Genomic DNA, 288,358 nt, shown 5'->3' with positions numbered 1-288,358 from the left:
TGTAGGTACCGAAAAACAAACAATAAACACAAGGGCTCTTTTTAGAGCCACCTTATATCTAAACACTTAAATGCAATTTTTTTTAAATTTCTTTTATTATTTTTTTTTCCGGGTGCGCGCAGGGTGCGCGCACTCGGCGATATTTTTTTTCAAAATATTATTCTTTTTTTTTGCCCTACAAGGTCCTACTTTGACCCCCTTACAATGCCTACTGGGTCTATTTCTACCCACTCTGCCCCCTTTTCAAGTGCTCCCCCTTTGTTTATCACCCCCTCTTTATGCGATAGACAAAATGGCGGCCGCCGCTTCCTGACTTCCACCGATTCGAATGTTTACTAAGATCTAACAACCAATCAGAATTGCGCTCGCGCACGGCAAGGTGCGCGCACCCAGCGCGCACTCTGCGCGCATACAGATATATATATTGATTCAAAGGCTATTTTCTCAGAATCTACTGAACAGATTTACACCAAACCTACAAAAGGCACTTCCTTGACCTAGGGACTACCTCTCTGCCAAATTTTGAGTAATTCTGTTCAGCCGTTCGGGCTGTAGCTCGTTCTAAAGGTCCTATGGAAAAATGCATGGGAAAAACGCGTTTTGGGACCCCCTTTTTATCTCAGCCCCCGCTTGACGAATCCCCCCGAGACTTTCAGGGTAGGAGCGGAGCGTAGCGCCCCACCTATTTTGAAAAATTCGCGAGGATTCGTCGACCGGCGCCAAAGTTATTCAAAATAGAATGTTGAGGTTTTCCTATGGAAACGTGGTCCTAACTATAACTACCTACTGGCGACCGCCAGTAGGTATATATATATATATATATATATATATATATATATATATATATATATATATATGTCACCAGAAATCGCCTCCTCCAGCGCGCACAATCCAAGCGCAGAGACGAACACGGACCCAAAATCAGTGCTTAAAATATTTATTTACGGACAGGAACTTTACGCAGCCGCCATGACGCGTTTCGGCCTACAGGAGGCCTTGATCACATGACACTGCTATCAGAAGCCAGGCCTTTTAAAGTGCAAGTGCAATTAAGTTTCAATGACGTCAAGACAATGAACATAGAAAACAGCTTAGGGATAGCGCTGTAGGACGAGTCAACATGAAATAATGCCTGCATTAAACACAAATGTGTTGTCATTGTTTGCAAAAAATCCAAATTGATATTATAACTGTAAAATACTTATACATGTGGAATCAGACATTAATTTCACAACGCAAATTTCATTTAAAATGCTCGATTATTCCCCTGCTGATAATAAATAAACAGACGGGGCAACCCGCTACCTTTTCTGGTTAAATCCAGTACCAAATTAACCGCAACTTGCCCCCAAGTTAACCTGACAAATCATCCAGGTTAACCAGAAATAGTACATTCAATTAGCCTCTAGTCAAAAATCAAGGAAATCCTTTTTTGTGCAAAAACAAGGGTGTGTAAAATGTGTATAGAGGAAGCAAAAAAAACAAACAAACCTAAACATAAATTAAAACATTAAAATAAAAGAAAGATAATTCGTCTTGTGAAGTTGTCAAATACATCTAAAATTTCATACACTATATTGTTATCCTTTTATGATCATGCTGCTTATAGGAGAAACCTACACCCCATTATCAAGTTGATAAATGACATGAAATTATTAGATTGAACAATCAGAAAACGGCAAGAACATACAGTACATGAGGAAATTTAGAGCCAAGTGTAGAAATCCTCGCTAGAGTTCAGTCCATTAGGGACCTTGGAGTCCAGCTCCAAAATATACCTTGTCTCTAGCTTTCTAAGAGAGGCTTCCCTATCACCACCCCTCCTGAGTGGAGGCACTGCATCTATGACAAAGTAGCAAAGATGTTCCAAACTGCTGTTGTGTTTGTCACCGAAGTGCCTAGCCACCGGATACGAAGCATCTTGATTGATGATGGCTCTCATGTGCTGGAGTATACGCTTATGAACCTGCAACTTGGTGCTCCCAACATATTGCAGGCCACAGGTACACTCCAGCACATAGACTGCAAAGTCTGTCTTGCATGTAAGTTTCCTGTTGATCTTACAAGGGGTACTAGAGAAGGGGGATGTGTAGGATGTTGTACTCCTCCCAAGAACACATGCCTTACAAGAGGAACATTTAATGAACCCCTTGCTCGCCTGTAGCCAATTGCTAGTGTTGCTGCTCAATTCCGGACTACTTTTGACCAGCATATCGCTCATCGAGCGGGCCTTGCGGAAGGTTATGGCAGGAGAGTTGGACATACCATTGCCAATAACCGGGTCCTGTCGAATCAGGGACCAGTTTTTATTAAAAATTCTACGCAAGTTTGAATGCTGGCGACTAAAAGTGAGTATCAGTCTCGGTACATCATTCTGTACAGACGGGGGGCTGGGAATAGTTATAACCTTGGTTGGACTCAAAATCTGATCTCTAGCCAGAGATCTAGTGCGAGAAATGGCTTTATTGATAATTGACGGGGCATAGCCCCTTGCAAGGAATCTAAGCCTACTCTGCTCCTGTGCTTCCCAACAGTGTAAATCAGTACTGCAAATGCGCCTTATGCGCAGCATCTCCCCATAGGGAATACTGCGTATAAGATGACTGGGGTGGTGGCTAAGAGCATGCAGTACGGTGTTCCCTGCGGTCGCTTTGCGGAACAATTTGGTTTGAAGCTTGCCATCAAGAACAAAAACCTCAACGTCCAGAAAATTCACGTGTTCCTGGCTTAACTCAGCTGTAAATTGTAAATTAAGCTGGTTCACACCAATGGCCTGAATGAAATCAGAGGCTGCAGTTTTGGACCCCCTCCAGATGACAAAAAGGTCATCTATATAACGATGCCAGGCAATGATGTTATTTGCCATGACATCGCTATAATCATTACGGAGGACTTGCTCCTCCCACATGCCCATGTGTAAACACGCGTAGCTTGGGGAGAAGCAAGCCCCCATCGCCACGCCTCTTAATTGCTGGAACACTGTGTTCTGGAACAAGAAAAAATTATTGTTGAGACAAATAGTGATCATGGCTAGAATCATTTTGCAATGGTCCATCATGTACATAGGTTCTTTTCTCAAGAAATATTCCACTGCCTTGATCCCATCCTGATGTTGAATACTTGTGTACAACGCAACAACGTCCAGAGTAATTAGCCAATAATCTTCATGCCACTCCATACCATTTATCCTCCTCAAAAAGTCATTGGTGTCCTGTATGTAGGAAGAAAGACCCCGCACATGTTTTTGCAAAAAGAAGTCTATATACAATGATGTTTTCTCCAAGATGCTGCCCCTGGCCGAGATGATGGGCCTCCCTGGGGGTTTAGCTAGGTCTTTATGCACCTTGGGGATGATGTAGAAGACTGGCATCACCGGGTGGTTGACTTTCAAAAATTTGAATTCATCTGAACTCAAAAGGCCTGCGCTTTTCCAAGCCAGCAACTTGTTAAAGAAATCACCCCACGCCGCTTTCACTGTCTTCCATTCACTCCTTTTGTAGCACGACCTGTCATTCAGGTGAGACAGGGCCTCTTCCACATACATTTGTTTGGGCCATAGGACAACATTGCCCCCCTTGTCTGATTGGCGCACAATTATGTTATTGTCTCCTTGGATCTTTTTCATCAAGTTGGCATAGCCCTGATTCCAATGCAATTGTTTTCGCCGTGTGCTCTTAACGGTTTTACACAACGTTTTTAACTGACCGGTCACCATCTCATTGTAAACCTCAATGTTGTCATGAACCATGACCGGACTAAAGGTGGACTTGGGTTTGAATGGCGTTGTTCCTGGAGTGTTGGTGATAGGAGCAACCTCGCTGATAGTGGAATCGCCAGTGTGGCCCTCCTCGTGCAGTAATTGGAGATCTCTGAGGAGACTAAATATATATAAATATATTCACTGAAAAAACCATAGGTTTCACACATGTTATAGTTAGCGGAAATTTTAGTGATAAAAAACCAATGAAATTCCCCCGTTATAGTTAGTGCAGGCAACTATAACTCACGCGACCTCAATCCTCTGCTGATGCTAATACTGTATTTAGACACTTATTTACCCATGTCTTCTTCCATACATTTTTAGCTATACATATATTACAAATATTTTTTTTTCATAAAGACACATATGTCATCAGCAGAAGATTGCGGTCGCGTGAGTTATAGTTGCCTGCACTAACTATAACGGGGGAATTTCATTGGTTTTTTATCACTAAAATTTCCGCTAACTATAACATGTGTGAAACCTATGGTTTTTTCAGTGAATTTGCAAGGTTTTTTAAATGCTAATTCCTAACTATAACGTGTGTGAAACCTATGGTTTTTTCAGTGAATTTGTACGTTTTTTTAAATGCTAAGTTACTTTACGCCATTCGTGGCGTGCGCGCCCACTTAACGCAGTTCGTTCCGTGCGCGCACGGTGCGCTTCGCGCACCGTGCTTGCACAGTGAGCACGCGGTGCGCTTCGCGCACCGCGCGCCCACTTTACGCAGTTAGTGCCGTGCACGCACGGTGGGCACGCGGTGCGCTATGCGCACCGCGTGCCCACGTTACGCTAGATGGGCCATGTACGCACGATGCGCTTCGCGCACCGTGCGCACATGGAGGACATATGATGCACTTCATTTTGAAAGGTAATATTTTAATTTTTCACAGTAGTTATAAGCCATGCACAAATGGCGGGGTGGAGAGAGTGTGGATAATTTTTTTTTTTTATATATTGTTTTTTAATATTTTCATTTTTCACAGCTGTTATAAGCCATGCACAATTGGTTTCCTTCGGTCACCAATTGCACACGGGGTGGGGTTATTGTGGATAATTTTTTTTTTATTATATTTTTTTACCGTACGCGTAATCGGCGAAATTAGCGAAAAAATAAAAATTCCGTTTTTGGCCTTGGGGGATCTTTGGGGACTCCCTCTACATGGCTATGTGTGTGGGAGCTGTCAAAACAGCCCCTTTACATGTTTTTGTGCTTTGTTTGTTAATCATCACTCTCAGTGCGAGAGAGAAAATGGCGGCCGCAGCTTCCTGGTTTCGGCCGATTCGAATGTTTACTAAGATCTAAGAGCCAATCATAATTGCGCTCGCGCACGCCACCGTACACGTACGGTAAGCGTACCGTAAGCGCACCGTAAGCTGGCTCAGATATATATATTGATTTAAAGGCTATTTTCTCAGAATCTACTGAACAGATTTACACCAAACCTACAAAAGGCACTTCCTTGACCTGAGGACTACCTCTCTGCCAAATTTCTAGTAATTCTGTTCAGCCGTTCGGGCTGTAGCCCTGTCTAAAGGTCCTATGGAAAAATGCATGGGAAAAACGCATTTTGGGACCCCCCTTTTATCTCAGCCCCCGCTTGACGAATCCCCCCGAGACTTTCAGGGTAGGAGCGGAGCGTAGCGCCCCACCTATTTTGAAAAATTTGCGAGGATTCGTCGACCGGCGCCAAAGTTATTCAAAATAGAATGTTGCGGATTTCCTATGGAAACGTGGTCCTAACTATAACTACCTACTGGCGACCGCCAGTAGGTAATATATATATATATATATATATACATATATTATCTACTGGCGGTCGCCAGTAGATAGTTATAGTTAGGACCGTGTTTCCATAGGAAATCCGCAACATTCTATTTGGAATAACTTTGGCGCCAGTTGAAGAATCCTCGCGAAAGTTTCAAAATAGGTGGGGCGCTCCGCTCCGCTCCTACCCTGAAAGTCTCGGGGGGATTCGTCAAGCGGGGGCTGAGAAAAAAGGGGGGTCCCAAAACGCGTTTTCCCCATGCAATTTTCCATAGGGACCTTTAGTCCAAGGTACAGCCTGAACGGCTGAACAGAATCACTTGAAATTTGGCAGAGAGGTAGTCCTCAGGTCAGGGAAGTGCCTTTCGCAGGTCTGGTGTCAATCTGTTCAGTAGTTCCTGAGAAAATCAAAAGTAAAATCATATATATATGTGGGCGGAGCCTAACCACACATCTCATCCTGAGATCTGATTGGCTGTCAGCACTTCATCCAAGAAGTGTTGGCAGCCATCTTGGGACCAATATACATGATAGCACCTCATTAAAAAGTATTGCAGTTAATAGAAGGTTTTAAGACTTTAGTTACATTATAAATCATTTGTTGATGGTACCATACTCATTTTAGGAATTGTGGTATGTTCTAATGTGAAAAAGCCTTCTGCTGGGATATCATGATTGAGAGAAACAGGACTATCATTTGCATTTATACACCTATATAGATACTCAGACACCGCCAATCATCCATAGACATACTCACACACCTAGTCAATCATGCAAATAATTAATCACACTCCAATTTACTCACCTATACAGTTATACGCACACAAGTTCACTTACTCATAAAAATACTACCACATTCTTACGCTCTTATACAATTACTGATACAAGCACACACTCATCCATACAGCCACTCTCACAACCACACACTCTCACATATACCCAGTTATATACTCTTACACACATTTACCCTGCCTTTCACATATGTAGTTACTCACACATGTTCCACTGAGATATCCATTCAATCACTAACACACCCATACATACACCCACCCAACCATACAGTCCATCACAGATGCACTCTTAAAACCATGCACCCATAGAATCACCCACTCACACATCTATGCACAGAGTCACACACACCCTACCCACACAAACACTCAGGCACCCATACTGTCAGACTCTAATTACGGTACTCAAACTTACACAGGAACAGAGATGCTAGTTCCCAAATCCACCCCGACAGCAATCCAGAGCTTAGTATGACAAGTCTCTAGAGTGGCTATCTAGGGGGAAGGGGGAAAGTGGATAAAATAACAAAAGAGAGAAGAGACTGTTCTGCGGCTTCCTTCAGGAGTCCGTCCAGCAGACTTCTTTTGCTGAAGAGATAACCTGTAGATAAGAGTTATTGTTATAATAAACTTTTAGTCCTTAACCTCTCTTATCTCTCAACCCCAAATGCCTTATTTCCTTACCATGCCAATTTCAGAACTCTGCTTCTCTTCTATTTCTTTTCTGTGTGTGCTTTTATTTCATTAACTATATTCTTCGTCTGCAATTAAAAAGGAAATAGCTAGAACCCAAGGTTTATCTGCCTCATATAAATCTTTCTCTCTGAGCTTCTCACTTACTTTCCTATTTTTCTTTTTACTCTCCTATGTCTTATCTTCCTTGGTATCTGCCTTAATTCACAGCTTCCTTTTCTTTTTGCACACCTGTAATATAGTTACATTTATCTGTTAAGAACTTCTGCTTTCTTTTAAACCTTAGCTATTGTCGACGACTTATTTCTGTGGTAAGTATGGTTTTATCTTATTCTATTATTAGTAGTTGCTCAAGAGTCCTAATCTATGTTGCAATTCTCTCTTCGACTTTTTCAGGACTTGTCGTTACTATTCATTACCTCTGTGAAGAATTACAGTAAAGCCACTTCCCTCACAGTAAGTTCTATGACTCTATTGCTTTCGGTAATTTACTTCAGTTCTCAGACGTGACAAATATTTACTTCAGTTCTCTGACGTGACAAATATACACTCGTTAACTTAGCTTCATTTTTTCTTGTGCTTCCTTCAGATGCTCCTGTTGACGCTGCTTCCTCTCCCTGACGACTCGGTGCGAAATCTCCACAACTAAGATTCGCTGTTCTCCTCAAAAGTCACTTTACTTCATGGAACTCAGATTTCGAACTTGTATCTACTGACTTCCGAAAACTCTTCAGGGTAGATTCTGAAAAGCCTTCGAGCGAGAACTAAAACACTTTTAGTCAGCGCGCACTGGAATGCGCACCTGACTCTCTAGAATTCTTGGTGAAGTGCGCAGTTCCTAGGCAGCGCGAGCCTCACCTAGGATTCCAGCGCGTTCTCTGCCAAACACTAGAACGCTAACAGCTACTCAGTTCTGGTGGCCTTTTCTGGCGCCATTTCCGAGTCAGCTCCACCCATGAACCTTCCATTGCTCGGGGTGTACAGACTTTGAGTCTTCGATGCGCAATTAAACCTATCTGTAATCTTGAGTTCCTGACACATACAGATACTCAGACAACCAATCAATAACCCATATAGACACTCATATAGCTATTCACAAAACCATGCAGCCACTTAAACACCAACAGACAGACAGATACAGACATTCACACAGTTTAGTCACTAGTCTGCAGTAAGATACATTTAATGACTCACTTATAGAGTCAGTCACACACCTAGAAAATCATCCATTCACACACTTATACACCCACTCATTCTTCCATAGGTCTTTCCCTATATATAGTAAACATATTAAAACTCTACAGAAACACAGACTCACTGGATGACGTCATCAGTGATGTCATCAGTGATGTAATTTGAGATGTCATCAGTGATATCATCAGTGATGTCACTGACCATGTCATGAGTGATGTAATATGTGACGTCATCAGCAGTGCATTACGGGGGCGCGCGAGTTATAGTTAGCGGAACTAACTATAACTGGGGAATTTCTAGGGTTTTGTACGAGGGAAATGTCCAGCTAACTAAAACACCCCTGAAACCTATGTTTTTTTCTGCGGTCGCCAGTAGATAGTTATAGTTAGGACCGTGTTTCCATAGGAAATCCACAACATTCTATTTAAAATAACTTTGGCGACGGTTGACGAATCCTCGCGAAATTTTCAAAATAGGTGGGGCGCTCCGCTCCGCTCCTACCCTGAAAGTCTCGGGGGGATTTGTCAAGCGGGGGCTGAGAAAAAAGGGGGGTTCCAAAACTAGTTTTCCCCATGCAATTTTCCATAGGGACCTTTAGTCCAAGGTACAGCCCGAACGGCTGAACAGAATTACTTGAAATTTGGCAGAGAGGTAGTCCTCAGCTCAGAGAAGTACTGGTGTCAATCTGTTCAGTAGTTCCTGAGAAAATCAAAAGTAAAATCATATATATATGTGGGCGGAGCCTAACCACACATCTCATCCTGAGATCTGATTGGCTGTCAGCACTTCATCCAAGAAGTGTTGGCAGCCATCTTGGGACCAATATACATGTTAGCACCTCATTAAAAAGCATTGCAGTTAATAGAAGGTTTTAAGACTTTAGTTACATTATAAATCATTTGTTGAGGGTACCATACTCATTTTAGGAATTGTGGTATGTTCTAAGGTGATTTCACCATGTGAAAAAGCCTTCTGCTGGGATATCATGATTGAGAGAAAAATATTTTCTCATGCTTTTCCCACAGAGGTTTGGAAGGTGATCTATAAGCTAAACTGAGAGCTTATTTTCTGTAAATTCACATTATCTTTCTCAGTCATGTGAGAATGAAATCTGACATTCTCAGTAAAACATGTACATCCAACAAGGGCAGAGACTGTCAGTTGATTCCTTTGTGTTCTACTGCAGCTTCCTAGAGTGTTCCAAAGAACAACTAGAGCGCTAACAGTCCTACTTATGATAAACGTATGGCACACCTGAAGCCATCTTGCTTGGATTAAAGTGGTAACTCTTAAAACATTTAATTTAAAAAGGAACAAAATGAGGGGGTTTATTTTTCCATAAAAAGTATGATTAGTGCTGCAGAAAGAAAAATTAGGGAACATTTTGAGTGACTTCTCAAATCCTCTTCTATTTCATTAAAAAATTCTGACATGCAGACTGAAACATGCACTTTCAATACCAGCAGCAGTTTTCCCTGGTGAGCAGTAGCTTTACTACAGTGATCTAATGAGCAAAAAGAGTGCTAACATTCTGAATTTATGGCAAATGTGTGACACATCTGAATGCCTTCTTGATGGAATCAAAGTAAACAACTTGTGATATAAGATGAACCGGGCGTGAAATATAATATGCAATACATTGTGTGCAATGACAGATTCATTGGAGAGCGCGAGATAGCACAGGCACTAGCGCGTGCTATGCGATATGTGCCTTGGAGTGTAATATGCACAGGGCAGTGTTGTGTAACCTAACTAGTCTCTAAAGTTGTAATATAAAATATGTGCTGGGGAGTGTAATGTTGCATATGCACTGTGACAAAGATATGGATCCCAGATTGTAATATGTATGGCATAGCACTGTGCGCTATAACATAGGCATCGAGGAAGGCACGTTAGATGGGGCAATATAACCCGTGCGAAGACAAGTGTGGCATGACATATTCACGGGGTGGTGTTACAGTGCACATGGGCTAGAGAGTGTCATAGCATATGCACTAGTTGGTGGAATACAACACAGAATTGTGTGGCACTCGGCAGGCAATGGTTGATTGATTGATTGATGATAAACTTATAGAGCGCAACTATCACCCTACGGGCATCTTGGCGCTTTAGACTGGGGGGACCATACCGGAAAGGCAGACGACGAGACTGGAAGAATGAATCGGCTAAGCTTTGGGATAGAGCCATGTTTTGAGCCCCTTGCGGAATTCGAGTAGAGAATTACATTGTCTCAAGTTCAGAGGGAGCTTATTCCACAGCCCGGCGGCTACTATGCTGAAGGCCCTGCCGCCCGCCCGAGAGCGTTTAAATCTCGGGACTACCAAAAGGCCAGCTGTAGAGGAGCGCAGTTGCCTAGTTGGTATGTGGCGAGCAAATTTGCCCTGCAGAGGGGCTGGGCCCAGACCATGCACTGCTCTGAATGTCATGCACAGAGACTTGAAGGAGACCCTTTCGCTGACCGGGAGCCAATGCAGGTCCCTCAGTGCACCAGTGGACGAGGAGCTGCGTCGTCGATCAAGTACTAATTTAGCTGCTGCTGATTGTATCCTCTGCAGGCCCTGAAAGATATACTGCGGAGCCCCTAAATACAGGGAGTTGCAGTAATCGAGCCTGCTTAATACTGTGCAGCGTACTACCATGGCACGTAATTCACTAGGAAGTAGAGGTAGAATACTTCGAAGTAGTCGTAGCAGGGCAAAGCAGACCGAAGCGGTCTTGCTGGCCTGGGAGACCATCTGGAGGTCGTCGTCAAAAATCACCCCGAGATTGCGCACCTTTCTGACCGGAATCAGGGGATCCTCCTCCGGAAGAAGTCTGAATTCTGGAGGTAGATGTTTTGGGATCCTAGTAAGAGAGCAAAAGACCACCTCGGTTTTACCGCTGTTGAACTGGAGGGAGTTTCTTCTAAGCCAGTCCGTGGTCTGCCTCATACATTGCTGGAACCGGTCCAGGGATATCGTATCTTCCCCCTCTAGAGAGAAAGCCAGCTGCGTATCGTCAGCGTAGTTCACTAGGCTGACTCCGAAAGATTTAATTAAAGGAAACAGGGGCTGCAGGTAGATGTTAAAAAGAATAGGGCTAATTGCCGATCCCTGCGGCACCCCGTGCGCAACTGGCGATCTGCTAGAGGAGAACGGGGTCATGGTGACTACTTGCTGTCTACCCTCCAGATAGGATTGAAACCATTGCAACGCTCTGCCCTTGACACCTAACTGCTCCAGTCTTTTCAGCAGGACCGGATGGCTCACCGTGTCGAAAGCTGCCGACATATCGAGAAGCACTAAGATCGTGGCATTCCCGTTGTCGGCACGCAATCGAAGATTGTCCAGCATGGTGGCCAGAGCCGTTTCCGTCCCATGGCCGGGGCGAAAGCCGAACTGATCCCTGACGAGCAGAAGGTTCTCCTCCAGTAAGCAGGACAGCGTCATGCTAACTGATTTTTCGAGAATTTTCACCGGATAAGGCAGGAGTGAAATGGGTCTGAAATTAGCAGGAATCAGAGGATCCAAATTAGGTTTCTTGATTAATGGGGTCACTACTGCTAACTTCCAACATTCCGGGACTGATCCTGCCATCAGAGACTGATTGCAGATCAGCCTCAGGCTGGGAAAGGTGTTACGCCCGTACAGTTTCCAGATTTTATGAGGGAGGGGGTCAAGAGGAGAGCCAGAGGATACGCTTTCTATTAAGCTGTCAAAAGCTGCCTGAGAGAGTGGTTGAAAACTGTCCAAAACCGCGGTCAGTGAAAGAGCTCCATCGGCCAGGCTAGTTGTTGCCTCAAAACCCTCCTGCGTCTTGTCGTAGAGTGTGTTAACAATATTATCGATTTTCTCCTGAAAGAAGGTGGCAATTTCATTGCACAAAGTTTGTGAGGGAGCTACTATGTTGTTCATGCAGTCCGGGTTGGAGAGATCGCGGACAATCTTAAAGAGGGTTTTAGTCCCATTAGAGGTCTGGGCAATGGAGCTTGCATAAAAATCAGCCTTGGACCTCAGGATTAAAGCTTTATATTTTAGTTGGATTAATCTCAGATCTTGCTTATCGTCCTCGGCATAGTTTCTTCTCCATATCCTCTCGGCTTGCCTGCGAGATAATCTAAGCTGACGCAGCTCTTCGTTGTACCAGGGCGCCGATCTTTTCCGCGCCTTCTTTAAGGATTTTATGGGAATGGTCCGATCAAGAGTCTTAATTATCTGATCGGTGAATGATTTATAGTTTTCATCCACGGACTTATCGGAGAAAAAGTGACTGGCATCCAAAGATATAGTTAACGGGCCGACTTTAGCCAATTTGGCCCATTCTCTATCCTTCCTATAGAGGCTCTGCTGGCTGGACTTGTTCTTTTGACAGGGCAGCCTCGTGCTCAAGAGCATAAGGTAGTGGTCTGTCCAGTTCATAGGCAGGATACTTGATATCCCCGTAGTGTCTGGGCAGGCAAATACCAGGTCCAAAGTATGGCCCTTCTGGTGGGTAGGACTGACCACTAATTGATGAAGATTTAAGTTAGAGCACGTATGCTGGAGGTCCCTCAGATGACTGCCGAGACCTCCATCTTCCGTAAGGTTAAAATCACCTAATACAATCAGATTAGTATGGGCGAGCTTTAGATTGGTGATGGTGTCAGCTAGAAGTTGGAAAAGTGTGGTCACGCCCGGGGGCCTGTAGCAGAGCATCCCCGTTAGAAGATTCCCGCCAGGAGACTGTAGGGAAAAGCCCATGACTTCTATCCCCCCTATCTCATCAATCAGAAGAGGTTTAAAATCTAAGGTGTCCTTGTACAGTATACCCACTCCGCCACCTCTACCTGTACAACGAGGTTTGTGGAGAATTTTATAACCACTGGGACAAGCGGCGTCCAGGCTTACTGTAGATGTAGCCGTAGCCCAGGTTTCCGTTATAAAAAGTGCATCGAGCTTCAAGTCCTCCAGAAGGCCATAGACTTCAGCGGAGTGTTTGACTAATGACCGGCTGTTAATTAGTCCACAAGAAAGGCTAATGGCGGAAGGATTATGATCTGTAGGTGGGTTCAGCTGCAATAGTTGGTCTCTACTATATGTCACACGACCAGGGGGGCCATTTAGCGGGGCAGCATTCCTGGCGCTGGGAGCGGCCGGGGCGCGGCCGGGCGCCGACGGGCTTGCCTTTGGCGCGCCATCGGCGCGCCCGCTGCGCGCGCTGCGCGCTTGCATTCGGCGCCTTAAATAGATGGCGAAGGAGTTCCTTAAAGACTAGAACGCTGCCCAAGATGTCCGCTAAGAATGGCAGGAGCGCAGTACCCTCACCCAAAATGGCGCTGCAGAAAGGTGCGAGTGAACTTCACGCTAAAACAGCGTGTGAAGGAAACTTTTACAGTGCGGGTAAGTGGGGGGGCAATATCAATTTTTAATTGGAGAAAGAAGTTTGTATTTTTAAAAAATTAACTTGAAGGTCAGAGCCCAAACGAAAAACGAGCAGATAAAACAGACAAAGTGCCTCACGACGTATTGACCAGTTTTAGACCGTACTTCAGCACATACTATCACTCACACTGCCTTTTGGATATCGTTCCCAATCATCAGGCTGCGCGCTTGCATTCGGCGCCTTAAATAGATGGCGAAGGAGTTCCTTAAAGACTAGAACGCTGCCCAAGATGTCCGCTAAGAATGGCAGGAGCGCAGTACCCTCACCCAAAATGGCGCTGCAGAAAGGTGCGAGTGAACTTCACGTTAAAACAGCGTGTGAAGGAAACTTTTACAGTGCGGGTAAGTGGGGGGGGCAATATCAATTTTTAATTGGAGAAAGAAGTTTGTATTTTTAAAAAATGAACTTGAAGGTCAGAGCCCAAACGAAAAACGAGCAGATAAAACAGACAAAGTGCCTCACGACGTATTGACCAGTTTTAGACCGTACTTCAGCACATACTATCACTCACACTGCCTTTTGGATATCGTTCCCAATCATCAATGGTGGGTGTAACACAGCATTGGGCTCTGCCAGGAGCGCGCTGTGACTCTCAAGTGATGTTCGTCCCCTTTCCAGAGAGTAAAATAAAAAGTATTACACATCCGGCAGTGGATGTGTGTTTTATTAACCGTGAGGGGGGTTTCTTGCATAGTTTTGGTCGAATTTTTGTCGAATCCCCTTTGAATGGCTTGGTGTGCATGTGTATTAAATGTGCCCGTCAATAGCTACCCATGTTTGTATAAATAAACGACAAGGGTGTCTACCGGGATTAGGCACGGTAGGGCATCAGACATGTCAGAGCTTCACTAGTGGTGTAAATACATTCCACGTGGATTCATTGTATGCATAGTCGCCTTTTAATGAATATCACGCAAATCGTCATGGTGATGGGTACGTACGGTTTGTCCAGCATGTCCTAGGTGTGTCTATAAATATATATTTTTTAAAAATAATAAAAAACAGTGTCCGGCCCTGGGGATTGGGGTCAAAAAAATATCATTAGGAGACAGGCCCTGGGGGATGGGGTCATCAGGGCCAATAAATTCTATGCCACTTTACTCCACACCACACAACCCCCCTTCTTAAAAAAATAAAATAAATAAAAGACTGGCATCGTGCCGGAGGCCACGCCCCCTCCTTGCAGCACTCTGCAAACGCGCCCCCTGGCGAGTTGTAAGTTGGGGAATTAATTCCTCTTCAATACTGAGGGTCCCTGAGGGCCAACTAGCCCAACAGGCATCTCCAGAATGCGCCAGGGAGCTGCGCTGCAGACAGGTGTTCTGAGGCCAAGCCCCTTTTTACACCTCTCTGCAACGCAGCTCTGTGGCGCTTACTGGAGGTACCTAGTGGTCTAGTTTGACCCTAGGGACCCTTAGGATTCAAGGGGACTTAATCTCTCAACTTAGAACAGCCACAGGGTGCGTTTACACAGTGGTGAAGGGAGGGGACGGGGCCTGAGGTGACGTGTGCAAACACGCACTATGGCACGTTTTAAATTGGGGATATAATTTCCCTTCAATACTGAGGGCCCCTGGGGGCTAACTAGCCCACAAAGTGCTTCCAGTAAGCACCACTGCATTGCAGAGAGGTGGTCCAGGCCGTGCCACTTTTTACACCTCTCTGCAACGCAGCTCTGTGGCACTTACTGGAGGTACCTAGTGGGCTAGTTGGACCCTAGGGACCCTCAGGATTCAAATGAACTTAATCTCCCAACTAAAAACGGACACAGGGCGTGTTTACACAGTGGTGAACGGAGGGGACGGGGCCTGAGTTAACGTGTGCAAAAATGCCCTGTGGCCTGTTTTAAGAGGTAGTTTTAATCCCCCTGCCCTATTATATACTAGGGGCTTACAGAGGAGGTCATGCTAATCACAGGGGGACCCCAACGCATAATGTTCCCTAGTGTATGTAGGTGTTTTCACTGTATTCTAAGTGTCTTTTAACATAGCACTGGCTCTAGGACTGGTTAGTCAGACTCAGTTACCACCAGTATCCGTCTGAAAAAGTTGAGGGTACAGGATGATTTTGCAACAAGGATTCTTTCTGCTCTTCTTTTTATTCTTTCTGCACGTTATCCTTCTTCCTGCACTTTTCTTCATCTTTGAGGACTTTTGTTGCTTCTTTCTGAACTTCTGTTTTTTTCTTTCTATGCATTTTTTCTTCTTTCTTCACATGCCCTATCTCTGTAGGCATAGTTAGAAATTAGCATTTAAAAAAAACTTTGAAATTCACAGAAAAAACCATAGGTTTCAGGCACGTTATAGTTAGGAATTAGCATTTAAAAAACCTCAGAAATTCACTGAAAAAACCATAGGTTTCAGGGGTGTTATAGTTAGCTGGACTTTTCACTTGTACAAAACCATTGAAATTCCCCCGTTATAGTTAGTTCAGCTAACTATAACTCGCGCGCCCGCAATGCACTGCTGATGACATCACATATTACATCACTCATGACATGGTCAGTGACATCACTCATGACATCACTGATGACATCTCAAATGACATCACTGATGACATCACTGATGACATCATCCTTGTGATAGAGTGGCAGACCTCCTCTCACCCTAATATAACCTTTGATACACACATTCAAAAATAGAGACTAAAATTTTCAAAACAATGGACATACCAATACCAGTTACAACAACCTCTTCAGTAATTCTAAGATCCACATACACATCCACTCATTCACCAACAGTCCTATACAGTCACTCATACATGTACTCACTCATCATATGTACTCATACACCTATACATCCTGTTACACAATGCCACTCATCCATAGAGTTACTCACACACATAGTCACTCATGCTAATAAAGAATCAAACATACATTTACTTGCATTTACAGTTATACACACACCACCACACTTACTTCAAGGGAAACTTACACATACTTGGTCTTTTAAACACTCACTTATAGAAACACATACTTATTCATACAGGAACTCTTTCAATCTCTCACTCTCACATATACTCACTTATATACACCAATAGTCACATATACTAGTTTAAAACATATGTAGTTACTCATAAAGACACTATTGAGACAGTCATTCACTCACTAACACCCCCATACACACACTCATCCACCCATACAGTCCTGCACACATGCTGTCTTCAACACATACAAACAGTGAGTCACTCTTTCATGCACCTATGCACTACGTAATACCCCCCACCGAACCATGCAGACACTCAGACTGATACTCAAAAAACCAACTAATAACCTATATAGACACCCATGTAGCTACTCACAACCCATGCAGCCACTTATACACAAAGTGAGAGACTGATACAGATATTTACATATTTAAATATTACTCACTAAGCCATGTATTCACTATGATACACTTAATCAGTCAGTTACACAATCAATTTTTCAAAAACAAATCATCCATTTAGACACTTATATACCCATTTATTCTTCCATCGACCTTGAGATATACATATATAAAACATATTTAATTTTCAGAAAAACACACATTCACTGGATGATGTCATCAGTGATGTCATCAGTGATGTCATTTGAGATGTCATCAGTGATGTCATGAGTGATGTCACTGACCATGTCATGAGTGATGTAATATGTGACATCATCAGCAGTGCATTGCGGGTGCGTGAGTTATAGTTAGCTGAACTAACTATAACGGGGGAATTTCAATGGTTTTGTACAAGTGAAAAGTCCAGCTAACTATAACACCCCTGAAACCTATGGTTTTTTCAGTGAATATATATATATATATATTATCTACTGGCAGTCGCCAGTAGATAGTTATAGTTAGGACCGAGTTTCCATAGGAAATCTGAAAATTCTATTTTGAATAACTTTGGCGCTAGTTGACGAATCCTCGCGAAATTTTCAAAACTAATGGGGCGCTCCGCTCAGCTCCTACCCTGAAAGTCTCGGGGTGATTCGTCAAGCGGGGGCTGAGAAAAAAGGGGGGTCCCAAAACACGTTTTCCCAATGCATTTTCCCATAGGACCTTTAGTCGAAGGTACAGCCCGAACGGCTGAACAGAATTACTTGAAATTTGGCAAAGAGGTAATCCTCAGGTCAGGCATGTGCCTTTTGCATTTATGGTGTCAATCTGTTCAGTAGTTCCTGAGAAAATTGCAGTTAAAGGTACATAAATATCTATATGCGCGCACCGTGCGCGCACCGTGCGCGCACCATAACGTGCGCGAGCGTAATTCTGATTGGTGGTTACAAGTCAGTCAACATTCGAATCGGTCGAAATCAGGAAGTGTCGGCCGCCATTTTGTGTGTGACAGTGAAAAAGAAAGGTGGAGAACTTGAAAAGGGGGCAGGGTAGAGAGTTCCTGACCCCGTAGCCTTTGTCAGAGGGTCCCTGAAGGATCCCGAAAAGTGAAAAAAACATTTTATTTTTTTTCAAAAAATCGCGGGGTGCGCGCACGGTCATGTCAGTCAACATTTGAATCGGTCGAAATCAGGAAGTGTCGGCCGCCATTTTGTGTGTGACAGTGAAAAAGAAAGGGGGAGAATGTGAAAAGGGGGCAGGGTAGAGTGTTCCTGACCCCCTAGCCTTTGTCAGGGGGTCCCTGAAGGATCCATAAAAGTGAAAAAAACATTTTATTTTTTTTCTAAAAATCGCGGGGTGTGCGCACGGTGCGAGCACGGCGGAAAAAAATTCGTTAAAAAAATAGAATTAAAAATCAAGTTTAACCCCTTCGGTGCTCATGACGGAACGGTTCCGTCATGAGCCACGGTTGAGCTGTGCTCATGACGGAACCGTTCCGTCATGACCACGCCCGCGCAAGAAACCGTCAGCACAGCGGCGGAATTTGCGCAGCATGGAAGGGGTTAAGTGTCTAGATGTTGGTTGGCTCTAAAAAGAGCCGTTGTGTTCATTGAGTGTTTTTTGGTACCTACAAGTAAGTACCGATGCACAGTCTAAAGTTCAAGAGGAAAACTCTGTTCCCTTCATCTGTGAAATGTACACCGTCTCCTCTATAAATGCCTTGCATGTTGTAACGCAAGTTGTTGTGGTATATAGAACCCATATCATAGTCTCTGAGGAAAGCAGAAACAGACTTATTGACGTGCTTTCTTGCTTTCTCAATCTGCGGACAATATTGGTTGGACCAGTTCCACTTTTGCCTTTGGCATATATTAGAATATACAAAGGTAGTTTGTGGAAAAAGTGACATCAATTGTACAAAGGTGTCCTTAACAAGAATTTCCAGACCTACCCCAGTTAAAGTGCCTATCATTTCCACCACAGTGCACAATTATAAGGTCAGGCTGTGGGAGATATAGAAAGGATTTCATCAAAGGCATTAATTGGTGCCACTTTAACCCTCTCTGACCAATCCATTTAATGTCTACATTTGGCAAAGCAAGGTCTTTCACAATACCTCTTTTTTCTGCATACTTTTCACTCCAGAAGACATAGCTATGACCTACAATCCACACTGTGAACATCTTTCAAGGAGATCTGGATGCACTTAGAAGGTGTCTTTCAGTAGAATGGCAATATGAAAAGAAAGATAGTTGTAAAATGGAGGCTTACATACTTTTTTTTTAATAAAAAGAACTCATTGGCTGTTTCACACCATTCTACACTAAAAACTAGGCTGTATGTTTACATTTTTAAAAGCATGTTTTGTATTGGTTCAGAAAAATGTGTTCCCACAGAACATTACTTTGGATTTGCTGTTAGGTTTGAAAAGTCAAGCACTCTTGCTCTTTGGATTAGAAACATTGTGTGCTGAACTTCTGACCTCTCTGCTCACACCAGTGTTCCATGACCTGTTGCTATGGTAGCAGGCAGAAGTCATGTTAGGGGTAGGAATGATTTGGAAAAGGGTTGAAATTTGCAACCAATAGAAATGTGTGTTTCCATTTGAAAAAATGTGGGAAGCAATGTGATTTGAAGTTAACATGTATATGTGTGAAAAAAGAGAGGGAAAGTTTGCCATTTACTGGTTCTGGTGAGAGGTGTACAGCTCAGAGATTCTGGCTCTGATAATCTGCTGTGTGAGTGCCACATTTCTTTCTCAACTAACTACTTTTAAAGGTGAGTTATGAATTTGAGAGGGGATGTATGTGGTGTATTTTGACATAAATAATAGAAATTTGTTTCTTCTTTTAAAGTTGTGTTGTACATTTTATGTTTTGGAAGATATTTAACTGCCTTGAACTTGTAAGATATTATGGAGTATGTCTTCACCATAAGTTAAGGTGTACTGGTATCACCCAGGAATACTGTTTTGTGCCTAGAATCACACCATGAGTCTGTGTGCACACAGGAATTTTTGTCAGAGATTTAATTCGTGTTGCTCTTGTTCTGTAAGACTTGCACTCGTAGGAAAGGGGCAGCTTGTTTTCTTGAACTGTGATGGTTAGCATTCAGCAGAAATCACTATCTCACAGATGCGAGGCAAATGCTAACACATTTGAAACCAACAGGGTAGATTTTCCTTCCACTCCTGCAATGGGTGAGGTAGTTCCTACATGTTCAAAACTCCAATTAACCCTTACCACAGGTGATCTTACATACATCTGTGCAGTCCCACGCAACACCCATAGAACTAGACACATCTCCAGATTTACGAGAAATCGTAACTCTGGAGATACGTGTGAATGCTACGCCACCCTAGAGGTGGCGTAGCGAGGCGCAACGAGGAGAAATGTTTTCATGTCTCCTCGTTTTTTCCTCTTTCAGTGCGTGCTGCATGCTACAGCACGCATTGAAAGCCTCTTGTGATTGTTTTTGTGCAGGAAGGTGTCCCTTCCTGCACAAGAACAATCTCCCCACCACGCAGGCATCCTTGCAGCATGGTGCAAGGGAGCCTGCGCCGGCGCATGGCTGCAGTTTGTGCGCCACGCAGGGGAAGCATAGAGATGCGACATATTCTTGTAAATATGTTGCATCTCTGTGCTTCGAAATTAACGCATGGCGCAGCAAAATTACTCGCTGCACCGTGCTGCGTTAGTTTGTTATAAATCTGCCCTTCTATATCTACCACTCCTCCTCTTTCCATCACTCATTTTCCATCTATGTTAATTTTTTAACCTTCTCCGTCATTCTCCTTCCCTCACCTTCCCTAACTGTCACTATCCTTTTATCATAGTCACTCCTATTCTCCTACTTCACTTCCTCCTGTCTGTATCTCACACCCCTCACCTTTTTGCATTCTTTCCTTCACTCTCCCTCACTCTGCTTTGCTCATTGAAATCCTGAGTCCCTTTCTCTCACTCCAGTTTCCTAAATCCCTCCATCCCCTCACTCCCCATCTCTCACTTTCCCTTACTCCCTTTTCTAATCCTCATACCTGTTATCTCACCATCACTCCACTTCTCTTACTTTCAATCCCTTTACCCTGCTGTATTTCATCTGCTTCATCTGTTACTCCCTTTTCCTATCTCCGTCCCTTACTCCCCTTTTCTCACTCACCCCTCCCTCACTCTCCATTACTCACTGCCATTCCCTTACTCATTCACTCTTCTTACCTGTATCCTCTACCTTTAGTCCTTTTGTTGCAGTCAGTCTTTCACTTCCCTTTCATGACTGATCATATTTTCCTTTTCTCACTCATTCTGTCAGTCCTTTCCTCCTCTTCGCTCAGTCATTTCAATCATTTCAATCATTCATGTATACACTACACATTCATTCAATAAAATTACAACACAGTATATTAAGAATATAGATCTTCTTGGAGAAGTGAAGTGAGTTCTGAAAAGAACTGTTTTTTTTGTCTAGCAGCAAAAAAAAAAAAATGAAAAACTGTTCACCAGGAACAAAAAAAAAAAAAAATTATGGGGTGGTGCATGTGTGCTGTTGGATTTTGTTCTCTATCAGGTTAATGCTGCTCTCACCATAACAGAGAACAACATTGCACACATTGCACCGTATATGTACATTCTGGAACAGAGGGCGGATATCCAGAGGTCTTGAAGCAGGTGATTCTGCGGCCGCAGATGATGTGCTCGGCTGAGGACCTGGAGGGTTGTCTCTTGTGGCTGTTCTACACTCACGTGCATAAGCCACAGGATGCACTGTTTGAAAGTGCCTCACATAGTATAAATACTAAAGGAGTATTTTTTTTTAGGATCTCCTCGAGACAAAACAACTCCACAAACAGTGCAGGTGACTTTTGGGGCATTCACCTTCTTCTGGCCCTCTGGAAAAGTAAAGAACTTCCAGATGAATGAGTCCTTTTGTTTCCTCTGCCTTGCTGCCACAAAAGTCTCCTCCTCACTCTCTGAAGAAGTCTGCTGTTCTGCCATTGCTGTTCAGCTCCTCCCAGGAAATAAGAAGAAATAATGAGGGGAGTGGGTGTGGTGTTTGAAGTTTCTGGAACTGAAACTACTATGAACCAATGAAAAGTGTTGTTTCGTAATCACATGACTTGCCGTGCGTGCACCGTGCGCACACCGTGCGCGCACGGAGCACGCACGCATGCACGCACGGAGCACGCACGCATGCGCACACGGAGCACGCACGCATGCGCACACGGAGCACGCACGGAGCACGCACGCATGCGCACACGAAGCACGCACGCAAGCGCACACGGAGACGGTGCGCGCACCCCCGCAGCAGAAGATAGCTAAAGAGAAAAGTTAAGAATGTGAAAACAAGTAACGGAAGACACTTCCTAACGCCCTAGGCCTTGTCACAGGGTCTCAAAAGGACCCACAAGAGGAAAAAAAATGCTTTTTATTTTGCGGGTGCGCGCACCGTCAAAAACCCCCCCCAAAAAAATATTAAACTGTTTATAAGTTTATAGAAGATATTAACTATGCTGTTCAACTTTATCCAAATAAAAAAAAAAGAGCTGAGCCATTCCATATTACAGGATACAATCAATCTATACCTATATACATAGGTAGTTTATTGTAAAATAAATATATAAAAAATATAATAATACATACATAAATTAGCATTTTAAAAAACTTACAAATTCAGTAAAAAAACATAGGTTTCACACACGTTATAGTTAGGAATTAGGATTTAAAAAACCTTTGAAAATCACTGAAAAAAACATAGGTTTCACACATGTTATAGTTAGGAATTAGCATTTAAAAAACCTTGCAAATTCACTGAAAAACCATAGGTTTCACACACGTTATAGTTAGGAATTAGCATTTAAAAAACCTTGCAAATTCACTGAAAAAACCATAGGTTTCACACACGTTATAGTTATGAATTAGCATTTAAAAAACCTTGCAAATTCACTGAAAAAACCATAGGTTTCACACATGTTATAGTTAGCTGGACATTTCACTCGTATAAAACCATTGAAATTCCCCCGTTATAGTTAGTTCAGCTAACTATAACTCGCGCGCCCGCAATCCACTGCTGATGACGTCACATATTACATCACTCATGACATGGTCAGTGACAGCACTCATGACATCACTGATGACATCTCAAATGACATCACTGATGACATCACTGATGACATCATCCTTGTGTAGGAGTGGCAGACCTCCTCTTATCCTAATATAAACTTTGATACACACATTGAAAAATACAAACTAAAGTTTTGAAAACTATAGAGATACCAATACCAGTTAGAACAACCTATTCAGTAATTCCAAAATCTACATACTGTCATGCTCCTTCACTTGCGGAGCTCAGACAAAGACGCGAAGGTCGCGTCCTCCCGTTCCGCCACAACAGGGGAGTAAAGACTACAACTCCCAGAGGCTGGGCCGTTTCCGGGTGAGGTCCCGCCAACCCGGGAAGTCAATAAAAACACTTCCGGGACACCGAAAAGGCGCTTGACAATCCGTTCCGCACCCTGGCTGCAAGCGGATGCTTTCTTCCCCGCGGATAGAGGAAGCGGACGATCGTTGGTACACACCTGGAGGACTTCACAAGAGCGGAGGGATTCCTAACGGAGCCTCCGATTTCCCGCGCATTTTCCTGACGAGGTCGGTCACGGCATTTCGCCCTTCTGTCTTTACCGCCGATTGAAGGCCGTTGTCGAGCTGTGAGTACACGCTTCCTGTTTCTCCAAGATCTTCCCAAGCTCATACAGGTCCCGTTGTGTCCTCCGTCTCCAGCACTGTGTAAAAACCCCTCCTGAGTACTCCTGTTGACTATCGTTTTTGCGCAAAGGGGCTTCAGAGCATTGGTCCGCTCCCAAGACACTGTGAGGAAGTTGGGGCTGCAACCAGTCGCTGTGACGAAAACAACAGTGACGATACTGCTAAGACGTAGCACTCCTGTCAGCTGTGACGAAAACAACAGTGACGACACTGCTAAGAGGTAGCACTCCTGTCAGCTGTGAGGAAAACAGCACAGGCGTGACACGTAGTAAGATTCTCAGAGGGGACAACAGACTCTCAGGTACGTCTATGACATTGGGAATCAGACAGGGGGAAACAGGGTGAGCGAAGGGTTAAGATAGAGTGCTACACTTCCCTAATGCGTTTTTCTGTGTCATTCATGCAGGCAGTTGAGACTCCCTCATAGACCAGACCCTCAAGCCAAAGACCCTGAAGACCGGTTTTTCTGTTCCTTCTCCCCCGAGTGCGTTCCCTCAAAGCTGTATCCTATTACACTCTGGGGAGAGAACGTGTCCGGTGGCGAGGGAATCATATTCTTCGCAACATCGTCCCTGCTGGCTGCTACGCAGAGGTTAGTGGGCTCTATTATCCTTCTTGAGCTGCTGACACCTGACAGATTGTCAAGCCCAAGAACGACGCCCAGCCCGGACGATGGACACTAATGCCGTGTTGTCCTCCCTGTTGGAGAGCTTAACAGCACTACAACAGGAGGTGCAAACCTCACGCCTAGAAAATCAGGATTTACGTAAAGAAGTGAATACTTTAAGATGGGAAGTCGCTGGTTTATTTATTTATTTATTTATTTATTTAGTGTTTTCTATAGCGCGGACATGACCCTGCGTAGGGTATCAGAGCGCTTTACAGCTGGATTTCGGTGTAACAGAACCGAATACATTACAAGTCATTAGATGCCTATCAAGTTTAGAACAGAGCATTAATCAGCAAAAGATAATATATACACATATTGAATTACCATGAGTAGATTAAAGTAAAAGTAAAAGACTACATTTTGAACATGTATATACAGGCCCATATAAGGTTAGAGAGCACCTAGCGGGCACATGGAAAAGTCATAATAGGTTTGTAGACTGTGACCGACATGTACTTATGGGAGAAATGTCCTCATATAGAATGCTTTTGCTTCCTTTTTGAATGCCGTGATGGAAGGAATTCTTCTAATGTTAGGGGGGATAGCGTTCCAGATTCTTGGAGCTGCCCCGGAGAATGCTCTATCATAAGTTCTTTTCTTACAAAAGCGAGCCGGTTTCAATAGAAGGTCTGCATGGCTCCTGGAAAATCGGCACCCTCCTGATAGCGTGAGTTTTTTTGCAAGGTAAACTGGAGTTTTGTGATGTAATGCTTTGTGCATGATACATGCCAACTTGAATTGAATTCTTGCTTCGAAGGGCAGCCAGTTAAGGGCTTTCAAGTGAGGGGTGATATGGTCGAATTTTTTGGATCCAGATATAAGTCTTGTTGCAGCCTTCAGGCATGCTTTCAGTGGTGCTGTTGATATCTTGGGGAGGCCGGCCAAAGTTGTGCAACCATACTCAATCCTAGATATGACCAGTGCCTGTACTGCTGTCTTGAGATCTGTGTTATTTAGGAATGGTTTCAGTTTCCGCAGGTAACTTAAATGGAAACGGGCGTTTTTTGCCATTAAGTTGATGTGAGCTAACATGTTGAGGTTTTTGTCCAAAGTAATTCCCAGTGATTCAGTAGAGTCGACAATCTTCGGAGTACATTTTCGAGCAGTGATAGTGTTGGTCCATTCCACTATATTAGATTTGCTTTTTTGGGGTGTAATCAATAGGAATTCTGTTTTCTGGGGGTTAAGCTTCAGGTGGTTAGCCGTTAACCATTGGATGGTTCTCGATAGTGCATGGTTCATGGTCTTTATCTCTTCCGATGATGCGACCTTGATGTACAGTTGGGTGTCATCCGCGTACATGTGGAACGAAATGTTCGCTTTTTGTAGTATATCCGTTAGCGGTTCTACGTATAGGTTGAATAGCGCTGGAGATAGTGTTGACCCTTGCGGAACTCCGATATTGTTGCTGGATGGTCCTGAGAGGTTTTGGTTGACTATGAATTTTTGTGATCTATTCTTGAGAAATGATCTGAACCATTTAAGGACAGTTCCCTCTAGCCCCATTCTGTTTTCCAACCGATCGACTATTTTTTCGTGGTTCACCGTGTCGAAAGCCGACGACAGGTCCAACAGGATAAGGAGGCATGTTTTGTTGTGGTCAAGTGCCAGCAAAGTGTCATCTACTATCTGCAGAATAGCTGTTTCTGTACTATGGTTTGGTCTGAAACCAGATTGGAAATCATTTAAAAGATTGAATTTCAAAATATGAAGACTCAGTTGTTGTTGGACACATTTTTCCAGTACTTTGGCTAGCATGGGAATATTTGTTACTGGTCTGAAGTTGTTGGGATCAGTTGGGTTCTCTGTAGGTTTTTTTAAGAGGGGAATGACTTGACCAGTTTTTAGGCAGGCCGGAATTTGGCCTTGTGACAATGAGGCGTTTATGACCTTTGTCCATGATGGGATTAGCAGGTGGTTTATCGCAAACCAGCACTTTGCCGGTATTGGATCGTTGTAGTGATTGTTAGGTTTAATGGTTGACAAAATCTTAGCAATGTCTAGTTCGCTGACCGGCTTAAATCCGGACCACTGAGCCTTGTTTTTAGGTTTTTCTAATTCTTGTTGATTCTGCTGATCCATTGAGAAGTCCTTATCTCTTTCCATGTTTTCGGCTGCTTTAATGAGCTCCCTCTCCAGTGCGTTGGCTTTGTCTGTAAAGAAAACGGAGAAGTCTTCACTATTCAAGGTTGTATTCATGATGATTGGTGTAGATTTGGCAGATTTATTTGATTGAACTTTTAGAAGATCGAATAATTTCCTTGGTCTGTTTACTGCATTACCCAGTTCTTTTCTGAAAAAGTCTTTCTTAGATTTTATAATGCTTTTATTGTAAGCTTTTCTGGATTGTCTCAGTTGGGTTAAATGGGGCGATGAAGGGTGTTGTCGCCATCTACGTTCTGAGAGTCTTAGAGATCTTCTTGGTTTATCCCGTAGGGGCCCGAGTCCTTACAACAAAGAAGCAACACTCCAACCCCCTTCTCATCCCACCCGGTTTCCTTCAGTCGTAGATGCACAAGGGGGTGGGTTCTTCACAGCCTCTCCTAGTCCCCCAACAACCTCCGAAACTGCTCCCGCGATTCATGTGATCCAGAAACTCAGCATTCCATTGGCGCCGCCGGAACGCTTTTATGGAGAACCAAAGAAGTTTGAGACGTTCCTCAATCAATGTCGCCTGCACTTTTTGTGTAAACCGTCGGTCTTTCAAGAGGACACGGCAAAAACCGCCTTCAGGATGTCCTACATGGGAGGGAATGCGGCCAGTTGGACCATACCCCTAATGGAACGCAACAACCCGGTGTTACACCACTTTGCAGACTTCTGTGTGGAGCTGAGAAAACTCTTCGATAGGAAGTCCCATATGATGTCCTTGGATCGCAAACTCCTTACCCTGCGGCAGGGGTCCCAGGACCTCTTAACCTACATTACCTCGTTTAATCGGTTAGTGGTGGAGACCGACTGGCCACAGGAGAAACGGACCACCCTTTTTTACCAGGGACTAAGAGGAGATCTGAAAGACGTTCTGGCACAGGTAGTTCAATTGCCCCCCACGTGCGATGAACTGATAGATCTTACAGTCCAATTGGATCACCGTCTTCAGGAGAGAAAAGGGGATCGGAGTCGCTGGGAGATGCACCCTCTCTTTCCACGCCCAAAAAACACCATGGACGAACGCCCCAAAGGAACTGAAGGACCCGAACCGATGCAAATCGGGGGGATCAGAGGTCCCCTCACTACCGAGGAGCGAGAAAAACTGAGAAAAATGAAACTCTGTTTATATTGTGGCAAAGGAGGGCATTTTATACGGGAATGCCGAGCCCGAGCTCAACTCCCCGAGCTCAACTCCCCGAGCGGAGCAGTTCACCAAAAACCATCGCATCCATGGAGAGCCCGGAGCCAGCGGAAAACTAGCAAACCCGAGTCAGCCAGAGATCTCTGGTTCGGGTAATTTACCTTTGCCGATCTCATCTATCATCGCAAATACTATGCAACCTGCTGTAGCACATCTGAATGTGGGTGTTTCCCTGTGGATTACAGGGTCGAAACCAGTGCAATTGGAAGCCTTGCTAGATTCCGGGGCTACAGGAAACTACATGGACCAAACATATGCACGACACCTTGGAGTGGCAAGAGAAAGAAAAAAGAACCCTGACAACGTGAGAGCCGTGGATGGCTCAGAACTGACGTCCGGACCCGTCGTAAGCCATACCAATCACCTCCTGATGCGACTCGGGAAGGACCATTATGAACGCATCTCTTTTGATCTAATCGATGCCCCCCAGTTTCGTCTCATATTAGGCATGCCATGGCTTACTTTACATGACCCCAAGATCAGCTGGGCCGACCGCACGGTCTCCATGAATTCCCCGTATTGCGAGGCACACTGCACAGAAGAGACCGCCAGACCAGAGACCAACTCCGCGTCACTCGCAGTATTGATGGCCAACGCGTGTAGCCCATCAATCCCCGAAAACCCAAGCCGGTTACCTGAGGTCTACCAGCAGTACCAGTCTCTCTTTAACAAACAGAAGGCAACTCAACTACCTCCACACAGGACCCATGACTGCCGGATCGAATTAATTCCCGGAGCGGACATTCCGTGCAGTCGTGTTTACGCCCTGACAGAGCCCGAAAAACGATACCTGAAAAATCACTTGGAAGAAAACCTGGCATCCGGATTCATCACGCATTCTTCCTCGCCGGCATCGGCGAGGAAGAATGCGTGTGCCGAATTAAGGACTTGCATAGACTATAGAGCGTTAAATCGAGTCACAGTAAAAAAACGCTACCCTACCCCACTGATCCCTGTACTCTTGGACCAGCTGAAAGGCGCCAGGTTTTTCACTAAATTGGATTTAAGGGGTGCATATCATCTCGTCAGAGTAAGGAGTGGAGACGAGTGGAAGACCGCCTTCCGAACCAAGTTCGGGCTTTTCGAATACCGTGTGATGCCGTTTGGGCTCTGTAACGCCCCAGCAGCCTTTCAATATTTTATGGATGAGGTGTTGAGAGGCCTCCTCGACGTCTGTTGCGTGGTGTACATAGACGATATCCTCATCTACTCTCCTTGTCTTAAGGATCACATCAGGCATGTGACGGCAGTATTGGAAAGGCTGCAGCAACATTCCCTATACGCAAAGTTGGATAAATGCTTGTTCCATGTTCAAGAGGTAGCCTTCCACGGTTATGTGATCAATGCAGAGGGATTTCAGATGGATGATACGAAGGTGGAGGCTATCACCCGCTGGAAAACTCCACAGCATGTCAAAGCGGTCCAAAGTTTCTTGGGATTCGCAAATTATTACAGGCGTTTTATTAAAGACTTCTCCAAAGTAATTCAACCTATAACTCAGTTGCTAAGAAAACATGCCCCTTTTGTATGGGGAGAAGAGGCCGAAAAATCGTTTCAGGACTTGAAATCCAGATTTACCCAGGCCCCCATCCTAAGACATCCTGACTCTTCTCTCCCATTCGTGGTAGAAACGGACGCTTCCCAGTACGCCCTTGGAGGGGTATTATCCCAGCGACACCCCCAAACGGGACAGTTACACCCGGTGGCCTACTTCTCCAAAAAACTTACTGCCAGCAAACTTAATTACTCAATCTCAGACAAAGAGTTGCTCGCCATCAAACGGGCCTGTGAAGAATGGCGCCATTATCTCTTGGGGGCACAACACAAAATCGAAATATACACCGATCACCGGAATCTGTTGTTCCTCAAGACAGCTAGGGCGCTTACACCCCGCCAGCTGCGATGGACCTTGTTTTTTGCTGATTATGATTTTGTCATCAAATACAGACCAGGCTCCCAAAATGGGAAGGCAGACGCGCTCTCCTTGAAGACCTTGAGAAACAGGGAGACCCGGAAATGCAGGAACCTCCCTTGATACTAGCAGAGGGCACCATCGCGGACTCAACCCTAGCAGTACTCACCTCCCAGAACTTCCTCGAGGAAGTCAGGACTTCCCTGGCAGATATTGATGTATGGGCCTGGATCCAGGAGGAACCCGAGCACAGAGTCATAACTAAGGACTTGTTGTACCGCTCTCACGCACTATACGTACCTACGGTGAGTCTTCAGAGGCAGGTCCTGGCTTGGGCTCACGATACAGCGTTAGGAGGACACCTGGGAACCTCCAAAACCATTGCCAGTATTGAACGCTCCTTCTGGTGGCCGACAGTCAAGAAAGACACCAAGGAATACCTTAGTGGGTGTTCGATATGTGCTCAAGGAAAGGCGATACACTCTAAACCCATGGGACTTCTACGCCCTTTGCCAATCCCTCCCAGACCGTGGCATACCGTCTCTATGGATTTTATCGTGGAAATGCCCCCCTGCAATGGATACACAGTGGTGCTAGTAGTGGTGGACCATTTAACCAAAATGGGGCGTTTCATACCTCTGAAAGGGCTACCTACCTCCTCTGACTTAGCCTTTGTCTTTCTCCAACATGTAGTCCGACGTTCTCATCACGGACAGAGGATCCCAATTCACCTCTCGGTTTTGGAGAGAGTTATGCAAAGCCATGGACATCGACGCCAGGCTGTCCACCAGTTTTCATCCCCAAACAGATGGCAAAACGGAACGCCTCAATCAGACTGTGGAATAGTACCTTCGCTGTTTTTCCCTCCAGAGTGCTACAAATTTGATTACCCTTCTATGGACTGCAGAGTTCGCATACAACAACTCCGAACACTCCACTTTGGGATGCTCTCCCTTCTTCTGCTTGTACGGTTACCACCCAAACATGCCCACCTTCGATTGGCCCATCCAATCACCGGTCCCTAGCATTCAAGAACATCACGCACATTTACGCGCCGTACTAGAAGAAGCGAAACAACACCTCAAGACGGCGCAGGCGGCACACAAAAGATTTGCAGATCGGAAAAGAACAAAAGAACCCGAATATAAGGTGGGGGACATGGTCTGGCTGACTACAAAAAACATACATTTAAAGGGGGCCAACAAATTCAAACCCAAATACATATGTCCCTATAACATAGTTGAAGTCATCAACCCCGTAGCCATGAAACTATCCCTACCCCCATCATGGCGCATACACCCCGTATTCCATGTGTCCTTGCTACAACCGTGCCCTAACCACATTAGATTGCCGGAACGACCCCCCAATGGAAATCGAAGGACAAGAGGAATACGAGGTACAGGAAATCCTAGATTCCCGGTTAGTAAGGGGTAGGGTTCAGTTCTTGGTAGACTGGAAGGGTTATGGGGTCGAGGATAGAACCTGGGAACCAGTTCAGAACCTCCACTGCCCGGATCTTGTAGTGCGATTTCATGAGGCTCACCCTGGTAAACCAGGACGACCGCCGAGACGGCGTTCCTTAAGAGGGGGTTCTGTCATGCTCCTTCACTTGTGGAGCCACAGACAAAGACGCGAAGGTCACGTCCTCCCGTTCCGCCACAACAGGGGAGTAAAGACTACAACTCCCAGAGGCTGGGTCGTTTCCGGGTGAGGTCCCACCAACCCAGGAAGTCAATAAAAACACTTCCGGGACACCGAAACGGCGCTTGACAATCCGTTCCGGACCCTGGCTGCAAGCGGACGCTTTCTTCCCCGCGGATAGAGGAAGCGGACGATCGTTGGTATACACCTGGAGGACTTCACAAGAGCAGAGGGATTCCTACCGGAGCCTCCGATTTCCCGCGCATTTTCCTGACGAGGTCGGTCACGGCATTTCGCCCGTCTGTCTTTACCGCCGATTGAAGGCCGTTGTCGAGCTGTGAGTACACGCTTCCTGTTTCTCCAAGATCTTCCCAAGCTCATACAGGTCCCGTTGTGTCCTCCGTCTCCAGCACTGTGTAAAAACCCCTCCTGAGTTCTCCTGTTGACTATCGTTTTTGCGCAAAGGGGCTTCAGAGCATTGGTCCGCTCCCAAGACACTGTGAGGAAGTTGGGGCTGCAACCAGTCGCTGTGACGAAAACAACAGTGACGACACTGCTAAGAGGTAGCACTCCTGTCAGCTGTGACGAAAACAGCACAGGCGTGACACGTAGTAAGATTCTCAGAGGGGACAACAGACTCTCAGGTACGTCTATGACATTGGGAATCAGACAGGGGGAAACAGGGTGAGCGAAGGGTTAAGATAGAGTGCTACACTTCCCTAATGCGTTTTTCTGTGTCATTCATGCAGGCAGTTGAGACTCCCTCATAGACCAGACCCTCAAGCCAAAGACCCTGAAGACCGGTTTTTCTGTTCCTTCTCCCCCGAGTGCGTTCCCTCAAAGCTGTATCCTATTACACTCTGGGGAGAGAACGTGTCCGGTGGCGAGGGAATCATATTCTTCGCAACATCGTCCCTGCTGGCTGCTACGCAGAGGTTAGTGGGCTCTATTATCCTTCTTGAGCTGCTGACACCTGACAGATTGTCAAGCCCAAGAACGACGCCCAGCCCGGACGATGGACACTAATGCCGTGTTGTCCTCCCTGTTGGAGAGCTTAACAGCACTACAACAGGAGGTGCAAACCTCACGCCTAGAAAATCAGGATTTACGTAAAGAAGTGAATACTTTAAGATGGGAAGTCGCTGGTTTATTTATTTATTTATTTATTTATTTAGTGTTTTCTATAGCGCGGACATGACCCTGCGTAGGGTATCAGAGCGCTTTACAGCTGGATTTCGGTGTAACAGAACCGAATACATTACAAGTCATTAGATGCCTATCAAGTTTAGAACAGAGCATTAATCAGCAAAAGATAATATATACACATATTGAATTACCATGAGTAGATTAAAGTAAAAGTAAAAGACTACATTTTGAACATGTATATACAGGCCCATATAAGGTTAGAGAGCACCTAGCGGGCACATGGAAAAGTCATAATAGGTTTGTAGACTGTGACCGACATGTACTTATGGGAGAAATGTCCTCATATAGAATGCTTTTGCTTCCTTTTTGAATGCCGTGATAGAAGGAATTCTTCTAATGTTAGGGGGGATAGCGTTCCAGATTCTTGGAGCTGCCCCGGAGAATGCTCTATCATAAGTTCTTTTCTTACAAAAGCGAGCCGGTTTCAATAGAAGGTCTGCATGGCTCCTGGAAAATCGGCACCCTCCTGATAGCGTGAGTTTTTTTGCAAGGTAAACTGGAGTTTTGTGATGTAATGCTTTGTGCATGATACATGCCAACTTGAATTGAATTCTTGCTTCGAAGGGCAGCCAGTTAAGGGCTTTCAAGTGAGGGGTGATATGGTCGAATTTTTTGGATCCAGATATAAGTCTTGTTGCAGCCTTCAGGCATGCTTTCAGTGGTGCTGTTGATATCTTGGGGAGGCCGGCCAAAGTTGTGCAACCATACTCAATCCTAGATACGACCAGTGCCTGTACTGCTGTCTTGAGATCTGTGTTATTTAGGAATGGTTTCAGTTTCCGCAGGTAACTTAAATGGAAACGGGCGTTTTTTGCCATTAAGTTGATGTGAGCTAACATGTTGAGGTTTTTGTCCAAAGTAATTCCCAGTGATTCAGTAGAGTCGACAATCTTCGGAGTACATTTTCGAGCAGTGATAGTGTTGGTCCATTCCACTATATTAGATTTGCTTTTTTGGGGTGTAATCAATAGGAATTCTGTTTTCTGGGGGTTAAGCTTCAGGTGGTTAGCCGTTAACCATTGGATGGTTCTCGATAGTGCATGGTTCATGGTCTTTATCTCTTCCGATGATGCGACCTTGATGTACAGTTGGGTGTCATCCGCGTACATGTGGAACGAAATGTTCGCTTTTTGTAGTATATCCGTTAGCGGTTCTACGTATAGGTTGAATAGCGCTGGAGATAGTGTTGACCCTTGCGGAACTCCGATATTGTTGCTGGATGGTCCTGAGAGGTTTTGGTTGACTATGAATTTTTGTGATCTATTCTTGAGAAATGATCTGAACCATTTAAGGACAGTTCCCTCTAGCCCCATTCTGTTTTCCAACCGATCGACTATTTTTTCGTGGTTCACCGTGTCGAAAGCCGACGACAGGTCCAACAGGATAAGGAGGCATGTTTTGTTGTGGTCAAGTGCCAGCAAAGTGTCATCTACTATCTGCAGAATAGCTGTTTCTGTACTATGGTTTGGTCTGAAACCAGATTGGAAATCATTTAAAAGATTGAATTTCAAAATATGAAGACTCAGTTGTTGTTGGACACATTTTTCCAGTACTTTGGCTAGCATGGGAATATTTGTTACTGGTCTGAAGTTGTTGGGATCAGTTGGGTTCTCTGTAGGTTTTTTTAAGAGGGGAATGACTTGACCAGTTTTTAGGCAGGCCGGAATTTGGCCTTGTGACAATGAGGCGTTTATGACCTTTGTCCATGATGGGATTAGCAGGTGGTTTATCGCAAACCAGCACTTTGCCGGTATTGGATCGTTGTAGTGATTGTTAGGTTTAATGGTTGACAAAATCTTAGCAATGTCTAGTTCGCTGACCGGCTTAAATCCGGACCACTGAGCCTTGTTTTTAGGTTTTTCTAATTCTTGTTGATTCTGCTGATCCATTGAGAAGTCCTTATCTCTTTCCATGTTTTCGGCTGCTTTAATGAGCTCCCTCTCCAGTGCGTTGGCTTTGTCTGTAAAGAAAACGGAGAAGTCTTCACTATTCAAGGTTGTATTCATGATGATTGGTGTAGATTTGGCAGATTTATTTGATTGAACTTTTAGAAGATCGAATAATTTCCTTGGTCTGTTTACTGCATTATCCAGTTCTTTTCTGAAAAAGTCTTTCTTAGATTTTATAATGCTTTTATTGTAAGCTTTTCTGGATTGTCTCAGTTGGGTTAAATGGGGCGATGAAGGGTGTTGTCGCCATCTACGTTCTGAGAGTCTTAGAGATCTTCTTGGTTTATCCCGTAGGGGCCCGAGTCCTTACAACAAAGAAGCAACACTCCAACCCCCTTCTCATCCCACCCGGTTTCCTTCAGTCGTAGATGCACAAGGGGGTGGGTTCTTCACAGCCTCTCCTAGTCCCCCAACAACCTCCGAAACTGCTCCCGCGATTCATGTGATCCAGAAACTCAGCATTCCATTGGCGCCGCCGGAACGCTTTTATGGAGAACCAAAGAAGTTTGAGACGTTCCTCAATCAATGTCGCCTGCACTTTTTGTGTAAACCGTCGGTCTTTCAAGAGGACACGGCAAAAACCGCCTTCAGGATGTCCTACATGGGAGGGAATGCGGCCAGTTGGACCATACCCCTAATGGAACGCAACAACCCGGTGTTACACCACTTTGCAGACTTCTGTGTGGAGCTGAGAAAACTCTTCGATAGGAAGTCCCATATGATGTCCTTGGATCGCAAACTCCTTACCCTGCGGCAGGGGTCCCAGGACCTCTTAACCTACATTACCTCGTTTAATCGGTTAGTGGTGGAGACCGACTGGCCACAGGAGAAACGGACCACCCTTTTTTACCAGGGACTAAGAGGAGATCTGAAAGACGTTCTGGCACAGGTAGTTCAATTGCCCCCCACGTGCGATGAACTGATAGATCTTACAGTCCAATTGGATCACCGTCTTCAGGAGAGAAAAGGGGATCGGAGTCGCTGGGAGATGCACCCTCTCTTTCCACGCCCAAAAAACACCATGGACGAACGCCCCAAAGGAACTGAAGGACCCGAACCGATGCAAATCGGGGGGATCAGAGGTCCCCTCACTACCGAGGAGCGAGAAAAACTGAGAAAAATGAAACTCTGTTTATATTGTGGCAAAGGAGGGCATTTTATACGGGAATGCCGAGCCCGAGCTCAACTCCCCGAGCTCAACTCCCCGAGCGGAGCAGTTCACCAAAAACCATCGCATCCATGGAGAGCCCGGAGCCAGCGGAAAACTAGCAAACCCGAGTCAGCCAGAGATCTCTGGTTCGGGTAATTTACCTTTGCCGATCTCATCTATCATCGCAAATACTATGCAACCTGCTGTAGCACATCTGAATGTGGGTGTTTCCCTGTGGATTACAGGGTCGAAACCAGTGCAATTGGAAGCCTTGCTAGATTCCGGGGCTACAGGAAACTACATGGACCAAACATATGCACGACACCTTGGAGTGGCAAGAGAAAGAAAAAAGAACCCTGACAACGTGAGAGCCGTGGATGGCTCAGAACTGACGTCCGGACCCGTCGTAAGCCATACCAATCACCTCCTGATGCGACTCGGGAAGGACCATTATGAACGCATCTCTTTTGATCTAATCGATGCCCCCCAGTTTCGTCTCATATTAGGCATGCCATGGCTTACTTTACATGACCCCAAGATCAGCTGGGCCGACCGCACGGTCTCCATGAATTCCCCGTATTGCGAGGCACACTGCACAGAAGAGACCGCCAGACCAGAGACCAACTCCGCGTCACTCGCAGTATTGATGGCCAACGCGTGTAGCCCATCAATCCCCGAAAACCCAAGCCGGTTACCTGAGGTCTACCAGCAGTACCAGTCTCTCTTTAACAAACAGAAGGCAACTCAACTACCTCCACACAGGACCCATGACTGCCGGATCGAATTAATTCCCGGAGCGGACATTCCGTGCAGTCGTGTTTACGCCCTGACAGAGCCCGAAAAACGATACCTGAAAAATCACTTGGAAGAAAACCTGGCATCCGGATTCATCACGCATTCTTCCTCGCCGGCATCGGCGAGGAAGAATGCGTGTGCCGAATTAAGGACTTGCATAGACTATAGAGCGTTAAATCGAGTCACAGTAAAAAAACGCTACCCTACCCCACTGATCCCTGTACTCTTGGACCAGCTGAAAGGCGCCAGGTTTTTCACTAAATTGGATTTAAGGGGTGCATATCATCTCGTCAGAGTAAGGAGTGGAGACGAGTGGAAGACCGCCTTCCGAACCAAGTTCGGGCTTTTCGAATACCGTGTGATGCCGTTTGGGCTCTGTAACGCCCCAGCAGCCTTTCAATATTTTATGGATGAGGTGTTGAGAGGCCTCCTCGACGTCTGTTGCGTGGTGTACATAGACGATATCCTCATCTACTCTCCTTGTCTTAAGGATCACATCAGGCATGTGACGGCAGTATTGGAAAGGCTGCAGCAACATTCCCTATACGCAAAGTTGGATAAATGCTTGTTCCATGTTCAAGAGGTAGCCTTCCACGGTTATGTGATCAATGCAGAGGGATTTCAGATGGATGATACGAAGGTGGAGGCTATCACCCGCTGGAAAACTCCACAGCATGTCAAAGCGGTCCAAAGTTTCTTGGGATTCGCAAATTATTACAGGCGTTTTATTAAAGACTTCTCCAAAGTAATTCAACCTATAACTCAGTTGCTAAGAAAACATGCCCCTTTTGTATGGGGAGAAGAGGCCGAAAAATCGTTTCAGGACTTGAAATCCAGATTTACCCAGGCCCCCATCCTAAGACATCCTGACTCTTCTCTCCCATTCGTGGTAGAAACGGACGCTTCCCAGTACGCCCTTGGAGGGGTATTATCCCAGCGACACCCCCAAACGGGACAGTTACACCCGGTGGCCTACTTCTCCAAAAAACTTACTGCCAGCAAACTTAATTACTCAATCTCAGACAAAGAGTTGCTCGCCATCAAACGGGCCTGTGAAGAATGGCGCCATTATCTCTTGGGGGCACAACACAAAATCGAAATATACACCGATCACCGGAATCTGTTGTTCCTCAAGACAGCTAGGGCGCTTACACCCCGCCAGCTGCGATGGACCTTGTTTTTTGCTGATTATGATTTTGTCATCAAATACAGACCAGGCTCCCAAAATGGGAAGGCAGACGCGCTCTCCTTGAAGACCTTGAGAAACAGGGAGACCCGGAAATGCAGGAACCTCCCTTGATACTAGCAGAGGGCACCATCGCGGACTCAACCCTAGCAGTACTCACCTCCCAGAACTTCCTCGAGGAAGTCAGGACTTCCCTGGCAGATATTGATGTATGGGCCTGGATCCAGGAGGAACCCGAGCACAGAGTCATAACTAAGGACTTGTTGTACCGCTCTCACGCACTATACGTACCTACGGTGAGTCTTCAGAGGCAGGTCCTGGCTTGGGCTCACGATACAGCGTTAGGAGGACACCTGGGAACCTCCAAAACCATTGCCAGTATTGAACGCTCCTTCTGGTGGCCGACAGTCAAGAAAGACACCAAGGAATACCTTAGTGGGTGTTCGATATGTGCTCAAGGAAAGGCGATACACTCTAAACCCATGGGACTTCTACGCCCTTTGCCAATCCCTCCCAGACCGTGGCATACCGTCTCTATGGATTTTATCGTGGAAATGCCCCCCTGCAATGGATACACAGTGGTGCTAGTAGTGGTGGACCATTTAACCAAAATGGGGCGTTTCATACCTCTGAAAGGGCTACCTACCTCCTCTGACTTAGCCTTTGTCTTTCTCCAACATGTAGTCCGACGTTCTCATCACGGACAGAGGATCCCAATTCACCTCTCGGTTTTGGAGAGAGTTATGCAAAGCCATGGACATCGACGCCAGGCTGTCCACCAGTTTTCATCCCCAAACAGATGGCAAAACGGAACGCCTCAATCAGACTGTGGAATAGTACCTTCGCTGTTTTTCCCTCCAGAGTGCTACAAATTTGATTACCCTTCTATGGACTGCAGAGTTCGCATACAACAACTCCGAACACTCCACTTTGGGATGCTCTCCCTTCTTCTGCTTGTACGGTTACCGCCCAAACATGCCCACCTTCGATTGGCCCATCCAATCACCGGTCCCTAGCATTCAAGAACATCACGCACATTTACGCGCCGTACTAGAAGAAGCGAAACAACACCTCAAGACGGCGCAGGCGGCACACAAAAGATTTGCAGATCGGAAAAGAACAAAAGAACCCGAATATAAGGTGGGGGACATGGTCTGGCTGACTACAAAAAACATACATTTAAAGGGGGCCAACAAATTCAAACCCAAATACATATGTCCCTATAACATAGTTGAAGTCATCAACCCCGTAGCCATGAAACTATCCCTACCCCCATCATGGCGCATACACCCCGTATTCCATGTGTCCTTGCTACAACCGTGCCCTAACCACATTAGATTGCCGGAACGACCCCCCAATGGAAATCGAAGGACAAGAGGAATACGAGGTACAGGAAATCCTAGATTCCCGGTTAGTAAGGGGTAGGGTTCAGTTCTTGGTAGACTGGAAGGGTTATGGGGTCGAGGATAGAACCTGGGAACCAGTTCAGAACCTCCACTGCCCGGATCTTGTAGTGCGATTTCATGAGGCTCACCCTGGTAAACCAGGACGACCGCCGAGACGGCGTTCCTTAAGAGGGGGTTCTGTCATGCTCCTTCACTTGTGGAGCCACAGACAAAGACGCGAAGGTCACGTCCTCCCGTTCCGCCACAACAGGGGAGTAAAGACTACAACTCCCAGAGGCTGGGTCGTTTCCGGGTGAGGTCCCACCAACCCAGGAAGTCAATAAAAACACTTCCGGGACACCGAAACGGCGCTTGACAATCCGTTCCGGACCCTGGCTGCAAGCGGACGCTTTCTTCCCCGCGGATAGAGGAAGCGGACGATCGTTGGTATACACCTGGAGGACTTCACAAGAGCAGAGGGATTCCTACCGGAGCCTCCGATTTCCCGCGCATTTTCCTGACGAGGTCGGTCACGGCATTTCGCCCGTCTGTCTTTACCGCCGATTGAAGGCCGTTGTCGAGCTGTGAGTACACGCTTCCTGTTTCTCCAAGATCTTCCCAAGCTCATACAGGTCCCGTTGTGTCCTCCGTCTCCAGCACTGTGTAAAAACCCCTCCTGAGTTCTCCTGTTGACTATCGTTTTTGCGCAAAGGGGCTTCAGAGCATTGGTCCGCTCCCAAGACACTGTGAGGAAGTTGGGGCTGCAACCAGTCGCTGTGACGAAAACAACAGTGACGACACTGCTAAGAGGTAGCACTCCTGTCAGCTGTGACGAAAACAACAGTGACGACACTGCTAAGAGGTAGCACTCCTGTCAGCTGTGAGGAAAACAGCACAGGCGTGACACGTAGTAAGATTCTCAGAGGGGACAACAGACTCTCAGGTACGTCTATGACATTGGGAATCAGACAGGGGGAAACAGGGTGAGCGAAGGGTTAAGATAGAGTGCTACACTTCCCTAATGCGTTTTTCTGTGTCATTCATGCAGGCAGATGAGACTCCCTCATAGACCAGACCCTCAAGCCAAAGACCCTGAAGACCCGTTTTTCTGTTCCTTCTCCCCCGAGTGCGTTCCCTCAAAGCTGTATTCTATTACACTCTGGGGAGAGAACCTGTCCGGTGGTGAGGGAATCATATTCTTCGCGACATCGTCCCTGCTGGCTGCTACGCAGAGGTTAGAGGGCACTATTATCCTTCTTGAGCTGCTGACACCTGACACATACGCATCCACTCATTCATCAACACTTCTATATAGTCACTCATACATGTACTCAGTCATCATATGTACTCATACACCTATACATCCTGTTACACACCTACACTCATACATAGAGTTACTCACACACATACTCACACATGCAAATAAACATCCATTTACTTGCATGTACAGCTATACACACACCAGTACACTTACTTCTACAGAAACGTACACATACTTACTCTCTAAAACAATCACTTATAGAAACACATACTTATTTATACAGGAACTCTTCCAATCTCTCACATATCCTCACTTATATACATCAATACTCACATATACTAGTTCAAAACATATGGACTTACTCATAAAGACACTATTGAGACAGTCATTCACTCTCTTACTCACCCATACACACACTCATCCACCCATACTGTCCTGCTCACATACTGTCTTCAAAATACATACAAACAGTGAGTCACTCATTCATGCGTCCATTCGCTAAGTAACATCCCCCACTGAACCATACAGACTGTGAGAAGTTGGCCTGGTATATGATGTTCACTAGTTAAAGTGACCACCTTGTACCATGCCAAGCAACCCTTACGGTGTGGTTGTAAGTCAACCTTTTCGGACTAGCTGCCCTAGTGGTAGCGTAGGCTAATCAGTCTTTGAGGCTAAACTTGTTAAAGCGTGTTAAGCAAGCTGTTTTACCATATGTAACCCCCCTTTATACCAATGAAAGGACACCACACAGATATATATTTAAAATATATATGTATTTATTACTCAAAGTATCCCCTAGACTCTTTATGAGCACAGGAGCACAAATCGTTAAACAAGAAAGTATTACAATATACAGAAGTTGCACTTTATATGGATGGGCTCTGGTGGCCACTCAAACCATATACTAAAATAGTAGTATAAGTACCACGAACAGGAAAGGGAAAAGGCCTAGGGCCTCTAGAATCGCTGGGCCTACAAGGAGCTAACGTTAGTTAGTGACCAGGAAGTCCAAGGGTCGCGTGTGCAGTGAGGAAAGTTACACGCGGGCTCCCATAGGTTTTCAATGGGTGCGTAAAAGTTCAAATGTTACTGCTAGAAGGGTCTTCTGGGTGGACTACGAACTTAAGACTTAAAACACAGACACTAGAGATGTTTCTCTACACTTGGGCACCGGAGTGCCAGCTTTACCTCACCCACAGGAAGCGGGTGCATAGGTCTCGAAGTGCGTCGGGTTTCGTCTATCTGTTCAATGGAGCCTGATGACAAAGATGCTGCAGGCCAGAAGAGATGCGGTGGATCCAAGAGTGGATCGGAGTTGTAGAAGACCTGAAAGCAGAGGGGACAGTGTTCACAGTCACTAGCCAGTGACCGGCGTGGCACCAGGTAGGTACCAGGCAATGTCGGGTGCAAACAGGTGATGAAGTGTAGCTTGTCTCCGCAACCACGTGGTCCCTGAAGGTCAACGATGTCCAGGAGTCGGTTCACAAGCTGTCCCACGCAGGCTCTCGCTGTTGGCGGTGTCGGCGAGTGGAAGAAAGCAAACAAGCCTTGGCAAAAGCAGAAGTCGTGAAGAATGGAGAAAGCTGAGTGTTCTGACCAGCAAGGTCAGAGGGGCTGCTCCTTTGGAGAGCAGCAAGGGCCAGTCTGGTGCAACCAGACCAGCATCGTAGATTTCAAGGTTCATCGCCAAAATGGCCACTAGCCAACGGGCCAGGGACCGGGCAGGCGCGTCGAGATGCAAAGTGCAGAGGGGCCCCACGCAGATCGTGGAGATGCTGGAGGGCTCACCTTTGGTGCAGATGCTGCTCGGGTGTTGGGCTTCTCAGGACCCAAAGCACAACTTGGAGGGAGCCTCTGTTGTCGCGCTTGCAGCTTGTCGTCGGTCTTTCAAGATGGCTGGCTCCACGTGTCTCGATGCCTCCACGGGTTCCTTCTTTTCAGGGACTGTGGATCGGGCGGTGAGAGGTCTGGAGGTCCAGGTCTTGTCGGGCTCTGGGCTCGGGCTCCGGTAGGAGGCGGCGGCAAAGCAGACGTCGAGTAGCTGGTTGGTGCTTGCGTTAGCAAGATGGTCACTCCCTGACCATAGGGGAGATTTCCTTCTGTCCTCTGTGCAGTAGAGCGTCGAAGTTCCCGTCTTCTTCTTTGTTTCACGTTGATTCCAGGATGTCTGAAGTCTTAGGACACAGCTCCTACCTTTAAGCGGATTCTAGGGGCCGGACTACCTGCTAGGTCCCTCCCTAAGGGTGTGACCAGGAAGGGGGGTGGTTACACCCCCAATCCTTTGTCCAGCTCGCCCCAGGTCCGGGGCTGGTGTGCCCCAGGACCGGTTTGAACTGGCATATGCACCGAGGCTCCTTGTGAGCCTCAGGCATGTCTGATTCTATTCAAGCCCTACCTGACCAATACACAAAATCCTGTCTGGCGTGGTGCACGCACCTCCCCTGGCAGGAAACCCTTTGTCCACGTCTCCCAAGCTGGAAGGACTCCCAGCAGCAGGAGGGCAGACTTGTGTCTGTGGTGGCAGCGTCCATTTTGTGGAGCTGAGGCTATGTCTGATTTTACCCGGGTTTCAGGTACTGTACATGTCGTGTCCCTCTAGAAGGGTGGAATGCTAACCCCGTCGCCAGAATTGGCGAAGGGTTAGTATTCCAATTCGTATGACACCTTACTCGACATGTTTTGATAAAGCCAAACCAAAGATAGCATTTAACCGCGAGGTTCATAATGCACTTAAGAGTATATGGTATGACGATATCTGGAAACGGTAGAAGGAAGTTGTTCCGACCACTGCAGACAGGCTCAGCTCATGCCAGAGCACCATCTCACATGGAACCAAGCACTCTGCTTTCAGGATTGTTAAGGCCTGCCATAGGAGTGACTTATAGGTTAACATGTGTCCCATTTAAGGTTAGGTATAGGTATACTACACCTAAGTAAGAGGTGGTTACACCAACTTACCCCAGCTGAGTGATCAGCCAGTTGTGCCAAATGGCTAGGCCAGGCCAGGGGTGGCATAATACATGCTTCAGCCCCTGGTAGGCCTTAGATACAGCAATGCCTTGGGTACCTAGTGTACACTGGTACAGGGGCTCACAGGGTGATCCACTTCCAATTGGTTATGCACCTATAGTGCATAGTGTCAATTTAGTACAGAGAACAGCAGGCTGGGGGTCTGATTAGCAGGCCCACAGCCTCAATATGTCAAAAACCAGTGAAGCAAAAAGCAAACATTTGGGGTGACCATAGGATAGCAGACCCTACTCTCCTACACAACCCCCCCCCCCAAACGCAGGGACATTAAACTAGCCTTGACCAGTCTCGTCTTCATGTCCTAAGTGGAAGTACCTGGAGAGACCATCTGCATTCCCATGGTCTGTACCTGGCCGGTGCTCCACTGTAAAGTCCATCCCCTGTAGGGAAATGGACCACCTAAGCAGTTTGGCGTTTTCACCCTTCATCTGATTTAGCCACAAGAGGGGCTTATGGTCGGTCTGAATCTTGAAGTGAGTGCCCAACAAGTATGGCCTCAGCTTCTTCAGGGCCCACACCACAGCAAAGGCCTCCCTCTCAATAGCTGACCAATTCTACTCTCTGGGGGTCAACCTTCTGCTAAGAAAAGCAATGGGTTGGTCTTGACCATCTACATTAAGTTGTGACAGCACAGCTCCCACACCCAACTCAGAAGCATCTGTTTGGACAATAAACTCTTTGGAGTAGTCAGGACTTTTCAGGATAGGTGCAGAGCACATGGCCTTCTTCAGGTCATCAAATGCCTTTTGACAGCTTACTGTCCACTGAACCTTTTTGGGCATCTTCTTGGATGTCAGATCATTAAGAGGAGTCACAATGGACCCATAGTTCTTAACAAACTTCCTGTAGTACCCAGTCAAGCCCAAGAAAGCTCGAACTTGAGTCTGGGTGGTTGGAGGGGACCAGTCCTTGATGGATTGTATCTTACTCTCCAGTGGTTGAACTTGGCCTCCACCTACAAGGTGGCCCAAATACACAACCTTACTCTGCCCCATCTGGCACTTAGTAGCCTTGATAGTGAGGCCTGCCTTTTGCAGAGCCTCAAGTACCTTCTTCAGGTGGATCAGGTGATCCTCCCAGGTGGAGCTAAATACAGCAATGTCATCAAGATATGCTGCACAAAAGTCATCCAACCCTGTAAGGACTTGATTCACCAACCTTTGGAAGGTGGCAGGTGCATTCTTCAGACCAAAGGACATCACCAAAAATTGATAATGCCCACCTGGGGTTGAAAATGCTGTTTTGGCCTTAGACTCCTCAGCTAATCTGATTTGCCAATAGCCAGCTGTCAAATCAAATGTGCTCAAAAACTTAGCAGAAGCCAGTTTATCTATGAGCTCATCCGCCCTTGGAATAGGATGTGCATCTGTCCTAGTGACAGCATTGAGTCCTCTGTAATCCACACAGAACCTCATTTCTCTCTTGCCATCTTTGGTGTGAGGTTTGGGGACCAGAACCACTGGGCTAGCCCAGGGGCTCTCTGAGGGCTCACTGACACCCAGTTCCAGCATTTTGTGTACCTCAGCCTTTATACAGTCCCTGACATGGTCGGGTTGTCTGTAAAGTTTGTTCTTCACAGGCAGACTGTCACCAGTGTCCACCACATGGGTACACCAGTCAGTTTGACTAGGTATCAGTGAGAACATATGTTGAAATGATTGTAGAACCTGTCTACATTCAATCTGCTGATGATCAGTGAGGTTGCCTCCAAGGGTCACTCCTTCAACTGAACCATCTTCAGGGTTCTGAGACAACAGGTCTGGGAGAGGGTCACTCTCTTCCTCCTGTCCCTCATCTGTAGCCATGAGCAAGCCCATGTCTGCCCTGTCAACATATGCTTTTAACCTGTTAACATGGAGTACCCTGTGGGGACTCCTGGGAGTTCCTAGGTCCACCAAGTAGGTAACCTCTCCCTTCTTTTCCAGGATTGTATGGGGTCCAGACCATTTGTCTTGGAGTGCTGCTGGGGCCACTGGCTCCAACACCCATACCTTCTGTCCTGGCTGAAACTCAACCAAGACAGCCTTGTAGCCAACTCCTTTTTGTGGGACCTCTCTGTAAGCAAACAGAAGGCAGGGTAGAAGGATGTCCCATCTTCGCCTGAGCTTTTCAGGTAATCCTTTGATCATACCCTTTAGGGTCTTGTTGAATCTCTCAACAAGCCCATTGCATTGTGGGTGATAAGGAGTGGTGAACTTGTAGTTGACACCACATTCCTTCCACATAGCTGTCAAGTATCCTGACATGAAGTTGGTACCTCTGTCAGAAACCACCTCCTTAGGAAACCCCACTCTGGAGAATACTCCCAGCAGGGCCCTGGCCACAACAGGAGCTGTAGTGGTCCTAAGGGGAATTGCCTCTGGATACCTGGTGGCATGATCCACTACCACCAGTATAAATCTGTGCCCAGATGCAGTGGGAGGATCCATGGGACCCACTATATCTATTCCCACTCTTTCAAAGGGGACCCCACCACAGGTAGTGGTATTAGGGGGGCCTTTGTTGTGCCACCTGATTTGCCACTGGCTTGGCAGGTTACACAGGAGCGACAAAACTCCTTGGTATCTTCATTCATGTGAGGCCAGTGAAAGTGAGGGACAAGCCTGTCCCAAGTCTTGTTCTGGCCTAAGTGTCCTGCTAGAGGAATATCATGGGCCAAGGTAAGAAGGAAGCCCCTAAATTGCAGAGGTATAACCAACCTCCTGGTTGCACCAGGGTTTGGGTCTCTAGCCTCTGAATAAAGGAGCCCATCAGCCCAATACACTTTATGGGTACCTTGAGCATTCCCAGCAGCCTCAGCAGCAGCCAGCTGTCTGAGGGGTTCAAGAGATGGACAGGATAACTGAGCCTGCCCCAAGTCAGCCCTGGAAGGTCCCCCTGTCCCCAGAAACTCAACCTGATCAGGTTCAAGCTCTTCAGGGACAGTTCCTTCAGGGTTCTCTAGATCATCTTCCTGGGAAGGCTGATCATCACTTGGAGGCAGGGGGGAAGGCACAGCCTTAATCCTCCTGTTCTTCTTCTTGGTAGGTGCTTGGTCCATTGTTCCAGGATCCAAGACCTGTGGTTCAGTAAGGCACTTTTTGGCCTGTGACCTGGTCACAGCAAGGACATGTGGTGATATACCTAACATCTCTGCATGTGTCCTGTACTCCACTTCTGACCATAGAGAACTCTCTAGGTCATTGCCCAACAAACATTCTACTGGGAGGTCTGCACTAACCACAACCCTTTTGAGGCCAGTTACCCCTCCCCATGAGAAGTTAACAACTGCCACACTATGTGAAGTAGTGGCATTGCTGGCATTGGTCACCAGGTAGTTCTCACCTGGTATGTACTGTCCAGGGTCCACAAAGCCTGGTGTCACCATAGTGACACTGGCACATGTGTCCCTGTAGGCTTGAGCCACTTTTTCATTTATTAAAGGAGCCTGTCTGTACTTGCCCAGGTTACTGGGGCTCACAGTCAGGGACAAATCCATGTCCCCATCACAGATCAAGACTGCCTGTGTCAGGGTTCTGTCTAAGTCAGATTCTCCTTCAGTTCCCATAGTGATTCCCACTACACCCTTTGTCTGGGGACCAACACTGCTAACAGTAGTACTGGGAGCAGGTGCCTTAGGGACAACAGTGTTGGGGGCTCCACCCTTCTTACAATCACTAGTCCAGTGAGTTGTATTCTTGCAAGATTTGCACCAGGGTTTCTTTGGACCTTCTTTCTTCTTCCCTTTAGGTTGTTGGGACCCACCCTCGTTAGTACTAGTTTGAGGCCCTGTTGAAGACTTCTGCTCTTTGGATTTCTGATCTCCACCCTTTTGGTCTGTTTTCTTCTGATCACCCCCTTGGCCCTGGTTCTGGTTCTTTTGCTTAACCCTGGTTCTGACCCATTTGTCTACCTTCTTTCCCAATTCTTGGTGAGAGGTCAGATCTGAGTCAACCAAGTGTTGATGCAGTTGCTGGTTCTGACATTTATTTAAAATCTGTTCTCTCATCATCAAATTGTACAATCCTGTATAATCAGATACCTTACTTCCCAGCAACCAACCCTCCAAAGCCTTAGTGGCACATTCAATGTATTCAGACCAGTCCTGAGTCTGTGTCTTCTGGGTGTCTCTGAACATTAACCTGTACTGTTCAGTGGTTAAGCCTAACCCATCAACTAGGACACTCTTCAGGGCTCTGTAGTTTCTGACATCCTCCTCCCTAACAGTGAGGAGTCTATCTCTGCCTCTTCCTTCAAAGGAGAGCCATAAGATTGCTGCCCACTGGTCTTCAGGAACCTGCTGCACTTTGCAGGCTCTCTCAAGAGCAGTCATCCACTTGTGGATATCATCCCCACTTTTGTAGGGGGGTACAACCTTGGACAGGTTCCTATTGTCAACGACCCTATCTTTGTCCTTAGGGACAATGCTGCCACCAGTGGGTATAGACCCACTCTCTCTAGGTTGCCTAGCCTTACTCAGTTTCTCTTCCATCAGAGCTACTTCTAGCTCCTGTCTCCTGATTCTCAGCTGAGCTTCCTTCATTCTGGCCTCATGCTCCCTCCTCTGAGGGCTGGTCATCCCCCTTCTGGAGCAACCTTGAGAGCCTCTAGAGGCATGAGAAGCATTAGAGTCACCTGAGTGATTCCTCTGCCTCCCAAGCCCCTGGTTAAGTCCACTAGGGAGATCCAATGGGGTGACCCCATTGTCAGTCCCCAGTAGCCTTAAGTTAGCTGGGCCACGTATAACACTTGGCACTGGGCTAATTCTCCCTTCATCCCCACTAACATCTGTATCCTTATCACTTTCATCCTCTGTAGTATGGTTCTCATCTAAGGGGTGACTATTGGAAAGGGGTACCTCAGTAGCATCTTCAGAAGAGGGGCCTCCTGTTCCAGTCCCTAAGGGGCCTAACTGGGAGGCTTTCTTGAGAGCTCTCTGATCTTCATCAGCTTGTAAGAGTTCTCTGAGTTCAGCAGAGGTAGGGTTCCTGGGCTGTTTAAGGCCCCTGATATTTGCCAACTGCCTGAGCTCATTTTGGTTTAGGGTAGCAAAGATGGTTGGTGCCCTCTGGGGGTCACTCTCAACAGAGATGGGTACATTGGACCCCTCTGCCCCAGCCATTGCTCTTAAGTGTGGGTGGATGTGTTGCAACTACCTACACTTGGGTTTTCCTACTAAACCTATCTAGTAGTTGTAGTCAGGGTGTGCTACTCCCTTTGCTCTACAACAACTAAGTTCAGTAGAACTTAAGTATATCTAATCTTGTTTTATATGTACCTAAAGGTACCTGTATGATCTTTCAATTGGTAACAAAGAGATTACAGAGGTAAAACACAGCAAGCTCAAATCCAACCGCTGCTCACCAATGTGAGAAGTTGGCCTGGTATATGATGTTCACTAGTTAAAGTGACCACCTTGTACCATGCCAAGCAACCCTTATGGTGTGGTTGTAAGTCAACCTTTTCGGACTAGCTGCCCTAGTGGTAGCGTAGGCTAAGCAGTCTTTGAGGCTAAACTCGTTAAAGCGTGTTAAGCAAGCTGTTTTACCATATGTAACCCTCCTTTATACCAATGAAAGGACACCACACAGATATATATTTAAAATATATATGTATTTATTACTCAAAGTATCCCCTAGACTCTTTATGAGCACAGGAGCACAAATCGTTAAACAAGAAAGTATTACAATATACAGAAGTTGCACTTTATATGGTTGGGCCCTGGTGGCCACTCAAACCATATACTAAAATAGTGGTATAAGTACCACAGACAGGAAAGGGAAAAGGCCTAGGGCCTCTAGAATCGCTGGGCCTACAAGGAGCTAACGTTAGTTAGTGACCAGGAGGTCCACGGGTCGCGTGTGCAGTGAGGAAAGTTACACGCGGGCTCCCACAGCTTTTCAATGGGTGCGTAAAAGTTCAAATGTTACTGCTAGAAGGGTCTTCTGGGTGGACTACAAACTTAAGACTTAAAACACAGACACTAGAGATGTTTCTCTACACTTGGGCACCGGAGTGCCAGCTTTACCTCACCCACAGGAAGCGGGTGCATAGGTCTCGAAGTGCGTCGGGTTTCGTCTATCTGTTCAATGGAGCCTGATGACAAAGGTGCTGCAGGCGGTCGGTCCAGAAGAGATGCGGTGGATCCAAGAGTGGATCGGAGTTGTAGAAGACCTGAAAGCAGAGGGGACAGTGTTCACAGTCACTAGCCAGTGACCGGCGTGGCACCAGGTAGGTACCAGGCGATGTCGGGTGCAAACAGGTGATGAAGTGTAGCTTGCCTCCACAGCCACGTGGTCCCTGAAGGTCGACGACGTCCAGGAGTCGGTTCACGATCTGTCCCATGCAGGCTCTCGCTGTCGGCGGTGTCGGCGACTCAAAGGAAGCAAACAAGCCTTGGCAAAAGCAGAAGTCGTGAAGAATGGAGAAAGCTGATTGTTCTGACCAGCAAGGTCAGAGGGGCTGCTCCTTTGGAGATCAGCAAGGGCCAGTCTGGAGCAACCAGACCAGCATCATAGATTTCAAGGTTCGTCGCCAAAATGGCCACTAGCCAACGGGCCAGGGACCGGGCAGGCGCGTCGAGATGCAAAGTGCAGAGGGGCCCCACGCAGATCGTGGAGATGCTGGAGGGCTCACCTTTGGTGCAGATGCTGCTCGGGTGTTGGGCTTCTCAGGACCCAAAGCACAACTTGGAGGGAGCCTCTGTTGTTGCGCTTGCAGCTTGTCGTCGGTCTTTCAAGATGGCTGGCTCCACGTGTCTCGGTGCCTCCACGGGTTCCTTCTTTTCAGGGACTGTGGATCGGGCGGTGAGAGGTCTGGAGGTCCAGGTCTTGTCGGGCTCTGGGCTCGGGTTCCGGCAGGAGGTGGCGGCAAAGCAGATGTCGAGTAGCTGGTTGGTGCTTGCGTTAGCAAGATGGTCACTCCCTGACCATAGGGGAGATTTCCTTCTGTCCTCTGTGCAGCAGAGCGTCGAAGTTCCCGTCTTCTTTGTTTCACGTTGATTCCAGGATGTCTGAAGTCTTAGGACACAGCTCCTACCTTTAAGCGGATTCTAGGGGCCGGACTACCTGCTAGGTCCCTCCCTAAGGGTGGGACCACGAAGGGGGGTGGTTACACCCCCAATCCTTTGTCCAGCTCGCCCCAGGTCCGTGGCTGGTGTGCCCCAGGACCGGTTTGAACTGGCATATGCACCGAGGCTCCTTGTGAGCCTCAGGCATGTCTGATTCTATTCAAGCCCTACCTGACCAATACACAAAATCCTGTCTGGGGTGGTGCACGCACCTCCCCTGGCAGGAAACCCTTTGTCCACGTCTCCCAAGCTGGAAGGACTCCCAGCAGCAGGAGGGCAGACTTGTGTCTGTGGTGGCAGCGTCCATTTTGTGGAGCTGAGGCTATGTCTAATTTTACCCGGGTTTCAGGTACTGTACATGTCGTGTCCCTCTAGAAGGGTGGAATGCTAACCCCGTCGCCAGAATTGGTGAGGGGTTAGTATTCCAATTCGTATGACACCTTACTCGACATGTTTTGATAAAGCCAAACCAAAGATAGCATTTAACCGCGAGGTTCATAATGCACTTAAGAGTATATGGTATGACGATATCTGGAAACGGTAGAAGGAAGTTGTTCCGACCACTGCAGACAGGCTCAGCTCATGCCAGAGCACCATCTCACATGGAACCAAGCACTCTGCCTTCAGGATTGTTAAGGCCTGCCATAAGAGTTACTTATAGGTTAACATGTGTCCCATTTAAGGTTAGGTATAGGTATACTACACCTAAGTAAGAGGTGGTTACACCAACTTACCCCAGCTGAGTGATCAGCCAGTTGTGCCAAATGGCTAGGCCAGGCCAGGGGTGGCATAATACATGCTTCAGCCCCTGGTAGGCCTTAGATACACCAATGCCCTGGGTACCTAGTGTACACTGGTTCAGGGGCTCACAGGGTGATCCACTTCCAATTGGTTATGCACCTATAGTGCATAGTGTCAATTTAGTAGAGAGAACAGCAGGCTGGGGGTCTGATTAGCAGGCCCACAGCCTCAATATGTCAAAAACCAGTGAAGCAAAAAGCAAAGATTTGGGGTGACCATAGGATAGCAGACCCTACTCTCCTACACAGACACTCATAATGATACTCTAAAAACGAACTAGTAACCCATATACACACTCATGTAGCTACTCACCAACCCATGCAGCCACTTATCCACAAAGTGAGACACTGATACAGATATTTAAATATTTAAACATTACTCACTAATACTTGTATTCACTAAGATACTGTTAATAAGTCAGTTATACAATTAATTTTACAAAAAAACCCATCCATTTAGACACTTATTTACCCATTTTTTCTTCCATTAACCTTTAGATATACATATATAAAAAATATTTATTTTTCAGAAAGACACATATTCACTGGATGATGTCATCAGTGATGTCATCACTGATGTCATTTGAGATGTCATCAGTGATGTCATGAGTGATGTCACTGACCATGTCATGAGTGATGTAATATGTGACGTCATCAGCAGTGCATTGCGGGCGCGCAAGTTATAGTTAGCTGAACTAACTGTAACGGGGGAATTTCAATGGTTTTGTACAAGTGAAAAGTCCAGCTAACTATAACACCCCTGAAACCTATGGTTTTTTCAGTGAATTTCTAAGGTTTTTTAAATGCTAATTCCTAACTATAACGTGCCTGAAACCTATGGTTTTTTCTGTGAATTTCAAAGGTTTTTTAAATGCTAATTTCTAACTATGCCTACAGAGATAGGACATGTGAAGAAAGAAGAAAAAATGCACAGAAAGAAAAAAAAGAAGTGCAGAAAGAAGCAACAGAAGTCCTCAAAGACGAAGAAAAGTGCAGGAAGAAGGATAACGTGCAGAAAGAACAAAAAGAAGAGCAGAAAGAATCCTTGTTGCAAAATCATCCTGTACCCTCAACTTTTTCAGACGGATACTGGTGGTAACGGAGTCTGACTAACCAGTCCTAGAGCCAGTGCTATGTTAAAAGACACTTAGAATACAGTGAAAACACCTACATACACTAGGGAACATTATGCGTTGGGGTCCCCCTGTGATTAGCATGACCTCCTCTGTAAGCCCCTAGTATATAATAGGGCAGGGGGATTAAAACTACCTCTTAAAGCAGGCCACAGGGCGTTTTTGCACACGTTAACTCAGGCCCCGTCCCCTCCCTTCACCACTGTGTAAACACGCCCTGTGTCCATTTTTAGTTGGGAGATTAAGTTCATTTGAATCCTGAGGGTCCCTAGGGTCCAACTAGCCCACTAGGTACCTCCAGTAAGTGCCACAGAGCTGCGTTGCAGAGAGGTGTAAAAAGTGGCACAGCCTGGACCACCTCTCTGCAATGCAGCTCAGTGGCGCTTACTGGAAGCACTTGGTGGGCTAGTTAGCCCCCAGGGGCCCTCAGTATTGAAGGGAAATTATATCCCCAATTTAAAACGTGCCATAGTGCGTGTTTGCACACGTCACCTCAGGCCCCGTCCCCTCCCTTCACCACTGTGTAAACGCGCCCTGTGGCTGTTCTAAGTTGAGAGATTAAGTCCCCTTGAATCCTAAGGGTCCCTAGGGTCAAACTAGACCACTAGGTACCTCCAGTAAGCGCCACAGAGCTGCGTTGCAGAGAGGTGTAAAAAGGGGCTTGGCCTCAGAACACCTGTCTGCAGCGCAGCTCCCTGGCGCATACTGGAGATGCCTGTTGGGCTAGTTGGCCCTCAGGGACCCTCCGTATTGAAGAGGAATTAATTCCCCAACTTACAACTCGCCAGGGGGCGCGTTTGCAGAGTGCTGCAAGGAGGGGGCGTGGCCTCCGGCACAATGCCAGTCTTTTATTTATTTTAATTTTTTAAGAAGGGGGGCTGTGTGGTTCCCCTTCTTATTCTAATTTATTGGCCCTGATGACCCCATCCCCCAGGGCCTGTCTCCTAATTATATTTTGTTGACCCCAATCCCCAGGGCCGGCCACTGTTTTTTATTATTTTAAAAAAATATATATTTATAGACACACCTAGGACATGCTGGACAAACCGTACGTACCTATCACCATGACGATTTGAGTGATATTCATTAAAATGCGACTATGCATACAATGAATCCACGTGGAATGTATTTACACCACTAGTGAGGCTCTGACATGTCTGATGCCCTACCGTGCCTAATCCCGGTAGACACCCTTGTCGTTTATTTATACAAACATGGGTAGCTATTGACGGGCACATTTAATACACATGCACACCAAGCCATTCAAAGGGGATTCGACAAAAATCCGACCAAAACTATGTAAGAAACCCCCCTCACGGTTAATATAACACACATCCACTGCCGGATGTGTAATACTTTTTATTTTACTCTCTGGAAAGGGGACGAACATCACTTGAGAGTCACAGCGCGCTCCTGGCAGAGCCCAATGCTGTGTTACACCCACCATTGCCTGCCGAGTGCCACACACCTCTGTGTTGTATTCCACCAGCTAGTGCATATGCTATGACACTCTCTAGCCCATGTGCACTGTAACACCACCCCGTGAATATGTCATGCCACACTTGTCTTCGCACGGGTTATATTGCCCCATCTAACGTGCCTTCCTCGATGCCTATGTTATAACGCACAGTGCTATGTCATACATATTACAATCTGGGATCCATATCTTTGTCACAGTGCATATGCAACGTTACACTCCCCAGCACATATTTTATATTACAACTTTAGAGACTAGTTAGGTTACACAACACTGCCCTGTGCATATTACACTCCAAGGCGTACATCGCATAGCACGCGCTAGTGCTTGTGCTATCTCGCGCTCTCCAATGAATCTGTCATTACGCACAATGTATTGCATATTATATTTCACGCCCGGTTCATCTTATATCACACTTTTAGGTGCATAGTTTATACCATACACTATATCTAGTTTTCATTTTCAATCGTGCTCTCAGGACTATGTTCTATATAACACTGTGTTCACCTACCCTTTTCACGGGCATTACATTTTGCGATAGGGGGTGGAGGGTCAGGGGGTGTTTCTGCCAAGTGAGCCCGGAGTCACAGTCACAAACGTCCTCTTCTTCCTGAATAAAAGTGAGATTATGCTGCATACTTGTTCATATTTTAAGTAGTTCGCACAGACACACGTTCTAAAAACAATAAAGTTCCTAATACCCGCCTTCTCTGAACAGTTAGCTTGCTGCCCCATCCCCCTCCTCCCTATCCTCTGTTGTGTGAATCCATGGACTAGCCTCCTCCCTCCTGCCATGCATGGTCTGATGTGCTGCCACTGCCCTCAATTTAGTATGATGTACCAGTCCCCTCCTCCTGCCCTCCATTGCCCAATTCTATGCCCCATCATTGACCTCCTGCTTAAACTCTGTGCTTAGCTTGCTGCCCCTATTCTCCTTCCCCCTGCCCTCCGATGTCTTTGTGCATGCCCCTGCTTCATCCTTTTTGCCCACCATGTTCCATGAACCTGCCACTCCTATCTACTCTGAGTGTTCTGTTGAGCTGCCACTCCCCTCCCACCTGCCTAGCATTGTCAGATGACTGTAACCTGTCCCTGCCACCTCCACCCTGCCTGTCCACATGCCATGCCCCTATCCTCTTCCTCCTGTCCTACATGGTCCATTGTACTGCCACACCCTTCTGCCCTCCCTGGTCTGTTGTGCTGCAACTGCTCCTCCTGCCTGCCCCATGCGGTCTGTTGTGAGGCCCCTTCCCCTGACCTTTCTTGTCTGTGCACAGGTCCTGACCCTCCCTTCTATCCTCCATCGTCCTTTGTGCATGCCCCTGCACCCTCCTTCTTGCCCATCATAGCCATTGTGCTGCCACTAACCCTCCCACTTGCCATGCATGGTCTTCTATGCTGCCATGGCCCCTCCCACCTTCCCTGTGTGGTCAGTTAGCTGCCCCTGACCCCCTCCCACCTTCCCTCCATGGTCTGTGTGTATGCCATCACAGTCTCACTGTTGCTCTTCATGGTGTGTCTTGCTTCTAGTGCCCATCCTGCCTGACCTCCATGGCTATCTTGCTGCTCCTGCCCTGCCCCCTTGCCCCCAGCCCTCCGTTGACATGTGCAGACCCCTACTCCCTCCCTCCTGGCTTGTCTGTTCCATTGTAATGCCCCTGATCTGTCCCTCCTGCCCTTTATGGTCTGTTATGCTGCAGCTTTCTCTCCTGTCTGTCCATTATGGTCAGCTAGCTACCATTGCCTCTTGCCCCTCTGTTCTCTGTTGTCCATGTGCATGGTCCTGTCCCCTCCCTCTTGCTTTCTATGGATTGTTGTGCTGCACTCCCGTCCCGCATGCCCTGTGTGGTGTATTGTGCTGCTGCAAACCCTGATGCCTGCCCTGCAGGGTCAGTTTGGTGCACCTCTCCATGCCCCTCCTGTCCTCTGTTATCCAAGTCCATGTCCCTACCCCATTTCCTTCCATGATCCAATGTACCATACTTGCGAACATTTTGAACTTGGTAAGAGGGAGATTTTGAAAAAGAACTGGGGTATTGATTTTCCCCTTTGAGTTACATTGAAAAAGAGGGGATTGTAGACAGGAGACAGATCAAATAAAGCCCATTTGAGCTTAAAAACATTGGACGTTTCCTGGCTGACTCGGGTCTGTTGGCATGTATGGTTGTACTACCATTGCCTCTTCCTTCTGCCCACAATGGTCTATTACATTGCCACAGCTTCTCTTGCAAGTCCTGTATTGTTGGTTTGTTGCCCCTGCCCCCTTTCCACTGCCCTCCATAGTCTGTTGTGCTGCCACGGCCCTTCCTGCCTGCTCAGTGTGGTTAAATTGTTGCCTTTGCACCCTCCTACCTGCCTTCAATTTTCAGAGTCCGTGCCCCTGGCCTCTGCCTCTCAACAGTATCCTAATGAACAACTAGATTGCTAACATTCTATATTTATTACAAAAGTGTGGAACGCCTGACGTCATCTTGATGTAATCAAAACTGTAATACCTAGAGCATTTCCTTTAGAAATTACGTATATGAGAGGGTCTTATTGGCATCAAAATTATGGTTAGTGCTCTAAAAGACTAAAATAAGGACCTATTTTCTGAGTTTTCAAATAGCGACAAAGCACTTTTAAATTATTTGTTATCTTTATGTTTTTTTATCCAGTTGACCACTGGATTAAATGTTGCACTTAGGGGAGAGGATGCGGTGTTACTTCCAGAACTGCAGACTTTGCAACTGGGGAACCAGGTTGGAGTTTCTGCTTCAGCTCGACATTCTGTGATTCTGGTCAAATCACTTAGTCTCCCCATGTCTACAACCAAAATGAATTTGTTCTTGTGTGATGTAACCAATGCTCATGTAAAGCACTCCAATACCTGACAAGTCTGCACTATATAACACTGCAAAAACACAAAATAATAAGTGTTTTGCACACTTCTGTCATTGGGCTATATTTGGGCTACATCTGGGTGATTTTGGGCTACATTTGGGCTCTTTTGTCTCCGGTGGCCATCTTGGGAGATTTATTTGTTATGAAGTTTCCTAATTTTCTCATGTACTGCAGTCTCCTCAGTAGGAAATGCTTTCAGTTTTTTACTTTGATTCCATCATGAAGGTATTCAGATATGTCACACATTTGCCATAAATTCTGAATGTTAGCACTCTAGTTGCTCATTAGATCACTGTAGTAAAACTACTGTTCACCATGGAAGTCTGCTCCTGGTATTAAAAGTGCATGTTTCAGTCTGCATGTCAGAATTTTTTAATGAAATAGAAGAGGATTTGAGAAGTCACACAAAATGTGCCCTCATTTTCTTTCTTCAGCATTAATCATAATTTCTATGGCAAAATGAACCCCCTCATTGTGTTCCTTTTTAAATTAAATGTTTTAAGTGTTACCAGTTTATTCCAATCAAGATGGCTTCAGGTGTGCCATACTTTTGTCATAATGAAGACAGTAAGCGCTCTACTTGTTTTTAAGAACACTCTGGGACATTCTGTCATTGGGCTATACTTGGGCTACATCTGGGTGATATTTGGGCTACATTTGGGCTCTTTTGTCTCTGGTGGCCATCTTGGGAGACTTATTTGTTATGAAGTTTCCTAATTTCCTCATTTACTGCAGTCTCCTCAGTAGGAAATACTTTCAGTTTTTTACTTTGATTCCATCAAGAAGGCATTCAGATGTGCATTTGCCATAAATTCAGAATGTTAGCACTCGTTTTGCTCATTAGATCACTGTAGTAAAGCTACTGCTCACCAGGGAAAACTGCTGCTGGTATTGAAAGTGCATGTTTCAGTCTGCATGTCAGAATTTTTTAATGAAATAGAAGAGGTTTTGTGAAGTCACTCAAAATGTGCCCTAATTTTTCTTTCTGCAGCACTAATCATACTTTTTATGGAAAAATGAACCCCCTCATTTTGTTCCTTTTTAAATTAAACGTTTTAAGAGTTACCACTTTAATCCAAGCAAGATGGCTTCAGGTGTGCCATACGTTTATCATAGGTAGGACTGTTAGCGCTCTAGTTGTTCTTTGGAACACTCTGGGAAGCTGCAGTAGAACACAAAGGAATCAACTGACAGTCTCTGCCCTTGTTGGATGTACATGTTTTACTGAGAATGTCAGACTTCATTCTCACATGACTGAGAAAGATAATGTGAATTTACAGAAAATAAGCTCTCAGTTTAGCTTATAGATCACCTTCCAAACCTATGTGGGAAAAGCATGAGAAAATATTTTTCTCTCAATCATGATATCCCAGCAGAAGGCTTTTTCACATGGTGAAATCACCTTAGAACATACCACAATTCCTAAAATGAGTATGGTACCATCAACAAATGATTTATAATGTAACTAAAGTCTTAAAACCTTCTATTAACTGCAATGCTTTTTAATGAGGTGCTATCATGAATATTGGTCCCAAGATGGCTGCCAACAATTCTTGGATGAAGTGCTGACAGCCAATCAGATCTAAGGATGAGATGTGTGGTTAGGCTCCGCCCACATATATATATGATTTTACTTTTGATTTTCTCAGGAACTACTGAACAGATTGACACCAGACCTGCAAAAGGCACTTCCCTGACCTGAGGACTGCCTCTCTGCCAAATTTCAAGTAATTCTGTTCAGCCGTTCGGGCTGTACCTTGGACTAAAGGTCCCTATGGAAAATTGCATGGGGAAAACGCGTTTTGGGACCCCCCTTCTTTCTCATCCCCCACTTGACGAATCCCCCCGAGACGTTCAGGGTAGGAGCGGAGCGGAGCGCCCCACCTATTTTGAAAATTTCGCGAGGATTCGTCAACCGGCGCCAAAGTTATTCCAAATAGAATGTTGCGGATTTCCTATGGAAACACGATCCTAACTATAACTATCTACTGGCGACCGCCAGTAGATAATATATTATCTACTGGCGGTCGCCAGTAGATAGTTATAGTTAGGACCGTGTTTCCATAGGAAATCCGCAACATTCTATTTGGAATAACTTTGGCGCCGGTTGACGAATCCTCGCGAAATTTTCAAAATAGGTGGGGCGCTCCTACCCTTAAAGTCTCGGGGGGATTCGTCAAGCGGGGGCTGAGAAAAAAGGGGGGTCCCAAAACGTGTTTTCCCCATGCAATTTTCCATAGGGACCTTTAGTCCAAGGTACAGCCCGAACGGCTGAACAGAATTACTTGAAATTTGGCAGAGAGGTAGTCCTCAGTTCAGGGATGTGCCTTTTGCAGGTCTTGTGTAAATCTGTTCAGTAGTTCCTGAGAAAATTGCAGTTAAAAGCATATATATATCTATAGGCGTGCACCGTGCGCGTTCGGTAAGCATACCGTACGCGCACGGTGATGTGCGCGAGCGCAATTCTGATTGGTTGTTAGATGTCAGTAAACATTCGAATCGGTCGAAATCAGGAAGTGTCGGCCGCCATTTTGTCTCTCGCAGTCTGAGGCAATGGAAAACAAAGGGGGAAAACGTGAGAAGGGGGCAGGATGGACAGATCCTGACCCCCTAGACTTGGTCAGGGGGTCACTGAAGGACCCCCAAGGGTAAAAAAACAAAAAACATTTTTGCGAAAAATCGCGGGGTGCGCGCACCGTACGCGCACGGTACGAACAACGCATTGTACGAAGCGCACCGTGCGCGTACGGTACGCGCATGGTGAAAAATCTTTAAAATAAAAATACATAACTATAACTCACGCGACCGCAATCCTCTGCTGATGACGTCAGATATTACATCACTGATGACATATGTGTCTTTCTGAAAAAAAAAATATTTGTAATATATATATAGCTAAAAATTAATGGAAGAAGACATGGGTAAATAAGTGTCTAAATACAGTGATGTAATATCTGACGTCATCAGCAGAGGATTGCGGTCGCGTGAGTTATAGTTGCCTGCAGTAACTATAACGGGGGAATTTCAATGGTTTTTCACGAGTGAAATGTCCAGCTAACTATAACATGTGTGAAACCTATGGTTTTTTAAGTGAATTTGCAAGGTTTTTTAAATGCTAATTCCTAACTATAATGTGTGTGAAACCTATGGTTTTTTCAGTGAATATATATATATATATAATAAAAAAAGACACGTTTCGGTTAGTGCCCAGAACAAATGCATTTTCTACAATCTCATGTAGTAAAATGTATTTTCTTTCTTCTTCACAATAACAACATACTGATACAGGTGCAACACCAACACATAAATTCAATTGAGAGAGTCCCTTAAATGATGGAGGTGCCTTGGTCAGGATCCCCTCTATGCCTCTCCAATCTATACCAATCTACTCAACGCCACTCCTCTCTGGGCTAATCCATTTCACTCTACGTCAATCTATGCCCCTCTATGTAACTCTATACCACTCTACTCTACATCTCTCTTTGATACTCTGCATGCAGTCTATGCTACTCTAACCTACACCACTCTACACTACTCAGTGCCACTCCACTTTATGCCAATTTACGTCATTACACTCTATGCCACTCTACACCAATCTACTCTACATCACTCTATTCTGCACTACTCCACTGCACCCTACATCACTGCACCCTACGCCACTGCACCCCACACCCCTCCATTACATGGTACGTGACACCATTCTACTCTATGCCACTATAATTTACACCACTGTACGTCACTTTACGCCACTCCACTCTACCCCTCTCTAGTCAATACCAACCCACTCCACACCACTCTACTCTAGGACACTCAACGCCACTCCAGTTTATACTACTCTCTTCTATGCCACTCTGCATCACTCCACTCTACACCACTTTATGCCTCTCAATCTATGCCACTCTACTCTAACCCCCTGCACACTACTTTATGACACTCCACTTTATGCCACCCCCACACATGTTAATGGCACTTTACTTTACTCTATGCCACTCCAGCCTACGCCACTATACGTCACTCTGTGCCAGTGTAATTTGTGACAGTCTCTGCCACTCTATTCTGCACCACTCTAGTCTATGACACTCTAACCTACACCACTCTACTCTATACCACTCCAAGCCAATTTACACTGCCCCATTCTACACCACTCCATTTCACACCACTCTACTCTACGTTACTCTGCGCCACTGTACTCTGTGCCACTCCACCTCATCCTACGCCATTCCACCCTATGCCACTCCATTCTATTCTATGCCACTGTACTTTATGTCACTGAACGTCACTCTATGTCACTCAACTCTGCGTCACTCTATGCCACTCTGCTCTAAAATGTATTGTATTGTAATTGCATTTATATATAGAAATTAATTTTAGCAGTGGATATGTTAGTCAGTTATTTGGCTTGAGAAGGATAGTGGAGGGATAGAAGAGGGAAAAGGTTTGCATTTATATAGCACTTACTACCCTTGATGAGGTGTTGAAGAGCTTTTAGGCGAGTAGCACACGATTCCAGAACCAAAAAAGAATTAGCCGTGAATTAGTCTGGGGAAATATGAAACTCATTTGAGTGGTGGACATGTTCGTCTGTTATTTGGATTGAAAAGGATAGTGGAGGTATAGAAGAGGGAAGGGTCTAGAAAGCGTTGTTTTTTTGGACGTCTAACCACACCTTTACCACTTTAACAAAATATGATGATAATAAACGCTGCATTAAAATCTGGGCTTGGCTGCCAACAGTGTCATACCCCTGAGGTCAGTCTTTTTTGCATCTCGGTATCAGAACCACACCCATATCAGTAATCTAGTGGATATTTTGGAAACTGTGGAACCAGAGGGAATGGTTTTTAGGTCTCGCCTGAGCCAGCGCATGCGCTGATCTGGCGAGACATTTAGTAAGTGGGCTTTAGAAATCCTACCACCCGCTTTTGCTTGTGACCTAAAGGTTGCGGTTACGCGCACGGTGACGTGCACAGGTGCCATCTGGCTTTCCGTCATGGCTCATTAAGCGCACGCGGCACCCTTACAGCACACACTTTCACTTTCGCGCGCACCACTCACGTGCTTTTTTTTAATTTCCTTTTTGGCTTTCCTCTCGGCCTTTAGCCGTTGCTCTCCCTCAAAGCCTCCTCTCCGCCCCCTTCCCTGCTGCTCTTTCACACCAGCCACCTCACGTGCTCTCCTCTCTGCCCTCCGTCGCAAGCTCACTCCTGTACCTTAATCTTCTTGCTGTCACTCAGTGCCACCTCGTTAGCACCCTCCCACGTTGCTCTTCCACATCACCCACTCACCTTGCCAGCCCCCTCTTGTGCGTTGACCTCCGTTCTCTCCCAAAAGCCTCCTTGTTTGCCCCTTTCTTCTCTCGCCAGCCTCCGTGTGCGTCTTCCTCTGCCCTCATGAGCTCTCCCTCACCTGCCTCCTCCCGTGCCCTCTACCCCTTCCCTCTCGCTCGAGTTGCTTGAAATGCCTCATCTCCTTCCCCATTCTCTGTCACAAGCCTTTGCCCCCCCGCAGTGTCCTCTCTTCCAGCCTCCTCCTTTCCCCAGCGCTCACTTACCCCCCGCGCCTTGATAGCCTCCTCCTATGTAACCCCCCCACTCTCACCATCCTCTCCCATGTCGTACTCTTTCCTCCCACTGCTCTTCCTCACTAGCCGCTCCTTTTCCATTTACCTCCTCCACTGGTTTTCTTCAGTAGCCTTTTCCCAGATCCCTCCTTTTGCACCAACCCAGACCTCCCCGTATCTCACGCTCCCCAGCCGTTCACTTTAACCTCCACCCCGCCCCTGTGCACTCTCCCCTTTGTGGGTCCCCCTAGCAACCCTCCTGACCAGACCGTGTCAGTACCCATCTTTATCTCTCGCCTCAAACTGCTCTCCCTCACAAACTTCGTTAGGATCTCCTGCCCTCCACCTGCTCTTTCATGTGCCCCCTCCCCCTTGCCTCCGTAACGTTCCCCGTGGTAAAACCATCTATTCGCTAACTCCGCCTACCTCAACACACCCTCACCTTCACGCCCCTTCACTCTATAACCAGGTGTTCATTTTCATCGTTTTACCAGTAGTCTCTCCCCTGGTCTCCTCCACCAGACCCATGTGGCCCTCTTTACCCCTAGCCTCTTTGATACCTGTCGTTCCCTCCTCCACTCCATTTCTTCAGCCCCCTCCTTTTTTGGACATTCACATTCAGGGGTGGATTACGCCGAATATTTTCTGTCCCATTTTATTTTCATTCTTCCCGTTTTCTCTCCCTCCCATCTGTCCCCTTCATCAATTTAGCTCCCTCCTGTCTTTTGTTATCTCTGTCTCTTGTTATCTCTGTCTCTTTGCTCCTCTCACTTTTCTTCTCTCCTCGATTTTTCCCATTCCTCCCCTCTTTCAATAATGTCTCCATTGTCTCTTAACTCACTCCTCCCGGCCCCTTACCATCCCCACTTCCTACATCTCCTGTTGTACCTTCCCCTCTCACTCCTCCACATTTTGTACCATTCCCTCCTCAATATTTGCCTTTATTTGCGTCTATCCATGAGTCCCCCACCCACATTCTTTTGCCTCCTCACTCAGCTTCTCAGCTCTTTTCTATATCTCTGTACCCTCCTCTATACCCCCTCTCTTCTTTAGCTCTCTGTGGCTCTCCCTCCACCAACCATTCTGTTACCACCTCCTCTGTGTTTATCCCACTTTATTTCTTTCTCGCTCTCTAGCCCTCTTCGCCTGTGTGCCCTGCTCTTTACACCAACACCCCTTACGCCCCATCATGCTCCCCCTTTTTTACAGCCTACACCTGTCCGGTTTCCTCTTGTCTCACTCCCTCCTTTGCCTGCATTCTCTCTCCTCCTTTCTCGCAAACCTTCTCCAGCAGTTTCACATCCGTATTCTCTCACTTCCACCTCTTTTCTCTTTCCCTTTACATCTTCAATTAATGCCCCCATACACCTTCCCCTCACCCTCACTCCTCCTGCCCACTGTTAACTCAGTCCTACTTCCGCCCACAAATTCCTCGGCCCTGCCTTTCTTCTCTTGACCCATTTCGGCTTCCCTACAACTCCTAAGGTTTCTCTCACCCCCACAGCCATAGATTCTTTCCTCGCCCACTTCACAACCCTTAACTTCCACGAAACCGCTCTGCACTACCCGTTTATCCCTCACCCTGAAAATGTTTTCTAACCCTCTTCCATATCTTCCCTCCCACACCCCATTCCCTGTCCTCCCGTACTCATTTGTCTCCGACACCAAAATTCTTTGCGTTCTATCTTGCCTCCACAGTCCTCAGTGGGTCCCCATCTCACTTCCACGCCCCTCATATGCTCCTTCCCTCATGCATTCATGCCCTCCGTTTACTACCCGCCCCATCCTCACTGTGATACTTTGCCTCCCTCATTCCTCGTCTCCTCCTTTACCACCTCACCACATCCTTCGTAGCCACGCCCATTCCTTCCTTCACTCACCTTCACCCCCTTTACTCTTCATTCCTTGTTCCACCAGCCATCGATCACACCTGCTTCTTGCCCTCTTTCTTCCCCATTTCTCTCCCACTGAGATCCACTCATCCCTTTTCCCCATCATACTAACAAACTCCACGCCCACTCATTCCTTCACCCATTCTGTGTCCTCAGTGTTGTACGTGTAGCACGTGCTCTGCATTTACCTTGTATTGTGTACTTTACTCTGCATACTCTCTTCTTCTGGTACTTGATTTATGTGGACAAGGATGTATCAGTTTGCTAATGTCCACATTTATGGAATAAATGTATCCCACAATTTACAGCGTAAGCTACACTTTTTTTCTCACTACTATTGTCACACTTCGAGCAGTGTGAAGATAGTAAAATATTTAAATCGTTTTGCAGACAAAGGAGTGGAAAGTAGATGGAAAATGAGCAAAACCTGTTTAAAAGATAACATTTTTAACAAGCATTGCATAGCCAATAGGTCTCGCCTTTGGGACCTTATAAGTGTTTAGCCATGCAACACTTGATGTTGTTGCACCAAGGATATTGTGCTGGATAACTACAGCACAATATCCTTGGTGCAACAACATCAACTGTTGCATGGCTAAACACTTATAAGGTACATGGTTTAGCCATGCAACAGGTGATGTTGTTGCACCAAGGATATTGTGCTGCAAAATTAAATACTCATAAGGTCCCAAAAGCGAGACCTATTGGCTATGCCAATGCTTGTTAATCCTGGTCTCCGAATGGGACTAAGTTGTGTAATCTTAGATATTCACTTTCTGTCATTGGTCATCTTTAAATAGATTGGACACATTTAGAAAGTGGCTTAGAGTTTGTAGAAGTGTCTGAAAATAAAACTGGTTCGGAACCCAACACATGCTTCTTGTATATTTTGTCTTTGAAGACTGATCCCAGTCTTTAGGTTCACTCATCAATATGTAGGGGGAAAGCCAAGATCCTGGGAACAACGAACCATTGTAGTTTTGGTTCTTCAGCTTCACCAAATTGTTTGATCTTGTGAAGATATGAAGCATGTTGTGTAAGCATTTTTATGGTCGCAAACAGTCCAAATAGCTGTATACGCCGGCAGAAATGTTTTTGGCTATTTATTAAAACCATTTTAGGAATCAGTAATAAACCTGAACCCCTCATGCCACTCTGTACTAAGAGGTGTTTAAGAACCCCAAACCTGAACCCCTCATGCCACCGTGAACGAAGAGTTTGAGAACCATGGAACCTCATACCACTCTGTACCAAGAGGTGCTTAAGAACCCCAAACCTGAACCCCTCATGCCATTGTGAACGCAGAGGTGTTTCAGAACCCCAAACCTGAACCCCTCATGCCACTCTGTACTAAGAGGTGTTTAAGAACCCCGAACCTGAACCCCTCATGCCACGTGAACAAAGAGTTTGAGAACCCTGGACCCTCAGACCACTCTGTACCAAGAGGTGTTTAAGAACCCCAAACCTTAACCCCTCATGCCACTGTGAACACAGAGGTGTTTGAGAACCCCAAACCTGAACCCCTCAAGCCACCTTGTACTAAGAGGTGTTTAAGAACCCTGAACCTGAACCCCTCATGCCACCGTGAACGAAGAGTTTGAGAACCATGGAACCTCATACCACTCTGTACCAAGAGGTGTTTAAGAACCCCAAACCTGAACCCCTCATGCCATTTTGAACGCAGAGGTTTTTGAGAACCCCAAACCTGAACCCCTCATGCCACTCTGTACTAAGAGGTGTTTAAGAACCCCGAACCTGAACCCCTCATGCCACCGTGAACGAAGAGTTTGAGAACCCTGGACCCTCATACCACTCTGTACCAAGAGGTGTTTAAGAACCCCAAACCTGAACCCCTCATGCCATAGTGAACACAAAGGGGTTTGAGAACCCCAAACCTGAACCCCTCATGCCACTCTGTACTAAGAAGTGTTTAAGAACCCTGAATCTGAACTCCTCATGCCACTGTAAACGCAGAGGTGTTTGAGAACCCCAAACCTGAACCCCTTATGCCACTGTGAATGCAGAGGTGTTTGAGAACCCCAAGCCTGAACCCCCTCATGCCACTCTGTAGCAAGATGTGTTTGAGAACCCCACACCTGATTCCCTCATACCATTCTGTGCCAAGAGGTGTTCGAGAACCCTAAACTTCTCATACCAAGAGGTGTTTGGGAACCCAAACCTGAACCCCTAATGCCACTGTGAATGAAGAGGTGTTTGAGAACCCGAACCTCTCATGCCACCCTGTAACAAGGTGAAAACCTAGAACCTGAACATCTCATGCCACCGTGAACCAAGAGGTGTTTGAGAACCCGAACCTGAACCCCTCATGCCACCCTGTACCAAGAGGTGTTTAACCCTTTCAACGCGGCCGGAATTTCCCCGCGGTGCGGGAAAATTCCACGCGTGCGCAGATCGGACGGCTCCCGGCAGTCCGACGCACACGCCCACCGTGACGTCGGATGGCAGGGGGCCGTCCGACGCCTGCAAGGGGTTAAGAACCCCGAACCTGAAGCCCTCGTGTCACTCTGTACCAAGAGGTGTTTAAGAACCCCCAAATTGAACCCGTCATGCCACTCTCTACCAAAAGGTGGTTGTGAACCCTAAACCCCTCATGCCACTGTGTACCAAGAGGTGTTTGAGAACCCTAAAACCCTCATGCCACTCTGTAACAATGCCACTGAACTCTATGCCAATCCACTCTAAGCCACTCACATCTCTTCACCACTGTACTCTACAACACTCTACTCTATACCACTGCACTCTACGCCACTTCACTCTACTCCTAAACAATCTACGCTATGCCACTGTACTCAAAACCAATACACTCTATGCCACTGCATTCTATGCCAATCTACTCTGCACCACTGTATGCCATGCTACTCTACACCATTGCACTCTGTCACTTTACTCTGCAGCACCGCACGCCACTGCACTCTACGCCACTCTACTCTACACCACTCTACTCTACGACACTGAACTTCCTGCCATTGAACTCTATTAAACTCTACTCTGCGCCAATGCACTCTACGTCACTTTACTCTGTACCACTGTACGCCACTGCACTCTACATCAATGCACAATACAACACTGCATTCTACTCTGCCACACTACACTCTATCAATCTACTCTGCACCACTGCACTGTACATGACTATACTCTATGCCACTCTACTCTACATCATTTTACTCTGTACTCTACACCACTGCACTCTACAACACTGAACTCTCTTCCACTGAACTCTATGCCACGCTACTCTGCGCCATTACACTCTATGTAACTTTACTCTGCACCACTGTATGCCACTGCATTGTACACCAAAGCACTCTACTCTACACCACTGCATTCTTCTTTGTAGCACTGCACTCTCTGCCACTCTACTCTGTGCAACAGCACTTTACTCAGTACCACTCTATGCCACTCTACTGCACTCTAATCTACTGTGCACCACTACACTCTGACACTCCACTCTACACCACTTTCCTCTACACCTCTCTACTCTGCTCTGCATCACTCTACTCTATGCCAGAGCAATCTACACCACTTTACTATGCTCCACTGCACTCTTTGCCACTGCACTCTACACCACTCCAGTCTACACCACTCCAGTCTAAGCCAATGCACTCTACGCCACTACTCTATATCACTCCAGTTTACTCTGTACCACTCCAGCCTACTTCACTCTACTCTACTACAACCTACTCTATGCCACTGCACTCGACTCCCCTCAGCACCACGTCATTCTACGTCACCTCAATCAACGATATGCGGTTCTACGCCACTCTACTCTACGCCAATACTCTGTGCTACTGAACTCTACTCTGCACCACCATACTCTACCCTGCACCACTCCACTTCACTCTACTCTGAAACAATATACTCTGTGCCACTGCATTCTATGACACTCTACTTCACTCAGTGCCACTGCACTCTATGATGCACCACTCTACTCTAAACCACTGCACTCTACACCACTTCACTCAAAATCAATGCACCCTACGCCAACTACTTTGCATCACTGCACTTTACGTCACTATACTCTACCAAATTCTACTCTCTGCCGTGCACTCTGCACGCCATGTCACTGTACTCTACGCCACTCTGTTCTACTTTGCAGTCCCTGTACTCTAGCTACATCATTGCTCTCTGAATCACTCTACTCTGCACCACTCTACGCCACTACACTCTATGCTACGGCACTCTTCACCACTCAACTGTACTCTACTGCAATTTACACCACTAAACCACTCTACTCTATGCCAATGCACTCTAAACCAGTCTACTCTGCATCACTTCACTCTTGGCCACTGCAGTCTACCCTGCACCACTCCACTCTGTGCCACGTTACCTCACTCTATGTTACTCTACTCTGCAACACTGCTCTCTTCTCCGCTGAACTCAACACCACTCTACTCTGTGTCACTCTACTCTGCGCCATTGCATTCTACGTCACTTTACTCTGCTCAACTGTATGCCACTGCACTCTACACCAATGCAATCTACTCTACAACAGTGCATTCTACTCTGCAGCACTGCACTCTATGCCAATCTACTTCACCACTGCACTGTATGCCACAATACTCTATGCCACTCTACTCTATGCCACTCTACATCATTTTACTCTGCACCACTGTACACCACTGCACTCAACACCACTGCACTCTACACCACTGCACTTTATGCCACTCGAAAATCTACTCAGCAGCATGCCATTCTACGCCACTGCAACCAAAGTTGTGCCACTCAACGCCACTCTACTCTACACCACTGCACTCTACCCTGCAGCACTATACTCTACGCTGCTTCACTCCACTCTGAAACAATCTACTCTGTGCCATTGCACTCTACGCCACTGCACTCTACACCACTTTACTCAAAACCAATGCACCATTGTCACTGTACCTACGCCCACTACTTTGCACCACAGCACTTTATGTCACTATACTCAACATTCCATTCTCTGCTGCTGCACTCGGCTCCACTGGACGCTAAGTCACTTTACACAATTGTGCTCTACGTCACTGCACTCTCTGCCACTCTATTCCACTCTGCACTCCCTGTACTCTACATCACTGCTCTCCTAACAACTCTACTCTGCACCACTCTGCGCCACTGCACTCTACACCACTCTACTGCACTCTACCCCACTCTACTGAACTCTAGACCACTCTACTGAACTCTACACCACTCTACTCTATGCCAATGCACTCTACACCACTCTACTGCACTCTACACCACTCTACTGCACTCTACACCACTCTACTCTATGCCAATGCACTCTACACCACTCTACTCTGCATCACTCCACTCTTGGCCACTGCAGTCTCCCCTTTTTTCCCTTATGGCATTTATTTCTTGATGACAAAATACTAAAATCAATAGATAACTGCTCCTCAAATCTTATCTCGAATAGCAGCTGAAAAAGTACCTGCAAAAATGCAATAATAAAAATTCACAGAAAGTGCACCATGCTAAAAGTGCATTTACAAAGTGCGATTTACCAACCATACATCCTAGAGCACTATTTTTCATTTATTATTTTTTGATAGTAAGTCAAAATAACAGACTTACTAGATTCCAAGCACATCTAACTCATCTCCAGCAACCGCTGAATATTTTTTTCTTTTTAAACTAAAAATACTCTACTGCTAATCCCAAAAGAGGCACTTAATACAAAGTACAAAAAATTCAGTATAGTTTTAACAGTAAGCATATCTTAATAATTCCCACTTTCATTCTAAAACAAAATATAGATTGCCGACATCCTTGCACACTTGCTAGTAGCATTTACTTTTTTTTAAAATGCACCTTTAACACTGACATCAAGAACAGAGTCCTGAGCATCTTACGTTTGATCTACACTGAATCTTTACTGAGCTCCCAGGAGGCAAAGAAGGAGGAATTCACAATCATCATCCACTGGCTGCCATTAATGAAGACAAACCTAACCATAGTGCCTTACACCTGCGAGTAGCACAGATGGGTTTAGCGCACGCCTCTTCGAACGCACACGCCCCAGCCATCTTACCACACCCTTGCTGTACTGGTGGTATCCGCTCTGATTTCCAATTCTGAGGAATCCGGGATCTATTGATGATATTTCTTCAGATGATAAACCTCATATAACGAACCAAACTCCAATCTGAGTGACGGAGCAATTTGCACAGACAGCGATTGATTAATAACCTTAAACCACATCTTTCCAGAATTGTTGTTAATGACAGCAATGGAAAAATATAGGATTCCAGCCTCCTGCTCCTCTGCCTGACACCTAAAACATTGATCTAAAAGCAGTGGAAATATCTTATGTAACCTTTTAGGTGTACAATAAGTCAACCATCTTGATCCCTTGGATCCTTTTCTTTTAAAAAGTTACCACTACAGCTTCTTTAAAACAAGCACTGGCATAGCCAATCGGTCTCGCCTTTGGGACCTTTTAAGTGTTTAGCCATGCAACAGTTGTTGTTGCACCAAGAATATTGTGCTGCATAACTAAATACTTAGAAGGTCCCAAAAGCGAGACCTTTTGGCTATGCCAATGCTTGTTTGCACTTCTTTGTGAGTCTGAAGTAACCCTGGCTGTGCAGAGAAGCACCAGGGCTGGTGAGTACCTCAGACAGGTAGGTGGGGCTGCCAGTTTTGATGCGCTGTAGATGATATAGTTGACTTTGAAGATGGTGCAAGCAGGAAAGAGAAGAAAGCGGAGTAGTGTGGGGGTAATGTGGTCATACTTCTCCAAGCCTTCGATGAAGCATGTTGCAGTCCGTAACAGCAAAAAACAACAAACAAACAAAACCCAGAGGGGGCAGTTCCTCAAAAGGGAGAGATGGACGGGAGAGCCGTTAAAGGTGGAACAAGTGGACAGACCAACTGGATCCCAGAGCATCAGATCCATGTGGCCTCACACACCTGGTTGGGTGTCATTCTTCAGCATCGGGCGCACATTGTCATACCGGCGCTGCAATCAATGCCAGACGGGCCCTTCAAGGGGGCTTTTTAGCAGAGACCTTCTGATTGTTATGCCGTATGATGAATGCAAGTGAGGGGGGCAAAATAGGGTGGTGAGAAAGTGGTTAAAAGAGTCTAAAGGAACTAGGAATTTTAATAAGGTGATGGTCCCTTGACACATTAAAAATAAAGGGGCCATCTAGGGTGATGATGGACCCTAATAGTTATGGTGCATGTAAAGTAAGGTCAACATGTTTCATGCCTTGGATGCCAAGAGGGTCAACGGCAATTCATCAGGACCAAGCGAAGGACTCTTCTTGCAGATACTCTGAAGACGTGATAGCGTCGCGAAGGACACTTCTTGCAGATACTCTGAAGACGTGATAGCGCCGCGAAGGAGACTTCTACCAGATACTCTGAAGACGTGATAGTGCTGCGAAGGACACTTCTACCATACTCTGAAGATGTGATAGCACTACGAAGGACACTTCTTGCAGATACTCTAGATACTCTGAAGACGTGATAGCACTGCGAAGGACACTTCTTGCAGATACTCTGAAGATGCGATAGCGCCGCAAAGGTCACTTCTAGCAGACACTCTGAAGATGTGATAGCGCCGTGAAGGACACTTCTCGCAGATACTATGAAGACGTGATAGCACCATGAAGGACACTTTTTGCAGATACTCTGAAGATGTGATAGCGCCGCGAAGGACACTTCTAGCAGATACTCTGAAGACGTGATAGCGCCATGAAGGACACTTTTAGCAGATACTCTGAAGATGTGATAGCGCCGCGAAGGACACTTTTAGCAGATACTCTGAAGATGTGATAGCGCCGCGAAGGACACTTCTAGCAGATACTCTGAAGACGTGATAGCACCGCGAAAGACCCTTCCACCTCTAGCAGACACTCTGAAGACGTGATAGCACCGCAAAGGAAATTTCTTGCAGATACTCTGAAGACGTGATAGTTCCGCGAAGGACACTTCTAGCAGATACTCTGAAGACGTGCTAGCGCCGCGAAGGACACAGTGGAAGAAATAGTGTTCGCTCCACCTTCCCGCTCCTTCAGACGTTACCCATTGCAGACACCGTTTGTGTGAAATATATATAATAAAGTAAAGCATTAAAAAGGTTATTAAACAAAAGCAAAAAAAAAAAACACAACTGGCTCAAAGTCAACCTCTTCTCCCTCCCCTGCAGTGCAAGCAACAGCTGCTTGAACCGAGGCTTCCCGGGAGGCTGCGGCTCTGCTTGCACAGCACGTGAGCCTTGCTCTTTTTGGATCGGTCACAGTTCACTCATAAAGTCATTAAAAGTTCATTAAAAGGCAAGAGAACCAGAACGTCATGTAAGGCATTCGCGCTGATAACCCTTATTCGCCATTCGCCTTGAAACTCACGATGGGGAATTTCTAGCATTGCCAACTTAGGAACAGTTTCGCCGTGTGAAAGAAAGCAAGGTCTCGGCGGCGGCGGGGCAAAGAGGGGGGCCCGGGGCTTCCAGATCGTCTCAGCCAGATGTACTTAGAGGAGCAAGGCGTGGAGAGGAGGTGGTCACTTCTACAGGGACCAAACACACAAAGGGCTTCCAATGTTGCCTTCTGTGGGACACCTGTAAGTAATGGGAAATCCGTAATGGATGTCAGTAGCACAGAGCCCCCACACGTGAACCGGAAACGCCCCCCGTGTGAAAGGGTTTCCAGCTCACCAAGTGATAGACTTCACCAGGTGACCATGTGTCCTGTGCTGCTAGCACGTAGGACACTGACAGTGTGAGCTGGGACTTCTGAATGTTGCACTGGATATTCATTAAGGAAATACCATTCAAAGATGGCGGGCACTGTGGTGCACCAGTGGTAACACACGGCAGCCATTATTATTTTACCAGTCTTGGCATCCAGGGCTGCTTTCTGATAATGGCAAATAAATTGGAGAGAAAAAAATAAAAAGTGTGCTTCGCAGTTGCTGGGCCCTCCGTTAAAAATACATCAAAATAAAATTAATGACAGGGAGAGCTATGGGGAATATCAGCGAATGAGGGATTGTGGAGGAAGGAGAAGGAAAAGTGTATAGGAAGAAGGAAAAATACTAAAAAAAAATAAACTCGTAACGGGACGGAGCACAGGGCAAGCAAGAAAACATTTACTCTCATCAAGAGATGATAACAAAAATCCCCCTTTAGAAGGGTGTGGATGGATACAGTTCACCCACTCAGAAGGCTATGAGATGGAAATGCTCCTCAGCAGAGCACACAAGAATAGGATGAGAAAGAATGGAATCTAGAGCAGAAATAGAGTGACAACAACGCCTTCTAACCATGCACAAGGAGGGGCTGACCCAAAGCCCACTTCATGTATATGGCATGGATTGGAAACAATGGATCTGGCCCCAAGACAGCCAAAACCATCTGGAGCAGAGACGACAAGTAACCAAAACAACAGAAACAAAGAAACGCAAGAAAGTGATCACTACTTCAACTTAATATTAATGAAATCTGCAATGCATTGATCACCTAAGGATATCTATTCTAAACAAATCTAACTAAAATGTACATCGTAATGCCAAGGGCCCCGGCTAAAGCAGGGGTGCGCGCGCACCGGCAAACACGAGAGTGGTGCGCGCGTAGCAGCACCAAAAGTGAAAGTAATCACGCTCCAGATGGCGCCTCGGGCACCTTATTGGATTTAGCACTCCAGGCTACTACCAGCCAAAGGCTGCTGACAAAACAAAGCGCTGTAATTGCTAATCCCTTCAAAAACTGGTAGACAATGCACATCCGCTAATAACACATAGAGTGAGATTAATGCGGACTGACAGCCATCATTCACACTTCCATAATCCCGGACCCCAAAGCGACTTTACTGGGCATAATGGATGGCTGGGTGGACTTTCACACTCAGGGGAGCATGGCTAGAATTGGATTCCCGATCGCAAAGTACAACATTATTAAGCATTGGAGACAAGGGACCCCACGACCATACGCGAATGGTCCCGAAGAATGAACTACTGCTCTAGCGCGGAAAAGACGATTGATAACTGATAAGTGGAGAGACTGTGATCGCAAACATGCAAAGAGCCGGACCCCTGGATCTCAAGACCGCAAAAACAATAGCGACACGTACTGACCACACCTTAACAACTTGTTTTTCCATATTACCTCTCTGTAACTCGGACACGGTCTATGCTGGTTCATTAGAAATATCCAGTGTGTTGGGTACCATGGTTTGTGATTGTATTGTAATTCCAAGTCGCGGCCGGCATGACGGGCGGGTGGGGGAGAGGGGTTGGAAATGGTGTTGTGCCAAGGGGATAGGGGGAGGCGGGAGGGGTTTGTTTAATTAAAAAATATAATAAAACGTAACTTACCGTCCTCACCTCAGCTTCTGGGGTCCGACTCCCGCCATCTACCGTCCTGCTGCCTTTTCAAATTTCTGCAGGCAGGTCTCATCACCGCGACGTCATCAGCCAGGAAAGCCAGCCTCCCTCCCCTCCGCCAATCACAAAGCGTGAGGCGAAGCGGAGCGCGCCCCACCAGGGCCATTTTCTCTATGTAGGCTGATGCGTGCATAGATAAAATGGGAGAGTGGGTGGCCCTGCTCGAGGGCACCCAGGCCGACCAAACAGTCAGTATCCACAAGTGGGCAAGCCACTCCCCCCCTGCCCTCGAGCAGGACCGCCCACCCCCAACCAGGCACTTCTGCTTTCTCGCCGTAAAATGGTAGTTATTCCCATTTATGTTTCTGCCTTCTCGCACCGTGAGAAAGCAGTCGCCCAAAGGGGGGAGCCGCCACTGCCTGGCGAAGAGGCGGTCCCCGGGGCAATGGCGGGGGCCGTTCTGCCCTAGCATTAATATTTCATTTTGCCCCAGGGAGTTGGTGCTACCCGGGGCGTGGGGGGATCCGAGAGGCCCCCCTGTTTATTAAGAAATATGCACCCTTCGAGGTGGTGGTCCCTGGAGCAATAAGCAGTCCCAGGAGGGAGGGGGCGCTCACTTATCACAATGCCCCCGGGACCTTGCCCACCTGGGGGACCATTAACGAACACTCTTTTGGTACCTGTCGGGCCCAAAAGAGGCCTAAGGAGTAAAGGTGTTTCTACCCACCCCCTTTTCCTTTTCACTGGGTGGCTGGAGAAGTGCCATTTTGTTTGCTAAAGGGAAGAGCACCATGCATTGTGGCAAAGTCGGGTCATTGGGAAATTGATTATGATGTGTTGAGTAAAAAAGTTGAGAAATATCAAACTTGATACATGCACAGATACAGTGAGAAGATAAAAAAAAGTGGAAAGAAATTTGAAGATGGGATGTTTGTGAGAGTGTGTTCAGAGAACATGGGTAGGAAAGGTCACTCCAAGTTGTCTGAACCAAAAGAACTAGTGGAAGTTAAGGGCAACATACTGAAGTTGCCTGATGGCAAGTGTGGAATGTAAGAGAGGTGGCAGCATGCAGTGATATAGATCAGCGGTAATGGTTGAAGTTGAGAAATGAGTCTACAGTCAGATCTTGCTGGGAAAAACTCGCAAGGAAGTACCTGGCACTTGTATGCGGGTGAACCGTGGAAAACGTGAAAATGATATATGAACCTAATGTGTATGTACAGAGTTAACATGATTTATTTAGAAAATAAACTAACAGTGTTGCTTAATTTCTAAAGTTTTATTATTTTGTTTGAATTTTTATTAAATAAGGAGGATGTGTTGTGTTCTGTATTAAGTTTTATGGCAACTGTGTGGCTGTCATTTGTGGAATTTGGATTGTGAAGTCCTGAGAAGTTGAGCAAACAGACAGTTGCTGAGAATCAGGGGTATGCCAGGGGTCGTCGTCTGGAGCTGAATAAACCTTCTTAATTTGCCATGTGGTGTGCCCTGTCATCTCTAAAGCTGAAACTCAAATTTCACAGATATTTACCACCATTTAGCAGTTTTGCACTTTTCTTTAGTGAAACTACATTTTTCACTTCTGGTGCTGCTGACCTTAGAGGCACCCAAACTACAACTTTCTCCAGCCAAAGACAGACAAATGAAAACCCCACCAACCATACACGCATCTTCTAGACCACCCCCTCAAGGACTGACTCTTACCTCTCCAGTCCTCTCTCCGTTCCCTCTCTATTCTACCCAGTCTCTGTTGTTGTCCTCCACTTTCTTTCGTTCCTCTCTCTCTTTACTCACTTCCTCTCCCTCCCTTCTATCTCCTTTTCTCTTGTATCCGTTAGCCTTGCTCTCCCCGGCCCCCTCAAAGAACAATTCCTGTTCCCTGGTTTAGACTCCTCATCTCTCCCTCTTTGTCTCTATGTGCCCGCACAGCTCACTCCCTCTCCATCACATTGTCCTCTCCTTTTCCCCAAAACTTCTCTTCTCTTCTCTCTCCTCCATCTGTCCCTTCTTTCCTCTAAGTCTCTGCGTCCGCCCCGCCCAGCTCACTCTCTCTCGTTCACTCTGTCCTCTCCTCTCTCCCACCCTTTCTCTTCTCTCTCCCCATGATCTGTCCCTCCTTTCCTCTTTGTTTCTGTGCCCCTACCCGCCCAGCTCACTCCCTCTCCATCACACTGTCCTCTCCTCTCTCCTCATCTGTCCCTCCTTTCCTCTTTGTCTGTGTCCCCCCCACACCCTCTCTCCATCTCACTGTCCTCTCCTCTCTTCTCTCTCCCCATCTGTCCCTCCTTTCCTCTTTGTTTCTGTGCCCCTACCCGCCCAGCTCACTCCCTCTCCATCACTCTGTCCTCACCTCTCTCCCACCCTTTCTCTTCTATTCTCTCTTCCCATCTGTCCCTCCTTTCCTCTTTGTCTCTGTGTCCCCACACCCTCTCTCCATCACTCTGTCCTCTCCTCTCTCCCACCCCTTCTCTTCTCTTGCTCTCATCTGTCCCTCCTTTCCTCTTTGTATCTGTGCCCCCCTTCCCAGCTCCCTCCCTCTCCATCCCACTGCCCTCTCCTCTCTCCCACCCTTTCCCTTCTCTTCTATCTCCCCATCTGTCCCTTCTTTCCTCTTTGTCTCTGTGTCCCCCCACACCCTCTCTCCATCACTCTGTCCTCTCCTCTCTCCCACCCTTTCTCTTCCCTTTCCTCCATCTGTCCCTCCCTTCCTCTTTGTCTCTGTGTCCCCCCATCACTCTGTCCTCTCCTCTCTCCCATCCCTTCTCTTCTCTGTCCCCATCTGTCCCTCCTTTCCTGTCTCTGTGTCCCTCCCGCCCTGCTCACTCCTTCTCCATCACACTGTCCTCTCTCACCTGTCCCTCCTTTCCTCTTTGTCTCTGTGTCCCCCCACACCCTCTCTCCATCACTCTGTCCTCTCCTCTCTCCCACCCCTTCTCTCTCCCCATCTGTCCCTCCTTTCCTCTGTCTCTGTGTCCCCCCCGCCCTGTTCACTCCCTCTCCATCGCACTGTCCTCTTCTCTCTCCCCATCTGTCCCTCCTTTCCTCTTTGTCTCTGTGTCCCCCCACACCTTCTCTCCATCACTCTGTCCTCTCCTCTCTCCCACCCTTTCTCTTCCCTTTCCTCCATCTGTCCCTCCCTTCCTCTTTGTCTCTGTGTCCCCCCATCACTCTGTCCTCTCCTCTCTCCCATCCCTTCTCTTCTCTGTCCCCATCTGTCCCTCCTTTCCTGTCTCTGTGTCCCTCCCGCCCTGCTCACTCCTTCTCCATCACACTGTCCTCTCTCACCTGTCCCTCCTTTCCTCTTTGTCTCTGTGTCCCCCCACACCCTCTCTCCATCACTCTGTCCTCTCCTCTCTCCCACCCCTTCTCTTCTCTCTCCCCATCTGTCCCATCTGTCCCTCCTTTCCTCTGTCTCTGTGTCCCCCCGCCCTGTTCACTCCCTCTCCATCACACTGTCCTCTTCTCTCTCCCCATCTGTCCCTCCTTTCCTCTTTGTCTCTGTGTCCCCACACCCTCTCTCCATCACTCTGTCCTCTCCTCTCTCCCACCCCTTCTCTTCTCTCTCTCATCTGTCCCTCCTTTCCTCTTTGTATCTGTGCCCCCCTTCCCAGCTCCCTCCCTCTCCATCCCACTGCCCTCTCCTCTCTCCCACCCTTTCCTTTCTCTTCTATCTCCCCATCTGTCCCTTCTTTCCTCTTTGTCTCTGTGTCCCCCCGCCCTGCTCACTCCCTCTCCATCACACTGTCCTCTTCTCTCTCCCCATCTGTCCCTCCCTTCCTCTTTGTCTCTGTGTCCCCCATCACTCTGTCCTCTCCTCTCTCCCATCCCTTCTCTTCTCTGTCCCCATCTGTCCCTCCTTTCCTGCCTCTGTGTCCCTCCCGCCCTGCTCACTCCTTCTCCATCACACTGTCCTCTCTCACCTGTCCCTCCTTTCCTCTTTGTCTCTGTGTCCCCCCACACCCTCTCTCCATCACTCTGTCCTCTCCTCTCTCCCACCCCTTCCCTTTTCTCTCCCCATCTGTCCCATCTGTCCCTCCTTTACTCTGTCTCTGTGTCCCCCCCGCCCTGCTCACTCCCTCTCCATCACACTGTCCTCTTCTCTCTCCCCATCTGTCCCTCCTTTCCTCTTTGTCTCTGTATTCCTCACACCCTCTCTCCATCACTCTGTCCTCGCCTCTCTGCCACCCTTTCTCTTCTCTCTTCCCATCTGTCCCTCCCTTCCTCTTTGTCTCTGTGTCCCCTCACACCCCCTCTCCATCCCTCTTTCCTGCTCCCAGTGCTACTTTTCAGTAGTCATGTTTACGTTTAGTATTCTAGAAGGATCAAGAACTGGTAGGTGACAAAACTTGCACAATTCTCAGTATTCTGTTAGAAAACAGCAATTATAGATGTCCCTATTTATTTAATTGCTTCCTCTCACTGTCTCCTCAGGATGAGACTCACCCCCTCTGCCTCCTGGGGGTTCATATCTGCCCTGCGTGTCCTCCTCTTCCCACGCTCCGGGGCGCTCCTCTCGGTTCGTTTCATGCAGGGACACCGAGCACAGCGAGCTCCAGGAAGACTCCCGGGAGTCAACGTTCAGATTCTACAGCAGGAGCGGAGGCAAGGATTATGCATTTCTTTCCTCACTTTTTATTAACCAGCATGTTCAAAGACACAAGAAAAAACATGACAAAGACCACAACTCCCATGAAGCTCGGGAGTAACCATGGCCACCAACAGTCCAATCATAGGAGATAATGAAGTCCATAAACAGTTGCAGCCACCGTAGTCCTTCCTCTTTCTTCACTGCTGGCCCATCAGTTAAGTCCCTTCTCTCCTTACTCTGGCTTTGGGTCTTGGCTTGATGGGCTGTGTTTTGATCTTATTGTGACAGAATTGCATAGTTCCGCTTTGTTTGCACTGTATATTTAGAGGGTTATCTTCCGATGGTGTAGCGCGGTAGGCTTCGGCCCGAGCGCGTTAGTATTTTATACGGAGCGGGTGCACTAGGTGGTGCTGTTTCGCACCTTAAACGCAGCTCTTTGTTTTCGGCACCGGTGAAGCGCTGCATGTGAGGCAACTGACGCTGGGGGATCAGAGCGGTCTCCCGCTCGTGCCTAGATCCTTCCCCCCCTCGCCTGACACCGCTTTAGCGGTAAGAGTGACGGGCTTAGCCCTTATTAAAATATTTGCATATTTCTGGTTTCCCCGCGCGTTGGTTTTTCGCCGGTGTGTGGCAGCTCCTGGACACCGGCGAGGGGGTGGGCCCCCCTTAACTAAATTGGGGCGTTGTTGTCTGGTGTCCTCACCTCCTATTACTACGCAGGCTCAGAGAGAGCATGACTACACCCCATCTTGGTCCTCTGAGGAGGACTGGCTTCCCCAGGCACGCAGACCTGCAGAGATGGACAGGCTTCTCTCTTCGGCCATCGCCCAGGTGCTTGCCCCTTTGCAGGAAAGTGTTGACCGTCTATCCGCCCATGCTTTCAAGGGCACTGGAATACTGGGGGACGGGGGAGCCGGGCCTAGCGCTGTGCCTACTATTCACCCGCGCAAGGCTCATAAGCGTGACGCGGGGCACCTTGAGGGCTTCAGTCGTCTGGCGGAAGTCTTTCAGAAGAGTGCGCGCACGCTTCGTGAGGCTACCTACCGGGAGGAGGCCTTACCCGGTGAAACCTGCGACGATGGCGCCACGGATTTCGATCCTGAGGAGGGTTTCCCGAGATGGGGGAGGTGGAATGTGAGGATGATGGGGATTCCTCGGATGGGTACCAGGAGCACGACAGGTCTTGGCGCCCTCAGTCTTCTACCTCATCAGTGGGGGAAGGGGAAGGTCCCTCAGCCAATATGTTTAATCCCCTATGCATCTACAGGCCCCGGTCCACGGAATGGGTCCCGGACAAGAAGGTAGCCGATGACGTAGCTGACAAGATTAAGCAACCACTTAATAAGGAGGTTAGGGCCCGACTTCGGTCTGAATGCCCCAGACCATCCCTTCCCAACGGAGTCACTCTGACCCCCGAGATTGACCCCAGATTGTGTACTTTCTTCTGGACAAGGCGCAGGCTTCTATGAAGAAGATTTTTCCCGGGAAGATTTTCGGTGGGGCCGGAAGAGGCAGGGGTCGCTCCTCCGGCCGTCAATCAAGTCAAGGCCCTAATAGAGCCCAAGCCAAGCGAAACAACGGATGGCAGGACGGTCGACAAGGGACCTTCTACCCCTCCCGGGGTGGCAGAGGAAAGAACAGCCGAGGCCGGGGAGGCGTCCACGACAACGCCGGTGGATACAGCGGTAAGCGTTGCCTTGTTAGCCCCGGTTCGGTTGGGGGGAAGAATCTCCCTGTTCTCTCACAAGTGGGCAGAAGTGGGTACTGGAAACGGTCAGAGGGTTTCACATAGAGTTCTACGGAACGCCAGTTCAAGGTGTCAGGCCCCAGCCGATGGCGTTTTCTTCTCAGGACGAGTCTCTTATAGACCAAGTGGTTCAAGATCTTTTGTCCAAAGGGGCAATATGCCTTTCAGAGCTCCATCCCACGGGTTTCTTGAGCAACATCTTCCTGGTAGAAAAGAAGGACAAGGGCTACTGACCGGTTATCAATCTCAGGGCCTTCAACGAGTGGCTAGTCTATCGCCACTTCAAAATGGAGGGGATCCATCTCCTCAGAGACCTTCTGTTGCAGGACAATTGGTTGGTGCGTCTGGACCTCAAGGACGCCTACCTCTCGGTCCCCATTTCCCCCACACTGCAGGTTCCTCCAGTTTCAGTGGAGAGCACAGGTTTTCGAGTTTCGGACTTTGCCATTTGGTCTGTCCTCGGCCCCGTGGTGCTTTACAAAGCTCCTCAAGCCGGTGGTGGAGCATCTCCGAACTCTGGGCATTCGGTTGATCATTTATTTGGACGATATTCTGATAATGGATCAGTCCAGAACACATCTACTCTCCCACTTAGAGATCACAATTTCCCTCCTTCAGAGCTTGGGGTTTACCATCAACCGGGAAAAGTCAGACTTAGTCCCGCAACAGAGCATGACCTTTCTGGGCTTCAGGATAGACTCCAGGACGGCGACCCTGCATCTACCGGAGCAGAAGATTTGCAAAATCAAGAAAGAGTTGAGGAAGGTCCTCAGGAGGGACAGGATCTCCTTGTGGCAGCTGGCCAGGATTGTTGGCTTGTTATCATCCTCGATTCAGGCCATCTTTCCAGGGCCCCTGCACTACCGTGCACTAAAGAGGCTGAAAGCGGCCCATCTGCAGAGGGGTCTTACCTATTCTCAGTTGATCTATCTGACTCAGGAATCCAGGGTGGAGCTCCAGTGGTGGATCGACCACATGGAGGCGTGGAATGGCAGAGCGATCTTTGGGTCGCAGCCGGATCTGGTGATAGAGTCGGACTCCAGCCGCCTCGGTTGGGGAGCACGATGCGGCTCGACCTCCGTAGGGGGCAGGTGGACGGAGGAGGAACTTTCCCTTCATATCAACTGTCTGGAGCTCCTGGCGGGTTCCTTTGCTATTCGGTCCTTCACGAAGGACAACGTTTCTTGCTGTGTGCTCCTCCGGATGGACAACACGACGGCGGTCCAATACATCAACCGCTTGGGTGGTACGCGGTCCAGGGCTCTGGTGGACCTAGCCAAGGACTTCTGTCATTACTGCCTTCAACGCCAGATTTCGGTGATGGCCGAATACCTCCTGGGAACTCAGAACTCGGTTGCGGACTGGAACTCCAGGCACTTCCGGGATGCCAGCGCTTGGAGGCTGGATGCAGCAGTCTTCAGATCGTTGATGGCCTCTTGGGGACCCTGCCAAGTGGATCTCTTCGCTTCCAGATGGAACGCCCAGCTTCCCAGGTACTTCAGCTGGAGACCGGATCCCGGGGCGGAGGCAGTGGATGCTTTTCTCCAGGACTGGTCGTCGATGTGGGCTTACGCCTTCCCACCCTTCTTATTCATTCAGAGGGTGGCGGCACAGTTTCGTCGACAGAAGGCCTCCTTAATCCTGGTAACCCCGATTTGGTGCTCTCAAGCGTGGTTCCCTTCTCTCCTAGAGCTGAGTTGGGACCTGTCGATACATCTACCATTCTTCGACTGAGTCTTATTGGACCCCCTGGGCAATCCTCATCCCCTGGTGCTCCAGGGCCATCTTCATCTTATGGCATGGAAGATTTCAAGCGACGTTGGTCGGACGGATCTCTTTCGCAAGATGCTGAATTCCTCATCCAGCAGGCATGGGCCCCATGGACCACCAAGAGGTACAGATCTGCCTGGCGGCGATGGGTACGTTGGTGTATGGAGAAGCACTTGGATCCCGTGGGCTCCAATGTTTCGGATGTCATCAACTTCCTAACTGAGCTTTTTCGAGAAGGACTGGCTTATTGCACCATTAACTCCTTCAGATCTGCCATTTCGGCCGGCCATGTTCCAATTGACAACGCTCCGGTAGGGGAACACTCCTGGGTGTGTAAGCTCCTGAAGGGCATTAGGATTTCTCGGCCCCCTGAGCCTCGGTATGCGGGCCTCTGGGACATCAATCTGGTCCTAAATTTGCTGATATCCTGGCAAGACAATCAGTATCTATCTAGAAAGGAAATCTCGGCGAAACTGGCAATGCTGTTATGCCTTATCGTCATGGCCCAGCAGAGGGGGCGCTGCAGAGCAGGTACGAGAGGAGTTGTATGAATGGAGGGCTTACAAACTACATTTCCCAGGATGCATTGGGAGGGAAATACATTCCGTATATAACCCACGCCCCCCTGTGAATCCCTGCTTGTCACTCAAGTTCCCGAGACCCTCCGAGAAGTCACGTCGTTCCCAGCTCGAGGTTAGATACCCGCTCACTTACTTCTAGAAGGGAGTTCCACAGTCCACCTTATCGCGGGACACCCCGACGCCTGCAGACACCGACGAAGCCTTTGCGGGCTGTTTCGGAGGAAAAGCAAACACGCCGAATTCATTCCAGTGGGCCAGCGCGACGCTAGCCTTTTACCACGAACCCTACGCAGACTCTTCTGGACGACGGAGAGCGCTGCGCATGCCCTAAACTCTACCCACTACTCCGCTGCCCTCTCCAACACAGACGCGGAAGTAGGTGGGAGTCTCGTCAATTGCCAGGAACGCGTGTATCGGCGTTCTGTTGTTTCCCAGCCGTTCTGGCTCGGTTTCCCCTGAGAGACTGCATTAACTTTGTTTTCGCTTTGCCTTGCTGCATACCAGAGAACCACAACAAGGCGCTGTGCGCCACAAGTTCGTCTTTATTCGGAGTGAAGTAACTCTGAACCCGGAACTAGAGACTCAGCACCTTGCGCGCTTATGATAGCGCTGGACTTCAGACAGTACTCTTCCCTCGGAACGCTTCACGCAACAAAGAGCGCACAGGAGGGTCAGGAAGACGCTTCCCCTGCCTTTTTTCAGCGTGTCGATTGTCAGTGGTGTAAGAACTGCCTGCCAATCACCGGACGGATAAGTATCCATTCTCTTCTCTGTTTACAAGACTACATGCTAGAGCTTAAACCTATATAGGTATTGTTTCTTTTGGAACTTGCTGGTGGCCATGCCCAACTCCCTGCTACTGTCCTTGTAAGTAACACTCTGCAGGTAGAAGAACGGGGAGGGGGTTCGGAAGTGCATGACGTTGAACCTTGCTGAATGTATGTTGTGCTTTCATTACAGGGCTTAGGGATTGAATCCCGAAGATAAGAGTCATCACCATTATCACCAAGCTGGTTCGAGTACAGGAGACAACTCTGTTTTTGTTTCCTTTGTCCCTTTTTTCCCTTCCCCGGTAGGGGTGTCATTTGTGCCGTAAAAGATATTCTGCGCACATGTGTCACCTCTTAGGGGAGGAGATTACTTAGCATCGTTCCTGCTGTACCCAGCTTCCAGGTTAGTGGCACTCTCTATGTACTAGAACGCGACAGAGTGACAAGCCCACGGTTCTATACAGCCTGAACGATGGACACTAACACGGTACTAACGTCAGTATTAGAAACACTGACTGCCCCAAGGATGGAAGTAGATGTGTTTCGGAGTGACGCGCTGGAATTGCGTAATGAGATGAGCACTATGCGACGTGAGGTAGCTGGGTTATCTCGCCCAGGTGCCAGCGAGCAGAGAGGAGCGCATTACATTAGGCAATGGACGCTACCTCCACCTAACACTAGCAGTCCCAGCGTAGGTCATACCCCTCAGGCAGGAGGAGGCAGTGTAGGACCTTCAACTATACAGGTTATTCAGCCAGCAAATTTACCTTTAGCCCCCCCTGAACGATTCCTTGGGGATCCAAAGAAATTTGGCATTTTTCTAGGGCAGTGTAAATTGCATTCCATGTGCAAACCAGCCGTATTCCCCGACGACCAGACCAAAACCGCCTTCGTGATGTCCTATCTGGGAGGCGACGCTGCCAGTTGGTCTTTTCCCCTCATCGAACGGAATGACCCGGCCTTGAGAGATTTCGACACCTTCTGCGAGGAAATGCGCAAGTTGTTCGACCGGAAGGCTCACTCCCTCTAGAGAATTAATTACCTTGAAACAGGGAAACCAAGAATTGTTGACATATATTACCACGTTTAATCGACTGGTCTCTGAAACGGATTGGCCTCAAGAGAAACGCACTTCATTGTACTACCAAGGTTTAAGAGGCGAGTTGAAAGATGTCCTCGCGCAAGTGGTGCATCTCCCTACTTCTTGCGACAAACTCATTGACCTCACAGTCCAATTAGATCACCGTTTACAAGAAAGGAGAGGGGACAAAACGCGTATAGGAACTCGTTACGCTACCGTGCGATCTCGACCTATAAGTAATGCTCCTTCCCCTGGGGTTGAAGGTGTAGGACCCATGCAAATAAGTGGTATCAGGGGCCCGTTAAATCAAGAAGAACGAGAAAGACGGAGGAAACAACGCTTGTGCCTATATTGTGGGAAGTCGGGGCATTTTATAAAAGAATGTAAGGCCAGAACCCGGGCTCCGTACCGAGATGTGAAAGGCCCACAGAAGGTGAACGCTACGGACACTCTGTTCGAAACGTCAGAAAACTAGAGGGCTCAGACAAGAAGCAGACCCCTTGTTTGAGACCATGGGAGAAAGAGGTCTGTCCTGCCATAGTAAATACAATCCAAAGCGCGGTGGCTCATATGAACGTGTGCGTGAAACTAACAGCAACGAAGGTCGGATTGGTGTCTGTACACGCCTTACTAGATTCCGGTGCCACCGGTAACTTCATGGACCAGACCTATGCACAAGAAGTGGGCATCCGGAAAGTAAAAAAGACAATCCCAGAGATGGTGAAGGCAGTGGATGGCACAGAACTAACGTCAGGGCCTGTAGAATATCACACGCAACTGTTGATGATGACCATAGGAGAAAACCACAGTGAATCCATCCAGTTCGATCTGATAGATGCCCCTCAGTTCGCCTTGATTTTGGGAATGCCCTGGCTAACCCTCCATGACCCTCTTATCCAATGGGCCGCTCGTACAATCTCCTTGAATTCATCTTATTGTAAAGAACACTGCACTCTCATTCAGAGAGAAGAGCACACAAAGAATGACAATCCAGCGGCATTTTTGGCTAGTGGAAGTTGCTTTAAGAACATAGGATGTACCTCACAGTTACCTCCAGAATACCAGACATATCAAGAGGTGTTCAATGAAAAAGAAGCCAATAGACTACCTCCGCACAGGGTTTATGATTGCGTTATTGACTTGGAACCAGGGGCCAGCATTCCGTGCAGCCGCATCTATGCCCTTACAGAAGCTGAAACGACCTACCTGCAGCAATACCTCAGTTCGTTATTGGCCAACGGATTCATTAGGCATTCATCCTCGCCTGCGTCTTCTCCTTTATTTTTCATTCCGAAGCGTGAAGGGGGTTTGAGGGCCTGTATAGATTATAGAGCCCTCAACCGAATTACCAAAAAGAACAGGTATCCCCTTCCCCTCATCCTGGTATTGCTAGACCAACTGAAAGGAGCCAAAATCTTCACAAAATTGGATCTCCGGGGAGCATATCATCTGGTCAGAGTGCGGCAGGGGGATGAGTGGAAGACGGCGTTTAGAACAAAGTTCGGCTTATACGAATACCAAGTAATGCCCTTCGGTCTTTGTAATGCCCCTGCCGCCTTCCAATACTTCATGGATGAGGTGTTGAGGGGCCTACTAGATGTATCCTGCATCGTATACATCGATGGCATTTTGGTCTACTCCTCTTCCCTAGAAGAGCACATACCCCACGTGGCGGCGGTATTGGAGAGACTCCAGCGATATTCGCTTTACGCAAAGCTGGAAAAATGCTTCTTTCACACCCCAGAGGTTGAATTCTTAGGATATGTCATTGGTCCCAATGGGGTGTGTATGGATACAAAGAAAACGCAGGCCATACAAGAGTGGAAGTCCGCTTCTAGCGTAAAAGCCCTACAGAGTTTCTTGGGGTTTGCAAATTTCTATAGAAGGTTTATACAAAACTTCTCTACCCGCATCCACCCGATGACATACCTCCTGAAGAAAGGAGCCACATTCAAGTGGACAGCAGAAGCTGAGGAAGCCTTTCAAGACCTTAAGAGGTGTTTTTCCAGAGCTCCTATCTTACGACATCCAGATGCCTCCCTGCCATTCATGCTAGAAACGGACGCGTCCTACTATGCGTTAGGAGGAATTCTTTCCCAGCGACACCCAGATACAGGGCAACTCCACCCTGCTGCCTTCTTCTCGAAGAAATTTACAAGCTGCGAAATAAATTATAGCACCACCGACAAGGAATTGTTGGCCATAAAAAGAGCCTGTGAGGAGTGGAGACACCATCTACTAGGGGCTAGACATACCGTTGAAATATATACAGACCACAGAAATCTACTGTTCTTGAAGAGTGCCAGGGCCTTAACACCCCGACAGCTACGATGGTCCCTGTTCTTCGCCGATTTCGATTTTATTATCAAATATCGACCAGGACCACAAAACGGAAAGGCTGACGCGCTGTCAAGACCAGTACTTGAAGGTTTTCCAGTTACAGAGACGAAAGAGGAACCTCCTATAATCTTGCAGACGGCTGCGTTCCCTACGAAGGCGATGGCGTCAGTTTCCACCCAGTTCTTCCTTACCGAAGTAAAACGACACGTAAACACTATGGACACGATCGCCTGGGTTCAGGAAGAGCCTCAACAGAGAACCCACAAAGAAGGTCTACTGTTTCATTACGATAAGTTATACGTTCCCAGCGGGCCTTTGCAACAACAAGCGTTACAATGGATTCACGACACTACCTTAGCCGGTCATGTTGGAAGACAGAAAACAGAACAAGCACTGATGCGCTATTTTTGGTGGGAAAACCTAAGACAAGACACCGCCACCTACGTAGCGGATTGTGCCGTCTGCACCCAAGCAAAGGCCTCACACCAAAGACCTAGCGGCCTCCTTAGACCAATTCCTACACCCCCGGCTCCCTGGCACACCATATCAATGGACTTTATAGTGGAAATGCCGCCTAGTTGTAAAAACAATACTATCCTGGTAATCGTAGACCATCTGACCAAAATGGGGCACTTCATTGCACTCCCCAAGCTACCCACGGCAGCAGAAGTCGCCATAATCTCCTTACAACAGGTGATTAAGTTGCATGGAGTACCAGCTGTCATCATCACAGACCGAGGGACCCAATTTACTTCCAGGTTCTGGAAGGAACTGTGTAGAATTATGAAGGTGGACGCTAGGTTAACAACCAGCTATCATCCTCAAACAGATGGGAAAACTGAAAGGCTCAATCAAACCTTGGAGCAATATCTCAGATGCTTCACATTGATGCATGCCGAAGAATGGAGTACACTACTATGGACTGCTGAGTTTTCATACAATAATGCCAACCATTCATCCTTGGGATGCTCTCCTTTTTTTGTCTTCTTGGTTTCCATCCCAACATGCTACCCTTTGACAATCCCATCATCTCAAAACTCTCTTCAATTCAGGAACACCATGCACATCTCAAAACCGTGTTAGACACAGCTAAAATACATCTTGAAGAAGCACGAGATAAATCACAGGCAGACAAGAAACGTTCCCCAGAACCCGCATACACTGTAGGTGATAAAGTTTGGTTAAGCACAAAAAAACTACGACTCAAGGGAAACAATAGGCTGCAACCCAAATTTGTAGGTCCTTATCCCATAATCAAAATCATTAATCCTGTGGCCATGAAACTCACGTTGCCACCCTCTTGGCACATACACCCGGTGTTTCATGTGTCCCTCCTGAAACCTTGTCGAACCAGCACCCGCCTACCCGTTAGACCCCCAACGATAGATATAGATGGGGAGGAAGAGTTTGAGGTACAGGCTATTTTTGATTCCAAGATACGCCGGGGTCAGATACACTACCTCATAGATTGGAAGGGTTATGGGCCAGAAGATAGGTCATGGGAGCCCAAGAGCAACCTTCATTGCCCTAGTCTGTTAAGACGTTTCCATGCCCAACACCCTTCTAAACCAGGAGGTCCGACGAGACGTCGGACATTGAGAGGGGGTACTGTCATGGCCCAGCAGAGGGGGCGCTGCAGAGCAGGTACGAGAGGAGTTGTATGAATGGAGGGCTTACAAACTACATTTCCCAGGATGCATTGGGAGGGAAATACATTCCGTATATAAGCCACGCCCCCCTGTGAATCCCTGCTTGTCACTCAAGTTCCCGAGACCCTCCGAGAAGTCACGTCGTTCCCAGCTCGAGGTTAGATACCCGCTCACTTACTTCTAGAAGGGAGTTCCACAGTCCACCTTATTGCGGGACACCCCGACGCCTGAAGACACCGACGAAGCCTTTGCGGGCTGTTTCGGAGGAAAAGCAAACACGCCGAATTCATTCCAGCGGGCCAGCGCGACGCTAGCCTTTAACCACGAACCCTACGCAGACTCTTCTGGACGACGGAGAGCGCTGCGCATGCCCCAAACTCTACCCACTACTCCGCTGCCCTCTCCAACACAGACGCGGAAGTAGGTGGGAGTCTCGTCAATTGCCAGGAACGCGTGTATCGGCGTTCTGTTGTTTCCCAGCCGTTCCGGCTCGGTTTCCCCTGAGAGACTGCATTAACTTTGTTTTCGCTTTGCCTTGCTGCATACCAGAGAACCACAACAAGGCGCTGTGCGCCACAAGTTCGTCTTTATTCGGAGTGAAGTAACTCTGAACCCGGAACTAGAGACTCAGCACCTTGCGCGCTTATGATAGCGCTGGACTTCAGACAGTACTCTTCCCTCGGAACGCTTCACGCAACAAAGAGCGCACAGGAGGGTCAGGAAGACGCTTCCCCTGCCTTTTTTCAGCGTGTCGATCGTCAGTGGTGTAAGAACTGCCTGCCAATCACCGGACGGATAAGTATCCATTATCTTCTCTGTTTACAAGACTACATGCTAGAGCTTAAACCTATATAGGTATTGTTTCTTTTGGAACTTGCTGGTGGCCATACCCAACTCCCTGCTACTGTCCTTGTAAGTAACACTCTGCAGGTAGAAGAACGGGGAGGGGGTTCGGAAGTGCATGACGTTGAACCTTGCTGAATGCATGTTGTGCTTTCATTACAGGGCTTAGGGATTGAATCCCGAAGATAAGAGTCATCACCATTATCGCCAAGCTGGTTCGAGTACAGGAGACAACTGTGTTTTTGTTTCCTTTGTCCCTTTTTTCCCTTCCCCGGTAGGGGTGTCATTTGTGCCGTAAAAGATATTCTGCGCGCATGTGTCATCTCTTAGGGGAGGAGATTACTTAGCATCGTTCCTGCTGTACCCGGCTTCCAGGTTAGTGGCACTCTCTATGTACTAGAACGCGACACTTATTTCGTGTACGAGGGCATCAGATGTAATAGCTCTGGATCTTACCGCATAGATTTTTACCCCGGAAGGGGTTACCTTCAACATCTCGAGGAGAACCAAAACGAGTACAAGGTCAGTAACTTATCCTGCTTTTCCAGATTCCCCGAAGTTGTGCATCGTTAGGTGCCTGAAGGCCTATGAGGATATGACATTGGAGGTATGGCCTCCGGGTGAGCGGCAACTCCTGATTGCCATTAAGAAACCGTTCTAGGCGGTGACTTCACCGACCATTGCAAGATGGGTCAGGTGGATTATGACTGAGGCTGGTATTGACACTAGTAAACTTGGCGCACACTCTACCAGGGGAGCAATGGCTTCCAAGGCCATTCAGGTAGGGGGTAGATTGGAGGACATTATGAATGCGGCGGATTGGTCTTCAGATTCAACTTTTAAAAAGTTCTAATTTAAACCAATCCATGGGGCGGCCGCATTGGTGGTAAGTAGGCTTTGAACATGCATAATCCTCGCCTCCGCTCCTGCTGTAGAATGAGAAATTTCCTAGTTAGCACGAAGGGAAGATTCAACACTAATAAGGAGGCGGAGGCGCGGATTATCCACCCCCGGGCATGTTTCTCTTATGCCTCCCACCCTTGGTAAGCTTTCGTAGTAGCTCTAAGAACAGAGTGGGTGCAGAATTTTTTATTCGTTCCAGGTGTTACAGTCGGCAGACGTGAGCGCGGGAGTGTAAAATAAAGGGGCGGGCGAACGAGAGGCAGTTCGCGCCCGACTATTACACCGGATCCGTGTGCTTATTGTGCGCTGCTCGCGCTAGGCCCCACACGCAAGTGGCGCACCCCCAACATGCCCCAGCACCTGCTGCATAGCAGAGTCCTAGAACGTAACACTGGCGAGGAGGTGGGCCCCCACCCCACCCCCTTCCTGCACTGATCTCCGAGGCTACGAACAGCCCAGTAGCTCCTTCAAGGAACAGCTGCTGTCACCGGAGACACACACACGACCTGCCTGGAGGTCGCGAGGCCACACCACCAGCCGACGGAGCAACAGAAGCCCTGCAGGCCAGAAGGGTGCATCGCCCAGCAAGGCGGCGCGGCGCGCCAGCATAAAAGTGGACAAGTTTGTTGAGGAGGTCAGTGGCCATTGTACTGGTGCACCAAGCACGTGGTTCCTGCGCCGCGATGAGTGACACGGAACAACAGGACCAAGCCAGGGCGCTGCCCCATCACCCCCCGACAGGGGTCCTGCCCCCATTCAGCGAAGCCGCTGACCCCACAACAGCTGCCCCGCGATGGCAGACCTGGCTGGGCAGACTGGAGAACTATTTCATTGGTTCAAGGGAGACAGACGGGGCGGTGAAGAGGTCCCTCCTACTCCACTACGCGGGGGAAGAAGTATACCTCCTCTTCAAACATCTGCCTAACACGGGGAACCAGGATGACTACGCGGCGGCTGTGGCAGCTCTAAATGCGCACTTCGACCCGCAGGTCAATCCGGACTATGAACATTTTAAACTCCGCCAAGCGAGGCAGCGCGAAGGGGAATCAGTGGATGTCTTCCATGCACGGTTAAGAGCCCTGGCGGACACGCACCTCGTGGGTGACAGGGCCAAAGAGGAAATTAGGGCGTAATTAATACTAGGGATCCGGAGCAAGACGCTTCGTGGACTGATACTTCGCAGACCCAACATCCCGATGAACGATATCCTAGTCCTGGCCAGGACGCATGATCTGTCAGTGGCACGAGCAGAGGAAATGGACCAGGCCCTAGTAAAGGGGATAGACAAACAAGTGGAAGTGAAAACAGAAAAAGCGGATGCGATGCGAGTGCGGGAAAGACCACAGAGGCCCCGAGACCGGTGACCCCCCGCCCAAGCCCGGCTGTGTGGATACTGCGGGTACGAAGACCACCCGCTCAAGACGTGCCCAGCCAGAGGGAAAGTGTGCACAAACTGTGGAATCGAAAACCACTTCGCGTCGGTCTGCCGGAGGAAGACACAGAAAGGCGGGAACAAGTGGGACAGGCCGCAGAAGAAGCTTGTAAGACAGCTCTCGCACACGTCGCTGTCATCCCAACCGCCGCCAAGGTACGAGACAGCCAGAGACCACAAGGGCTCGAGCACTGAGTCTGAGGATGGAGAAGAAACGTATTTCATATCATTCACAAAAGCCCTGAAAAGTACCAGGCGACCGCAGCCGCGATGCGACCTACTAATAGCAGGAACAGAAGTCAACGCTGTGATAGAAACGGGTGAGTCAGTGACAGTAATGGTCGTAAAGCAGTACAACCGTCTCAGGCCGAGACCGGAGCTCCAACAGTCCAAGGCCAAGATCTATGCCTATGGGAGCGACACGCCATTACCGCTAAAAGGGAAGATGACGGTAGCTGTGAGTGCAGAAAACTCTGAAATAGTCATTGACATTCACGTAATTGACCAAGAGGTGGACACCTTACTCAGCGAACACGCAGCCGAAGACCTCGGGCTGATCGCATTCCTCAGGAAGATCCAGGACAAGCAAGCCGAAGACCTGCTGGATACATTTAAGGGCCTCTTCTCAGGGATAGGGAAGATTAAGAGGCAACCGATACACCTTCACATCGACCCCGCGGTGGCACCGACGGCCCTCAGGCACAGGCGGATACCGTTCCACCTACGGCCGCTGGTGGAGGAAGAACTCCAGAGGTTGGAGGAGCAAGGAGTGATCGAGAAGGTGACCGGACCCACACCGTGGGTATCACCCATGGTGATCGCGGAGAAACCACGTCAACCGGGGAAAATCCGTTTGTGCATAGACATGCGACTTCCGAACAAAGCCATCAAGCGCGAGAGACACATCACACCGACTATGGATGACATTGTGTCTGATCTAAACGGAGCGCGGTGGTTCTCCAAACTAGACTTGAACGCGGGATACCACCAGCTCACCTTGGCAAAGGAAAGCCGATATATTACTACGTTCAGTACGCACCTAGGACTAAGGCGATACAAACGCCTGAATTTCGGGATCTCCTCGGCAGCAGAGATCTTCCAAAATACCATCAAGGATATCCTGCTCGGGCTACCTGGTGTCTTAAACGTGAGTGACGACATCCTCATCTACTCCAAGACGGTGGAAGAACACTACAGGCACGTCCGAGCCACACTATCACCGCTGCAAGAACACGGTGTCACTCTGCACCGGGAAATGTGCCAACTATTTCGACAAACCATCGAATTCTTCGGCTACGTCTTCACCAAAGAAGGCATCCAAGTGGATCCCCGGAAGTCCCATGCCATCAAAGCGGCCGCAGCTCCGGCGTCAGTGGCCGAGGTCTGCAGCTTCCTGGGGATGGCCACTTACTGTGGGCGGTTCATCCCGAATTTGGCCACTCTAGCCGAACCTCTCAGACACCTCACCAAAACCGATGTAATGTGGCGATGGACAGATGCAGAAGAGGAAGCGTTTGAGACAATCAAGAAGGCTCTCTTGGATCAGACCACACTGGTCTACTTTGACCCGAGCAAGAAGACTGAAGTCCTAGTAGATGCGAGTCTGGTAGGGCTAGGGGCGGTCCTAATGCAGGAACCGGGGCAGTGGGCAGCGCTGGCATATGCCAGCAAGGCCCTCACGGAGAAGCGCTATTCCCAAATTGAGCACGAGGCCCTAGCGATTCGTTGGAGCTGCCGTCACTTTCATCTGTACGTGTGCGGACACCCATTCACGGTGGTGACGGACCACCAGCCGCTAGTGCCACTCTTCCGAGGAACGGCGCCACATCCACCCCCACGAATAGAACGATGGGCCATCAACCTTCAACAGTACCACCTCACTGTGGTATACAGGCCAGGGGCCAAAAACCCAGCAGACTTTCTATCCCGACACCCCGAGACCCATAGCAAACCGATACCGATGGATGGGGAGGAGGAGGCTGAAGGTCATCTAGATATGGTAGCTGCCCTGGCGTGCCCCCGGGCCTTAACGCTAGAAGAAATCGTGGAGGCGGCCGAACAAGACCCGGTGCTAATCAAGGTCAAGGACACCATACTCGCGGGAACCTGGCAGCATTTTCTCCAGGCAGCGAACTCATGGTCTCATGAAGGGAGAGACGACCTTCAACACATGTGGAGAGTGCGTCACGAGCTAAGTGTGACTAGAGGGGGGCTCGTCATACAAGGATCCAGAATCGTCATCCCGGCTGCCCTCAGGACCAGGGCCACGCAACTGGCGCACAAAGGACAACAGGGAACGGAGAGAATGAAGGCTCGGATGAGGGAGAAAGTATGGTTCCCGAGCATGGACACCTACGTAGACGACACGGTTCGCAGCTGCCAGTCATGCCAGTTGACCAGTGGAGCCCAACCGCCGGCTCCTATCATCACCGAGGAGCATGGGAGAGGCCCGTGGGAGAAAATCAGTGTGGACTTCGGGAGCCTACCTGACGGACGAGTCACGCTAGTGATCATTGACAGCTACTCGAAGTACCCACTAGCTGAGGCGTTGCCGTCCACAGCCTTCGCGCACGTGGGCCCCGCCCTGGAAAAAGTATTTGGGATGTTCGGGTGCCCCGAGGAACTGCGGAGTGACAACGGGCCCCATTTCAAGGACACTAGTTCGTATCTGAACAATCAGATCCAGAACAAGAACTGCAGCGGTTTCTGGGGGAGTACCGCAGCACCCCCCACTGCTCCACTCGTCAAGCACCTTGGGCCCTGATGTTCAAAGGCGCTCGCCGAGACGGGCTACCAGTCGCCCCAGGCTGGACAGCCCCGCCGTTCGACGCGGAGAGTGCGTTCCGGAGGCGCCAGGAGCGCAACGACAAAGTCAGCAAAGCGCGAAGGGCGGTGCCCAGGGAGATCCACGCCGGGGATATGGTGGTTCTTAGAGAGCGGCGACCCGGAGGAAAGTTCAAGACTCGGTATGAACAGGGCTACTGGAGAGTAGTCGACCGGCAAGGGACCATGGTGACAGCACACCGGAGAGGCGAGCTGGTCACCCGAAACATATCATGGTTCAAAGTGGTGAGGAGGCCCGCGGTCGACCATGAAGCTACAGTTGTTGGTGAAGAGCCTGACCCAGAGGTCCTCCCAGCGAGTGTGCCTAGCCCCATCTCGCAGGGTAACCCAGGGGCCGGTCCAGGCAATGCCGACCTCCCGGACAGCGGACCAGAACAAGGGGCTGCACCAACGACCCAAGCCCCGACTCCTCGGGGAACCGCGAGGTATGGGCTAAGAGAAAACCCCAGGCCCAGCAGCCGATTGCGAGACTTTGCATGTCAAGTAAGTGGCGCCGCGAATTAAAGTTTGAACTGTTGTCAAGGACTAACTTGGAGAGGGATGTTACAGTTAGCGAAGGGGAGAAAGCAAAGTGACGCAACGGCGGCGCAAAAGTGCCGCAAGTGCAACATAAATCTGCCCCCTTATATATATCCTCCTAGGTTCCGACTCCAAGACGGAATAGGACCCACAGGGTTTAACTTCCTGCAGCAGAGAAAGAGGAAGGACTACGGTAGCTGCAATCCTCTGGTCTGGCTTGAAATGCAGCTGCAGGGGGTGAGGAAACACTGCGTCTATTGCACATGCGCAGAACTTTCAACACTGCTACTGCGCGGGCCTTTCAGCAATGCTTCTACTGCCCATGCACAGAATTTTCAACACTGTTTCTATTGTGCAGTTCCCTCAACAAGGTCTTCCTTTGCGCATGTGCATAACTCACTTCACGGCCTTCTACTGCTCAGGCCTCTCCACACTGCTTCTACTGCGCATGCGCAGAACTCCCTACACTTCCTGCAAGGTAAAGGCCAAGTAGTATTTCCACAGTACGCATGCTTAAAAGAAAGTTAAACTACAGAGCATGCGCAGATGAATCTACAGCTCGTGGGCTCGACGTCAATCGCATGAGCAGATAGACAGCAGCACTTCAATGAGAATCTAACAATGTGCGCATGCGTGATAAGTAAGTGGAGCACAGGGCGGGAGGCAGTAAATAAGTTAGCAGTGCAGGGCGCGCGACATGCACAGAGGATGTACGACAGAGAGCCTGCACATGCGCCGATGCGTCACTCAAGAGGCAGAGTGGGAGGCGGAAGTACACTGAACCGAAGGTAGAGCTCTGGCGAGGAGTGCAGGAGGTGAGGCCCAGACCACGGGCAGGGGCGTGCATGTGGTGAGGAGTGCAGGAGGTGAGGCCCATGGCAGGGACGTCCATGTGGTGAGGCGTGCAGGAGGCGAGGCTCAGACCACGGGCAGGGCAGGAGCGTGCATGTGGTGAGGCCCAGACCACGAGCATTGCAGGGCAGGGCAGGGGCGTGCATGTGGTGAGGCCCAGACCACGAGCATTGCAGGGCAGGGCAGGGGCGTGCATGTGATGAGGAGTGCAGGATGTGAGGCTCAGACCACGGACAGGGGCGTGCATGTGGTGAGGCCTAGACCACGAGCCGTGCAGGGCAGGGGTGTGCATGTGATGAGGAGTCCAGGAGGCGAGGCTCAGACCACGAGCAGTGCAGGAAGATCGCATTCCTCAGGAAGATCCAGGACAAGCAAGCCGAAGACCTGCTGGATACATTTAAGGGCCTCTTCTCAGGGATAGGGAAGATTAAGAGGCAACCGATACACCTTCACATCGACCCCGCGGTGGCACCGACGGCCCTCAGGCACAGGCGGATACCGTTCCACCTACGGCCGCTGGTGGAGGAAGAACTCCAGAGGTTGGAGGAGCAAGGAGTGATCGAGAAGGTGACCGGACCCACACCGTGGGTATCACCCATGGTGATCGCGGAGAAACCACGTCAACCGGGGAAAATCCGTTTGTGCATAGACATGCGACTTCCGAACAAAGCCATCAAGCGCGAGAGACACATCACACCGACTATGGATGACATTGTGTCTGATCTAAACGGAGCGCGGTGGTTCTCCAAACTAGACTTGAACGCGGGATACCACCAGCTCACCTTGGCAAAGGAAAGCCGATATATTACTACGTTCAGTACGCACCTAGGACTAAGGCGATACAAACGCCTGAATTTCGGGATCTCCTCGGCAGCAGAGATCTTCCAAAATACCATCAAGGATATCCTGCTCGGGCTACCTGGTGTCTTAAACGTGAGTGACGACATCCTCATCTACTCCAAGACGGTGGAAGAACACTACAGGCACGTCCGAGCCACACTATCACCGCTGCAAGAACACGGTGTCACTCTGCACCGGGAAATGTGCCAACTATTTCGACAAACCATCGAATTCTTCGGCTACGTCTTCACCAAAGAAGGCATCCAAGTGGATCCCCGGAAGTCCCATGCCATCAAAGCGGCCGCAGCTCCGGCGTCAGTGGCCGAGGTCTGCAGCTTCCTGGGGATGGCCACTTACTGTGGGCGGTTCATCCCGAATTTGGCCACTCTAGCCGAACCTCTCAGACACCTCACCAAAACCGATGTAATGTGGCGATGGACAGATGCAGAAGAGGAAGCGTTTGAGACAATCAAGAAGGCTCTCTTGGATCAGACCACACTGGTCTACTTTGACCCGAGCAAGAAGACTGAAGTCCTAGTAGATGCGAGTCTGGTAGGGCTAGGGGCGGTCCTAATGCAGGAACCGGGGCAGTGGGCAGCGCTGGCATATGCCAGCAAGGCCCTCACGGAGAAGCGCTATTCCCAAATTGAGCACGAGGCCCTAGCGATTCGTTGGAGCTGCCGTCACTTTCATCTGTACGTGTGCGGACACCCATTCACGGTGGTGACGGACCACCAGCCGCTAGTGCCACTCTTCCGAGGAACGGCGCCACATCCACCCCCACGAATAGAACGATGGGCCATCAACCTTCAACAGTACCACCTCACTGTGGTATACAGGCCAGGGGCCAAAAACCCAGCAGACTTTCTATCCCGACACCCCGAGACCCATAGCAAACCGATACCGATGGATGGGGAGGAGGAGGCTGAAGGTCATCTAGATATGGTAGCTGCCCTGGCGTGCCCCCGGGCCTTAACGCTAGAAGAAATCGTGGAGGCGGCCGAACAAGACCCGGTGCTAATCAAGGTCAAGGACACCATACTCGCGGGAACCTGGCAGCATTTTCTCCAGGCAGCGAACTCATGGTCTCATGAAGGGAGAGACGACCTTCAACACATGTGGAGAGTGCGTCACGAGCTAAGTGTGACTAGAGGGGGGCTCGTCATACAAGGATCCAGAATCGTCATCCCGGCTGCCCTCAGGACCAGGGCCACGCAACTGGCGCACAAAGGACAACAGGGAACGGAGAGAATGAAGGCTCGGATGAGGGAGAAAGTATGGTTCCCGAGCATGGACACCTACGTAGACGACACGGTTCGCAGCTGCCAGTCATGCCAGTTGACCAGTGGAGCCCAACCGCCGGCTCCTATCATCACCGAGGAGCATGGGAGAGGCCCGTGGGAGAAAATCAGTGTGGACTTCGGGAGCCTACCTGACGGACGAGTCACGCTAGTGATCATTGACAGCTACTCGAAGTACCCACTAGCTGAGGCGTTGCCGTCCACAGCCTTCGCGCACGTGGGCCCCGCCCTGGAAAAAGTATTTGGGATGTTCGGGTGCCCCGAGGAACTGCGGAGTGACAACGGGCCCCATTTCAAGGACACTAGTTCGTATCTGAACAATCAGATCCAGAACAAGAACTGCAGCGGTTTCTGGGGGAGTACCGCAGCACCCCCCACTGCTCCACTCGTCAAGCACCTTGGGCCCTGATGTTCAAAGGCGCTCGCCGAGACGGGCTACCAGTCGCCCCAGGCTGGACAGCCCCGCCGTTCGACGCGGAGAGTGCGTTCCGGAGGCGCCAGGAGCGCAACGACAAAGTCAGCAAAGCGCGAAGGGCGGTGCCCAGGGAGATCCACGCCGGGGATATGGTGGTTCTTAGAGAGCGGCGACCCGGAGGAAAGTTCAAGACTCGGTATGAACAGGGCTACTGGAGAGTAGTCGACCGGCAAGGGACCATGGTGACAGCACACCGGAGAGGCGAGCTGGTCACCCGAAACATATCATGGTTCAAAGTGGTGAGGAGGCCCGCGGTCGACCATGAAGCTACAGTTGTTGGTGAAGAGCCTGACCCAGAGGTCCTCCCAGCGAGTGTGCCTAGCCCCATCTCGCAGGGTAACCCAGGGGCCGGTCCAGGCAATGCCGACCTCCCGGACAGCGGACCAGAACAAGGGGCTGCACCAACGACCCAAGCCCCGACTCCTCGGGGAACCGCGAGGTATGGGCTAAGAGAAAACCCCAGGCCCAGCAGCCGATTGCGAGACTTTGCATGTCAAGTAAGTGGCGCCGCGAATTAAAGTTTGAACTGTTGTCAAGGACTAACTTGGAGAGGGATGTTACAGTTAGCGAAGGGGAGAAAGCGTATTTTGCGCTCACGTCGGCAGACGTGAGCGCAGGAGTATAAAATAAAGGGGCGGGCGAACGAGAGGCAGTTCGCGCCCGACTATTACACCGGGTCCGTGTGCTTATTGCGCGCTGCTCGCGCTAGGCCCCACACGCACGTGGCGCACCCCCAACATGCCCCAGCACCTGCTGCATAGCAGAGCCCTAGAACGTAACACCAGGGAAGTAACTTTTTAGTCTTCTCTTGTCATTGGATCTTAGTGATGTTCAATACTTTGTTGTGTATATATATTTTCTATGTTTGTTTGCTATATCATGTTATTGCATTCTTGTATAATGGTATACTTACTGCTTATTGCTTTGTCAGAATTTTACAATTGTATTGATACCTTACACGTTCTGATTGGTGTTGGTATGTGTTGCGGTTTCATAGTCAGTCCTCAATATCTTGGGGCAGATTTATGACGACTGGCGCATCCCTGCATGTAAGCAGGGATGCGCCAGTTATTATGCGCCACAGCTGTGCCACCATGGATGCGCCGCATTTATAATGCGCCGCACCATGGGGCAAAAACGGCACAGATGCGTGACGCATCTGTGCCGAAAAGTGGCGCATTGCTGGAGTTGCGTCGCAAGCGCGACGCAGCTCCAGCAATGATCTGGGGGGCCCTATCTGTACAATGCTGCGTCAATCCTTACGCCTGCTTCAAGCAGGCGCAGGGTTTTGACGCAGCATGGGCCTAAAAGTGACTGAGTGAAATCTTGTAGATTTCACTCAGCCACTTTTAGGAGGCGTTCCTGCGCCGGAACGCCCCCACCTGCCCTGGAACGCCTACATTTGGCGCAGGGCTTTACAACGTGACGCATCTGGGAGATGCGTCACGTTTGTAAATGCCCCGCACCATGGCGCAGGATTTGCGCCGCTGCTGCGTCACCAAAGTGACGCAACGGCGGCGCAAAAGTGCCGCAAGTGCAACATAAATCTGCCCCCTTATATATATCCTCCTAGGTTCCGACTCCAAGACGGAATAGGACCCACAGGGTTTAACTTCCTGCAGCAGAGAAAGAGGAAGGACTACGGTAGCTGCAATCCTCTGGTCTGGCTTGAAATGCAGCTGCAGGGGGTGAGGAAACACTGCGTCTATTGCACATGCGCAGAACTTTCAACACTGCTACTGCGCGGGCCTTTCAGCAATGCTTCTACTGCCCATGCACAGAATTTTCAACACTGTTTCTATTGTGCAGTTCCCTCAACAAGGTCTTCCTTTGCGCATGTGCATAACTCACTTCACGGCCTTCTACTGCTCAGGCCTCTCCACACTGCTTCTACTGCGCATGCGCAGAACTCCCTACACTTCCTGCAAGGTAAAGGCCAAGTAGTATTTCCACAGTACGCATGCTTAAAAGAAAGTTAAACTACAGAGCATGCGCAGATGAATCTACAGCTCGTGGGCTCGACGTCAATCGCATGAGCAGATAGACAGCAGCACTTCAATGAGAATCTAACAATGTGCGCATGCGTGATAAGTAAGTGGAGCACAGGGCGGGAGGCAGTAAATAAGTTAGCAGTGCAGGGCGCGCGACATGCACAGAGGATGTACGACAGAGAGCCTGCACATGCGCCGATGCGTCACTCAAGAGGCAGAGTGGGAGGCGGAAGTACACTGAACCGAAGGTAGAGCTCTGGCGAGGAGTGCAGGAGGTGAGGCCCAGACCACGGGCAGGGGCGTGCATGTGGTGAGGAGTGCAGGAGGTGAGGCCCATGGCAGGGACGTCCATGTGATGAGGAGTGCAGGATGTGAGGCTCAGACCACGGACAGGGGCGTGCATGTGGTGAGGCCTAGACCACGAGCCGTGCAGGGCAGGGGCGTGCATGTGATGAGGAGTCCAGGAGGCGAGGCTCAGACCACGAGCAGTGCAGGGCAGGGGCGTGCATGTGGTGAGGCCCAGACCACGAGCCGTGCAGGGCAGGGGCGTGCATGTGATGAGGAGTCCAGGAGGTGAGGCTCAGAACACGAGCAGTGCAGGGCAGGGGTGTGCATGTGGTGAGGCCCAGACCACGAGCAGTGCAGGGCAGGGGCGTGCATGTGGTGAGGCCCAGACCACGAGCAGTGCAGGGCAGGGGCGTGCATGTGATGAGGAGTCCAGGAGGTGAGGCTCAGACCACGGGCAGGGCAGGGGCGTGCATGTGGTGAGGAGTGCAGGAGGTGAGGCTCAGACCACGAGCAGTGCAGGGCAGGGGTGTGCATGTGGTGAGGCCCATACCACGAGCAGTGCATGTGATGAGGCCCAGACCACGATCAGTGCAGGGCAGGGGCGTGCATGTGGTGAGGCCCAGACCACGAACAGTGCATAGCAGGGGCGTGCATGTGATGAGTCCAGGAGGTGAGGCCCAGACCACGAGCAGGGCAGGGACATCCATGCCAACCCTCCCGATTCAGGCGGGACACTACCGATTTCAAGGCTAGTCTCCCGCCTCCCGATTCCTGCAAGCAAAAACCCGATTCAAGGCCCCATTCTCCCGATTTTTTTTTTAAAGAATCTCCCACTTTGCTCTTCTGAAATGTTGGCATGTATGCAGGGACGTGCATGTGGTGAGGAGTGCAGGAGGTGAGGCCTGATTTTAAAGGACCCACAGCACTGCAAGCATGACCTACAGCATAAGTAATACATTCCATTTAAAATGCACAGCTCACTGGAACAAGCAAACTAATCCTTTAAGTGCTCAGAGGAGATAACATGAAAAGACACAACAGAGGCACCCCCACATGGTCGCTCCACCCGAATCCCAATAAATTCAGACCACCACAAGTTTGTGTTTTTATGGAAGAATTGAGGCCGCAGTTTATTAGGCATTTTCAACTTACAAGCAACTATTTCCGGAAGTTCCTCCGCTGAGCGAAGGTTCTTAGATGACCTGCCTGCTAAAGGGCCACAGTAAGGTTTTTTAAACCCTTCTTTGAAACCCCCAAAAAGTAGTTCCCTTTCCTCTTCCTTTGGGTAATGATTCAAAAGTGTTGCTAGCAATTCAAAGTTTATTGGGGATGGGCCTTTGGTTACCCAGCCCAGACTATGGCTGACCCATGAAAGTGGCACCTCGGGCACTTCTAACGAGGGCTTTGCATGACAAAACTGGATGATCTCCGCCACATCGTGAGCACCCATGTCGAAACCTGCACTGGACCCCCCCAGGAGCAACTGCCTGCATTGAACAGGCGACAGGTATTATCCCTCGGTTTCCCCTGCAGCAGCTGCTTGAATTCGTCTGCCACTTTTGGCGCTCGAAATGCCTGCAGCTGCTGCTGGTGCCTCCCCATGATCTGTCCCTGGCCTAGCACTGGTCCTGGGTGCGTTTGGGTTGTTGCCATGCCGCCCTGACCTTGATGCCCTGCTGTCATCTGCACCAAACCAGTTTGGAACCCCACCGCCGTCAAGGGTTGATGACCCCTGCCTCTGTTGAATTGTGCACTTGATAGCCCATTGTTGCCCTGTGGTAGCTGCCCCCCAGGCTGCATGTTGGAAATCGGAAAAACCGTGCCTGACTGCTGGCTAGGCCCCACCTGTGTAAACTTTGGTCCTACTATTCCCAATTGATGGTGTAGCGTTTGTCCTCCACTTGCCTGTTGCTGCATGTGACCTATCCAAGTATGCTGCTACCCCCCACCAACCAGAGAGGACTGCTGCCCCGACCCATCTCCCACTCCTTAATGCTGTGACCCCTCCATCATTCCATTTCCCGCATATGTGATCCCGGGTTGAAGTGGCAACATCTTCCAAACTCTCTCTTTAACCTCCAGTGGGATATGCCATGCTTCTGACCGTGTCCCATTCAGCCCCCCTGCCCCCTACCTTACTGGACAGTGTGGTATTTGTATCACTAGCTTGGGTTGCATTTGGCAAGGGAGCTTTTTCATATGTAATAGCGTCACCTTTAACCGACTGAGTCGAAACTTTCCTTCCTGCCCCCTCTTGGGCCCCTTGCTCTCTACACCCCCCCTCCCAGACTTGGACTGGGGACCCATCCTGTGTTCTGCCCAACTTCATCCCTTTATCTCCCACTACCGCCTCCCCATTGTTTTTGTCATTGTGTTTATATACCTTACAGCGGGTCCTTGATATTTTCAAAGAGTTTATGCCAATTATAGACAAGTTTTTTAAGGACTTCCGACAACTAGCCCAAGGACCCAACTTCTGTTATTAAAGCCACTTCTTTGCTTGACTGGTCTTTGTCCTCTCCCATTTGCCTACTTGGCACAAATGCCCGCAACACTGCTCCCGCTGCCTGTGAGTTTTCCCCCGTTATTTCCTTTGTTACGTCCTCTGGTGGCATCCTTGCCTTTTTAGGTCTCGCCTGGCGAACGCAGCGCGAAAGCGCTGTCGCCAGCGAGATCTATTGTTGCTGACTTGCCTCGGAAGTGGGACAGGAGATGGGCACGCGCATGCTTTTTGGCGTTTGTAGTCTGTGGACACGCACGTACAGCCACGCGGTGTGCACATCTCCTGTCCCCCTTCGGTCCTCAGCAGCCTCATGCACTTTCACTTTCCATTCCACTACTACCACTCATAATAATAAAACTTGAATAAGAAATAATAATTAAGGCTTGCATGGCACACACCATAATTAATCCTCGCTCGGCAGTGGTGGATCAGGGGCTGTTCTTAGGAGGAGGTTCTGGTGGCAGAAGGGCGCCCCCACGTCTCCGGTGGTCCCCAGGGTCCCCTTGCAGCGTCAGCGCTTCCATGCGAGGGTAGTACTGCCGGGTGCACGCTTCATCGCGCTGAGACCGCGTCACCGCCGCCAAGCGTGCTTGAGCGCGGCCCCGCTGTGCGTGCTCCCGCCACCGGAGGATCGAAAGGCGACAGCCGCCGCAGCGCTCTGCAATGCAACCCACAGGGGCACGACCTGCCCCGATAGAGACAAGCGGTGTGCCAAGGGAAGGAATTAACCCCAGTACACTGCTTTAGGAATAACAATTATTCCTCCTCACTGACAGAAAGATGCACCGCCCACTGAACGTCTTGTTGTACCCTGCTGCGACCTTCGGTTCTCTTCCCAAGAAAGGCAAACAATGCAATAAGGAAGTAATCTGCAGCTGGCACGCTGTTGGCCTCTGAAAGTGAATGTGGATGTTTCACAGACACCCCCCTGAACTTGTTTCCTTTCAGATTTGAGCATATTTTCACGCATGGAGACGGCTGCGTGTTTCCATCAGAATGCAACTGGCATGACTCTGCGCAAGTCACATTTGAATGCTTCTGTCAAGTATTTACACACAGGGGTGCACTTTGCTTCCATCACGGCAGACTTACTTAGCAGTCCCCCGAGAGCCAACGCGAGAGGGGCTGTGATCTGAAAGTGTCTGCTGGGTTAAAGAGCGCACTGCCCCAGAACATTTACACTCCTGCGCATGATTTTGTATGTTCCTTTCATGCTGTACATAGCTATACATGCTATAATGTGGTACTACACTGTCTACACATACAATAAAGGTGGCACTGCTAACCTGTGATGGGGTAAACAATCAACACAGGCAAGAAACGTGCCTATGTCGCCATTTGTATCTTACACATGGGGAGTTTCATGTCCCGGCATGTTGGGACCTGTTGACCATGCTCATTATTTTAAGGGGGTGACTTTAATTTGTGTTATTGAGCACCCAGGAAGCTTCAGAAGAATACCTAAGAGCAGTGAATAGCATTTGTTTTCACACTAGCTGTGGCTCTAGGATGGCAACATCGAATGTAAGCAATCCGTATCAATAAAGACTCCCTGAACTTCATGTTGGATTGACAGGCCTTAAGGTATACTCCAGAGAATGCTGCAAACACAATCTTCCAAAGCGCTGAGCACTGGAAAAATACATACACTGTTGCTGTGGACAGGCATTTGGTCAACATGTGTCGTCATGCCCCAGTTAGTATATATGTGCCAGGCAGCATGTAAAGAAGTCATTCAGCACTATCATCGCCATACATATTCTTAAGTGTGTCTCCCAAACCTCTAATGCAATGTGCACATTTCCAATTATAGCCTGAGGGCCACCTAAAAGTGCAAATCGTCGAAGATCACACAGATTGATAAAGTGGGGAGGCGAGGATCTGATCCCAGGTCTCCTGGTTACACATTGTGGACCTGACCTGCGAACGAATATGAACTCTCTCCAGTTTAACACCAAAGGGCAATGCTTTGTGTTCAATTATTTTTCGTTTTTTTTTAAATCTTAGAGGGTGAGCTAATAAGTGGAGAAAACCAGACGGCATTACCAGAAATGTACACTCATGCCTGTGCAAAGACAGTGTCTCCGTATAGATAAATGTGAACACATTTATATTTACAACATTCAAATACTTATATGCTTAAATCCACTTTCTTACGACCTTGTAGTCCCAGCTATCTTTAAACAGAGCATACTTGTGTCATGCTCCTCTGTTGCAGCTACGTGAACCATATCCATCATCTGCCATGACTGCCTACATACAGTGCAGGCCTGTGATTGACCTCTGGTGTCCATAAGTGGGCTCCAAGCAGTGTTTGCCATGACTGTGTTTACTTTGCCTAGTTATTCTGTTAACATAGCCATAGCTTTACTGTATAATTGCTATAAAAGCTTATAATACGGTATGGTGTGCACTTTTTTTCTTTAACTATTCACTCCACCGCAACAAAAAAACCATAAACAACATTTCCATTTATAATGACAATAGCTCCAACTCCAGCAAATGCGAGACCTATTGCATTGCAAATGCTTGTTTGCTCCTGCGACAGAACCGCCCTTCCCCCTCGCCTTCTTTTCCACACCCGGCTCTTCCCCACGTGTCGCTGCATAAGTATGGCCATTAATTGTAAAACCTTCCCCTTGCAACTCTTCCATGTCCTTGCATTGTCCATCACCTTCGTGGGAGTATGATTGCATTTGAGCCATTGCCAGCTCCCACCCTTCCCAATTCTTGGTCTTTGCTGTTGCTGCAAAGTGGGCCCAAAGCTGCTGAGCTTCCTGGCCGCTGCGGTACTCCATTCCTGGGATCACCCCGCTAGGTCCCGCCTCTTTCATTTGCAGCTAGCTCCAGGATGCCGCCGTGAGACAGTCCCTCGTCTCCCATTGTGCCCTGGTGCGTCCAGCAGCACTCCCCTTTCCGTGGTTGACCTAAAATTGAAAATGGTGTTAACTTTGCAGGCGGTGGCTGTGAGTACCTTAGTGAGTGGGGTAGCTATTAAACCCAACTTGTGCCCGTGCACCTGGCCTAAGAGGTGCCTACGCTTGGTACAGTCCCGCCCCCCACCCCGCGCCGTCTTGCTGTGTTCCGTATCTTTGATGCGTGCTGCCCCTCCTGTCATTCGTAACTTACCTTGTGGTCCGTTCACGACCCCTTGTGCTTGTTCCGGCTCCCTTTGCCTATTCTGTGACCTACGCCACTAATGACTCCACTTTTGCTCCGTTCACTCAGCCCCTTCACCGTCCGATGTACTTATTCCTTGCTCGAATCTACAATAAAAACCAAACGTTAGACATCCTATTCGCACCACATGTACCTAGACTGTAGTACAACCCTTGTGCACCTTCCGTCCTCTCTGTTGTCCCCCAAACCCATGTGGCACCGCTCCTCCGTGTGTGATCCACAAAATGCTCTATCATCCTCTTTGCCCATTTCCCAAAATCACTACCACCCTTGTAGTCCCCCCACCTACCCCTCCACCCCTCCGGCATTGACGGAGGCGTGCTGGGGAAGGGGGCAGAAGGGATTAGGAGATCACTCTTCTCCCAAACCCCTACACCCCAAACCCCCAGCATGCGCCTTGCACATTCTCCCGAAGGCCGGGAGGGTGTCCAGATGTACCCCCTCCCCTTCAAAGAACACTGTCCCCCACCCGGTCCCCTTATCGTAATGCCACAACGACAGTCTACTCGTCACTGAAAGGAAACCCTCCTGGGTGCAACACCAGTCATTACTGGTGTCCCTTCTCGACCACCTTTATTGTACCAAGTATCAAAGCGCATTACATGAGCACGAACTGTGATTCCTACCACCGCAAGTACCCAAGACCGTCCATATCTTTACACGACCATCCTCTACCCAACCAAACAACAATTTCCTATGTAAATCTGGTTCTAATTTGAATATGAACCAGCCCTAGCCAGTGAGCAATATTATCCCCCGTGCCATTATCCGGTTGTCCCTTTAACTTTCCTGTAGTTGTGTTATTTGTGTTCTCGCTATCTTTCGGCAGCTTGCGCCTATTTATTTATTTATTTTTCTCCACATGCACCCAAATGTGCCACATTATACCGTTTTTTGTGCCGCATAATTTTTGATACCTGCCGCATAATGTAGCCCAAGCCAAATTTGTTGCTTATTTATCTTATGCAACTAACAAACATCGACAAAGCCTATAGACCCGACTTTTTGTCAGTGTGCTGCTACTTCTGTATCTCTATCTGAATGCAATGATAGAAACCGCAAAATACAAGTCATGCGTCCCACTTTAGTTTTCCGTTAGCTCTCTCTCTCTCGCATGACCTGAAAGTATGGCGGCGCCCTAAGCTGCAGCGCTTGATGGATCTTTGGTTTCATGGCAAGGGGTGGGGTCAGCAGCAAGTTGTTACCGCATACATACAGCAAGTCTTAAAGGGTTATAATAGTACTTGGCCTCGGCACGGGTAAGAACTGCACCACGATCCCGAAGCATAGTTAAAGTAAAGTGGGCTGAGTAGACATTCATTAATGGTTTTTTTTTTTGAGTGGTATGTGTTAACTGGCAAAATTAGCTCGAGCAGAGATCGGAAAAGCAGAGCAGCGCATGCCGCCCTCAGACAAACAACTGACACTGGTAGCTCTTATGCAGAGTGCAGGAGGGAGCAGTGCAGCACTAACTCTGACTAACTTCCGACAGCTTCCACCTCTTTGGTCTCCCCCTGTACCCAATGTGCTGCATTAAACCGCATAACTTCTTCTCTTTTGCCGCCTATTAACCCAAGCCATAGCTGCTGCTTAGCTATCTAATCCAATTAACCACCATTGATAAAGCCAATAGGCCCGAGTTACTAACCGTATGCTGCTACTTCTTGTCTCGCATATCTGGATGCCATGACAAACCGCAAAATACCAGTGGGGCGGCACACTATGCTAGGCATTTTTAGCCTCAAATTAATTGAGCCCCGCAACTGGCGTTATCCTTTCAATCCAATTTTTGCTGCTGTACTGCCCCTCACACTTGATGAAATGCAGGCGTTATAGGGGGGCTTTTAGGGCGGGACGATCGTATGTGGCATTGCAAATTGTAGGCGAAGGCAGGAGAGCTTCTAAACTCCCATGGACAGAGGAGAGACACAAAGCCAGGCAGGATGTGAGGAGGGGAGGAGGCTGCCTGTGAGGGGGGGGGGGGGGCGCTCTTTGCAAGGCCCAGAAGGCATTAGTGCCGACATGACAACCCTCCCGATTCTGGCGGGAGACTACCGATTTCACGGCTAGTCTCCTGACCCTCTATTCATGCAAGCAAAACCCAATTCCTCTGGCGTTTCGGCTGACAGGGCTTGTTACTGTGTAACGTGCTAATGCTTCTAGCAATATCTGTGTAGCGATGCAGGGCTCTAGAAAGGGTGGAAAACCCACAAAGCCTGATTAACCAGCTAATGGTCAGTTGAAGCCCTGTGAACTGGTCGGGGGGCTGTGTGTCTGCCCAGGAAGCTGTTCCAGCCCGGGCTGTCACACAGGGGGTGGGGTCCAGGGAGTAGTGTATGCCCTGCCAGCCATCCGCTAGGCCGGTACGCAACACCCGCTCTCTAATTACTATTGCACTCCATAATGTTGCCGACTGGTGCCTCTACACCCCCGTAAGCAAATTACTCCAGCCAGTGTAAGAAATTGCGCCAATCCCTGCTTTCTGGAAAACAATGTTTGTGACTATCGCTGCCGATATGAGGAGTGGGTCGTAACCCCGTCTAGAGGCAGAAGACAGTCGATAACTATTCCATAAATGCACTTCGTAACTACTCATTGTATAGGAAACCGTTTGATCCATGCTTTTCTGACCGTTGTCTCCTTATTTAATTTCTGAAAAAAACACCGGGTGGGGGGGGGGGGGCGAAAACCCCCTGTTTTCCGGTGCATGGTCAGAAAGGCAGGATCCGTCCCAGCCGCACCCCGTGCCCTCAGTACTACAAGCCCCCTCCGCATAACCTACCGGCTGCCCACACATCTCTCCTACACACTCTCCTGGTTAATGGTACTTCATCCCTACAGAGGCCCACTGCTCACTAAGCCCCACCCTCCCCTCTGTAGCAGCAACACCCCCTCTTCTCTGTCACATTCCCAAGCGAAAGAACCTAGTTTATTCTAACCGACCAGTCCCTTCCTATCTGCCAACAAACCTCCCCCTGCGAGACCTGCTTCCCTGCCTTAACCCGACCCTTTGCTGCCCTTCCTTATGCCCCCCAAACGAGGACCTCGGCGCTCCTTTGCCTCAGACCTTGCCGTGCCCTTATGCCCTGCCCCCCGTTGCGTCACCCCAGGCCGAATTCCTCTTTTTAGGTCTTGCCTGAGCCAGCGCTTTAGCGCTGCTCTCGCGAGAGCTTTTGTAAAAGGGGGATCTGGAAGTGCAAACCAGTGATTTCAGGCCGCCAACTACAGTGCATGTGCGCCGGGCGCGCGCACCATTTGTCAGCCTGCGTGATCATATTGCGGCCGCTTTGATGTTCTCAGTGAGCCGCGCGGCCACTGAGAACATCAAAGTGGCCGCAAAATGATTACTTTCACTTTGCGTGCGTTCTTTCGTTGTTCTGCCGTGGCTGCCTGGTGAGCACTTGTTTTCCCCTTCCAGGCAACAGGTACCCCATGACATTTGCTACATTCCAATCTCGCAAAATTCACTTCCTGCTGCCAGCATGCTCTTTCTCCCACGTATGTTCTTTCTCCCCAGATGCACATACACTTCATTATGTATAATCGTGTAATATAGTTTATCATTTCAGCTGCCCCAAAGAGAAACAAGCATTTGCAATGCAATAGGTCTCGCAGTTATACGAGTTTGAGCTATTGGCATTATAAACGACAGTGCCTTTTATTTATGTTTTAAAAAAACTAAACTTAAATAAAAAGCATTGTCATTTACAATGCCAATAGCTCAAACTCCTATAAATGCGAGACCTATTGCATTGCAAATGCTTGTTCAATATTGCGGGTGATCAATAATCCGCCCAGGATCACACCCCGAGATCCAAAAATGTTTTCCCCCCCTCCAACGCCGGCAGTTCGCCGCTCACAAATGAAACCAGCATCGGAACCCGGACCCTCCATGGCACACACCCCAAATTGTCCCGACATAACCGCCTCCAAAGACCTCATGCGTGATCCAACGGCCATTCCTCTGGACGTGTCCGAGGTCACCAACTCTGTCCAAGACCCCCCGCCACTGCTGCGATCCGGTCGATATCCCAACACTTTATTTATTTATTATTACTTTTTGGTATTTTGCTGCAACTCAACAGAACTCCGGCCATTCCGGAACGGCGCCAAACACTTACCTCTAGGTGACCCTCCCAGATGTGCAGATGGAGCAACTCCCCCGCCCCCTCGGACAATATGTGATGGAACGCCCAATTGCTTATAGCCAGCCCCCTCCTGATCACCCTGTCTGGAATCATGTCTCCTGCACATCCTCGTCAAGCCGCCCGACGTATCCCTGTACCAGCCATGATACCTCCTTGGTACTGTGGAGCGTCCCCCCAACCGCTGGAGGCCGCCTGTCCGCTCCCATGGTTGCGCCCCCAAACGCTTCGCCCCCCACACCCCGACCAGAGCCACTGCCCCCTCCCTCATTTGTATTGCGGAGCCCCCCACCCCACTGCCGGCCTCCCCGAAACAGCACTCCCCAGGACGGCGAAGCCCACCTCTGGGCATAGCTGGAGGCCGCCTGTCCGCGCCCATGTGTACACCAACAAGCGCTTCCCCCACACACCCGGACCATTGTCGCTGCCCCCCCCCCCCAAACACCTCCAGTGTATACAAATAACCTGGGCGCGACCAATGCTATCCAACAATGTCGGCATCAAAAGTGAAATTGGGACACCAATTGGCACCTCACAAGGAACAAACCGGGCCTCGATCCACCCGCCCACCCTCGGAAACCGGGCCTCCGATAAACACTGCCATCATTCAGTGCAGGAAACTCCTTCCTTGTAATTTTCGACAACCTCCGCAGATGCCAAAGAACCCTTAAAGTCCCGATTTACCTTTTAATAGTTATTTCCTAAATCTAGAAATCGTTCCCCATTGGAGGAATCGTGCTATCACCCGGATGGCGCCAAAGCCCTAGTTCCGGATGGCGCTCCCTGTAGTGCCTGGCAGAGCAGCCACCCCCCCCCCCCCCCCACCCAGATTCGATAGCCCGCCCAATTGGTCATCTCCCGCCCGTTCCAAAGCCCCAGCCTTGTTCACCTGCTCATCCTGCCCCTAACGCCACCCCTCATACCTTGCTCCTAGCACATCGTGGTCACGACACCTGATCCCCCCCCCCCCCCCCCCTCCGGATGCTGTACCATCACCAAGGGGGTATATTATATCTGTTACAGCACCTGTCAAAGAGAGAATCTATATTTGTCCAACTTGTAGCTGTAGCATGTATCCCCTCGTCCTTGAATGAATGTACAACGCTGTGCCTGGTACCCATAGGAGCACTGTCACACCGCATGAACTCTTTGCCTCGACACCACTAACGACCTCAATTCACTTTCCAATTGCAAAAAATACACTGCCGATCATTTGCAAATATAGCGGTTCAATGTACCAATAACCTACATCACAAATGTTTACTGTATTTACTGACCCCGCCCAATCCCCCCTGCCCATGGACCCGGGCGACCCGCCAAAACTGTAATCCACCCACCCGGCCTCCGAAGGACGAAAGGCCTCAGCAGAAACACCACGCGACTCCTGCCTTCCCCCAGGTCACCCCCTGTTGCTCCCGAGCACCGCCGCCTCCGAACCGCTACCGGCCCACCGCCAAAGGCCACATCAGTCCCCCATGCCACGGGGAGGCCGGGGTGCAGCAGCAATCCGCAGGTCAGCCACTACCATATGCGTCCCCCCCCCCACTCCGCCCTCTCAAGCATAACTCCCTGTATCGCGCCCCTCATCCCTCCCCGACAACACTGCACCCTCGCCCCACAGCATCCCATGCACCACCGTGGCCCTGCAGCTGTCCGCAACTATGCCACCCTGCTCAACGGCCAACTCCCCCGAACCACCGATCCTCCCACCCTCACCTCAAAGCATGTGGCAGCAGCGCCTCTCTTCTCCTCTTCTCTTTACACATTTCCCAGGAGAAAGAGAGCCTTATGCCCGGTGCCCACCTTTAAATACGCCTGCCTCCCTACCCTAGATTTACGGCTGAGCTGGCAAAGCCCTAATACCAGCCCTATTATCTGGTGGTCCCGCTTCCCTCTCTCCCTTCCCTTATCTCTACCCAATCCTGTCCTTGGTGTTCAGGCTCTGCTCCCTGGGGGTGGCCTCCACTGAGGCCCCCGGTCCAGCCACTACCCCCTCCTCCTAGGGAGTGGGGGGCCGAACCAAGGGGTAGAAATCACGTAGCTGCGTGCTGCGATACAAGGCCTGGCATTCTTTCTAAATATCTCACGCTGCAGGACACATTTAGACTTGTTAAACACGGGTTGTGGCGACAACGGCCTTGATGCGGACGATACGCGACGTGTGTCCTACCAGCACTCGGAGCTGTGGCTGCAGAAGAACGGAATCTGAAGCCAGAGCTTCTCCAGGGCGCAGTGGGAGCCGCCAGCTGCCACGCACTCGTCAAAGGTCCGGAAGGAAGACAAAGGCAGTCTATGAGGTATAGGCCGCGCTTCAGAGCGGCAAACATCGCAATGCCATCAGCTGATCACGGGCGGGCCCCGGGAGATGCCACGTTAGGAGTACAAGTTAGCACAGAGGCTTGTAGCAGATTGGTACCAATTCTTCCACCATTCACACGTGCCCATATCTTATCACGCCTGCACACCCCGGTCGCCTCCTGGAGCTGATAAGCTTTTGAGACCATCTGCAGGAGAGTAGGATCTGCACTTATGTTGCCCCCACTTTTTTAGGTCTCGCTGAGCCAAAGGCTCGAAGAGACATTTTGTATGTGGAATTTTCAAAGTGCTACCCACAGTCTTTTGGCTGGCCTAAACCTTGAGTGCACGATCACATGCACGTGCACAGCTGCTCCCACTCCCCCCTCCCTTCTCTATAGCTTTCTTTCACTTTAGCCGCTTTGACCCTTGCATTCCCGCCTCCCTTCTCACCCAGCCCTTTGATGCTCTGCTCGATTACTTTCACTTTCGCCGCTTTGATGTTTGATTTTTATTGCCTTTGTTTATGTGACGGAGATCCATTGCATTTGGCAGAACATTTCTGGGGCCGTATTGCATGAAATACACCAGGTGGAGCTAACGTGTTTTACAGAGCACCATACAGCATTTTGTTCTGCGTTAAAAAAAAGACGCTTTAGGAGCGGAAAGGAGCTATCCCTTTTACTTGTATTAAAATGTATTTTTAAAGGTGTCTCAAAGGATCCTGAACATAGTTTATACTAGCATGCTCCAATACTGTCCGTATTTCACTCCTGATTGCACTGGCCTTCCAGGTCCTAAGACTCAGACTCATGATTTTACTGTTATTTCAAAACCAATCTAACATTGGTTTTGTTTTAGGTATTACCTTAGTAAAGCATACCTATGTGATCTTACTCTCCTTGGTCAGTGTTTTATTATGGATGACAAGATGTTTTCTCATTAGGACTCGCACCATAAGCCTCTTTCATTCCAAACATCTGGAAACGCATTCGTCTCTGTAACTATATAGTAATGGCTTTCAGTTACAGCTGGCGGAAATTATGCTACACGCCTATTTATTGCCATCACCAAACGATTCTGCTTTCACTGGTGTGACCATAACTTGCCAAAATATTTTACTGATGCTTTCGGCAGTGTCTCCACTTCTGTCTGATCACTCCTCAAATGACACCTTCCTTAATCCCACCCACAAGCAAGGTAAGCCACTCAATTTTATGCTAATTTCAAACACTTTATCCAAATCTAAACCAATCATCGCTCCATCTGACATCACACATTTCACATGCAAATCAGTTCGCCTCCTTGTAGATCGCTCTCTCATGTACCCATCTGCTGTAGAAAACAGGACCCCACTGCTCTCACTGCTTTCCACGTGATCTTCATAAAGACCTCACTTCAGTCTTGCACTACAGCTCATACAACTGCTTCATTATCCACCTTGTACCAAAGATAGGCCTCAGCCATGAATTACACTTGAAATAAGAGCGCATAACAGTAAATGAGGGCAGCAGTACATAAATGGCGAAAGCACATATTCACTGCTAACTTCTTGGTTAATAAGCAAGCCCTTCATACACTGCATAATGATCTAGGAGGTGTCAAATCTATCTATTTCCAGGACCTCATTACCTCACCATCCACAAGCGCTCTGTGCAAACCTTCAGCTCTTTACTCTCTCCATCATCTTCAATTATCAGTATTCTATTGTTCATCCTTACCTGCTCATGACTTCACCCTGCTACATCTGCTCCAAGATTAACACTATAATTAGTCCACAGTGCTCAAGTCCTCACTCGCCTCAACCCTGCGCAGTTACATTATTACGATTTAACACAACATCCTCCTAACAAACGTTTCCTCTTATGAAAGTAGCTAATCCACCCTGTGCCCCCCTGTAACCATTTCGTCCTCCCTTCATCAAATCTTTGCCTCTTTCATCCAACAGTTTCCCCTGCGTTTCCCTTTGCACTGACTGCCTGTCCTGTAACCGACTACTCAACCCTCTCCTGTGTTCGGGACACTTCATTCCACTATCCTATCCTCTCCTCTGTTCTTGTCTATGCTCATACTCTTAGATCGTTCTGCCTTTCCTTTGATATTGCTGGTCACCCCACACTTTTCTCAATGAGCGCACGGGGCATTAGCTGGGTACCAGCCCTTATGCTCCTCAATAAGCAGCAGCAATCGTTGCAGTTTCACCAAGGTGAGTTTAGTAAAAGTTTATTTTACTACTTTCGATAACTGGTGCCTTTCGCAAACAGAAAAGGTAATGACAATGTATGGCACATTACAAGATGGCATGTTTTAATACTAGGGCTTCTGATTATATGCATAACGTTTGATCTAGCAGACATGATTGAACATATGGTGAGACCGTTAAATGAAGGCTTAGGGCTCAAATCACAAATGGACTAATATGCAATAAAGTTACGTGTCTCTTCACTCATGGCAGAATCTCCGCACTGCACTCACTGTAGTGCGCTGGACAGAGAGGCTGCCCAGAGTGCAGAGACTCCACACTTGTACCTTTACTACACGTAAGTCCCTTTGCAAATCAGACCCTTAACCTCTACTTCTTTGTGATTTTTAAAATAAAGAGAGGGAAGCATTTATAGTAAAAAGGGAAAACTCGTGTCTCTATTTACAATGCAGTTATTGGTTGTTTTTAACTTTCAAGAAAATAACACATTTGTTCTTAAACGACATCCATATCTTAAATCACACATTTTATGATTTTGACATTTGGAATTTCATGTCATACCCTTCACTTGTGCCCATTCCCGACTTCTTATACCCTTGTTATCTAGCAGTGCTTTCAACACCACAGGCCATCAAATTCTGGACGGAACGGCCCTAAACGGTTTCGCCCATACCTCTATAATCACACTCAAATGCTAACAAGCATTGGCATAGCCAATAGGTCTCGCCTTTGGGACCGTTTAAGTGTTTAGTCATCCAGCACAATATCCTTGGTGCAGTAACATTAACTGTTGCATGGCTAAACACTTATAAGGTCCCAAAGGCGAGACCTATTGGCTATGCCAATGCTTGTTTACCTTCTGACTTAGTCACTTTTATGGAGCTGTTTTTTCTCAACGTCGAACGAGGATCCTCTTCAGGCCAAGTCTCGAGTCCACGTTGGTGACTTAGGTTCAGCATGAGGCCAGAGTGAAATCCTGGAAGTCTTGAGCTCCAGAGCTTTTAGAGGGACAAACCTGAAATTTAGGCCGGACCGCGGTACAACGTTGGCGGTCTTGACTCTCAATGAGAGGTCAGACAACTTCTGGAACTTTTTAACAAAAATTCTTCAAAGTACTCCAAACTGCTGGAACTTCTTCCAGAAGATTCTTTCGGGGTCCCAAAGTGTCTACAACACCAATTCAAGCCCAGCTCAAGGTGGTCAGCTGGTTTCTTCTTGCTGGGGATGATGCAGGTGGAGCTCTTTTAATCTGTTGCTTTCAGTGAGTCCACTAACACTTTTCAAAGCAAGACAAAGTTCATAGGGCTGTAGTTCCAAAGTGTACAGCAGGTGCACTCATTCAGACCACAGTCCTCTTGGTGCATGACATGGATCCAGCAGGGCAGTCCTTCTTCTTGTAGGTTGAAACATCTGAGCTGCAGGGCAGTTCGTATCCAGTGTTCTTGGGGCAGGGTGCCACCCTCAAGTATGACCACTTCCTCCAAAGCATGGCATTTTCTTGTCCCAGAAAGCACTATTCCTTTAAAATCCAAAATGGAGAAACCCTCTCCTGGAGGTTAAGATCTGGCTAAGCCAACCCAATGGTGTGGCTAAGTTTCCCTAACACTCTCCTTCCAGCCCCTTTGCTAATTCAGTTACTGTGCCTCCTGTCTGGCTGGGGTGCAGGATGTGGGGGAGAACCTATATCCTGTCCGAACTGTCATTCCCTCTTTTAAGACCAGTTTGGGTACTCCACCCCCATCCTGCCTTTTGCTCTGCAGCTGCAGATCTCCTCCCACCAGAGGTCCTTTGTCTCTATGCAGCCACTTCACACCTCATCAGAGCAGTTTGACTCAGCCTGACAAAGTTTGTCCAATCAGGAGAGGCTGCTGGAAGGCTGGACATCAGAAAAGCAACTTCTATAACTTATTTTCTGTAATAGTTACAAAAAATCCAACCTTGGCAAGCTGTTGTATTTATTATATAATTTTAAGTCTTTGAAATATTATTTTAGGTCACTAGTTATACTTTATTAAAGTATTTCCATGTCGGCCTATGGAGCCAATATGCTACAATGGGGAAAACATATTTGGCAGTTATTCCTTCACCAGGGTATATAAAACATATTTTATTTTGTTACAAGACACCCTACCCCTGGGGCACCTAGGGGAGACCTTAGGGGTGACTTATATGTAAAAATAAGGTATTTTGGGTCTTTGGTAGTACCTTTTATTCCAAATTTGAATTTGCATGTATTTTGCTTTTAAAAGCAGCATGCAAAGCAGTGCTGCCTTTGAAAATGACAGCAGGCAACACAGCAGTGCACACCCAAGTATATTAAATTTTTTGAGCCTCTAGACCTAAATGCCCTCCCCTATACTAGGGACTTACAGGTAGCGGACCTAATGCATCTGGCCACCATGAGGGGGTTGAGAAAGAGTTTTTGTTCCCAAATAAAACAACCTCTGGTTTTGAGGAGTTCAACTTGAGGCAGTTGTTATCCATCCATAAGCTTACCTCCCTCATACAATTACGGAAGATCTCATTCAGATCTGGGTCTTTCCTGGAAAGAGAGCCAATGATCTGTGTGTCGTCAGCATATGATACTAATGACAACCCAAAAGATTTCACTAGAGCCACTATTACTGTTACATAAATGTTGAAGAGGGATGGACTTAACGATGAACACTGGGGCACACTGCTTGGTAAAGAAAAGGATTAGGAAGTAAATTCCCCCAAGGACACAGTTTGGACTCTCTCAGTCAAGAAGGATCTAAATAGAGACAAAGCAACTCCACTAATCCCCAGGCCTTCCAACCAGTCAATCAGAAGATCATGGTTGATCATATCCAAGGCCGCAGTCACGTTGAGTAAGATAGGTGCTGCATTGCCCCCTCTATCAACTGTAGTCCTGATCATCTCAGTGGCACAATAGGGGCTGATTCCTTAGAGTGCCCTTAGCGGAATCCTAATTAGGAATCATCCAACAGATGATAATTATTCAGAAAAGCTGATAGCTAAGAGTTAATTTCCTTCTCAATCAGCTTAGCTAGAAACAGCATCCTAGAGATTGGTCCATAGCTGTTCGAATCTAAGCTATTCGGGTTATATTTCTTAAACAGCAGAAGAATTGACACAGATTTCCAAACATTGAGGAAAATTCCAGTCCTAAACACAGCATTGAGTTGGCGATGCAACGAGTGCAAGGTAAATAGTTTTATTTATTTATTTGCTTACTTTACTCCTGCCCGTCGTATGTCTGAGTCCACTACACCCCCACTCTGCCCCTCCCACACTGCCCCGCAGCACTCCCTCTGCGAGCCGCCACTGGGGCATCCTAAAGGAAATGGCTGAGCTCTATAAATTCTATTCAAATTCACATTAATTTCATCACCATGTGCTTTCTGAATTTATATGTTATGTTCTAATGTATAAACACCTGGGTATTGGGATGTATATATTACAGAACAATGGTGGCTCTCAACATTTTGAACAGTAGCTTGCAACACCGTGGTTGGCATAATTTAGCGAAAGTGGGCGCATGCTCAAAATCTGCTGACCCAACACTAAGCATTACAGTGAGAAGAGAACCACACGTACACAAAATCAACAAATCCAGCTCAATCCAACACAGCAGTAAGTTAGTGAACCCACACAATACAATACTGTTGTGTTTTTTTGTTGTATTTTGTTGAGATGTTAGTAGTATAAGCAGTGATGCGTGCAGTCTAGGTGGATTTTGTTTGTTGGTATTTTTGTTGTTGTATTAATACACTGTGTGGTGTTTTGTGTTGTTGTCTTTTGCTTGTGTACTGTACCACTGTGATGAAATGTTGTGCTGATTGTTGATTTGATAGTTTAATTTGTCGTGGTTTGAATTTCAGTTTTTTTTTTATGTGTCATCCTGCCTTGCTAGTGTGGTTTGTTGCTTTGAGGTTTTGTTCTGTTGTAGTTGTGTTTTTGCCGGTATTTCATTGTGTTGTATTCTTTTGCTGTTATGTTGTCCTGTTTGTGTTGTGTCACTGTGTTGAGGTCTTATGTTATAGGTTTTATTTATATTGGTATGTAATGTTGTTGTATTGTGGTATAATATTTCTGCGGTTTTATTATGGTATTGTGTTACATCTTTGTAATGTGGCAACGTGTTTTGTTGGTTTGTTTTATGTTATTTTTGTATCTATTTAAACACACATAGACGCTGGTATCTCACAATGCCACTACCTCAAGCACACCTTCATGATTAGATGGTTAAGGGTGTTTATACAAAACAATGGACAAAACACTGTGCTATTTACCACCAAGCGCTTGTAACAGCACTGAGGGTAAAATATTTTGTGATCTGACCCATGGCTATGCAACAAAACAGCTCATCTGGCTTACTTCATTAGCCACAAATATACCAAATGTTACGATGACGTATGAGGTTAAGGCATTTCATGCAGAGATGCAGCTAGTATCCAGTAAGCATCAGGATATATTAGGTGTGAGGGAGAGAGCACAGGTGGTTAATGCTCTTACTGCAGAGCCCTGTGCGTGATCTATAATAAAGAAGTTTATATAGCGCTTGGTTATACTAACTAAAGGTCATACATAGGTTTGAATCATCGTGAAACATTTCAGAGTTTATCTTCCTGCTGCAGACCATTGAATGTAACCCGTAGGTTACAGGCTCATTTACTCAAAAGTGCTCTTGTTGTGTTTATACATTTGTTGTAGACCGTATTGTGCAAGCTGCACATCACAAGTTGCATTTCAAGTAAGCCAGGTGAGTGGCCTATGCACCTGCGAAAATCTCAAAATGTGCCCTGATGATTGAATCCCTACATGTTTTCACTTACTCTCTAGTTCTTCTAGTTTAATTAATGTCAACTATCAAATGCTAAAACAAATCCCTTTACATTAGATGCTACAGAAATGGTTATAGAGTAATTACAACACCAACCTACATATGTACATTATTTTACATACAACATGCATCCAATAGATGTTATTTCTTATGGATACTTTCGGTATGTGCCTGAAAATATTCCTCAATCCCTCCTCTTGTATGAGTATCACCAGATATGTTCTCTTCATTTTACCTCTAGTAGGTATGTTCCTGATAGGCTGCAGGGACAGGTGTGGGTTTCTCCACCTATGTTGGCCAAGGCCCAAGAGACAAAAGGAGTTACCAATTGTTCTTGCATTTACAGCGGGTCTCCTTGAAAGGTTTGGTGAAGGAGGTGTCTGAGGAGGATAAGCCTCCATTCCCACAGACTTCCTGCAGGCAACAGCTCTGCACAATGATTTGTACTGCAGCCTTTGAAACACTGCACCTTTGTACTGGAGCAGTTCTGTTTATCTAGAGCATGGCAGGAGGAAGCAGAACACAGGGCCTACTAGTACTGCCTTGGGAGAGGCACCAGTGATAGGGAAGGGTATACATTGTGGATTCCCTGAAACTCCACTTTCCTATGTAGCTATAATTATTCACTAAAATTATAATAAAGCCATTACAGATGCTTATTGATATACGTTCCTCCTTCAGCGCATTATAAACCCAAACACCTTGGCTGTTGCCCCCATAATATTTGAACAAACAAACTGAGTCGAGCTGCTATTCGTATAGACTTCACTGCTTTTGCAGCAGTAAAAGGGGCACAAAAGCTGCAATTATAATGATGAGTACCTTAGACAGCACTTGGTTCAGCATAGGTTATTTACAAGGGCACAACCTGTGGAATACAACGAACTTAGGATTTTTACTAGCTTTGAACAGTCTGCAGAGTTGCCTTATAGATGGCATACCTCTCTTCACAAGATATTAGACTATGCCTGCCAGTAGGTAGTAACCAAACACATCAGCTTATTAGAGGGGCATGCTGGACATCCACAGCATATGGAACTGCTAGACCACACTGAGACTGCCCTGAAGCCACAACACCAGTTACCCGCCCAGGAAATGTTGCACTATAACACCAAAAGCTGCCCTACTGCCTTACAAAACTGAGAAGAGTGAGCCTGCTTCATATCATTCCTGTGGGGTGTTTGTACTTTCTTCCTTCCATTACCCTCTGTGACTGAAAAGAAGGTAGCCTTCATTCCCTGAGGGTTGAGGTAACTGATGAGAATCTAGATCAATAGTGGCTATTTCTGTTATAACAGGTTGTCAGATCCCTTGTCTTAAGATGAACATCTTTTGTGGGCTGGCACACAAGCCTGCCACTGTCAGAAAATTGGAATCCAGTCTGGCAGCTGGATTCTTGAGTCCTGTCGGTGCTCACTCACCTGCATGCCACTGGTTACAGATGCAGAACACTGGATGCCACCCTCAATGATCCTAGAAGTATTCATCTACTCCTGAATGGGCACCTTCTTCTGTTTGGGTGGTGAGTTATGTAGGCTCAACATATTTCTTACAGAATGTGCTAAGTTGTTTCACTCTATCTGATCCTCTGCTACAAGTGACTAAGCTACAGTTCCTACCGCAGAAATTAAATAGTCGGTATTTGAAGAAACAAACACTGCAATCATCATCTTCCTGGAACTCTTCCATCAAGCAAAGGGTCACAGAGAGGGGGCTAATGGCGCCTGTCATAGTGAACACTCAAAACCATATTCATTCTTCCTGTGCCATTCACTATATGGCTTTATGTACATGTGAAGATTGGGTTTATGTGTGTCAATATTTACCACAGATATATCACGTTGGGGAAGGTCGTTGTAACCAGTGGCTCACCTTTTCCAATTGGCACTACCTGTTTCAACTGCAAATCGGCCTCATGGGTACTTTGAGTCCAGTACTTCAATGAGAAAAGCTACCAACGTGGGCCAAATCAGAATTGGAGCACTGGAAAGTTTATAGCCTAATTGAACACCATGGAGTGACTTAGAGCCAAAGATATCTGGCCTTCTGCTCCAAAACAACTAATGCATGTCTTTAATTTTCTCCCTTTTCAATTAAAGAGAACAGTCTACCCTCAATGAACAGTACTTTCTAATAGCGCTGTAGCCCTTCCGCCTTTGACTATGCCTGCTATTAAAGGGTCTCTGCTTCATTATACGTCCTCATCTATAGCCTAGCCCTTTTAATCCGGTCCAGGGCCTTTACCGACCAGGATAGCCCTCAGCAGCAGGCGCTAATGGCACTATATGGACTGCCCACATTGAATGACATGTTTGGAAAACACTGTTCTCGCCACATGATTTCACTCCCACATATAGACAGAGCCCAAGCATATATATATATATACATATACGTGAACAAGACCGGGGGTGGCCGAAACGCATTGTATCTTTTAGCAATGTTGTACTGAAAATAAACAAGTACATATGCAAACGGAGTCTGTGCCTGGTTTCTATATCCACTCAATCTTCAATAGAGATTGGTATATATATAATACATATTTAAATTTCAAACTGAACCACATTCAGTGGATGATGTCATCAGTGATGTCACTGACCATGTCATGAATGACGCAATATGTGACATCATCAGCAGTGCATTGCGGGCGCGTGAGTTATAGTTAGCAGAACTAACTATAACAAAGGAATTTCTATGGTTTTGTATGAGTGAAATGGGCAGCTAACTATAACACCCCTGAAACCTATGGTTTTTTCTGTGAATGTCTAAGGTTTTTTAAATACTAATTTCTAACTATAACGTCTCTGAAACCTATGGTTTTTTTTCAGTGAATTTCAAAGGTTTTTTAAATGCTAACTTTTAAGTGTGATAGTAGTTATATCTATTTTTTTGTACTGATTTTCTACAGTTATTTAACCGTTTATTTATAAATATTTTATTCATTAAATAACATTATATATTTTTCTGAAACTTGCACAAAGTTTTTTTTTTTAAATAAAACTGAAATATTGATTAATTTTCTTGTTTTCATTTTTTATTTTAATATATTTATATTATTTTCTTTTAAAAAAATCCAATTTTTCGCGCACTCAAAGTGTACACATTACGGTGGGTGCGCGCATTCTAGCCGCCTTTTTAGAAAAGTCATGAAGGATCCGCGTATGGTGTGCTACGGCTGCATGTTTTTCAGTTACATCATATACATTTAATATCACGTGATATGCGCGATTGGTATGCGACCAGTCTGCGACTCCTGCTCCCGCGCATTCGCGACACATGCGCATTGCGGTACAAGATGTTTGCGCGGTTGCGGGTCCCGCGTGACATCATATACGCGCTGGGGCGCGCTGGGTGCGCGACTCCCGCAAAAAAAATGGATGTTCCAAAATGATATGTATGTGTCTTTAATATACATATTAAGGCAAGAGATTATGTAAGATACCCATCAAGATAATATATTTGTACTTATAATAAACTTAAATCATTTTTAAATATATTTTCGCGAAGTCGGGTGCGTGCATTGTGAGTGCAGAAAACCAGGTCAGCAGAGCTGCTGTAGAGCCAGAGAACCAGGTCAGCAGAGCTGCTCTAGAGCCTAAGAACTAGGTCAGCAGAGCTGCTCTAGAGCCAGAGAACCAGGTCGGCAGAGCTGCTGTAGAGCCAGAGAAACCAGGTCAGCAGAGCTGCTTTAGAGGGAGAGAACCAGGTCAGCAGATCTGCTTTAGAGCCAGAGAACCAGGCCAGCAGAGCTGCTTTAGAGCCAGAGAACCAGGTTAACAGAGCTGCTTTAGAGCCAGAGAACCAGGTCAGCAGAGCTGCTTTAGAGCCTAAGAACCAGGTCAACAGAGCTGCTCTAGAGCCAGAGAACCAGGTCTGCAGAGCTGCTGCAGAGCCAGAGAAACCAGGTCAGTAGAGCTGCTTTAGAGGGAGAGAACCAGGTCAGCAGAGCTGCTCTAGAGCCAGAGAACCATGTCAGCAGAACTGCTTCAGAGCCATAGAACTGGGCCAGCGGAGCTGCTTTAGAGCCAGAGAACCAGGTCAGCAGAGCTGTTGTAGAGCCAGAGAACTAGATCAGCAGAGCTGCTCTGTAGCATAAGAACTAGGTCAGCAGAGCTGCTCTAGAGCCAGAGAACCAGGTCAGCAGACCCGCTGTAGAGCCAGAGAAACCAGGTCAGCAGAGCTACTTGAGAGAGAGAGAACAAGGTCAGCATAGCTGCTTAAGAGCCAGAGAACCAGGTCAGCAAGGCTGTTCTAGCTGACACTGACTGACTAACACTGACCGACTGACACAGACTGATTGACACTGACTGACACAGATTGACTGACACTGACTGACAGACTGACACTGACACTGATTGACTGACACTGACTGACTGACACTGACTGACTGACACTGACTGACTGACACTGACTGACTGACACTGACTGACTGACAATGACTAACGGACACTGACTGACGGACACTGACTACTCTACTACTGACTCTCTACTACTCTCTACTACTCTCTCTCTACTACTCTCTCGCTACTACTCACTCTCTACTACTCACTCTCTACTACTCACTCTCTACTACTCACTCTCTACTACTCTACTACTCACTCTCTACTACTCCCTCTCAACTATTCACTCTCTACTAATCACTTGCGACTACTCTCTACTACTCACTCTACTACTCATTTTCTGCTACTCACGCTCTACTACTTACTACTACTCACTGTCTACTACTACTCTCTCTACTACTCACTCTCTACTACTCACACTCTACTACTCACTCTCTACTACTCACTCTACTACTTTCTACAACTCTCTACCACTCACTCTCTACTACTCTCTACCACTCACTCTCTACTACTCTCTACTACACTCTCTACTACTCTCTCTACTACTCTCTACTACTACTCTACTATGCACTCTCTACTACTCACTCTCTACTACTCTCTACCACTCACTCTACTACTCTCTGCTGCTCTCTACCACTCACTCGCTACTACTCTCTCTCTACTACTCACTCTCTACTACTCTCTCTACTACTCTCTACTACTCACTCTACTACTCTCTACTACTCTCTCTCTACTGCTTACTCTCTACTATTCACTCTCTACTACTCACTCTCCACTACTCACTCTCCACTACTCACTCTCTACTACTCACTCTCTACTACTCACTCTCTACTACTCACTCTCTACTACTCACTCTCTGCTACTCTCTCTGCTACTCACTCTACTACTCACTCTCTACTACTCACTCTACTACTCACTCTACTATTCTCTCTACTACTCTCTCCTACTCTCTACCACACACTCTCTACTACTCTACTACTCACTCTCTACTACTCACTACTACTCACTCTCTACTACTCTCTACTACTCACTCTGTACTACTCACTCTCTACTACTTTCTACTGCTCACTCTCCACTACTCATTCTCTACTACTCGCTCTCAACTACTCTCTACTACTCACGCTCTACTACTCTCTCTACTTCTCACCCTCTACTACTCTCTCTCTACTACTCACTCTCTACTACTCTCTACTACTCTCTCTCTACTACTCACTTTCTACTACTTGCTCTCTTCTACTCTCTAGTACTCACCCTCTACTACTCTCTACTACTCACTCTCTACTACTCACCCTCTACTAGTCTCTACTACTCACTCTCTACTACTCTACTACTCTCTACGACTCTCGCTCCACTACTCACTCTCTACTACTCACTCTCTACTACTCTCTACTACTCACTCTACTACTCTCTCCCTACTACTCTCTACTACTCACTCTCTACTACTCTCTCCCTACTACTCTCTACTACTACTACTCTCTCCCTACTACTCTCTACTACTCACTACTACTCTCTACTACTCACTCTCTACTACTCTCTCTCTACTACTCTCTAATACTCTCTCTCTGCTACTCACGCTCTACTACTCTCTACTACTCACTCTCTACTACTCACTCTCTACTACTCTCTACCAGTCACTCTATACAACTCTCTACTACTCTCTACTACTCACTCTCTACTACTCACTCTCTACTACTCACTCTCTACTACTCACTCTCTACTACTCACTCTACTACTCTCTACTACTCTACCTCTCTACCTCTACACCTCTACCTATACACCTCTACCTCTCTGCACATGCACACATATGCACATATTTATTCACTGAAAAAACCATAGGTTTCAGGGGTGTTATAGTTAGCTGGACTTTTCACTTGTACAAAACCATTGAAATTCCCCCGTTATAGTTAGTTCAGCTAACTATAACTCGCGCGCCCGCAATGCACTGCTGATGACGTCACATATTACATCACTCATGACATGGTCAGTGACATCACTCATGACATCACTGATGACATCTCAAATGACATCACTCATGACATCATCCAGTGAATGTGTGTTTTTCTGAAAATTAAATATGTTTTATATATGTATATCTCAAGGTCGATGGAAGAATAAATGGGTATATAAGTGTCTAAATGGATGATTTGTTTTTGAAAAATTGATTGTGTAACTGACTGATTAAGTGTATCATAGTGAATACATGGCTTAGTGAGTAATATTTAAATATGTAAATATCTGTATCAGTTTCTCACTTTGTGTATAAGTGGCTGCATGGGTTGTGAGTAGCTACATGGGTGTCTATATAGGTTATTAGTTGTTTTTTTGAGTATCAGTCTGAGTGTCTGCATGGTTCGGTGGGGGGTATTACGTAGTGCATAGGTGCATGAATGAGTGACTCACTGTTTGTATGTGTTGAAGACAGCATGTGTGCAGGACTGTATGGGTGTATGAGTGTGTGTATGGGTGTGTTAGTGAGTGAATGACTGTCTCAATAGTGTCTTTATGAGTAACTACATATGTTTTAAACTAGTATATGTGACTATTGGTGTATATAAGTGAGTATATGTGAGAGTGAGAGATTGAAAGAGTTCCTGTATGAATAAGTATGTGTTTCTATAAGTGATTGTTTGAAAGACTAAGTATGTGTAAGTTTCCGTAGAAGTAAGTGTGGTGGTGTGTGTATAACTGTATATGCAAGTAAATGTATGTTTGATTCTTTATTAGCATGAGTGACTATGTGTGTGAGTAACTCTATGGATGAGTGGCATTGTGTAACAGGATGTATAGGTGTATGAGTACATATGATGAGTGAGTACATGTATGAGTGACTGTATAGGACTGTTGGTGAATGAGTGGATGTGTATGTGATTCTTAGAATTACTGAAGAGGTTGTTGTAACTGGTATTGGTATGTCCATTGTTTTGAAAATTTTAGTCTCTATTTTTGAATGTGTGTATTAAAGGTTATATTAGGGTGAGAGGAGGTCTGCCACTCTATCACAAGGATGATGTCATCAGTGATGTCATTTGAGATGTCATGAGTGATGTCACTGACCATGTCATGAGTGATGTAATATGTGACGTCATCAGCAGTGCATTGCGGGCGCGCGGGTTATAGTTAGCTGAACTAACTATAACGGGGGAATTTCAATGGTTTTGTACAAGTGAAAAGTCCAGCTAACTATAACACCCCTGAAACCTATGGTTTTTTCAGTGAATTTCTGAGGTTTTTTAAATGCTAATTCCTAACTATAACGTGCCTGAAACCTATGGTTTTTTCTGTGAATTTCAAAGGTTTTTTAAATGCTAATTTCTAACTATGCCTACAGAGGTAGGACATGTGAAGAAAGAAGAAAAAATGCACTGAAAGAAAAAAAAGAAGTGCAGAAAGAAGCAACAGAAGTCCTCAAAGACGAAGAAAAGTGCAGGAAGAAGGATAACGTGCAGAAAGAACAAAAAGAAGAGCAGAAAGAAGCCTTGTTGCAAAATCATCCTGTACCCTCAACTTTTTCAGACGGATACTGGTGGTAACTGAGTCTGACTAACCAGTTCTAGAGCCAGTGATATGTTAAAAGACACTTAGAATACAGTGAAAACACCTACATACACTAGGGAACATTATGCGTTGGGGTCCCCCTGTGATTAGCATGACCTCCTCTGTAAGCCCCTAGTATATAATAGGGCAGGGGGATTAAAACTACCTCTTAAAACAGGCAACAGGGCGTTTTTGCACATGTTAACTCAGGCCCCGTCCCCTCCCTTCACCACTGTGTAAACACGCCCTGTGTCCGTTTTTAGTTGGGAGATTAAGTTCATTTGAATCCTGAGGGTCCCTAGGGTCAAACTAGCCCACTAGGTACCTCCAGTAAGTGCCACAGAGCTGCGTTGCAGAGAAGTGTAAAAAGTGCCACGGCCTGGACCACCTCTCTGCAATGCAGCTCAGTGGTGCTTACTGGAAGCACTTGGTGGGCTAGTTAGCCCCCAAGGGCCCTCAGTATTGAAGGGAAATTATATCCCCAATTTAAAACGTGCCATAGTGTGTGTTTGCACACGTCACCTCAGGCCCCGTCCCCTCCCTTCACCACTGTGTAAACGCGCCCTGTGGCTGTTCCAAGTTGAGAGATTAAGTCCCCTTGAATCCTAAGGGTCCCTAGGGTCAAACTAGACCACTAGGTACCTCCAGTAAGCGCCACAGACCTGCGTTGCAGAGAGGTGTAAAAAGGGGCTTGGCCTCAGAACACCTGTCTGCAGCGCAGCTCCCTGGCGCATACTGGAGATGCCTGTTGGGCTAGTTGGACCTCAGGGACCCTCAGTATTGAAGAGGAATTAATTCCGCAACTTACAACTCGCCAGGGGGCGCGTTTGCAGAGTGCTGCAAGGAGGGGGCGTGGCCTCCGGCACAATGCCAGTCTTTTATTTATTTTAATTTTTTAAGAAGGGGGGCTGTGTGGTTCCCCTTCTTATTCTAATTTATTGGCCCTGATGACCCCATCCCCCAGGGCCTGTCTCCTAATTATATTTTTTTGACCCCAATCCCCAGGGCCGGCCACTGTTTTTTATTATTTTTAAAAAAAATATATATTTATAGACACACCTAGGACATGCTGGACAAACCGTACGTACCTATCACCATGACGATTTGCGTGATATTCATTAAAAGACGACTATGCATACAATGAATCCACGTGGAATGTATTTACACCACTAGTGAAGCTCTGACATGTCTGATGCCCTACCGTGCCTAATCCCGGTAGACACCCTTGTCGTTTATTTATACAAACATGCGTAACTATTGACGGGCACATTTAATACACATGCACACCAAGCCATTCAAAGGGGATTCGACAAAAATTCGACCAAAACTATGCAAGAAACCCCCCTCACGGTTAATAAAACACACATCCACTGCCGGATGTGTAATACTTTTTATTTTACTCTCTGGAAAGGGGACGAACATCACTTGAGAGTCACAGCACGCTCCTGGCAGAGCCCAATGCTGTGTTACACCCACCATTGCCTGCTGAGTGCCACACACCTCTGTGTTGTATTCCACTAGCTAGTGCATATGCTATGACACTCTCTAGCCCATGTGCACTGTAACACCACCCCGTGAATATGTCATGCCACACTTGTCTTCGCACGGGTTATATTGCCCCATCTAACGTGCCTTCCTCGATGCCTATGTTATAACGCACAGTACTATGCCATACATATTACAATCTGGGATCCATATCTTTGTCACAGTGCATATGCAACGTTACACTCCCCAGCACATATTTTATATTACAACTTTAGAGACTAGTTCGGTTACACAACACTGCCCTGTGCATATTACACTCCAAGGCGCATATCGCATAGCACGCGCTAGTGCCTGTGCTATCTCGCGCTCTCCAATGAATCTGTCATTGCGCACAGTATATTGCATATTATATTTCACGCCCGGTTCATCTTATATCACACTTTTTGGTGCATAGTTTATACCATACACTATATCTAGTTTTCATTTTCAATCGTGCTCTCAGGACTATGTTCTATATAACACTGTGTTCACCTACCCTTTTCACGGGCATTACATTTTGCGATAGGGGGTGGAGGGTCAGGGGGTGTTTCTGCCAAGTGAGCCCGGAGTCACAGTCACAAACGTCCTCTTCTTCCTGAATAAAAGTGAGATTATGCTGCATACTTGTTCATGTTTTAAGTAGTTCGCACAGACACACGTTTTAAAAACAATAAAGTTCCTAATACCCGCCTTCTCTGAACAGTTAGCTTGCTGCCCCATCCCCCTCCTCCCTATCCTCTGTTGTGTGAATCCATGGACTAGCCTCCTCCCTCCTGCCATGCATGGTCTGATGTGCTGCCACTGCCCTCAATTTAGTATGATGTACCAGTCCACTCCTCCTGCCCTCCATTGCCCAATTCTATGCCCCATCATTGACCTCCTGCTTAAACTCTGTGCTTAGCTTGCTGCCCCTATTCTCCTTCCCCCTGCCCTCCGATGTCTTTGTACATGCCCCTGCTCCATCCTTTTTGCCCACCATGTTCCATGGACCTGCCACTCCTATCTACTCTGAGTGTTCTGTTGAGCTGCCACTCCCCTCCCACCTGCCTAGCATTGTCAGATGACTGTAACCTGTCCCTGCCACCTCCACCCTGCCTGTCCACATGCCATGCCCCTATCCTCTTCCTCCTCTCCTACATAGTCCATTGTACTGCCACACCCTTCTGCCCTCCCTGGTCTGTTGTGCTGCAACTGCTCCTCCTGCCTGCCCCGTGCGGTCTGTTGTGAGGCCCCTTCCCCTGAACTTTCTTGTCTGTGCACAGGTCCTGACCCTCCCTTCTATCCTCCATGGTCCTTTGTGCATGCCCTTGCACCCTCCTTCTTGCCCATCATAGCCATTGTGCTGCCACTAACCCTCCCACTTGCCATGCATGGTCTTCTGTGCTGCCATGGCCCCTCCCACCTTCCCTGTGTGGTCAGTTAGCTGCCCCTGACCCCCTCCCACCTTCCCTCCATGGTCTGTGTGTATGCCATCACAGTCTCACTGTTGCTCTTCATGGTGTGTCTTACTTCTAGTGCCCATCCTGCCTGACCTCCATGGCTATCTTGCTGCTCCTGCCCTGCCCCCTTGCCCCCAGCCCTCTGTTTACATGTGCAGACCCCTACTCCCTCCCTCCTGGCTTGTCTGTTCCATTGTAATGCCCCTGATCCGTCCCTCCTGCCCTTTATGGTCTGTTATGCTGCAGCTTTCTCTCCGGTTGTCCATTATGGTCAGCTAGCTACCATTGCCTCTTGCCCCTTTGTTCTCTGATGTCCATGTGCATGGTCCTGTCCCCTCCCTCTTGCTTTCTATGGTTTGTTGTGCTGCACTCCCGTTCCGCATGCCCTGTGTGGTGTATTGTGCTGCTGAAAACCCTGATGCCTGCCCTGCAGGGTCAGTTTGGTGCACCTCTCCATGTCCCTCCTGTCCTCTGTTATCCAAGTCCATGTCCCTACCCCATTTCCTTCCATGATCCAATGTACCATACTTGCAAACATTTTGAACTTGGTAAGAGGGAGATTTTGAAAAAAAACTGGGGTATTGATTTTCCCCTTTGAGTTACATTGAAAAAGAGGAGATTGTAGACAGGAGACAGATCAAATAAAGCCCATTTGAGCTTAAAAACATTGGATGTTTCCTGGCTGAATCGGGTCTGTTGGCATGTATGGTTGTACTACCATTGCCTCTATCTTCTGCCCACAATGGTCTATTACATTGCCACAGCCTCTCTTGCAAGTCCTGTATTGTTGGTTTGTTGTCCTTGCCCCCCTTTCCACTGCCCTCCATAGTCTGTTGTGCTGCCACGGCCCTTCCTGCCTGCTCAGTGTGGTTAAATTGTTGCCTTTGCACCCTCCTAACTGCCTTCAATTTTCAGAGTCCGTGCCCCTGGCCTCTGCCTCTCAACAGTATCCTAATGAACAACTAGATAGCTAACATTCTATATTTATTACAAAAGTGTGGAACGCCTGACGTCATCTTGATGTAATCAAAACTGTAATACCTAGAGCATTTCCTTTAGAAATTACATATATGAGAGGGTCTTATTGGCATCAAAATTATGGTTAGTGCTCTAAAAGACTAAAATAAGGACATATTTTCTGAGTTTTCAAATAGCGACAAAGCACTTTTAAATTATTTGTTATCTTTATGTTTTTTTGTCCAGTTGACCACTTGATTAAATGTTGCACTTAGGGGAGAGGATGTGGTGTTACTTCCAGAACTGCAGACTTTGCAACTGGGGAACCAGGTTGGAGTTTCTGCTTCAGCTCGACATTCTGTGATTCTGGTCAAATCACTTAGTCTCCCCATGTCTACAACCAAAATGAATTTGTTCTTGTGTGATGTAACCAATGCTCATATAAAGCACTCCAATACCTGACAAGTCTGCACTATTTAACACTGCAAAAACACAAAATAATAAGTGTTTTGCACACTTCTGTCATTGGGCTATATTTGGGCTACATCTGGGTGATTTTGGGCTACATTTGGGCTCTTTTGTCTCCGGTGGCCATCTTGGGAGATTTATTTGTTATGAAGTTTCCTAATTTCCTCATGTACTGCAGTCTCCTCAGTAGGAAATGCTTTCATTTTTTTACTTTGATTTCATCATGAAGGTATTCAGATATGTCATACATTTGCCATAAATTCTGAATGTTAGCACTCTAGTTGCTCATTAGATCACTGTAGTAAAACTACTGTTCACCATGGAAGTCTGCTCCTGGTATTAAAAGTGCATGTTTCAGTCTGCATGTCTGAATTTTTTAATGAAATAGAAGAGGATTTGAGAAGTCACTCAAAATGTGCCCTCATTTTCTTTCTTCCGCATTAATCATAATTTCTATGGCAAAATGAACTCCCTCGTTGTGTTCCTTTTTAAATTAAATGTTTTAAGTGTTACCAGTTTATTCCAATCAAGATGGCTTCAGGTGTGCCATACTTTTGTCATAATGAATACAGTAAGCGCTCTAGTTGTTTTTAAGAACACCCTGGGACATTCTGTCATTGGGGTATACTTGGGCTACATCTGGGTGATATTTGGGCTACATTTGGGCTCTTTTGTCTCTGGTGGCCATCTTGGGAGACTTATTTGTTATGAAGTTTCCTAATTTCCTCATTTACTGCAGTCTCCTCAGTAGGAAATACTTTCAGTTTTTTACTTTAATTCCATCAAGAAGGCATTCAGATGTGTCACACATTTGCCATAAATTCAGAATGTTAGCACTCTTTTTGCTCATTAGATCACTTTAGTAAAGCTACTGCTCACCAGGGAAAACTGCTGCTGGTATTGAAAGTGCATGTTTCAGTCTGCATGTCAGAATTTTTTAATGAAATAGAAGAGGATTAGAGAAGTCACTCAAAATGTGCCCTAATTTTTCTTTCTGCAGCACTAATCATACTTTTTATGGAAAAATGAACCCCCTCATTTTGTTCCTTTTTAAATTAAATGTTTTAAGAGTTACCACTTTAATCCAAGCAAGATGGCTTCAGGTATGCCATACGTTTATCATAAGTAGGACTGTTAGCGCTCTAGTTGTTCTTTGGAACACTCTGGGAAGCTGCAGTAGAACACAAAGGAATCAACTGACAGTCTCTGCCCTTGTTGGATGTACATGTTTTACTGAGAATGTCAGACTTCATTCTCACATGACTGAGAAAGATAATGTGAATTTACAGAAAATAAGCTCTCAGTTTAGCTTATAGATCACCTTCCAAACCTATGTTGGAAAAGCATGAGAAAATATTTTTCTCTCAATCATGATATCCCAGCAGAAGGCTTTTTCACATGGTGAAATCACCTTAGAACATACCACAATTCCTAAAATGAGTATGGTACCATCAACAAATGATTTATAATGTAACTAAAGTCTTAAAACCTTCTATTAACTGCAATGCTTTTGAATGAGGTGCTATCATGTATATTGGTCCCAAGATGGCTGCCAACACTTCTTGGATGAAGTGCTGACAGCCAATCAGATCTCAGGATGAGATGTGTGGTTAGGCTCTGCCCACATATATATATATGATTTTACTTTTGATTTTCTCAGGAACTACTGAACAGATTGACACCAGACCTGCAAAAGGCACTTCCCTGACCTGAGGACTACCTCTCTGCCAAATTTCAAGTAATTCTGTTCAGCCGTTCGGGCTGTACCTTGGACTAAAGGTCTCTATGGAAAATTGCATGGGGAAAATGCGTTTTGGGACCCCCTTTTTTCTCGGCCCCCGCTTGACGAATCCCCCCGAGACTTTCAGGGTAGGAGCGGAGCGGAGCGCCCCACCTATTTTGAAAATTTCGCGAGGATTCGTCAACCGGTGCCAAAGTTATTCCAAATAGAATGTTGCGGATTTCCTATGGAAACACGGTCCTAACTATAACTATCTACTGGCGACTGCCAGTAGATAATATGCATATATATATGCATATGCATTTATATATATGTATGTGTGTATATTATCAATACATTTTTTCCTTTTTTTTAAATTTTTTTTTAGTGCGCGTACGGTAAGCTTACGGTAAGCGTACGGTTTACGCAATGTCCGTAATTTATCTACGCTGTTTGCGTATAGTTACGCAATTTGCGTAGTCGTGCGTACTCCGCGTGGGGCGCGTACGCGTGTACGCTACACGCGCACGTTACGCGGAAGTGTCGGGGAGTGACTGTTATGCGCATGCGCGCAAGCGCGTGTCTTTTTTACGCGCATGCGTACTTTTGCCGTAAGCGTACCGTAAGCGTACGGTAGGTCATGTGATCATGAAACACAACTTTTGATTGGTTGAAACTACTTTCAGTTCTAGAACTCTCCTACACCACACCCATTCCCCTCATTTCTGCTTGTGATCCCTTAGGAGAAGGAGCTGGGTTGTCTTTGTGATACGATGGCAGAACAGCAGAGCTCTTCTGAGAGTGAGGCTAGCAGCACTACCTTGAGGCAGAGAGCGAGGAAACAAAAGACCTCTTACGTATGGGAGTATTTTACTTTTCCAGAAGGCCAGCAAAAGGTAAATGCACCCTTAGTGACTTGCAAGCTGTGTAAGCGTGTACTTTCAAGAGGTAATCCTGACAGGAAGTATTCCTTTGGGAGTCACACCATGATGAGACACCTTAAGGATGTACACAGAAGGACACATGCTCGACTTACTGAAGGTAACCCTTCAGTAAGTCAACCAAGCACATCCACAGCAGCTCAGCCTGGACCATCATCTGCAGGGCCGAGTCCTTCTTCTGCAGGTCAGGTGAGCCCTTCATCTGTGGGGTGAGCATCTCCTTTTTCTGGTCCTCTGGAAATTAACCCTCGGTTTGCGAGGGTTGAAGTACGGTGTGCCACTTGTCACGATCTAATTACTTATAGGCAGACCAGTATTTCCCTAGTGAACAGTAAAATAGATCAGCACACTTGTCGTACCGTCTAATATTCCCAATCTTTCTTTCCTCTGTCCCTGCATGAACACAACGGCTCTTTTAAGAGCCAACCTTACCTTTCATCTATTTTTTATATATTGTTTTTAAAAACTTTTTTTTTTTTTTTTTACCGTACACGTACGGTACGCGTAATTTTTTTTTTTTTTTTTTTAAAAACACTAAAAATCAATTATCATTTTACAAGGTCCTTGAGAGACTACAATTAAAAACTGAAAATGTGATTGTAGAGAAGTGGAAAAAAGGGACCATGACATTATTGACTTACCATACCCACTCAAAAAAAGATTTATTCATTTAATTTTTTTTTAATTGCTTTAAAAATGGTTCTAGTTTTCGAAAATTTTCTATCTCAATCTGAAAAAAAGAAAAAAGTATTAATATTGAATAAAACATTTTATAATACAGTACACATATTTACATATTTTTCAAAAAATATTTTTGCCTTTTTTTTGCTGTTTTCAGAAAATATTGCATTTCACTATAAATTGTGAAAGCAATTGCATTCATCATTTAACAGCAGGCAAAAAAAAAATTAACAATCTCAAAGATTGTTTTAAAAAAGCCCACAATCTCTTTTTGCATAAACATAACTTTTTAGAAATGCATAATATTCTTAAAAAATATCATCTAATATCAATACTTATTTCTTTAAAATACCGTCTGATATTTTTGTTTCAGAAGTATAATCACAATAATATATCTCAAATAACTCCACAATACATCTGGTTCCATTTCCTTTAGACCAAATAGTAATTTTAAAATTCTTTTTTTGTTTAATTTCCAATGGTAATCCAATAAAAATCTAAAGTTTAAATTGTACAGATGTCACCGATTCTCTGTAACATTTTGGTTTCCGAAAGATTAATTAATAATTAAATAAGTCCACAATAGAATTGTTTACTTTTCCGCATGGCCAAATAGTAATTTTAAAAATCTTTTTTGAAAACATTTCCAATGGCAATCCAATAACATTCCAAAATTTAAATTGTGCAGATGTTACCGATTTTTTTCTAAATTTTTGGTTTTCCAAAGTTTCCTTAAAAAATGGAAAAATTCCACATTAAGATTGGTTACCTTTCCATTAGGCCAAATGATAATTTGTTACATCTTTTTATTTGTAAATTCCAAATGGTAATCCAATAAAATGGTAAAATTGTTTTGTCCAGATGTTGTCAAATCTCTCTAAAATTTAGGTTTCAGGAAGATTAGATAGGAATTTGCTAAATCAAAAGGCAAACGTTGCTTAAAAATCAATTGGGAATCATTACACAGTGTCCAGCCTTTTTCACATTTAAGATAAACTGTGTAATGACCAGAAGTTACAGTAGGTCCATCATGGAAAATTATTGCAACTGTTACAAAAGTTTTTCCTGAAATTGATAATTGCTGTCCTGTAAACTTCTTTATTAAAGTATCCAATTTTGAACCATCAGCTCTACATCGTTGCATCATTAAAATTACATACTGTCTGTATTCCTTTAAAATTAATGTTGAAAACGTCAGATTTACACTCACCGCATTGCATGCTATGATTAGCATCTTTAACTAATTTTGCAAAAGTGACTGTTTTACTCTCTGGCAATGTTAAATAAATAAACCTTTCAGAATCAACATTAGAGCCACATATATTATAACAGTTTTCACAACTATGTTCCCATTTATAAGAGAGACCAAACATATTTTCAATGGGAACCCCTTCTTCTTCCAGTACCTGAAGAAAATAAATCAAGAATTCCTGTGCGTCTTGCTGTACATTTTGAGAAAACTGTGTTCGTCCTGAACATACATCTAAAAGTTTTCTAATTTCAGTAGCACTTTCTATTTGAGTTTTATCATTACTCAGCTTTTCAAAAAGGAGACTCAGCACAGAACAGAATCTTTTTCCCTGATTTACTATTATCTGCTCTTGCAAACTTTCCAGATAAAATGCAACATTCAGCACTACATTAGCGTAGCAGTTGACACCAGAGCTATTTTCAAAATAACATCCTACAACCTGTTCTTCATTTTCCTTATTCTTTTTGCTTGCAATTACATCACTCCTCTTTTTTTTCCTCCTCTCTACATCTTCATTACAGATATTCTCATTTCTCCTTTTACGAGAAACTACACGTTTCTCCAACACAGGATACTGACCTAAATGAGGAGCATAGCTTCTTCTTAATCTATTATACTCCTTTACACAATTTGTATCAGCACTAACTTTTGAATCATCAAAGTCTATCATGAATAAACCTGATAATGTTTTCACTCGTGACAAAGCAACATATGCCATACCTTCTTTGAACACAGTTGAACCAATGTTCACAAATGCACAATCTACAGTCAATCCTTGAGACTTGTGAATAGTTACAGCATATGCTAGCGAAAACGGAAACTGCTTCCTACGTACATATAAGTCTTTCACAAGCATGAAACAAACTGAACAACGACAAATGTCTTTAACTTCTTCTATCTGATCAAATTTTATTTTTAAACATTCAATTCCATCTTTTTTCTGATAATTAATAAAACCCACAACTCTTCCCATAGCTCCATTAACTAAACCTTTTTCAACATCCAAATTTCTCCTTAAAAATACTCTACAGTTCATGCAAACATATAGATTTTTTTTCTAATCCAGCTGTTTTGGAAATGTTCTTCTCTAGTGAATCCAATTTTTTTTTCAGTGTGCCTGTTAATGTGACAGTAATTCTTCCATCCTCAATTTTGTCCACTGCTTCCAATTTCCTGATATCTTCCTTTTCCAATTTCAAAAGCTCCTCATTGAATATTGAGCATTCACGTAGAGTTGGCATTAAGCAGATGACACTTTTGTTTTCTGCAATGTTCTTGTATATCTTCTCTGCAACTATTTCTTCCTTTGGAAATAAATTATGTAGCAGCCGACTCTGTAATGCTTTTTTGCCAGCTTCTGTGAGTAGTCCAATCCTGATATCTTTCAGAATACTTCCATATTCTTCATCGTTTGCTTGCCTCATATTAGTTGTAAGTTCCTTGTACTCAAAGAAGGACCAAATATTTGTATTACCGATGCTTCCCAATGACTTCTTCGTGTCTTCATGTGTCACAGTATTAAACACTGGTTGTCCTTTAACTGGAGTAAATTGCAAAAGATCTCAAAAAACTATGACGTGTTTTCCTCCAAATAACACGTCATAGTCTGTCTTCAGAATTTGCTGCATTCTTAAATGCACAAAGGCAAGCATTAAGTTTGATACCATGCTCACCTCATCAATAATGAGAACTTGCATCTTCTTCAATACTCTTGAAACTTCCAAGCATGCTTCTCCAGTTAGCTTGTTGTATTGTATTTTGTTCTCATGAGCACTCTTTTTTTTCATGTAGAAATCCGTGATCAATTTTTTTTCTGATCTCTTCATAAATTTGTTGCTGCTCTTCGTTCAGTTGTCTTTCCAAATTTTGTAAGTCTATAAATTCTCCTTGAGCTCCTTGAGCTTGATTCATAGCCGTTTCCACTTCATTCATGGCTATTGATGCTTCATTTTCAACGATTGGTTGTCCTAGGGGATCTTGACTGAGTGTTCCTGAACTTTGGCTGTCCTGAGAACTGTCTCTAGCTATTTCTGCTGCAATTGTAGTTTCCTGTTCAATTTCTTCATTTAACATTTGCAGATAAGTTGTGAATGTATTGCATTGTATGCTGTCTTTGCAAGCATTAAAAGAATCTTCATAGCTTTGAAATTCTCCCAGTAGTTCATCCTCTGTACGCCATGGTTTAAACAGCTGTAAAAGAGCCAAGTAGTAAAATTCCTTTTTGTCAGTAGTGTCGCAACTCAGCTTCCGGTGATTTATCAAACTTCCTTTTGTTTGCTTCACCAAAAATCCTTCCTCACCAATGACTTTATATTTTCCATTGTTGATGTCTTCTGCGGCTTTCCGTGAATAAATGTAGTTCTGCAGCACTTCATAGAGACACATGTTCTCCAGATGATGACTTCTCTTGGGATAATATGTGTCCAACATGTTTGATTTCAAAATATCTGTACTTTCTGGGTCATTCTCGGCAAAATATTCAATTTCTCCAACAGATTTCAGTACCCGATTTCTCATTGCTGCAAGGCCTAAACTTGCCCAAATTATTCTTCTTGATTTCGAGTAGAGACTTGCAGAAGATAACCTATCTGAACATTCGTAGGATCCAATTTCTCGATGCGATAACATCTTCAAACTGAAACTGTACAGCTTCTTACTGACAGTTTTCTCGTGAGAAATCTCTTCCCACATTTCCTTCAATTCTGTTTTTTCTGATTTCGTAATGTAAGACGTTACATATCGAGCAACAGCAATGGAATTGTCAGCTACATACTGTATATCCATGTTAGCGTTCCACATGGATAAAATCACTGGGTTGTAGTCATTTATATTTTTTGATTCTTCTTTTCTTTTAAGGTTGTAGGTATTCTTAGGTGATTTTCTTGTGATAGTATGTCTCACAGATGACATAAAACTGTTAACTCTTCCATTTGAAAGAACAGGTCTAGGAAATCCAAATCGACATTTAGTGTAGTATTTATCTTTGCTCTTGTATTTCCGTCGACAGTATTTTCCACACCGATGACTTTGGAAACGTAAAACTTGCTCCTTTAACTTTTTCTCTTCTGTGCTTTTTGGTATAGCACATGTTGCATATTCTTCAATGTAAGATAACACTGCTTCATCAGCATCTGTTCCAAACTTTGGGGCATCCTTAATCCACAACAGCATATGAATATGAGGAGCACCTCTTGCCTGGTACTCTTTTCTCCAAAAGAAATCCACTACTTCTCCTAGAGGTGGATTTTTTTTATTGCAGATGAAGGACATCATAGCCTCAAATCTATGATTGAAATATCTGCAAACATTAACCGGATCCAATGAGCACAGTTCTCCTGCTGTCTTGTATTCGATGTTTTTAATGTTTGAATTTGCCTCTCGTAGAAAATCCAGTAAATCATCCCAAGCGTACTCCGCACAGCTTAGGGTAAGGAACCATGTTGGTGTTCCTAAATTCCGTAACATGCATTTTAATTCACCATGGCGTCGGTACCAATATTCATTTGTCCCACGCTGACAAGCCATCAGATTGATCAGTTGTGTTTCCAAATGATCATCTCGGTGCTGCACTTTCTCCATAAAATCCTTAGCAGACACATTTTGTAAATGTACTCCACTTTTTAAAATGTGATTTACTGCATAAGACAGTGCAGACAAGTCGCTTTCAAATAAAAGATGGAACAAATAAGGAATACTTTGTCGAAATCTGGGATCTTCAGCATATAGTCTTGTAGTCCGATACTCAGAAGCTGGAATCTGTTCCGGACGTTCATAGTTAGGACCACGTTTCCATAGGAAATCCGCAACATTCTATTTTGAATAACTTTGGCGCCGGTCGACGAATCCTCGCGAATTTTTCAAAATAGGTGGGGCGCTACGCTCCGCTCCTACCCTGAAAGTCTCGGGGGGATTCGTCAAGCGGGGGCTGAGATAAAAGGGGGGTCCCAAAACGCGTTTTTCCCACGCATTTTTCCATAGGACCTTTAGACAGGGCTACAGCCCGAACGGCTGAACAGAATTTAATGAAATTTGGCAGAGAGGTAGTCCCCAGGTCAAGGAAGTGCCTTTTGTAGGTTTGGTGTAAATCTGTTCAGTAGAATATGAGAAAATAGCCTTTAAATCAATATATATATCTGAGCCAGCTTACGGTGCGCTTACCGTACGCGTACGGTGGCGTGCGCGAGCGCGATTCTGATTGGCTCTTAGATCTTAGTAAACATTCGAATCGGCCGAAACCAGGAAGCGGCGGCCGCCATTTTCTCTCTCGCACTGAGAGTGTGGATTAAAAAACAAAGGACAAAAACATGTAAAGGGGCTTTTTGGACAGCTCCAAAGCACCTAGCCATGTTGAGGGAGTCCCCAAAGATCCCCCAAGGCCAAAAACGGAATTTTTATTTTTTCGCTAATTTCGCCGATTACGCTTACCGTACGCGTACGGTAAAAAAATATTCCCAAAAAAAAATTATCCACACTCTCCCCACCCCGTGTGCAAATGGTGCCCTAAGGGCACCATTTGTGCATGGCCTAATATTGGACGGAAAAATTAAAATGTTACCTTTCAAAATGAAGTGCATCATATGTCCTCCATGTGCGCACGGTGCGCGAAGCGCATCGTGCGTACATGGCCCATCTAGCGTAACGTGGGCACGCGGTGCGCATAGCGCACCGCGTGCCCACCGTGCGTGCACGGCACTAACTGCGTAAAGTGGGCGCGCACGCCACGAATGTAACTTAGCATTTAAAAAAACGTACAAATTCACTGAAAAAACCATAGGTTTCACACACGTTATAGTTAGGAATTAGCATTTAAAAAACCTTGCAAATTCACTGAAAAAACCATAGGTTTCACACATGTTATAGTTAGCGGAAATTTTACTGATAAAAAACCAATGAAATTCCCCCGTTATAGTTAGTGCAGGCAACTATAACTCACGCGACCGCAATCTTCTGCTGATGACATATGTGTCTTTATGAAAAAAAAATATTTGTAATATATGTATAGCTAAAAATGTATGGAAGAAGACATGGGCAAATAAGTGTCTAAATACAGTATTAGCATCAGCAGAGGATTGCGGTCGCGTGAGTTATAGTTGCCTGCACTAACTATAATGGGGGAATTTCATTGGTTTTTTATCAGTAAAATTTCCGCTAACTATAACATGTGTGAAACCTATGGTTTTTTCAGTGAATATATATATATATATATATATATATATATATATATATATATATATACATATATACATATAAACATATAAATATAATCCGCATATCTATATAAATGCATGCAAACATATACATATATGCATACATATGGATGGTATATACATGAAAGTTTGAAAAACTCTAATACAAGCAAAGCTAAAAAGCCACCTAATTACAAACAGAATTGCTTTAACTTAAACGAGGGCGAGACCTATTGCATTTTCAATGCTTGTTTACTTTGATTCCATCAAGAAGGCATTCAGATGTGTCACACATTTTCCATAAATTCTGGATGGTAGCAATCTAGTTGCTCATTAGATCACTGTAGTAAAGCTACTGCTCACCAGGGAAGTCTGCTGCTGGTATTCAAAGTGCATGTTTCAGTCTGCATGTCAGAATTTTTTAATGAAATGGAAGAGGATTTGAGAAGTCAAAATGTGCCCTAATCTTTCTTTCTGCAGCACTAATCATAATTTCTATGGCAAAATGAACCCCCTTATTTTGTTCCTTTGCAAATTAAATGTTTTAAGTGTTACCACTTTATTCCAATCAAGATGGCATCAGGTGTGCCATACTTTTGTCATAAGTAAGACTGTTAGCGCTCTAGTTGTTCTTTAAAACACTCTGGGACATTCTGTCATTGGGCTATACTTGGGCTACATCTGGGTGATATTTGTGCTACATTTGGGCTCTTTTGTCTCTGGTGGCCATCTTGGGAGACTTATTTGTTTTGAAGTTTCCTAATTTCCTCATTTACAACAGTCTCCTCAGTAGGAAATACTTTCAGGTTTTTTACTTTCATTCCATCAAGAAGGCATTCAGATGTGTCACACATTTGCCATAAATTCGGAATGTTAGCACTCTAGTTGCTTATTAGATCACTGTAGTAAAGCTACTGCTCACCAGAGAAGTCTGCTGCTGGTATTGAAAGTGCATGTTTCCGTCTGCATGTCAGAATTGTTTTATGAAATAGAAGAGGATTTGAGAAGTCACTCAAAATGTGCCATAATTTTTTTTTCCTCACTAATCATAATTTCTATGGCAAAATGAACCTCCTCATTGTGTTCCTTTTAAATTAAACTACTCACTCTCTACTACTCACTCTCTACTACTCGCTCTACTACTCACTCTCTACTACTCACTCTACTACTCTCTACTACTCTCTACTACTCACTCCCTACTACTCTACTACTCACTCTCCACTACTCACTCTCTACTACTCTCTACTACTCACTCTACTACTCACTCTCTACTACTCTCTACTATTCTCTCTGCTACTCACTCTCTACTACTCTCTACTACTCACTCTCTATTACTCTCTCTCTACTACTCTCTACTACTCTCTCTCTACTACTCTCTACTACTCTCTCTCTACTACACACTCTCTACTACACACTCTCTACTACTCGCTCTCTACTACTCGCTCTCTACTACTCCCTACTACTCGCTCTCTACTACTCTCTACTACTCACTCTCTACTACTCCACTACTCTCTACTAATCACTCTCTACTACTCTCTCTCTACTACACTCTACTACTCACTCTACTACTCATTCTCTACTACTCATTCTCTACTACTCTCTCTCTGCTACTCAGTCTCCACTACTCAATCTCTACTACTCACTCTCTAATACTCACTCTCTACTACTCTCTACTACTCACTCTCTACTACTCTCTACTACTCACTCTACACTACTCTCTACTACTCTCTACTTCTCACTCTCTACTACTCTACTACTCACTCTCCACTACTCACTCTCTACTACTCACTACTACTCACTCTACTACTCACTCTATACTACTCTCTACTATTCTCTCTGCTACTCACTCTCTACTACTCTCTACTACTCACTCTCTATTACTCACTCTCTACTACTCTACTACTCTCTCTGTACTACTCTCTACTACTCTCTCTCTACTACACACTCTCTACTACACACTCTCTACTACTCGCTCTCTACTACTCGCTCTACTACTCCCTACTACTCACTCTACTACTCACTCTCTACTACTCACTCTCTACTACTCACTCTCTACTACTCCACTACTCTCTACTAATCACTCTCTACTACGCTCTACTACTCACTCTACTACTCACTCTACTACTCATTCTCTACTACTCATTCTCTACTACTCTCTCTCTGCTACTCAGTCTCCACTACTCAATCTCTACTACTCACTCTCTAATACTCACTCTCTACTACTCACTCTCTACTACTCTCTACTACTCACTCTACACTACTCTCTACTACTCTCTACTTCTCACTCTCTACTACTCTCTACTACTCACTCTCTACTACTCACTCTACTACTCTCTACTACTCACTCTCTACTACTCACTCTACTACTCTCTCCTACTCACTCTCTGCTACTCTCTCTACTACTCCCTACTACTCTCTCTCTACTCTCTATTACTCATCCTCTACTCTCTACCTCTCTACGTCTCTCTCTAACTCTCTCTCTCTACTACTCTCTACCTCTCTACCTCTACGTCTCTACCTCTACACCTCTACCTCTCTACCTCTCTCTACACGCACACATATGCACATATATGCATATGCATTTATATATATGTATGTGTATATATATACATACATACATATATAAACATATACATAATCTGCGTATCTATATAAATACAAATATAAATGCATGCATACATATACATATATGCATGTTATGTACATGAAATGTTGAAAAACACTAATAAAAGCAAAGCTAAAAAGCCACCTCATTACAAACAGAATTGCTTTAACTTAAACGAGGGCGAGACCTATTGCATTTTCAATACTTGTTTTCTGATGTTAACACTGGTTTCTGGCTATAGTCTGGCTGGGTCCCTGCTAATCAGGGCCCCAGTCTCTCTGTTCTCTCTAAACAACTTGGAGTGCATATTAGATGCACTAGTGATTGGAAACTTTGGTACCTTATGAGCCGCTAGTATATGGTGCCTTAGGTACCAAGGGCATAGGTACTTCACAGGCCTACCAGGGGCTGAAGCATGTATTATGCCACCCCTGGGAAGCAGACTAAATCTGACACCACAGGCCTGCTACTGCAGCCTGGGTGAGGTAGTGTTAGCACTCCTCACTGAGATATAGGTTCCCTATATCTCACCTTACACCAGGGGTCTTCAAACTGTGGGGCGCGACCCCCAGGGGGGCCGTGGAGTGATGCAAAGGGGGTCGTGCCTTCCCAGTCACACTTCTGCCCAGGCCCAAGGGCTTCAGCCCCCCCCCCCCCCCCACCTCTTCCCCCGTCCAGTGTCTCAGCCCGGGCTGCTGCAGTGAAACTTGAGCTGCTGGGGGCTCAGCTGGGCAGTGTTTGGAGTCTTATCTCTGGCACCCACATGTTTTTCACAGGTCTTTAAAGACCATTTGCATTTTTACATGCCTTTGCAAACTGGTTACAGAGGCTTAGGTTTTTTTCCTGGTTCCAGTACTCCCTGGGTCCCCACTTAGCCTATTCCTTTCATTTGTATTTTACATTTACTGCTGTAGTGTGAGAATGCATTTCAAGGAAAGGAATACAAAGTAGGCTTGCCAAAAGACCAGCGTTAGGACCAGCCCTGACTGGGAGTGTTAGCCACCCCCCCTCTGAAGTTCTGGTCTAGTGGCTCCCCTGCTTCTACCTATTATTATTTACATTTGTAGTGCACTACTGTTACAAAAAGATGTCCTGGGGCTAATAACCATCTACTGCCTGAAGGCAAATTAGAAACACACCGAAGGAGAAGGAGAACCAGCCAAATGGGGTAACCTACAGAGCATAGAGTAAGGTTTTTATATCTTCCTAAAGGATAATAGATTCTTGGTGGAGCGAAGGAAAGGAGGGTGCACGTTCCATAACTGCGCGGCCTGCACCAAACAGCGAGACAGACAATTCATGCCTTCTTGAATTAGGGAACAATAAGCAGAGTGGCACCTGCCGAGAGGAGCATACGGGTCCGACCTGTATGCTTGGTGATGAGAGGATGAGAGAGGACAGCAAGGGAGTGAGAGAATTTGATTGAAGAGGTCAGGGATGAGTAGAAATGTGAATTGCCAAAGAGAACTGTGGACACACAAGAAGTGAGTGTGATCCAAAGGTGAGGGCTTCTGTTAGAACAAAGGGGAGATGTGAAAGAGGAATGGGGGCAGGGGCGGTGGGTGAGATTTTAAAGTGGTGGGGCGCTAACGAATTAGCATACAGCACCGTAGCGATCGAGCGCAGCGAGCGAGCCCGAACCCCAAAAGGGGGGTTTGGGGGGGGTTACCCCCCCCTAGAAAAGTTTGAAAAAAAAGAAGAAAAATCGTGCATTTTCAAGCAAATTTGAGAAAGCAGCAAGGTTAATAAAGCAATTGTGAAAGTGCAGTTATTACATTGATAGATGGCATAACATAGGTAGCTGCTTATTCAGTATTACCACAGAGCTTCATACATTCTGTCCTATTATGTTGAGGTGCTGAATTCAGACTATAAGACTCATGGAAATCTCAGCTCTAAGAGTAGAAGAAGTTGCACAGCAGTGTAATGGTTGCCAGGCTCGTTCCGCAGGAGCGTCAGGAACTTGAAGAAAAGTCCACAGTCTTCCCCTACGGCCTTCCGACTCTATTAGACTCTAGAGTAACGAATGGCACGCAAGGGGAAAACAGGGAAACAAAACAAGGAAAGGCGGGGGAAGAAAAACAGTCTTACAACATACTGAATATTAGACTCTAGAGGAACGAATGGCAAGCAAGGGGAAAACAGGGAAACAAAACAAGGAAAGATGGGGGAAGAAAAACAGTCTTAAAATATACTGAATATAAAAGAGGCAGCGCAATGCGCTGTTACCGTGATTCTGGTTGAGCTGAGCTTTGTACACACACTTCACATAGGTCCACGCAAGTACTTGTATTCAACAAACAAGTAGCAGCATTCACTTTTTGTAAATGAAATCCGCACGTCTGTCTTTCAGTGTAGCAAACTTGTCAATTACTTTCATGTTGAAGTCCGGTATCTTTTGGACTAGCTTGCTCTCTACAGAAAGCATCGCCAAAGCATTTAGTCTTTCCTCTAGCATGGTGTTCCTGAGGAATGTCTTTATGCGCTTTAAGGCTGAAAACATCGTTCAGCTTCTACTGTTGTCATTGGAGTCGTAATCACAATTTTTAGTAAAGTCACTGTCTCTGTAAGTGAGTTTTCCATATGCAGTTTATGAATTAAACTCAGCAAAGTCAAGGCGCTTGTGGCCTTCCGGTACACAGGCATTCCGTAGAGTACAGTTAACTCAGTTCTCAGCTGCTCTTTTTTGAGCATAGGATATGCTTCCACAGCCTGATTCAGAGCACGCTCAGGGAAGGATTCATCATATTGTGCAAACTCTTTACTTTGCAATAAAGTCGCACTCACCAAATGTTTTGTGAATGAAAAACGTTCTTTCGCCTGCACAATTAAAATGTCACATATCTCCTTTCCAATTCGAACCAGAGAGGTGATGTTTTGTCTGCGGTTTGCAAAAATAGAATGCTCCGGCAGTTTGCTCTCTAAATCTTCAACCCCATCTCTCACTTTCATAATCTGTTGTACAAATGCAGATGTATTGGCTTTCACAGAGACAGTATCTAGGTCTTTTCTTTGCAACTGATCGTATAACACATCAACAGGAATCATTATGTCATGAAATAAAAACAGTAAGAACTGAAACTCTTTGTCTTGTAGTGTTCTAATAAAGCCATGGGCTTCACTCTGACTTGTGTGATCAAAGTCTGCTCTGGATGCTATGGCGACAAAACATTTCTCAAGCCCCTCCCTCTGTTCAAAGATTAAGTTGACTGTACGAATGTGAAAGTTCCAACGAGTTGAGGATCCCCTTGGTACGCTTTTGTCCACAATCTCATGAAGGGCTTCTGTTCTTTTGGGGGAACGTGTGAAGAATGCTGCTATGCCTCCGATATCCTGAAAGAAATCTCGTGTCTCTCTGATCTTTGATACCGCCTGTTGCATAATAAGATTGAGTTGGTGGGCGTAACAGTGCACAAAATGAGCATTAGGGTATACATCTCGAATTCTTTTTTGTACTCCACTAAGGCTTCCACTCATTACGGACGCACCATCATAGCTTTGTGCGATAAGTTTTTGTTTTTGAGGCAGGTCCGGGAAAATTAAGTCCAGTTGACACAGTATTGCTTCAGTGATGGTTGCTGCACTAGAGTCACTTAAATGCATGAAGCCATAAAATCTTTCCACAACGTTTCTGTCACTGTCAAGGTACCGAAACACTAACACGGACTGTGTTTGAGTGGACACATCAGTGGTGTCATCAGCCTGAATAGCCACAAAGTCTGTGTTTCGCAACTCTTGCACAATATGGCTTCTTATAATTTCGAGCATACAGTCAAGGAGTTCATTTTGTATTGTATTAGAGGTGCCCTTAAAGACTGTAGCATGTGCTAAATGTCTTTCCAACTCCTGGTCTATTTTTGACATTAAATCCACTAGGCCTCGGAAGATCCCAGGTTTTGAGGAAGTTTCTGATTCGTCATGGCCTCGCAATGCCAGTTCGAAAGCACCACAGAAACGAATGCAATCAATGATCTTGGATAGATTTTGTCTGTTCTTATCAACAGCTTCATTGTGTTTTTGAATGGATTTGCGATACGCATCATTTATCTGCTGCTCAATTGGTGCGTCTTCCCCCAACATTCCCAGTCTTGTCAGGTTTTCCAGATGATTTCTTGTGAGCGCATGCTTCTTTATTTTTTCAGCGATGTGCTTCAGTTCGACCATTCCTTGCCGTGTCCAAGAAAAGTCACCGCCAAACAGCAAGCAGGGGAAGCAGAACAGAGAATTTCTTATAGGGCACCCTGTAAGCCAATCAGCTTTTGTGTACCAGGCATTTGAGAATGTACGTTTTGACATTTTTCCTCTGTCCTGGGTAGTTTGCTGTAGGTTTATTTCAGGCTGATGAGGTCCTAATTGTTTTATCTGTAGTTTTTGTTCAAGTGGCCGTGACTGGAATGACTTTGTAATCAGCTCTTGTACTGTATTCATGATGGTGTGTTGCTGGCCTTACCAATATATATATATATATATATTAAAGAAACCTGTCAATAATCAAAGTACAACGTATAAGGTGCAGTGCAATAATATCAAATTACAGTATAAATACATTATACATATATCTTGTGCATTATCCTAATACATCTCAAACGACTGCTAAAAATAGAGCCATACTGCCTCCTGCCTCTCTGTGCCATAGTGGTTGCTGGAGGCACTGAAAGACACTGCTTGAGGGCCTTGAGAGTGACCACATACAAACATATCCCTAACTCCCATGTAAAAAAATATATAGCATCAGTTTCCTTACCTTTAACACTGGTGTTTGCTGGGTTGTAGCCGGGGTCGGGTGAGAGAGCAGCAAAGGAGGTTGGGGTCCTCTTGTTGTTTGCTGGAAAATTGCCCCAAAATGCAATAATGTTTCAGGTTGTCAGGTGCTGAAAATGAAAAGATAACAATTTATTTTTGAAACAGTAGGGTAATGAAACAAAGACATAACTCTCCAATTTTGTCCTTGCAGTTTCCATCCAGCTCTTAGATGACAGTTAATAGCTCTCTCACCGCTTTCAGGTTTTCAAAACACATAAATAAAAGGCATTGTCAATAGCTCAAACTCTTGCAAATGCGAGACCTATTGCATTGCAATTGCTTGTTTTTATAGCGGCCTAATCCTCAGCAAAGATAAATAGGCTGCCCTGTGGGAAGGGAAGAAAGACTTTTACACTCCTGTTCCCCGAATATGCATTCCTTTGCCTCTAGTCACATTCACTTCACGTCCATTATTTCTGTAAATTCGGATTCCTACTCTGAGTGCCATTTAAGAGGGCAAAAAAGATGTTGGTGGATTGATTGCGCTTCACATAAAATGCTAACCACTTAAAACTCCCACCACCTGGAGTTCTTCTTTCAGCTTTTTATAATGTATTCATCGCTCTAAGAATCTGAGCCATGTGACAAAGCCAGAATTGACTCCCTTGCCTACATTTGGACCAAGCTATGCTTCCCTAGCAAGCTCTAATGGGTAAATGCTCTTTTTCAAGGTGGGTTTGAATGGTATTTCTATGATATAAAAGTAGGAATACTTTGTATGGAATGGTAAATGTTTCTTGGTTTTTGGCTCAGGATTTCGCCAATCTCCTACAAAGGATCAGAGAGAATACAGACGTTTACAGCGTTGCTGGCCCACAGCTTTCTTTCACTCACATGAAATGCTCTCTCTCTATAACTGGAAGCACCCAGAGTTCTTTATCCCACCCAACCGCAGTGCACCAATAAGAGGCCGTACCCCCTCACCTCCGGTGCCCTCCCTTCTGGGACCACTTCCTAACTGAAGCCTGCTTCTCCTAGTCCTGTCCCTGGTAGATTAGGATCAATGCATCCATTCTCCCTCACTGATTCTGTATTTATGTGCCAGGAAGGAAATGTCCCCGAATCCTCCCTGGTAGCTCCATATAAACAATAAAGTTAAAAAGAATGTCACATATCAGCATGTGGTGTTAAACAGATCACCAATTAATACATAACAAATGGTCATTAATACATAACAAATGGTCAGGAAAGGCGTTTGTACATACATTAAGCATTTGTAAGCTCAACGTGTTTCGGTGTGGTTCACATTTTTCTCAATGATAAAAAATAAGCCTGCCATGACTACGATCAGTTTTTTTTTTTTAAGTAGCCACTGAAGCCCAAACAAAAACGTAACATATTTTGGGTCCCATGTTCCACTCGGAGACTATATTTGGCTTTGTTGTGAAAGTTGCATGTGTGCAAAGTGATATCTGTTCGTACCCCAGCAGGAGAAGCTCATTCACAGGCAGTTTTCGCCATTATTTCTACATTAATGACTTCGGTGCTCAGCTGTGTGTGTATGTACTACTTATTGATAGTGTCTAGCACCCTCTAGTGACTGCTTTTCAGTGTCGCGCCGTTCACGTATGCACAAAGGGTATCTATAATACTGCAAGCAACCGGGGCTGTATGCTCACCAAGCTATTTCGAACCACTCGAGTGCAGTTGCCTGCTCTGAGATGCAAGCAAGGCTAATTTCATGCCTCAGTTACTATTGCTCACTATTGTAGTACTACCGACACCTGTAATTTACAGCGCTTAGAAAGGACAGTAAGTTTGGCATGGGCCGCTAAATAGAGTGCGTACGTTTTCGGCTTGCGAGAAGAGCCATATCAAGGTTAATCTAACGCAAGTGATAATAAAGTTACTTGTTTCTGATGGACACAGTTTCTGTATCCCAAGGGCCGTATACATCCCGATGTGCTGCAGAAAGAAGTTTGCATTCAAAACGGAATCCAAGCTGTGGTGCAAATTGTGCACTAAGGGTTTCTACTTGTTGTCAGTTTGGAATTGACTGTTTCTCGCAGCCTCGCAGACGGAAACATGAATGTATGTGTGTGTGTTTGGTATGTGCGTGCCTGGGCGTGTGTGTGTATCTGTGTGTGTGTGCATGCCTGTGTATGTTTGCCTGTGTTTGTGAAGGCATCTTTGTCTGGGGATGTGTGCGTGCTGTATATGTGTGTGGCATATTTATCGGATTACATTTTAGCTTTGTCCTTGTGGGTTACCAAATGTTAGAGACTTCGAACAGAAAAAAGACGTGAAAGAAACAGAAAACAGACACCAAAAAGACAAGAAATAAACCAAGCTAGGGCATTGACTGAGATCCCCAGAAACAAGAGGAATGTTGAGTGACCAAAAACATCAAAAACGATTGATGCACAAGTACCAAGATAGTCGGAAATTTGCGATTGTGTCACTAGTTTGATTCTTTGACTGTAAGAAGATCTGTTTCTCTTGGTGGAGTGCTATCATATAGCTTGGTATAAGGTAACGTAACACAACCCAATACAATGGCATAACACACTAATAAGCACATTGATAGGCAAAGGTTTCCATTCGCCTGGAGCTTGTTCTGTAGTAAGTTGAATATGTTTAATTGCAGTAAAGCATTTGTATGTGACTTTCCTACCACTGATGAGGCCCCAACGTGCTTTTGGTGGGAGAGCAAGACTTCTCCATTAATTGTGCATGGATGGTGGAGTGTTGTTTTCGTTGGACAGAATGTTAGTGTCATGCGTGAGTCTAGGGGACAGGGCTTAATTTTCTAAAATGGTGTGCAGTGGCCTACAGCTTTTTTCTGCCTAGCCTTGATTTCACCTCATGCCTCCTCCTTCTACTTCTCTGCACTTCCTCTCACTGTATGTCAGACTTGCAGGTCCGTTTTCATCCCTTTCTCCCTTTCTAGCTGTTGTCCTAACTTTCTCCTCCTACTGCTTCGTCTTTGTCTCCCCTTTCTCTCTCTTGCTCTGCCTCAAAGTGTGACAATGAAGACTACCAATAAGTGCCAGTTCCCAAAATAAGTGCCGTCGCTCACCACCTTCAACCATCGTTTAAAGTGAACACTGCACTGCGAACTTGTATCAGTGACACGAGGCAGAGAGATGTGTGAGGGAGGGAGCCTACATATACCTACCACAATTACCGCATCAGCTTCTCCATCATCTGGCTACTACGTGCTTGTAAAAATCATGCAGTCAAGGCATGGGACCTGCCCCCTGCCCTGTGGGAAATGGAGATAATGAACCAGCCAATGGCAGTGCAGCATCTGTATACGGACACTCAGGCCGGTCCTTTTCACAGATGCTGCCTCGGTGAACGAACTTGGCGTGACATCAACAACTCCATCACTTTACTTTGAACAGTATAAGAGTTATATTATTTCTGCATTTGCGACCCTTTCTTTGTAAACGGAGGGACGGCAGATGGGCTCTGGGCGGCTTCAAAGGAGCAAGCGTCTTCTAACCTCCTGCTCGCTGTGGGTGGCTATGCCCCAGGGCCCGCCAATCAATAGCAGCCGAGCGGGAGAGTGCAGGTGTTGCAGTAAAGCGCCGGCTGACATGTTTATGGTCTGGTAAGGGCCCCGCCAGTCCCTAAATCAATTATGCCCACTCTACATGTATATAACGTATGGTATTCCGAATCCTAACTACCGTACCTTCCACACGCCAGCCAGCACCAGTGCACCACTCCACACACCACGACGAGCGAGGTCCACGAGGCGACGCGAGTGAACCGTTACCGAACCGGATACAACGACGCTGCAGCGCCGCGCGCCGCAAATGGCCAATCACTGCATGACTACATTAAGTCAGAGACAGTGATTGGCCATTGTGCAGGGCGGCTGAGCCACCCACGCTCGGCATCCAATATGGATTGCCCCTGCTGTGCTGCGCGGTGACCGGCCAATCCTGGCGCTGCATGCAGCGCCAGGATTGGCTTGGAGGGCACACTAACTGCTCGCCCTGTCGCCCTTTTGCTGCCGCCAGCATAAACCTTAACCTGCAACCCCCTCCCCCCCCCCCACTAGCTAATGGGGCCCTGGCTGGCTTTAATGCGCATGCTCGGGCAAGTTGCTGCCCGAAGCATACATGCGGGAAGAGGAAGATTCACACAGTGTCAATCACCAGCCCGGCAGCCCGCCCCCCCTGCGCACTCCCGATTCAGTCGGGTGCTGCCCGGCGGCGCCGGATAAATATGACCGTGCTAACTAAGTAAATAATGTAAATGTAAAAACATTTATTTTAATTATTTTACCATACGGCAGCCGCGGGTCCAAGCAGGGCTGGGGCTGGTGGGGCTATGCCCCTATGCCCCAATGGACGCACCGCGGCTGAATGGGGGGACTGCAGAGGTGTAAGATACAAATAGACACAAATTTGAATGGAGAGACGAGGTAAATGAGAAGTGCTGAGGGGCACGGGAGGTGACAGGGCCAGAGAGGCCATGAGATAAATGTGAGAGACTGTTCGAGATAAGAGCAGTGAAAAGACAAAATGGCAAGAGGTGATTAAAGGTGGAGAGGTTGAATGGGGAGAATTCAGAAGTTGTAAAAAGGGGTGAAAGAAAATGGCCTGCAAAGTGAGAGAGGGATCCGGGGTTAAGAAAGGAGAGAGGGATGGAAGGGAGGGGGTGAGAGGAAAGCTGCATGGGTAAACTGCTTAGCTCTGCACAAGACCCCCAGGGTTTTAAGGGACCCCTGCTACTCCCGTCCAGGGTCAGGTGAGCTTCTAATGTGGCAGCACGTATTCCTGCAGAGTGGATGGGCCTTCACAAAGGTTGACTTGAAATCTTTCTGATGATAATTGCTGTATTTTGGTTATAAATGGGTACTGATTGGGTGAAATCTTTCCTCAGTGTTACTGTGTGTAACAAATGTCAAAATAATGAAGTAATGCTATCTCAAAATACGCGGCATCACATAACCTCATTTACATTTTCATCCCACGCGATTTAGTCAACAGGTTTAGACATTTTTGTCAGGAGGGGGTCCTTACGCCTCAAAATGTTGACTGGGGGGTCTCGGCATCCAAAAGTTTGAAGACCTCTGCCTTACACACACATATAAGCCTATCAGTCGCCCCTAAGGCAGGCCCTATCAATCCTGAGGGCAGGGTGCTTGGTTTACATGTGAGGGGTGCCTTCTCTGTGGCTGTTTGCGGATGCGGTTAAACCATATACTCTTAAGTGCATTATAAGCTCGCGGTAAATGCTATCTCTGGGATGACTGCATCAAAACATGTCGTGTTTGGTGTCAAATGCTTTGGAATCATACCCCCACACCAGTAACTGGTGTGGGAGTATGATCCCACCCTTCTAGAGGGGAAGACATGTACCTACTGTGGAAACACGGTAGAATCCTGAAAGAGCCCTGGCATCACAAAATGGATGCCACCAGCACAGACACTGGGCTGTCCTCCTGCTACTGACTGAAACTCGCAGTGGAGGAGGCCCAACAATAGGCATCCTGTCACAGGGAGGTGTAACCACCTTCCAGACAGGATTTAGTGTATTGGGGCTGGGTGGGTGCACTCCTAGAGTGCTTTGAAGTCCTGCACTGGGGGAGCAGTAAGCTCCTCTGTGCATATGCCAGCTCAAACCGTTTCAGGGGCTACCTGCCCCAGCTCTGGCGCGAAACTTGACAAAGGGAAGTGGGTGTAACCACCCACTCCCCTGACCCTCCCATAGGAGGGATCATAGAGCTAATCCCTCCCTTTCCTTTAGTATTAGATAGGGAACCCTTGCCATTGCAAACTAGATATCCCTGGACGACGCTCTACAAGAAGAGTCCTGCACCTTCGACGTTCCACTACCTTTGGAAGACTGAAGAATCTCCCTTGGAGCCAAGGAGTGACTCCCCTGAAACTTTGAATCAACGGTCGCAAACTTTCCCGCTCCCGCCGGAGTCCAAAGTCACTGCAGCCCCTGAAGTGGATTTCCTGACTTCTCGACGGCCATTGTGAGTCCCCAGCAGAGCTGAGGCGAGTGGACCCCACGAGTGACGAGGAACAGCAATACCCGGGTACCGTGCACTATTTTTGAGTGCAATCTTTTCACGACGTTCTACGAACTTGTGCATTGGACCAAGTGTGGTCCAAGCCTCCAGCAGGATTTCCACCGAAGATCAGAGGCCTACCTCGTCCCGAGTGACCGTGGGCTCCTGTGAAGTGAACCCTCACGAGGCGTCTTCGCGATCCCTTGCCCGTTGGCTTGTGGGTCCCCTGAAGACTCTCATCGAACCAAAGGGCTCCCCTGGTTGCTCCAGGCCTGCCCTGACTTACCCTCGCTGGGTGAGTGCCTCAGACCTTGCTGGTCTGCAGCACTGACTTTCTTCACTTTCCATGAGACTTGCTGTTGCCAAGGCTTGTTGGCTCCAATCCGGTTGCAGACACCTCAGCAAGCTGCAGACTTCGTGGGCCACGCCAAATCCAGCTCCTGGTCGCCGTCGACACCTCCTGGACCTCGTGGCTGAAGAGTCAAGACACCCATGAAGCACCTGAAATCACACGACTACCGTGGGCATCCATCTTCCTGGCCCCGGGTCACTGGCAAGTGACTGTGAACACTGTCTCTTCTGCTTTCAGGTCTTCCTTCTTCTGAATCCAGCCTTGGATTCCACCGGTCACTTCTTCTGTCTTCACAAGCAGCAAGTCTTCTTTGGCTCCCATTGAAAACGACGCCGCGACCCGACACCAAAAGACACCTATGCACCCGGCTTCCCTGGGTGAAGTAACTTGTGCACTCCGGTGCTCCTGTGTGTGTTGACCCTCGAATTGCTTACCTTGTAAATGGCTTGCTTGTAGACTCTTCCGAAGTACCCTAGAACTTAAAAAATCCAACCACGACTTGCTCCATTGAAATCAATAGGGAACCCGCGGCTGTGTTCTCACACTGCACGCGTCTCCCGTGGGTCCTTTACTTACCTGCCTTGGGTGGATTAGTGAGGCCCCAGCGATTCTAAAGGCCCTAGGCCTTGTCCCCTTGCAAGTCAGCATTCCTAAATCTCTTTTTTGGTATATGGTCTGGTACGCCCCTAGGGCCCCAAACATATTTGTGCTTAACTTATTGTGAAACGTTGATGTTTGCATATGTTCCTGACTTCTAATCTCATAAAGAGATTAGTAGAGTGTGTCTAGTAACAAATACATTATATTTTATATATATACCTGTGTGATGTCCTTTCATTTGGTAATTAAAGAGATTATAAGGTAAAACAAGCTGCTTTACATTCCTCTGAGACTTAGCCTGAAGGCTGCTCTCCACAGCTGCCACTAGGATAGCTTTCTTTAAAAGGTTGTCTTAAACCTACTACCATAAGAGTCGAATTGTACTGGGGCAAGGTGGCCACTTTAACTAGTGACCAGCATATGCCAGGCCAACTTCTCCCACTCTCTCACTGACTCACTCACTCTCACTGACTGACTCTCCCACTCTCTCTCACTGACTTACTCTCCCACTCTCTCTCACTGACTGACTCTCCCACTCTCTCTCACTGACTGACTCTCCCAATCTCTCTCACTGACTGACTGACTGACTCACTCTCTCTCACTGACTGACTGACTGACTCACTCTCTCTCACTGACTGACTGACTGACTGACTCACTCACTCTCACTGACTGACTGACTCACTCACTCTCACTGACTCACTCACTCACACTCACTCACTCTCACTGACTGACTGACTCGTCCACTCTCTCTCACTGACTGACTCTCCCACTCTCTCACTGACTGACTCTCCCACTCTCTCTCACTGACTGACTGACTGACTCACTCTCTCTCACTGACTGACTGACTGACTCACTCACTCACTCTCACTGACTGACTGACTCACTCACTCTCACTGACTCACTCACTCACACTCACTCACTCTCACTGACTGACTGACTCGTCCACTCTCTCTCACTGACTGACTCTCCCACTCTCTCACTGACTGACTCTCCCACTCTCTCTCACTGACTGACTCTCCCACTCTCTCTCACTGACTGACTGACTCACTCGCTCACACTGACTGACTGACTGACTCACTCACTCTCACTGACTGACTCACTCACTCTCACTCACTCACTCTCACTGACTGACTCACTCACTCTCACTGACTGACTGACTCACTCTCACTGACTGACTGACTCACTCTCACTGACTGACTCGCTCTCACTGACTGACTCGCTCTCACTGACTGACTCACTCTCACTGACTGACTCTCTCACTCACTCACTCACTCTCACTGACTGACTGACTCACTCACTCACTCTCACTGACTCACTCTCACTCACTCACTCTCACTGACTGACTGACTCGTCCACTCTCTCTCACTGACTCTCCCACTCTCTCTCACTGACTGATTCTCCCACTCTCTCTCACTGACTGACTCTCCCACTCTCTCTCACTGACTGACTCGCTCACTCTCACTGACTCACTCACTCACTCTCACTGACTCACTCTCTCACTCACTCTCACTCACTCACTCACTCTCACTCACACTGACTCACTCACTCTCACTGACTGACTCACTCACTCTCACTGACTGACTCACTCACTCTCACTGACTGACTCACTCTCACTGACTGACTGACTGACTGACTCACTCTCACTGACTGACTGACTGACTCACTCTCACTGACTGACTGACTCACTTTCACTGACTGACTCACTCTCACTGACTGACTCGCTCTCACTGACTGACTCACACTGACTGACTCACTCACACTGACTGACTCACTCTCACTGACTGACACTCACTCTCACTCACTCACTCTCACTCACTCTCACTGACTGACTGACTCACTCTCACTGACTGACTCACTCTCACTTACTGACTCACTCTCACTCACTCTCACTGACTGACTGACTGACTCGCTCTCACTGACTGACTCGCTCTCACTGACTGACTTACACTCACTGACTGACTCACTCTCACTGACTGACTCACTCTCACTGACTAACTCTCACTGACTAACTCACTCTCACTGACTGACTCTCACTCTCACTGACTGACTCACTCACTCACTCTCACTCACTGACTCTCTCACTCTCACTGACTGACTCACTCTCACTCACTGACTCTCTCACTCTCACTGACTGACTCACTCACTCTCACTGACTGACTCGCTCACTCTCACTGACTGACTCGCTCACTCTCACTGACTGACTCGCTCACTCTCACTGACTGACTCGCTCACTCTCACTGACTGACTGACTCACTCTCACTGACTGACTCATTCACTCACTGACTGACTCATTCACTCACTGACTGACTCACTCACTGACTGACTCACTCACTCTCACTGACTGACTCACTCACTCTCACTGACTGACTGACTCACTCACTCTCACTGACTGACTCACTCACTCTCACTGACTGACTGACTCACTCTCACTGACTGACTCACTCTCACTGACTGACTCACTCTTACTGACTGACTCACTCTTACTGACTGACTGACTCACTCTTACTGACTGACACATTGCTACGGCTAAACCCGGGGGAAGCTAGGGGCAAATGTACCCGGCGGCCGGCTGAATCCGGTTGCTTTCAACCCCCTGGCTCCTGCCCTAATTGCTCATCTCCGCTTCCTCCTATTAATTTAGGAATCAACAAGGCCTGCACAGAGAGAGTAATCGCTACTTGCAAAGCGGGAAAGTCTGTTGCTTGCATCCTGATAAACGCCAGATCTCTTGTGAAGCACAGCACTAAATGTGCTAATTTGTTGATGGATCTAGACATAAAAATTGCTTTTATCACTGAAACCTGGACGGACGATGCATCCGGCCCAGATTTAGTCAAAGCCACCCCACCAGGTTTTCATTGCGAAGTCCTCAACTGACCTAATAAGAGGGGCGGAGGTCTGGCTATTATTTACCATAGCACTTTTTCGGGAACTTTTAAAGCACTTTCCTTACCAGCCTGCGAAGCACTCGCATTCAACTTCAGATTAACTAATCATTTCTCATTCAAAGGTATTCTCATTTACAGACCCCCTGGGGCCAAACATTTGTTTTTTCCCACGCTAGGAACCCTTGTAGAGAATGCACTTCTGGGGAACTCACACACCATATTAGGGGACTTCAATTTCCACCTCGAGCAGGCCGACGAGCCTGATACGGCCCGCCTCCTAAATTTCATGGAAACAGCAGAGCTGGTACAGCAAGTAACTGGCCCCTCGCATCTTGCTGGACATACTCTCGACGGGGTTTTCTCTAATACCCCTGAGCTATCCTTCACAGCTTTATTACCACTGGCCTGGTCAGACCATGCGGGAGTCCGTTTTAATCTTAGTCCAACACCACACACAGCAAATGGTCAGCACCATATTGATCGGAAAGAAGTTAGAGCCTGGAATAGGGTGGATTCGGAGAACTTTTCTAAGGCTCTTACCAACATTTCCATACCCATCCCCAGTAACACGAATGAGGCTGCACTGGCCTACACCAAATGGCTTACGCAGGCCTGTGCTGACCTCGCTCCTCCTAAACAAGTTGTTTTTAAAAGGACGTGCCTTCAGCCCCCTGGTACTCGAGTGAGCTCAAAATGCAAAAATGTATTTGTAAGAGATTGGAGCGCAATTGGAGGAAGGATTATACCGTTATGGAAAAAGGGCTATATCTGGCAAGCTTAGCAACGTACAAATGCATGTTACGAGAAGCAAAACAGAGATATTACGCCGCCCAGATTTTAGCAGCTAAAAATTCTTCGAAAGAGCGGTTCTCCACCATACCAAGATATCCACGGTGGTATCAGCCCCCATCTCGTCTAGCACAGAGCTCTGCGAAAAAATTGCCTCGTTTTTCTCCACTAAAGTTAATAACATTTTTACCAGTTTTAGCAACTCAATCCGGTTTGAGCAGGAGCCAGAGGAAGGGACCATTGAGGGGGCCATGTCACCGGTTACCCTTCAAGGAGTTTAGTCCTCTTACCCTACAAGACACTCTGGATCTTTTGGCTAAAGCCAACTCGGGATCCCCTCTGGACCCTTGCCCATTGAGGATCATTAAACTAGCGTCTGTGCCTATAGCTAGCCATCTTACGCCTATTTTTAATGGCATGTTTCAAGAAGGAATCTTTCCTAATGTTTGGAAGATGGCCTCTATTCTTCCTCTGTTGACGAAACCCAGCTTGGATCCAGCGGATCCAAACAATTTCCGGCCCATTTCCCGGCTCCCCCTTCCGGCCAAATTAGTGGAGAGGGCAATGAATTTACAACTCACAACATTTGTGAAGAAATCCTCAGTGCTGGATGCATCCCAGCATGGGTTTAGGGAGGGGCACAGCACCGAATCTGCTCTGATTGCGGCCACGGAACAGATCAGGTCAGCGGTGGACCAAGGTGGCAGAGCAGCCTTGATCCTTTTGGATCTATCTGCCGCGTTCGATACGGTCCACCACGGACTGCTGATGGACCGCTTGAGGAAAGGGGGTATTCGGCAAAAAGCATGGGAATTGCTGAACTCCTTTCTCTCCGAGCGGAGTCAAACAGTTGCCATGGGAAATTTCTCGTCCCGTCCTTTCTCTCTGCCTTGTGGGGTCCCGCAAGGGTCCTCACTAAGTCCCACACTATTTAACGTCTATGTAGCCTCCCTTGCTCCCATCATTAGAAGCCACGGATTTAGTGTCACCTCGTATGCGGATGACACGCAGATCGTTGTGTCTCTATACCCCGGACGTGAATTGGGGATGGACCACAATTTCCAGGCCTGTATGTCAGAGGTGGCCCGTTGGATGGCTAGCAACTGTCTTAGGCTAAACTCTAATAAAACTGAGGTAATGCTGTTTGGGAATAACCCTAGCTTCTGGACCCCAACATGGTGGCCTCAGGAATTAGGGGCCCTTCCCAGCCCGGTTAACAAAGTAAAAAATCTCGGGATGGTGTTGGACGACAAACTCACCATGGCACTACAGGTCAAGGCGGTAGCTTCCAAAACGGGCTTTATTTTAAGAATGTTAAAAAAGATCTTGTTTCTGCTTCCTCATGATAGCCGACAAACGGTGGTCACAGCCCTTGTAACTTCCAGACTCGATTACTGCAATAGTTTGTATCTGAATATACAGGAAAACTGCTGCACAGACTGCAGCTATTGCAGAATGCGGCTGCTAGACTACTCACTGGCATCCCGAAATTCTCCCCAATATCCAAGGCCATCCGCGACCTACACTGGTTGCCAATTCAAAGCAGAGTCCAGTTCAAATCTCTGTGCTTGGTGTTCAAGGCCTTGAATGGAGAAGGCGCAGAATACCTTACTAAACGACTCACTAGGTACGTTCCTGCCCGGCATCTTCGTTCAGCGGAAGCCAGTCTTGTTACGGTCCCAGTCATAAAAAAAGCCCGTTGGGGAGGACGTAGTTTTTCCTACGGCCAGGCTTTGGAACAAATTGCCTCTGCACCTGAGACGCATGGAGAACCTATTGCATTTCAGGAAAGCTTTAAAAACCTGGCTGTTTCAGTAATTAATTCGGCTTAAGGATCTTGGAATTGTGGACAGCGCCAGGACACCTACTTGGTAATCGCACGCTTTACAAATCACCATAACATAACTCACTCACTCACTCACACTGACTGACTCACTCTCACTGACTGACTCACACTGACTGACTGACTCACTCACACTGACTGACTGACTCACTCACACTGACTGACTGACTGACTCACTCTCACTGACTGACTGACTTACACTCACTGACTGACTCACTCACACTGACTGACTCACTCTCACTGACTGACTGACTCACACTGACTGACTCACTCTCACTGACTGACTTACACTCACTGACTGACTCACTCACACTGACTGACTCACTCACACTGACTGACTCACTCTCACTGACTGACTTACACTCACTGACTGACTCACTCTCACTGACTGACTTACACTCACTGACTGACTCACTCTCACTGACTGACTCACTCTCACTGACTGACTCACTCTGACTGACTGACTCACTCTCACTGACTGACTCACACTGATTGACTGACTCACTCACACTGACTGACTCACTCACACTGACTGACTGACTGACTGACTTACACTCACTGACTGACTTACACTCACTGACTGACTCACTCTCACTGACTGACTCACTCTCACTGACTGACTCACTCTCACTGACTGACTCACTCTCACTGACTGACTCACTCTCTCTCACTGACTGACTCACTCTCTCTCACTGACTGACTCACTCACTCTCACTGACTGACTCACTCACTCTCACTGACTGACTCACTCACTCTCACTGACTGACTCACTCACTCTCACTGACTGACTCACTCACTCTCACTGACTGACTCACTCACTCACTCTCACTGACTCACTCACTCACTCTCACTGACTCACTCACTCTCACTGACTCACTCACTCTCACTGACTCACTCACTCTCACTGACTCACTCACTCTCACTGACTGACTGACTCACTCTCACTGACTGACTGACTCACTCTCACTGACTGACTGACTCACTCTCACTGACTGACTGACTCACTCTCACTCACTGACTGACTCACTCTCACTCACTGACTGACTCACTCTCACTGACTCACTCACTCTCACTGACTCACTCACTCTGACTGACTTTCTCACTCACTCTGACTGACTTTCTCACTCACTCTGACTGACTTTCTCACTCACTCTCACTGACTTTCTCACTCACTCTCACTGACTGACTCACTCACTCACTGACTCACTCACTCAGTCAGTCAGTCAAATACTCTTTATTCGAATCGTTAGACTCATAAAAGACAATAAAAAACAACAATACAAATTTACAATCACGAGATACACATATAAACACTCAATTACAATTTTACATAAAAAAACGGGACAACCTTAAAAAGTTCTGGGCGAGTTATTTGATTATTTAAAAACTGTTTAAAACCTCACATGTTTCATTAATATCGATGAGGGGAGTTTGCTTTTTAATCCTGAGAGCTGCCACTAAAAAGCTAGCCACACAAAAAATGATACGAATAGACCCCAGGTGCTGGAGGTAGACCAGAGCGGGCCTAACCTGTATGAAGCCAGCCTCTTTCAATAATGGAACCAGATAACTTTTCCTTATATCCCTGAAAATCTCACAAAACATGATAAAATGTAAAGTGTCTTGTTGCGAGAATTTATCGCAGCTACAGGGGGGGCCTAATTCAGGTTTTATCCAGGAGGGGTAACTACCTAGGATCTGGTGAATCAAATTAAACCTAAATTTAGTCAACAGAAACCTATGTAAAGGTTTAGTGACAATTTTGAGGTAAGGCTCCAAAGAGGGGGAAGAGGTTAACATAAAATGTGCCCTAACTGCAGGTTTCTCCAGTTTCTTTACCTCCCGCTCCAGCCTGGCCCTCTCCATGAATTTAATTTTAATCCATTTCACGTCCTCCTTTTTGATAGAAGCTGGCGATTTAAAAAGTTCTATACGGCCAAGTTGATAAAAAGTTATTTCCAGGTAGGACATCCATGGAATTTTGTGGGCTCGGTCCAGACCCCTGACATCAGACAAAATGGCATGGCATGGTTTAGTGTTAACTCTGGATTGAGCCAGGTTTTTAACCAAAGAATCAAGGGGGCCAGTTTCAACCTATCCGTAAGATAATCCAAACCCACCTCCGAGTGTATGGCGAAGGTTGGGGAGGATTTCGGGAGAGAGAGAAGTTGTCTAATAAAACCATTCTCCACTTTTTGGATCCTGTCCACATGAGCATAGCCCCACAAGGGTGCACCGTAAGAGGCGATCGATAGGCACTTAGTGTTATAGATTTTCAGAAGGGCCTCCATGGGCCGAGACCCTAATCTCCTTGAGAAGCCCATGAGGGCTGAAGAAGAGCGAGCCATGGACACGCTCTTCGCCTTAATCTGGGGGCCCCAAGATCCCTTATCGTCAAAAAGGACGCCCAGATAAGGGAAGACCGTGACTCTAGAGACCAGCTCCCCTTCGCAGAAAAAGGTCTTGGATTTTTTCCTGCCTCTACATTTGCCTACCACCATCGTATGTGATTTTTTGGCATTAATTTTTAAGTCTAGCTGGCCCATGAACGCCCCGAATTGGTCCAAAAGTCTTTGGAGCCCAACTCCCGTTCGTGCTAATAAAACTGCGTCGTCCGCGTATAGGAGTGCTGGTACCAGTATATCTCCCACACGCGGAATGTCCGTCCCCACATTCACTAGACTGTTTCCAAGTCCATTAATATAAATGGTGAAAAGGAGGGGGGCCAAGATGCAACCTTGGCGGACCCCCCTCTCGGACTTGAAACGGTTTGTGCACCTGCCCTCCCTAGAAACCCTAACCACTGCAAACAGCTCCTGATGAAGAGAAGCCATGAAGTGAACAAGAGCTGGATCAACACCAGACTCCAGTAAAATACCCCAGAGCTTGGACCTGTTGACCATGTCAAAAGCCGAGGAGAGGTCCATAAAGGCCAAAAATAAGGACCCCTCCTTGGCCACCGTGTACTTTGAAATCAGCAGATGGAGATTTAGGCATTGGTCAACAGTGCCTCTTTTTTCTCTGAAGCCATACTGGATATTTGCAAGACCCCCCCTATGTTCAATATTTTCCCTCAACCGTTTCACTCTCACTGACTAACTCACTCACTCACTCTCACTGACTGACTCTCTCACTCACTCTCACTGACTGACTCATTTACTCTCACTGACTGACTCACTCCCTCTTACTGACTGACTCACTCTTACTGACTGACTCACTCTTACTGACTGACTCACTCTTACTGACTGACTCACTCACTCTCACTGACCTCACTCACTCACTCTCACTGACTCACTCACTCACTCTCACTGACTGACTCATTTACTCTCACTGACTGACTGACTCACTCTTACTGACTGACTCACTCTTACTTACTGACTCCCTCTTACTGACTCCCTCTTACTGACTCCCTCTTACTGACTCCCTCTTACTGACTCCCTCTTACTGACTCCCTCTTACTGACTCCCTCTTACTGACTCCCTCTTACTGACTGACTCACTCTTACTGACTCCCTCTTACTGACTGACTCACTCTTACTGACTGACTCACTCTGACTGACTCAGTCACTCACTCACTCTGACTGACTCACTCACACTCACTGATTGACTCTCACTGACTCTCACTGACTGACTCTCACTAAAAGACTGACTGACTCTCGCTAAAAGACTGACTCACTCTCACTGACTATCCCACTGACTGACTCTTTCACTCACTGACTAACTGACTCACTCTCTCACTCACTGACTGACTCTCTCACTGACTGACTCTCTCACTGACTTTCACTCTCTCACTGACTGACTGACCCTCTCACTCTCACTAACTGACTCTCTCACTGACTGACTCTCTCACTCACTCTCACTAACTGACTAACTGACTGACCTTCACCCTCTTGTTATTTATGCCCCCATAATAAAAGGAGCATTGGCATAGCCAATAGGTCTCGCCTTTGGGACCTTATAAGTGTTTAGCTATGCAACAGTTGATGCTGTTGTATCAATGATATTGTGCTGCATAACTAAAAACGTATAAAGTCCCAAAGGCGAGACCTATTGGCTATGCCAATGCTTGTTCTCCAGGTTGTCGGATCACCACAAAACTTTCCATGCACAAACTAGTCAAAAAGTGCCACCTTTTTGAAATGTTTAATGGAGATTCATCAAATGGTGCCAAAATTATTAGCAGCACAAAAAACACACCTTTCCTGTGGAACAGCTGGCCTAACTAAAAGTTTTGGGGTAAACCATCAAGCGGGGGCAGAGGAAATAGGGGAGGGTAAAAAAAATGTGTTTCCCATGCAAATCCCATAGAGATTTTAGACTCGCCAATAGCCCGAACTGCTGAACGGAATTACACAAAATTTGGCAGAAAGCTAGATCTTGGTCCAGAAAGCGTGCTTTTTGTTATTTGATGTAAATCCGTTCAGTAGTTTTCGAGATATTAAGCGAAAAACAAATTTATATATCTAGGGACATGGATGCTCCACGAATCCTCCTGATATCGTGGAGAGATCTGATTGGATTCTGACAGTTCCACCAGGAAGTGTTGCCAGCCATCTTGGAGCTCTGACTCAGCCGCGTCAGAAAAAAAAATATAAAAAAGAGTTGCATGACAGAGACTCGCATGGCTTAACCATGCGTGCCTCTATAACGCAGCCCAAACCACGAATGTGTCTTAACCATGCATGCCTTTACCGCGCATTTTCGTTGTAAAGGCATGTTTGGTAAGGGAATATGCGTGGTTACGTTTGCCACTACCCCGACCCTCCCAGTCCTAAAGTTTTATCCCCTTCTACCTTGCTTTCCCACCCCCTGCCCTGAGGCCTAAAACCTGTCCGTTTTGCCCTGTAAAATAACCCCTCCCCTTCCCTGAGGCCTAATACCCTACACCATTAAAAAAAAAAAAAACACGGACGCCCCCCCAACCTGAGTCCTAAACCTTCTCCTGTGTTACCTGTACTACCCCTTCCCCATGTAGTTAAAAAGACTTTTCTCTTTGAACTAATATAAAGAATTACACCACATAGAAGTCACTTATTCCATTCATCCAGTTGCACACTCTCATACTCAATTATAACCACTCCATATGAAATGTTGGAAAATTATTAGTAGAGAAATTCTTTCTTTAGTAAAAAAACATCAATTGAAGTTTATTGACATTAAAAAATCCCATTATAATAGTAAATCAAATAGAACAATCACAAATCAATAGGTATAGAGCAGACCTAAAAAATAAAGACAAATAAAAAAATATTATATAAAAAAAGTTATAAAATATAACTTTTAGTTCATGTAGAAATGACAATCAAACATTTAGACATTTATTCAGTAGGAGGAACAATGACAGACACCAAAATTGTGTCTCGGATGTGCAAATTTGTAATTTCGGTAAACAGAAACAATCTGGTGATAATGCACCCTAGTCTCTTAGGGTTCTGTTCCAAAACAAATTCCACCCAACAACATATGCGTCGACGCGTTTCGGTGGTATAAAATAAAAAAGACCACCTTCCTCAGGACTGGCAATATTTGTCCTCCGTTAAATAGCTTTAGTAATCATTCCTAAACACAAAACATAATATAAACATTAAAAGCAAAACAAAACAGAAACAATATATATACATACTTTTCAGTAAAACAAGAAGAAAAATTCCAATTTGATCAAAACATCACTATTAGGACATTATAAACCTAAAATCAACATAATTACTTGTAATTTAATCTAAAAGTTTCCAACATACCATTGGGAACACCATAATCGAAAGAAAGATCATTCCTCAATCGTCACACTGTCACACTGATACGATTAATCAAGGAGACACCCATCATACGATATATCCAATTTACAAAATGTTTCTTATTTAGGGACCCACAAAAATATTGTGTGGTTTCTCTGTCGTAGACCATAACTTAATTATATAGTGAAACGGTGTGGATACCTACACTCATGTCGCAATAAAAATCACTGACGGATGGCTTCTGAGATAGAGGACAGCCAACGTTATACAGGTGATGTATGACTATATTTGAGAAAGATAGAGAGAGAATATCACAATTCTTTTGATGTAAATTAAATCTATCACATTATTACTTCTACAATGAATTCAAGATATTAGTTTCTCTGTAATCTCTCACCTTAAACCAATCAAGTGGAGCCACACTCCATAAAAGGGATCATATTAATAGCTTGCGCTTCAAGGGTGACACAATCTGTATATATAAACGATAAATCCCAGATGTGTCCCGTTGCGCTTCAAAAATGACACAATCTGTAAAAATAAACAATAAATCCCAAAAAACTTACCCTCAATTTGAAAACACTTTTAATTCATTAATTAGAGTGGCCATACGTCATCTGAAAAAGCCGTCCTTGTAGGGCAAGAGGGTAATTTTCCGTTCTACCCGAAATCCTGGATAAGGCTAAAAGCAAGGTAAAGATGAGATTTAGATTAATCCGATCACACGGGACGGATTTGTAACAGAAACGCTGTTCCTAACGTTGGAAACGCCTTTGTTAAAGCCACCTGCCTATTTTATGGTGACTCTGGTCATACAGCCTGCATTAATAAAGGCGGTTAGCGACTCCTTATTGTCACAAACACTATACTCGTGATGGCGGCGCTAGATATATTATCAAGGTCGAGAACAGTGCTAGTCTTAATTCCCTTTGTGCAGTGGAGGCGAGGATCCAGACAAATAGGGTATCTTGTAAACTCATAATCCCCAATGTTTTCTCCCAAAGGTCCAAATTTATAGTTAACGCTAACTATTTCTTACCTTAGTGGTTCAGTATTCGCATTTTAACAAACGTCGTAGGGTCCACGCCTGTCATCGAGAGACCGACGTCTGAATACACCGTCTAGTACTCGTGTCCGATCACGTGATCTCGATCATAGAAGGTGAAAGAGGGAAAGAACTAGACCGCATAGACCAACAGTGGTCAATTCACTAGTATTATGACGGGCTCCATCTTGGTGTGGTAAAAAGATTCAACCCGTCCTCGTCCATACTCACCGATATTAGGACTTTACACGTACCCTAAATTAAGCCATCAGGATGATCGCAAACCAATACAGAGTCGCAATCTACATAACCCTAGGGAGAGACACGTGTCAAAATTTAAATATCACGCAGCGTTATTAGTACATTCACTGACGCACAAGTGGATGTTAATCTGATTTATGAGTTATACAGACTAAACGGTGCTATGTACTTTGGATCCAATATCAAGAAGCTCACTAGAGAGACGTTGCCATACACCCACATAGATGGTATTATTGTTGTTTGTGCGATCTATATTGGTACAGTTAGTTACAGATGTATCATTCATGATAGAGGGGAATAGTCAAAAAATGCTTACTCTTATATCATAATAGTTCAGATATATAAACATCAGCGTTGTTGATGTCTATAGATATAGTACAGCCCAAATCCATTAATGAGTGGTAAAGATATCATTAATACAACAAGCATTTGCAATGCAATAGGTCTCGCATTTACGCGAGTTTGAGCTATTGACATTGCATATGACAATGCCTTTTATTTTTGTATTTAAAACCTAAATAAAAGGCATTGTCATTTACAATGCCTATAGCTTAAACTCGCGTAAATACGAGACCTATTGCATTGCAAATGCTTGTTTGTTGCTGGAACCGTAATCCTGCCTTCCTGTCCCTGCTTAGAGGGCAGCTAAGGAATGAGCTTCCCAGAGAGAAGCACCTGATTTATGAGGTCTTTGAGCTCCGCATGAAGGCCCCTTGATGTTTACAATCCCTTGTGTTCACAATGAAAGGGGGGGTTTATGGCCTTCACAGTCGCCTGCTAGAAGCTTCTTAGATGTTAGCTGTATCTGGGCCCGTGTTGTAATTGTGCTGCGTGCAAAACAAGACGCCACTAGACGAGTCTCCTGTAATCTCAAACAAATGGTAAAAGTGGCTTTGTTAATGTCACTATAGTTTAGGGCAGTGGTTCCCAAAGTGTGCGCCGCGGCACCCTGGTGCGCCGTGATGAGAAGCCAGGGGCGCCGCGCTGCCGCGCAGGATGTGGGTCATGGAAATTGCAACCGCAGCGCAACATGCGGGGGGGTTTAGAAATGCCACCTTCAGAATGGTTTTGGCCAAGAGCGAGCTGCCGCCAAACGCGTACGTGCGTACGTATGCACGCATCATACGTGCTTTAAGATGCGCAGTGTAAGCATTACTGCCATAGCAAGCTTGGAGCGTTCGAGGATCGTTGTTGCTGATCCCCGTGTTGTGCCGTGCCTCATGGGACCCTCTTCACCAGGAAATCGGTAAGTAAGCAAGGGCTTGTAGTGCCGCGCCCCCGATGCGCACTTTCTTGTAAATGTGAGATTTGTGCTCTCTTGTTTCTCTGAACGCCTTTTTCTTTCCTCACCACGTGTTCTCTCATTTGTTCTTCTTTTGCTTTCCACCACATCTCAGCTCCCTTATTCTCAAATGATCCGTTCCTTTTTTCCTTCTATTCTCCATGCGCTCTCTGGTCTCTCCCTTGTTCCTCTTCTTCTCGTTGAACTTATTTGACCCGTAGCTATCTAATTTAGCAACCCCCCGTGACCTAAGCTGTTGTTTACTTCTCTCTTCCCTCGCTCTCTGATCTTTCACTTCTCCCTCTCTGACCTGGAGAACTAAGCACCGTAGGAAAGACACGTCCCTCATACTTTTCCCCTATCGAGGCTTCTGCTTGCCCATCTCTGCAGGGTGCTGGGTGTAATCCTAGAAACGGAAGCTTTGGAAGTGTTTTAGACTTTTGTCTCAGGCGTGCATCCCTCTTTGAGAGCAGTGGCCCCAAGAAGGGCGAGTTTGACATTCCCTGGTGAAACTAGTGACTGGTAAACTGATTGCGGCCGATCCAGGGGCCACCATGTCCCGGGGTGCCTCCGTGCAGGAATACTTGGGGAGAGGATGTGGTCCGTAGGCTAGACTGCCGACTTTGGTGCTTAAAACCAGGGTTCGAGCCTCGGGTCGCGTCCACATCCTGTGATTCTGGGCAAATCACTTAATCTCCCCTTGCCTGAATGTGTAATGTAAATACGGCGCTATGTAAAGCGCTCCAATACGTTCTGGTCGAGTTAGCGCTATATAAATATGCAAAAAAATAAAATAAATACTTCGATGAACATGCTCTCCGTTCATGACTCCAGTCCATCTGCGACTCAAAGATGTTCTGCTGCGCTCCCATTGTTGCTTTATGACAGGTGCCACGCACAGTGCCCGAAAGCTCCTTATTAAGGATGTTATTTTGTTTATTAGTCTGGATTTCTGTGTTAAAATCTGTATGATTTACAAAGAAAAAAGGCTTATAAGCGTAGCAAGTGTTGGAGATGGTTGTGTTATCTGCTGTCTCAATTTTCTCTTGTGTGACTATCTTTCTGGGTCATGGAGAAGAATCATAGACTTCTCGCTCTAGTATTGCACAAACAGCAAAAATAGCGCAATAGATTGGCCCTGCTTTTGCACTGATGCAAGCGTTCTGTACTTGGCCCCTGATGCCCTGTTTCGGTGCTGACTGCTGTGTGGTAAGCACGTGGTTTTACCAAATGACGTTCCTTTGCAGTCTATCTATCCCACACATCTCTTCACTCAATTTCGGTGGGGTAGGCATGGGCCCTCTCGACCAGTAGTAAGGCCCACCAGGATGTTGCAGATGGCTCAAGCCCCCTCCAGGAGTGAGAGGGAGGGTTGGAATGGAACCGTAAATACGGTGGGGGTATTCAGACTGTCCTCACCCGTCGTGTCCTCCAGCAGTCAGTGGGCCCCTGATGCTTCCACGAAGGCTGAAATTTTCCGAAGGAGGAAGCCATTTTGATGTTTTTTTGGCATGCAATGCTCTGACTTTGTGTTTAGAAACAACATGGCGCCCATCAAGACTAGTTCAAGTAAAAAACTGAGGTTGGGCCGAAGATCGGCATGGCATTTTAAATAATAGTATCACCAGCATTATTTTTCCACTGAAAAGGCGGGCTCCACGGAGCTCGTAAAAGAAATCATAAGCCTTATTATCACGATTTCTTTATTTAACGAGTTCCATGGACCCCGCATTTTAGTGTAAAAATAATGATGGTGATACTGATTACGACAGACCAAACCCATTGTTCCATTTTCTCAGAGTGGGTCTCAGTACCAAAAGCTACTGAAAGCAGCAGCTGGCATAAATAAGGGTTTGGGACCAGGCACACAGTTTGCATCACTGCAGCATGTGTGTGCTCTCTGTTGCATCTGCTGCCTTGTGGTTAAAAAAAGTTGCATGGAAACATATTTTGCTATTAATCTTGTATTGTTTCTCACTTAACACGTTTTTATTAAACAACTGTTATCTTTTTATTTTGTTACAAATATGATTATAATACCTTCATTGCATCCCAATTAACTTAAGGGAGACAACAGGAAGTACTCCAGAGGTCGGGCTTACAAGACCCCGCCCACCGGTAAAAAAATGGTGGGGAGCCACGGCCAACCGCCAATTAGGTCAAGGGAGCCACGGGTCAAAAAAGTTTGGGAACCACTGGTTTAGGGTGTTGGTAACAGGCAGAGCACAAGATATACATGTATAGATAGTTACATCCACAATATGGTTTGGGTTTATACCAGTGGCGACAGTCAAGCCGTTTAGCCCCTGCATAAAACCAGCTGCACAGACAGCTGAAAAGAGCTCTCTAATAGCCCTTTCCTGTACGTGTCTTTGTGCATGCCTAGTGTGTGTGATGACAATAGCTCTAGCCAGCACAAAACCTTTAAAAGAAAGAGGGAGGGAGTGGGTGAGGGAGGGGAAAAAAAACACACACATCCATTGTTAAACTCTCACATTTTGATTGAAACCTTTGGTGTGTCTGTTTTTAGAAAGGAATACAAAGATGCAAAGCATTTGCAATGCAATTGGTCTCGCGTTTGTCAAAGTTGGAGCTAATGGTGTTGTAAATGACAAATGTTTTTTACTTATGTTTATGGAGTGGATGTGGTGTGGAGTTGAATTATGTGGGTTTGATTGAAAATGTTAGTTGTGTAATAGTGTGGTGTGGAGCGGATTTGTGTAGTCGAATTATGTGGCATGTGTGCAGTTGAATTAGGTGGATAGTAATGTGGTATTGAGTGTACCGCAATTATGTAGAGCGGGATTTAGTGTAATGGAGTGTAAATATGTGTATTTGTGGCGTGGAATAGTGTGGTGTGGAGCGGATGTGTAGTGGAATTATGTGGCATGTGTGCAGTTGAATTAGGTGGATAGTAATGTGGTATTGAGTGTACTGCAATTATGTAGAGTGGGATTTAGTGTAATGGAGTATAAATATTTGTATTTCGTGATGTGGTATTACAGAAAGTCTCTTTCATGGCATCTACTCACAAAAAGTGACACTTGAATCACCTCCAAAGCACTCACTGTGACAAAGCAACATGTGAAAAGAATGCTGCAAGCCAATTCATCTGTACCAAGAGAGACCCTGAATAACGAAGTACGTGGAGCAAATAGTGTGCATGAATGCAAGCTTAAATCAATACATGACTTTGTGCCGTTTTTTTCTGGCACACCAGTAAAAACACACTTGTTGGACAGGCCACATGAAGGGCTTGCTCCCTCCCCGCATGACAGGGCCCAAGCCCCGGACCCCCAGGTGTTACCCACAAAAGCAACCCGCACCCCGTCTCCCGACGGAACTCCTGCCCCCGGACATCCATGTATCATGGGGCCGAACCACTACCGGCTCCCCCGGCCGGATCAGCCGCCATCTTGGACACTGCACCACGAGGCCGCGTGGCCTCAGCTCGACCCTAACCCTGGGCCTGGCCAGGCCCCGACATCCCGGCACCACCATCCACCCAGGAGGTGAACGGACCACTTGGCAGGTCAATGGGAGAAAGAACTGTCGATGGCTCTCCCCCGCCAGGTGCCGATCGCCCCCCAGCTCCCCCGGGCGCTGGCTCCACCCCCCTGCTGGGTGTCTGGACTCCCTCATCCCGGACCTTCCGACCTCCAAGCGCGAGGGTCCGGACATCAAAGGGCGCCAGACCTATAACTAGGGCAGCTCCCGAGCAGGAAGGCAGTTGTATCCTGGAGTCGAGAGACACCGAGAGAACTCAGCCTTGACGGACTACCGGTGCTGCCGTAGCCCTGCCTTGTGAACTATCGTCCTGCCTGCTGGCGCTGCCGCGGCCTTCTACATCCTCCATCCTCGTCGGGACCTGCTGGCGCTGCCGCAGACCATGTAACGACCACCTTCATCGGGACCTGCTGGCGCTGCCGCGGACCGTGTAACGACCACCTTTATCGGGACCTGCTGGCGCTGCCGCGGACCGTGTAACGACCACCTTCATCGGGACCTGCTGGCGCTGCCGCGGACCGTGTAACGACCACCTTCACCGGGACCTGCTGGCGCTGCCGCGGCCCGTCCAAAGCTAGAACATCGAGCTCGAGGATTGTGAGCTATCCCTCAGACCATCTCAGCTACCAGATTGGTAACCAGACTGTCCCGCTACCCCCCTTTCCCAAACCAAGAGACTAGAATCGAGGGGACCCCTGAGTCCAGACCTCCTTGTACCATTCCATCGTACCTTAAGAAATCGCTTATAAAGAACGTTAAATCCTATCCTTGTGTGGTGTATATCTGTGGGGGGGAAGTTACGCATCTGTACGATCGCTGGAGACGGCTCTCCCCGGAGACCTCTCCCCTTGTCCTCGGCCGACCCTCCCGGTCCGTCTAACATTGGTGGCCAGCGGCGCGATCCGAATCAACGCGTAATCGTACAGAGAGTAGCTCACCCCACGACAAAACCACGATGTCAACCAAAGAGAGCGGATCCACCGAGAAATTCCAGATGGATAAATTGGAAGAGTACAGCCATCGTGAATTGAAACAATTCTGCATGGAACTAGGCATTGCTACCACCGGCCTGAGTACCAAAGACGATTTTAAGCACGCCATTGAGTCGTGGGCAGAAACCGGGGTCGCCAGATCCCCAGACCGAAACGGTGCAGCATCGGAGAGGAACGCCACGGCTCCCGAGGAGCGAGGAACGGGCCTCTCGCAGGAAGAGATCCAAGAAAGAGAAAAAAACAGACTACATGAGTTAGAAATGGCACGACTCAAAATGGACGGTGAACTAAAATTAGCCGAGCAAAAACTGAACCTAGAACATCTGCGGCTCCGAGAAGAACGGGAAGAAAAACAGAGGCAGAGAGAGCTCGAAGAAAAAAGATTAACATACGAACATGAGCGCAAACTGGCAGAAATAGAACTACGGAAGCAGAACAAAGAACCGGAGGTGCCCGAGCGACCGCGCACCCCGGGAGCGACAGAAAAGAAAGTCCACATCCCCAAGGATGTCGTCCGAGAGTATGTCCGAGAGGACGACATAAAACAGTGGTTCAAGGCCTACGAGATCGCCATGACCTCCCACCGGATCGATCGAAGTGACTGGGGAGCCGGCCTATGGGGGAGGTTCGTCAACGAAGGCCGCGATGCCCTGCTACAGCTCCCAGACCATCAGATGTCATCCTATGACCACATGAAGGCTGCCCTCCTCACCCGATATGGGCTCACACCCGAAATGTACCGCCAGAGGTTTCGGGACTGCACCCGGATCCCGGGTACAACTTGGGTGGAATATGTCAACTATTTCAGCCGAGCCTTCGAGGGTTGGATCAAGGGAAGCCACGTGACGACCTACGAGCAACTTTTTAATCTCATGGTGTGGGAGCACCTATCTAACAACTGCTTCGTCGAGCTCAGGCAGCACCTCCTCGACAGTAAATTGACTGACCCACGGCAACTCGCCGCCGAAGCTGACCGGTGGGAAAGCACCCGAGTGGGCCGGAGAGGGCCACACGAGCAGAACCGGAACAACCAAGGTCCGCACCGTCCCCGAGGAGGAGGAGGAGGCCAGGGGCGAGGGAGAGACACCGTCCCGGCCGCTCCCACTGCCAGCACCCCGCCCCTGGCCAGCCGGGGAAACCCCCCGATGCGCCCGGGGTTCCGAGCCAACGTCACGTGTCACCGATGCCAGCGAGTCGGCCACTACGCCAATGACCCGAACTGTCCACAGAACCAAACTCCAAAACCCCGCCAGGTAGCGGCCGCCGCCCTGGGGGGAGAACAAATCTCCGAAGAACAAGAAGAATACGAGCAGGCACAACAAGAGTGGGAACCGGCCGCCATGGTTCTAGCGTGCCTAGGGGGAAAAGACATGGTCCCGCGGGCCCCCCTACCCGCCAACACCAGAAAGTATAGCCAGTGGGTGAACATTAATGGGCGCCGGGCCGAAGCCCTACGTGACACAGGGGCCAGTGTGACGGCCGTCCGCTGTCACCTGGTAAAACCAGAACAGATCCTGCCGAACATTCTCTGCCCCGTCCGCTCAGCCGACAATTCCGAAAGTCTATGTTGGATGGCCTGCGTCCCCTTTGAATGGGGAGGGGTCTCCGGCATGTTGAAGGTGACGGTCCGGGATGATGCCCCCGTGGACTGTCTCCTGGGGAATGATCTTGAGAGTTCCCCATGGGCCGCCGTCGAAAGAAGAGAGCACCTGGGGATGCTGGGCCTCCCGGACTGGGCGTGCGTAACCACCCGATCCATAGCTGCCCGTGCCATCCCCCAACCAGAAGAACCAGAATGGCCTGCACCTCCTCCCCCGATCGCTCCAGTAGAGGACACCGACTATACCGACCCCCCAGAGCAAACCCCCGAAGGGGTCGCCCAGCCCCAGGACCTTCCCGGCCTGGCTCAGTGGCGTCAAGAGGGGTGGCCCACCCAGGAACAGTTCCGCCAAGAGCAGAAGACCTGTCCCTTCCTCGAGGGACTCCGCCAGCAAGCCGTCGCCCAGAGCACAGGGGACACCACCGGAGCCCATTGGGTCTATTGGGATAACGACCTGCTATACAGTGAACAGAGAATCGCGGAGTTAGGGGCCAGTCGAGTGCTGGTGGTGCCCCTCCGTTTCAGAGACTTCCTGTTGAATTTGGCCCACGATGTCCCTCTGGCTGGACACCTGGGCCAGGACAAAACCTACAGTCGCCTGGTGACCCACTTTTTCTGGCCGAGGATGCGAAACGACGTCCTCAACCACTGCCGGTCCTGCCCCACGTGCCAGGCCAGCGGGAAGAGCGGCCGCAAGCTCAAAGCACCTCTGCAACCCTTCCCAGTTGTCACCACCCCGTTCGAGAGGGTGGGGATAGACATTGTGGGGCCCCTGGACCCCCGCACAGCACAAGGACATCGGTTCATCCTGGTGCTGGTGGACCACGCCACCCGCTACCCCGAGGCTGTGCCCCTGCGAACTGTAACAGCTCCGGTGGTCGGCCGGGCCTTAATGGGGATCTTCTCCCGGGTGGGCTTCCCCCGAGAAGTCGTCAGCGACCGAGGCACAAACTTTATTTCGAAATATATGAAGTCCCTCTGGCAACAGTGCGGGGTCACCTACCGATTCACGACCCCCTATCATCCTCAAGGAAACGGACTAGTTGAGCGATTCAACCGCACGCTCAAGGGAATGATTGTGGGATTGGAAGAGCCCCTCCGTCGCCAGTGGGATGTACTACTTCCGTGCCTCCTCTTCGCCTATCGAGAAGTTCCCCAGAAGTCCCTCGGTTTTAGCCCTTTCGAACTCTTGTACGGGCACCCTGTGCGAGGGCCCCTCAGCCTAGTCAAAGAAGGTTGGGAGATGGCCCCCCTAAAGACCCCTCCAGACGTCTTCAAGTACCTCCTGGCACTACGCAATCAGACCCGGCGATTCAGGGAAATGGCAAAAGCGAATCTTGAGGCCAGTCAGGAGGACATGAAAAAATGGTACGATCAAAATGCCTCCTCCGTCGAATTCGAACCTGGTCAACAAGTGTGGGTGATGTCCCCCACCGAACCATGTGCCTTGCAGGACAAGTGGACGGGGCCCTTCAAAGTGGTCGAACGCAAGAGCCCCGTCACCTATCTCATCGATATGGAGTCTCCCCGGAACCCCCTCCGGGTCCTCCACACCAACAGACTTAAACCCCACTTTGTGCGCTCGGAACTCAGCCTCCTGATGGCTACAGACAGTGGGGCGGAAGAAGACTCCGAGCCTCTCCCTGATCTCCTGAAGACTCAGGAGAAAGATGGTTCCGTGGACGGGGTCCGGCTCTCCGAGGCCCTCACCCCAGAGCAGCGCCAAGGCTGCCGGGACCTCCTGCTGCAGTTTGCTACTTTGTTTTCCCTCACCACAGGGGTCACCCCCTGGTGCTTGCACGACGTGGACACTGGGGACAGTCCCCCTATCAGACACCGGGCATACCGCGTACCAGATCGGGTGCGGGCCTGCATCCAAGAGGAAGTGTCCAAGATGCTCACGCTCGGGGTCATCGAGCCCTCGGACAGCCCCTGGGCCAGCCCGGTCGTGCTGGTCCCCAAAGCTGCTGCCCCCGGCACCACTCCTGAACTCCGATTCTGCGTCGACTATCGGGGCTTGAATGCTGTCACCAGGACCGACGCTCATCCCATCCCCCGGGCGGATGAATTGATCGACCGCATGGGGGCTGCCCGCTACCTCAGCATCTTCGACCTGACAGCGGGCTACTGGCAGATCGGTCTCACACCCCGAGCCCAAGAACGGTCCGCCTTTTCTACCCCCGATGGCCACTACCACTTCAAAGTCATGCCCTTCGGCATGAAGAATGCCCCAGCTACTTTTCAGCGACTAGTGAACCAGGTCTTGGCGGGGCTCGAAGAGTTCAGCGCCGCCTACCTGGACGATATCGCTGTGTACAGCCGCCACTGGTCCGACCACCTCCACCACCTCCGAAAGGTCCTGCAGGCCCTCCAGCGGGCCGGCCTCACAATCAAGGCCGGCAAGTGCCAAATTGGTCAGGGGTCCGTGACCTACCTCGGACACCAGGTGGGAAGCGGTCTGGTGGCCCCTCTGCAACTCAAAATCGCTGCCATCCAGTCCTGGCAACCCCCAGTCACGCAGACCGAGGTCCGAGCCTTCTTGGGACTCACCGGCTACTACCGGCGGTTCGTGAGGGACTATGGCAGCATTGTGGGGCCCCTCACGGGCCTCACGTCCAAAAACCACCCGAAGAGGATTAACTGGACCCCCGACTGTCAAGCGGCCTTCGAGAAGCTGAAAGCCGCCCTGTGCACTGCCCCTGTGCTCCAGGCCCCCGATTACAGTCGGGAATCCATTGTGCAAACGGACGCCTCCGACCACGGCATCGGGGCGGTTCTCTCCCAGCTGAACCCCGAGGGTCTTGACCAGCCGGTGGCCTTCATCAGCAGACGCCTCCTGGCCCGAGAACAGCGCTGGAGCACAATCGAGAGGGAGGCCTTCGCAGTGGTGTGGGCCCTCAAAAAGCTCCGGCTCTATCTCTTCGGCACCCACTTCCGGGTGCAAACCGATCATCGACCCCTGCAGTGGCTAATGCAGATGCGGGGGGAAAACCCAAAACTATAGCGCTGGTCCATCTCCCTGCAGGGGATGGACTTCACTGTGGAACATCGACCGGGCCAAGACCACGCCAACGCAGATGGCCTGTCACGCTTTTTCCGCCTCGACGAGGAGAGTCCCCAAGAGGATGGGTGACTCTCCCCGCCTTCAGCTGGGGGGGACGCATGTTGGACAGGCCACATGAAGGGCTTGCTCCCTCCCCGCATGACAGGGCCCAAGCCCCGGACCCCCAGGTGTTACCCACAAAAGCAACCCGCACCCCGTCTCCCGACGGAACTCCTGCCCCCGGACATCCATGTATCATGGGGCCGAACCACTAACGGCTCCCCCGGCCGGATCAGCCGCCATCTTGGACACTGCACCACGAGGCCGCGTGGCCTCAGCTCGACCCTAACCCTGGGCCTGGCCAGGCCCTGACATCCCGGCACCACCATCCACCCAGGAGGTGAACGGACCACTTGGCAGGTCAATGGGAGAAAGAACTGTCGATGGCTCTCCCCCGCCAGGTGCCGATCGCCCCCCAGCTCCCCCGGGCGCTGGCTCCACCCCCCTGCTGGGTGTCTGGACTCCCTCATCCCGGACCTTCCGACCTCCAAGCGCGAGGGTCCGGACATCAAAGGGCGCCAGACCTATAACTAGGGCAGCTCCCGAGCAGGAAGGCAGTTGTATCCTGGAGTCGAGAGACACCGAGAGAACTCAGCCTTGACGGACTACCGGCGCTGCCGTAGCCCTGCCTTGTGAACTATCGTCCTGCCTGCTGGCGCTGCTGCGGCCTTCTACATCCTCCATCCTCGTCGGGACCTGCTGGCGCTGCCGCGGACCGTGTAACGACCACCTTCATCGGGACCTGCTGGCGCTGCCGCGGACCGTGTAACGACCACCTTCATCGGGACCTGCTGGCGCTGCCGCGGACCGTGTAACGACCACCTTCATCGGGACCTGCTGGCGCTGCCGCGGACCGTGTAACGACCACCTTCACCGGGACCTGCTGGCGCTGCCGCGGCCCGTCCAAAGCTAGAACATCGAGCTCGAGGATTGTGAGCTATCCCTCAGACCATCTCAGCTACCAGATTGGTAACCAGACTGTCCCGCTACCCCCCTTTCCCAAACCAAGAGACTAGAATCGAGGGGACCCCTGAGTCCAGACCTCCTTGTACCATTCCATCGTACCTTAAGAAATCGCTTATAAAGAACGTTAAATCCTATCCTTGTGTGGTGTATATCTGTGGGGGGGGAGTTACGCATCTGTACGATCGCTGGAGACGGCTCTCCCCGGAGACCTCTCCCCTTGTCCTCGGCCGACCCTCCCGGTCCGTCTAACAACACTGTTGGTGAGGGAGGAGCCTGGGTGCACAGGAGGAGGGTGGGCAAAAAAAAGACAGTGCGGGTGAATGAATCACATGGATCACCCCATGACCGAAACAAAGGACAGAGCTCAGAGAGTCCAGATCTAGATGTCTGTCAAGAGACGGATGACGAACATCAGAGGGATGCATGTGGACCAACAGGGCAGAGAGGAGCGAGAGACAAGCAAAGCTAGAGGGAGAAGGGCAAAACAAGCAGAAAGAAAAAAATATATACGTAAAGAGGCAGTCGCAGACTGGAGAGATGCTTAGAAAAAGACAGAAATAGAAGAGAGAAAGGGATAAGCGGGTGGAGACCAAGACAATGGATTTGATATAGGTTCTACTGATGGAATGGAAATGCGAAAATGTGCGTGTGAGAGAGATGAGTGAAAACGTGAAGAGAGGATACACACAAGCAGGGAAAGGCGGTAGAGAGAGCTGGGTTTAATGGGAAAGAGGAGAGGGCAGAGACAAGGAGAGGAGAAAGAGATGGAGAGGACATGCATGTGGGGCGTGAGAAAGACAGATGGATACAGAGTGAGGCAGAGAGCGAGACAGGAAGGTTTAGAGAGAGGAAGAGAGGCAGGAGGCAGAGTGGGGTCTGGAGGCGGAAAACGTGAGAGGCCGGTAAGGCGGGACAGATGCTGCTAGAGGCCCTGTGCTCGCAATATGCAGTCTTGCCTGGGGTTGTATTCCGAAAGTGTGTAGTGGGAGCAGGGCCTGATTAGGGTGCAAGTGATGCACGAGAATGACGTGGAGCATGCGCGGTTCATCAAGATCTGGCTGCGCTTCTGCATGGCAAAAACACTTTCATCTTGTTAATCAACAAAAACACACTTAATGAGCATCACAAAACTCCCCCTTCAAAACTATTATAAAATGCAGCAAGTAGAGTGAACCCGATCCGAAGGTCTTATAGCACTTTGATAGAGCACTGGGTACATGACAAATGGTCATATACTGCGTCTACAACCTACGTGCCTCATGTTATCAGGTAATTTGCAAATCAGACGCTGACTTCTGCGTGGTGAAAATACTTTGGGCCTGTTAGTCAATTTAAACTATTCCACTGGTAAATCTATGCTGCAGCCTCGGCTCACAATCATGTGCAACAGTCTTGGCATGAGCGCGATCAAGAATATTTGCCTAGCATCACAAGCTATTTAGCAGGATCATCCCAAAATGGGGGGCTGCAAACTCACCGCTTTACAAGACCACTGCTTCCAGACCCGATATGACGCGCTCAAATCCCTCCGCTGCTGGCCACCATCGAAAATATTAACAAGCATTTCCGCTGACAAACCAATTTATCTGTGCCGTGCTCACTGCTACCGTGCTTATCAAAGGCACCTGGAAATGGAATATGGCATTTTGCTGCGGAAATGAAAGTAAAGTTATGCGTGCTGAAATCCGAAGCGCGGGGGCCGCGGCCACGAAACCCGCACACGGCAAATGAAGCAAAGTAAACAAGCCCGGCGGAGCGTGGCGCGCGCGCGCTTGGGTGCGAGGGAGCGTATTCCAGGCGGGGGAGCGGACCCTTTGAAGCGCTCCCAAAAGCGGAGTGCATGGCGGCACGATGCGCGTGATTGTGCGCGTGCTAGCCATGTAATCCGCTTTTTGGGAGCACTTTTCAAACCCGCTCTCTATAGTCTCACTTTGCGATCGCTTACGCGATAGCAAGGTCGAGACCTAAAAAGGAATGAGAAAATAAGTGGATTACTTTATCTAGTGTTGTTATAATCCAGATAAATGACGATCACGTAAACAGATATCCAGAGAAAAAGTGGGCTATAATGTCACTACTAAGCCCATAATATGTGACACTAGAGTAATTATCTATGTACTTAATTTCATCCAATCCTCTTTGGTGTTGAGACCTTTACTAATGGTATTAAGGATGGAAATATACCATTGTTCTCTATTCTTCCTTTTCATTTCCAAATTACCACTTCTGAGATTCCTTGTGATTCTTTCTATCACAAACCACTTGAACTCTGTATGTTTGTGCTTCACTAAACTATAATGTTCAACAAGGGGGGAATTTTGTTTGTTGGTTTTAGGTGCTGATCGATGTTCCAGTAGGCGTAATCTAAATTCTCTTCCGGTTTCACCCACATAAGCTAGTCCGCAAGGACAAAGCAAAAGGTAAACCACATTACAACTTCTGCAGTTACTCATATCTTTGGATAGCATTGTAAATCCATTGTAGGTGACAGATTTTGTGGTCTGACAATGTTCGCAAATACTGCACGTGCCACAAGGAAAGCTACCTATAACTTTCCGCATAGTTAGAGAGGATTGTACTTGAGGCTTATTCACTCTATATGTGGTGAACAGATTTTTACGAATATTGTCATTGCGTTTAAACGCAAAAAGGGGTTTGGGGAGCTCAATCTCCATTCCTTCATTTAAGATATGCCAATTAGAGTTAACAACGTTCTTAAGTTTGTTGCTAATATTAGAAAACTGTGTTACAAAAACCAAACGTTTATCTGACCCCTCAGTTTTCTTCTTCTGTTTTGAGTGGTTCTGTTCCAACATGCTCTCTCGATTATAAAATCTAGCTCGCTTGAACGATTGTTTAATTAGCTTTTTTGGATATCCACGATCCATTAGTTTACTTTTTAGAGATTAAGAATGTTTGTAAAAATCATCGAGTGATGTGCAATTTCTCCGCAAACTGAGAAATTGGTCAAAAGGTATGTTATCTCTCTGGGCCTTAGGATGATAACTTTTGTAGTGCAACAATGTGTTTTTATCAGTTGGCTTCGTAAATAGTTCTACACTAAGTATGCCAGTGGTATTCTTTATAGTAATGTCCAAAAGTTGACAGAAACATTGTCATATTGAGCCGTGAATTTAAGGTTGACATCACCAAGGTTAAGCCATTCAAGGAATTCCAAAAGTACTGCCTCGTCCCCTTCCCAGATGAAAAAAATATCATCAATGAAGCGGCGCCACATCAAGATGTTTTCATAAAATGGCGACGCCTCATTATAGACATGTCTGTCCTCGAAGCTACCTACATAGAGGCAAGCCAGACTCGGCGCACAGGTAGCCCCCATGCTGGTACCTTTGCTCTGCAGGAATAGGTCTTCCTTAAATAGAAACATGTTATTCTTAAGAACCAAGGTGATGCATTCAATTATGAAATCTTTATTGGCACCCCTAATGGCCTCCGGTGTTAACAGTTGGCTAACAACCCTAATAGTGTCATCCTGGGGGATGTTTGTGTATAAAGCTTCGATGTTGAGGGTCACCAGCCATTGTTTATTCACATCAAAGCTGGTGCCCTCAAGCATAGAAATTATATATGCTGAGTCCCTGACATAAGATTTTTGTTTAGTCACTAGAGGTTTTAAGAAAGAGTCAGCATATTGACTAAAAGGTTCTAAGAGAGAACCAATACCGCTCACTATGGGTCGCATCGGAGGGTTAGTTTGATTTTTATGGATCTTTGGAAGTCCATAAACTGCAGGGGGTAAGGTATTCTCATTTTTAAGGAAACTCAACTCAGCATCACATATCCAATTGTTTAATTCAGCTTCCTGAAGCACATCCCTCACACGTTTGTGCAAATCTCCAATTTGGAATGGGGAACTTTAATGTAATGGTCACCTACTCCCAGTAATGCAAGCATTTTTTGATCATAGTCTTTTGTATTAAAGACCACAATCCCGCCGCCCTTATCTGTTGGTTTGATTGTTAAATTTAAATCATCTTTTAACCCCTTAAGGGCTGTTCTCAGGGTTTTAGCCATATTATTATTGTCAGGGAAGGCATTTTTAAGTATCCCCTTTATTTTAGCTTCAATAGTGTGTTCAAGTATTTCTACGTTTTTGCATACTGAATTTACTGGAGGCGTAAACGGAGATCTGCCTTTTAAACCTGAGATATTTACAGGGGTGACATATTCCCTATTTTCAAAGAATCTAGTTAGTCTAATTTTTCTAAAAAACGCCCTGAGGTCTTTTTCTAAGGTGAATTTTTTAACATTAGATGTAGGGGCAAAGGTAAATCCTCTACTCAGGACTTCTATTTCCTCGCTGGTTAAGGCCCTATCTGACAAGTTAATTATAGGAATTTTGTTGTTAACCTCATTGTTTAACGCCAATACCGTTGATTGCGAGTTTTGAGATATTCCTGGGGGGGGATTTCGCTGGTATTGACCCCTCCCCTGACCTGAGTTGTTCCTTGTTCCCCTCCTCGGGCGGTGCTCTAAACAAGCATTTACAATGCAATGGTCTCGGCATTGTTAAAGTTAGAGCTATTGGCATTGCTCATGACATTAGTTTTTGTTTTTAAAACATTTAAAGAAACGGCATTGTTATTTACAATGTCAATAGCTTAATCACTCTCAAATGCGAGACCTATTGCATTTGCACCCACAGAGCCACACACACAAAGCCACCCACACACACAGAGCCACCCACAAAGAGTAACTCACATAGAGCAACCCACACACAAATAGAGCCACCCACAGAGCCACCTACACACACAGTTACCCACACACAGACAGAGCCACCACACATAGAGCCACCTACAAAAAAGCCACACACACAGAGCCTCCCACACACACACACAGAGCCACACACACACACACACACACACACGCACACACACCCCACCCCCCCCCCCCAACAGACATAGATCTAGACACATACACATTGATCTTGGGAGCCAAAGCAGAAGTGGCACCCACTTCACCTCCTGTTCAAATGTTAAGTCAAATGAAGTATTGGGGCTGCAATAGTTTCAAAAACAGTGAAAAAATTCTTCAAGTATTAGATCATTCTCACTGAGTTGCATACCTGCCAACTCACACGGTGTCACTGTGTTATATACGATATCGGCTACCATCACACGGTCTCCCGGTGAGCCTCCAATATCACAGGGTGGCAGGGAAAACGTGCTGAAAACCAATGTAAATTGTAGTTTTCCAGCTCGTTTTCCAAGGCTTTGAACTGCGACTTCCATTAAGGAGTGTGAAAACTCCCGAGGACATAGGCACCAGCCTCAACAATCTTTTTATTTTTTGGAAGGAGGGAGCAGCTCAGTACGACGTTTTCAAATGCGCTACTGTAAAATAACGAGAAAAGTAGATAAAATGTTTGAAGTAAAAAGTGAAAGACTATACAGTGATACAGCAGGCAGAGAGCTAGAAAGACCACAAAAGGATGGTGGTGTTTCCTTCACGTTTCCTTACACATTAGGAGTATTTTCTTGTGATCCTTTTGACTAATGTTCTTAGCAGCTGTTATACAATCTTTAGATAAAGATCAGATCTCTTGCAACCTCACCTACTCCAACACCCCGCCCGCCCCATTTGTAGTTTTAGGATAGGGGAATCTATAACACTGGTATTACTCGTGAGCTCTAGGAGGACCTATTGGAAACATGCTACAGTGGAGAACTTAATTAGGCAGAAGGGTTGACTTACTTAATCGCCAAGAATACGGAAATGATGCTGTATATTCTGCACACAAAATCAAGTTATTCAACACAATCTGTGGCATTAGCATCCAGTTATTCTGATATTTAACACGCATAGTTATAAAAAAGATCCCGATGCACAAAAGTACACAGATGTCTCAATCTGTGGCATTAGCATCCAGTTATTCTGACATTTAACACGCATTGTTATAAAAAAGATCCCGATGCACAAAAGTACACATATGTCTCAAGAAAGAACACAATACATAAATTCAGCTTTTAAAATTCTAATTTCATACACCAATAAGTAATGATTTAACATAGTAAAGAAGCAGAGGAAAGAAATGTTCAGTACACACCTTAGCACACGTCTAACAGCAACACGATGTTCACAACCGTATGCAAACAAAAAGTAATAACACTTCACCTCCATCTGCTTCCCACCGTCCACGGAGAACTCCACCTGTGTGACCTGGAAGTGCCCTGTGTGACCTGGAAGTGCCCAACAAACTCCCAAATGAAGCTGTGCAATGCATAGGTGCCGTCCCCGCATTCCCCAGCACTGCCATCGGATGCTTCCCTCTTGCCCGGACTGCGCTAAAATTATTTGAGTCCCGGGTCGTTTCCTTTCGTAGTTGGTGTTCAGTCATATTGTCGAATACAGTCTCGTCAGCGAGCTTTATTAAAGCATTGCTGGAAAGTCCCCCTGCCGATCGTCTGCCTCTGGAGAGGTAGTCGTGCGCCAAGAGTGAAACGCACAGTGCTGGAGTCTTATCATGTAACAGGATTTCTTTCAAGTGTCTTTTTAGGGAGCCATTTCAAACGTCCTCCAACCTTTTTGCAGGCGGTGCGCGCCTCTTTTTCCGATGATCGGAGTGTTGGGCTTGTGAATAAGCCGCAACAGATGTACGTGCTTGCGACCGCCATCTTGGAAAGTGCAGGTCACTGCTTTGGTGTGTCGGCAGTTACCCGAAGACTGTGGACTGTAACTTTACCGCGGGTGTGGCTTAATGAGACATAGGCTCACTGCGCTCTCGGCAGGGGCGTGACACGCGCTATGTCGTGTGCGCTCCGTGAAGTCCTGTGTAGGATTGCGGTGATATAAGGACGTGTACTATCTTGGGTGCCTTCAAGCATGATATGTTATTCTTTAAGGCGTGTACTGCAACGAACTGATATGTTGCACGTCCCGTCATTACTATGGGATTGTCCCTCTGTAGCTAGGCAGACATACACTATGTTCCGTATCGTAGTCTCTCGTCGTTGTCTATATAGTTCTCGGGGCGCGACGAACGCCGTGGCGCGCACGAACGCCAGAGCGCGCACTGACGTGAGAACGCGCACTGAGGGCAGCTCTGAGGTTTAACTGCTTACGTTACTATAAATGGAGCGGCGCGTTGGGCGAGCTGGCGAGCTCACTGTGTTGCGGATGGACAGGGGTGTATGATCTACGCATAAAAGCTGTAATTTCAGTAAAAAAACACTCAGACGTGTATTTTTGTCTTTGAAACGTTCTCCGGGAGAGAGGAACGGGCAAGAGTCTTACAGGAGAGAAATTGAAGGCTAAAGGAGACAAGCACACCACTGCCTTTCTCCGAGGCGAAGCAGAAATGCCTCGGAGAAAGGCAGCGGCGTTTCCGGATTCGAGGGCGTGTTTTTCTGTTCTCTCCTCTTGCCATTGGCTGGAGGAGATAATCAGAAAAGTAGCAAAAAACACGCCCCCGAATCCGAAAAGGACGGGGCCTGTTCGGAAAGACAAAGCCTCTTCTCCAATGGCTGGCCAGCATTCAAGAGGCCAGCCAATGGAGAAGAGGGGAGAAGAGGGGCGGGTTCAAGCCCCTCTTCTCCAAAAAATTAAACCGGATGGTCCCGAGACCTAAAAATCACTGTAATTGCTGTGTGGGTCATGATGATTAGCTTGGTCAACATTAGAGGAAGATTCCTCTTCACTACTAGAACCCGAGGTATCTGAGAAAGTGACCCCCTTTCTGCCACCTCTAGAGTAAATTGGTCTTGTTTCGTATGGTCTAGATCCTCTCTGGTCCCTAGTTTGTGAATAGTAATCCTTTGTGGTATACGGATAGACCAAGTCTAGACTAAATTTATTAACATCTTTTTTCAATGTGATAGTCTTTTTAATAATTAAATAGTCCTTATACCCATTCACCTCTAGGTTGAGTTCATCTAGTCTTTTTTTGGCATCCTCTAATGCAGTATTCTCAAACAGAAGTTTTTCTAATTCATCTATTTCCTTCTTCTCTATAATAATCCCCACCCTAAGGCCTAAAATAAAACCCTTCCCCTTAAAAAAAAAACTATCCAACCCCCCCCCTCCCCCCTCAACCTGGGCTCTAAAACCTACCCTCACCCCTTAACCTCCCCAAATCAGACCCAGCCCATAAAACTACCCCAACTCCCTCACCTGCCCTAAAGCTGAAAACTCTGCCCGCTTCCAAAAATTACCCTGCCCTCTGCCCTAAAACCGACCTCCAACCCTTCAAAACTCACCCAGCCCCACTTACCTGCCCACTTTTCTGTCTGCTTTCCGTTCTGACGCTTCCTCTCCCGACGCATCCCATCAGTCTCTACACACATCCGGACAGCTAGACCGCGCATTGACTTTAGGCATATGCGTTGTTAAGGCAAGTGTGGTTTAGCTTGCAGGTAAACGCCACGCGTGGAAAAAAGCTGTTTCCCAAGAAAAAGAGAAGGGGGCAGGGTAGGAATACTCTGACCACCTCGACCTGGTGGTGAGTCCCCCAGGGACTCCGCCAGGGCCATAAAGCATTTTTGGAAACATTTTTGTGGTGGAAATCACAACAGACTGCCGAATTCTTGGCAACAAAAAAAAAAACAAGGGCGGTCCTTCGTGCTTGTTCAAGTATGGGCCCCTGGGTGGGCCAGGTCCTAGGAGCGTATTTATATCTTAACTAAGGGGAGACCAGGTGCACAAAGCCCCCCTCCCCATGGCAAATCAAGGCAGGCAGATAGAAAAAAAACCTGGAGAAGGGCCACCTCCAAGGAGCTTTATTAACAAATTGTAATGGGGCCACCCGGATCCCCATTCATTGGCCTGCAAGGGCCCCTATAACAACCGCCTCCCCGGGACATTGTATATGATAGGGGGTGGGGGCAATGTACAGGGCCAGGAGCCACCACCTCCCTGGTACAGACCCTTGAATATGAAAGGAGGAGGCAGCACGGCACCCCTCTTGGTAGCTACCAATGGCTCCAGGGAACCCCCCAAGACCACCCCCCGGGTCAACTCCCTATGTCCAAGGGTGCCCACCACCAGGGCATAGCTGTTTGCTTTCGCTTGGTGGGAGATTTGACAGCCCTCACGCAGGGACCAGTATTTTTTGTTGCCTCCTACGTGTGGGAGCACACTAGAGGCGGGGTGCAGACAGGGACCGCGGGGCATCGAGGCCCCCAACGTAGCACACTTGCCCTGGGTGAGCTTCAGGGTACACAGGAGCAAGAACCGGGCCCGGGGGCTACAGTCCCCGGGGCCAAAATTGCCCCCCCACACCTCTTTTGTAAACAAAACAAGCTGGGCTAGGCTAAGCAAGTGAGTTTTCTTGGCAGTTCCACATTAAAAAATTATCTGAAATCCGCGATGGAAGTGAATGAAAACTTTCTTAGCTATCGTAACGAAAAGTTTCAATCCTATTCATGACACATGACCGGTGAGGATTAGGCTTACCTTTCTTCACTTTTAACAACCAGCAACCTTTCACATTTTATTGTTTCAAACATAAACTACATTTCCCATTAGTCCTTGGGAAAGTTAGTAAAACAGTTAATTCAATCGGGGCGTTACAGCTCAGTATAACGACCCCCGCAGACTCCATCCCCCTCTTTCTTCCTGCGAACACAGCATGTTCCTGTGAACGTATTCTTGTTTATTGGTCTCCGTTCCTAGTAGAGGGACAATATGCATATTGTCTGTCATCCAATTCGAATTTCATTTGCAAGCAGCTGATAATCTTTAACATCCAATGCATAAATTGTCATACCGAATCAAAAAAATAAGATTTATTTTATATGTCTTATTACATTACGATCATAGATAACATTCCATATATTTCCAGGTGGGTACATGACTTATCTTGTGCATCCTGTGTGGGCTAATCCTCGCTTCGGTGTCCTTAATAGAATTGAAATTTTCCTTCACGATAGTGTCGATTTGGCTGGATTCAATTACACGTACAACTATATAGGATTACGCTTGTTTTATTTATATTTTCTTTGATAAATTCCATAAGAAAATTATAACAGTCTTTTCGTATTAGTCTTTCACTTCTTCCTTTTTTTGCCAGGATTTTGGTTCTTCCCGACTCAGCGGCTCATCTCAAGGTAGCCTCGAAAGAAGAAGAAATACCACGGGTAAGTAATTTTTCTTTACCCATTTCGAAAAGAAAGGAGAGGTCCGTTTCCCAAAGAATTTGCCACCCATGTCTAGTTTCAAGTAGTGTGCTATCTTATAGAGATGGTGGACAGACTTTGTTACATTCACGAAATTCGGGGAATGTGCTAAGTCTTTAACTAAGGAATTTCTTGAGTTCCCTGAAGGCGCTTATAGCTACTGGTGACGGACTCTGGAGACTTTGTTTAGACACATTTTTCCTTAAAAGGTCTGTGAGGCTATTTCAGAATACCGGGGAATAAATCCTCTATAATATCCCAAAAGGCCCAAAAAATCATGGATTTCCTTGCGGGTTTTTGGAATAGGGGCATCTGCGATGGCTCAAACCATTTCTTCCCGTGGTTCAGTCATTCCATTTCCCAATAGGTAACCCAAGTACCTTACTTTAGTGAACCTAATTATGGATTTTTTTGCATTAACGTGTAACTGAGTACCTTATAGCGTTGTGAGAATGGTGTGGAGGTGATGTAAATGCATCTCCCAGGTGTGACTAAAAATTACTATATAATTTAATTATGCAGAAGGGTAGGCTTGCTGAGTTTTCGGTATCTTGTTCATTAACTTTTGAAAGGTTTCCAGTGCCACGTGCAGGCCAAACGGTAAGACTGTAAATTCAAAAAGGCCATGTGAGGTGGCGAAGGCTGTTTTCTCCTGGTCTTTCTTTTTTAGAGGTACTTGCCAATACCCTTTTGTTAGCTGTAGCTTGGTGATCTAGCTTCTTAATAAGTTCATCTACCCTGGGACGGGGATAGGCATCACATTTATCTGGTTGACTGCCCTAAAATCTATACAGAAACGTATAACGTATAGACGCATCGGGTTTAGAGACGAATACTTTAGGGAATGAGCAGTTACTGTTAGATGGCTAAATTACTCCCATCTGTAGCATAGCAGATATTTCCTTACTAACTGCCTCTCATCTGGCTGCAGGTAGTCTATAAGGTTTTTGTCGGACCACCACCCCTTTTTCGGTAGTAATTTCATGCTCGGCTAACCGGGTACGACCAGGAGAGTCAGAAATGATTAAGTAGAACGACCAAGAGCAGTTGAAGGGATTATTTTTGTTCTTCATTTAATTCATCATTAATGACTAATTATTTTATGCTACTGGCTAGTGAGCCTTCTTCTTGAAGAAAAAACCATTTTTTAGTGGAGGGCCTATCCATTTTTAATGTTTATATGGTAGGTTTGTTTTTTAGAGGGTCCAAATTTTATCCGGTAAGAGGCTTTTCCTATTTTCTCAACTATTTGATAAGGGCATTCCATTCAGTCTTTATTTTCTTTTTCGAGGTGGAAAGTAGAACAAGGACCCAATTGTTTACTTGGTACTCCCTCCATTTCTTCCCCTTGTTATAGAAACGTTTTTGTTTCCTTTGACTTTTCTCCAACTGAGTGTGAGCCAAGTCTCTCAGTTTACCAATATGTGATCTTAATTGTTGGACATAATCCAACAGGTCTTGGGCTTCTATCCCTCCATCCTTCTCCCAGGCTTCCCTGGTCATCGCGATTAAGGTTCTAGACTGTCGATCATAGACAGTTTAAAACGAGGAACAGCCTATACTACTTTGAACGTGCCCTTGGATAACGAAGAGAGGGAAGGAGGAGATCCCAGTTTTTCCCCTCCCCCATTAGCATTTTACGGAGTGTGAGGGTCTTATTATAGCGTTCATCTAAGCCATCCGTTTGAGGGTGGTATACGGATGATTTACGATGTTTGAGATTCAGTATAGTACATATTTCCTGCATTAGCTTAGAGACAAAAGGAGTAGCTTGGTCAGTAAGGATCTCTTAAGAAAGCCTAGCCTACCAATGAGAACGTGGGCTACATTCTTTGTAGTGGCCGATTTAAGGGAAAACGCTTCCGGATAACGAGTGGCGTAGTCGACAACTACAAGGACATATGTGTTTACATTCTTAGATTTTTTTGAAGGGACCAATCAAATCCATCCCAATGCGCTTAAAGGTTTGCCTCACTATAGGTAAGAGTTGGAGAGGAACTGAGGGAGGTCGATAAGGATTTTATGTTGACAGATCTCACATTTCTGACAATAATGTTTTTTTCTTGGCATAAATTCCTGGCCAATACAAATATCTCAATACCATTTGCTGTATGACTGGCAAGTAGATGTGAATGAGAGAAAAAAAAGAATTTGTTCCCTCAACTCTTTTGGGATGAGGAGTTGAAGGTCCGACCCAGCTTTCCCATTCTATACATTTTGTAAAGTGCTGTAATTTCTTTGGGCATGGTGAAAGTCTCAAACTAATTGTCATGGCTCCGCTAGAGAGAAAGGTAATTGGGCTTGGATCATGGAGAGGAATCCTGTATTGTCTGTGCCCAGTATCAAATTTCCGGGAAAATTTGGTACTACCCCCCACTTCTCCTTTTGGTTCCCTGCCTGTTTTTGTAGTTGCCATTACCCCTGATACCGGATAATTCCTTACATCTCCATGAACGCATCTAATATCTACTTTTTTACACTGGAGAAATAGTGAGAGCTCTACCCATTTCTGTCGGATAACTGATTGTTGGCACCCTGAATCTAACAAGGCTGTAATTCTTTGGTTTTTTTCTTGAAATAGACTTACATAAAAACAGTTCTTGTGAGTATTGGGTGGTCCGGGGGACACAGCTGACCTCCATGGGTTCCTCAACTGGTTTCTTGTTAGGACAGGATCAAGATATATGTACTCACTCTCTGCAGTCAAAACATTGAGGATTTTTAAAGGGAGTTGTCATTGTTCTAAATGTTCTAATCTTTGATGGTTCTGTCATGATTTTCAACAATATAAGGGAGATACTCTGATGCTAGGAAAATGGACGGGTCCGTTAAACACAAAGAAAATGAATTCTCTTTTCAAAGAGATCAAATACAAACAAAATGGATCTGCAAGTAGATGTTAAAACCCACCCAAGGTTTGGATCATGTGGTATAGGTACTTGTAGTATCACAAGCCAAAAACTACTAATATTGTCACTAAATAGAAAAATGACAATACCTTTTTAAATTAAATTACAATTTGCTGCATTCTCGGGTTCTCCTAAGTAGAAAGTAGAAACGTGGTTGGGCTTTGGAAAACGTAGCGGCCATCTCTACGGCTTGTATGTTGTCAAAACCATTTTTGGGTTGCCAGCGGTAGAGCCTCCAAGTATTGTTCCAAATACACCACATTCATGATTTCTTCTTTGAAATTTTCTAGGGATCTAAGCCGTATATCCGCTGCCAGTTTTAGTTTGAAATAAAGAACCTTGGGTTTATCCCCGGGCGTGCCTCGTTCTTTTCTATATTTCAGACGGTATGCTTCTGCATCTAGCACCAAGTGATCCAATATGACACTCTTAATATCTTCATAGGAGGTGCTGCCATAAGGATTGGCTACCTGATGGGCTGCCTGCCCTTCACCAACGAATACGGGAGCCAGAAAGAAGGGCCACTTGTCGGGAGGCCACGCACAAGCCATAGCGGCTCACTCATAGTTCAAGAGAAAGGCATCCGGATCTTCCCCAGGGACAAATTACTATAAGGAAATGTGGGGACCTCTAGGCGAAGTAAGGAAGTTTGAAAGATTAGAGGTTAATTGAAAGTGATCTTCCGCTAGTTTGTGTAGACTCTCGACTTGTATTTTCATTGACTCCTTAAACGTTTCGCGATCTGCCTCCCATTCTAGGCTTTTTATCCTTAAATAAGTTGTTGTACGACGTTCTCCTTTATCAATGGGTCCATTTTCACGCATTCTCCACCACTTGTCGATTTGGTGGAATTCAATTACATGTACAACTATATAGGATGAATCTGGTTTTATTTATTTTCTCTTTGATCAATTCTATAATGAAAATTATACCAGTCTTTTCCTATTTCTCTTTCTCTTTTTTTTTCTCCCTAGGATTTGGGTTCTTCCTAAATCCGTGGCCCATCTCAAGATAGCCTCAAAAGAAGAAGAAATGCCAGTGGTAAGTCACTTTTCTTTACCCATTTAGAAAACAAAGAAGAGGTCCATTTCCCCAAAGAATCTGCCACCCGTGTCTGCTTTCAAGTAGTGTGCTGTCTTATAAAGAGGGTGGGGGACTTCGTGACGTTCACGAAGTTCGGGAATCTGCTAAGTCTTTAACTAAGAAATTCAGTTTTCAGATATGTAAGCCTTTCTCAGCTCTTTATAAGGAAAAAAAAGAAAGTTGAGAAGAAGGGACAAAGGAAACTCATAAAGAATTAGAGTTCAGAATAGACAGGAAGGGTAGGTCCTCCTTCCCTCCCGCTTCCCCCATATCCTGCCCTGTACCTGGCTAAGCTACATTTCTCCAGAAACGTGGCGGGCTGTCCGTCCGACTGAGGGCTCTGCCCCAACCTTCAACTTCGGGCAGAACTCAAGGACGCCGTCCCAGAAGAGTTGTCCATTTTCTCCTTGCCGGGATCGTCGGGGTTGCTGTTTGGGTACCCAATGGCTAACGGTCTTAGATTGTTTAAGCCCTGAGCAGTCCCTCTCCTCCAGTACCGAGAGAGAAACCAGGTTGATTTGGGGTTCAGGGAATCCGCATTGTACTCGACTTGGCTGGGTATCGCTTCTGGTTCTTTATAAACTGCTCTCGCTGCCTTCGGTTCCGGTCTTTAAAGCAACCACCTCGCCCTCCGATTCGCTCTAATTGTGTCTCGTGACTGGGGTTACAGGTTCTGTAGGAATCTTGTACTTCCGACTCCTGTGAAGGCGAGGGAGAGTTGGTGAGCTGCAGGGAGAAAGAACCGTGTTCAGGTGAGAGTGCCCTATAGATGGCATTCAGTGGGATGTCTTCTTCCTTCTCCCATTCCTTTATCCGTACACATTTAACTGGGAAATGTTTATTTCTATGCCAGTACTCGGAGGGCTTTGCTAGTTTCGAGCTGTTCCACCACTAGGCTTGCCAGAGAGGAAACTTGTTTGAAATAAAACCTTTTAAAAGTTCAATCAGAAGACCAGTCAGCAGCTTTAAGGATATCCACCAGTCTAGCTCCCAAAGAAAAAGCTTTAGAGGTCATGGCACCTCTCGCTGAATGAGCCCTAAAATGGGATGTATCAATACCTGCTTCCTGTATTACCCATCCAATCCATCTGGCAATCGTAGAGGAAGAAGCCGCCTTAAGAGGTTTAGTGAAAACGATCAGCAGTTGTCTTTCTCCGTGATGATGTAGATCCTCCGTTACAGTTTTATACGCTTTGTTTGTGTGGACAACACATAATTTTGGAACTTTTGATAATTCTGGATATGTTATAACTTTAGAATTACACTTTGTTCAACGAGCGATGTGGAAAATCACCCCATCCGGGGTGAATACTCTACCTATAATGTCTAAAGCTCGAACATCCAAGACTCTGTGATAGGAGATTAGGCACAAGAACATCACTAGCTTTGCTGATTACTGCTTTCTAGACTGGTATTTGAGGAGTGTAAGGACCTTATTCACATCCCATAAAACAGAATCTGGGTTCAGGGGGTAGTGACAATCTAGTAGTTCTCAAAAGTTTACATACTAAAAGATCTTCTTCAACTGAGTGACCATCCACTGGCCAATGACCCGCAGAGATTGCTGACCGGAAAGTATTTATTGACCAGTAAGCAAGACCTTGAGAGGCCAGACTCGCCAGAAAATTAAAAACGTGGGCAATATCTGCTCCCAGGGGATCCACCTGGTATTGGAGACACCAACCCAGCCATCTAGACCGATTGATATGGCTTGTTCGTGCTGTCACCCCAGGCTCTGACGAGTAAAGAGGCAGCTTCTCTTGAAATGCCTGGGACTTTGCACCGTTTTCGGTAATCCTCCAAGCCATGAGATGAAGTGAGCCAGTTAGTACCTGAGGGTGATGTTTGTCCTGGGAATCTAAGAGGAGATCCGGAAGTAGATGTAGAGAGATTGGAAAATCCCAAGAAAGTTCCATCGTTGCTGCAAACCAAACTTGTGACCTCCAGATTGGGTAATCGGCACCAGATCTGCCTGCCATTTGCGCACTTGTGTGGCTAACCTCATTATCATCGTGAATGGAGGGAAGGCGTACACCATCTCCTTGTTTAAGTCATGGAGGAATGCATCCGTGGCTACTGCATTGGGGTCTGTTCTCCAACTGTATTATCTAACCGGTTGGACGTACATACGGAAAAAAAAGGAGATCCATGAATTTGTCGAAACATCAGAGGTTGCAATTTCCAGAGGCTGACATGTGTCCCATGACTGGAGTGCCAGTCTGCCACATTGTTGGAGCGGCCCGGGATATGCTGTGCTGACACAGAGATGTGATTTGCTAGACAGTACCCGTAACGTGCGGACCAGATCCGACAATGTCCTTGACCTCGTCAGCCCCCCAAATGATTGATGTAACTGACCACCGCTACATTGTCCATCTTCAGGAGCACTGAACATTGGACTTTGTCTTTGGTCGAACATTTGAGAGCGAATAAGCCTGGCATCAACTCTAAACAATTTATATAGAGGAATTTTTCTGTGAAGGACCATTTTACTCCTGTGGTAAATTCCCCACAACGAGCCCCCGCATCATGAGCCTCTGGCATCGGGCTCATTTACCAGATCGGGTTGGGAACCGAAAAATACTTGACCATTCCCGGCCTCAGTGTGGGAAATCTACCACTGCATCTCCTTCCTTGCTTTCGCCGAGAGCGGAACAAATTGGGAGTATGAAATGCCCCGCTGGGGGTGAGAAATCGTCAAGCATTGTAGTGCCCGGTAGTGAAGGTGCCATGGGAAATTGGCCTGTATATAAAACAAGAGGAGCCCCACTACCCATGCCAATTGCCAGTAGCGAAACCTGAGACTTGGACATCGTTCTCCTGAGTTCTTGTCTGATCATGGTCAATTTTCGATCAGTAAGACTGAGTGGCTTTGACCGAATCTATAAGAAATCCCAGAAACTGCAGAGATTGAGATCGGATGAGTGCGCATTTTTCTGTGTTGATCACGAAGCCCAGATACTCCAGCAGATTGATGGTCATTTGTAAATGAGAGAAGAGATGCACCGGACATTGATTCATGATCAGGATGTTGTCGAGATAGACGATCAGTCGCACTCCTCGAGCTCGTAGTTGCTCGACAACCAGTCTCATCAGTTTGGCGAAACACCAAGGCGCAGATGATAGACCGAAAGGAAGGAAAGCAAACTGAAACACCTGAGATTTCCTTCGGAAATGCAAAAAACGCCTGTGAGGTGGAAAAATGTCGAATGCCAAATAGGTGTCCTTCAGGTCCAAACGGACGATCCAGCCTGACACTTGCAGGAGACCCTTAAGAAGATGGATACCTTCCATCTTGAAATGTTGGTAAATGAGCCACTCGTTGAACTTCCTCAAATTGATATCCGGACCTTGTCTGAAATCCCTCTTCTCCACTAGGAAAAGATTGCTGAGGAACCCGTTGGGGTGTAAAGCTGTCCGGACGACTGCCCCCTTCTCTAAAAGACTTGTTATTTCCTGCTCCACTAGTTTCTCTTGCTCCTGTGAGAAAACTAGGGGTGTGGGTTTGTGAGGTTGGGTTGGGGTGCCATAAAATTATTTTTGGAAACCTTGTACTGTTTGCAGAACCCACGCATCTGTGGAAAAAGCTTCCCATCCCATTAAGAAATGTACTAGACGGCCCTCAATTTGGAACCCCTCTGGGTTTTGTACTTTCACCAATTTTGTAGGTGCCGTTGCCTCTGGAACCACCTCTGGCCCTTCTGCAACGGGGATAGTGCCTCACAGGTATGTGTTTTTGGACTTCGTTGTGTCTTCCACTTGCTTAGACGAGAGTCACCACCTCTGGCGGCTAGGTGAAAGGAGCGGCCAGTCGAGCGGCCCCTACTACGATCGGCTCTAGCAAAAACAGAGGGAGTGAATATACGTTTGATCGATGTCTGAGCCTTATCTAAAGAGCTAAACGTATTAACTAATTTGCCCAGTTCTCTGATGAAAGGGTCCCCGAATAGATTCCCTGGGGCCACTGTGCCAGCCTCCGAAGTTGAGAGTTCCCCCAGCTTGGGATACATTTTTGATCAACAGCAACCTTCGTCACTCAGTTGAAATCACACAATTTGCAGTTCCAAGGAATATGATGGCTCGTTTAGCCCAGCCGGATAGAACTTCAGGGTACACCAGGGTACACTAGGGAACCGGATGCCTTAGCATCCTCTGCCATGTCCATAATCTTTGCCAGGAGCCCGGCCCCATCCAGGAGCTTGTCCTGGCAGGCGCACCACGACCTGTCTATGCTCTTCTTGGGGTCCCAACAAACTTAGCAAGAAAGGTTGCCATTTTAGTGTTGATCTCAGGTGTTAGGGACACTTTCGCCGCCAAAGAGGGCATTCCGCCTTGAGACAACTCTTCACTTCCTTATCTAGGAGCTTCTTTAACCTGCCCGCCATGTAGGCGGCCACCTTGGGCCGTGGGCACCACTCTGCTGAACACTGATGCAGAAGGTTGTCTGGGTCCAACAAATTTACCTCCAGGGCCCTTGTTGTGTCCAGTGTGGAGTCATTGTCGGTAAGGGGTTCGATGGTTGGGTGGCATGGCCTGTTATAATCTCCGCTCCCCTCCGAAGTATTGGGGTAGTCGTCCCCATCCCCAGAGTCGGTCAGAGAGGGGTAAGGAAGGCGTCCCCTGAGGTACTAAGCATCTGGGGCTCCTGTAAGAGTTGCAAGTCCATAAACGCCTTTTTTTAGCGTGCAAAGGCGCCAAGGTCGACCCCCGGGTCGGCCTCGCGTTTGCGTTTGTCAGAATTAGAAGTAGCTGCCTGCCCTGGAGGTAAGGGATCTCGGGCCCAGAAGTGTCTTCCCTCTGATCGAGGGGTCTCTGGCAGTGCGCCTATAGTGCCATCATTTTCTTCGCCAGAGGAGCTACCACCAGTCATACAGGTTTAAAGATCGAGGCATCCATCACTTGACAGAACTGATTGTCATCTCGGAGATGGGTAACATCCTCCTCCTCGATTCAGTCTCTCAAAACCCTCCATATTTAGAGGGAGGAATTCATAGCAGGGGCAATTATGATGGGGATGAACCCTGAATAGCAATTATACCCCTTTAGTGTAGGGAGATTGATTATGAAAGAAAATATGGGTCTTACACCCACCCCTCCCCCCTTCACTGTAATCCCACAGTGAAAGTGATGCGCCTCAGCCGCTGGGAGGCGAAGACGCGCTGAGCTCGAAACAACACGCGCTCGGATACCCTGGCGGCTGGATGTCCGCACCTCGCACATGAGCCTGGCGGCTGGATGGCCGCACCCCGCACATGAGCCTGGCGGCTGGAAGGCCGCATCTCGCACATGAACCTGGCAGCTGACCGTGTCGGAAACTGGAACGTTCCCACTGTCGCGCTACAGGGAAAGAAACAAGTTGTGAAAACATGCACAAACAGGCGAGAGTGTCGGGAGGAATATAAGGAAACCGGGCAAATTTGTGAACACAATACTCGCAAGATAAGGGGAGCCAAGAACAAGAAAGAGGGACATAGAGAGTCTGCGGGAATCATTCTATGAAGCGGCATTGCCCTGATTGGACTTATGGCACTTATGGGAAACGTAGTTTATGTTTGAGAAATCGTTAAATGTGAAAGGCTGCTGTCAATTAAAAATGAAGAAAGATGAGCCTAATCCTCGCCTCCGGGCCCTGAAGTAGAACGCGTCGTTGATCTGTCGGAGCGCACTCTGCAGTTACTGTGACGAGTGGATTCTTTAATAAGCGGTGCATTGCGGGATGTGTAAGTTACAGTTAGTGCAGGTAACTATAACCGCTGAATTTCACTGGTTGTGTGTGAGTGAAATCTGATTCTCCAGTATTAGGGTGTCTTTCATAGATTCACATGCTTGAATATTCCCCGTCGTCGGAGTGGGAGTCCCACGGTAAATAAAATAGCAATATATATAGCAAAATATATACATAAATAATCACATAATTAGCTTATACAGGTGTAAAAACACCCATAGAGTACTTATATGAGAAACTCCATAGGAATACAATGGAGAGAGACAAAAGACTTTTGTAGTCTATCTCTGTCATTATGTAAGTCCGAACTCCAGCCAATCAGGCGTCAGCCCCTCTCTAGAACCTTCTCCTCAGAGCTTCTCACCTCAGATTTTCTACCGCACGTCGTGTGACAGGGAGTCTCCCTGAGCTCTGCTCAGTTTTTGTCAGTCAGGATGTCTTCTAGTAAGAAATCTTTGTTTAGACCATGTTCTTCGTGTGGAAAGCTGCGTTTATTTTCTGAGGACCCACACAGTAAGTGTATTTACTGTTTATACCCAGACCATGAAGTGGCAAAATGTAAATTTTGTAGAACCTTTTCTACAAAAACTTTAAAGGACAGAGAAGGCCGCCTGTTATTATGGCTACAGAGACTGAAGGATAAGGATAACCCACTCTCTGATGTTGAAAGTCTTTTTTCTGGCCGTTCTCAACCAGCCTCTAAGCGCAGTAGTGTGCAGGAGTTACCATCTCCTTTCCTCAAGAAAAAGAAACTATCTTTGACTCTGACAGCTGCCACTTCTGCTGTCTCACCTACTGCTTTGTCGCCTAAGGGACACTGTTCTCAGGCTGCTGAGGCGTCTACTTCCCACTCCTCTGGGAAAAGATTGTCCGCCTCGTCGACGATCCTCCCGACGACGAGATCTGCTGTTTCTAACTCGTCGACGGTGACTCTGACGACGACATCAGCTGCTTCGTCGTCGACGAGCGTTCTGTCGACGTTATCCTCGTCGACGATTACCATCAGTACCTCGAGGGCGGTGACTTCTATTTTGCCCATTACTTCATCGTCGACGAAGAAGGTAAAGGTTCCGTCGACGAAGATTGTGTCGTCGACGAAGACGTCGTCGAGCTCGTCGACGCCCACTCCGTCGACGAAGAAAAAGAAGATCCCGTCGACGACTCTGTCGACAGTGGTTCCGTCGACGAAAGCCTCGACGACGGCTCCGTCGACGGTGGCTCCGTCGACGGCGGCCCCGTCGACGGCGGCTCCGTCGACATCGAGTTTGTTGCCACAGATTCTGTCGACGATAGTTCCGTCGACCATCATTCCGTCGACGACGGCTCCGTCGACGAGGGCCTCTCCAAAGGCGTCCATGCAGCAATCGACGGCAGGGACATTTGTAAAGATAAGAGTAAGCAGCGTTTCGTCTGCCCAGAAGACAAAGAGGGAACAACTACCTCAGCTAACTTCAGCGTCGGTTTCATCTTTAACTGGGGTTTCTTGGACACCATTACCTCCTAGTGTTGGCCTGGATAGCCAGGAAGACAATATTCCTGTGGGAGATGCACAGCCTCCCTCACCATTATTCGCTACGGATTCTGATCAGGAGTCCGAGGGGTTACCGGAGTCTTTTGGAACGGCACAAAGCCCGTCCGACTTAGTTATTAAATGCCAGGATGTCAGCAGTGAGGATGAAGATCCAGTTTACGTACAGCAGGTCCCTGCGAAGCATAAAACGGCGACTCTTCCTTTGTCGCTCATAACTAATCTCCAACGCATGTTGGACGACTACAACCAACGGTTCCCTCTATCCCCTCAATGTTCAGAGGTTCCGTCAGCCCCGGTTATTCCGGCAAATATTCCACCGGTACCTATTGTAAATCCTGTTCCTCAGATGCCGTCTGCACCTCCAAGACAGGTTCCAGAAAGGCTGTTGACTCACTATGAGCCTGTAGAGGAAGTCCCTCAGGACACAGAAGAAGGTGAAATCCCAGATGATGATGGGGATGTGGATGACAATGACGATGATATGGCGGAGTGGGACAATTGCCAGGCACAAACACCATCCCCCTCACAGATAGTAACAGGGGATTCACCTCCAGTGGACATAGCCAATTTTCACCAACTGATGGAAAGGGCAGCACACTGTTTTAAACTAACAACGGAGCGCAGAGAGGAAGATTGCTTCCTTTATGATTTCAAGAATCAACCTTATAAACAGACGCATGCTATTCCCATTGTGGAGTTTATTTGGGAAGAAGGCAAGAAATTAATGCAGGCACCGAATACCTTGCCAGCACAGGTGCCTCGATTAGAAAAGAAATATAAGGCAGCAATAGGAACCCCAGCATGCCTCACGGGTCAGGCTAAACCTGAGTCAGTCGTTACGCAGGCAGCGCAACGTAAGGCGAAAAATCCTGCATCTACTATCACCACACCTCCGGATCGTGACGGACGTCGGATGGATGCCATAGGGCGTAAATTCTCTTCTATGGCCTCTACTGTGGTTAGAGCAGCTAATGCCTTGGCCATCTTGGGACGATATGACAGACAAGTATGGGCTGATATTTCGGATGTGGTTCAGGAGTTGCCAGAGCCATCTAAGGTGGAGGCAATGAAGTTGCTCCAAGAGGGAGAAGCGGCATCGGCGGAAATAATCGATTGTGCAGTAGACATCGCCTGCATGGGGTTCCGTCAGCTTGCCGGAGCGGCTGTTCTGCGTAGGCAAGGATGGTTAAGATCGACATCCTTTCGTCAGGAGGTACAGTCCATGATCCTTAACATGGCGTATGACGGCGAGGCGTTATTTGGAAGCCACGTCGATGAAGCTCTACAGTCCATAAAGAAGGATACTGAGACAGCTAGATCGTTAGGAAACCTTCAATTTCAAAGGAGCAATTTTCGTGGTGCACGCGGACGCGGCACCTCCTCAAGTTTTCGAAGGGACAATAAACAATACAAACCTTACAATCAAGGATCAAACCGTTATTCTTATGGCCAGCAACAGCAAGCATCACGACAGCAAACCTCCAAGTCATATAGAGGAAAATCCTCATACAGAGGAACGGCGTCAAAGAGACAGTGACTCTTACCAGACGGACAAGGTTGGAGGTCGAATCTCTCTGTTCTTTTCCCAATGGTCCTCCATCTCAAGGGACCGTTGGGTTTTGGACATTGTAAAAAAGGGACACGCCTTAGAATTCACCAAATTCCCTCCTTCCACACCACCCTCCGGACCGCCACCAGCTCACATGAAAGAACTGTTGCATCAAGTTCGACTTTTAAGGCAAAAAGGAGCTATAGAATTGGTGCCAGTGTCTCAAAAGGGAAAAGGTTTTTATTCCCGGTTCTTTCTGATCACAAAGAAAAACGGAGAGTGGAGGCCCATCCTCGATCTAAGGGCGCTAAACAAATATATAAAGAGCCAATCCTTCCGTATGATGACGCTAGTAGACATCTTGCGCTTACTCTTGCAGGAAGATTTTCTGGCAACGATAGATCTCCAGGATGCCTATTTTCATATCCCTATATTACAGCGGCATCGGAAGTTCCTGCGTTTTCGAGTGGGTCAACACGATTACCAATTCAAAGTGTTACCATTTGGCCTGCGCTCGGCCCCTCGAGTGTTCACGAAGGTATTCGCTCCAGTAATAGCGTATCTGCGACTCCAGGGAGTGCAAATATTTCCATATCTGGACGATTTTCTCCTGAAATCTCAGTCAAGCACTCACCTGCGACAACACACCCTTCTGTGCCAGGACGTGTTTCGCTCATTAGGTCTGTCCGTAAATGCAGAAAAATCCCAACTTCATCCGTACCAACAAAGAGATTTTCTGGGAGCAACTCTGGAAACTGTATCAGCAAAGGCGTTTCTCTCCCAGGAGCGTCTACAAAAGATGCTGCGACTGGTGTCTCTGATCAGATCAAAAGAGTCAGTTTCTGTGAGACTGTTCAAATCGTTTCTGGGAATGGCGTCATCATCCATTGCCTTGATCCCTCATTGCCGGCTGAGGACACGTCCTATCCAGGAAGCTCTGGATGCTCAGTGGCGTCAGGTAACGGGATCTTTCCACGACATGATATGTGTCACAGATCAAATGAGGTCAGCACTCGCATGGTGGACAATTCCAGCCAACTTGACGGAAGGCATGTCATTTCTGTTGGTGCCGCCGGACAGGACAATCACGACAGACTCCTCATTGGAGGGATGGGGCGCACATTTGGAGGATCTCTCTGTGAAGGGAAGATGGTCAACACATCAAAGATCTTGGCACATCAACAAGTTGGAGCTGATGGCGATTTTTCTGGCTCTAAAATCATTTCTACCTTTGCTCCAAGGAGAGTCAGTGCTAATACAGACAGACAACACAACCTGTATGCACTATGTGAACAAACAGGGCGGAACAAAATCCCCAAGTCTCTCCAGGTTAGCTCAAAGAATTTGGGACTGGTCTCTCAGTCATCATATCATGATTACGGCAGTACATCTACCAGGAGTATCCAATGTCCTAGCGGATTCCCTGAGCAGGTCCTCCTCGTCGACCCACGAGTGGGAGTTACACCAACCCACTCTAGAGAGGATATTCCAGCTATGGGGTCGTCCGCAACCGGATCTCTTTGCTACGCCGGAGAACCGGAAATGCCGGAATTATGCAAGCTGGCATCCCCACAAGGAGTCGCAGGGGAATGCCCTTTTGATAAACTGGTGCAATCTATTTGCGTACGCCTTTCCTCCAATACCCCTCATACCTCGGGTTCTTTGGAAGATGAGGAGACAACCTTGCCACCTGATTCTAATAGCCCCGCGCTGGCCACGACAAGCGTGGTTCTCAGAACTGCTCCTGCTGTCCCAATGCCAACCAATCCTCCTGCAACATCGGACGGATCTGCTCACAATGAGCGAAGGGAGAATTTGTCATCCAAATCCCTCCTCACTGAGCTTATCGGCCTGGAACCTGAACACCATGAGTTCGCCCACCTAGACATCCCGCAGGATTGTAGGGATATTTTGGCCCAAGCAAGAGCACCCTCTACAGTCAGGACGTACAAGTTCAAATGGAAAAGATTCTGCCACTGGTGTGCTGCTAACGGAGTCCATCCGATACATTCCACGGCAGAGCAATTGCTACCATTCTTCTTGCACCTAGCTAGTTCTGGACTGTCTCATGCAACCTAACGGGTTTTTCTAGCAGCAATTTCCCGTTTCCGGCAAGATGGATCAAGTTCCCTTTGTTCCTCACGAATAATCCGCCAATTCTTTAAAGGCTTATTCCGAAAATTTCCGCCAGTTCGGCGTCCTCCTCCGTTGTGGCACCTCAACGTTGTGTTAGCGCAATTGATGAGACCTCCGTTCGAGCCCATTCACAAGGCCGACCTAAAATATCTAACTTGGAAAGTAGCCCTACTTCTGGCACTAACGTCTTCACGTCGTGTCAGTGACATTCATGCTTTTACCATCAAACCTCCTTTCCTGCAGTTCAAACCGGATGCTGTAGTGTTACGCACCAATCCATCATTTCTACCCAAGGTGCCTACTGACTTTCATATTAATGAGCCAGTAATATTAAAGACCTTTTTTGCCAATCCTCAGACACCTGCAGAGCAAAGATTGCATTCTTTGGACGTGGGAATGGCGTCATCATCCATTGCCTTGATCCCTCATTGCCGGCTGAGGACACGTCCTATCCAGGAAGCTCTGGATGCTCAGTGGCGTCCGGTAACGGGATCTTTCCACGACATGATATGTGTCACAGATCAAATGAGGTCAGCACTCGCATGGTGGACAATTCCAGCCAACTTGACGGAAGGCATGTCATTTCTGTTGGTGCCGCCGGACAGGACAATCACGACAGACGCCTCATTGGAGGGATGGGGCGCACATTTGGAGGATCTCTCTGTGAAGGGAAGATGGTCAACACATCAAAGATCTTGGCACATCAACAAGTTGGAGCTGATGGCGATTTTTCTGGCTCTAAAATCATTTCTACCTTTGCTCCAAGGAGAGTCAGTGCTAATACAGACAGACAACACAACCTGTATGCACTATGTGAACAAACAGGGCGGAACAAAATCCCCAAGTCTCTCCAGGTTAGCTCAAAGAATTTGGGACTGGTCTCTCAGTCATCATATCATGATTACGGCAGTACATCTACCAGGAGTATCCAATGTCCTAGCGGATTCCCTGAGCAGGTCCTCCTCGTCGACCCACGAGTGGGAGTTACACCAACCCACTCTAGAGAGGATATTCCAGCTATGGGGTCGTCCGCAACCGGATCTCTTTGCTACGCCGGAAATGCCGGAATTATGCAAGCTGGCATCCCCACAAGGAGTCGCAGGGGAATGCCCTTTTGATAAACTGGTGCAATCTATTTGCGTACGCCTTTCCTCCAATACCCCTCATACCTCGGGTTCTTTGGAAGATGAGGAGACAACCTTGCCACCTGATTCTAATAGCCCCGCGCTGGCCACGACAAGCGTGGTTCTCAGAACTGCTCCTGCTGTCCCAATGCCAACCAATCCTCCTGCAACATCGGACGGATCTGCTCACAATGAGCGAAGGGAGAATTTGTCATCCAAATCCCTCCTCACTGAGCTTATCGGCCTGGAACCTGAACACCATGAGTTCGCCCACCTAGACATCCCGCAGGATTGTAGGGATATTTTGGCCCAAGCAAGAGCACCCTCTACAGTCAGGACGTACAAGTTCAAATGGAAAAGATTCTGCCACTGGTGTGCTGCTAACGGAGTCCATCCGATACATTCCACGGCAGAGCAATTGCTACCATTCTTCTTGCACCTAGCTAGTTCTGGACTGTCGCATGCAACCTAACGGGTTTTTCTAGCAGCAATTTCCCGTTTCCGGCAAGATGGATCAAGTTCCCTTTGTTCCTCACGAATAATCCGCCAATTCTTTAAAGGCTTATTCCGAAAATTTCCGCCAGTTCGGCGTCCTCCTCCGTTGTGGCACCTCAACGTTGTGTTAGCGCAATTGATGAGACCTCCGTTCGAGCCCATTCACAAGGCCGACCTAAAATATCTAACTTGGAAAGTAGCCCTACTTCTGGCACTAACGTCTTCACGTCGTGTCAGTGACATTCATGCTTTTACCATCAAACCTCCTTTCCTGCAGTTCAAACCGGATGCTGTAGTGTTACGCACCAATCCATCATTTCTACCCAAGGTGCCTACTGACTTTCATATTAATGAGCCAGTAATATTAAAGACCTTTTTTGCCAATCCTCAGACACCTGCAGAGCAAAGATTGCATTCTTTGGACGTGAAGCGGTGTCTAAAGTTCTACATCAGTAAGACAGCTTCGTTCCGAAAATCCGATCAACTTTTTATAGCATATGGACGCTGTCATAAAGGACGTCAGGTTACTAAACCAACGATTGCACGCTGGATCTCGGCAGCTATTGTCTTCTGCCACCAAAGGGCAAATAAACCTCTGCAGTCTCCAGTGAGGGCACACTCCACTAGGGCAGTCTCATCATCTACTGCCTTATTTGCTGGAGTATCTTTGCAACACATCTGCAGAGCAGCTACGTGGTCGACCAGACACACGTTTACTAAGCACTACTGCTTGGCAACTTTAAGCGAGGAGGATGCTGCAGTGGGACAGGCAGTGCTGCGCAATCTTTTTAAGTAAGGTGAGCCTCTTCCTCCCACCTCCATATTGTTTCCATTTATATGATGCATTTACAATGTTACAGTTGTTCAATACTGTTTTTATGCATAAGAAGATTGATTATCTTTCTATTTTGAATCTATTTTGGCATGGAAACAATGGTGATTGTTACTGCTAGCTATTCTATTCAAGCATGTGAATCTATGAAAGACACCCTAATACTGGAGAAGAACAATTGTTACTTACCTGTAAACAGGTGGTTCTCCAGTATTGGTGTCTTTCATAGATTCACATGCGACCCTCCCTCCTCCCCTCAGAGGCTCTCTTCTCCTCATACACTCTACAGTCACTCTTGTGCTACGAAAATCTGAGGTGAGAAGCTCTGAGGAGAAGGTTCTAGAGAGGGGCTGACGCCTGATTGGCTGGAGTTCGGACTTACATAATGACAGAGATAGACTACAAAAGTCTTTTGTCTCTCTCCATTGTATTCCTATGGAGTTTCTCATATAAGTACTCTATGGGTGTTTTTACACCTGTATAAGTTAAATATGTGATTATTTATGTATATATTTTGCTATATATATTGCTATTTTATTTACCGTGGGACTCCCACTCCGACGACGGGGAATATTCAAGCATGTGAATCTATGAAAGACACCAATACTGGAGAACCACCTGTTTACAGGTAAGTAACAATTGTTCGTCTAACTGTAACGTCCCTGTAACCTTTGTGTTTTTTCAGTGAATACGCACACACACACACACCATAACATACCTATACTTATGAGGACCGGCCATTGACCATAATGAAGTGTGTAATACCTATTCTAACTCCACAAGCGCTTTGATAGTAGGGTAGGTTATAAAGCGCACCGAAGTAAGTCTAACTGCACTTTTATTTTTTTGATACACTCGACGAAAAGTATCTAAACACAGAGACCGACCCTCATAATGCAGCAGTCCTCACAAAGATAGTGTGTGTCTGGCTCTGGGAAGGTTAACCCACACTGTGGGATTTCTCAGGGAATCTTTCAGAATTAGGACAGTGCCCAAACCAGTTTTCAGCTTTTTGCCATTGTCACGGTTTCTTATGTTATGCTGCATGGAAGACTAAATTATGTGGCATGGTTATTTTAGGTATATAGAAAAAGTGCAAATAATGAGGCTCATTGTCTGCAGTATTATTTTCATCCATTTAAGTTGAATCTTTTTTGTGAAATCTGCAAATTATGTGGCAAATATGGTAAATCCATAATTATGTTCTCTTATAGTTTTTAAATCGCACAAAAACCTAAAAGATCTCCTTGCGTTGAGAGACCGAGGACAAATCTACATGTAAAGGATCAAGGAAAAAACAGGAATAGCCTATCAGCCCGTACATTAGACAGACCACCCAACAAGCGGACTGTCCAAGCCAATTATACAAAGGGAAATGTAGAGAGAACAGAACAATAGTCGCACGCTATAGACCAGGTTTTCAGAGCCTTTCTAAAGTGCAAGTGTGGCGCTATCCTCATTGTGACTGGGAGTGTGTTCAGTATTTTTGCGGCTGCCGCTAAAAAGCCTCTACTGTCGAAGCGAACTCAATGGAATCTAGGAATTGATAGGAGAGCAGCCTCCTGTGATTAGAGAGACTGGCCTGGAACATACATATTGAATTTATTACCTACTACATATAATTATGCAGTAAATGCTGCTGCCATAGAATCATAAATTCACAGGCTAGCTCTCAACCCCATTTGGTGCGCCTGACACTCCGGTGTACAGCAATGCCGCTCTGAAAAAGGGGAAGACATCACCCCCATGTAGAGAGGGAAGGTGTTTACTTCTCCCCTACCCACTCTAGTGTCTCATCTGACTGCTGATCCCATTGCATTTCCCTGGCTCTAAGAAGAGACCCACATTTGGAGAACTAGGCTGGGAAATACGGCCATGCATGGGGCTCTGCTGGGCTGCACTACATTTCTTAAATTAAATTGGCTAAATGGACACTGGGGGCCGATAGAGAGAGGTGCAATGCGGCGCGGGCTGCTTGCCAGGCCTTCCTGCGGTGGTGTTGGGGGCTGGGTTGACCCACGGTTCCCCATTGAGGAGGGGTGTGTTTATCCCAGTCGTGAGCCTGTGCAGTGGTCGAAGAAGAGAACAACTGCCAGGAGTTTGGAATGGCTGTGTGGACCATGCGGCCAGCCAGCCGAGAGTGAGCTGAGCCGGCCATGGAGTGGTGTGGCCTTGCGGCTGGAAGAGCACACTTGCTCCTTTACTTTCACTTGAGGAGTGAATCTAGTGGGTCTTTACCCTGGGTTTGGGATCCTGAAAGGAAGGTGGTGACCTTGGTGCACTAAGTCTTCCTTGCACAACAGCGAGATCTTATGGTGATCATTGCTTCGTATGAATGCAGATGGAGCTGACTCCGTGTGACACTGGGCCCACTGACCAGGGCTGCATCACTGTAGTTTTGTTGTGGGACCATGCGGGGACACTCACTCCCCGGCTGACCGAGCATACACCTGCATCTGTTGAGCTTGGGCACTTCCGGTCTTAGTGGCATCTTAGTGCTGGAGGATTCAAGGGAATCATATTTCCAGATTTTCAGCTTTGTGCTATTAAAGTGATCTTCTTTTTTGCTCACAACCTTGCTGTCAGTAACTAAACAGTGGTTGTGGATTTTTACGTTAGTGTTTAGTGTTTATTTGATTTATTTTGGTGACATGGGTGATAGTTCCTGATCTAACAACCTTTAACCTGGGGGGAAATATGGGGACATGTAAAATGTGGTGGTGCTAAATCCACGAAGCAAACCAGACCGTTCAACAACTGATGGGGTTTTAAAACGGGCAGTGGGAGTCATCAACAAGGGAATTGAACTAGTTGAGAGACGTCTCTCGCTTTGAGCCCTCGACCTTATCGCAACCCCAGCTTCCCCTCACTGACTCTGCCTGCACCTTCAGCCTCAGTGTCGCCTGCAAGGATTTCACTTCTGTCTCCGCTCTCCTGCTGCCTTATCCGCAGCTCCACTCTCCCCTGATGAGGGGCCTCCCGTCAAAAGCAAAACACATGCCATTATCAAGGCCGGCGAGGGAGCAGACTAGTCAATCCCCGCCGCAGCTGGATTGCATGGGATGCAATTGTGTTGATTTTACTGCCTTCGAGGACTCCTTATGTGCTAAACTATCTTCTGTTACGTTGACCAGTCTTGTTGCCCCCACACTAGCCGTGTTCAAGCTTCCATTTAGAAGGACCAGTCTGTACTACCAGGGGAACTAGCGAGCCAAGATTGTATTGGGAAGGATCTAAGTCCTGGTGGCTCTGTCAGATCCCCAAGATGACAGAAAGGGAATCAGCCACCACTTGGGGAAGGAGACACAGAGAGGGGCTGGAAACAGAAGTTTCTACTGCCCCAACAATCTATCTGCCACCTGCAGCTTGTCCATACATAATAGTTACGACTAATATTTCTCTCCTCGCCCCTCAGGCTATGGAAACTCCTGACCAATTGAAAAACAAATTCTTCATTTTCTGCAAAAATATAAAAATTGTAATATTCTAGCTTCCCAGAATATTCTGGTGGTACGTAGGTTTTAGTGGGCAGAGCAGACAACCAAGAACCGCCATGGCGATTGTGTAATTGTTAACTTTAAACACACCAGCATTGTTCAGAGCATGCTTTCCCATGATTAGGAAACCGGCTATTCTGGTGTGATTAAAGTGTTAGGGCTAGCTTATTTTTATCGTCATCTAAACATATAGCCTAAGCTATTGGGTCTTGCGCCATCTTCCAGTGCCTCAGACCCACCCTCCTTCCCCTTAGCCACACATTGATTCTCTGCTCTGCCCGTCCGGGAACAGCTGGTTCTATCCACCCTCTGTGATCCACCGAACACCAGCCGCCATGAGAGCCGCAGTCCTACACTTCGACCCGACTCTTTGTAACAGAGCCAGCTAGGCTGCACACGAGGAAGTCATTATTGTTGGGACTAACGTGCTTTGCACTCTACGGCTCAGAGCCCAAAGTTCCTTTATCCAACCCTACATGGATCATTAGTTGGGACATATCAGGCTTAGGATCGGGACTTGAGCACATTTTGAGGGGTGAATTCACAGGAAGGCTTGATATTTGCTTTTTGCAAGAGAGTTGGATTAAGGAGAATGGCCATAGAAGTGGATTTAGGAGTTTTTGTATTACCACTGATAAGTCTTCAGAAGATAAAGCTTCCGGGAGGGGGGGGGGGGGGGAGCATGATTTAAAGTCACCTTGTCATGCACTCCTAAGGAGCGATCTTCTGTCTCCCCGGATCTCCGGCCATTGCTCTCACTAGTTCCTTGGGTTTGCCTCTTGCCTCTCCTTTTAATTAATGTCTATATTAGAAGTGCAGCCCTACGAGCGAGTCCCTGACGCGTAAGTTACCTGACAATCTGTGTAGAAACAATAAATGTGAAGCGGACATAACTGTACACACAGCCATGTACACAGTGCGTTGAAGCCCCTTTTGAATATGTAAGTTCAGCTGCACAAACAGAACCAAATAAAATATTTACCTTTATCATGGATAAACCTCCATAATGGAGGCCTTTATGTGGGAGTGTTCAGCAGGCCACATTTAAGATAAAATCATTGTTGCATCTTTCTACCCAAGATCCTAATGATGGAGTAACCCCACTTATCCTACCTCGTTCCTTGTGCTTAATGCACATAACAACACTGCACACCATCAGACTATTCAGAATATATGAATTCTGTAAGTATGACAGAATACCAAGAACAATCGGAAACCTGTACAAAGAGTCTTGACCAAGCAGGTGAAGGCTACACAACGTGAGGCTTGTGCTTCTAATGTTCAATGTGGAGGGCGGTACATGAATATTTTCATGAGAAATGCATTCCATTCCGCTGAACTGAAATTGTCTTCGTTGTAGTTCAAATATAAGAAACTGCCAAAGCAGAGTACGAAGCGGTATCTTGTTAGGCATGAATTGTAATGAACAGTAAATTGCACAGGGCGCGTCAGCACATTATGTATTGTGCGTCAAGTGGGAGTGCCCACAAGTAGCTTTGTTGATTCACCTCCAGCGGGCAGGTCATTTTTATCTGAACCTGATAAAGCTCCGCAGATGCACCCCAGACATGCAGCGTCCCCAGCTCCTCCTACATTCACAGTTCTGCCAGTGCACATCTAGTGTTTCTCAAGTCCCCTGTCCATGTGCCGTCTGCTGTTCCACAGCTTATGTTACGTGTGACCTAAAGGAAAAGAGAGCAACTGCTCAGCCACAGATACTGTACTTTTGCTTCCACACCAGAGCAGGTGTAGACCAGCAGAACATCTGAGCACTTCGGTCCAGTGTAAAGTGAAATCTAGGGCCGCACATAGCAGCAGACATCAGGTTGAATATGTGAGGCCATATGTTCTTAAATTCTCTCCCTTCTTGTTCCTCTGCAGCCTCTCTTTTCTCTTTCATATCTCTCGAAATCTCTGTCCTTCTCTTTCTCTCTCTATTTCTATACCTTGAGCTTTGGTAACCTTGAATATAACTATTGTTACAGATTAAATCAGCAAAGATGCATCTGGCACAATTGAAAGGAAATGGGAGGAGTGGACGCATCAACCTGGAACCAAAGCTCAGCAGTGGGAAGGCCATATGCAGCCGGTGAAGAGTGTCAAAGGGGTGAAAGCTTCGGCCATGGCTTGTGGGGACACCATGTGCCCTGTGGATGGCAACAACGGGGAGCGCCCGTCTGCCAGCGATTGCGAACACGCTATGGACCAGGTGATGAGCATCAAAGAGGAAAAACCATCAGCCCGGGATTGCGAGCTCCTCGCGAAGGCTGTGAGGAGCCCCAAAGAGACAGAATCTTCAGGGGACGGTGAGGTCATCTTGGACAAAGTGGAGATTGAAGTGGAAGATGCTCAGCACGCCGTAGCCTGGGAGGAAGCAACTCATGAAAACCCCAAGAACTCCTCTGAGCCTCTGAAGATGGAGGCCGAGGAGTCCTCGTCTTCCCAGCTTCAGCAAGCTTCAAGCCATGTCGTGAAGATTGAAGAAGACCAGGAGCGATCTCCCAGGGCTTGTGGAGCCACCATGGATATCACAGATGCTAGCACACAGCAGGGCCCTGCTGCCAGGGATTGCGAAAACCCTATGGACCAGCTGAAAGGTTTTGAAGAGGAGAATCCTTCAACCATGGACTTTAATGGCATGGAACCCGTGACGCGCGGCAGTGAGGAGCAGCGTTCTGCCAGATATGGGGATGCCAAGGTGGACAAAGTGGAGGATGCCACAGCCGTCTCAGGCCCTCCGCGCTCCATGGGCTGGCGTGCGGCTGACGAGAGGGCTGAGGCTGCTGATGAGGAAAGCAAGGACTTCACTGGACTGTATTACCAGGTTTACCAGGTCTCGAATCTCTTTGAGCCCTTTCCTGGGGTTGATCAGCAGTCATCACTCCAGGTAAATACTGGAAGTTACGAAGAAATCGCGACGAAAACTCAACAGGACTTGATCAGACAGATGCCGTTGAGACCTGGCGAGGAGGAACAATTGCCCAGTGATCCCCAGCACTGTGCAGAAGGATGGCGGCTTGAAAGCTCAGTCGCAGGTAAGCGAAACAGGCTCTAATTCTATCACGATTCAAAGCACAGTGCTCCCCTGTTTATCAAAGGATGAGATGCAGGTTTACAAGCACCCCCTCCCCTTTGCAAAAGGCAGAGAAGGTTCATCTAAACAATAGATGAGTGTCTGTGAGCCATCGTTATGTGACAGGCATTGACCTAGGAAGAGCAGTTAAGTGCCAGGTGCTGAGAAGCTGTCTTAACATGCCAGGGAGCAGCCAGCATGTGCCAAGTATCAATGCCACATCAATCACTATGTGCCAAGTGTTGAACTGTGAGCAGTCACTGTGGACCAAGGTGTTCATACGTGAGCAGTCACAGTAAGCCAGGAGTTTATCCCAGGTATAGTGCAGAAGACCGTGGCATGTATCACAAGGACATCCTTATTGCGTCTGCACCAGCGTGTGAAGGGTGCATCTTTATGGTGCATGAACTGTAAAATAAACTGTGGCGCCAAGTTAGTGAGGTAAATATGTAAAGAGATAGTGTCATTCCGTGTATGGCAACATTAGGGAGTATTATGTTGTACTATGTCAGTAGAGATGATATTTTATTCTGTCTAATGACTTAGGTGGAAATGAGTCATGTTTTAGCAAGGAGAAAGACAAGCATTTACAATGCAATGGTCTCGGCATTGGTAAAGTTAGAGCTATTGGCATTGCTCATGACATTATTTTTGTTTATGTTTTTTGTTTTTAAAACATTTAAAGAAACGGCATTGTCATGAGCAATGCCAATAGCTCTAACTTTAACAATGCCGAGACCGTTGCATTGTAAATGCTTGTTACTATGACCTGCTGGCTAGCTGTTTTTACGAGTCGAAATGATGCAGAGTTGAAGGAGTTCTCTCATTCCTCTCGTACTGGGCAAGCAAGTGGGGAGTAGAGAGCAGCGGCTAATGCTTCCGTCATCCCCCTGCAAGGCGGGGAATGGACATTGTTAGACCTTAAGACATCCTGAAGGCACTGATTGGCACAATCACCAGAGCGTCATTACCCAAAGAGAGGAGGGCCCTGAAGCACAGTTGGCTGCCTGGAGTACCCAGAACGGGAAGGAAGAAACAGAAATGGGAAAAGGGGAAAAGAAAGGTAATTTAGAAAGGAAGGGAGAGAGAGTCAAAGAGAAAGCTATTTCTGGGCCAAGAAAGGAGGACACATTTTCACAGACTATTGTTTTTACGAGTATGGGTGCTGGACATCAGTGTCAATTACACCGAGTGCAGGAAGGAATCAAAGCGACACTGATGCAAAAGAACCCATGCCGTCATCTACTGTGAAACTTGGGGAAAATCTCATAAAAGACACTCGTTACAATGTAGTAAGAAAACGTGCAAGAGAGCTGAAGTGCTAAGGTAGAAATTCTACACTCACCCACACTTGCATTCCTTCTTTCAGGCCCACAGTTCACTGGCAGCATCTTCAGTGCACTATTCTCCAGCGTTTTGGGGCTTATGGTACACAGTCTACAACCTCCAGGTCCACCGCCCGCCTACAGTACATCCAGCCACCAGCCTTTGACGTGGGAGTCCTGCCAACAATAATCCCATCAGCGCGAGTTCACCGATATATTCCACAATAAGGCCTACACTTCTGTCTCTTCCTGTTTCTGCCCCTCTCTGACGCCTGTCCGCTACCTTTAATCACTTTCCACCCCGTTTGCCCTCACTGTCCTCGCCGCCTGCCCTTTACCTCTGCCCTGTTTCTGCCCTTGCTCCTCGTGCCCTGCCCCCGAGTGCCTGGACCTGCAGCTCAGCAGCAGCGCTCTCTCCACAGCCCAATGAAGCCTATCCTCTGACACCAAGGTCCGGGGGGGGGGGTGAATGGGCGCGCACTTAGGGGCCTTTCACAAACAAAAGTGACTCGGGAGGGAGAGCGCGGCGGAGGGGGCGGGGGTTAGGGAAGGCCAAAGTGAGAGCAGAGTCACCAGCAGCCCAGGTGCCCCCATATCTCCGCAGAGATCACGCTGCCCCACCCCTTCCGAGGAAAACACACCCATACACCATGCACCGGGTCTGACCCGCAAGGGGCGGCTTTCCAACCCCCCCCCCCCCCCCCCAGCAGGGACCACCAGGGGGCCTGCCTGGGAAAACAAGCACGCCAAATGGGAGGACGTCTGAGAAAACGGGCTGTAGTGGGGGAGAGGGGCTCCTACAAATCAAAACGGGATGGGGGCGGCCTGCAAATTAAACGTCTGCGGCCAAAATGTCAATTCAAAAACACGTCACTACAACAATACCACGTCCAGTAACTGACGTCACTGTGACATCATACAACCCATGACGCCCCTCACCTGATGAAGTGCGCTGATGCCATCGACGTTGGTGCTGTTGAGTAGGTCGCTCCCGCCTTTGCCCTGTAGCATGGCCTCGGCTTCTTCCAGGTCGCCTCCTGCGCAAGCTGCCAGAAATTCGGCGGCTCCATCGAAGCGAACTGCCCGGCCATCCAAGTTATCGTTCGCCTTTCAGCAGGCACGGGATCACGCATTAAAGCCGCCGCGAGAACTGGAGTGTATTCCATTTTATTTTAAAGGCCTGTCGTTCACTTTTTTTTTTTTTCCCTCTCAAAGGAATGCAAAGAAGCTTAGCTGCCAACACCAGCAGAGTTCAATTCGGGGACATGGTGGTGGGTCCGGATGAGGCAACCTGCTCAGACTCCCCACTCCAGCCCGCTACTGCAGAGCTGCTCGTTTTAAAGAGAAACGGCAAGATAACTGCAACATCTTTTGCACAACAAAAATAGATAGTACAGCAAGGGCAGAGATCATGGAGAGACCGACATGGTGCCTGGCAGATAGTTACTGACAATATTTACCATCTTCAGTGAATGCACCATTTACACACCCCACAGTCCAGACTACGACCTTCCCACCTCTGCGAATAACATGTTCAGCCTTGTACATACAAACTGCGTTTAAAACACAGACACTAGCTGATATTTCAATAGGATGGTGCCGTTCTCATAAGGCACTGACTGAGTTGCGGTTTAAGATACTGCCGTTTCCCACCCTTAACGGGAGGCTAGGCATAACAAACAAAAAATACAAGTTTAACTGCCGTAAACATATTCAATACCAAACTTTCTTAAATGCAAAGGGAGAGTTTTTTTTGAGTCCTATAAATCAACTCACGGGTAGTGCGATGTCCCGAGCGCAGCAGCAGCTCCTTCTCCTCCCTTTATTTTCTCGCCAAACTCGCCGCCATTTTCCTTTCGCTGTTTATTCAAATAAGAGAAAACACTCCCAGTGAACAAACGGCAGAGGCCCCGTCTGCCCGAAACAACCGCAAGTGTCCATGGGAACTGCAGTTTGAACCCTGTACGAAGAGATGGCCTTGCCAATCACACAATCGACAATCGGAAACCACAGGTCCCAGAGTTCCATGCGTTGAGCGGTTGAAACAACAGAGACAATGAACCCCACAGATTTTTTTGTTTGGTTAAAAAGCAGGTATATTTTTAGTCGCTCTTGAGGGGTGAAAATTAAACAACCAACAGAACCACGCACGTCTTAGCTTTCACGCCTATTTATGTGTAAATGTTTGTCAAACAATCCAAGGTGGCTAAGAAGCAGGTGAGGGAGCAACGCCGGGACACCACCGCCTTTCTCCGAGGCAGAGAAGAACTGCCTCGGAGAAACGCAGCCTCGGTTTCGGATTCGGGGGCGTGTTTCTTTTTCTCTCCTCTTGCCATTGGCTGGAGGAGAGAAAAACACGCCCTGCGAAAAGCAACGAAAAAACACGCCCCCCGATCCGAAAAGGACGGGGCTTCAACGGAGTGACTGGACCTCTTCTCCAGTGGCTGGCCAGCATTTAAGAGGCCAGCCAATGGAGAACAGGAGAGAAGAGGGGCGGGTGCAAGCCCCTCTTCTCAAAGTCACTCCAACTCATTAAATCTCGGAGCGAGACTGCGCAAGCGCAGCCTTTCGCAGCCGAGACCTAAAAAAACGAAGTATAAGGCAATCCGTTTCTTACCTTGTGAGCTATATAGGGAACATTGCCATGCATGCAGGCCTCTCTCAAGTATGTGTGTTTTTTTGTGGAATGGGAGGTGGGTTACAAGGAATATAAAATCTTTTGCCATTCCCCGTACTTGATGTTAGGGCATTAAATGATCTTGCAACAGGCTTCTGGGTAGAGCTGCTTCTCTCAGTTCACAGGGTTTTCACTCAGCTGAGGAAAAGGAGAGAGGACATTTCTTTCTGTTTCTGCCTTGTAATTGTTGAATCCTGCTTTTTGGAGAGGTGCAAAGACAGCAGTGCTTCTGCACATACATACAATGTGACCCTGTTGTATTGCAGGTGACCGTCTAGCACCTTGTGATTGCTTATGTGTGGCACGTGCCACTAGGGAATGTAAGGGGAGTAGCGTGTGCCAATATAGAATGTGTTGGGGAGGGGGGGAGTTTTGAGAGCTGCAGTTCTGGCTGTACCTTGACGTCTGAGGAGCATCGCTCTTGTGTCCCGGTACTTTGCTCAATAAACCTTCATCGGACATCAAGCATATGTGTGGAGTCCATTACTTCAGCATTGGCAACGAGCGGGAGGCAGCTTGGTTTTGGAGAGCGACGCAGGAACTTATTGTTGATGCCAGACCAGATTGGCGAATTGTCAAATTCGTGTGGAGGCTTCCAGCAAAGGCGCGGTGTAGTTATGCCATGTCACACAGTTGTATAATTTGGCACAGCTAAGCCTTGGTCTAGCTGCAATTACCGTGAGTGAATGCTTGCACGTCTACAGTATTTCAAAGAGAAATTACAAAAATACTGGCAGGAGTGGAAGGGACTAAGGGCCAGATGTACGACCAGTTTTTGCATGCGCAGACGGGTTTTCGACCCGTTTGCGCATGCATAAACCTACATGGTCAATGTATAAACACTATTTTGCAAGTCGCAAAAAATTGCTACTCGAGCTTTCCCTTCCTAATAGCGAGTCCCTAGCCATGTATGAATGTTTTGTGACCGCAATTGCAGTCGCTAAACACTTGCAAATTACCACCCTCTTCAAGAGGGTGGTAAAGGAGTCCCATTATGACTTGCTCTAAAAATATTTTTTAAGGGCAGGCTGTGGTCCCAGGGACCACTTCCTTCCCTTAAAAAATTAAACGAAAAAGTTTCATTTTTTTTTAATGCATCCTGTTTTCCTTTAAGGAAAACGGGCTGTATTTTAAAAACAAGCATTTGCAATGCAATAGGTCTCGCACTGATACAATTTTGAGCCATTGGTATTGTAAATGGCAATGCCTTTTATTTACGTGTTGGTTTTTAAAACATAAAAAGCATTGTTATTTACAATGCCAATAGGTTAAACTGTGCAACCCCTCCCCCCCCCAGTAATTATGTGTCCACAAATCCCTCCCCTCATTTAGCATCCACTGTGCAGGTCACCTGCATGTTTGTATAAGTTTGATGTGTAGAAAGAATTCGCGCATTGCCGCTTTCAGGCTCAAAATTAAGTCTGACCTCATTTTTGAAAGTTGCCCCACTTTTGTTGTATTTTGCAGTTTTATACAGCGCAAACTCGACACAAAGTTATTGGAGCGCTGTACGAGAGTACCCGTTAAAATATATGAAATCATAATTTTTTTAGGTACGGTGAGATTTAGGGGTCCATTAGGATGGAGGATGGACACCCTAGCGGTGATGGAACCGGCCACCAGTGGTGCGGCGGTCCCGCACCGCCAATTAGGATGCAACTGCCACCGTGGCAGTCGCATCCCGCATATTCAACACTGTAGCGGGCGGTGCTATGAGCAGCACCCGCCACAATGTAGAAAATGCCGGTTGTGCATTGGCATGCACAACGTGACAGGCACTGCGAGGTGCCTGCCACAACGGGCCCTTAAAGCGATTCCCGCATGCCTTTCCATGGCAGAGTCTCTGCCATGGAAAGGTATGACACCGCCCACATCATAATATGAAAAAGCGGCGGACGGTGTTTCCGTCCACCGCGGTACCCCCATGGTAATGTGGGGGAGGGGGGGGTAAAGGCCGTCCGGTGGGGTGTTTTGGCGGGTGGATCGCCACTGCCGGTTGGGCGGTCGCAATCTGCCCGCCAAGCTAATAGGCCCCTACGTTTGTTGCCCAGAATCATAGGGTGTTGAGCTGACGAGTTCCAGGGTCGGCAGTTTTAGCATAGCGCCACATCCTCTCCTACATACATTTCTTTACATATCCCCCCCTTCACAGTCTAATGGAATTCCTGTGAGTTAAGCGAGTTATCAATCCATTTGAAGTAAATGGCGGAAAAGCTGTTTTAATTGGTCAATCACATTATAGTGAATATAGGGAAATCCTGCACTGAGGATGGCATAGGTTTGCCTAGAAGTTTAACTCAATTGAGGTTTTTGGATGCGTTTGACGTATAAAGAAGGATAGTGGGAAGGGTTTCACAATGTCCGTCAAGAGTGCAGCTTGGTTTTAGTCTTTATAAACAGTTCGGTTAATCTAAGTATTGTTGGCTTCCTTTATGCAATTTTAGTGTAACTGTAGACACGGAAAGGTGCATGTGTTTTGCCAACATTATTTCTTGAGATATAAACCGCATTACTGGAGATTTAGGCAGTCATTTTCAGTTTTTTTTAAAATACACAAATGTGCATACGTGTAAATAAATGCACACATGCATATATGGTGTTACTATTCCAGCTACACATACAATTTTGCACGCAGTCCTTGAAGACCCGAAGGGTGGGGGGGGATATGCGCGCCACCGTGAAAAGGGCACATACGTGGCAGCGCATTCCTGCTCCAACCCCCCCCAATAAAACTTCTCCAGAGCTGTGGTTTCCCCTCCTTCTGCTCGTCCACGATGCAGGAAAATGACCCATCCTCGCAGCCTGCAGAGCACCATGGAAACGGTTGTTTTTTATGGAAACTGTAGACACAGTAAAGTCATTCGACTCTGCCTCCTTTCCTTTGAAAACCGAATACATGTATGTTCGGTGAAAACAAAACGAAGTTCGGGATGCTTTCGAACTACAGCGTCGACGAGATGCTCTGTCAAATTTCAGACTTTTGGCTTCAGTCGAGGTGTGGGAAGCTGGCTTTGCATAGTCGGTTTTCATTAGATGCAGCATCCGATAGTTTATTTCAGTGCGTCTAGCAGTGGTATTCAAACTTGTTAATACTCCCCCCCCCACCCCCCAAGTGTTTTAAAAAAAACTGTACCCTCCCCAAAATATTTCACAATGTGATTAGCAGAAATAGGGGCGTGGTGGTAACAATGTACCTTTGGAGCTCTGGGTTTCGCTGCGATTAAATACTGCCTTTCCTTACTGCGCTCCCTCCCTTCTTAACGCTAATCTCTAGGTATGCTTGACGTAATGTGGCGTACACTCCATCTGAAAAGTGCGCCGTCCAATTGCTTCAGCAGGTAAATAAAAAAAAAAAACAAGACTCTGGAAACATGATCCGTCATTACATGCCTCCTAAAGATAAGAAATACCCTCACGACAGTCGTGAAGCAAACGATCCAGTCCAGAACGGCCATCCCAAAAGGAGACAGGGCGGAAACAAAAAAGCCTTATTTCCAATCGGAGGCCATCATTTAACATAAACAATGACACCAGCCAATGAAAATAATGGGCGGGGCTTCAAGTCCCCTTCTTAAATCTCCTCTACCACACTATGTCTCGCAGAGTGAGCAACGCATGTGTGCTGTAACGCTAGGCGAGACCTAAAAAACACCTGCCTTATTGAAAAGCAGTCCCAGACATGGTGGTCTACTGAGCCCTGCAGGCCATCATCCTTGGGAGGACCAGCCATTCCCAATGGGCTTGCAAATTGCGAGTGGCTCATTAATATTCATGAGCCTCGCAATTTGCGACGCCATTGGGAATCGCAAACAGTGTCTGAGACACTGTTGAACATTGGATTTAGTGCCTCGCAATTTGCGCTTCACGATTTGTTGCAAATTGCGATGCGCTAAATCCAATGGTCATACATCTGACCCTAAGGTCTTCCAAGATGATATTTTGATTTTTGGGAAGGATAAGAGTACTCATGATGGGATATTGGAACAAGTATAGTCGACAATCTACCCCTGAAACCCTCTCGTTTCAGCATGAAAAAAACTTCTGACTGAGCATTCACCGGAACGGCACCAAGAATATGGAACGCGCTACCACCGCGCATCAGAAAAATCTCCTCTACACCACTATTCAAAAGGGAAGCAAAATCATTCCTGATGAGCAAATTTCTACCTTAAATCCGCAAGGCACTTAACCAGTCTACGACTTCGAACTTGTTTCATCAATCCCCTTAATGACACCTTTGCCTCAATGACTGACACGTACTGAACTTGTTCCTACTGCTACATGCTCATTGCTGCTACCTACCTAACCTTGTAAAGAAATATTTTTATACTTTGTCTGATCTGTTGTTTTGCAAAATGTTCTTTACTTACTCTGCTTTCCTTGTAAAGCACTCTGATACTCTACCCTGGGTCTTGTTCGCTCCATAGAAAACTCTAAAGATAAATAAATAAAAATGGTAGTTAATGAAGAAGGATTGCAAGAAATTTGGTTTTACACAGGACGATGAAATGAGATGGTGGAACAGTATCAGATGCACACCAAACGGTATCATAATGAGGGAGTAGAGATACCTAAAGGTGTGGTAGAACTGTATGTCGTGTTAAGAAACCTGGATTTACTGACAAAGGGAAACCTTGTGGGTCAGAACCATTGAGAACCAACAAGGTAATGGGGAGTGGAGTTCAGTTGGAGGATGGCAAGTTATGGAATTTACATCACGCAACAGTGTGTAAGAATGGGAGGATTGAATCCGTTCTGGAGAAGGAGCAGGATGATGAATGTGATGGCTACATGATGAGGTGTGAGGAGTCTCGAGGACTACTATGAATGTGGTGAAATGGGCGTCCTCGGAATGGAAACCAGTATAAATGTGGTGGCAAGGAACTGGGTCGCCTTCGTAATGGACTACGGCGAAGTGAAAGGGGGAATAGGGTGCCAGTTTATCTGGATAGTTATGTGATCGGTTAAGCACTGAATTTTCAGATTATATGCTACATATCTAATTCATAGAATGTTGTAGTAGATATTGTGGAAAATGTAATTCATGTGATGCTGTACAGTATTGTATAGAATATGTAAGACTTGTGAAACCGTTATAGTAGTTTATCCTGTTTTATTATTATGTATTATTTGTAGAGTTTAAAAAAATAGGTTATTGTTGGGTTGGCGTTGTTGTAATGAAAAGGGGGAAGATGTGTGGCACACGCTACTAGTGTACATTAAACACCCTAGCACACGTTATTTTATGATTAAGGTCAATTTCCCATATTATTCATAGTATAAAAAACACAAGCGAAGTCTTTTCGTTTTTCTGTCTTTTAATCCGAGTGTTCTTTAGCCTCTTTAGCCAAGAGGCTAAAGAACATAAAATAACGTGTGCTAGGGTGTTTAATGTATGCATTTTTGTTGCTTTTGCCACAAATCCTTTGGGGGAGGCTGGTGGTTCTCCCTCACCTTTTAGCACCGTTCGTAATTAGTAAGTGACAGCGAATACTGGAAGTGTGAATACTTGTGGCGCCTATTCCCTATTACATATACCGCCGATTTCTGTTGAAAACACGCTACTAGTGAATGTGGAATATGAGGGGTAACGTGTGCCAATGCAGAATGTGTTGGGGACGTTGTGAGAGCAGCAGTTGTGACTATACCTTGGCGTCTGCGTATAGTCGATTCTCCATGATAAGACAGTGAAGAGCGAAAAATGTAACTTTGGGAAGGACCAAGTGGAGTTCTTGAGTCATGTTATTTCAAAGGATGGTATTCGTCCCAAAGTGAGTCATGTGGAGGCAAACGTGGATGCTCCTGAACCAACTTGTAAGGAGCAATTAATGTCATTTTTGGGTCTCACAGAATTTTTTTTGAGATTTATTGAGAATTATGCAATGAAAGTTGAGAACTTAAGGAAATTACTTCAGAAAAATGCTGAGTTAAGTGGAACCAGGAGCAACCCGATTGTTTTGCATCTATTAAGAACGAGATTTTACTAGCTCCTAGTTTGAAATAATTTGAGATCATTGTGAATTGTGTAATTTCGGTGGATGCGAGTGGCTACTGCATTGGGGCAGTGTTATCTCGGTGGAGCAGGGATGATAAATGGATCGTAGTATATGCGTCACGCACATTGACTGAGACTGAAAGGAGATTCAGTTATCGAGAAGGAACTGTTAGCAGCATCTTGGGCTCTTCAACGGTTTAGGTTGTACATTTGGGTTAGGAGGTTCAAGATGTGTACGGACCATAAACCCATAGTAAGTATATTAAAGCCCGGGGGGTAGAAATTTGTCTCCTAGGTTAGCAAGGTTGGCCTTCAAATTACAGATGTACCATTTTTAAATTGAATTCGTACCTGGCAGGAGCAATTTGATTGCTGATGGATTTTTACGTCTTGCTGTTAATGATGGTACAGATAATAAAGGAAGTAAGGACTTGGAGTGTGACGTTGCATTTAGATACGAGGATGTATTGTGGGGCATGGGTGAGATGTTGGATCAGGAAGTGATGTCGGAAAAGTAGTGGTGGCAGGAAATGGAGAAAGATGTTGAGAGGCAAATGGTAAAAGAATACATTACCAAAGGCTGGCCTAGTGAACGCATGATAAGAGGTGATGAGTGTGTGTTTTGGAAATTAAAGGAGGGTAAGATGATTCCTCCCAAGGGGGTGCGAGAGATGTTAGTGAAAAAGAGTCACAAAGTTTATGGAGGTATGTCCAGTACCAAGAGGAAATATTTGGTGTTCAGGTGTTGATGGAATGGTTAATAGATGGATCAGGAACTGCAAATTTTGCGCACCAGTCAATAAGTCTGCCAAACCATGTAAGGTACTGTTGGTTACGATGGACTTGCCAGACAGACCATGGCGGAAATTGGCTATTGATTGTCCATCTTTAATTTGCACATAGGTAATCTCACAAATATGTCCTTGCCATTCCCAGTTCCATCCAGAAGACTTAACACCACTCCATGCATACGTTCCCCACCCCCCCATCCTCATGAACCAACACGTAATTCACACTTTTCTTGATGCCTTTACAAACTCTGCTAAAAGGGCCTATCTTTTTATATGTGCTGGAGATTTTTCCCACAGCAGGGCACAATTTAGAATTGGCCAAATGATCACTTGAGGCGCATCCGTAACATAACTTAGCACCACTTCTTGTGGTTCACTTTTTTTTCTTTTCTTTACTCTCTTTTGTTGTTGTAATAGCGTTAACAGATTCTACATTACACCCACTAGAACCCTTCTGTACAGTCTGAATACATTTCTCAGATACTTTTATGCTCCTAGCCACATCCAGGGCAGCTTTCTGACTTACCTCGCCACATGACAACAGTTTTTCTTGTATCTTCCTTGACTTTGTCTTCATCAATAATTGGTCTCTTAATTCCTGGTCATATGATATGTGCTCCAACTTACAAGTAACCGCTAACCCTCTGAGCGGTGCCACAAATTAGTCCATAGATTCATCTTCCTGGTGAGCTCTAGAATAAAATTTGAACCATTCTAATACCACGTTTATCTTCCTACCATACCGCTCTTGCAATTTGGTATACATCATTATCCCTCTTATTATCTATAGTTTGTAAATTCTTAAATTCTCTGCGGCCAATTGCTCCCAATCTATGTTCTAAGAACAATAAATATCTTTCAGAAGAACATGCTTCTTCCTCAAGAACTTCCACATGGGCAAAAATAAGTCTATCCATAACTCCCACTGTACTGGTGGTTGCCCTAGTTCAGCCAAGAAAAACGGTGGGGGCTGAATTGAAGCCATGTTCACTACATTCTTAGCCACCAAGTGTACAATGGAAAATTACAAAGTACAGAACCAATAGTAGGAAAGGAAATGTGTAATTCATTGAACATTAAATAATAAAAGTTAATACGGCTGTATAGTTGAAGTAGTACAAGTACACTACACAGATAACCAGTGCAGACCACTTGGTACATGTGAATTTTAAATACCATTGGAATTGCCGCTGTTCAATTAAAGGTGTGTGAATCATCACTGATCTACTCTAATTAATTGGCTACTGAATCCATGCAACTTCCCCCAATATTGGTGTGCGAATCACCTTCAAATGCACAATTTACTTGAAGGTGTGCGACCACTGATACTTATTTCCTGCTCTTCGCAGCTGTCCTGTTGGTCATAGGAGATTCCTGTCGTACTCATATCTCCTATTTATTTTGAGTTGTTTGTTTGTTATGAATGCGGCATGAATGTGGATTGAATCAGTATGAATGTATGAGAGAATGTGAAAAAACTTTTTTTGATGTGTTTAGCTTTACCTAGGGATTACATTATGGTAATAAGTGACATGATATGTTATAGATAAATGTGTTGAGTATATTCATTGTATGTTTATGAAAAAGAAATCACAAATTGATAATTACTTTTGATATCTAAAGAAAAGTGTTTTATCTTTAAAAAAAAAGAATAAATAAAAACATAAAAAATAAATGATGTATCTGTAGTATATTATAATTTTATATGGACCGTTTTTTAATTCATTTGGTTCGCATAAAAAAAGAAATATAGGTCACGAGGGAGTTTCTATAGTACGTTTATTCATGTGATGCTGTACAGTATTGTATTGAATATGTAAGACTTGCGAAACTGTTATAGTAGTTTATCCTGTTTTATTACTATGTTTTATTTGTAGAGTTTAAAAAAATAGGTTATTGGGTTGGCATTGTTGTTGTAATGAAAAGGGGGGAAGATGTGTGGCACACGCTACTAGTGAATGTGGAATATGAGGGGTAACGTGTGCCAATGTAGAATGTGTTGGGCACGTTCTGAGAGCAGCAGTTGTGACTATACCTTGTCGTCTGAGGAGAGCCACTCTTTCTATCACAGTACTTTGCTCAATAAACCTTTTTGGACTTCAAGCATTTCTGTGGAGTCCATTACTTCAACATTAAGCTGCAGTCTACCCTTTACCAAAGGCTGGGGGTTCTCTTACATTAGCCCTAGAGACAGAACGTGGCTGACCCAGCCTGATGTGGAGACCGGATTGGGTCCTCTATCTTTAAACTCATTTGCAGGCCTTTGAGTGCCATGGCGTATAATATCAATTCTGTGCAATGCCAAGAGAGGTTTTTATTATCCTTCCCATAGTGACTTATTAAATAATTATACATTTGTTCAAGTGCCACAAGGCACGACAGTTCAGTTCGCGGTGTGTGCCATATAATTGTCAAAACACCAAAGATGGATCCACCTCAGTGCTTTGAAGCGGCCCTAAACACAACATAACATTATATTTCCTCCTCCCTTTCACCTAAGCTCACTTGATTTTTTTTATTTTTTTATTTTTTATTTTTTTTTATGTTTTCCCTCATCTCATTTCCCTCTCACCTTCTCTTGTCATCCCTCCCTCCATCACGGTCTCCCTACAGCACTAAGTAGAAGTTTGATGGTGTTAGACACTATAGAAACATGACCCAGAATAGTACTGATGGAAAAGGTAACTTAAAGAAGTTGTCAGTGTGAGCGGGAGTGAGGATGCTGCAAAAACTGCAAACTGAATGTCAGGTTTATGTTCAGAGGATGCTGTGCACACTGGCAGCAAGGATGCCATCTTGTGAAGTAAATTTTAGACAAGCGCGCAGAGCAAAGCTCACAGTTCAAGCTTTCGCTGGTTCATGTAGCTCAGAATAAACCAACTTGTGTAGCTGGCTGCTGACGGGGCTCCAGTGACTCTTGCACTAGTTATGCCAGCCAGTGGTTCCTTATTTCCTCTGATGAAGAGTAAATGCGACTGCATTATCCAGTCTGAAGACTCATCGGCTCTGTCTGATACATCTTCACATGGACTTGGCGTTGCAGGACTCAGTCTGAGGGTTGCAGGAGTTTCACATCTAGATATTGTAAGGAAATGCATATTTTTGCATGATCGCCTCCAAAAGTTTGGACTGATTCTGCTGGGTTTTTTTACTCTTAAAGTGCACTGAGGCCAACTAACCAGACCTCAGTTCCAGTGCTCTGGCCCTTAAAATGTATATCTCTGATTGAGCGAACTTATGAGTCGCTAACATATGGTACATGGGGTACTTAGGGCCTGTTGACTGAAGAGTCCCCTGTGGACTGCTGTACTTATTGTGCCGCCAGGAGGTTGACAAAGTAAAGCAGTGACTCCCAGCCTGCTATTGCTGGCAGAGAAGTTTTCAAACTGCTAACTCAACCTTGCCAATCCAATTAATGACAAAGTCCAAACCTTCCTTTGTAATATGTATGTCATCCCTAAAGTAAGCCTAGTAAGCCTTGCCTTCAGGCTGGTTGCTGTATATTAAAAAGGACATATGTTTTTAATTGTCCTAACAGTAAAAACCCCATAATAGTTATTTTAGTTGTAGAAAGGCTTGTAGCCCCATTGGCGAGTACAGGATTCCAAGCTGACAAGTCAGTTCTGCCAACCTCTGAATGGGACTACTAAAATTGGTGCTTTAAGGTATCAAAATAATCGTTAAATTAAACCCAACTTAATGCCCAATTCAAACTTAAGGTACCTTTTATGTTAACGGCAACTTTAGAAAATTGCCACTCTGTTGCCCAAGTATTCCAGTGACAGTTTACACAAAGGGCCTGCAGTTGGAAGAGGTGTTACCCTTCCTGGCTGGACCGCCTAGCATGGGGTGAGCCCAAAAGGTGAGATTCAAAGGGCAACCCGCCTTTGAAGGGCAAACGCTGGGCACACACGAGAGGAGCTGCTGTTTTGTTCTGGTAGACCTGTTGGCGTCCGGGACAGAGAGAGGGAAACATTTGCCAAACTAGTTTTCTTGTGGGCATGTAGCCCTTAGGTAGCCACATCACTAGGGTGGGCTACCAAGCTCGACACAAGGACAGAGGGGTTCTTCCATCTTGGGAGTGGGCAGAATATTGCATTCTGGGATAGCTAGATGCCACTCTTTGCAGGATGTGATCATCAGGAGGGAGGACCTAGGAGCTCATTGTCTAGCAGTCACCGCATGCCCCAGGGTCAAGTTGTGGGCATTAAAAAATGGCACCTCTGGCACCCAGACCTCAGATCACACTGAACAAAGGACCAAAGAAGGACGGCGCTGCTGCTCCCTGGATCCGGGAAAGAGAGGCTGCACAAAAGACTGGACTGCACCTGCTGCTCCTTGGGCTAGCAAAGAGAGGACTGTGCCTGTAGTGCCCTGATTGAGGAAGCATCATCCCAAAACCTCTGAAAGAAGAAGTGACTTCAAGAGTCAGTTTGCTAAGTTCCTGTTACAGCTTCAGGGCCACAAAAGCTGAAAAAGCATGCCTTGGTCAGTTGGTAGCCACAATCGCTTGATTGCTACTTACAGTCGAGGCATAGCCTGGGAGACCGAGTGTCATCGCTCAAAAGATGCATCTAAGTCTGCTGGCCCTGGGAGAGGCATCGGAGTGCAGTTCATTCTCCCAAGACAGACACTAGCCTCAGTTAAAGGTAACAGCTGGTTTTGCTGTAACCAGAGAACAGTAGACCAGTGGCAATTGTTTTTTTGGCTGGACTTCTACCGGACTCTGAGTGACATTGACCCCTGTGGCCAAAGTCATTCCAAGCATGTTCGTGAACTAAGGGGTGGCCCCAGGAAGGCCACCATCACTGGACCAACATCCCCAGCATCTTAAGCATCCAGCATCCAGCATCCCTTGCATTGGGACCACTCCGTTGATGGCGTTCGCCCATAGAACCTGGAACTGGATTGGGGGGGTGGGGGGGGGGGGCAGAGATAGCTGCCATGTTGTGAGAACGCAGATGGCACGAGCTCCTCTCTAATCGTCAACCCCCAGCCTCCTGCAGTCCCCACACTTGATCTCTCAGACCCCCGGCGTACCTCTGGACCACTGAGAGCCTTCTGGGGACTTCGGACGCTGCATCAGGTACACTGCTGCAGCGGTGATCCGCAGAGCCCTTGCGGCAGAGGTGCCCGACTCAAGCAAGATGACAGCACTATGTTAGGAACGGAGGCCGCAAAGATTTTAAAAGTTGTACCCAGCCGGGAATAGGCCCCGGCGACAAGATCGGCCGCAGCACAACCTGGCGCTCCCCCTGCTTGGAGGTTTCTCTTCCCTTAATGCAAACATTTGGAAGTCACTGGGGCCACAGTGAACATGCTCCGCCCTTCCTACTAGACTGGTGGGCCATCTCCTCCACGCCATAAACCGGAGGTGACTCGAGTGGCTAGGGTTGACAATTTGGGGATCCCGCACCGTCGTTCATTACCGTTGGGACACCCATTGAGGCACCTGGAGACGGGGACAGACACGGCCCACAAAAGGTTCAATTTTGGGTCAGAAGAGTCCCCGTTGATTCCCCCTCACTTTCTGCTCGACTGGATAGATTGCACTGTGGAGGACTTATGACCCTAGGGGTGCGCTGATAGTGCTGAGGGGAGTGGGGGGGGGCAGTCTTGATTGTGTAGGGGACCCCCCCCCCACTTGTGAAATTGTCTTTTGCTGTGGGGCAGGACCTGAAGCCTCTAGGACAGTCTGCAGCCTGGTTAACACTGTATGATACGGCTCATACTCTGCACTTACCTATTGAGTTACTAGTGATCAGGCCGGCGTGCCCCACCCCACTGCCGGATGACTTGGGCCTTTACAGTAATCGATCTTAGAGAAGATAAGAGACATAACCACTGATTTCTGTAAAGTGACTGTGAAAAAAAAATTGATCAGCCGGAGTGTCTAGAAGGCAGAAGAGGTGACCGAGTTAGCCTGGTCAAGATAGGATAGTTTGTCATTGATAGTTACACCAAGGTTTTTGACTGCTCTCATAGGGGTCAAGAGGGTGCATAAACCAGAGGGCCACTAGCCGGTGGACCACAAAAAGGGCGAAGAGCCAAAAGTCAGGTCCTTCATCTTGCTTGAGTTTAGCTTCAGACAATTAGAGGACATCCAGAAACTAACCGCCTGCATAGAGTCTGTTGGAGGGCGGACCCCGGGGAGTCGGTGAGACCACCAAGGGGGGCCCTCTCACTGCACGAAGTAGCCGAGCGCTGCCGAGAAGTCCCCTGTGAGATCCTTCTCCTATTACGTACTAGCACAGTAACACCACCACACAGGACTCAAGGAGGTTGTCTGGTGACAAGCAATTCTTTATCAGCAATAAAAAGGTTACGAGGTCAATATTTACACGAAGGGATCGAGGGATCCACCAAAAGTCTCAGTGTCTCTTTGGAAGGGTAGGGGTAGCGGGACAGTCTTTGGCAGGAGTGCGGTACGAGGGTACCTGGGGCCCAGTTCTTATCCTCAAGCTGGAGGACCTCCGATCTCGGAGGGGTCGAGCCGCGACGGCGTCAGCAGGGCTCTGGCGTACAGTTCGTGGAGAGCCGCGATTCAATCAGCAGGGCTCTCAAGATGGTTTCTGCTCAGCTCGAGCCGCGACGTCGTCAGCAGGGCTCCGAGGAAGGTTTCAGCGAGGTTGGACCGCGACAGCGTCAGCAGGGCTCCGATGTTCCAGGTGGTTCAGAAAGGGTGCACAAGAAGGAGCCGCGACGCAGTCAGCAGGGCTCGTGATGGTTCCGACAAGAGTTCTTCTCCGTAGGGTCAGCCGTGATTCAATCAGCAGGGCTCTCGACTCCGGGATACAACTGCCGAGCTGTGGTGGGGACGCCCCAGATATAGGTCTGGAGCCCTTTGATGTCCGGACGTATGCGCCCGAGGGGGCGGAGTGGCCGGGTGGAGGTGGCCAGACGCCCAGCAGGAGAGGCGCCAGGCCCATGGGAGTTGCAGGGCGATCACACCTCGAGAGGGGAGGACAGTTGGGGGTCCCATCGATACTGTCCTCCGCCGGGGGCGATGAATGGTTCCTGCGGCACCCCCTGGCTAGTTCGTGGTGCCTCGATGTCGGGGCTTCGCTGGGGTCGAGGCCGGGTTGAGCGGGGTCGCGCCGGCTGGTGCACGGCGTGACGTGGAGGCCAACAAGATGGCGGAGCCACGAGGAGTATGCGACCACGTGCAGCTCCGGGTGAAGGGCCTTGGTGCAGTTCAGACGGGTGGCCCGTGACGGCCGGGGCGGGGAACGGGCACAATCCAGGGGGTTAAGGACCACGCCACGAGGCCGGGTCCAACAGGCGTCCCCCCCCAGCCGAAGGCATGGAGAGTCACCCATCTCCTTGGGGATTCTCCTCGTCAAGGCGGAAGAAGCGGGACAGGCCGTCGGCGGTGGCGTGGTCATTGCCCGGCCGGTGTTCGACGTCAAAGTCCATCCCTTGTAGCGAGATGGACCATCGCAGCAGCTTGGGGTTCTCGCCCCGCATTCGCATTAACCATTGCAAGGGCCGGTGGTCGGTCTGGACCCGGAAGTGGGCGCCAAAGAGGTAGGGCCGGAGCTTCTTGAGGGCCCACACCACAGCGAAGGCCTCGCGCTCAATAGTGCTCCAGCGTTGCTCTCGGGGCAGTAGTCGTAGGCTGATGAAGGCCACTGGTCGGTCGAGCCCCTTTTCGTCGGCTTGGGATAGGACGGCCCCGATCCCATACTCGGAGGCGTCCGTCTGTACTACGAACTCCTTCTGGTAGTCCGGGGCCTGCAGCACCGGAGCAGTACACATGGCTGTTTTTAGGGTGTCGAAGGCTGTTTGGCAGCGGGGTGTCCAGTGTACCTTCTTGGGCTGCTTTTTGGACGTTAACTCTGTGAGGGGGCCAACAATGCTCCCATAGTCCCGGATAAACCGCCGGTAGTATGCGGTGAGGCCCAGGAAGGCCCGGACAGCGGTCTGGGTAGTGGGGGGTTCCCAGGTCTTGATGGCCTCTATCTTCGCTTGGAGGGGGGCCACCTGCCCGCTCCCCACTTGATGGCCCAGGTAGGTCACGGATCCGTGGCCGATTTGGCATTTGCTGGCCTTGATTGTGAGCCCGGCCTGCTGGAGGGCGGCCAGGACGGCCTTCAGGTGACGGAGGTGCTCGGCCCAGTGGTTGCTGTACACGGCAATGTCATCTAAGTAGGCCGCGCTGAAGGCCTCAAGCCCGGCCAAAACCTTGTTCACCAGTCTCTGGAAGGTGGCCGGGGCGTTCTTCATTCCGAAGGGCATCACCCGAAAGTGGTAATGCCCATCCGGAGTCGAAAAGGCGGATCTTTCTTGTGCGCCGGGGGTGAGCTGGATTTGCCAGTACCCGGCGGTGAGGTCCAGCGTGCTCAAGTAGCGAGCGGCCCCTAGGCGGTCGATGAGTTCGTCGGCCCGGGGTATCGGGTGTGCGTCTGTCTTGGTTACTGCATTCAGGGCTCGGTAGTCCACGCAGAATCGCAACTCCGGGGGGTGACCGGGAGCTGCGGCCTTGGGCACCAGGACGACAGGGCTGGCCCACGGGCTGTCGGAAGGCTCGATGACCCCCAGGGCCAGCATCTTCGCTACTTCGGCCTGGATGCAGGCCCGCACTCGGTCAGGCACCCGGTAGGCTCTGTGTCGTATGGGGGGGCTCTCCCCGGTGTCGACGTCGTGGACGCACCAGTGGGTCACCCCCGGGGTGAGAGAGAAGAGGGCTGCGTAGTCCCGCAGTAATTGCTGGCAGTCGTTGCGCTGTTCCGGGGTCAGGGACGAGGCGAGTTGGACCCCTTCGATCGACCCATCGTGAATGTCGGATTGCAAGAGGTCGGGCAAGGGCTCGGAGTCGTCCTCGCCCCCCTCGTCGGTCGCCAGCAGCAGGCTCAGTTCGGTCCGGGCGAAGTGGGGTTTTAGCCTGTTAGCATGTAGGACCCGGAGGGGGAGGGAGTTCCGGGGGGACTCCAGATCGACCAGGTATGTGACGGGACTTTTCTTCTCCACCACCTTGAAGGGCCCGGTCCACTTGTCCTGGAGGGCGCCGGGTTCGACCGGGGCCATGACCCATACTTTCTGACCTGGCTCGAATTCTACAGTAGAGGTGTTGCGATCGTACCACCGCTTCATGTCCTCCTGGCTGGCCTCGAGGTTGGCTTCGGCCATGGCTCGGAACTTGCGGGTCTGGTTTCGGAGGGTCAGGAGGTATCGGTAGACGTCAGGAGGGGCGCCTCGGGGTTTCATCTCCCAGCCCTCCTTGACCAGGCTGAGCGGTCCGCGGACCGGGTGTCCATACAATAGTTCAAACGGGCTGAACCCCAGGGACTTCTGCGGGACCTCCCGATAGGCAAACAGGAGGCAGGGCAGCAGGACATCCCATTTCCGCCTGAGGGGTTCTTCCAGGCCCTGGATCATCCCTTTTAATGTTCGGTTGAACCGCTCAACCAGTCCGTTCCCCTGAGGGTGATAGGGGGTCGTGAACTTGTAGGTGACCCCGCACTGTTGCCACAGGGACCGCATGTACCTGGAGATAAAGTTTGTGCCGCGGTCGCTCACCACTTCGCTGGGGAATCCCACTCGGGAGAAGATCCCCATCAAGGCCCGGCCTACCACAGGGGCCGTTATCGTTCTTAGCGGGACCGCCTCCGGGTACCTGGTGGCGTGGTCCACGAGGACCAGGATGAAGCGGTGGCCCAGGGCGGTTTGGGGGTCCAGGGGTCCCACAATATCGATTCCGACCCGTTCGAACGGGGTGCTGACGGCGGGAAAGGGCTGGAGGGGGGCCTTGACCCGACCCCCCCGTCTTTCCGCTGGCTTGGCAGGTCTGGCAGGACCGGCAGTGGTTGTCCACATCTCTCCGCATCCGGGGCCAGTAGAAGTGGGTCACCAGACGACTGTACGTTTTGTCTTGCCCCAAGTGTCCGGCGAGGGGCACATCATGGGCCAGGTTGAGAAGGAACTCCCGGAAGCGGAGGGGGACCACCAACACGCGGCTGGCCCCGAGTTCGGCTACTTTCTGTTCACTGTACAACAGGCCCTCGGCCCAGTAGATCCAGTGGGTGCCGGTCTGGTCACCGTTGGCTTGCGCGGTCGCCTGTTGTCGGACCCCTTCGAGAGAGGGACAGGACTGTTGCTCTTGCTGGAACTGCTCTCGGGTGGGGCCCCCTTCGTGTTGCCATTGCGTCAGCTCTGGTAGGACGCTCGGAGAAGCCACCTCTTCGGGGGAGGATTCGCTGGGCCCAGGGTCGGTGTCCGCCTCCTCCTCGCTGCTGGTGGGAGGGGGTGTGAGCCCCTCGGGTTGGGTGGTCCCGGAGGTCGAGGATGAGCGGGGGGCCTGGGCGGTCATGGACCGGGTGATGGCGCAGGCCCAATCAGCCAGTCCCAACATTCGGAGGTGCTCTCGTCGCTCTACTTGAGCCCAGGGGGAACTTTCCAAGTCGTTCCCCAGGAGACAGTCGACCGGGGCGTCGTCGCGCACTGTCACCTTCAGCAGGCCCGTCACCCCTCCCCACTCGAAGGGGACCAGGGCCATCTGGCATAGGCTTTCACTGTTGTCGGCCGTCCGTACGGGGCACAGCACATTCGGTAGAATCTGTTCAGGGGTCACCAGGTGGCAGCGGACAGCGGTGATGCTGGCGCCCGTGTCGCGAAGGGCTTCGGCCCGTTGCCCGTTGACCGTGACCTGCTGCCGGTACTTCTGGGTGTTGGTTGGGATGGGGGCGCAGGGTACCATCTCTCGGCTACCCAGGCAGACCAGGGACATGGCTGCCGGCTCCCACTCAGTGTTCTCTCGGTCGAGGGCCTCCCTCTTCTCCTCCCCCCAAGGCGGCGGCTGTCAGCTGCCGGGGCGGGGGCCCGCCGGCCCCGTTTCTTCGGTTCAGAGGGCAGGCCGGATCGCTGGCAAAGTGTCCGGTTTGTTGGCAGCCATAGCAGGTCACTGGTGGCCGTGGTCCGGGTCGGGCCGGGCACACCCTTCGGGCTAGGCTCGGGGAGAGATGTGGCTGCGGTGGCCCTCGAGGGGGGCTCCGGCGGGAGGGTCTCGGTTCCTGTTCGGCCCTCCCCCCCCCACCGCGCTGGCGTGGGGGTCCGTTGGGGTTCCTCTGGTACTCCCCCATTGAGCTCCGGGGGACCCGGGAGTTGACCCATCGATCGGCCTCGACGGCAAGTTTTCGCGGGTCGGTCATTTTGCTGTCGAGGAGGTGCTGTCTCAGTTCCACGAAGCAATTGTTGGAAAGATGTTCCCACACGATGAGGTCGACCAGCTGCCCGTAGGTGGTTACTTTGCTTCCTTTGATCCACCCTTCTAGGGCCCGACTGAAAAAGTCCACATATTCCACCCATGTGGTACCCGGGATTTTCTTGCAGTCTCTGAACCACTGGCGGTACATTTCCGCTGTTAGCCCGTAGCGGGTGAGCAGGGCCTCCTTCATGTGATCGTAGGAGGTCATCACCTCCTCCGGTAGCTGGAGCAGCGTGTCCCGTCCTTCACTCAGGAATCGCCCCCACAGGCCTGCGCCCCAGTCTTTTCGGGGCACCCGATGGGAGGTCATGGCCACCTCGTAGGCCTTAAACCATTGTTGGATGTCGTCATTCTTGTAATACTCCTTGACGACCTCTTTCGGGATATGTACCTTGGCCTCGGAAGGCGGTAGAGTGTCTCTAGTACTGGGGGTGTCGGTCCCTCCGTTCTTGGCCTTGATCTCGAGTTCCTTGAGACTGCGCTCGTGCTCAAGAGTTAGTTTCTTTTCCTCCAACTCCCGGTGTCGTCTCTTCTCTTCTATCTCTTCTTGAAGGCGTAGCTGCTCGAGGGCCAGTTTCTTTTCTGCCAGCTGGAGTTCGCCGTCCAGCCGCAGTCGGGCGAGCTCTAGCTCGTGGCTCCGGACCTTTTCCCGCTCTCGTATTTCTTCTTCGGAGAGGCCGGTTTCTAGGCTCTTTCTTCCTCCGGTTGCCGGAGTCAGTGCGGTTGCTGCGGTCTCCGTCAGGGGCAAGGGCCCTTCTTCCTGGGAGGGGCCTGCCCCGGCCTCCAACCATGCCCTCAGAGCTTTCTGCATCTCTTCTTTGGTACCTAGGCTGGTGGTTGCAATGCCTTTGTCTTTGCAGAACTGTTTTAGTTCTTTGTGCGTATATTCTTCCAGCCGTTCGGGCTGGAACTCCATTGTCGCGTTGTTTTCCTGGCTGCTCATGATGCTATTCGTTTTGATGAGTAGCTAGTGGGTACTGGCTGGTACGTACTGCGTTCGGCTCGGATCCCGTCGCTGGCCACCAAATGTTGGAGGGCGGACCCCGAGGAGTCGGTGAGACCACCAAGGGGGGCCCTTCTCACTGCACGAAGTAGCCGAGCGCTGCCGAGAAGTCCCCTGTGAGATCCTTCTCCTATTACGTACTAGCACAGTAACACCACCACACAGGACTCAAGGAGGTTGTCTGGTGACAAGCAATTCTTTATCAGCAATAAAAAGGTTACGAGGTCAATATTTACACGAAGGGATCGAGGGATCCACCAAAAGTCTCAGTGTCTCTTTGGAAGGGTAGGGGTAGCGGGACAGTCTTTGGCAGGAGTGCGGTACGAGGGTACCTGGGTCCCAGTTCTTATCCTCAAGCTGGAGGACCTCCGATCTCGGAGGGGTCGAGCCGCGACGGCGTCAGCAGGGCTCTGGCGTACAGTTCGTGGAGAGCCGCGATTCAATCAGCAGGGCTCTCAAGATGGTTTCTGCTCAGCTCGAGCCGCGACGTCGTCAGCAGGGCTCCGAGGAAGGTTTCAGCGAGGTTGGACCGCGACAGCGTCAGCAGGGCTCCGATGTTCCAGGTGGTTCAGAAAGGGTGCACAAGAAGGAGCCGCGACGCAGTCAGCAGGGCTCGTGATGGTTCCGACAAGAGTTCTTCTCCGTAGGGTCAGCCGCGATTCAATCAGCAGGGCTCTCGACTCCGGGATACAACTGCCGAGCTGTGGTGGGGTCGCCCCAGATATAGGTCTGGAGCCCTTTGATGTCCGGACCTATGCGCCCGAGGGGGCGGAGTGGCCGGGTGGAGGTGGCCAGACGCCCAGCAGGAGAGGCGCCAGGCCCATGGGAGTTGCAGGGCGATCACACCTCGAGAGGGGAGGACAGTTGGGGGTCCCATCGATACTGTCCTCCGCCGGGGGCGATGAATGGTTCCTGCGGCACCCCCTGGCTAGTTCATGGTGCCTCGATGTCGGGGCTTCGCTGGGGTCGAGGCCGGGTTGAGCGGGGTCGCGCCGGCTGGTGCACGGCGTGACGTGGAGGCCAACAAGATGGCGGAGCCACGAGGAGTATGCGACCACGTGCAGCTCCGGGTGAAGGGCCTTGGTGCAGTTCAGACGGGTGGCCCGTGACGGCCGGGGCGGGGAACGGGCACAATCCAGGGGGTTAAGGACCACGCCACGAGGCCGGGTCCAACAGAGTCCTGGAACTTAGATGCCGTACCTGTGATATCTGAGTCAAATGCGACTACAATTTGTGTGTCGTCGCATATGATGTGAGCAAAAGTCCAAAAGATTTTATAAGTGATGCCAGAGAAGTGACGTAGATATTAAACAATGTAGAACTAAGGGAGGATCCCTGAGGGACCCCGCACGGCAAAGAATAGATATCTGAGATGAAATCGCCTAATCGGCCACCAGATTGCACAAAAATAGACTGGAATTATTAGAGAATGAGATCCGAGGTGAGCTTTTTGACCGTGGAAAAAACCGTTCGAGGAGTAATTAGAAGCTTCAATTTTACTAGTAAAGTACGCAGATTTCTGTTTGAAAATCAAGGCTTTGTAATCTGCTATGCATTTCTTGTATGCTGGGCCTTCGGCTTCAGAGTATCCAGAACACCATTTGTGTTCTTGTCTCCAGCAGCATTGTTTTTGGGCTCTAAGCGCAACAGAGAACCAAGAGGCAGAAGGATTATTCAGCAACTAGGCAATGAGCTGCCAATTTTAGACAAGAAGTATATTGTTTGTCTGCGGATTTAGGGTCTGCGAGGAGAACAGGAGAGGAGTTGATAAGAATCTGTGAAAACGTATCTGCCTGCAAACGATGTCATGCTTGAGATGAGGACCAAGAAGTGGAGGCAGCAGGACAGCAGGAAGAGTAGCTATCAAGAATGTTGTAGAAGACAACCACCCGGGATTAGGCCCAGGATGGCCTTTCAGCTGCATAGGGCAATTATTGACCCTGAAGGCCGCTATGTGTTGGTCCGGCTGGATGGTATAGATGTTGCTTTGCTTAATGTATATGTCCTGACAGTAGACCAACGTTTTTTCTTGTCTAATCTGGCGCCGCTCCTCCCGCTGATGCTTCCTTACCTGAGGATCGTGGGGGAGATTTCAACTGCATGGCAGACCTCTTCTTGGATCAGTCGCATCCCCCCACTACGTGCTGCCCTGACGCATAAACTGGCAGAGACTACAAAACCCAGAGGCCCGGGTGTGCTCCTTTCGGTCTGGCCTCAATGACATGGAGGTGCGACTGGATTGGGTATTCTGCTGCTAGACGATTTGTGCAAGCGTGCTGGGTGCAGAGAACTTATTCTGATCACTCCCCCCTGCTGTGTTCCTTTTGGTGGTTGCCACGGAGGTCGGCATTTGGACCCGACTCTGCTTGATGACCTGACCTTTCAGGCCTCTGTGTAAGCAAATTGCTCTCTATAATTTGTAGTTTAATATTGCGCGGCTTGTCTCCCGTGAGGATATCCAGGCGCTGTCCATGGGCATATGGGAGAGTAAGTGACTTGCCCAGAATCGGGATGTGGAGCCGACGCCGAGATGCCAACCTGGATCCCCAGCTTCCGAGGCAGCAGCTCAGGCTGTTGTGCCACATCCTCTACACTCTCTGTTGGCTTGACAATGTGGAATCCTCTGTGGGGATTGAGTGGTAAGCCATGAAGGTAATGGTGCAGGATAATGCATGTCTAACAAGATGGGGCTGCAAGCACATTTACTTCTGGATGGACTTCCTCATGACCTAGAGATGACGCTGTAGAGCAGGGAAAGGACTCTCGGTGAACGGGAGAAATTACATACCATGATGGAGCGCCTGCAGCAGTACGATTACAGAGCGGGTAATATGTTGGCTTGGCTCCTACAGGAGGAGACGAGGGAACATACTATTCTCCAGATCCGTTATGCGGCAGGACCAGATGTATTCACTCAGGGGGAAATTAATATCATATTCCTCCATAATTACTGAGACATGTACTCCGCAGGTATTGGTGTCTGTGAGAAGGATGTTTTGAATTACTTGGCGGACCATCCCCATTAGTATTGTAAACCCTGTGGTGGATCAATTGGGTGCAGATATTACTGTGCAAGAGGTGCGGGTGCGATTAAAGAGATGGGTAGAGGTAAGGTCCCCAGGTTGAATGGTCTACCCAAAGAATTCTATGCTATATATGCCACAGATCTCGGACCTAAGCTGGTCAACATGTTTAACGAGTCCCAGAGACAGGGAGTTCTCCCGCTGTCTCTACGCAAGGTTACAATTGTGTCACTTCCTAAGAACGATAAAGATACATTTTTCTCTTGAGTAAGGTGCTGGGGAACCAGATTTTGCCGCACGTGTACCTTGGTGCATTCAGACCAAACCGGCGTTATACCTACCTGTAGCACCCTGCCCAATATTCTTCAATTGCTGCATATTTTGATCAGCGGGAGCGACTCCCTCCGACTCCTTGGTCATATCTGTGGATATTCGGAAGGCATTTGATTCGCTCCGCTGGGAGTTTTTGTGTGCCACCTTGTTTAGTATGGGTTTTGGGTTGGCCTTTGTCAATTGGACAAAGCTATTATATAGTAAACCGATGGCCCGGGTCCGAACTGGATCGGTGATCTCCAAGCCTTGCTTGTAGAACAGGGCACCAGACAGGGCTGCCCCTTGTCCCTTCTGTTATCCGCTTTAGCCTTGGAGCCATTTGCACTGACGATCCAACAAGGCGGTCATTACTGAGGTTTACACATTTCTAGTGATTGTCTGTTTCCCTGTATGCAGATGATATGCTGCTATATATGAGGGACGAAAACACTGACCTGGAGGGGCGGTAGCAGCTTTAACAGATTTCAGGCATTTATCTGGCCTGGAGGCTTCCTGGAATAAGTTCTGCATATACTCCCTATGACCTGACCAGGGTGGATCTAAATCCTACCCTGTCGTCCGAAACTTATGGTGGGAGCCTGTCACGCGCAGGGGTGCCCACTCTCGCCGCTCCTATTCGCTTTGGCGATGGAGCCCCTGGCGGCGACCTTACGCGAAGCACTGGGGGCTGGCATACCACTAGGGGATGCAGTGCACCAGGTGTCGCTCTACGCCGACGACCCGTTGGTGTATGTGAGGGACATAGACGATATCCCCCCCCCCCCCCCCCCCAGTTGGCCCGCACCTTGCAAAACTTTGCCACTATGTCTTCGGGTGAATGCCAGTAAATCCTGCCTCTATGCGTTCGGCGAGGGGCGGCAGGATCTCGCATTCATCCTAAATGGTACTAGGGTACAGTGGAGAGGAGATACATTTCGATACTTGGGACTCCGGATCTACAGTCAGCCGGCAGACCTATTTGACGGTAACCTGGGCAGAGCCTTCACGGCCATTAAGTCACAGGTGCGCTTTTGGGGCACATTGCCGCTAACAGTCACGGGTAGAGTAGCGCTGTCCAAAATGGTGATCCTTCCACGGTTATTGTACTATTTCGCTAACCTACCTTTATATATCCCTGCTGCCTTTTTTGCTAAACTGTCGCAACTACTTAGAGCCTTCATTTGGGGGAACAGTAGACATAGGATGTCGCTAGCGAAACTCTATCTCCCCACGGACCAGGGTGGCCTGGCCGCGCCCTGCTTTGAGCACTACTACTTAGCGGCCCAGCTGCAGTGGATAGCTCGCTGGTTGGCGGATAGGGGTCGGGAGGACACCGCATCCACACTGCCACCACACTCTTTGGAGCAGTTGCTGGTGCTGTTCCACCCAGCCACCAGTCTGCGACGCCGACCCCGCTCCTCCTCACGGTGGCATCCCGATGTTACCGTAGGAGCTTATTCCTCACTAGAGCTTTGGACCCATACGTGCCGGCAATACCGTTGGAGGGTTCCCCTAGAGGGACAGGATCGCTCACCTTCCTTGCGCTTGCAAACTGGCGGGCTGCAGATATACAGACCTTGGGCGACCTGCACCGAGATGGCATACTCCTCCCATATGACTCTCTGGTCGAGGACGGGGCATTGCCACCGGGACAATATTTAACTCACCGTTCATTAATCAGGACCCTGGCCGCTAAGTGGGGTGATATGTCCACAGAACCCAGCCAACACCTAACCATACAGCATCTGCACGTCATGGGGCGAGGCAGACGCCTGGTCCGTTGGTTCGCGGCGTCACTACGCACACACACGGCGATCACCCTAGAGCCTCTCCGACGCAAATGGGACCTAGATCTGGGGAGACAGCTGGCGGATAAAGAGTGGGAACGAATATTGAAAGGTCCGGTACGCATACCGAGAAACATGCGCCTCCGACAGATACAGTTGTCTAACCCCCTCGGCTCTCAACAGATACTTTCACCGCACTGATGCGGTATGCCCTAGATGCGCCGAGCCGGGGGCTGATCTAGTCCACATGCTGTGGAGTTGCTGCAAATTACACACATACTGCACACAATCAGCGAGTCACTGCGCATTAGTACAGGACGCGACATACCCTTTGACTGGACAGTTTACCTGCTGCACCACTTCCACAGAACCCCGACCACCAAAGTGACGTCCCGGTTTCTCGACCTGGGGCTTGCGGTCGCAAAGCGACTTCTGACCAGGAGGTGGAAAGCACAGGACCCACCCCATCCACAGGCATGGAGGTGCTCGCTTTCCGCGTGGGCCGGAGCGGAGGGAACCGGCATTCGCCAGGAGGAGACCCTGGGGTTGAGGAAGACGCCCATAGCTGCACAATGGGAGGAATTGCTCCAGGCGCTCCGGCGAACCGAGGAGGTAGGCTCAGGGAGACGACCTGAGGGGAGGGATACACATCCAGGACAGGAAATGGGAGCTCTGCTGGAGCAAGATCGTGGTGTTCCACGTACGACCAATACCTAAACAGGCATCATGAGAGAGCGCAGCTAGATACATTTTTGGGAGCAACAGCTAAGCCGCTGCACAGTGGCATGGGGAGGGGGAGGGGAAACAGGGGGGTAGTGGGGATAGGCACATTCATAATGGCACCGGTCTATGTTGAGGTTGTTGGGTTTTTAACTGTTTCATTTCATTGATATCTGTTTAGAAGTCCGTATTGATTCGCTTGGGAGACCTCATGCGGTGTATTGATGTAACTGTGTTTCATTGCATTGTACTGTAATTTGCTATGTTCATGGTCTGAGCTGTTCATGGGACTTACGAACATTCTGGTGCGACAAGCACCTCAGGGACTGTTACAAAGCTCTACCTTCTCGCATTTGATATGTATTTCTATCAGTAACACTTGCTCTAATGCATGGTTCAGTACAGGAGTGAGCCGCGTTCATGCAAATGTAAACTAATAGTTGTTGGACTTTGCCCTTCTGGCAAGTTCACCCCTAGAACTTTTTGCATTATCCTAGCCTTTTTCCTGTGTTGTACTAGTGGTTTTAGCCTCTAGGCGCTTTCACACTGTGTCCCAGTGGAAAGCGCATGCGCTCTGTGTATGGTTTAGTGAGACTGACCTGCCCTCCCATAGGAATGCATGGGGGATCTGAGTGACTGTGCTAAGTCCTGATGTGAGAGGAGTGCAGGGTCGAGTTTGGTATGTGCAAACTCATTAGATTAAATTCTGCGCGATGATGTGTGCGGCGTTACTGTGGCTAGTGTAGAAGTGCCACTTTTAGACGCTGACATAAATGTGCAGTGACTGTCTGGCTTGTGATTGGCTGGTGTGTCTGTCTCCAGGAGTCAGGATGGGTCTGCCCCGGTGGTGGGTGGGGAGATCTGCATGTTGATGGCAGGGAGGAGTACACCTGGGACCTGAATAGGGCTGGGCTTTCCCCACACAATGCTGGCTCCGCCCCCTGTGGTGCGTCTGATGTCCCTGGCCTGTCCTGTGAATACGGAGAGGGGCTGAGCAAAACAAAGTGCTCAGGAACCAGTTGCATCTGGTCCGCCCCTCCCCTGCACCTTTGGAGACAAAGGATTCTGTGTATAAAAGAGGGGATGTGACCCCATGAAAATGTTCTTGTTCTTGGACTCGAATCTACCAGGGGCGTGCTGCTGCTGGGGCCCAGGGGAAGGCTTGCCTCCCTGGGCCCTGACCAGCCCCTGGATGCCTGAGGGACTCCTGGGACCTTTTTGGATTGATTCTCTTTGCCCCAGGACCTGTGCATCCTTCTAGCGCCTGGGAGCGCTTCAACTTAATTGGCCCCCTCTGATTTGAGAGGGAGCCTGTGCCTTGTCTTTGCAGCGCTGGGCTGCGATCTTCTGAGGGAATCCCGACGTAGGGATTCCCCCGCATTGTGTCCTGTTGCGGGTGCCCACCCCGCTTGCTATTTATCTATTTTATTGGTGGCGTTCCGTTATTGGTTCCGTTAACTAGCAGGAGCCCACCCTGCTTTATCGCCAAAATTGGAGGGAGCCTACCCCTCGTGGCGCTTTTTCCCTGATAGTCGAAGCGGGTGCCCACCCCGCATTTCACCGCCGCGGCCCGAGCCGCATTCAAAAATCGTCGCCGAGTCCGCGGCCACCCTGGTTGTGGGCGGGGACGGAAGCGGAAGTGCGGCCATTTTCTGGGGAAGCTGCAGCCCCGGAGCTTACGGTCGGAGGGAGGACGGGAGCCCACCCCGCCTCCCGGAGACAGGGGAAGAGGAAAATGCCCCCAGAGCCTTGTGGGCTCCACAACCAAGTCCCGGGTCCCAGGAGGGGGCCCGGGTGAAGAGCGAGAGCAGCGCGTGGCTCCCATCTGGGAGGGAATCCCCGCTGAGTGCTGGCCTGATGGAGGCAAGCCCCGGGTCCCAGGCGGGGGCCCGGGTGAAGAGCGACGCTGCCGCCGGCAGCGCGGGGCTCCCAAGAGTGAGGGGAAGCCCCGCGCCACAAGAGTGCTGCCAGCCCCGCCTGCAGAGGAAGCTGCAGCCAGGAGCAACGACCGGAGGAGTCCTGCCCACAGCCGGTGAGTGGGGCTCCGGGTTTTCCTTGTTGCAGTGCCTGGTGGAGGCACAGAGTCAGAGCGGCCCCGTCTGATAGCGGGTCGCTCTAACGAGAGGGACAGTATTTATGAAGTTATGGGCCCCAGTGGGGCTTGGGGGCAAGTTCTGTCTGGCGCATGGTTATTTTTAGAGCCCTGTGTGGCTCCAGCATGGTGGGCATGTTCATTTCTCGCCAGGTCGCCCCCCCCCCCCCCTACACGGGCATAATTGTTCTTAGAGCCTCGGTGGCTCCAAGGAAGGGTGGCATATTTGTTTTAAGGGCCAGAGGAACCCGTGGTTGCCTCAGTTGTCGCCTTAATTGTTTTAGAGCCCCGGGTGGCTCCAACGTTGGCTCAATGAATTAAAGGGCACAGTGGTGCCAGGCCTCATTGGATATTTACAGCTGCCCAGCAAATAGTGGGCAGCTGCATCATTTAGCCCGCAGTGCTTTGGGGACATGTCTTTGGAAGTTAGGAGTGAGATGCACTCCTTGGCCCCTCATCTTCACAGCTGCGCAGCACTTAGTGCCAGCTGCAACGTTTAGGTCTGCGCAAAAGTGCACACCCTTGACTTTCGCGGCCTTTGCAGCGCGCCCTGACTGTTGGGACACAGGGCCATTGAGCCCCTCCTTTGCGATGGTCAGGTGGCCGGGGGGGGCGGTTGGGATTGTTAGGTGTTATTGTGCTTTATATACTAATGCGTTTGGTGTTAGGAAATGTACTGTGTGTAGCATGTTTTGCGCACCCTGTGTTTTATACCTCTAGATAGGATTTCTGCATAGGAGGTTGTTTTACCTGTTTAGGTTGATGTTAGGGAGATTATACTTCCCTGTGTGATGTACGCCCCTAGTGTAGTTATACTTAGGAGGTAAAGTCTAATGCGTTAGACTTGTGAGAAATTGCATAATGTGTTTATGCCCCTGTGATGTATACAGGATAGGTTTTATACCTGATTCTCTTGTGATAATGCTGAGGTCATTATTGCGCCAGTAGTTACTGGTTGTGCTCTACCGTGATAATTTGTATTACAGTTAGTATATGTTATACATGTACAATTGGTGATTTGTGCTGATTCTGACAGTGGTCCATGTGGCCCTGTCCCGTGTAAATAGTCCCTTGTAAAATTCTTCCCAGTGCCAGTTGGCACAGTGTAAATTATGTGATTATCATCTAATGTGTTTTCATTATAATACAAAGGCTATTTTTTATATATAACCTTGTGTGGAGTTTCTTTTGTGGTGGGCCTAGGGTGTTGTTGCTGTGTGCGCGCGCAAACGCTTTACACATTGCCTCCGGGATAAGCCTGACTGTTCGTGCCAAGCTACCAAAGGGGTGAGCAGGGGTTATCTTTGGCGTGTAACTCCCCAGCCCTGACTAGAGTGGTGGTTTCTGCCTGGCTTTGGCGCAAGCCCTAGCCAACCAGAAATACCATTTCTAACAATAGTCAATAAAAACAGATAAAAAAAAAAGTACACCTTACTACCAACAAGGTAGGGTGTGTAGTATTTAAGACATTAACAATGACCTGTTTCTGCAGTGACTAGGCCTAAAAGGACATTGTCACGGGTCAGGCGGTAACTGGCACATTGAAAAAGTATAGATTATACAATTTAAAGTTTAAACTATGCTTGACCTGTACAAGCAATAGACACAATTCAAAGACTTATTTTTCCATTTAATAAAAATCAGATCTAATGGCAAAGTAGAATTGTTATTAAATGTATTGAAAGTGCAACTTCTAGTAAGCTACCTTTCACATTCCACAGCTTTCATAAGGTTAATTAGCATTACTCTCAGCTAACTCCTTAGGTGTGAAATTCCACCCAGGAATCACACAATAGGCCACTGTGATTGACAGGTCGACCTGAATGGGCAGAAATGGTCCATTTGAGTTCAGAAGAAGGGTGGGGGTGGAGCAGGTCGCTCTGAGCCACATGTAGAACTTTTGCACACTTGAAAGGGAGTAACCAGGATACTAGGACAGTTCTTGGGCACTCCCTTTCTGGGTGCTGCAGGACCCTTCTTTTGTCTTACCAGATTTCTGTCTCCTGGTTTGTTGTGGGTACAGGGCCTGCTTCAAAATGGATTTTAGTATTAGATGTGAGAGGACACTAGTGATTATCATGGTGCACTTCCCTACACACACAACCCTCCGAGCCATTTTGGATCCGTTCGCAATAAGGCAAACAGAAACTACTTAAAAAGTTAGTAGGGTTGCCCCCAGGAACGTTTTACTCATTGGTTAGTGACTGCTCAGGAGTCACCACTGGCCCCCACCCACTAGTGGTTGGCAGGCTTAAATGTGGCATCCCTGGTACCATCCGTAAAACTTTCTGGACCTGTAGAGGAACAAAAGAGCACTGGACCTGCTGTCTGACCAGAAAGAAGCCCTGAAGGACTGACCCTAGGACCCGGGACAAATAAGTAGACTCCAAGGGGCAATTTGCTGACCTCCAGTGTGGCTACAGGGACATTGCAAGCTGCCAGAGACCTTTCCACCAAAGTTCCCATCTGACCAGTGGCAATTGGACATGGACTGGATTTTAATTTTGCCTTCTGCTGGGCACTCTTGGAGTGCCTCACTTGAGGTCCCTGGGGGTCTTAGAGTTATACTCCTGTGGTTGTTTGGGCACCAGAACAAAGTTTAGAAACCTTCAAAAACTTTTACTCAAGATCTTCAGAGTTGCAGGTGGACCTGCAGGAAGAAATCAGCATCCTGGCCAAGGCTTCCAACATGACAAAGTTCCATTCTGCATTGGGACTTGGAAAAGTTAAACTAAAAAAGATCCATAGCTCCCGTGGGACCAGCCTGCTGCAAGTATTCGCGCTTCGGTTCCACAGCGGCAACTACAATTTCAGCTGCAGCCAGCTCAAGGAGGAATCTTTATTTCTTAAATAGTGACAAATTTCCTTTCTGCATTGGGACTTAAAAACATTTTTGAACTTTTTTGACTTCCAGACTTTCACCGGAAGTAATTCACTTGTTGTATCTCACCAGAGCTCCATCGTGGCTGCATAATACTTTGCACATTGCCCTGTGTTAAGCCTCACTGCTCTTTCCCTAGCTGCAAGAGGATTCAGGTTAATTCAGTGACTTTGAGGGTTCACCCTGACAAGAGGTGTGATTATTCCTTCAAGTTGACTGCCACCCACCCTAAATAATAATCCTGTATCTTACATGCGGGGAGGGGGAGGGAGAATGGGGACGGACACACAAGCACGCGCGCGCACACACACACACTCCTCTTGAGCTACACATTTTTGTAAAAGTTGGGAGTTTCTTGTGTGGCATTTGTGAGAAGTGATATCTTGTTGCTGCAAACATGTAACTTTGCATTTGTGGAGTGGAGTGAAGGGAAGCGAAGGAGAATGATAGATAACTGTACATGTGATTGTGTCTACCATTCTTAAGTGAGATTTGGTTCTGGTTGTAGGGTGGTTAGGATCTGGAGTGTACTCTCTGTGTGCTTCTTGTGTTGGTTAAAGGTTGCCAATGTCTGGTGTGTTTGCTACCCTTCATCTGTTGGAGGAGAGCTTTGCTAGAAGTTCCATAGCTCTGCTGCCTCTAAGGTTCCACCAATACATTTCTACTTTTAGGCAAGAATGGGGAGCAGTTTTATCAGAGAATAACTTTTCTGCAGTGTTTGCATGATAAGTGCTCTCATTCATTTGGAGTGGAGCATTCTGTGAGTATCTCTGTGTCTTTTATTCAAAAGTCAGGCCCTTGCAATAGACTTCCCTCTGTCCAGGGCAGGCTGCCTTCAGGGAGTAGTGCAGACTATTGGTTGCCAACGTAGGGCTTGGAATGCTTTTGTGATGTGTAAACCTAGGTGAAGGTGTAGGTGTTGTCTCACCAACACATTTTTTAATCTTTGCAGTGTTAAGAGCATGTGTCCGCTAGGTAGAATCTGTGTTGTCCTAATGAAATATGACATGGGCGATGGTGGCCTGTAGCGTCTATGGGAAACCTAGATGAGGGAAGATGCGTTGAAGAGTTTGCATGGTATGGAAAGCATTTCCTGTTACATGGAAGACCAGGAATAGGTTGGATATATTACGAGAGTTGTGACAACTTAATTTCTTTCCACCAAAGTCTTCCAGTAATCCCTGATGAAAAATGGGGCCCATTTAGTCCCTCTTCCCAGTTGAAATCCTGTTTGAAATAAAAAATGGTCGATCTTGGTGAGGGCAGCTCTATTAATCGATAGCTGGCAGGGTGTGCTAAATTGAAGTTGTTATTGATAAGTAGTCTGATGTATTACATTTTGAGGTTGGGGGTTGATGCTAGATATTAAAAAGTTAGTCACGAAGGTTTACATCCTCTGCAACAATCCTTCAGGGTAAGATGTCTTCAGGGGTGTCCGGAGAGCTCACTGGGCCATTTCTCTTCAACAGTTTGTTGAATCTGAAGAGTGAGAGTTAATTGAAGTAGGCAAGGGCCCCATTTCTAAAAGTGGATGTGGTCATCTTAGTCTTGGCCTAACACACTCGTGCCAGCAAGTGGGAAGGTAGAGAATGCACAAGAAGTGGCCAAAGTGCTGGATCTGATGCTTGTTCAAGCCTACGTGCACATGTGCAGCAGGAGCATTCCCAGCAGCTGTCGTGCAGAACTATGCGAAGTCCCAGAAGTGCTCACAATCATGGACACCTAGAGGGATAAGCCCAGCCACGTAAATGCTTTCCACTTCTGGTGCTTCTGCTATCAGTTTCCACCTCTTTCCCCTTCTGACAATAAAAGCTACTCAAACTCACCCTCTCACCATGGATTCAAAACACTTACATGCCAAGACCCCTTTTCTCCAACACTGCCACACTTTCACTTTTAACATCTAGTCCATAACATGTGTGTTTGTGCTCAGTTATGTGCGCACTGTCAATTCTTGTCTCGCCTCCCTGATTTCGCTCTCTGACACTCCACTCCTCCGGCACCTTTCCCCAGCTCTTTTCTACCAGTCCATAGCTCATGTTGCTGGTTTATGATTCTGCTCATCACACCAGTGGTCTGCCCTCTGCCTGGATCTGGTGGTTCCTCCATAATAATCAGTAAACATGTCATTCCGCCCAGTCCCCACCCTTGTTTCTCTCCCTTTTATCAATGGTTTCTGCTTTCACCTCAGCCCATCACTGACTCTGCCCAAACCTGAAACATCTCCATCTGGTCACCTGTCTCCTCTTCTCTGTTGCAGGGATTCTGCAGATTCACAGATTGGGATCATAGATTCTTAGTAGGCAGGGACTGAGTCATCCTATCACCTGAGTATCCATGAGCTCGTGACCGACTAGTGTCTCACTTGCTCTCCTACTCACTCGCAGAGGAACAAGTGATTCGACACCCCAGAACTCAACACTTCCGACCCTCTCAGGAATCATGGTTGCAGGACACACCCTTTAGTTCTCACACTCTTACTAGTCCTCAATAAGATCTGACAGAGACACGAGAAAAGTTTAAAACTATTGGTATATGTATACGTGCCACAATGAGTAAGAAAATGCCTAACACAGATACAGTCCGCATAGTAAGTAGTCTGTAAATCATAAAAGGAGCTGTCATCATATAAGACAGGGTAGCCTAACCTCCCCTTCTACAGAAGCAAAGCAATTATATATCAGAAGATCTTGGGGTGTTTTGCTGCAGACCCCGTACCTTAGCATGCACAGATGAAAGTTCTACATCTCAGGTGTTGTCATGATCTCTTTCCTGCAAAGATCCCTCTCCAAGTGTGTTGTTACCTATTCTGTACATATCTATATGACAAAGTGCGTGTTCCCAAACAACAGCTGCATTTGTGTGTTTTGTCTAGGTGCTGAGACCTGACCAGAACAAATTAACAAGGGGCATTGTTGTTTGACCATGTCTACGGTGTGCAGACTAAATCTCAGGAAAGAACAGAATGTGAAAACAACAACACGTTCTGTGTGAAAGTACAGTGTGGCACAAAGCAAAATAGGCTTGTATAGTAACGTGCACAAAGCAGAGGACAGTATGCAACGTGCTCATGCTAACATAGGGAGAACGACAATGAGCCTGCATGGGACATATGACACTTCCAGGGAGATTTTCCTCCCAACTCCCTTAGGCAGGGTCCCAGAATGAGATCTGTCATAAAGACCTTATCTCTTCCTTTAGCACATTCTAATGAGAGGTTTGCAGCTGCAGCAGTTCGTCAGTGTGGTAATTGCAAGCATAAATTTGCTCTCATTTTTGATGTGCAACTTACATCAGAGACAGATAAGTATGTGTGAGGCGCTGTGGCCAATTGTCCTTGGTACATGGACAATATAGTTGTTAATAAGAGATAGCGATAATTAGGGAAATACATAGGGTCTGAGTTATAGTTTGGCTGGCATGCCGTCTGCCCCTTTAGAGTGCACAGACATAGATACACCAAATGGAGCAGACAGGACATCCGCTGCTCTGTGATGGATGTCCCACATCCGCTAAATTTTTCATCAGGCCATTTAAAGGGTCATTTATTGGTTACAGTTACACGTTGCTGGCGGGACAGCAGGAACCCCATGCACTCTCAGATATATGTGGTTTGTGGGCTAAAGGCTGACTTGGTTGCACCTTGCTAGTGCCTGTGGGGAGCAGGGCATGCTTCAAGTGACAGCCACTTGTTGTGAAACATTGGGATCGTTCTCTTTTATTGATCAAGTGATAAATACACAAACGTAGGAAAAAAGTGGTAAATAAAAAAAGTATACAGTTGAATACATATGATTTACTACATCTTAATGATCCATACCAAATACAGCATAGAACAAGTAACATTAAACAACAGGAAAAAAATATACTACGCATTATCATCCAACACTGGGTCATTAACTCAGAGACTACATCTCAAATACATCTGAATTTATGAGCACCTCTTCTACCTTTGACTAGATAAAAAGCAGATTTCAATTTGAATAGTCCAAAAAGGTTTCTACAAGAAAGATAATACAGTGACATGATCTGGGAAATACATCAATGGTGCCAAAGATGATATCCTGAGCTGAGATTCTAAAGCAGTAGTTACTTAAGGCGAGTATGTTAGTGGATATCTGTTTCCGGTTTACAGCTGGCATGTAGCGTTCCGAGTTGAGAATCTAAAGCAGTAGTTACTTAAGGCTAGTATGTTTGTGGTTATCTCTTCCCAGTTTGCAGCTGGTGTGCATCTTTTGGCAAACATTTGGATCTCATCTGTGAGGCTTGGAATCCCCCGGCCGTTCCTTCGGAAGGGGCCTAACACCAACCATTTGTGGGTCAAAAATGCTACAGTTTCAGATTTTTTTATCTTAAAACATCAAGCTCCTTGTAAGTACTTTCTATTATAATTTCTGCAATATTTTCAGAAATCTTATTATATATTATTCGAATTGATTAGCTGTATTATCCCCTTATAGTGTACATTTTTCAAACTCTATTTCATGAAAATCCCAGATTTAAAGAATCTGGCTTTGTGTGATAGAAAAGTCAGCCTCCAGCTCCCAGAATGACCGCAATATACCAGATTGATATAGCTGACATATGCTTGTTCAATTGTTTTTACTAATTCGAAAATAATGCCAATTTAGACATAGTTTAGATAGCCTAACTAGGCCTTAGACTGCTTGCATTGACATCTATTCAAATTTGCAGAAAGAAATGTACACTTTTATGTGAATTATACTTTCCACTTGAATATCTTGTATGTGCTTTTCCATTTCAGAAAATCAGCGAAATAGAGGTCTCTGTAGTGATAAATTGTATTATTGTTGTTCCACTCTTGGAAGCCATGCTCAGGATGTTCCTATCTTTGCAATTTTCAAGATCCTTATCTCAAGACCATTTATTAGTTGAACTGTCTTATTACAGTTGTTCTGAACCTGTGGTATGGGGATGCCTTGGGGTTTGCGACACATCCTCGGGTGGTCCATGACTGCTTAGAAAATGTAATATTAATAGATTAATAAAGTGCATATAAATAAAGAAGCAACATTTAACACACACATTTATTAAAATGCAGAAAAGTAGACGTTTCTAGATGTATCTTATTGTTTGTATCTTGGATTCAATATAGGAAATTGCTGCAAACTATGTACTTTCTGCCCTTGTGTACATCGTTCACAGGGCATTGCCGTCTTCCTTGGGTCCCACATACAGGAAATAGCCATAGCCATGTGAATGTGGCTTATACATAGAGACACATTGATCTTTCACATCTGTATGTTATCATTTACTGCTTCAAAGTTCAATCGCCCCAAGACTGGAAGTAGTATAATGTAAAAGAATATTTTCCACTAGAAATGTGTCCTTTTTAATTATCCTAGATATTACGAGCAGGGACATAGTTTTAGATTTCCTTATTTGCGAGGATTCAAACATTTCTATTTATGCTGTTCATTGCATTATTTTGTACTTTTGCTTATTCTGCATTTTGAAATATTGGTTTTCAGTTTGACTTGTTAACTGTGCAACAGGGAGAAAAATGCATCGGCTTAGAACCGCACAAGAATGCGTGCAGCATAAGAGAACATCTATTGGTTTACACATTACTCGTCTTACCTGTCTGAAGGCACGCAGTAATACATAGATTTCTGCTTCTTTTGACAGAGAATGGAATGCCTAACAAAACCAGGATCCCGAGTGTGCACCAGAGGGTCTATGACATTATAAGTCCCCATCAGTGCACAGAATGCGAAAAATATTTTGATCAAAGTTTGGGCCTGTGTACACATCAAATGAACCGCACCCGGGAGAATGGCTACACAAGCACAGAGAGCGGTCACAGCGTCCAGTGGGCCTCATTATTGGTTGAGCATCGTGAACCCCGTGCAAAGAAGAGTCCATTCCAGTGTATGAGGTGTGACAAAACATTTCTTCACCGCTCAGGTTTGAAACGGCATCAGAGGATTCACACATGCACAGAGTGTGGGATGCATTTTAGGCAGACATTAGACCTGAGGGAACATCAGAGATCTCACACAGGGGAGATACTGCCTCTAAGGGAGCGACCCTACAAGTGTACCGAGTGTCAGAAAACGTTTACTCACAGCGGAGGACTGTTGAAGCATAAAATGATACATACTGGAACAAAACCTTACTTCTGCATGGAATGTGGTAAATCTTTTCGACAGTCATCATCTCTGATGGATCATCAGAGAACCCACACAGGAGAGAAACCGTACCAGTGTATGGTCTGCAATAAAAGCTTTGCTAACAGCTCAAGTCTGAGCAAGCATGAGTTGGTCCACATAGGAGAAAGGTCCTACGAGTGTAAAGACTGTGGCCTCCACTTTAATCAGACATCACAGCTGAGGCTACATCAGAGAACACACATGGCAGGGAGCCATTATCAATGTACAGGGTGTGAAAAAAGCTTTTCCAGCAGGTCACAATTGGACAGGCATAAGATGACCCACACTGGGGAGAAGCCCTATGAATGCAATAACTGTGGTAAATCCTTCAGACGTATGTCACAACTCCTCGACCATAGTAGATTACACACAGGGGAAAGACCATACCAATGTACAGTGTGTGAAAAGTGCTTCAGTTGTTCTTCAGCTCTAGGCAGGCACAAAATTATCCATTCCAGGGGAAAACCCCACATGTGCAATGAATGTGGAAAGCATTTTAGTGAGTTGTCAAAATTGAGACGACATCAGAAATCCCACACTGGGGAGCGGCCATACCAATGTACAGAGTGTGAGAAAAGATTTGCTCGGAGAACCGATCTATGCGCTCATGAGAGGGTCCATACTGGTGAGAAGCCATTCCAGTGTCTGGAATGTGGTAAGCATTTCAGCCACAGGTCTTTCCTGAGACAGCACGAGAAATACCACACTGGGGAGAAACCACACAAGTGTACTGAGTGTGAAAAACGGTTCCTTGACCGTTCCCATCTTAAAAGACATCAGAGAACCCATACGGGGGAGAGACCATACCAGTGTGTGGAGTGTGAAAAAAAATTCACTCACAGGTCTGTTCTCTTAACCCATCAGATGATTCATACAGGGGAGAAACCCTACAAATGCTCAGAATGTGGCAAGCATTTTAGGCGGATATCGCACCTGAGGGATCATCATACAGTTCACACAGGAGAGAAACTGTTCAAGTGCAAGGAATGTGAGAAGTGTTTCAGCCATATCAAAAGTTTGCGAATTCATGAGATGACCCACACCAGTACACCTTTATTACATATTGTGAACATGAAAAATGGCTCTTAATATGCACTGTCAATCTCTGTCCACTATTTCAATAACCAGTCCTACCTCCTCAAATCCTGAGGGTATCTGCAGCATCCCAAACCCGTGAGAGAAACCGCAACCCAGCCGTGAATGCCACAAAGATGAAAAGGAACTTTTCAAAAGAATGCACAGAATACTGGCTAGAATCCAAACAGACAGATACATTCAATTGAGCATATTATGACTCCAGGAACAATATTCTTATTGATTCTTTCATTTTTTGTTTTTCTAGATGATCATGAGAATGAATTTATTACCTGTGTTTTTTATGATTGTGGATACCCTTTGATGTATAAAGTAGAAAAGTCTAAATCTGTATATCCATTGTTTTTACTATTTGCAAAATGGAATAATAAAAAAAATAATAAAAAAAATAATTATAAAAAAAAATTCTGAAGTTGATTACAGATCTAAATGTATTTGCTTTAGTTTTTGTGTTGATACTAAGCATGTTGTTATATGTTTTATCTTAGTTGATTTTAATAATTTCTTCTTGTAATGGTCTTTAGACCTTGATTGTTCAGAGAGTTCCACTTCTTTCGATTATTCAAATGTGCAATTCAGGTGAATCTAAAGTTGTTATTAGTAACCTACCCAAGTTGATACCAGAAAATTAAAAATCCTTGGTTATCACAAATTAGCATACAGTATCCATGATCTCTTTTTTTTTATTATTTTATTTTATTTGCAGTTTGAACACTTAAATAGAAAAAAGCATTAGCACAAGTACATTCTTGTATTATATGTATTGAAATGTATCCATGATCTCATTGCAGTGTATCCTAAGAAAGTGGTGAAGACGAAGTCCAATTAAAGGCCTTTCATAGTTCTCCTAAACACCAACAACCTCAAAAGACTAAAATGTACAGAAGATGCTCCGGTATGAGTTATAATGAACTAAACTGAGAGTAGTTGTGTAGATCTTTTTCTTGTCTGCAGTGCCCAGCTTGTCTTTACTGACAAATAGAAGATGACAAGCTGCCATTTGAAATGCAGAAACATGTCTTTAGGAAAGTCACAGAACGGGAGATGAGCCTCAGCTAAATATGTTACCACAAATGAAGATGTCGATGCAGGGAAGAGGCAGGATTTTGTTAGATCTTTGTTCATCTTGGAGTGACGGACGTTCCAAGGATTGAGAGCATGGAAGTGCAGTGTCTGTGGACTGTTGGAACACGTTTACAGCTAAACAGTAGAAGCAATCTAAGACCATTCGCTTTCCGAGTCTCACTGACAATTACTATTGGCCTTTGCTTACTTACAAATGATGATTGATATTAGTGATTAGGAGCCCGTACGTGTGCACAGGACACAGCTGGGGTTTGATTAAAGAACAGCCCTGCTATCTTTCCTTTTACACTGTAAAGTACTTAGTTACAAGAGGTGGAATTGACTAACAAATTTAATATGAACAGAGAGCATGTGATGAGATAAATAACAATTGGTATGTTATGCTATGCTATGCTATGCAATGTTATGCTATGTTAATGAGTCTTGCGCCAAACTCGCCGCCATAGGATTATCCTTGCCCAATGGACAAAGAGTATTTTGAGTGCGCTAAGGTTAGGGGTTAGTGTTAGAAAAATATATCCATCTGTATATGCATATGTATCTGTGTATGCACTATGTATCCATTTCCAATTCTCATCCACACTATCCCCAGCCCAGTGAGCTATCTTGCCTCTCACTGCATGGGCTGCCGCTCCAAACCCTTCAATTTTCCCTCTTTCCTTTTGTTTTATGCTCTGTGCTGAGACTGCAGCTTTCACTCCTTGCAGACTTTCTCCCGTGTTCCTGTCCAAGCATGGACCTTAGACAAATGGAAATTATTAATTATTGGTGCATTTACGCACCAATGAGGAAAACTTCTCAAACTTCATCTCCTCAACAAACTGTGCCGTGGGAGAACAGTTTTCCTCTATGGTGCGTAAATGGACAGACAAGAAATGGCCAATTGACGGGTTGTTTGAACTAGAAGACAATAACTATTTGGCTGATAAATGCTTACCCTTCATGGTATTTTAATTATTTGACCATCTGTTTGCAGCAGTGGCTTTGGCTGCCTAAAGGCAAGCTAGGGTTACAAAGAAGAAAGGCAAGGGAAATGTGGCACCGCAGCTGCTTGTGACACAGCACACTAACTATTCTCCGGTAAATGGTGAGCCTACACTGTCGCATGGAAAAGAAATATAGTTAAGGAAAGGGTGATCTCTGGCTTATAGCCAGTGCTTACTAGAACTGAGTAATAGTGAATCGACAGAACAGCATAACAGCTGACGTGGAACGCATCAGAGCCCTCCATCCTACTACATCTAGATTGACAGCGGCTTCTTCATTTTCATGCACATACAGGCGTTCCATGCCAACATCAACAAGTTGAGGAAATTGTTTTGAGCAGCTCAGCCAAAGGAACTCTATCCCAAGATTAGAATGGCACAGGATGGGAAGACTATAATTGATGGCTTGTGAGCTCATACTTAATTGTGTTTGTTAGCGGAGAAAGAAAGGAAGCGAAGGAGTAATATTGAGAATAGTGGAAATAGTTTGTGGTATGGAGTAGACATCAGCCGGGAGGGTCCTTGCGCACAAGGCCGCGATCCAGCTACCAGTCTCTTCTTCGCTGAAACTGTTCCGCCTGCGTATTACTTTGCTGCCTCTGCTCACCCACTTCCTGTGCACCCCCACACACAGTTTGAAAGGATACTAATCCACGCTCCCCAAACGGGTCTAACACATGTCCTCTATTTTCATATATCACTGGACGGGGATCTGACACAAGTTTTAGAAGGAATAGTGGCCCCCTCCACCATGCCCCCCTGAGAGTAGTTTCAGGGCTCCTGTCTTTTTTTTTGGGGGGGGGGGGGGACACTTCATATTTATTTTCTGAATACCATGCCATAAAAAGGCCAAAGCACACCATTTTCTTACTAGGATGGTGTCATTTAGTCGAGAATAGAATCTAATGTCTCTGGAAACCAAGGTCTAGCCATGCTGAAAGAGTAACTGAGGAAAGAAACCGATGGTCCTTAAGACAATCCATGATTGTAGTGAAAAAGCTTGTGGTGAGGTACAGGAGCTCCTGGGTTACATGGCACATTCTGCTATGAGTCACATATAAATAAGAGAATGCCATTCTGGTCAGAATCATTAGCTTCTTTTTTTTTGTCATCATTTTTTATTGGAGATTAAAGATATACAATTTAAAAAAAGGAGGATTAAAAATAAGAAAGAAAAGGAGAATAAAAGTTTCAGGAATCTCGAAGCAAGGGGGTCCACCTGCTGGAATATTTGTTCTTGATCTTGCATCTTATATATTACATGCTCATATGATGCTGTCTGTACCATCACAATCATTCAATCCTCTTTGGAGGGAGGGCTAGGTGACTGCCACAGTCTTAAAACACACAGTTTAGCAGCAGAAAGTGCAGCGTGTAAGAGTCGACTCTGAGGTCGTGAAATGTAGGGAAACTTTTAAAGTCATGTAATTAAATAGTGACAGGTGTAAGAGGAAGTGTAATAGGAGTTGTTTCCAATAGTGCAGCACCTATCTGTGATCAAATGTTTTTTTATAAGGGGACATTCACAGATTATATGTAGAAGGTCACAGTTCTCTCCAGAGCATCTCCAACACCTAGAATGCGATGATAATCCAGCTTATTGCAACTTTAAGGGGGTCCAATGCTAATGCTAAAGTTTTAAAAAGACAAAACTTCATAGCGCTTCATGAGTGCCCTTGTCCAGGGCTTCCAATATGTTTGGACAAATATCTTCATCTATAGTGATATGCAAACGTTCCTGCCATTTATCACGGAGAGTAGTAAGAAGCGGCTGCGAGTATAAATGGTTAATCAGACTTCTATATAAACCCGACATGACACCTTTATGCCGACCCCAAGTACAAAGAAAAGTCCATATCGGCGAGGTTTGTAATGACCAAGGGAGAAGGCCAAGACATCTCTTCAGACAATGTTGAAGTTGTAAGTATCTCGAGGCCTGGTGTATAGGAAGATCAAATTCTTTACTAAGAAGCTCAAAAGATTTCAATTCACCATCTATTATAAGTTGGTCTAAGATTAAGATTCCTCTCGAACTCCACTCAGGCCAGGAAAGAGCACGTCCATTAATTTGAATACTTTCATTCTTTCAGATTGGAGCTTTAGAATGTAAATGATGGGAAGTCCTCAATAGACGATGTGCATGTTGCCATGTTTGATATGTGGCATAGAGCACAGGGTGTGTAGGGGTAGTTCTAGGTTTGCGAATACTGTATAAAAGGTTAAGGCCGTCATCACATTCAAGTATCGAGCGTTCTGTTGTGACCCATTGGGGAGAGTCAATTGCACCTGGAAGTAAGTAAGGCAGCTGTGAAAGCTGTAAAGCTAGAGAATTGGGTTCTATCAATGGTAAACTTAGACCACCATGAGAGCGACGTGCCATTAATTTAGCAGCAAACCAACAAAGCTTCATATTTCCCCAGATAAAGGATCGAATACGAGAGTCTATACGATGAAGTGTGGCAAGGGGTATGATAATTGGAAGCATTCCCAAGACAAAAGTAAATTGTGGCAAAGTAACCATTCTCACCACCTGTATTCTTCCCCACATGGAGAAATTCAAAAGAGACCATTTGGCAAAATCAACTTCCAGATGAGAAATGTTATCTAAAACCATTCTCACTAATCCACGATTGATCAGGATTCCTAAATATTTTAATTGAGACGATTTCCAGCAAAAAGGATATCCATCTATTGAAGTCTTTGTGGTACAAGGCGATAGTGGAAGAGCTTAACTTTTTTCCCAGTTCACTTTGTAACCAGAAAGCACTGAGAACTGCATCATAATTTCCAGCACATATAGTAAGGAACGAGTAAGATCTTTAATCGTGAGAAGGAGATCATCAGCATATAAGTATAATTTGGATGTACCTCCCGGTATAGGTATGCCCTGAATCTGGGATGAGTGACGAATAAGCGAAGCCAGAGGTTCCATTGCTAATAAGAATACTGGGCAACCTTGTCAGGTACCTCTATGAATTGAAAAAGGATCAGAAAGAAAACCTCCACAATTAACCTGAGCTGTAGGGTTATCATATAATATGCGAACCATAGAAATAAATTTCTCACCTAAACCAAAATGGTTCATAGTGGCAAACAAATAGACCCAATCAATGCGGTCGAACGCTTTCTCAGCGTCTAAAGAGAGAGTGACTACATCTTCCTTCAAATCTCTAGCAGTCCGTAAGGTATGGGCTAATGTTCTAAGATGATCTCTGGATGAACGAGCAGGTACAAAACCAACTTGTGAATGGTGTATCAGGGAGGGAATGACTTTTCGAAGCCTTGCCGCTAAAATACTTGCCAGTATTTTGATATCCCCATTTATTAAGGAAATAGGCCGATAGCTACCACCAACTAATGGATCTTTGCCCGGTTTAGGAATAACTGCAATTAATGCCTTGTTCGAAATGGGTCCAAGAGAAGAGCATTGGATAGCTTCATGAAGAGCAGAATGAAGAATGTCAATTATTTCCTCTCCAGACCACTTGTAGTATTCCGTGGGAAAACCAACTTCACCTGGAGACTTATGGTAAGTTATTTGAAAATAACTGCAGCAATCTCTTCTCTGGTAATATCACTGCAAAGTAATTGCCTACCCTCATCTTGAGGACACAGAAGATCAATATTCTTAAGATAAGTGGATACCTGTTCTTCGGTTATTGAGTTTTCAGGAGTATAAAGTGTCTTATAGAAAGATACAAAAGTGTTGGCTATTTCCTGTGGTTTAGTGTAAATTTCGCCCGATCCAGTGCGTATTGCTGGGATGGGCATAGAGGCTTCACGTTGTTTAAGATGTGCAGCGAGTAATCTACCTGCTTTTTCGCCTTGCTCGTAATGTCTCCCTTTTAAACGTTGAAGAGCATATTCTGCTTTGGAAGTATACAAGTTATTGAGTTCCATTTTTGCCAATTCCAGAGTTTTGCGATTATTTGCTGTGGGCTGGGAAGTATATAGATGAGTTAAAGAGATGATTTGAGCCTCAAGTTCAGTACGGCGTAGAGATGCTGCTTTATTGGCCAGAGCTGCATCTCTCATCAATAGTCCACGAATAGTTGCCTAGGCAGCTGCCCAAAAAATCCTTGAAGAAGAAACTGATGATTTATTGTTATTTAAGTATTCAGCAAAATGGGAGCGTAAGTGAGATTTGCCCTGAGGTGAACAGTACTTTTGGATATTCATGCGCCATAGTTTTCGACCTGGGGAAGTTAGACCAAGTTCTAGGGCAATAAAAACAGGGGAGTGATCCGAAATGGCGGCTTCCAAAATGTGGGACTCAGTAGTAAGTGTAACTACTGGATGAGAGATAAGAAAATAATCGATCCTGGTTTGTGAGCCATGAGCAGAAGAGAGGAATGTATATTCTTGGTCTGAGGGATGACAAAGGCGGCAGTGATTTACTAACCCATGATCTGCTGTTATATCTCCTAGTAATGCTCTGTCAGCATTGTTACATCTGTCTAAGGAGCCAGTTGTATCTAGAATTGCATCACAGGCTAAATTCCAGTCATCACCAATAATATAGTTGGATCCACCGATTTCTATAAGTAGGCGATTAAGATTGAGAAAATAAGAGAGCTTAGCACCTATTGGAGTATAAACTGAACCAACACAGAAGACTTTTCCTCCAAGTTTCAATTTAACAAAGACATATCTACCCTCAGGATCAGTCCATGTTTTAATGACTGAAAGAGGTAGGGATTTGTGCAAGAGAATGGCAACACCACATTTTTGCAGTTGATTCGTGTCAGAGAGAGGTTGCGCAGATAGTGTACAGTGAATAACTTTACCAACCCATTCCCGTTGCAGTTTAGAAGATTCCAAAGCATTAAGATGAGTCTCCTGCAAAAGAGCTATATCAGTTCTCTTTGTTTTAAGACAGTAAATAACTTTTTTATGCTTAATAAAATGTGTAAGGCCATTAACGGTCCATGAAATTATGCGCAAAGAGCGGGGGAAAGAGGATGTATTCACAGCCATAGGGGTGTTGAGTCTGAAAGAATATTAATATGAATGAGAGATTTGGCAAAGGGATAGAGAACAAGAGAGGAAGATAATGGAGGAGATAGACAGATAAACTATGATAAAGAGGATGAGAGGAGAAATACATTTATTGTAGAAGGTGGAAGAAAAGAAAAAGATAAAAAGGATAAAGAGACTAATTTAAGGGGGTAGAAGAAACTAAGGAAAAAGAAGTCAAAATGGATAAAGGAAACTGAGGAGATTAATTTATTGTACTGTGGAGAGTTAAACACAGCATCAACAAAATAGATCTTTGAACTGTGAGTCTTAACTTGTGGGCTACTCGTGCCGGGGGAGCCCCATCTGATAATATTATCAGTGGTAAGAGAGACATCCATGAATCAATATAAATCGTATTCCAATATAGTCTTTAGAGTTTAGAGATTAATATGAAAAAAGAAAAGGAGATGAACATTGTGATAATACAGCGTGAAAGATCATAAGAGATTGGAAACAAAGGGGGGAGAAAGAAAGAGAAAAAAACATTTTGGGAAACAATATATCATTTTAAATACAAATTAAAATCATCAAATATATGACATGCGTATGACATAATAGGATAAACCAGTAAAAATATAATCATATAATATTTAACTGAAAGAATTGTTAACTCATTTAGTCGGAAACCTATCTGAATGAAATTGTCTTACATATAAACAATGCAATAAATATGTAGACAAATCAATAATAAGATGACTTGTTTGTGACAAAAGATACCTATATATACTTAAAACAATAATCTTATTATTTATAGTATTGTACAATATAGATATTCAAAATGTTCAAGATATTCAAAATATTCAAAAATAAAAATATACATTTCTATCTTAAGTAACTGACAGAGTAATTGAATACTAAACATTAGAACCATAGAACAATTGATTAACAATTTATGAATTAATTAAGTTTATAAGAAGTATAGAAGAAACTAGAGAAAGAACATACAGGTAATAATTATAATAATTATAATTCATATTAAGAGAAAGGACTGACATTTTTAAAAAGATTTAGGGGAGTTGAGAAGAGAGAATAGAAAAATAAGTAGTGAAAATTAAAGCGGAAGAGAATATATAAAGGATAAAGAGAATAGGAGAGGATATGCAGAAGGATAGTAAACAAATGTAAATTTAGAACAGTTGACAAAGAAAAGACAAGTCATGAAGGAAGAGAAATACATTAAGCGAAGTATCATATCAGAGGATTATTAATAGTATACGACCATATCTCAAACCACACAATTTACAAAATGTCAGTGACCACAATATCAGTGAGACCTGTCAAAACTGGGTTCAAAACATCAGACTTCAGATTCTATCTTACTCATAAAATATCATGAAGAGAGAAGTATTGTAAATTGTTCACCATGTACCTAAATAGTGTAGTACTCGTGTTTTTATGAGGGGAAGTTCCATCAATATATGTGCTTAAATATTCCTGTGTTGCAATCTTCAGTTGTTAATTAGAATGAGAGAAGCCACCACTACATTCCTAGACTCTCCACTGTTGATAGAGTATATTAAAGGCTGTCAAAGAACTTCTGTCAATATACTAGGCTTATTACTGTACATAAATTAAAGAACGATTCTTGTTATATGGGGTTGCACTCTATTCATATTTTCCACAAATTTTCCTCAGAGGTAGTTGAAACACTTCTTCAGATATGTGGTGTGCTAATTAACACAACAACTCAATTTCATAAGGCAATGTTTCAAAAAGCATATGAAACTTACAAATCTTTATTGTAGTTTACCTGAAGCTGTTCCCATTTTCCATAAAGTGCTTTTTTAAACAGCACATACATTTCTCCAACTTCAGTTATACCCCAGCTGGGCCCATTCCTGTTAATGAAAAACACCTCCGTCTCTCTCAGCAAGAAACTCCTGTCAACATACCAGGCTCGTCACTGCCCAAATGATAAGCCTTGGTATACAATGTTGCAAATTGTGTAGTACAACCCAGCAGAACAGCCACATGGAACGACCTTTCAAACAGGATGAGGACTTCACAGTCAGTAATTGCAGCTGAAGCCATTCCTGCGCTTCACGAGGTATTTGTTTAAGACAGAGCATGAACTCCACTCGAACTCTACAGACCTTAATTATATTTAGCTGAAGTCATGCGTGGTAATGAAAGACGCCAACATCTCTCCCTCAGCCTCTTCGTGTGGTAACACTGCCCCTGTAGCCTGTGAGGCAATATTTATATCCCAGTCCCCATTCTTTTCGGTTCACAAAGCAGGAGTCGTCACTCAAAACAAAGTAGCAGGGTCAAAGGGTAGAGAAACCTTGACTCCGTTCCAGCTGGAGCCGTGCGTCGAGATGAAAGAGGCAGCCATCTCCCACAGGCTCTCATTATGCTAATGCCGCCTCCGCATTCCGTGAGGTGGACTTCACATGCAGCCGCTACTCTGCTTAGCTCAGACACGAAGCCGGAGCCGCTGCTCGAGACAAAGCAGCCTTGTGTGATTCACGGGCTCTCTGCTGTCCTTGAAACATATTTAAAGCCGCCTCAGCATCGCCAAAGGGCACACGCCACCGTCCGGGGCTCCCCACAGTGCCGAGCTCCAAACTCAAGCGGCCATCTTCATGCGTGGCCAGACCACTCCCCCAGGGCTCCTGTCTTAAACTGACACTTATCTTTAGGAGGATATTCACCAGGAGGACTTCAAGGCAATATAACAGATGGAGAGGGAGGCAGCGGTCTTGCAATAACAGAAGGAGAGGGAGGCAGCAGTCTTACAACAACAGATGGAGGATGAGGAGGCAGCAGTCTTACAACAAGAGATGGAGAGGAAGGCAGTGGTCTTACAACAACAGATGGAGAGGGAGGCAGCAGTCTTACAACAACAGATGGAGATGGAGGCAGAAGTCTTACAACAATAGATGGAGAGGGAGGCAGCGGTCTTACAACAACAGATGGAGGAGGAGGCAGTGGTCTTACAACAACAGATGGAGAGAGAGGCAGCGGTCTTACAACAATAGATGGAGAGGGATGCAGCGGTCTTACAACAACAGATGGAGGAGGAGGTAGTGGTCTTACAACTGAGGAACTTCGATTTTCGATCACGATCGAATTGACCCGCCATTTTGTGGCCCGCCGCCATTTTGTGTTGCCATCACTCAGGCAGCACGGCGAACAAAGTCTACTCTGCTTTTTCTGTAGCCCGGTGTCGAAATACGCCCTCGGCCTTTATTTGCAAAGCTGGTGTTAGAACTAGCCGAGTACACTAATCCCTGTCTGGCTTTTCTAATCCGCGTCTCAACTATCTGTTGGCTCACACTATTCTTTCCTGACTTTATCTTATCGACTGGCCTTCACTGTCTCCTGCTAGCATTCTCTCGTTTCACAACTGTCCTCCAACACACACAAACGTATCTCGCCACCTGCAAGTTAGTTATGAATCTGTTAATGTATTAACTTGAGGGTGGGGTGACAAACACGGTTAGAGGAGAGGTCTCTTCGAGTCATCTGATATTTCTGTTTTCAAACCTTTCCTATTGGTTCCGCCTTGTTTTCCAACTTTCCTTATTGGCTCTTTCTTGTATGCTCTGGGAGTGTATTGTGTTAATAATTGTATCATTGTATAGTATTTAACATGATGCGCCACAGAGTGAAGTGGCAGTCTCCTGAGAACCTACTTTGTGTACTTCTAGGATAACTGTACTAGCTGCAGCTAAATAAATCCAATCTTCTAACACCGACAGAGTGTCCCGTGTCTCTGTGTAGCGAAGCAGGTGAACTCCGGAGACTTTGGGCGTACCCTGCGCCGCCAGGCCCAAAAGGTTCTGGTCCTTCAACTGGCGCCCAACGTGGGGCGGCTTCAGTGGTACCGGTTCTGCTCGAAGGTCGTGAGGAACCCCGCAAGAAAATTCCGGAGGGTTCGCGAGCCACACTAAGCGACCCCTGTATGTCGAAAGTGGTCCGAAGGTCTTTTGCAGCGCGGTTACTCCTTCCTGACGGCTACTGACGACCGCTGCCCTGACTGCCGCCCTGCTTTGGCCCTTCCTTTGATGATGTATGGTAAGGCGAGACGATAGACGGGCCTCTGTGGAGGAAGAAGACGTCCTTAGTTAAGTATTTTCGTGGGTCGCGCCCACAATTTTTGTTCTTTGATTCATTTCCTTGGGTCCTTAGATTTAACCTTTGCAAAAGTTAAAGCCGAGGGTAAGTGCATTTGTGCTGCGTAAACTGAGTTTTACTCCCTTGAAGTTTGTGAACAGACAGGAAAAATCTTGAGATGCCTTGTCTGACTAAGTTTGGAAGAATTTGTTGTCTTGGTTGTAATAGGGATTCCCGACTTGAGGACTCTTGTCCGATTCCTTCGGTTGGAACTCCCACATATGAGCTCTATTCAAAACATGGTATTGGCCCCATTGCCTTTAACGAGACATGGACTCGATACACGAAGAAAGATGGTGTTCTCAAATGGCCAGAAAATGGTAGTTTTGATCCTGATGTGCTAGATAATTTAGAAGCAGTTTTGTTCAAAAGAAAAGCCCGGCCGGCAATGTTTGACTCTTTCCGCCTTTGGCGTAAGGAAGCCAAACAGAAAGAAATTAAACAAGCTAAACGAAATAGGAAAGCACAGGGTATGACAATTATGCAAGCTGCCCAACAGTTCAAAAATGATGAAGTTGATAATGCGGCTGAAATTTCAGAAAGACAACATCGTATTGGCGATAGATAAGTGCTATCCGGTGTTGCCTGTTTCTCCTTCTGATAATAAGAAAGATATTTATTAAGGTTGCCTCCGCCCTATGCGCAAAGTGCCAATATACCTCAGCCGTTACAGCCTGTTCAGCCACCAGTGGTACTTCCGCCTGTTCCGGCTCCTCCGCATTTGCCTCCTCCAGTATTACCGCCCTTGCCGGTTTTACCGACAGTCTCAACTTCTTTGCCCTCATCTCCTGATCCTAGATCTCCTTTGCCTTCCGCTCCTCCTGCAGTTATCCATTCTTCTCCTGTTAGTTCCCCATATACTCTGTCTCCAATTCTTATGTCTAATTCTCTGTCTGTGCGTAACGTCTTACAGACTCCGTCACTAGTATTCTATCTCCTTTCTTTGGAGCTTTAAATGTGTCTCCAGCTTTTGCTCGAAGACAATCTCGTAGTCAGTTCCCAGATTTCGAGGAACAAGAAAAGTTAGACTCTCTGGCACGAAAATGGATCAAGAAAGGTCCACAATACAGTGTGCTTGATATTATGCCTACCTTTTTGCAATGGAATGCGCCTACGCAAAGATATGCTTTTAATGTAATGTGCGACATTCTCATTAAGGAATGGGAAGATGTGAGTTCGAGTCCGGTCTCACAAGATCTGTTAAATGTTCAGACTGATTTTGAAAAAGGACTTATTGTGGGTTCTAAAGTTGAGGAAGCTTTTTGATCCTTATTGTTTTCCCAGATTCTCCTTGATTCCGATCCGTCGGTTAAACTGACGTCGAAAAATTATCCTATGAGAGAGGTTCCTCCAGTATGGAAGGAAGAGGTTCCAGCTGCAGGTGCTAATGCAACTATTCATGCTCATTTCCAACGTATATGGGTACATGTTCCTTGGAAGAGATCTGAAGATTTGGCCCTTAAGCAGACTCTACCAGATCCTCGTAAGAACCCTGCAGGTTACTACAAAGAGCTATCACAGACAGTTGATGCTTGTATTATGAACCTGGCAGATATTGATATGCTAATGGGTAATGTAGTCCCACAGACAATGTGGGCTAAGATTCGTAGAGAGGATCACGTGCAGGAACTAGGTGCTACTTGGGATGTTATAACTGATACAGATAGAGACCAAGTGGGTGGCGCAAAGCCTGACGTTCTGATTTCTGAACTCCCTGGCAGAATCATTACGTTAATGAAAACTATGATGCCTGCACTGAGAGTTAATTGGGATAAACTAGCAGCATGCAAACAAAAGAAGTGTCTCTGACTTCTTTACTCGTTTCGAGGAGACATTTATCGACCACAGTGGTCAAGATATGGCTACAGAGGGTGAACAGCGATTATTCGTGGACAAATTCGTATTTAATTTGCTTCCCGAGCTGTCACACAAATTGAAAGATTCAGAAAGTTCATGGGCTGTTTCCTCTTCTGCTCAGATATTGGCTACTGCGCAATTTTCTGAGAATAGGGACAAAGAAGAAAAAGAAAAGCAAGAGAAAAAGACGAAAGATTTAAAAACGAAGGTTCTCTTGCAACAAGCCTATCCGCCACGTTATGCTCAGCCTCAAATTCAGCAGCCTCCGCAGTTTCAGAGGTTGTATCAAAAACCTGAGCCATACAATCCGCGACCTTTGTTTGGTCCTAATCAATGTGCCTATTGTAGAGAGGAAGGTCATTTTAAGAATAGTTGTCCAGTTTTATTGCAGCGCAATGGAGCGTTATCTGCTCCACGAAGTCGTGCTGGCCTCCAGTCAGCAAACAGAGGTAGAGGTCGGGGTGTGTTGACTCAAGAACAGCGTGCTCTTCCCTTTCCCAATTCTGTGAACCATTTTGATCAGCAAACTGTGAGATCCACACAGTATTACAATGAAGACCATTATGTTGAGGGTGAGAATGAGAGTCTTCATGCTAACTAGGACAGCCATGGACAAAGTAAGGTAGTTGTGCCAATCCCAGTAGATCAAAATGGACCTTATGTTAACGTCACTACAATGGGTGTTTCAGAGCCATTTCTTCTGGATACTGGAGCAATGAGAAGTTCTATCATTCATTCTAAACTCCCTGGGGCACCTTTGTCTGGCTTAACAAATGTTTCTGTAGGATTTTCTGGCGCCCCTGTTCGCAATCCAGTTTCTTGCCCTTTGCCTATTTCGGTTGGTCCTTATGATTTGGAAGCTCCACTTCTGTTGACGAATGGTTGCGGTGAGAATCTGTTGGGTCTAGACCTATTGAAAAGAATGCATGCTACCATATATTGTTCTCCTTCTGGCGTACATCTTACTCTAGGACAGGAATTGGTCTCCCCAATGTATTTGTCCAAAGATCAGTTTCCACCTGAATTACTTTCTCTTCCAACAGCACTTGGGGCCACGGGTCAGAACGATGTGGGTTGTCTTGAGATTCCACCTTATGTTGTCACTTTCAAGCCCAATATTGAATTACCACGCATCCCACAATATCAAATTTCTGCAGAAGGTGAGAAAGCGCTTTTGGGAATCATTCATGACTTGATTCGGAAGGGTGTGGTTGAAGAAACAAGAGGTAATACATGCAATAGTCCTATTCTTCCTGTTCTTAAACGCACTGATCCTTCTCAGCCTCCTTTGTACCGTTTTGTAATTGATCTGCGAGAAGTGAACAAAATTGTGATTCCACAATTTCCGGTTGTTCCAGATATCACTGCTTTGTTGACAATGATACCTTCCACAGCGACTTGGTTCTCTGTTATCGTTCTAAAGAATACCTTCTTTAGTATTCTCATTGCAGAAGAGAGTAGGGACATTTTTGGCTTCTCTCTTTGAGGCCGAAGCTTCCGGTTTAAGCGCGCACCTCAGGGCTATTGTGAAAGTCCCTCTATTTACAGCCAAGCTTTAAAAAGTCATCTTGATACTTTTCACTTGCCGTCTGGTGCTGCTCTTATCCAATACATGGATGACTTATTAGTCGCCGCTGATTCAGAAGGTATCTGCAAAGATGTCACTGTTGCGTTGTTGCGCCACTTGTTTAAACTGAATCACAAGGTTTCACCTTCCAAACTACAATATGTTTGTCGAGAGGTTACCTATTTGGGTCATCTCCTAACAAAGGAGGGACGGCGATTGACACCAGAACGAATTCAAGCGATTTCGCGAATGTCTGTACCATCCACACAAAGGGAAGTACGTGCCTTTCTGGGTATCACTTCTTATTGTAGGCAGTGGATCCCTAACTTCTCTCTAATTGCCAAACCTTTGCTGGCACTCACTTTAAAAGACACGCCTCAGCCCCTTCCATGGACTGGTGAGTGCCAAAAGAGTTTCAGTGACTTGTGTACCGCTCTGTGTTCTGCTCCTGTACTAGGCACTCCAGATTACACTAAGCCTTTTACGCTTTATGTGCATCAGAGAGAAGGTTGTGCATTGTCAGTTTTAGCGCAACAATTTGGAGACAAACAGCGGCCATGTGCTTATTTTTCGGCTACACTGGATCCTGTAGCTAAAGCATTGCCCAGTTGTCTCAAAGCGACAGCAGCAGCAGCAATTTCTATTCGACAGACTGCTGGAATAGTGTTGGATAACACTCTCATTGTCATGGTGCCGCATGCAGTGGATACTTTGCTAAACAGAACGAAAACACAGCATCTAACAAGCGCTCGTTTAACTGGATACGAGCTGACGCTGTTGGCTAGTCACATACACATAAAACGATGTAATACCCTAAACCCATCTACTTTGTTGCCCCTTCCGAATGAGGAGAATGTTGAGGACCAACATGATTGTTTCTTCTGTACTGAGGACGAGACAAAAGGAAGAATTGACCTGCGAGACGCACCGCTAGAGAATCCGGATGGAACTCTATGGGTAGATGGTTCTTGCTTTAAGATGCCTAACGGAGATACGGTTTCAGCCTATGCTGTAACTACTTTACATACTATTGTGGAAACTGCACTCATTAGACACAATTCAGCGCAAGCAGCAGAATTGATAGCATTAACGAGAGCTTGTGTATTATCGAAAGGGAAAAGAGTGAACGTATACACTGACAGCCAATACGCTTTTGGTGTAGCGTTCAATTTTGGGCGTCTCTGGAAGGAGAGGGGTTTTCTCACTTCACATGGCACCAAAATACAACATGGTCAATTGGTGACTGATCTCCTCGAATCACTTGCCTTACCCACCCAAATAGCGATAGTGAAATGTAGTGCACACAAAAAGATTACGGATGATGTTGGGCGAGGAAATGCATTTGCAGACGAGATAGCAAAGAAAACAGCAAGAGATTCAACGAGTCGAATGTATGTGACAGGTCCCGCGAATTGGGTCAGAGAGAGAGGAATGTGTGAGAATACAGTGGAAAGTGTAAAAGCGATTCAGAAAGAGGCTTCAGAGAGGGAGATGAGCAAGTGGAAAGAAAGTACGGGAATGTTAGATGAGATGGGTTGTTGGGTGTAACTATCTGAACATCAACGTTGGCTGTTACCAGATGCCTATGTTCTCCCAGTGGTTATTATGGCACATGGTCCAGCCCACTTAAGTGCAAAAGGCATTTGTAAACTTTTGGCTCCAGTGTGGCAGAATGAGGGTATCCCAAAATGTGCAGACAATGTAGTAAGGCACTGTATTGTTTGTATAATGTACAACCCGGGAAAGGGAACCCCAACTCCAGCAGGTCACTTTGCTCCTCCGACATATCCATTTGAGGTGTTGCAAATCGATTAAATTCATATGGAGCGATGCAACAACCTCAAATATGTTCTGGTGGTAGTATGCGCCTTTTCGAGAAGGATAGAAGCATACCCTCTAAAAGATAACACAGCCCTATCCACAGCTAAAATCCTTCTAAAAGAATTCTTCCCCAGGTTTGGTCTGCCGCGCATTGTCTGGAGTGACAATGGGAGCGAATTTGTTGGCCAAGTCATGCAGAAAGTTTGTGCAGGTCTTGGTATCAAGCAAAAGTTCCACGCGGCAAATCACCCACAGTCAGCGGGTTTAGTAGAATGCTACAACGGAACCTTGAAATTAAAGTTAGCAAAGGTTCAAGCAAGTACAGGACTCAATTGGCCTGATGCTTTGCCGTTGGCTCTGCTATCCACCAGAACTGCCGTACACTCTCGTTTGGGAGTTAGCCCATACGAGGTGGTGTTTGGCCGTCCGGCTAACGTATGGGGAATCCCTCGCCCTAAGAAATTCTCAGACTTGCCATATCCAATGTTGATTGATTATTTGCATGACCTTACGACTAAATTGCGTGTTCTCCATCAACAGGTTCAGAGTGTTCTGCCGGAGGCTTCCACAGACCCAGGTCACTCCATCCGACCAGGTGACTGGGTATGCGTGAAGAATTTTCAGAGGTCCAGCAATTTGGAGCCCAGGTGGAGGGACCCTCGAATGGTCCTCCTTACGACGAGAACAGCAGTTAAAGTCGAAGGAAATAAAAATTGGATTCACGGTGTGCATTGTAAGAAAGTGCCTTTGCCTTTGCCTTATGATCAGTGGGTACGCAGAGGTGTTGGTGACTGTGAAGGCGAAAGAGTTCCACGATTTGTACCCTTCAGCGATGCACACCTGAGTGGGACAATGTCTGAGAAAGAGGACGACGACATTTTACAGGAAGCAATTCCATCGCATCATCGCTTGGATACGACTGAACCACGAACATTGTTCCAAGATCAGAATTTTTCAGGGAAAGATCGATATTACTTAAGCCCTAGACCAAAGAACATTTAAGACTCTTTTCTCTCTTGTGTAGTTTTCTGTCCCGGTTGCAGGGTCACGATAGGAGTCTAGGTCACGACCTGAGTAGTGGCAATAGGCCTGCAGGATCTTCAGTGTCATAGGACGGTAGTACATCGTGACTTGAGTGATTGAGGAAGATTGCCGTGAGCATCCATTAGTAAGATGGAAACTACACTAAGTAATAAAGAAAGAAGAGATGAAATGAAGAAAGCATCCTGTAAAATAATGTACAGTCGTTTTAGTACACTTTGTGTTATTATATCATTATGTATTGTTTTGGCGATTATTAGTTGGATAATTTATGCTTTGCAGCCAAAAGATGCCTCCCTTTCTCCTTCTTTGCCTTCTTCTACTATCTCTTCACACCTCTTTCATACTCTTCCTTCACATGAACTCGTCAGAAGAACCGAGTATTATAACAATTCCTTTATCCAGCAATTACATCAGCACCAATTAGTGGTTAATACGACTGATTGTTGGGTATGTGGTCTTATGCCACATACCACAGAGAAAGGAATGCCATATCTAGTTCTCCCCTTTTCTTATGAGGGTTCTGCTTGGGCTTACTTTGTCATTTTCTCTAATGCTTATCAAAGCAAATTCAGACGATCTGTTAGTTCACAAATTAATTATCCGGATTTCAGTCATAGTTCTTTGATTAAAGGTATGGTAGTTATGGCTAAAATCATGGAGAATAGTAAAATCCCCATTGACGAAAGAAAAGCGTACACTAATTGGAACGTCACCCAATATATGTCTAGTCTCAATACTAAGGTTGGAAAAGGAAAGTCCTCACCGATTTGGACTGTACCACATCAGGGTAACTTCTGCTTACAAATAAATGATCGCCCTTCTGACACTACACAAAGGAATAACTGCTCCTACACGTACGTTTATTCCTCTCAAAACTCGCCTCCTCTAGTACCGTCTCAAGGTACCTATTTCATCTGCTATAATAGAGCTTACACTTGGTTACCAACGGGTTTCTCTGGTACTTGTTATGGGGAACAACCTTTACAACGCAACTTTTACAACGCACTACACTTACAACACATTTTTTACAACGCACAATCCATTACAACGCATGACATTACAACGCATGACACTACAACGCATTTTTATAAACTACCTTTACAACGCATTCCATTACAACGCATACTACCATTACAACGCATACCATTACAACGCATAATATAGTCATTTTTACCCCTATACTATCCAACACTTACCCTACTGTTGCACCCCCTGGAGTTAGAATAGTAATTTTTACCCCTATACTATCCAACACTTACCCTACTGTTGCACCCCCTGGAGTTAGAATAGTAATTTTTACCCCTATACTATCCAACACTTACCCTACTGTTGCACCCCCTGGAGTTAGAATAGTAATTTTTACCCCTATACTATCCAACACTTACTCTACTGTTGCACCCCCTGGAGTTAGAATAGTAATTTTTACCCCTATACTATCCAACACTTACCCTACTGTTGCACCCCCTGGAGTTAGAATAGTAATTGTTACCCCTATACTATCCAACACTTACCCTACTGTTGCACCCCCTGGAGTTAGAATAGTAATTTTTACCCCTATACTATCCAACACTTACCCTACTGTTGCACCCCCTGGAGTTAGAATAGTAATTTTTACCCCTATACTATCCAACACTTTCCCTACTGTTGCACCCCCTGGAGTTAGAATAGTAATTTTTACCCCTACACTATCCAACATTTACCCTACTGTTGCACCCCCTGGAGTTAGAATAGTAATTTTTAACCCTATACTATCCAACACTTACCCTACTGTTGCACCCCCTGGAGTTAGAATAGTAATTTTTACCCCTATACTATCTAATACTTACCTTAAATGCAATTTAATATTATGCGTTGTAATGGTATGCGTTGTAAAGGTAGTATGCGTTGTAATGGAAATGCGTTGTAAAGGTAGTTTTTAAAAATGCGTTGTAGTGTCCTGCGTTGTAATGTCATGCGTTGTAATGGATTGTGCGTTGTAAAAAATGCGTTGTAAGTGCATGCGTTGTAAAAGTGTGCGTTGTAACGACATACATCCACTTGTTATATAGCCTTTCTTCTTCCCCCTACTTACACCGCTTCCGCAAATCATCACCGAACCCGATACGGCAGAGGGATTATCGATTCAAAAGACACAGCAGGACAAGAGGGAGGAGATTTCCTTAAAGGTTTTCTTCCCTTCTGGGATCCAATGGCTAACAGCAGAAATATAAGGCAATTGGTCCGTGTCGTAGAGACTACAATAGACATCACTGTAGGAGCCTTAAGTAACATCACGGCAGAACTACAAGCGGATCGTCTTATGACCTAGCAAAATCGAATTGCCTTAGACTTTATTCTTGCTGATCGTGGTGGAGTATGCAAATTGATCGGGTCAAGTTGCTGTATTATCATACCTAATGACGCTCCGACAGTATACCAAGCCATCTCCAAATTGCACATAATCTCCGAGTCTATTCATCAGGATGAAGGAGATTGGTCTTTAACGGAATGGTTTTGGGGACTACTGTCCAAATGGGGTTGGAATGCATTGACATTCCTTGGTATAATCCTGACCATTATATTTTCCTGTTGCCTTTGTATGCACTGTGGTCCCGCTATCTGTGATCTTTGTGCTACTATGTGCATCCCAAAACCCAAACCACAAGTAACAGAAAACATAAGAATGATGTTACAGCAACAGCTCGATGACCTCATGGCTATTGATGTGGACTCAGATTAACATGAGTCTATTTTGCCTGAGTTCTGGCAAAAGGAGGGTCTGAGGAACTTCGATTTTCGATCACGATCGAATTGACCCACCATTTTGTGGCCCGCCGCCATTTTGTGTTGCCATCACTCAGGCAGCACGGCGAACAAAGTCTACTCTGCTTTTTCTGTAGCCCGGTGTCGAAATACGCCCTCGGCCTTTATTTGCAAAGCTGGTGTTAGAACTAGCCGAGTACACTAATCCCTGTCTGGCTTTTCTAATCCACGTCTCAACTATCTGTTGGCTCACACTATTCTTTCCTGACTTTATCTTATCGACTGGCCTTCACTGTCTCCTGCTAGCATTCTCTTGTTTCACAACTGTCCTCCAACACACACAAACGTATCTCGCCACCTGCAAGTTAGTTATGAATCTGTTAATGTATTAACTTGAGGGTGGGGTGACAAACACGGTTAGTGGAGAGGTCTCTTCGAGTCATCTGATATTTCAGTTTTCAAACCTTTCCTATTGGTTCCGCCTTGTTTTCCAACTTTCCTTATTGGCTCTTTCTTGTATGCTCTGGGGGTGTATTTTGTTAATAATTGTATCATTGTATAGTATTTAACATGATGCGCCACAGAGTGAAGTGGCAGTCTCCTGAGAACCTACTTTGTGTACTTCTAGGATAACTGTACTAGCTGCTGCTAAATAAATCCAATCTTCTAACGCCGACAGAGTGTCCAGTGTCTCTGTGTAGCGAAGCAGGTGAACTCCGGAGACTTTGGGCGTACCCTGCGCCACCAGGCCCAAAAGGTTCTGGTTTTTCACAATAACAGAAGGAGAGGGAAGCAGCGGTCTTACAACATCAGAAAGTGATGGAGGCAGTGGTCTTACAACAACATATGGAGGATGAGGAGGCAGCGGTCTTACAACAACAGATGGAGAGTGAGGCAGCGGTCTTACAATTACAGAAGGAGAGGGACGCAGCGGTCTTACAACAACAGATGGAGGATGAGGAGGCAGCGGTTTTACAACAACTGATGGAGAGGGAGGCAGCAGTCTTACAACAACAGATGGAGATGGTGGCAGCGGTCTTACAACAACAGATGGAGATGGAGGCAGCTGTCTTACAACAACAGATGGAGGAGGAGGCAGTGGTCTTAAAACAACAGATGGAGAGGGAGGCAGCGGTCTTACAACAACAGATGGAGAGGGAGGCAGCGGTCTTACAACAACAGATGGAGAAGGAGGCAGTGGTCTTACAACAACAGATGGAGAGGGAGACAGCGGTCTTACAACAACAGATGGAGAGGGAGGCAGCGATCTTACAACAACAGATGAAGAGGGAGGCAGTGGTCTTACAACATTATGTTATTACTAATAAGGATCAGATAGTGACCAGCGAACAACACATGGTCCCACGATTACAGGAAAGGAGAGAGTTGGGGGAGGGCGCATTTGTAGCTACTCCAAAAGTAATTGCAGGAGGGACGCAGTGCTGGAACCGTGGACGCAAATAGAGGCAGCACTGATGGCTAAAGATGCCTCTTACCCCTTTACAGCTATGTTGAATATTACAAGTGGCTCAAGAAAATCTACATAAACTACACTCCCCTTCCTGGGAATGTACAATTGTTGCTAATAATAGGGTATGGGAGTAGATGGCCATTGGTAAAGAACGTTTTCCATATTCTACCAGAAAGGGACAGTAAGATCTAACAATATGAACACAACAGAGACTAGAATGAAGGCTTGGTCAGTTTCCAATAAGGTCCCAATTAATGGGTAAGCTATGAAACATGCTGATTTCTCTCAGGGTACAGCCACGATACAAAGGCAGGGTGAACAAGTGGCTGATTACATTTTAAGGTTCAAAGTAGCTTTGACTTCCTGGAGATCCATGCACTATTGTCCAAGGCAAATAAAGTATTGAATACCTGGCCCTTATGAATGGGTGCTACCATCAGTGGGCCATAGCTGTAAACTACGCCACCCTGATTGGTCTTCTAAAGGGTATCAAGTAACATCAAATGTAGAGCTAACGCATCAAGAATTTCCAATACATTGGCTCGCCCCTCCTTCCTATTGGCTATTACAGCTTCATTCCAACTAGAGTTCGCCTGGTCGCAAGTACGACTTGCACCGCCCTACAGCACACTCTCCTTCCTATTGGCTGTTACCAAATCAGGCAGTAAACGGTGCTATTGACGTACAGACCAGCTAGTGTCCTCACCCCTTTGGCCGGCCTTTTCGTTGGTAGCTCTGCTCTTCCCCTAGTGTTGCTGCATTAACAGAATCTAGCATTGTAATTTGAAGCACACGGTACCTTACCTTCCATCCATACGTCATAATGACTGAAACGCCCTTTACGTATTTTAATTAGGGAAATTAAAGAGTAAACTTTGCATTTACTAAAGTCATACATCATTTAATAAAACATTTGCTAGACAAGGCAAATATTTAGAGACTATTTTAGATCACCGCAACGTAGGCTCCTTTTCAAAGCACTGCTCTCATTCTAGAACATCTATATAGGAATTTTGTTTTAACTGTTGAATTCTTATCCGTTCTTATCCGTTGCAGATCCACTAGAATGACTGCTTCGAAAAAAGCATACGCCCCTTAAAGCACGAGGCAACAAGTCTAAGGGTTCCTGCTCGGGCGGAATCCTTGTTTGGTGCTTGTAAAATATGTACTATAAGAGGGAGGAGCTGCTAGTCGCCATGTTAAGTGTGGGCAAAACCAGCTATACTTTATACAGAATTGCACCGGGACCTGCCATTTTGGTCGTGGGCAAGGGCATCAATTTCCAGAGGGGCGGGGCAGAGGGGGGAGTTATTAACGTCATCGGAGTTGCAGAAAAAAACATATTTTTTTTTGAACAGTCGTGTTTGATGGCACTCCAGGAGCCCCCGTAATTCCTCGAACCTCCAGTAAAACGTTTTGCTTTTCTGAAGAGGACCACAACACAGTGGAAGTATTACGAACCTGGCCATGTAGTCCGGTTTCCTCGTCCAGGTCATCCGTGATGCTTTCTGCCGTTCAACCTTCAACATATTTCGACCTCATGTGCCAGCTTGTGGGTAAAGCAGAGGTGGATAGTTGTTCATTTCTTCTCAAGGTGTGGGATGGCACAAAATGACAGTATCCACATAAGGTGTGTGTTGGAAATGGTGGCGTGGAAGGGGATCCTGAAATCATTCACCAGCTTAGAAATCTGACGATAGATATTTTGGTTTTCGATAACCATGCACAAGAAGCGAAATCACTGAAAGTTGGAAGCTATCTAACTATTTACAATCTTCATGCAAAATGTCATACACCATGCGATGAAGAAGCAAAAATACCGTGCCTAGAATTCCTGCTGCATGGTGGTACGGGCTTTTCTCGAGGAATAGAAGTTATTCCAGAAAATAGTTATTATGTTCAAGAAGTACAAAGGAGACTTGGTGCAGTGGATCCTCAAGACTACCAGGATTTGGAAGGAATCTCTTCATTTGAATTCAATGACACTTTAAATGAGTTTTCTTGCCGAGAAGCTGCAGCCACAAGTGCAAATCAAGACTTTGTTCCTGCAAGGTCTATAGAGCGATGCCAACAGTCATCAGCAACAGTGCTTACTGCTCACCAGCACATGAAGACAACTCCATTGCATATCATCAAGAAGAGTACAGCTCCACAAAAATATCGTATTCGTGCCAAACTAAGTCATTTCGAGATGGAGGTGCTCAGTCAGTCTGTTAAGCTTTATTGTCCCAAATGCAATTGCTTGCAAGAAGTTCCGGATGAGGAAGATTTAAACTTCATTTTGAAAGACTGTGCAGCAATGGCTCAGCATCAAAGTTTGCCAAATGCATTGTACGATTCCTTCCTTTGGACCAGAGAAAACCAAGAAGAAGAAAAAATAGCTGTCCACTTTTTAAAACAAGCATTTACAATGCAATGGTCTCGGCATTGGTAAAGTTAGAGCTATTGGCATTGCTCATGCCATTATTTTAGTTTATGTTTTTGTTTTTAAAACATTTAAAGAAACGGCATTGTCATGAGCAATGCCAATAGCTCTAACTTTAACAATGCCGAGACCGTTGCATTGTAAATGCTTGTTTCCTTATTGAGGGGTGCGCAGGAGCGTTACCCCCTTCCAGGAGCGCTACCCCCTTCCTTTGGCACAGTAAACACAGCAAAACAGCTAAGTATAATTAGTTTCCATTTCTGTGGGAGAAATACTTTTAAAGACTAAAGGTGCTAGTGCTGTATTATCAAGTGAATGTACGCTTCTTTATTTTCCTTGGTTTATTTTTATGTTTTTATATGAAGCTGAACGTGACAATACTGACATAAGTGCTTACACATACATTTAATTCAGTTTCGACCTAATAATTACTGCGAATGTTACAAATGTCTTGTTCTTGGCTTTTGCTGCAGCGAACACGGGGCTAGACAGCTGGAGTAGAAAGGATAGGACTGAAACCTACAGCAGTTTCCTCTTCATATGTTTCCATTGCCGCATCTTTATAGTTTCTTTTGTCTCTTTTTTTTCCTTTCCCCCCAAATGGTGTTTCCTGTGTGAGCGTATATGTGCTCTCCGGACGCTCCATGACAGGGGATAGGGTTAAATAGCTTTGTGCATCGCTCCCGCTGATTCTGGCTGCGAAGGTTAGTGGTTTTCCAGTCTGTGATCTGACAGATTGACAAGCCCATGTGTATTCACGGCCTGAGCGATGGATACTAGTACTGTACTCACCTCAGTATTGGAGACCTTGACTGCCTTATGGATGGACGTAGATGCTTTCCGAGGTGAAAGCCTAGAGATACGAAATGAGATGGGCTCTATGAGACGCGAAGTAGCGGGACTGTCTCGTAAGAGCCCTACTGGTACTAGAGGTGGCTCATATATTAAGGACTGCACATTACTGCCCCCTCTACAATCACACAATCCTGACTCTAGGCATTTAGACCAGGTAGGGGGAACTCCTGGTTCTGGGCCCTTTTCTACCTTTTTTGCTAACACTTCCCAGTCAGGTCCTTCTTCTATACAGGTAATTCAGCCTATGCAGGTGCCCTTGGCCCCTGCTGAACGATATTTTGGGGACCCTAAGAAGTTTGGTATATTTCTAGGTCAGTGTAGACTACATTTCATGTGCAAACCTGTTGTGTTTCCTAATGACCAAGCAAAAACTGCTTTTGTTATGTCCTATTTGAGTGGTAATACTGCTAACTGGTCCTTCTCCGTCATAGAGAGAGAGACGATCCAGTTCTGTACAATTTTTCAGATTTCTGCATCGAAATGCGTAGGTTGTTTGACAGAGAAGCACATCAGTTATCACTGGATACATAACTAATTTCTCTCAAACAGGGCACACAAGACCTGCGTACATACATCACCACCTTCAATCGACTATTACGGTCTGAGAGGGGAATTGAAAGATGTATTGGCACAAGTGGTGCATTTGCCCACAAATTGCGATGAACTAATCGATCTCACCATCCAGTTGGATCATCTGCTTCAGGAACAGAAAGGAGACAAGTCCCCTGCTGAAGTGAAGTATTACATGCATCGCCCTAAGCCGACATTTGAAGAACACTTGCATGCCACGGATGGAACAGAACCCATGCAAATCAATGGAATCAGAGGGCCCATAAGTCAAGGCAAAAGAGAAAAAAGACGAAGACAGAGATTATGTATGTATTGTGGGAAACCCAGACACTACATCAAAGACTTCAAGGCCAGAACTAAGCTCGGAAACAAGACTAGCCAAGGAGACCGCAGCTTACTGGTGGTGGACTACGCACCTGAGAACCTGGGATACTGATCTACTCAAACAAGACGGAGACCCCTTGAGGCTGGTAAATGAAGAGTTCTCTTCCGCCGTAGCCAATACCGTCCAAAAGTCTGTGGCTCATATGAACGTATGTGTTATGCTGGAGTTACCCAGTAGTGAGCCTATAGTAGTACATGCCTTGCTGGATTCCAGGTCTACTGGTAACTTTATCGATCAGCAGTATGCCCCAGAAATAGGCATTCCCTGCATAAGAAAGAAAACCCCTGAACCTGTAAAGGCTGTGGATGGTGCAGCATTGACCTCGGGACCTGTCTGGTATCACACACAGCTCATACAGGTGAAAGTAGGGGGGAACCACTTTGAGTATATACAGTTTGATTTAATCGATGCCCCACACTTCAAACTTATCTTTGGAATGCCACGGCTAACTCATCATAATCCAATGGTGCATTGGGTAGAACGCACCTTCTCCATAAACTTTTCGTTCTGTAAAGAAAACAGCACGAGAGAAAAGGTATGGAACACAGAAAACACTGGGAATCCTGCTTGCCCTCTCTCCATCGGATGTAATGACAAGACCTTATGTTGTGTCTCCGTTACCTGACGACTATCAGCAGTTTAGTTCTGTATTCAGTAAACAGGGAGCCGGGAAGCTGCGCTCTCATAGGGATAATGATTGTTCCATCGACCTGGTGCCAGGAGCCCCCATTCCGTGCAGTTGTATCTATGTCCTTACCGAAGCCGAAACCACGTATTTGCAGCAGTATCTAAACGAGTTGCTACCTTCAGGATTCATACGTCCCTCTTCATCCCCGGCCTCCTCGCCTCTGTTTTTTATACCGAAGAATGAAGGAGGCTTGAGGGCTTGCATAGACTACAGGGCTAGCAATAGAGTAACCATCAAGAACAAATACCGTTAATACCCTTTCTGCTGGACCAGCTGAAAGGTGCCTGGGTGTTTACCAAACTTGACCTGAGGGGTGCATACCATCTGGTGCGGGTACGGCAAGGAGATGAATGGGAAACCGCCTTTAGGACAAAGTTTGGGTTATATGAGTATCAGGTGATGCCCTTCGGACTATGTAATGCGCCTTCCGCATTTCAGTTTTTTACGGATGAAGTAATGCAAGGGTTGTTGGATGTTTCCTGTATTGTATATATTGACGACATCCTCATATACTGAAAAGACGCACAATTGATGGTCGGAATGCATTCACCCCCAGTCAAGAGATCTGGGTTAAATCCATCATTCTTTTGCTCACCATGCCACCCCAGTTTAGACCTGGCCATATGCAAATCAGTCTTGGCCCTGTCCCTCATGGGAACAGTCCAGCCCGAACTGCCAAGCCAGGTCCTCCCTGGACCAGAAACAAGCAATCTGGGGTGGCATGGTGAGCATAAGAATGATGGATTTAACCCAGATCTCTTGACTGGGGGTGAATGTTTTGATTGGTTCTGTATTCCGTCCATCAATTGTGTGTCTTTTGCATTCTCGCCCTAAGTGAGCTGGGTATGCCCAGACGTGGGTCCCGGGCTCATTGTGCCACTGGATTCAAGCTATCCTGGCTGAAGAGGGGTGAAACCCCGAAACCGGTCCTAGGATGCTTGTTTCCGGTCCAGGGAGGACCTGGCTTGGCAGTTCGGGCTGGACTGTTCCCATGAGGCACAGGGCCAAGTCTGATGTGCATATGGCCAGATCTAAACTGGGGTGGCATGGTGAGCAAAAGAATGATAGATTTAACCCAGATCTCTTGACTGGGAGTGAATGTTTTGATTGGTTCTGCATTCCGTCCATCAATTGTGTGTCTTTTGCATCCTCATATACTCAGCATCCATAGAAGAACATGTTCCTCACTTGAAAGCTGTACTAGAACGTTTACAGCAATACTCTCTCTTTGCTAAGTTGGAGAAATGTCTGTTCCATACCGCAGCAGTGGAGTTCCTAGGTTACGTCATAGAAACAGATAGACTATGCATGGACAAAAAAAAGATACAAGCCATTACTCAATGGGAATCACTCTCCAGCGTAGGTCTTACAGAGTTTTCTAGGTTTTGCTAATTTTTACAGGAGGTTTATAAAAGAATTCTCAAGGATCATACAACCCCAAACTCATCTGTTGCGAAAGCGAGTTACCTTTCATCTGGAATGACTCAGCTGAACAGGCCTTTCAAACTATAAAGAAGCGCTTCACCAGAGCCCCCGTGTTGAGACGGATGCATCACACTATGCCATAGGAGGTGTATTGTCCCAGAGACATCCTGAAACTGGCCAGCTACACCCCGTGGCCTACTATTCCAAGAAACTGACGTCCTGTGAGGTTAAGTACAGCATCACAGACAAAGAGCTTTTGGCCATAAAGAGAGCGTGTGAGGAGTGGAGACATCATTTATTGGGAGATAGACACACCGTTGAAATCTCCACTGATCGCTGCAACCTGTTGTTTCTGACGACGGCAAGAGCTCTGATCCCTCGACAACTCCGTTGGTCGCTTTTCTTCTCTGATTTTGACTTTGTAATAAAATACTGCCCACGACCTCAAAACAGCAAAGCAGATGCTCTCTCAAGGCCTAATCCCACTCTAGAACACAGTCAAGTCCCATTTGAGGAACCTCCTGTCATACTACATAAAGCCTCATTTTCCGATGAGATACTTGCCCTGACAAATACGCAAACCTTTTTGGATGACGTGAGAAAGCGGATGGCTGGAATGGATCACCAGGCATGGTTGCAAGAGGACCCCGAACACCGTTTGGCTGTAAACAACCTACTATACCAGGGAAACCGGATGTATGTTCTGGAAGGCCCTTTACAACTACAAGCATTGCTTTGGGTCCATGATTTTGCACTGGGGGGACATCCGGGGATCCAGAAGACTATCCAAGCGATGAAGAGGCAGTTCTGGTGGACGACACTACAAGTAGATACCGCTAAATACGTGACATTGTGCCATCTGTATCCAAGGGAAGTCAAGGCATCAGCAACCTAGTGGATTGCTACAAATCATACCCATACCTCCTGTACCTTGGCACACCATTTCAATGGATTTCATAGTAGACATGCCTCTCAGTTTAGGCTACAATACCATCCTGGTAGTGATTGATCATCTGACCAAAATGGGGCACTTTATTGCTATGACGAAGTTACCATCCTCCGTGGAATTGGCCCTAACGTTTTTTAAGCATCTTGTGCTATCTCATGGGATACCAGCGGTCATCATCATGGACAGAGGAAGCCAATTTACCTCATGCTTTTGGAAGGTGCTATGTGATGTAATGAAAGTAGATGCCCGTCCTTCCACTACCTACCATCCGTAGACGGACGGCAAGACTGAAACACTAAACCAAACCCTAGAACAATAGCTGAGATGCTTTACTCTACAACATGATGAAGAATGCCGCACGCTCCTGTATATGGCAGAATTTGCATACAATAATGCGGAGCACTCCACTCTGGGTTGCTCCCCTTTTTACTGCCTAACTGGATACCATCCTAATATGTTACTCTTTGAATGGCCTATCCAGTCTAAACATCCCAGAATGCAAAAACACAGTTAGGCAAAGTTCATGCACAAGACAAACACTATGCATACAAAAAACGCTCCCCAGAACCCTCTTATAGTGCAGGGGATAAGATACAAAACATTTACGACTTGAAGGCAACACCAGATTGAAACCTAAATTTGTGGGTCCTTATCTAATTTAAAGAATAATCAAGCTTGTAGCCATGAGATTCTCTCTCCCTTCTTCTTGGCACATCCATCCTGTGTTTCATGTCTCCTTATTACAGCCATGCCTCCCTCAGACTAGGCTACCCTTGAAACCCCTGCCTCTAGACATTGATGGGGAAAAAGAATACGAGATCAGACGTATTCTTGATGCCAAGCTCATCAGAGGGTGGGTACATTACCTTACTGAGTGGAAGGGCTATGGACCTGAAGACCGGTCGTGGGAGCTTAAGTCTAACCCCAATTGCCCAGGGCTTCTTGGGCGGTTTCACCTTCAGTTTCCCTCTAAGCCTGGTAGACCGTCGGGGCGCCGGTCGTTGAGGGGGTTCTGTCATGTTGATGCGCAGATAGCATGGGGAAATGCATACATCACATTGTATACATGTATAAGGAATGTATGTGTGTGTGTGTTAGGACTACATCTCCCAGAACACCTGGTGGAAGGATAACATGGTTGTAGCAAGCAGTCTATATAAGCACCACCTGCAAGCTGCCCAGTGCTTGTCAATCACTAGATGTCGGCCTGTTTGAGATTCTGTATGCACACGTCATGCTGGAGCAAGCTAGGGGCTTGTTGGCTTCAGTTCTTCCTTGCCTCACTCTCCTCCTGCTGTCAATATCCATTGAAGACGTGCTGGAGAGCGTGTGAGAGCCGTCGGGAGGCTTGTGCAGCCTTTCTTGGGTTTATCCTGAAAAGGCGCTGGAGTGCGTGAGAGAGCCGTTTAGTGGCTAGCTGCAGCTTATTGTTGAATTACCCAAAGACGCGCTGGAGCGCGTTCGAGAGCTGAGGGAAGCTCTTTAATCCTGCCTTTGTTTATTTTGTTTGTTTGTTTCAATCACACTGGGGCGCGTTTTGCAATCGTAAAGACTTCCTAAAGCCGGCAAACACTTTTCATTAAATACATGCTGGGGCGGGTTCGAGAGCCGGTGAGAGGCTCGTTCATCTTGCTCTGTTTGGTTTTCCTGGCAGATGCGCTGGGGCGCGTATTCACCAAGCACCCTAAATTGCCATTAAGGAACGGTAGCACCTTTTTTCCTTATTGAGGGGTGTGCAGGAGCATTACCCCCTTCCTTTGGAACAGTGAACACCGCAAAATAGCAAAGTACAATTGGTTTCCATTTCTGTGGGATAAATATTTTAAAAGACTGCTGTATTATCAAGTGAATGTACGCTTCTTTATTTTCCTTGGTTTACTTGTTGATTTTTGTTTTTATATGAGGCTGGATGCGGCAATACTGATGTAAGTGCTTACACATACCTTCTAATTCAGTTTCACCCTAACCGTGAACGAACACCAGACAGCTACGCAGCCCACAAGAACGCCACCCGCAGACACCATCACCTCATCAGATCCGCCAGAAGGGTCTCCTTTAAAGACCGCCTAGACAACAACACACACAGCAGCAAAGAGCTCTTCAACATCATGAAGGATCTCTCCAACCCCAGCTCCAACACCAACGACATCCCACCTTCACAAGACCTGTGCGACTCGCTTGCCACCTTCTTCCATCGCAAGATCGCAGACATCCACGACAGCTTCAACGCCACGACCACCACTGAGGCCACCACCACCACCATCCGCACCAACCGCCTGCTCTCCTGGACCAACATAAACGACGACGACACCATCAAAATCATGAACACCATCCACTCCGGATCTCCGTCAGACCTATGCCCACACCACATCTTCAACAAAGCCAGCACCGCCATCGCACCCCATCTACAGAAAGCCATTAACATTTCCTTTGTGACAGCGACCTTCCCGGAGAGCTGGAAGCACGCTGAGATCAACGCCTTACTCAAGAAACCCAAGGTGTACCTCAAGAACTTCCGGCCCATCTCCCTGCTCCCGTTCCCGGCGGAGGTCATCGAGAAGGCCGTCAACAAACAACTGATCCGCTACCTCGAGGAGAAAAGCATCTTGGATCCATCTCAGTCCGGGTTCCGCAGCAACCACAGCACAGAGACGGCCCTCATCGCCGCCTCCGATGACATCAGGGCCCTGCTGGACAACAGAGAAACCGCAGTCCTCATCCTCCTGGACCTGTCAACCGCCTTCGACACGGTCTGCCACTGCACACTACGCACACGCCTACACGATGCCGGGATCCAAGAGAAGGCCCTGGACTGGACCACCTCCTTCCTCTCCGGCAGAGCACAGAGCATCCGCCTCCCCCCCTTCCGCTCCAAAGCCACCGAGATCATCTGCGGCATACCCCAGGGCTCATCCCTCAGCCCAACGCTGTTTAACATCTACATGGCACTGCTCGCCCACGTCGCCCGACTGCACGACCTCAACATCATCTCTTACGCCGATGACACCCAGCTGATCCTCTCCCTCACCAAGGACCCCCACACCGCTAAAACCAACCTCTACGAAGGAATGAAAGCCGCCGCTGAGTGGATGAAGAACAGCCGTCTGAAGCTGAACTCAGACAAGACGGAGGTCCTCATCCTTGGATCCACCACCTCGGCCTGGGACGACTCCTGGTGGCCGACCGCACTGGGAACAGCTCCAACACCCACCAACCACGCACGCAACCTAGGGGTCATCCTCGACTCCACCCTCTCCATGACAAAACAGGTCAACGCTGTCTCTTCCTCCTGCTTCAACACCCTCCGGATGCTCCGCAAGATCTACAAGTGAATCCCCACCGAAATGAGAAGAGCGATCACCCAGGCCCTCGTCCGCAGCAGGTTGGACTACAGAAACGCCCTCTACGCAGGAGCCTCGGCCAAACTCCTGAGACGACTTCAACGCATTCAGAACGCCTCTGCACGCCTGATCCTCAACATCCCCTGCTGCAGCCACATCACACCCCACCTG

The 288,358-nt window shown here is 47.0% G+C and overlaps 1 protein-coding gene and 1 pseudogene across 5 annotated transcripts; both read left to right on the top strand.

The window, feature by feature from the left end:
• The first annotated feature begins 96,086 nt into the window (after positions 1 to 96,086).
• Positions 96,087 to 256,455, top strand: LOC146783131 (uncharacterized). Of its 5 annotated transcripts, XM_085639294.1 has the most exons (6): positions 101,001 to 101,123; positions 183,009 to 183,093; positions 190,701 to 190,767; positions 194,690 to 194,756; positions 213,673 to 214,722; positions 254,219 to 256,455. In XM_085639294.1, the coding sequence occupies exons 5-6, from the start codon at positions 213,768 to 213,770 to the stop codon at positions 255,829 to 255,831; spliced, it is 2,568 nt and encodes an 855-aa protein (XP_085495420.1). In that variant the 5' UTR covers positions 101,001 to 101,123; positions 183,009 to 183,093; positions 190,701 to 190,767; positions 194,690 to 194,756; positions 213,673 to 213,767; the 3' UTR covers positions 255,832 to 256,455. The 5 variants fall into 5 exon arrangements, with proteins under 5 accessions (XP_085495421.1, XP_085495420.1, XP_085495418.1 ...); XM_085639295.1 differs by lacking the exons at positions 101,001 to 101,123; positions 183,009 to 183,093 and adding an exon at positions 96,087 to 96,204; XM_085639292.1 differs by lacking the exon at positions 183,009 to 183,093.
• Positions 256,456 to 278,928: 22,473 nt separating this feature from the next.
• LOC146783130 (protection of telomeres protein 1 pseudogene) lies at positions 278,929 to 280,049 on the top strand (annotated as a pseudogene).
• Positions 280,050 to 288,358: the final 8,309 nt, after the last annotated feature.

The sequence above is a fragment of the Triturus cristatus genome, chromosome 12 (assembly GCF_964204655.1).
Source record: "Triturus cristatus chromosome 12, aTriCri1.1, whole genome shotgun sequence".
Taxonomy (NCBI): Eukaryota; Metazoa; Chordata; class Amphibia; order Caudata; family Salamandridae; genus Triturus; species Triturus cristatus.
The sequence above is the reverse complement of the archived record's forward strand: the minus strand, read 5'-3'. Positions and strand labels throughout refer to the sequence as shown.

What these genes read in the sequence shown, in the direction of transcription:
- LOC146783131 (XM_085639295.1), top strand. Translation starts at nt 213,768, where the DNA reads ATGCAGCCGGTGAAGAGTGTCAAAGGGGTGAAAGCTTCGGCCATGGCT. An exon ending in GCTTGAAAGCTCAGTCGCAG is followed by an intron (nt 214,723 to 254,218) that starts GTAAGCGAAACA and finishes TTCTTTTGACAG; the next exon opens with AGAATGGAATGCCTAACAAA.